This window comes from Oncorhynchus mykiss, chromosome 2 (assembly GCF_013265735.2).
Source record: "Oncorhynchus mykiss isolate Arlee chromosome 2, USDA_OmykA_1.1, whole genome shotgun sequence".
In the NCBI taxonomy this organism is placed as follows: domain Eukaryota; kingdom Metazoa; phylum Chordata; class Actinopteri; order Salmoniformes; family Salmonidae; genus Oncorhynchus; species Oncorhynchus mykiss.
Genome location: NC_048566.1, coordinates 79806445 through 80094802, shown reverse-complemented (window position 1 = coordinate 80094802; position 288358 = coordinate 79806445). Strand labels below are relative to the sequence as shown.

Below are 288358 nucleotides of genomic sequence, written 5' to 3'. Positions count from 1 at the left end.
GAACGGGCGGGCCAGTCCATAGCATCAATGCCTTCCTCTAGCAGGAACTGCTGACAAACTCCAGCCACATGAGGTCTAGCATTGTCTTGCTTTAGGAGGAACCCAGGGCCAACCGCACCAGCATATGGTCTCACAAGGGGTCTGAGGATCTCATCTCGGTCCCTAATGGCAGTCAGGCTACCTCTGGCGAGCTCATGGAGGGCTGTGCGGCCCCGCAAAGAAATGCCACCCCACACCATGACTAACCCACCACCAAACCGGTCATGCTGGAGGATGTTGCAGGCAGCAGAACGTTCTCCACGGCATCTCCAGACTGTCACGTCTGTCACATGTGCTCAGTGTGAAGGTGCTTTCATCTGTGAAGAACACAGGGTACCAGTGGCGAATTTGCCAATCTTGGTGTTCTCTGGCAAATGCCAAACGTCCTGCACGGTGTTGGCCTGCTGGAGGTCATTTTGCAGGGCTCTGGCAGTGCTCCTCCTGCTCCTCCTTGCACAAAGGCAGAGGTAGCGGTCCTGCTACTGGGTTGTTGCCCTCCTACGGCCTCCTCCACGTGTCCTAGTGTACTGGCCTGTCTCCTGGTAATGCCTCCATGCTCTGGACACTACGCTGACAGACACAGCAAACCTTCTTGCCACAGCTCGCATTGATGTGCCATCCTGGATGAGCTGCACTACCTGAGCCACTTGTGTGGGTTGTAGACTCCATCTCATGCTACCACTAGAGTGAAAGCACCGCCAGCATTCAAAAGTTACCAAAACATCAGCCATAGGAACTGAGAAGTGGTCTGTGGTTTTCCCCTGCAGAACCACTCCTTTATTGAGGGTGTCTTGCTAATTGCCTATCATTTCCACCTGTTGTCTATTCCATTTGCACAACAGCATGTGGAATTTATTGTCAATCAGTGTTGCTTCCTAAGTGGACAGTTTGATTTCACAGAAGTGTGATTGACTTGGAGTTACATTGTGTTGTTTAATAAGTGTTCCCTTTATTTTTTGAGCAGTGTATATTTCCTGCATGATTACTGCCCTAGAGTCGTGCAGGACCTCGACGGAGGGCAGGTGGCAGCCAATGACCCTCTCAGCAGACCGGACAATCCGTTGCAGTGATTGAGGAGAGGATAATTTAGAACTGAATCAGTACACAAAACATTAAAAGGAGGACTGAGGACAAAACCACACCATGTATTCACCAAATATTGCACTTTATGTGTTATACAGTAATTGTTTGATTGGAAACAACTTGTCTATCAATTGCAGAATCCGAAATTATTTCAATTTGGCATTGGATGTTTTATTGAATACAGTCAGTAATACATGAGTCAAATCACATAGGGCGTGTCACCAGATCAGATGTTATCAGCAAGTCAGAGCCATCTGTGGAAATATCACAAGTAGAACAAAAATATACAGTGCCAGTCAAAGGTTTGGACACACCTGCTCATTCAAGGGTTTTTCTTTATTTTTACTATGTTCTACATTGTAGAATCGTAGTGGAGACATCAAAACTATGAAATAATACACATGGAATCATGTAGTAACCAAAACATTCTTAAAACCAGTTGCTCCTATCTGAGACGCAGATGTCTCAACTAGGCACCTGGAAATGCAAATGCGCTACGCTAAATGCTAAATGTACTCGTTAAAACTCAAACGTTCATTAAAACACACATACAGGGTATTGAATTAAAGCTACACTCGTTGTGAATCTAGCCAACGAGTCAGATTTTTAAAATGCTTTTCGGCGAAAGCATGAGAAGCTATTATCTGATAGCATGCAACACCCCAAAATGCCTGAAGGCGATGTAAACAAAATAATTAGCGTAGCCGGCGCTACACAAATAGCAGAAATAAAATATAAAACGTTCATTACCTTTGACGAGCTTCTTTCTTGGCACTCCTATATGCCCCATAAACATCACTATTGGGTCTTTTTTTCGATTAAATCGGTCCATATATACCCAAAATAGCCATCTATGGAAACTGTGTAATTCAGAAAAAAACATTGTTTCAAAACGCTGCGTCATTTTTTTAAATTAAAAAAGTTGACGATAAACTTTCACAAAACACTTCGAAATACTTTTGTAATCCAACTTTTGGTATTAGTAAACGTTTATAATCTATCAAAATGATCACGGGGTGATGTGTATTCAATAGCTCCACGTCTTGAAATCATGGTCGGAAATCTCTCTTCCAAAACATCCTGTCGGAGACCGGAAGAAATGGAATCCCTTTCCTTTGTTTGACCAAGAAATAACTCTCAGGAAAATGACGACAATGGCGACATCGTGTGGAAGCTGTAGGAATTGTATCCTTGGTCCTATTTAATTTGGTGTCCTTTAAACAATACATGCAAGTGGCGCATGAATATTATTTTCAGCTTTCAGTGACCAGTTTTTCTTGCGCTTTTCGATGAAACACACGCTCTGTTATAGTCACAGCCGTGATTTAACCAGTTTTAGAAACTTCAGAGTGTTTTCTATCCACACATACTAATCATATGCATATACTATATTCCTGGCATGAGTAGCAGGACGCTGAAATGTTGCGCGATTTTTAACAGAATGTTCGAAAAAGGAGGGGGTAGACTGAAGATTAAACAAATCAAAAAATATTTTACATTTGAGATTCTTCAAAGTAGCCACCCTTTGCCTAGATGACAGCTTTGCACACTCTTGGCATTCTCTCAACCAGCTTCACCTGGAATGATTTCCCAACAGTCTTGCTGAGTACTTGTCTGCTTTTCCTTCACTCTGCAGTCCAACTCATCCCAAACTATCTCAATTGGGTTGAGGTCAGGTGATTGTGGAGGCCATGTCATCTGATGCAGCACTCCATCACTCTCCTTCTTAGTCAGATAGCCCTTACACAGCCTGGAGGTGTGTTGTGTCATTGTCCTGTTGAAAAACAAATGATATTCACACTAAGCGCTAACCAGATGGGATGGAGTATCGCTGCAAAATAATGTGGTAGCCATGCCTTGAATTCTAAATCATTGAACAGCCTGCTGTCATTTCATGCCCAACCCACCTCGTGGTAAGCTGTCCTCCTATAGGTTTTAACTTCATCCTTTACCTGCACTACTCATATTGTTTAGCAATGACAATCACATACATTCAGTACAGAACCATCCTCTGTCTAGAGCAATCTTTCTAACCAATTGAAAGCAGTTGGTCATCATTCTCTCTACATGACAAATGTCCAATGCACAATGCCTTCATGGAGTGTACCAGAAATTTGAGGAACTCTCAGTACCACTAATGATTAATTCAAGGAAAAATCCCCCCAAAACTCATCGCTATAATTTACAGTGTTATGTAACACTAATATGTGAGAACAATATTCTTTCGTCGTTATAATAAGGTTGGTAGTAACGTGAAAATCGTTGTTGAAATCTGTTTCAACTCAAGTCTACGAGAAAGCCACAATGCAATGATATCTCTATGGGCTGGTTGGCTAGCAAAAGCAGCTAAACACAAAAATACCAAAGTCAATATCCGCATGTGAATTAGCTAGTTAGTACAGTTTGTTTAGGTGATTTTATAACTATCTCACCATGTTCAACCTGCAGATCGATGTGCCTCAGAGTGGAATCTGACATTTGTACCGGCACAATGCGATCCACCCTGGACTGAAGAGGCAGACAAATAGGAGAAATATGTTAGACCCTCTGTTAAATTGCAAATTTCTCAAGGTAGGAATATTGCAAAAATATGATCAATGGCTTATTCAAGAGAAGACAACCTACCGCATTATGACATGGCCAGTATTGAAATCTGACATGTATGATAGACGTGTTCGCAATCTAAAAGTCCTATTAACTTCCAGTGTAGTGAGAGCGGCTTTATCTCAATGCTACGTCATAATTGCTGAATTTCTGCCTGCTTGAACGACAATATCTCAGATACACTTGAAAACATTAATTGACCAAGGGAATTGATAGGACATCGCTCAGCGATGCACAAAAACAGTATAACATAAAAAATGGGCAAATATTTACTGTAAGTTATGGGGGTGATTGGTTAATGTCAAGGTTACCTGTAGGAATTCCCTAGAGCTCTGTGCATAGAGACGAGCTAAGGTAACCTACAGGAGAATGGACTTCTGTATCTCCTGTCTCTGTCAACTGAACAGAGAACAACTTTACCACCTTAAACTAATGACAGTAGACCTGCATTGAAAGAGGGTTTGGAGAAAGAGAAATGGTTTGAGGTCATTCGCATTTATTGTGACTGCAGAAAAACTGAGAGTAAAAGTTAACAAATCTTTATTTCAATACGACTGTATCTCGAAGTATGCGCTTAGCAGTTTGCAATACTGGCTATTATTCGGAGTATGACATCTTCCCTGTCTGTTCTCACCCTGCCTTCCCGCCCTCTTCTGCCACTCAGTCATGCTGGTTTTCCAAGTCCTCCTCTGCTAATTCCCCTCCTCGACTTAGCTACAATGCTTTCAGTTATACCAGAGACAGTATTGAAAATTAAACCAACTTGGTTTAGGTTAAACCACATGGTTAAGTGTTAGCTAGCAAGTTAGTTAACTAACATTGGCTAGGTAGCCTCCTAGCTAGCTGAAGTTAACCCAGCTTGCCTCATTAATAGCCTGCTTTAATAACAGAAGACCAAATAACTACCTACTTCAATTTCAGGATTGAAATCATTGTTTATTAGCTAGCTAGTTAGTTTGTTAGCTAATTTCTCTACTGAATTACTATCGAATTTACCTCTTTCTTGTCAGCTATCATTCACCTTTCACCGTCCCATTTCATCATTGTGGTCAAAAATCAGCTTAGAAGTGACGAAAGCATGGATTAGCTTTTCAGTGTTTTTGCAATGTTACAGAGATGGAAAATATTAAGATATTAAATATTATTCAGTAAGACGATTCAACTGTCAATGTTTGTCTATGGAGATTGAATGGCGTGTGCTTGATTTTAAACACCTGTCAGCAACAGGTGTGGCTGAAATATCCTATCCACTAATTTGAAGGGGTGTCCACATGTATTCGGAAATTTCCCTTTGACTTTTTCCATATTTTTTTTACAATACAGCATTATTCTAAAATGTATTAAATTGTATTTTATTCTCTCATCTATCTAAACACAATACCCCATAATGACAATGCAAAAACAGGTTGTTCTACATTTTTGTAAAAACTTTTTTTTTTAAATAATCACATTTGTACAAGTATTCAGACCCTTTACTCAATACTTTGTTGAAGCACCTTTGGCAGCGATTACAGCCTTGAGCCTTCTTGGGTATGACGCAAGCTTGGCACACCTGTATTTGGGGAGTTTTTCCCATTCTTCTCTGCAGATCCTATCAAGCTCTGTCAGGTTGGATGGTGAGCATCGCTGCACAGATATTATCAGGTCTCTCCAGAGATGTCCGGGCTTTGGCTGGGCCACTCAAGAACACTCAGAGACTTGTCCTGAAGCCACTCCTAAGCACAAAGACTGTTGACACCTTCGGAAGCCATAGAAAAAGGAATCTGGTTGATATCCCTTTAAATGGAGGATAGGCATGCATAGGAACAGAAGGGTTTCAAAATAAGAGGCACTTCTTGATTGGAGTTTCCTCAGGCTTTCACCTGCAATATCAGTTCTGTTATACTCACAGACAATATTTTGACAGTTTTGGAAACTTTAGAGTGTTTTCTATCCTAATCGGTCAATTATATGCATATTCTAGCATCTGGTCCTGAGAAATAGGCCGTTTACTTTGGGAATGTTATTTTTCCAAACATAAAAATGGTGCCCCCTAGCTTCAAGAGGTTTTAAGACATTTTACCACAACTTTGGAAGTATGCCTGTTGTCATTGTCCATTTGGAAAATTCATTTGCTACCAAGCATTAACTTCCTGACAGATGTCTTGAGATCTTTCTTCAATATATCCACGAATACCTGCCTCATGATGCCATCTATTTTGTGACGTGCACCAGTCCCCCCTGTAGCAAAGCACCCCCACAACATGATGCTGCCACCCCCGTGCTTCACGATTGGGATGGTGTTCTTCAGCTTGCAAGCCTCCCCCTTTTTCCTCCAAACATAACGATGCTCATTCTGGCCAAATAGTTATATTTTTGTTTCATCAGACCAGAGGACATTTCTCCAAAAACTACGATCTTTGTCCCCATGTGCAGTTGCAAACCGTAGTCTGGCTTTTTTTATGGCGGTTTTGGAGCAGTGGCTTCTTCCTTGCTGAGCGACTTTTCAGGTTATGTCGATATAGGACTCGTTTTATTGTGGATATAGATACTTTGTACCTGTTTCCTCCAGCATCTTCACAAAGTCCTTTGCTGTTGTTCTTGCATTGATTTGCACTTTTTGCACCAAAGTACGTTCAATCAATCAAATTTATTTTATATAGCCCTTCGTACATCAGCTGATATCTCAAAGTGCTGTACAGAAACCCAGCCTAAAACCCCAAACAGCAAGCAATGCAGGTGAAGAAGCACGGTGGCTAGGAAAAACTCCCTAGAAAGGCCAAAACCTAGGAAGAAACCTAGAGAGGAACCAGGCTATGTGGGGTGGCCAGTCCTCTTCTGGCTGTGCCGGGTGGAGATTATAACAAAACATGGTCAAGATGTTCAAATGTTCATAAATGACCAGCATGGTCGAATAATAATAAGGCAGAATAGTTGAAACTGGAGCAGCAGCACAGTCAGGTGGACTGGGGACAGCAAGGAGTCATCATGTCAGGTATTCCTGGGGCATGGTCCTAGGGCTCAGGTCCTCCGAGAGAGAGAAAGAAAGAGAGAATTAGAGAGAGCATATGTGGGATGGCCAGTCCTCTTCTGGCTGTGCCGGGTGGAGATTATAACAGAACATGGCCAAGATGTTCAAATGTTCATAAATGATCAGCATGGTCGAATAATAATAAGGCAGAACAGTTGAAACTGGAGCAGCAGCACAGCCAGGTGGACTGGGGACAGCAAGGAGTCATCATGTCAGGTAGTCCTGGGGCATGGTCCTAGGGCTCAGGTCCTCCGAGAGAGAGAAAGAGAGAAGGAGAGAATTAGAGAACGCACACTTAGATTCACACAGGACACCGAATAGGACAGGAGAAGTACTCCAGATATAACAAACTGACCCTAGCCCCCCAACACATAAACTACTGCAGCATAAATACTGGAGGCTGAGACAGGAGGGGTCAGGAGACACTGTGGCCCACTCCGAGGACACCCCCGGACAGGGCCAAACAGGAAGGATATAACCCCACCCACTTTGCCAAAGCACAGCCCCCACACCACTAGAGGGATATCTTCAACCACCAACTTACCATCCTGAGACAAGGCTGAGTATAGCCCACAAAGACCTCCGCCACGGCACAACTTAAGGGGGGGGGGGGGGGGGGGGGGGGGGGGGCGCCAACCCAGACAGGATGACCACATCAGTGACTCAACCCACTCAGGTGACGCACCTCCTCCAGGGACGGCATGAGAGAGCCCCAGTAAAGCCAGTGACTCAGCCCCTGTAATAGGGTTAGAGGCAGAGAATCCCAGTGGAAAGAGGGGAACCGGCCAGGCAGAGACAGCAAGGGTGGTTCGTTGCTCCAGAGCCTTTCCGTTCACCCTCCCACTCCTGGGCCAGACTACACTCAATCATATGACCCACTGAAGAGATGAGTCTTCAGTAGAGACTTAAAGGTTGAGACCGAGTTTGCGTCTCTGACATGGGTAGGCAGACCGTTCCATAAAAATGGAGCTCTATAGGAGAAAGCCCTGCCTCCAGCTGTTTGCTTAAAAATTCTAGGGACAATTAGGAGGCCTGCGTCTTGTGACCGTAGCGTACGTGTAGGTATGTACGGCAGGACCAAATCAGAGAGATAGATAGGAGCAAGCCCATGTAATGCTTTGTAGGTTAGCAGTAAAACCTTGAAATCAGCCCTTGCTTTGACAGGAAGCCAGTGTAGAGAGGCTAGCACTGGAGTAATATGATCAAATTTGTTGGTTCTAGTCAGGATTCTAGCAGCCGTATTTAGCACTAACTGAAGTTTATTTAGTGCTTTATCCGGGTAGCCGGAAAGTAGAGCATTGCAGTAGTCTAACCTGGAAGTGACAAAAGCATGGATTAATTTTTCTGCATCATTTTTGGACAGAAAGTTCCTGATTTTTGCAATGTTACGTAGATGGAAAAAAGCTGTCCTTGAAATGGTCTTGATATGTTCTTCAAAAGAGAGATCAGGGTCCAGAGTAACGCCGAGGTCCTTCACAGTTTTATTTGAGACGACTGTACAACCATTAAGATTAATTGTCAGATTCAACAGAAGATCTCTTTGTTTCTTGGGACCTAGAACAAGCATCTCTGTTTTGTCCGAGTTTAAAAGTAGAAAGTTTGCAGCCATCCACTTCCTTATGTCTGAAACACATTCTTCTAGCAAGGGCAATTTTGGGGCTTCACCATGTTTAATTGAAATGTACAGCTGTGTGTCATCCGCATAGCAGTGAAAGTTAACATTATGTTTTCGAATAACATCCCCAAGAGGTAAAATATATAGTGAAAACAATAGTGGTCCTAAAACGGAACCTTGAGGAACACCGAAATTTACAGTTGATTTGTCAGAGGACAGACCATTCACAGAGACAAACTGATATCTTTCCGACAGATAAGATCTAAACCAGGCCAGAACTTGTCCGTGTAGACCAATTTGGGTTTCCAATCTCTCCAAAAGAATGTGGTGATCGATGGTATCAAAAGCAGCACTAAGGTCTAGGAGCACGAGGACAGATGCAGAGCCTCGGTCCGATGCCATTAAAATGTCATTTACCACCTTCACAAGTGCCGTCTCAGTGCTATGATGGGGTCTAAAACCAGACTGAAGCATTTCGTATACATTGTTTGTCTTCAGGAAGGCAGTGAGTTGTTGCGCAACAGCCTTTTCTAAAATTTTTGAGAGGAATGGAAGATTCGATATAGGCCGATAGTTTTTTATATTTTCTGGGTCAAGGTTTGGCTTTTTCAAGAGAGGCTTTATTACTGCCACTTTTAGTGAGTTTGGTACACATCCGGTGGATAGAGAGCCGTTTATTATGTTCAACATAGGAGGGCCAAGCACAGGAAGCAGCTCTTTCAGTAGTTTAGTTGGAATAGGGTCCAGTATGCAGCTTGAAGGTTTAGAGGCCATGATTATTTTCATCATTGTGTCAAGAGATATAGTACTAAAACACTTGAGTGTCTCTCTTGATCCTAGGTCCTGGCAGAGTTGTGCAGACTCAGGACAACTGAGCTTTGAAGGAATACGCAGATTTAAGGAAGAGTCCGTAATTTGCTTTCTAATAATCATAATCTTTTCCTCAAAGAAGTTCATGAATTTATCACTGCTAAAGTGAAAGTCATCCTCTCTTGGGGAATGCTGCTTTTTAGTTAGCTTTGCGACAGTATCAAAAAGGAATTTCGGATTGTTCTTATTTTCCTCAATTAAGTTAGAAAAATAGGATGATCGAGCAGCAGTAAGGGCTCTTCGGTACTGCACAGTACTGTCTTTCCAAGCTAGTCGGAAGACTTCCAGTTTGGTGTGGCGCCATTTCCGTTCCAATTTTCTGGAAGCTTGCTTCAGAGCTCGGGTATTTTCTGTGTACCAGGGAGCTAGTTTCTTATGAGAAATGTTTTTAGTTTTTAGGGGTGCAACTGCATCTAGGGTATTGCGCAAGGTTAAGTTGAGTTCCTCAGTTAGGTGGTTAACTGATTTTTGTCCTCTGGCGTCCTTGGGTAGGCAGAAGGAGTCTGGAAGGACATCAAGGAATCTTTGTGTTGTCTGTGAATTTATAGCACGACTTTTGATGATCCTTGGTTGGGGTCTGAGCAGATTATTTGTTGCAATTGCAAACGTAATAAAATGGTGGTCCGATAGTCCAGGATTATGAGGAAAAACATTAAGATCCACAACATTTATTCCATGGGACAAAACTAGGTCCAGCGTATGACTGTGACAGTGAGTGGGTCCAGAGACATGTTGGACAAAACCCACTGAGTCGATGATGGCTCCGAAAGCCTTTTGGAGTGGGTCTGTGGACTTTTCCATGTGAATATTAAAGTCACCAAAGATTAGAATATTATCCGCTATGACTACAAGGTCCGATAGGAATTCAGGGAACTCAGTGAGGAACGCTGTATATGGCCCAGGAGGCCTGTAAACAGTAGCTATAAAAAGTGATTGAGTAGGCTGCATAGATTTCATGACTAGAAGCTCAAAAGACGAAAACGTCATTTTTTTTTTTGTAAATTGAAATTTGCTATCGTAAATGTTAGCAACACCTCCGCCTTTGCGGGATGCACGGGGGATATGGTCACTAGTGTAGCCAGGAGGTGAGGCCTCATTTAACACAGTAAATTCATCAGGCTTAAGCCATGTTTCAGTCAGGCCAATCACATCAAGATTATGATCAGTGATTAGTTCATTGACTATAATTGCCTTTGAAGTAAGGGATCTAACATTAAGTAGCCCTATTTTGAGATGTGAGGTATCATGATCTCTTTCAATAATGACAGGAATGGAGGTGGTCTTTATCCTAGTGAGATTGCTAAGGCGAACACCGCCATGTTTAGTTTTGCCCAACCTAGGTCGAGGCACAGACACGGTCTCAATGGTGATAGCTGAGCTGACTACACTGACTGTGCTAGTGGCAGACTCCACTATGCTGGCAGGCTGGCTAACAGCCTGCTGCCTGGCCTGCACCCTATTTCATTGTGGAGCTAGAGGAGTTAGAGCCCTGTCTATGTTGGTAGATAAAATGAGAGCACCCCTCCAGCTAGGATGGAGTCCGTCACTCCTCAGCAGGTCAGGCTTGGTCCTGTTTGTGGGTGAGTCCCAGAAAGAGGGCCAATTATCTACAAATTCTATCTTTTGGGAGGGGCAGAAAACAGTTTTCAACCAGCGATTGAGTTGTGAGACTCTGCTGTAGAGCTCATCACTCCCCCTAACTGGGAGGGGGCCAGAGACAATTACTCGATGCCGACACATCTTTCTAGCTGATTTACACGCAGAAGCTATGTTGCGCTTGGTGATCTCTGACTGTTTCATCCTAACATCGTTGGTGCCGACGTGGATAACAATATCTCTATACTCTCTACACTCGCCAGTTTTAGCTTTAGCCAGCACCATCTTCAGATTAGCCTTAACGTCGGTAGCCCTGCCCCCCGGTAAACAGTGTATGATCGCTGGATGATTCTCAAGTCTAATACTGCGGGTAATGGAGTCGCCAATGACTAGAGTTTTCAATTTGTCAGAGCTAATGGTGGGAAGCTTCGGCGTCTCAGACCCCGTAACGGGAGGTGTAGAGACCAGAGAAGACTCGGCCTCTGACTCCGACCCGCTGCTTAATGGGGAAAACCGGTTGAAAGTTTCTGTCGGCTGAATGAGCGACACCGGTTGAGCGTTCCTACAGCATTTCCTTCCAGAAACCGTGAGAAAGTTGTCCGGCTGCGGGGACTGTGCCAGGGGATTTATACTACTATCTGTACTTACTGGTGGCACAGACGCTGTTTCATCCTTTCCTACACTGAAATTACCCTTGCCTAGCGATTGCGTCTGAAGCTGGGCTTGTAGCACAGCTATCCTCGCCGTAAGGCGAGTACAGCGACTGCAATTAGAAGGCATCATGTTAATGTTACTACTTAGCTTCGGCTGTTGGAGGTCCTGACGAATCGTGTCCAGATAAAGCGTCCGGAGTGAAAAAGTTGAGTAGGAAAAAACAAAAATATAAACGGTAATTAAAAAGTAAAAACCGTAAATTTGTCAGGTAGCAAAACAGGTTGGCAACAAAACGCACAGCAACTCAAAAACAAGCTGCTTTACCGGAAGACTGATGGTTTTAGGTCAACTCATTCCATGATGTCATGATACGTTCATCTCTAGGAGACAGAATGCGTCTCCTTCCTGAGCAGTGTGACGGCTGCGTGATCCCATGGTGTTTATACTTGCGTACTATTGTTTGTACAGATGAACTTTGTGCCTTCATGCTTTTGGAAATTGCTCTCAAGGATGAACCAGACTTGTGGAGGTCTTTAATTGTTTTTCTGAGGAATTGGCTGATTTCTTTTGATTTTCCCATGATATCACGCAAATAGGCACTAAGTTTGAACATAGGTCTTGAAATACATCCACAGGTACACCTCCAATTGACTCAAATGATGTCAATTAGCCTATCAGGAGCTTCTAAAGCCATGACATAATTTTCTCTAATTTTCCAAGCTGTTTAAAGGCACAGTCAACTTAGTGTATGTTAACTTCTGACCCACTGGAATTGTGATACAGTTAATTATATGTGAAATAATCTGTCTGTAAACAATTGTTGGAAAAAATTACTTCTGTCATGCACAAAGTACATGTCCTAACCGACTTGCCAAAACTATAGTTTGTTAATTAACAAGACATTTTTGGAGTGGTTGAAAAACAAGTTTTAATGACTCCAACCTAAGTGGGTGTAAGCTTTTGAATTCCACTGTGTCATTGGAATGAATAAGTAAAACATGCAAACATGCAATCGAAAAGTTGCCTATTTCCCTTGTTGCATTGTGTTTAGCTTCGTGCATGTATAAAGACTGAATAATTTAGACTGATTTGCAGGTTTGTAAAGTAAGTCATTACAACTACTCTTGTTACTGTAATTAAGTAACTTTTCTGGGTACTTGCACTTTTTTGTAATTTTTTAAGTCAGAAAGTTTACTTTTACTTGAGTATTATGTTTCAGTACTCTTTCCACCCTTGGTGAGTGAGTGAAAGAGGGAGTTTGTGAGTGAGTGAAGTAAGAGGTAGTGAAGGAAAGAGGGAGTGAGGGGAAGAGGGGTGAATGGGTGAGTGCGTGACTGTCAGCCAGTCCCATGGACAAGTAACAAGTAACAGAGGTGTGAATGGGTGATTGAATGGGTGAAAGAATTAGGTACGTTTCTTGCTGGAGGAAGAAATGTATTGAAGTCTGGCAACTATTGTTTATGCACTTTATTTTGTATTGCTTGTAAATCCTTCGTTTTTTTCTACTATTAATTTTGTCCCTTCTTTTTTCAATTTAATGTTTGGAAAAGAGAATGTGTGACATATTTTAGGTAACCTAAGTGAAATTATCAAGTGTCACGCCCTGACCATGGAGAGCCCCTGGGGTTCTCTATGGTGTAATAGGTCAGAGCGTGACTAGGGGGGTCCTAGTCTAGAATTTCTATGTTGGTGTGAGTATGGTTCCCAATTGGAGGCAGCTGATGAGCGTTGCCTCTAATTGGGGATCATAATTAGTGTAGTCCTTTTCCCACCTGCGTTTGTGGGATATTTTCTCATTTTGGTTTAGTGCTATGTACGCTACGAACTTCACGTTTGTTTATTCTTTGTTGTTTTTTGAAGGTTCACTTGTGGAATTCTACTCACGCTGCGCCTTGGTCTGCTCATTATGTATACAACGAACGTGACAGAATATCCCACCACTACAGGACCAAGCAGCATACCATGGAGGTAAAGGAGAGATGGACATGAGAGGAAATAATGGGTGGATGCGAGACCCTTCCTTGGCGACTTCCGCCAAGGAGTTTAGGAGGACAGTGACAACGCCGGGGTCCGCGACCACAAAAACCCCAAGCCTCCAGCGACGGGCCTCCAGCGACGGGCCTCAAGCCTCCAGCGGCGGTCCACGGCCCGGAGCCTCCAGCGACGGTCCACGGCCCGGAGCTGCCTGCGCCATTGCTATGGCTGGAGCCTTCTTCTGCGCCGGTGCCCAGTCCAGGCACGGCGTCCAGTCCCGCTCCATGGCCAGAGCCTTCCTCTGCGCGGTTACCCAGTCCAGGCATGGCGACCAGTCCCGCTCCATGGCCGGAGTCTTCCTCTGCGCTGGTGCCCAGTCCAGGCACAGCGTCCAGTCCCGCTCCATTGCCGGAGCCTTCCTCTCCACCGGTGCCCAGTCCAAACACGGCGTCCAGTCCAAACACGGCGTCCAGTCTCGCTCCATGGCCGGAGCCTTCCTCTGCTCCGGTGCCCAGTCCGGCTACGACATTCAGCCCGGCTTCAGGGTCAGATCCGCAGTCTGAGCGGGGGCTACGTCCCGCACCGGAGCCAACACCGACGCTAGTTGCCCACCCTAACCCTCCCCGTTCAGGTTTTGCGGTCGGAGTCCGCACCTTTGGGGGGGGGGGGGGGGGTACTGTCACGCGCTGAACCCAAAGGGCTCTCTATGGTGCAATAGGTCAGTGTGTGACTAGGGGGTGTTCTAGTCTAGAATTTCCATGTTGGTATGAGTATGGTTCCCAAATGGAGGCAGCTGATGATTGTTGCCTCTAATTGGGGATCATACTTAGTGTGGTCCTTTTCCCACCTGCGTTTGTGGGATATTGTTTTGTTTTGGTTTAGTGCTATGTACGCTACGAACTTCACATTAGTTTATTTTTTGTTGTTTTTTGAAGGTTCACTTGAGTAAATATGTGGAACTCTGCTCATGCTGCGCCTTGGTCCGCTCATTATGTATACGACGAACGTGACATCAAGGTACATTTTTTTTAACCCAATTATATTTACTCTGAGTACTTTTTAAATTAGCTACTTTTTACTTTTACTTGAGCCGTTTTCTTTACACCTGTAATTTTACTTCTTGAGTAAGATGTAATTAAATTAACAGTGCTTCTACTTGAGTTGTATATTTCAGTACTTTTTTCGTTCCTGCTGATATGTGGGTATTGAATCACTTTTGTTTGTCGTAGTAATGAAATGACTCCTCCGCTAATGCTGCATGCATGCACTAAGTACTTTATCATCTCTCCTACAGGTAATTTAGCCTTTGAGGGTCTCCAAATGTATTATTTGTTATATCTAAATAATGCAGGACATAGCGTGCTCTTTCATGTGTTTTGCTCTCCCTCCATTATACTATTCCAGATTCATAGATTAATGGGACTGCACACTACGAAGCAGAATCTAATTGCTGTGCCATCCATGTCAACATGGGTACAACTGTTTAACTAAGTGCAGTCATGTAAATGAGTGACCCCCATTGAAACCATTTGCATGTTCCTGGTTGGATCTCTTTAGATCAGGTTCTCTGAAAGTAGTTGATCTTTGAATCTATCCTTCTAAAGGCCCAATGCAACTCTTTTTTTATCTCAATATCAAATAATTTCTCGGTAACCATTAAGTAACAAAGGGAAAAATAATTGTAATTGTCAGAGACTTGGAACTTTCTTGTGTATTAGCTAATTTACCACCTGGTGATATCACAAGGAAGGCCAAAACTCCATCCCACCAAAACATGCAGTCTTTTCAAACACCTCTTACACTAAAAGGGCATTATCATTTTCAAAATGTCACAGTATTATTCCAACCTCAGTGTGGAGATATAGGATGGATCATACTGTAGCAATTGTCAAAGATTATGAAATCTTATGAGATACATTTTGATGCTTATCTATTTGCATTCTTATTCAATACCTTGCCTTTTCCATTATCAACCACTTGGTCAATTGGCCTCAACAGTAATCAACCTGTTTGACTGCACACCGCTTTTTATTTTGCAAATCTCCCCAAAATTCTGATGATTGTCATGCAATCCCCTAAAGGTGCTTACAAGTTGATTGTACAATAGTTGTTCTACTTGATTAGTGCAATAGATCTCAGCCTTACATCGTTTAATTTCTCTGAAAGTATTTAAATGTTGTTTTACCAAATGAATGAATGAATTAATTCATTCATTAATTAATTACCACCTAATTAATTATGTCCAATCCTCAAGAGTCTGTTTACTTTGTTCTCTCCTGAGAAGCAGGAGGAGGGTTTTCCACAATCTTAAGACTCCAACTGCAGCTTGGAATGAGAAGAGTATAGTAACTGAATAAAAGGTACCCAGGGACCTGATCAAAGCAGTCTAAGAGTTTGCTTGGTCTAATAAAGCTAATGAATAGGTGTTACAATCATAGGGTATGGTCCTTAGCTACCGTCCTCAACCCTGAGGTACTGTAAAGTGCATGGAAATTAATGCAAATGTGCTAACAGGAGTATTGCTGTAGCACACATCTATACTAACAACAATAATACTCAAATGGTAATTATACAGAATGACACTTGCACATTGTTCCCTTGAATCTAACTTATTTTTATGATGATACTTTCTAAATTGTAATATTCTTTGGTACTTTTAATATTCTTTGGTATTCTTTTGATTATTTGTTGTGGTTTTTCATGCCAAACAGTTTCCCGTGTATATCAAGAATGGTCCACCAGGAAAGGAAATCCAGCCATCTTGACACAACTGTGGGAAACATTGGAGTATACATGGGCCAGGATCCCTGTGGAATGCTTTCGACACCTTCTAGTCCATGCCTGGTGAAGTGAGCTGTTCTGAGGGCAAAGGGGGGTGCGCAACTCAATATTAGGAAGGTGTTCTTAATGTTTGATATACTCAGTGTATAAAGGTTTAGATTAATGTGTCCAGAATGTTCTCCCATGCAACAAGAATTAAAGACTCAATGAAAATGCAACCACAAACTGTATTAGGCTGTGTTCAGACAGGCAGCCCAATTCTGCATTTTTTTTCACCAATTGGTCTTTTAACCAATCAGATCAGCTCTGAAAAAAGATCTGATGTGAATAAATCTGATGTGATTGGCTAAAACACCAATTCATGGATAAAATTGGGCTGCCTGTCTAAACACAGCCTTAGCTACTGTAGTGAATGGGGCGGCAGGGTAGCCTAGTGGTTAGAGCGTTGGACAAGTAACCGGAAGGATGCAAGTTCAAATCCCAGAGCTCACAAAGTACAAATCTGTCATTCTGCCCCTGAACAGGCAGTTAACCCACTAGGCCGTCATTGAAAATAAGAATTTGTTCTTAACTGACTTGCCTGGTTAAATAAAAATATAAATGATCAGTAACACAACCAAACACAATATAGGAATAAAACAGGTATAGAGTGCACTCTTTAAACTCTGTCACTAACACTTTTCATCCTAGCAAGCTTGCAAACTAACTTTGGCATTAGTTGGAGCTCAATGAATTTTGATAGAAGACAAATGATTCAGAAAATGTAGGGATTGCCTGTGCAATCTATGGCGCATGCAATAAAAAAGAGTCACAAAATATGACCTCAGCTCGCTCGGAACAAAACCCTCTGCAGCTACAGATCTGACAAGCTGGGCTAGCCAAATTCTCCAGAGAAGCCGATTTCAGGTACATTCAGTATTTAACTAGACTTTCTCTGGAGTTGTAACAGGTAAGATAAAGAAGCAGTCTTTGCTAAATGCAATTCATAATCTCTTCACATGTTAAAGCTCAATAACATTAGTGTCTGTCTCTCTCTCCCTCACGTCTCTTGAGCAGCATCACGAGCCCGAGACCCAAAGAGTTTTCCTCCCAACAGCAAACGTGATTGGCACAAAAACTTAAAGTGTCTCCTTGGCCAAACCAAACCAGGTTACTTTAGTTTACTTGAACGTCAAATGTCCAAATAATGAAGTGGACGGCACATTAGAGAATTCTAACAACAGTGACTCTCAAAGGGTTGACATGTTTTTTCTTTGAAGTTTGCACATTGAAAAGAAAACACAAGTGTTTGATGCAATGCAAAATAATCTTGTCTCGACAGTAAAATGCAGTGTTACTAATACATGGTTTTAACAGGGTATTACATTGACAATATACCAAATCTTGGCCATGTCTCGCATATCCTCAGCGTGGGCATGATTCCTAACTGCATTTATCTAATTTCAACCTGCCACCTGTATTGACCGACATGTCTGGTCTCTCCACAGTAACTTGTATCCATCTCAACTAAATCAAATCAAATTTAATTAATCACAGACTTAGTAAATAGGTGTAGACTTAAAGTGCTTCCCAACAATTCAGAGAGAAATTAAATAGAGAAATAATAGAAAGGTAAAACACATAATAAAAGTAATAATAAGTACACAATGAGTAACGATAACTTAGCTATATACACGGGGTACCAGTACCGAGTCAATGTGCAGGGGTATGAGTTAATTAGGTAGATATTACATATAACTAGAAATAAACTGAGAGATAATAAACAGTACCAGCAGGACATGAGATGAGTAAAAATGTTAGTGTAAAAAGGGTCAATGCAGATAGTCCAGGTAGCTATTTGGTTAACTAACTATTTAGCAGTCTCGGCTTGAGGGTAGAAGCTGTTCAGGGTCCTGTTGGTTCCAGACTTGGTGCATCGGTACCGCTTGCCGTGCAGTAGCAGAGAATACGGTATGACTGGCTGGAGTCTTTGACAATTTTAGGGCCTTCCTCTGACACCACCTGGTATAAAGGTCCGTAAGCACTACACTCTGTAGCGCCTTGCGGTCGGTTGTCAAGCAGTTGCCATACCAAATGGTGATGCAGCCGCTTGGTGGATCTGAGGGCCCATGCCAAATCTTTTCAGCCTCCTGACGGGGAAGAGGCGATGTCATATCCTCTTCATGACTGTGTTGGTATGTTTGGACCATGATAGATACTTAGTAATGTCGACACCGTGGAATTGCACTACAGCCCCTTCGTTTCCTTTAGTTCACGATCAGCTCCTTTGTCTTGCTGACATTGAGGGAGAGGTTGTTGTCCTGGCACCACAACTAATCAACTGAAACCCAGTCGCTCATGATCCCTCCCCAGCTACCAGCCTCTTGGCAGCCAGACAGATAGCTCACATTTCCAAAACTGAGATATAATTTGTGTATACAAATGTCAAAATGTCAATGGATGTAATCCTTTCAAAAGGTGATTGGGGTTATTCATTTATGTTTTGGATGGTTTCTAATACCCGGGGAGTGCTTTTTACAACACATAACACGCACACACACATGCACATACACACACACACACTGTGGAGGAGGGTGCTGGTGGTGTCCACAGGATGGGGTGGGTGGGGGATGCTATTGAACAGATTGGGTTCTCAGATGGGATTGCCTGCCCTTTCTGAATTGCTGGCCTCAGAAGCGCTTGCTGCTTTCACTCAGAATAGACGTATAGGGCGTTGAGTCTCAATGGAGACTTTTGTGGAGGTGTGCTTGGTTTTCATCCATTTCAATCTAAGGTAGATGAAGGACACTGATTGAAGTGGATTTAACAAGTGACATAAATAAGGGATCATAGCTTTCACCAGGATTCACCTGGTCAATCTATGTCAAAGAAAAAGGAGCAGGTGTTCATGAAAATGTAAAAGAATATGCACTCACTACTGTAAGTCACTCCGGATAAGAGCGTCTGCTAAATTATTAAAATGTAAAATAATGTTTGCTTACTCTGCTTACAGTATATAGATATATCCCCTCTGTAAATTGTATATTCCCACTGCAATCAGCCTGTCCTCCAGAGTTTACTGTTATGATATTTGATATTCTGTATGATATCTGTGGACTGTGGAAATGTGGAAATTAAGTGTGATGATCAGCCTCCAGTATTTAGGCTGCAGTAGTTTATGTGTCGGGGGGCTAGGGTCAGTTTGTTATATCTGGAGTACTTCTCCTGTCCTATCCGGTGTCCTGTGTGAATTTAAGTATGCTCTCTCTAATTCTCTCTTTCTCTCTTTCTTTCTCTCTCGCTGAGGACCTGAGCCCTAGGACCATGCCTCAGGACTACCTGACATGATGACTCCTTGCTGTCCCCAGTCCACCTGGCCGTGCTGCTGCTCTAGTTTCAACTGTTCTGCCTGTGATTATTATTATTTGACCATGCTGGTCATTTATGAACATTTGAACATCTTGGCCATGTTCTGTTATAATCTCCACCCGGCACAGCCAGAAGAGGACTGGCCACCCCACATAGCCTGGTTCCTCTCTAGGTTTCTTCCTAGGTTTCGGCCTTTCTAGGGAGCCACCCTAGAAAGCCACCGTGCTTCGGCCTTTCTAGGGAGCCACCGTGCTTCTACACCTGCATTGCTAGCTGTTTGGGGTTTTAGGCTGGGTTTCTGTACAGCACTTTGAGATATCAGCTGATGTACAAAGGGCTACATAAATACATTTGATTTGATTTGTATTATGTTTGTATCTTGTCTATTGCTGGCAGCACCTATTCACTAATCAAATTCTAGGTATGTGTAAATGTACTTGGGGAAAAAAGGTGATTCTCATTCTGGGCCTTTGGCCCTTTGCTTAGAGTAGAAGAGAGTGCTCTTAGTTATAGGAATTGAAGTCACCATTAATGTCACCATTTATGCAACATAGCCTATTAACTTTCTTCATTTTACATTTGGGGGGAAATTTGCCTTACAAATGTAACCATTGTGAATTGAATTAAAGGACACAGACTACCACTTAGAGAACATCGTAACTGATGTATTGCTTTAAATGTCTTTACGTCAAAACTATAGATTGTGTTCAAAGTAAAAATGCAAAACACCCTCGCTTCTCGACAGCCACATCTAATCAAATGGAGCATTTTAGTCACGATGTCAGATGAAAACAGTAGGTTGTTAACACTATGTGACCAGTATGTTAGATTTACATGCAATTGGCTCATCAACTCGTCTTGACAAAAACAACACAACAGCATGAGCTCAGTGGACAGATTGAGGTTAATAGTGTGTGTGTGTGTTCGGGTTTTATTTGAGTAGTACTACACATTATGTAGCCTTATCATTATGAGCATGTGGCATATTAGATGCACAGAGGAAGGGAAAATAATTCCACCCACCTCGACAGGCTGGCATTAAAATTCATGTGTAGGAAGGATGTGAACAATCTTTTTTTCTGCTGAATTTGCCATCAAAACTAAAGTGAATCCAGTATCAGGTAGGTAAACTGCATTGGAGCATGTGTGTGAATGTGTGTGTGACTGTGGATGTGTGCAGGGGTGCTGATGTCTGAAGGAAAGAACAGGGTTCAAGAAGAAGACGGAGCCGAAGCAATCAACCCACTCCCACTCGACTTGCTCCCACAGTTTTGTGAAGTGGATGATCTTTTGCACATGTCTGCATCTGTCGCCTAATCAGATTCATAGTGGGAATAATTCAGTCACAGTCCTGCATGGAGAAATGAAGTGTGATGATTACTTCAAATAGATGCTAACCCGATAATTTCATGTTGTTTTCTCAAAGTGCTCAGGCAAATGAATAATCACATTTAATCAGTGCAGGCATTGTGGGCCCGCTGTGGGCTCAGGGAAGCCTGTCACAGGGACGAGTACAGAGGTTTAGGTGTTGGAGGTGTTGACATCACTGTGATCTTAGCCTCTGATACAAGGTAACAGAGAATACATGATTGCACATAACCACACAGGCTCACTCATACACCTGCACACATGCATACACACACTAAACGTCACGCATTCTCCATCCGAATGTGTCTGCATTTCATATCTCAGGACTCCCTTGTCTTTAATTGATTAAATATCCCATTTCAGACATGACTCAGGCATGTTATGTGGCATTGGAATCTTTTAACATTACAGCTAAGCATGTTTCCAGATGAAGATAAACCTGACATAAGAAAGGTGTTCTCATTGTCATGTGGAGCAGTGTCGGTATAATTGGATGTATTACATCCAATTATGTAATACATAGCCAACTGGCTAGCTGTTCTGTAAATGTTAGATGAACACTGATTTCTTACTTAGTAACTATAGTATGTCTTAATTATGAAATATTACACATGGGCAAGTGAAAAATCAGTGCCAGAAAGAAAATAAAAAATGAAGATCACTCTGACCTTTCATGAAGCTAGCTTACTTCCTGCTTTCTTAATCCAATTATTGATTGGTAATGCTTAGTGGTGCTCTATATATATACTGAACAAAAATATAAGCTCAACATGCATTCATTTAATAACTTTACAGAGTTACAATTCATATAAGGAAATCAGTCAAATGAAATAAATATTTTAGGCCATAATCTATGGATTTCACATGACTGCACAGGGGCACAGCCATGGGTGGGCCTGGGAAGGCATAGGCCCACACACTTGGGAGTCAGGCCTACCCACTGGGGAGCCAGGCCCAGCCAATCAGAATAACTTTTTCCCACAAAACGGCTTTATTAAAGACAGAAATACGCCTCAGTTACATCAGCTGTCCGAGTGGCTGGTCTCAGACGATTCCACAGGTGAAGAAGACGGATGTGGAGCTCCTGGGCTGTTGTAGTTACATTTGGTCTGCGGTTGTGCGGCAGGTTGGACATTCTGTGGCTTATGATAGAGAAATTAACATTACATTCTCTGGCAGCCGCTCTGGTGGATATATCTGTAGTCAGAATGCCAATCGCACGTTCCCTCAAAACTTGAGACATCTGTAGCATTGTGTTGTTTGACAAAACTGAACATTTAAGTGGCCTTTTATTGTCCCCAGCACAAGGTGCACCCCTGTAATGATCATTCTGTTTCAAATCAAATTGTATTTGTCACATGCTCCAAATACAACAGAGCTAGACCTTACCGTGAAATGCTTACTTACAAGCCCTTAACCAACAATGCAATTCAAGAAGGAGATATGAAAATATTGACCAAATATGCTAAAGTAAAAATAGCAACATTTTTAAAAAAGGTGACAGAATAAAAATAACAATAACGAGACTATATACGGCTATATACTGAGTCAATGAGTGGGGGTACAGGTTAGTCGTGTTATTTTGTACATGTAGGCTGAGGTAAAGTGACTATGTATAGATAATGAACAGCGAGTAGCAGCAGTGTAAAAACAAAATGACATACCCAAATCTAACTGCCTGTAGCTCAGCACCTGAAGCAAGGTTATGCATATTCTTGATACCATTTGAAAGGAAACACTTGGAGTTTGTGGAAATGTGTAATTCATGTAGGAGAATATAACACATTCGATCTGGTGAAAGATAATACAAATATCTTCTTTAAAATGCAAGAGAAAGGCCATAATATAATATATCAGTTTACACAATATGTGTGTAATGGTTCAGATTGAACCAGTGAAGCATTGCAATACAGGACAATATTTTGAATGCCCAAATGTGAGGAATTGGTCAATTGATACATTTTCAAGTACATAACTATAGAGAACATTCAACAATGATGTGGAAATACAAAATGCAAGATTGCACAATCCCAGGAATGTCATAAATGATGGATCATTAGCTTATGTACTAACTTTCACACATCTAGACGGCCGGGCGGGTTTAAACTGTAGAACCCAGTTCCAACATTTGATATAAAAAATGATTTTATCAAAACCTATGCAACATTTTATCTCTGGGACACTCAGAATGACAAATCAGAGCAAGATAACTAAATGTAAGTACATTATTTATCTTCAGAGGTAAAAAAAAAAAACAGTGAAGCATTTTTTCACTGTAACACCTACTGTAAATAGGACAGTGCAGTTAGATTAACAATGGTGGATGGTAGGAATCTTGGTCCCAGTCATGTACTGGGCCTTACGCACTACCCTCTGTAGAGCCTTACGGTCAGATGCCCGAGCAGTTGCCATACCAGGGGGTGATGCAACTGGTCAGGATGCTCTTGATGGTGCAGCTGTAGAACCTTTTGAGGATCTGGGGACCCACGTCTCCTGGGGGGAAAAAGGAGTTGTTGTGCCCCCTTCACGACTATGTTGGTGTGTTTGGAACAACATAGTCGTCAACTCCTTATGTGGACACCAAGGAACATGAAACTCTCGACCCACTCCAGTACAGGCCCGTTGATGATAATAGTCCACGATCGTAGTCCACGATCAGCTCCTTTGTCTTGCTCACATTGAGGTAGAGGTTGTTGTCCTGGCAGCACACTGCCAGGTGTCTGACCTCCTCTCTATAGGCCGTCTCATCGTTGTCAAGGGAGTCAGGCCTACCACTGTTGTGTCGTCAGCAAACTTAATGATTGTGTTGGAGTCGTGTTTGGCCACACAGTCGTGGGTGAACAGGGAGTACAGGAGAAGACTAAACACGCACCCCTGAGGGGCCCCAGTTTTGATAATCAGCATGACAGATGTGTTGTTGCCTACTCTGATCACCTGGGGGCGGCCCGTTAGGAAGTCCAGGATCCAGTTGCAGAGGGAGGTGTTTAGTCCAATGGTCTTTAGCCTAGTGATGAGCTTTGGGGGCACTGTGGTGTTGAACGCTGAGCTGTAGTCAATGAACAGCATTCTCACATAGGTGCTCCTTTTGTCCAGGTGGGAAAGGACAGTATGGAGTGTGATTGAGATTGCATCATCTGTAGATCTGTTGGGGTGGTATGCGAATTGAAGTGGGTCTAGGGTTTCCGGGATGATGGTGTTGATGTGAGCCACGACCAGCCTTTCAAAGCACTTCATGGCTACCGCCGTGTGCTACGGGTCAGTAATCATTTAGGCAGGCTACCTTTGCTTCCTTGGGCACATGGACTATGGTGGTCTGCTTGAAACATGTAGGTATTACAGACTCGATGAGGGAGAGGTTGAAAATGTCAGTGAAGACATTTGTCAGTTGGTCCATGCATGCTTTGAGTACAAGTCCTGGTAATCCGTCTGGTCTCACGTCTTTGTGAATATTGACCTGTTTAAAGGTGTTGTTCACATCGGCTACCGAGAGCGTGATCACGCAGTCATCCGGAACGGCTGGTGCTCTCATGTATGCTTCAGTGTTGCATGCCTTGTAGCGAGTATGTTTAATCAGCTTCTTGATATGCCACACCTGTCAGGTGGATGGATTATCTTGGCAAAGGAGAAAAGCTCACTAACAGGGATGCAAACAAATATATGCACAAAATTTGAGGGAAGCTTTTTGTGCGTATTGAACATCTCTGGGATCTTTTATTCCAGCTCATGAAACATGGGACCAATACTTTACATCTTGGGTTCATATTTTGGTCAGTAATAGATCAGAGAACACTAATGTAAAAACTCCAATACCATCTATGTGGTAGAGAGGCAGCTTAGCAACTCAAACCAGTGTCCATGACCCACTAGTTCTACACACATTTTGGATCATTGTAATTAATATGAAATTTGTGACAGTTCAAATGACGTGCCCATTTCCATTTACCTCCTTTGATTTTGTTCATATGTGCATGGTTTAATCAGTGACTGGATAACAGGCGGACGTCAACTCCTTATCAGTGCATGTTTATCGAGGGAATGCAGGGGTGGCCTTTCCTACCTATGAATGTTTACTGGATGATTGCCAAATGTTTCATTAATTTCAGAGAATTTGGATTAATTAAGTTCATGATAACTGCCCCATACGGACAATTCCCCATACTCTTCCACATCTCTCTGCTCTTTCCACATGGTTTATCAGAGGCACTTTGCACGCTCCCATCTATTGATAGGCATAGCTGACATTTTCTGTGCATGAGCTCTTTCCTCTCGAGTTAAGATGGGGATGGAGGACATCTGACCCACTCAGCTGTACAGTAACATCAGAGCTAGCCATCCATTACCTACTGCTGTTCTAAACTCTTGGTCAGAGTAGCCATGCATGGCAGAATGGAGTGTAACATGGCAGAAGCTATTCAGACACTGTGTGGTACTTTATCAACAGTGGCATGCAGTTAGGAAGGAAAAAAGAAAGCACCTTAAGGCTTTCAAAACACAGCCATGTTGTCACTAGCCAGTTAAAGTTGAGTTGGATCCTTGCACCTCCCTCACTTTGACTTTTGTTTTTATTGGATGTGTGCGGTCTCCCCTGCACTGTGCCGCAGTACAGATGTCTAACTACCTCTGAGCAAACATGGAGGATGTTAGAGCTTCACAGGGAGCGCTCCCTCTGAGGCTTATCTGTCCAGGTCCAGGTGGTGGGGACAAACCAGAACGAGACAGGGCCTGGCAGAGGGCTGAAGAAAGGAGAGAGAGGAGATCGGTTAAGAGGCAGCCATCATTTCAGAGGCTGACAACCACCGAAGGGGGGATGGAAAGTGTCAAGACAAGGAAGGCAGGAGAGAGACACACTGTGAGACCCACACATAGATCCAAATGAGGAGAAAAATGTATTACCCTTCAGAAACATTTGTATAAATCCCCTTGTTTTGTTTGGTTTGTTTTTTGCACTGACATTCTTGCACTGGCTCTATGCACACTCACTGGACTCTACCCACACGCTCACACATACTACACTGACACTCCAACACACACACTATGTACGCTCACACACACAAAACACACAAATGCATATTGACGCCACACACACACTCACACATCGACACACTTTCACACTCTTCACACACGGTCCTGCTACTCTGTTTATTATCTATCCGGATTGTCTATTCACTTTTACCTCTACCTACATGTACATATTACCTCAATTACCTCAACTACCTTGTACCTCTGCACATTGACTCAGGACTGATAGTCCTTGTTTATTGTTGATATTTTATTGTGTTACTATTTCCTTTATTTTTTGCTAATATTTTCTTACTTTTTATCTCTGTATTGTTGGGAAAGGGCTCAGAAGTAAGCATTTCATGGTCAATTCTACACCTGTTGTGTTCAGCTCATGTGACAAATAACATTTGATTATGAAAATATAACTTTTTTTTATTTCAAGTTAGAATTTCAAAGTTTCGAGCAACGTTATCAAAATGCAACATTGGGCTGCATTCAATGTTATGACATTTTTTGGTAAGAGATTTTTTTTCCACATCAAAATGGATAAAACATATTCCATTAGATCGACTGACCAGGTGAATCCAAATTAAAGCTATGATCCCTTATTGATGCCACTTATTAAATCCACTTCAATTAGTGTAGATGAAGGGAAGGAGACAGGTTAAAGAAAGATTTTTAAGGTTTTAGACAATTGAGACATGGATTGTGTACATGTGCCATTCGGAGGGTGAATAGGCAAGACAAAAGATGCAAGTGCCTTTGAACGGGATATGGTAGTACAGTAGGTGCCAGGCGCACCGGTTTGTGTCAAGAACTGCAACGCTGCTGCTTTTTCACACTCAACAGTTTCCCGTGTGTATCAAGAATGGTCCACCACTCAAAGGACATCCAGCCAACTTGACACAACTGTGGGAAGCATTGGAGTCAACATGGGCCAGCATCCGTGTGGAACGCTTTCAACACCTTAGTACGTCCACGCTCTGACGTATTCAGGATATTCTGAGGGCACTCGTCTGTGGTCTCAGACAGGTTTCTAATGTTTCAGAGGCTACTGATGCCACAATAATTGTCTGTGCCAAGTGTATACTATTAGTATTGTGCATACACAGACACAGTAGGTTATTTGTTCTGCCAGATATCGTCTAACTTTTCAGGCCAGCTGTTCTTGCTTCATGCAAGCAGATGCTGTATATCTTTCTATTCATTATATATTTACTCAGTCTGCCCAATAATTTTTGTGATGGCAGCAAACTACACTATAAAAAAATGATAAGTCAGTGATTTTCTTGGTTTTATTTATCTACTTCATAAATGGATAGAAATAAGTGAGTGCACGCCTTTTACTGAAATTGTATGCCTAATGAAATTGGGTAAAAATGAATTCAAGTCAATGTAATCTTCTTCACAAAGGGAATTCTGGGTTGATTGGCAGATTTCTCTATCAGATCAGAGGAAAGATGTGTGCCATATTAGACCGTGGAGGGGAAGTACTCTCTAGCAATGCCAGTAAAATAAAGAGCTGTGTACAGTATTTTCTCCCTCCAGAATGGTTTATTAAACATGTGGATTCAACAGATTGAGTCAGAGAAACTGGAAAACATGTGGCGAGACAGCATTTGTTCCCGTAGTTTGTCAGTACATTTGTCCCAGCCACACCACTTTCAAAGCAGCAGCACCGACAGAGCCAGTTACATCTCAGCACATTTTTGCGTTCCAGTTCATAATTTATCTACTCTGCCGCAGTCTACCATTGAAAACCATTGAAGACTACGCACAGAAAAGTTGTGCTATTTGTATTTGAGCAATATGATTGGCCATTCATTCAAGCACCACAATGCTACCGCGAGTCACAACTTCTTGAGCACTCGATCAGTGCAGAAGTTGATAGTTTCGTTCACACAGCTCACGCGAGCTGTCCTGAGCAAAAACAAACACCCATCAATCTACTCGCTGAGCTTATTATTTTTCTGGAAAGTGATTTACAAAAGTAATCCTTCAATAGTGAACATACTAGCAATATGCTGGCTGCTGTTGACAGTCTGCAAAAATAAACCTACAAAAAATACACTTCTGGCTAGCCTACTGTAGCCAGGTCAATATCTGTTTTGAAAGACAAATGTTTTAAAGAGGCAGCATCCTATATTGAGATTTAAAAATAAATGAACGCAATTAATACAATGCTATTCTAAAGAGTATGGTAATGACTTACATTACATTATTTCAAATCATATCAACGATCCCATGTGAACAAGAACTTGAAAAGTACACTTGCTGAAGAAAATGTGCTGTGCATGCTAGCTTGTGAAGGGTCGATTAATTGATAGGATAGCCTGAACATGTGAAAGATGGTTTGGTGTCTAGCTTGAATGGTTCAAGAGTTACTGTTGGTAGGTTATTTTATGCAAATGTATGCAATTTGATATGGTTATAGTCAATAAAAGTTTAAAGAAATTGAAGTTAGGATATCCTGAACATGAGGAAGTTTGTTGAGTATCTCTTGCTTGAATGGGACTGTGGTGATTTATGTTATGCTAATTTATGCAAGTTAATATAATTGTAGTTGATTCGAGTTTTAAAGAATTTGAATTGAAGATAGCTTGAACATGTGAAAGTTGGTTTGATGTCTCTAGCTTGAACGGTTCAAGAGTTATTTTATGCAAATGTATGCAAATGTGTGCAAATGTGAAGTGGGGAGAACAAGTATTTGATACACTGCCGATTTTGCAGATTGTCCTACTTACAAAGCAGGTAGAGGTCTGTAGATTTGTATCATATGTACACTTCAACTGTGAGAGACGGAATCTAAAACAAAAATCCAGAAAATCACATTGTATGATTTTAAGTAATTAATTTGCATTTTATTGCATGACATAAGTATTTGATACATCAGAAAAGCAGAACTTAATATTTGGTACAGAAACCTTTGTTTGCAATTACAGAGATCATACGTTTCCTGTAGTTCTTGACAAGGTTTGCACACACTGCAGCAGGGATTTTGGCCCACTCCTCCATACAGACCTTCTCCAGATCCTTCAGGTTTCGGGGCTGTCGCTGGGCAATACGGACTTTCAGCTCCCTCCAAAGATTTTCTATTGGGTTCAGGTCTGGAGACTGGCTAGGCCACTCCAGGACCTTGAGATGCTTCTTCAAAAGCATTGCTTTGAATGCAAACATAATTACTTTAGGATGAGAGTGAAATAGGCTAATGATAAACATATTTAAATATAATTGTAACAGCTGTTCATAGATTATTTCACTATAGTGCATTCAGTATTCAGACCCTTTCCCTTTTTACCAATTTTGTTACGTTACAGCCTTATTCTAAAATGGATGAAATGAATTTGTTTCTTCCCTCAATCTACACAATATCCCATAATGACAAAGCGAAAACAGTTTATTGGAAATTCTTGCAAATGTCTAAAAAAACTGAATCAGAAATACCTTATTTACAGAAATATTCAGACCCTTTGCTATCAGACTCGAAATGAAGCACAGGTGCATCCTGTTTCCATTGATCATCCTTGAGATGTTTCTACAACTTGATTGGGGTTCACCTGTGGTAAATTCAATTGATTGGACATGATTTTGAAAGGCACATACATGTCTATATAAGTCCCACAGTTGACAGTGTATGTCAGAGCAAAAACCAAGCCCCGAGGTCAAATGAATTGTCCATAGATCTAGGGAGGGTACCAAAAAATGTCTGCAACATTGAAGGTTCTCAAGAACTGTCACGTCGTTCGTAATAATGAGTGGACCAAAGCGCAGCGTGATCTGGGTTCCACATCTTTTTATTACTAAGTGAAACTCACAGTAAAACAAAACAATAAATCACAAACTAAATGTGAAGCTAACAATAGTGCTAACAGGCAACTATCCATAGACAAGATCCCACAAAACACAAAGGGGAAATGGCTGCCTAAATATGATCCCCAATCAGAAACAACGATAAACAGCTGCCTCTGATTGGGACCATACCAGGCCAACATTGAAATATAAATCACCTAGATGACCCACCCTAGTCACACCCTGACCTAACCAACATAGAGAATAAAAAGCTCTCCATGGTCAGGGCGTGACAAGAACACAGTGGCCTCCATCAGTCTTAAATGGAAGAAGTTTGGCACCACCAACACTCTTCCTAGAGCTGGCCGCCTGGCCAAACTTAGCGATCAGGGGAGAAGGGACTTGGTCCGGGTTGTGACCAAGAACCCGATGGTCACTCTGACAGAGCTCCAGAGTTATTCTGTGGTGATGTGACGTGACTTCCATTAATGCGAGATGACGGCTATTCATTGAATAGTTACATACCACGTTCAATTATTATGCGATTCAATTAATCATATAACAATTGAATAAGTAGTAATCTGCGACACGACGGGAAAAGTTTATTTAACGAGTTACTGTTTCCCAAATTAACTCAAGAAAATCTGAATATCTCGATTTACTATCCGTCATCATCAATCATTTGCTCTTATTTCAGTCTCATTCTGAACATCGTACTATCCTATAAATCTGCATGAACCCTAGTCTCCATGAGGAATTAGCTTACACATAATTATTGATTCACTAACTGATGATATAATCACACAGAAATACATAAACTTACACACAGGATAGATTAAACACTGATAATTAACATGATGCAATGAAAAGTCCCTAGTGGACTAACCCGATTAGAAGGTTGAAAGGGGGTGGGGAATGAAAGAGTGGGAGAAGGAGAGACAAAGGAATTCAACTATCCTACATAAAGTTGAATAATACGCTCATCGTAAATATGGATATTTAGCACCCTAACAACCACTCATTCATATTTAGAAATGCAATGTACATATTTACTCTTGTATGTCCTTGTCATCAGTCTGTTGAAAACGCCTGGTCCATTTTCTGGGGAGTCAGTCGACAGAAAGTCTTGGGTTGTGTAAGTCTGTGGTTGTCCACCAGAGATCACCATGTCCTTTGTAGTCGTAGCTTCTTGGTCTCGGAGCGTCTCTTAGAACGGATCTTCCAGAGGTGTATCACGCAGTGTTCAGCGGGCTTTGTCCTTCACTCTGTTTGTTTAGAATAGATACCCTAGAGATACCTACAGTGGTGAGAGGAAATTGTTATTTGTCTCTACTCTTCGGGCGAGTTTCCTAGGCTAACAGTGCATAAACAGCTGCAGACTGAATGTTCCTGTGTATTCTTCTTCTTTCAGAGATTATGAGTGGGTCTTAACATTTTCTGGTATTGTAATCTTTAATTAACCTCATGAGGGCACTATTTTTACCTCCGGATGAAAAGCGTGCCCAAAGTAAACTGCCTGTTACTCAGGCCCAGAAGATGCATATAATTGGTAGATTTGGATAGAAAACACTCTAAAGTTTCCAAAAATGTTAAAATGATGTATGTGAGTATAACAGAACTGATATGGCAGGCAAAAACCTGAGAACAGTCCATCCAGGAAGTGGGATTTTTTTATGTTTGTAGTTTTCTATTGAATGCCATTACGGTATCAATTGACTTAGGACTCAAATTGCACTTCCTATGGCTTCCACTCATGTCAACAATCTTTAGAACTAGTTTCAGGCTTGTATTCTGAAAAAATCAGGGAGTAAGACCACTTTGAGTGAGTGGACCCTGCAGTGTCCCAGAGCTGTTTACTGCGCACGACAGAGAGAGCGCCTTTCTTGTTTATTTTTATATTGACGAAGCTATTGTCCGGTTGAAATATTATTGATTATTATGCCAAAAAAATAACCTGAGGATTGATTATAAACATGGTTTGACATGTTTTGACGAACTTTACTGATACTTTTGTGATTTTCCGTCTGCCTGTTGTGACCGCCTTGGAGCCATTGGATTACTGAACAAAACGCACCAGAGGTTTTTGGATATAAAGAGGGACTTCATCAAACAAAACAAACATTTATTGGGTAACTGGGAGTCTTGTGAGTGCAACCATATGAAGATCATCAAAGGTAAGTGATTAATTGTATTGCTATTTCTGACTTTTGTTACTCCTCTGCTTGGCTGGTAACTGTTTGTAATGTTTTGTGTGCTGGGCGCTGTCCTCAGATAATCGCGTGGTATGCTTTCGCCATAAAGCCCTTATGAAATCTGACAGAACGGTTGGATTAACCTTTCTGGCACAGGCATTCCGCTAGCGACCCACTTTGACAACATCCGGTGAATTTGTAGAGCGCCAAATTCAAAATACAGAAATAGTCATAATAAACATTCATAAAAAATTCAAGTTATACATCGGCTAAAATATTAACTTAATCCAGCCGCTTTGTCAGATTTCAAAAGGCTTTATGGCGAAAGCATACCATGCAATTATCTGAGGACAGCGCACCGCTTACAAAAGCATACAAACATTTTCAAGTAAAGGAATTACAAAAGTCAGAAATAGCAATAAAATTAATCACTTGCCTTTGAAGATCTTCATATGGTTGCAGTGACAAGAGTCCCACCTACACAATAAATGTTTGTTTTGTTCGATAAAATCCCTCTTTATATCCCAAAAACTCTGTTTTTTTGGAGCGTCTTGTTCAGTAATCCACTGGCTCAAAGGAAGTCAAAACATGCAGACAAATACATCTTAATAGTACCGGTAAAGTTTGTCAAAACATGTCAAACGATGTTTATAATTAATTCTCATGTTGTCAATTGTCTAAACAATAAATAATATTTCAACCGGACAATAGTGTCTTCAATAGAAAGGAAAAACAATGAAGGGTGTGCACTCAGTCACGCGCGCAAACCAGCTCTGCATTCTTCCTCAGTCCACAGACAGAAAGGTCTCCTTCTTCTTCATTTTTCAGAAAACAAGCCTGAAACCATTTCTAAAGACTGTTGACATCTAGTGGGAGCCATAGGAACTGCAATCTGGGTCCTAAACCTTTAGATACTCTTTATAGGTATTCAAATAACAAAACAACATTTCCTGGAAGGATTTTCCTCAGGTTTTCACCTACCATATCAGTTATGTTATACTCACAGACATTATTTTAACAATTTTGGAAACTAGAGTGTTAGAGTGTTTTCTATCCAAATCTACCAATTATATGCATATCCTAGCTTCTGGGCCTGAGTAACATTGGGCACGCTTCTCATCCAGACGTCGAAATCCTGCACCCAAGCCATAAGACGTTTTAAGAAAAAAAAATAAGCAAATACGTTGTGTGTTCACCAAAAGGCATGTGGGAGACTCCCAAAAATATTGAAGAAGGTACTCTGGTCAGATGAGATTAAAATTGAGCTTTTTGGCCATCAAGGAAAATGCTTTGTCTGGCGCAAACCAACACTTCTCATCATCTTGAGAACACCATCCCCACAGTGAAGCATGATGGTGGCAGCATCATGCTGTGGGGATGTTTTTCATCGCCAGGGACTGGGAAACTGGTCAGAATTGAAGGAATGATGGATGGCGCTAAATACAGGGATATTCTTGAGGGAAACCTGTTACAGTCTTCCAGGGATTTGAGACTGGCATGGAGGTTCACCTTCCAGCAGGACAATGACCCTAAGCATACTGCTAAAGCAACACTTGAGTGGTTTAAGGGGAAACATTTAAATGTCTTGGAATGGTCTAGTCAAAGCCCAGAACTCAAAGAAACATACCCCACGAGACTTGCAGCTGTACTTGCTGCAAAAGGTGACTCTACAAGGTATTGAATTTGGGGGGTTGAATAGTTATGCACACTCAAGTGTTATTTTTATTTTGTCTAATTTCTTGTTTGTTTCACAATAAAAAATATTTTGCATTATCAAAGTGGAAAGCATGTTGTGTAAATCAAATGATACAAACCCACCAAAAATCTATTTTATTTCCAGGTTGTAAGGCAACAAAATATGAAAAATGCCAAGACAACTGCTGTGGCCCAATGTCAAGTACTTTCGCAAGCCACTGTATCCTCATGTCCTCCTATTCCTCATTGGGCCACAGCAGTTTCTTCTCTATCACTATGCAATGCTAATGTTCTAGATGTCTTTAATGTCCTTGAGATTGTAATGCCATGCTAATAATAGAAAACCCCTATGTATCATTATCTGTATTCATCCAGACACAGTTTCCTATGAATGAGGGATGGGAGTATAGTGGTATTGCTTAGTAAATCATGGTTGGAGATACATTACATATATAGTGTCTTATATGCTAGGGGAAAATGTACTGGGGAAAAAGGCATTTGACAGAAACAAAATCAATGACTCCATTGGTGGCTATTGAAGCACACTGAAAATAAACATTTAAGATTAAATTCAACAGTGGCACAAAATGACAATCAAAATCAAAACTTTTTCTCGCGCCACAGTAATAAAATGGTTTAGATGGCATGATTCTTTTCAGCCACAAAGCCAATCGCCTGCTACGTCAGCATTGCCCGCGGGCAGAGAGATCCATCCAAGTAGTGGCATTAATCTAACAGCAGGTTCCTGGTGCAGACCCACAGCTGTCTGGCTGTCTGCGATGACTAAACGTCCCAGTGTTTCTCTCAGTGGGGGGGCTGTGTAGTACCCCTTCAACACACATACTGTACACACATGCACACGAAAGCTCAGGTGTACTCACCTTGAGTCGGGACAAAGGGAAGGTTCTACAAAGTCACCTCATCTGGGGCATGTCCACCTTCTGCTGTCAATTACAATTACACAACTGTCTTGCTTTTCTCTCCCTCTCTACATTAAAAAAAACCTCTCTCACTTTCTCTCACTCTTTCTCTACTGAGTGTACTTAATATTAGGAACTTGTTCCTAATATTGAGTTGCACCCACTTTTGCCCTCAGAATAGCTTCAATTTGTCGGGGCATGGACTACAAGGTGTCAAAAAAGCGTTCCACAGGGATGCTGGCCCATGTTGATTCCAATGCTTCCCACAGTTGTGTCAAGTTGACTGGATGTCTTTTGAGTTGTGGACCAGTCTTGATACACACAGGAAACTTTTGAGTGTTAAAAATCTGGTGCAATCTCCCCTTCATCTACACTGATTGAAGTAGATTAATATGTGACATCAATAAGGGATTATAGATTTCACCTGGATTCACCTGGTCAGTGTGTCGTGGAAAGAGCAGGTGGTCCTATTGTTTTGTATACTCAGTGTATATTCCCCAGTGCAGCCTAGGATGATTACAAAGTGTCACTAAACAGGACAGGTTTCTGCTTAAAAGCATTATGTATGCATTGTCGTTTCTTTGGCTATGCCGGATTAAGTGATATGACATGCTATTCTATGAAATCATTTCTCTGTAATTAATATTACCTGATTAAGCTAATCAGGTAAATAATTAAGTAGAAAGTCAGGGCACCACGAAATAATGTTTATAGAGCTGTTATCTTCCGAATAAACTCTTAAAGACCTGGTAATCTTCTACATCAATAGCAGTCAATATTTAATCGTCACCTTGTTGAGTCTCATCTGAAAGTGGTACATTTTTGGTTATCTTCACGAACCCTGGCTAACAAGTTGAATCAGCAATACAAAATTGTGTTTAGTTATTTATTGACTAAAGACCTAACTAATCACACAGAATTACATATACCAAGAATGAATCATATACACATAATGAATAATACATTGATGGACCTATTATGTCGTTAAAGAAAACGTCCCTGGTGGACGGAACAGATACAATGGCTGGTTACACAAAGAGAGGGGGTTGGGTTTGAGTGAAAGAGCGGGAAGACTGGGTAATAAAGGGAGAAGCTATGCTATCGTAAATACAGAATCTTATGCAATAAATATTTACTCTGAGCTGTGTTTCGGTAGATTGGTCGTTGATGGATGGCCCGTTTGTCCTTTATGGATCTCTGGTCCTCTGAAGAATGTCTAGTGGTGAACTGGAGTGTGGTAGAATACTCTGTCTGTCCTCTCATAGCCCACGTTTAGCAACTGCTGCTAACTCAACGGCTAGGCGGTATCACTTCTGGAGTGAATAAGAGTTCAAAGTTCATACCAAGTTGCCATACTTTTAAGCTCATGCTATATTCTGGCTGGTATAGTCGAAATTCATCCTTCCGGGGTGTAGGTCGTCACCTTCACATTGAAATTCGATGCTAATTTCATTAGGTTCTCTAAGTTTGGTTTTGTTCTGTAGGTGGTCATTGTCCTTTGAACGTGGGGACCTCAAGTCCACACATCCTTGGAACAGCTTATTATCTGAGCCATTTTAAGTGTAGGACTGTCGCCCTAACGTCCTCGGAACAGAAAGTTACATTTTCGTCAAGGGCTTTATGTAGGAGGGGAGAGAAGGGCGTGTTTAATAGTTCATAACCAATGTCTGTTCACATGGGCAGGGCCACTGAGTTGAGCATAGTTCACTCATGAAAACCCAATTCTCTCATTTGGAAGCTAAAATTACATGTAATATTTTCACAAATAGTTTCATATTTAAACATTTAAATTGCACAACAATTCCATGTGAATCTGATAACTACTGTATAATGTGTAGACTTTCCAAGATACAGTTTGTCGTCCTATCATCAGTAATCATGTCTCAGACGCCAACTGAACTGACATCATATTCATGCATTCCCAACACATATTTCCAACTGGTTCGATTACTGAAATATGGTTCCTTTCCCCCCAACTTTTGATGTTCCCAGACTCTCCATGTTTAACAAAGGCTTTTCAAGAGTCTTTCTGTAGAGTCAAGAGAGAGGAAAGGGAGAAAGGTATTTATTGGGGGGGGGGGGGGGGGGGGGGGGGGGTCATAAACCTCACCCACAGGCCAACGTCATGACAGCACATAAAAGGAGCACTTCTCTCAAGTTCATAGGAACACATAAAAAGCATACAGAAACAATGCATGCACATGACTTGCCTCAGGGCAAGAAGGCATGTCAAAAGGTGTAGGTAGTCTAGCGATTAAGAGCCTTGGGTTCAAATCCCATAGCCAAATAGATGAAAAATCTGTCGATGTGCCATCAAACAAGGCACTTAAGCATAACAATAAGCAACCCCCCTCACCTGGTTGTCTAGGTCTAAATTTAAAGTAAAAAACAGAAACCTGCAGACACTAAGACCTCAGTGGAATGAGTTTAACACCCCTAATGTACTGTACAGTATACAATGTATGTTACATGTGTTCAGCATGCTGTAAGGCTCGGCAGAATGGTACTGGAGAATGCATAAGTTACCGTGAAGGGACAAACTTAGTCCGAAATTAGATCAATATTTTTGTCAGGATGAAGCAGTTATTGGGAAACAGAGATACAAGATATATATTTTGGGTTTGCAAAATGAGCACATCTATCAATGTCATCAACTTTCTGCCAGTATAATTTCACCACAACTTTATATGGATTACTTGCTCAAATTTCACTTGCTGACATAGACAATTCATCAAAATAGCCAAATTGTGTTCTTGTAGACAGTTAGATGGCACTGTCTAGAGAAAAAGCATGAATAACATTTCAGTAAGATGGGTATATATTTGTGTTCCAAATTAGCCCATTTTAAGTTAAAGTTGGAAAACTTTGTTACAAAAGGTGTAGCCTACATAAGTAGATATCTTGCTTGTATGGCAGTCTGTCTCCTCATAGAATAGCATTGCTAGGTAATTATATGCTAATAGGATTGCAGCGGTATCAGTCATTACACAGTTGGAACGAAGAATGCGTAATTACTGATGTTTTACACATTTTCTTTATTCCAATTTGTAACTAATGTTACATACATTATTATTATAATTATCATGCACCTACAGAGGAGCAAGCAACTTAATGTAAAGTGAAACTCAACAGGGTATTTAATTACAATGTAACAACCTTTGCAGACAATTGAGTTACCAGGAATAATTAGGAGACAAATAACCACTTTAGTTACATTGTAGTTACATTGTACTTACAATATAATAATCTTTAACAACCAATTATGTATTTTTTTTTACAAGGTATATACATGTATTTAAAATGTACTTATCCAGGAGCAAGCAATTTAATGTAAAGTGAAGTGATATGTCTAATTACTAATGTAGTTACAATATAGCAACCTTTGTAGATAGAATAGGCTAAACATGACAAAATTAGGAGAAGGAGGAAAGTTTTCAGTTGGACTTTTCTTTAATGGATTTGACAAAGATTCATATTGAATCCTTTCCAATTCAATTCCCCCATTTCAAAGTGTGTAGTTACAGGTATCAAGGTCACATTTTGGTTTGAATTATTTACCTGGTATTTCACAGGTGATTTTCAGGTGATTAAAATCAAAGTTCATTTGTCGTTTACACACATTAGCAGATGTTAATGTGCATCCACTTTCTGGAGGTTATTACACATGTAATTACTAAACATTAGTTAAATAGTGGAACAACAACATCTGTAAAAACATCAGCAATTACACGTGTGGAATAACCGCCAGCAAGTGGATGTGTAATTACACAGACCTTGTTCCAATTGTGTAATAACTGATACCACTAAAACCTATTATACTGCATTAACATAGTATTATCAATGTAACTACTATGTTGTTACTACAGTTATTACTGTGCAGTTACATAGTAATAGGGGCAACATAATTTAAATGGTTGACATTTTTTTACTCTCAAACTAGGGCTCTCTAGTTAGCATGTGCACTCAGAGGTCATAGAGATGTAAATATATCTCTAGCCACTTTAAACAATGCTACCTTATATAATGTTACTTACCCTACATTATTCATCTCATATGCATACGTATATGCTGTACTCTATATCATCGACTGTATCCTTATGTAATACATGTATCACTAGCCACTTTAAACTATGCCACTTTGTTTACATACTCATCTCATTTGTACATACTGTACTCGATACCATCTACTGTATCTTGCCTATGCTGCTCTGTACCATCACTCATTCATATATCCTTACGTACATATTCTTTATCCCCTTACACTGTGTACAAGACAGTAGTTTTGGAATTGTTAGTTAGATTACTTGTTATTACTGCATTGTCGGAACTAGAAGCACAAGCATTTCGCTACACTCGCATTAACATCTGCTAACCATGTGTATGTGACAAATAAAATTTGATTTGATTTGATGATTTGATTTGAGAGAGCTAGATACAATATACGCAGGAGCTATCTGCAGACTGGCATACATTAACTTCATTCTTAATGAACACATTTGTATTTCCTCTATGAGAGAGTTGGACTGCTCCACATACAGATGACATGTCAGAATGAGGATTTTTGATTGACAGACAAGATCGTGACTGGGATTCATTACGACTTAATTTTTGTAGAGCACTGTCAACAATACTGCTTTTAAAGGCAATGGTCCCACGTTCACTGTAAAAACTGCAGAATCTGAAATTACCTTTAAATGTCAAGCACTCTACAATGCGTGATCAAATTTATCCTAGGGGTAAATCTTTTTAGGATCTGAAAGGGTTTGGCATAACTCACAACTCTCCCAGAAGCTTTACTATGTTCTTTCCCTGAAGTAGACCCCTTTCTTGTCCTGAAGTAACTCATGTGCATGCATCTTATTTGATCTCATTCTCTATTCTATATCCAAGGTCTCCAGCTGTACACCCAAGGACTCCTCCTGTATATTCTGTTTATCCTCACCGTGGTCCACATACACAGCTAACAAATGGCCTATGGAGGAGTAATGCAATAATAAGCCTCTCCACACCATTGATGGAAAGATGAATTGGAGAACCATATATTATTAGCCTACCAATTACATGCATATATCATTTGTTTGTAGCTCAGCTCTTCCTCCCCCGAAAGTCACAACATAAATTTTGTTGCAGAGCACAAGGCATTAATCTCTCAGAACAAATGGGCCTTGTGACCTGTGTCATTTGTATATGTTCAACAGCGCTTAGTCATTCCTTTCTCTCAGACTCTCCTCCGCCTCTGTCTATCTAACAAGATCCCTGTAATAATTTTCATGCAACTTTTCCATATTCACCAGTGGTAAACATATGCAGTGAATCATAAATCTGATACAGAAAGACCCATTCCTCTACTCCATTGGATCCTAGATATAGAGTTTCCAGAATGCTACGCTAGCTTCCTCTTTTCACAGATCTATGCATTTAATGGGATTTTGCTGAGGGCAATTATTGTCGGTAGTTGTTGGGAAAGTATATGTTGGGAAAGCAGATGAAGTGGAATGGAATTTTTAGACAACGTGGCCCTGCAGGACTAAGCTGAAGAAAGGTTGGCTGTGGAGAGAGAGAGAGAGAGGGAGAGAGAGGGAGGGAGGGAGAGAGAGAGCATTTTCAGCCCCTTAATAAACAGAGTGGTTTTCAGGGCATGCCCTTTATCAGTAATGTACAGGGCAAGACCACATCCAACTCATTGATGGACAGCAGTAGCAACAACAGACACAAGCTGCCAAAACCATATTATTCATGTTTTGCAGTTTTGTAAAATCCAAGATATTTGATAGAAAAACTCATGACCTCAAAATCATGACCTGTAAACAAGTTGTTCTGGGATATACAGTGAGGTACAGAATTATTTACACCCTTGATAAAGATTATCAAAAACGACTGTATGAAATAAATAATTATTATATTGTTTGCAAAAAAAATTGGGCAATTATATTATTGTATACTAATTAAATAGCTCAGAGAAAGAGATTTTGTTTAACAAGTAATTTTTTTGTTCCTCAAAAAGATAGGGAACAAAATGATTGACATCTCTATTTTCAATACATTTTAGTACCTTTTTCTAACAAGTTTAATGAGTTGGTGAACACATTGGAAGGGATCTTAGACCATTCCTCCATACAGAATCATTCCAGATCCTTGATATCCTTCGTCTGCGTTTATGGACTGCCCACACAATGACATACAGAGCATTCGGAAAGGCACACCTCTCTACATACTGTTGACAGAGCATGTCAGAGAAAAAACAAGCCATAAATGAAAACATTTATTCAGCATTGAAGGTCCCCAAGAACGCAGTGGCCTTCATCATTCTTAAATAGAAGAAGTGTGGGACCACCAAGACTCTTCCTAGTGCTGGCCGCCCAGCCAAACTGAGCAATCGGGGGAGAAGGGCCTTGGTCATGAAGGTGACCAAGAGCCCAATGGTTACTCTGACAGAGCTCAATAGTTCCTCTGTAGAGATGGGAGAACCGTCCAGAAGGACAACCATCTCTGCAGCACTCCACCAATAAGGCCTTTATGGTAAAGTCGCCAGACGGAAGCCACTCCTCAGTAAAAGGCACATTACAGCCCGCTTGGAGTTTGCCAAAATGCACCCAAAGACTCACCCCAAAAAAATAATCTCTGGACTGATGAAACCAAGATTGAACTCTTTGGACTGAATGCCAAGCGTCACATCTGGAGGAAACCTGGCACCATCTCTACTGTGAAGCATGTTGGTGGCAGCATCATGCTGTGGGGATGTTTTTCAGCAGCAGAGACTGGGAGACTAGTCAGGATTTAGGGAAAGATGAACGGAGCAAAGTACAGAGAGATCCTTGATGAAAACCTGCTCCAGAGAACTCAGGACATTAGACTGGGGCGAAGGTTCATCTTCCAACAGCACAACGACCATAAGCACACAACCAAGACAATGCAGGAGTTGCTTTGCGACAATTTTCTGAATGTCCTTGAGTGGCCCAGCCAGAGTCATTGACTTGAACCCGATTGAGACCTGAAAATAGCTGTGCAGCAACGCTCCCTGTCCAACCTGACAGAGCTTGAGATGATATGCAGAGAAGAATGGGAGACACTCCCCAAATACAGGTGTGCCAAGCTTGCAGCGTCATACCCAAAAGCACTCGGGGCTGTAATTACTGCCAAAGGTGCTTCAACAAAGTACTTAGGAAGGGTCTGAATGTAATACATATTTCAGTAAAAATAAAAAATAAATACAAATAATGTTTTTGCCTTTGTGATATTGTGTGTAGATTGATGAGAGAGAAAAAAATATGTATTACATTTTAGAATAAGGCTGTAACGTAACAAAATGTGGAAAATGTCAACAGGTCTGAACACTTTCCCAATGCACTGTAGGTGACCCCTTCACCTTGACAGGCCTGCTCAATTCCATTGAGAAATACAATGAGGTGTGCAGTGTTGTAGGATCCAAGGAATGGCCTACGACCTACCACACCATCTTCAGAGAAAGCTGTGCACATGGAGATGCTTCCCCCACATTGTCCAGGCACTTGGATGGTTGCCCATTCGCCGATGAGGTTCCGACAACGGTTTTGACAAGGTTGAAGCCTGCTTCATCAATAAAGATTGTTATTTTTGCAGTATAATTCTAAGATGATATTGTAAAGTAGCATGTGCATCAAATAGTAATACAGTATATAGTGCTGTACCTGAACGTACTCGGCCCTCAGTTGTTTCACTCAGGGGTTGTTTCTCTCAAAAGGCACCAGGTAAATGTGTTTCATAGATACCTGGTGCCTCTTCAAAAGGTGGGCAATTGTTGGTAGGCTGATGGTTGCCACATTGGCAAAAGTGTCATTGTTCTCCTAAATGGTCTGCTTTATTTCAGACAGCCATATGTCATTCCTGGTTGGTCAAACACACGGCCACGGTCCCCACCATGGGGCCTTCTAGCAGTTCTGAGGATATAACTCCAGAGTGACGCAGCAGTCTAAGGCACTGCATCTCAGTGCTAGAAGCGTGACTGCAGATCCTGGTTTGATCCCAGGCTGTATCACAACCGACCGTGATCGGCTGTCCCTTAGGGCGGTGCCCAATTGGCTCAGTGTCGTCCGGGTTAGGGGAAGCCGGGGTAGTTGTCATTGTAAATAAGAATTTGTTTTTAACTGACTTGCCTAGTTAAATAACATTTTAAAAATAATGGACTATACAGTCAATAGATCATATTGTAAGAATAATGCAACATGTTTTGTGAATTTACATGTATTACAAGAAGTAATTTACTTTAATTTACCATTAAAAGTAATGGTAAAGCATTTTTCTTGGCGAAATGTTCTTATAATCAAATTGACTGTTGATCTTTTCAGATTGGGGTGAACTAATCTGGCAGCCTCTGCCATGGTAAGGCCTCTGTTTACCACATGGTCAACGACGATTGTATGGACTTCATTAGACACAACAGTTCCCTGCCGTCTGCCTCTCCCTCTCTGATCTCCACCTCTTTGACGGGGCCCATGCCAACCTTTTTGACCTCTTTGATAGGACCCCTGATAGGACAACAAAATAATTTCCACTCAATGAAAACAATCCAGTTCACAAAAATGTAACAACAGTTTAACACAGAACAAACACGCACAAAACCATATTTAACCAGAGGGTTAAATAAGGAACATAATTATGGGAATGGAAACCAGGTGTGTACAATGAAGACAAAACAAATAGAAAATGAAAAGTGGATTGGTGGCGGCTAGAAAACCGGTGACGCCGAACGCCGCCCGAACAAGGAGAGGGGCCAACTTTGGCGGAACCAACATTGAGTAGTCATTATGTATGGTTATCATGTGTCATACATGTAATTCATAAACACACGTTTATTTCTGTAGTTTTCAAAATCCATATTAAGTAAACAAGCCCGTTTAAAATCTATAGGTTTATCAAATGGTTAAGTGATTAACCATTAAGCGCAGTTGGATTAAGTTAGAGTCAAATGTATTCACGCAAATGAGCAGAGAAAAATATTGTGAGCATTGCATTGTGAAAGGCAATTACTTTATATAAAAGTTATTTCTAGATGAAACACTGATTAGGTTTGGTGAAAAAGTTACTGTGTGATTTTGTGTGCTGCACAGTCAATTGAAAATATGCTTAAAGTTTAGATGATGGTTTTGAGATTTGTACAGTTGTGAAATATTACCAAATACTTTACCAAGCGATTAAAAAACACTGTATATATATCCCAGAACAACCCATTTAGAGTTCCTGATTTTGTGTGTGTGTGTGTGTGTGTGTGTGTGTGTGTGTGTGTGTGTGTGTGTGTGTGTGTGTGTGTGTGTGTGTGTGTGTGTGTGTGTGTGTGTGTGTGTGTGTGTGTGGAGAGCCTGTAGGCAGGACTAGTTCATTGTGGTTAATTGGCTGATTGATTAATTGATAAACATAAATGACAAAGCGGATTAATAAGCCCTCTGAAGGACGGGGAGATTGATGTTGTGATGTAATTATGATACCAATCACCAGCATATGAAATGAAAAGTGAGTGACAAAGCATCCACACCAATGCAAACCAGAGATCCATTCTGAAGGGTAATCTGAAAGGGACTGGAAGACCAATATGGTTTCACTGACATCAGTCATTTATTTTCCTAAAAATATGAGAATGTAAGAGGCTCTAAGAGGTACACAACAACAAAGCTGCACATAGATAGATAAAACATCTCTAAGAGTGGTTCCAAAGAGACAGGGCACAGCTAAGAGGAACATGAGAGCGGCACACTAGGCCCTAGCATTGATCAGCCGTTAATTTACCCAGGCTGCCTGAAGCGAAGGCTAAGGAGAGAAATGAGGAGTTTAATGGTGTATTAAGGAGAAGCAGGTGGAACAGTGGGCCCTGGGCTGTGTTTTGAATAGACTGATGTTATGAATACTAACCATGGCACATCCTCGACCTTGATCAAAGGGAAAAGTGCTTGGCATCGTAATGCATTGTTCCTTCAAGGAACAGCAGGGGCCTCAGATTTTTGTATGTGCACCTTGCACATCGCTCTGAGTAGAAAGGAAAACATTTGAAAAATGTAGTGTAATGAATTGCGGTTGAAATAAATTATTTTGGCAATTGAAATAGCATTCATTGAAAGAGATAGAGACAGAGGTATCAACAACAATACCAATTATGTGCACCACACTGCTTAAACCATGGTGCATCGTTTTGTCCCCATTCTAAAATCAGGAGTAATGCTGGATCAGTCCTACGCATTGGCGGTCAAGCCTGCTAGAGCTAAAAAAATATTCAGCACTGCCCACTCTCTTGCCTAAACACCTGCTGGAACCAAAGCAGCCCGCCACCCCCAACCTGTCCTTCAAACACACACACCGTGGAGCAAAGAGAAAAAATGTATAGCTAATTGTATAGCTAAAGTTGTATAGCTAATCTCATGCTATTCCACACATTTTTCCATGAGGCTGAGAGAAAATGTATTCTCATCAATAACAAAGCAAACCCGACAGTAGACTGTCATGCTGTTTTTAGTGCTCAAACATAGTAAGAGTAAAACAGGTACAGTACATTTAGACATTGCTAACTACACATTTGCCTGCTGTGTTGTAAAGCAGCTGTAGCATTTCTTGCAGGATCAGACAGTAGCACACACTGTGTTTACTGATGCACAGGTCCTATACTCAGGCTTCTGAATCCCTCATTCAATAACACCTGCAAAATGTAATCCAGGCAGAAAATGACACGATCCTGTCACAGGCTGGTAGGCATTTTTGTCTAATAAACATGCATCTAAAGTCCTCTAAAGTTTGATGTTATTTTACACACCAGAGAACTTTGAGTCTATCAGATACATAGATTTTTCTTTTGTGTTATTGACTGTACGTTTGTTTATGTCTAACTCTGTGTTGTTGTTTTTGTCGCACTGCTTTGCTTTATCTTGGGCAGGTCGCAGTTGTAAATGAGAACTTGTTCTCAACTGGCCTACCTGGTTAAATAAAGGTGAAATAAATAAATATATAAAAAAACATACATAGATCCGGTTTGGGAAAAATGTGGCTACAATGGATACAAGAACACATTATTTCAGGTAAATGTCATTTTACTTGATTCTGCAAACGAAGCCAGACATCCCATTTCAAATAGTTTACAGGTGCCTATTACGAACTTCAAAATATGTTTGCACTGAGGAAGCAACTGGGATTTGATTTGATTTGATTTTGAGGAGGCAACTGGGTTATAATGACTGTGGCTTGTATCAACACCATGTTATTGCACAAACAAACACACAAAAGACAAATTCATCCAAGTTGCAGAACATTTATATTTCAATTGAATTTCATTGCTAATGCTTCTTCTCCTCCCCTCAAGCGTCTGAATCCTCAGTTATGTAAAGTGTGCTAACAATAGACTTGCCTAGATTATCTGTAATTACAATCAGATTTTATGATTAGTTTAATCCAAATCTCATAAACCTTGGTGTGAAAAAGTCAAGCGCAGTTGTAAATCCAGACCTCTCCTCCCGGGAGGGTACTGTAAGAACACATTCTTTTCACTAACTACTGATGGTGTGGGGTTTTACGGGGATGGTGACAATGTGTTTACTGTTGTGGTTGTTAAATCAGAGTTAGTTATCATTACTAGTTAGTAAGTAGTTAGTAAGAGTACAAGTCATTTGAGAAGCGAGGCATATTGTTAGCACCTTGTTTCCTTTTGACCCTGTTACAGTTTCCTGTTCTTCACCAGATTGTACAACAATTAAAGTAAGTAATAACCATCATCATTCACACTTTCCAGGTCTATATCTAAGTCTTTAATATGAAACTTGACAAGGACGAGTGCTAGTGGTAATTTGATAATCATTCCCACTGTAGACAATCAACCATTTACAAGAACATTAGTCATTGTTGTAACCTGCTGGCAATCTCCATAATTATATGCAGAGACCGTGATGCTGTATGCAATGAATAGAAGGAGAAAAAGCTATTATCACTTCATATACAGCTGGCATATTCACTTACTTATACCGCAACCTCAACGGATGACCTTCCTTGCACAGAAAACACTTCTGGGTGGTGTGTTGTTTTGTGGCTCTAACTACAGAGAAAAAAAGGTTGTAAATAAGAACCAGACCGTACAGAAAAACAACAATAGTTTATTTGTAACCTTATTTTTGTGTATGAACTACAAACTCTGGTTTCTATAATCAATCTTAATCTTTTTTAAAAGGTCATGAAAGTATACTTACATGATAATCAATTTCTTATTCTTTTACAGCATGTTTCTCTTTTTCACTTGTTGAACAGTTTGTTGGCACATGTAAAATTAAAATTTACAAATGTTTTTTTTGTTTTATTTTATTTCAAAATGTATCTTGATATAAATCTACCACTAGAACAGCATTCCCTTTCAGAGAAAAATAAAAATGACGCTGAAAGAAAAACATCTTGCCCCATCTACCCAACCAAAACATTGAGATACAGTACATACAGAATGAGATGGGTTGACTAAATTTCAATAGATTCACCATAAAAGACTCCAAATGATGAAGGAAAGAGAAGGGAAGATGGATAAACTCTTATTTCAAACTTTTGGATCCAGACCACACCATGATCCCCAAACACACAAAGACATGGTTTACCACTGTGTAAAACTTCATGTAAACATGTTTCACCATGAGTAATTATTGTATTGGCAGGGATGTCACACTGAGGAACATATTTGTTTCATGTTGACTAAAACTGGGTTGTAGAAGCTCATGTGAGATGGAGTTAACTTAATTATTAATGACGTCATTAAGTCCCACATGACATTAAAATAAGTTATTCATTCATCTTTGTGGATTACGTCTTTCTGTGAAATTGCTGCCAAAAGTATACCATAGAAGTGACTTTTATACTGATTGCATCATTTATCTATTCTCTGGTTCTGCATCCCCTACTGTCTGGGTTTAAGTGGAAAAGTAACTGGGATGACACAACTTCGCATTATCATCTGCAACAACCTCTATACCCTATTGTTAAATGCCAAACACTGGTCAAGTGCAAGGGGATGACATGCTATTACGTCACTGTAAAAATATTGTAACATAGTTGAGGTGTATTTCCATTAACACTATCCATAGAAATATTTCCATTTGACTATGAGTAATGAGTAAAGCATCTAGCCAATAGGAAATCTGTTAGCTCATGCCTTTCCGCTCAAGGTCATGAATTCTATGGTGAATGAATCAGCCCACTACTGTATTTGACATCATATCATTAATAGTGCTTTCTCCCAGAGAAGAACTAGATGACATCTGGATGGGAAACAATGATAAGAATTTACCCCCAACCTTCTGGAAAATGTAAAATACTACACAATCATTTATTTTCTCAGAAACAGAATTGAACCGAATGAAAAAGGAGTGTTGCATACTCTTTCTTAGATGTTTGACATTATGGAGGGTGTGGAGATCAAAAGTAAAAGGGAGAAAAAAATATCAGTTCACTTCATCTATAAAGAGACACCTGGGGCATGTGGCTAAGCCTTGGATGTGAAGGGTACTTGTTTGGCCTCTGTATTTATGGCACCATCTTTCACTGTGGGGCCTATTGAACGTTTTCCAGGGAACAGGGTGCCTGTGAAAAGCTGTCCACCCAAAGCCCCTGCAGGCACATCAATTAAAATGGAAATGGTGCCATGGCTGAGGTAGAGGGATGCAGGTGTGACCTGAACATCTGCTTGATGCCCGACGTCACACGCTTCATACCTAAATCCTCTCTCTGCAAAAGCCCTGGCACTCTGTCCTCTGGGCTTCATCCTGCACTTGGCAAGATCCCGGTGTGAATCTGAGGCTGCCGTGCCCAATGTGGGAACAGACTACAGACGACAGGCAATGTGCTGGAAGAAACAGCTGTGTTCGGGGTCCTAAACCCCCTCTCCCACTCACCAGTCAGCTCCTTGAAGTCAGGGGTCAGAGGTCACAGAGAGTTCATACAGGAGTCTCATCAGAATTATTGGGGGAGTTCTAGGTATCTTCTTTTGGACAAATTATTAGATCTTTCAACACCTGGAGAAGTGCTTAATTTCTCAGGAACGACATTAATATGATACAGCAATCTTCTGGAAATGCGCCCATATCTGTGATGGAATGGCACACCATTATAACAGATGGTGTCAGATGGAAACAAGGGGTGTGACATTCAGGGAGCTCTCATATGCCTGACTACATTTGCCAAAGTGATCTTAAAGCATCTTTGTGTGACTCACAAAGTTATGATGGATTAGAGCAAATAGAATAAAGAAGGAATCACAAATAGTATAAATGCACAATGTGTAAATGAGACAAAAACACTGTGTGAAACGTGTGATTTTCTGGCAAAATAAACACAGTGAAAAAACTATGAATCGCTTGTTGCTAACAGTTGGCCTTGGGTTAGTTTGGAACACACTTCCCTCGTTTAACGTCCCCAATCTATCGATGGCAGAGCCAAGTGTACATCTGTGTCTAATGCATTTGAGTGGAAGATTTAATGAAATATTGTGTTATTATCAGATTTCATCGCTGACAGTCCCAGCGTTCACCCTCAGATAACCACCAAGCTTTTAATCCATCTAAATTAACAGATGGTCACAAAAGATTTCATCAATTAATTTGTGGCAGGAGGAAATCTCTGCGGTTATCTAGATATTCTCAAAGTATGTGGGGTAAAAAGTGATTGCCAACTTGCCATCACATACACACTTATGGTTAGCATTAGATTCACATATAAGCATATTAGTAAACCACCCTCCCTCAAATGAAGAAAAACAAAACATCTGATGAAATAAGTACTGAAAAAATAATTGCAGAATACAGTTTTTTTCTTGATTAACCACAATATATTTTTTCTTAAATAAATAACTTCTGTTTTGTAAAGACACTTTTTGAAACATTAGACATACCCTAGTTCCTTCCCAATGTCATTGAATAAACATCAACCACTGATACCCTGGACACACAGTGAGTCAAGTCCTCCACTTCCCATTCATAGTCCTCATAACTAATGTCCCTATTAGTAATTTTATCAGTTCGTCTCATTATGAAAAAAGTTTTAGATCTGGGTCTCTTGTACATTGTCTTTCGAGCTGGCCCGGATTAACAAAGGTTCGTGCGCCGAGCTGTGTATGGAGTTGATGGTGGAGACGTGGTTGTACGCAGTCTTATAGGTGTTGTAATGGTTGAGGTGCTCATGCTCGAGCGGGGGAAGAGTCAGGTGGCCCTCCATGGCCGGCCCGCCCGTCACACAGTCCTCGTCCACGTTGATGATCTCGATGGTGCGCTGGGGTGCATGGTGATTCTGCTGGTGGTGCTGCTTTCTCATCTTGTAGAAGATGATGAGCATGACTGCGGCCATGAGGGTGATGGCCACAAAGCAGCCTATGATGATCTTGGTGGTCTTCATCACCTCGTCCAGGCCGGTCATTGAGCCACCGTTCAGGTCTGTGACGGGGATGGTAAAGGTCTTCTCTGTGACCCGTGTGGAGAGGGGTGTCCGGGCCGTGGTGGTGGTGGTAGAGGTGGATGAGACGGTCTCCCAGGAGCCGGCAGAGGGGGTAGGGCCCACATTATGCCCAACTGTGGTGCGCCCCTCGTCATGCACTGGCTCTATGGTCTCCACTGTCACTGTGGTAAAGTAGCTGAGGACGTTCTCTGTGGATGACACGTTGAGCGTGGCAGATGCTGTGGTATTGCCGGCTGAGTTGCTCACCATGCAGGTGTAGGTGCCCGTGTCCTGCATGGTGACGTTGGTGAAGTTGAGAGTGCCATCGTTTAGCACGGAAATGCGGATCTTGTATGCACCGTGGGTCATAATGGAGCCATTGGGTGTAATCCAACTGACTGAGGTCAGAGAACTGGCCCTGCACTTCAGCTCCGCTGCCATGCCCTCTGTCACGTTCAGGTCAGCCGGAGGCTCTACAATAACCGGTGCATAACAATGGAAATAGTTCTGATCCAGCTCACCAATGTAGCGCCCCTTGTGGCTTGCTGGGGAACTGCAGCGGGCGCAGCAGCTGGTGTTGGCCGGCACCATCTCTTTGAGCCACCAGCTGAGCCACAGGATGTCACAGTTGCAGTTCCAGGGGTTGTGATGGAGGTGGACTCTCTCCAGGTGGTGCAGGGGGGTGAAGAGATCATGAGGCAGCAGAGTGAGGTTGTTGTGGGCCAGGTTGAGCTCCACAAGCGACTGCAGGTCATCAAAGGAGTTCCTCTCAATGGTCTGGATCTGGGCGTGCATCATCCACAGCTTCTGCAGGTGGATCAGCCCTTTGAAGGAGCCGGGTCTGATGACCGTCAGCTGATTCCCTGACATCTCTAGCTCGTCCAGCTTGACCAGGGGTATGAGGTTGGGAATCTCCTTCAGATTGCACATGCCCAGGTTCAAGTAGCGCAGGTTGCTGAGCCCCTCGAAAGCTCCCTCTGAGATATACGAGAGGCGTTTCAGTTCCCCTAAGTCCAGCCTCCGTAGTGAGGGCACCCTGTTGAACGCATACGAGGGAATGCTCTCGATTGGGTTGTTCCTCAGCCACAGCTCCTTGAGTTTGGAGAGGTACTCAAAGGCCCCGTTGGGGATGGTGGTGAGGCGGTTGTCGAACAGCTCCAGGGTGTTGAGACTAGCCAGGCCGTTGAAAGCCCCAATCTCAATGTTGCGGATGTGGTTCTTGCTGAGCTGGAGGATCTCCAGGTGCCGCAGGTGCTTGAAGCTGTCCACCTTGATCACCTGGATGAGGTTCTCCTGAAGGTTCAGATATCGTGTGTTGGTGGAGATGCCGTCTGGGACATCACGTAGTCCCCGACGGGTGCAGATCACCTTGCTGAACTGGTTGCTGCAGGAGCAGACAGATGGGCAGGTCTGCGCGCGCACTAGGCCCGCCACCGCCAGGAGCTGGAGGGCCAGAAGCAGCACGAACAAAGGGTCGGACAGGACCCGGTTCCACCTAGGACCTCTCATCGTCTGCTGCTGCCAAGAAGAGGTCATTTTGTTCAACATTCATAATTCATTGGCTGGATCATCCACTCTTTGGGAAGAGGCGGGGTTGGGGAGAGCTGAAATGAGAGAAGAAGAGAGAAAGCGGAGGGGTAGGTTAAAAGGGAGGAATGTAAATGCAACTCCATCATGTATTGCAATATGATGTGATTATAATGTGTTTACAATATATAATTATAACATGTGTACATGAGCTCTGAGTCTTTTAATGCAGTTCTTGTGAAATGAAACATTGAAAGGATAAACCGTGCATAATTAGGGATGTGGCGGTCATTACATGTGGTCAGCCGGTGATTGTCAAGCAAATAACTGCCGGTCTCACGGTAATTGACCGTTAATTAACATAAACACATTTAGCTTCTTCTGGTTTCCACATTTCGCCTACAAGCCACTGATGCAAACCTTTGGAACATCTACATTTGAAAAACGAAACATGATATGTAGTCTATTTTAGAAGAACAGAATAGCATACTTTGAGTTGTCCTTATGTTACCGTAGGCCATGATCTGGCTATGCCAATGGCTATGGGCTACACTAATTAATTTAGCTGACAAGATATTCTTAGAGAACCATGGCATTATTTTTTATTATTTTATAGTATGAAGAATACAACTGAACATTGCTGAATAAAATAGAAAGGATATTTTCCCAAAATGATTATAGGGAGTGCACACAAGTGGCTATTCCGTGTTGAGCAGTTAACAAAGAAACAGGTACTCCTATATGCTTAAAACCCCCTTTTTTCCAATTTTGTCCTGAATGACATACCCAAATCTAACTGCCTGTAGCTCAGGCCCTGAAGCAAGGATATGCATATTCTTGGTAACATTTGAAATGAACCACTTTGAAGTTTGTGGAAATGTGAATTGAATGTAGAGAATATAACACAATAGATCTGGTAGAAGAAAATATAAAGAAAAAAAACAACCAGTGTATTTTTAACACAATCTGAAATGCAAGAGAAAGGTCACTGTTATAGCCGTCACTCTGGTTTTAATTCCAATAGTGTCCACAAGAGGACAGCAGTGTATGTGCAAAGTTTCAGATGGATAACTTGGAGTATGACTGCTCCTCAAGACTTTTAGTGTGAAGTCCACATGTACATTTGGGCAAATCATGAAAAACACATTCGTGTTCATATTCCATTTTTCTGCAAGAATATCATCAAATCTGTATACTTGGACTTTTATTTAGCTTGCAAAACAACCAGTTTTCATAAATTCAGAACACTGAATATCCTAATATTTTTTGTACAAAATGAAAAGGCATGATGTTGTACAAGGTTAGTACCTACATGTTATGACATATACATGGTTTACTCCCGTAAATACCAGCTCATTGGCTATCTAGATAGCTTTGTTTGACCCCGATTGTTGCTTATTTGACAAAGATACAGTCGTTCAAGTGATGGCTTCCCGCGTCTTTGGCGTGCCATGAAGTCGTCGCTCTCTGACCAAATATGGTGTCCTATAGGATATACTACACTCCTAATGAAATAGTGAAGTCATGTTACCTTCTAGGATCTTTGAGGAATAGATATGAACGTGATTTGACTCGTTCAAACAACGTTCAGGGTGAGATTTTCACAGATTCCTTTATTTGCAAATTTAACATGTGGAAATACAAAATCAATCGTGTGTGTTATATGGACCTTTTTAGGACATGAAAAAGGATTTTATCTAACAGAACGACACTTCATGTTATCTTTGGGACCCTTTGGATGATAAATCAGAGCAAGATTTCAGGTTGTAAGTACACATTTCACCTTCAGAGGTGAATTTATCAAACCTATCACGTTGAAAAAAGTGTTTTGTTGCTAAAACAATAGCATGGCATTTTTTTGCAGTAATAGCTACTTTAAAATGGACAGTGCAGTTATACTAACAACAATTTAAGCTTTCAGCCAATATAAGACACTTATATGTACCGAAGTTTGTTGTTTCTCTAAAATCTGCGATCTTGACCTAACACACTGTATGATTTACAACTGTCCAGTTGATAGAACGCCGATCCTTTTAATTTAGAGTCATTTATGTTACTTTAATTGTGATACAAATGTTGGGCTATATGATTAGATGTTTATACATTCTAAGGCTGCATGATGCAACTCTAATGAGGATTTGAAAAAAGTTCAATGAAAGGCATGAGCTCTTTGTTTGTTGCGAAGGCTGAACACACTTCATCAGTCTCTCATTTCCAATTTGACAAGCACTTGATAATGCCTCGAGTTTCCCAGCTGCATCCACTTTGTGTGGCCGTAATGCCCACTAAAATAATCTATGCCTTTTGGGGCCAGTGCCCATTGTGCCCTTGGGCTGAATATAATAATGATGGTTCCCTTCTCCCGGCTGCATGTCGAAGCACCTCTCACTCACATGGCTATTGGTCTCGCTATCTGTGTCCTTATCCAACTCTGAGGTGCATAAGGAAGATATTGGAAGAAGTGTCCACATTTACTTTTCATCAGTCAACAAGATGAGTAGGCCTAACGAACTGTCACAATTGTTTGAATGATTGGACAAGGCGCAGCGTGCGTAGAATTTCACTTGTTTAATAAATAAGAAACTCACCAAACAAAACAGAAGAAAAAAGAAATGTGATGTTCTGGGTTGCTCACAGGCAGCTACACAAAAACAAGATCCCACAAACAACAGGTGGGAAAGGGCTGCCTAAATATGATCCCCAATCAGAGACAATGATAGACAGCTGCCTCTGATTGGGAACCATACCAGGCCAACATAGAAAACAAAAAACTAGAATGCCCACCCTAATCACACCCTGACCTAACCAAATAGAGAAATTAAAAGGCTCTCTCAGGTCAGGGCGTGACACGAACAGCAAAAGCACTAGCCTATGTCAATCTACTATCCCCCCTAGTACAACAGTTGACCTATTCTATTCTGTGCGAGAAACAAATATTCCAAACATAGTCTGGGACAGTTGTGGGATGTGATAGATCCCAAATGAATACAATCACTATCATCAAAACACCTGTTTTAAGCAATGAGCCTGACGCAACAGATGAGAACATTTATCTTAGAGTGTTGATCAACTATTAGGCTGTTTCTTCACATTATAAGCGCAGCAATGTTCACACAGCAGTAGGCTGGCTATAAGAGCAAATGTTCCATTAAGCAGGAAAACCAATTCTCAAAATTGACCACAAATGCAATTAGGCATGTAATTATTTTATTATAAAGGTGCATTTTAATAGTGAAAAGTATCTTCCTCAAACTCACACGCTATGTATAGTATGCCAGCTAGGCTCTACACCCATTGCAAAGCAATAAACTGGGCATCATTCACAAGTGATAGGCTGATATATCATTCACATGTGATAGGCTAATATTGTTAACCATCACACTATTCTTGATGTAATCTTGTCTTTACATACACTAAATAATATATGTTTTAAATTTGTTGTGATTTAGAATGGACCATTATCAGCACCTGACTCGAAACAGGGGCAGCGGAAAAAAATACATGTCATCTATGCACTTAAATAGCATATGGAGGACACTTTTCCCGTGTTCCTTTTCATGCCAGCCAGGTAGGCTACACTCCTGTTGTAAAGAGAAGCAAGGTGCTTAATATTAGGAAAGTTGAGAAATAAATATAGTAGGCCTAAGTGTGTAGAAAGCAGATGGGATCTTCCTTTTTTAAACCTTTTGCCGAGGCCATCACTTTTCTCACGCAATTCCATAGCCTATAGAAATGTTGCGCAACATGAGCTCATGCTGTCATGATTTCCATTGATGTCAGAGTGATTAGAGGGCCAGTAGAGTGCTGAGTACCAGGCAGTTATCAAGTTTGGTAGGCTACTAATGGCCATCAGCACCATCAGAGCTTGGAGAAGCCTAATTACTGTGACTAAACGTGCACGTGGAATTTGACTAGTGTCATGACTTGTGACCGCTGGTGTGGCGGTAATACGGTCACCGTAACACCCCTATGCATAATCTGCCTAAAGAAAGGGTTACAGGATTAAGTACACACACACATACACAAAACAGAGACAGAGACACCAACATACACGCACACTCATGCACACAGACATGCACCACACAGAGCCCAAAATATAAGCAATCCTCTGTCATTCACAGGTGCATAAAGGATATGGCCACATCAACCATTTCAGATAGGATCTGACAAGACCATAAGGTGCCAAAACCCCAAACATAAAAACAGAGAGGGAAATTATCCCGTCCACCCCACAATACACTCACTCACTCACAATGTGAACCACAATATGAACCAGCGATGACCTTGGCAGTGTGTTTTATATCTATTTCTGTTTCTGAGAGTGTTCCCCTTGCAGTCTCAATATCAGTCACATAAAACAAAATCACAATAATTCCTCCAACATGTGTGCTGTATCTCTCCATTGGAGAGGAGGAGTGGAGGCAGGCACAGCCATGTCTGAAGCTGTGATGTGATTTATATTTCAGACTGTGGGGACATAAATAACAGGAAAGTTGCCACCCACCAGTCCTTCAATCAAGCAGACATTTTAGGAAAGTTCTGATTACACTTCGCAGTGATGCTCAGAGGCCTCTGTGACTGGACTGTGAAAAGGCAGAGCCACAAAGATAGCATGGAATGATTATCTATCATATGTCATGTTGTTAGGGGATGTGTATGCTGTACTATGCTTGCCTCCCATCTGTGCTGGTGTGTGTGTGTGTGTGTGTGTGTGTGTGTGTGTGTGTGTGTGTGTGTGTGTGTGTGTGTGTGTGTGTGTGTGTGTGTGTGTGTGTGTGTGTGTGTGTGTGTGTGTGTGCAGGCATGTGTGTGTGTGCAGGCATGTGTGTGTGTTTGCAGGCATGTGTGTGTGTTTGCAGGCATGTGTGCATGCATGCCTTAGTATGTAAGAATAAATTATGCATGTGCACTTTCATGTGTTTGTGCTCTTAAGTTTCTACATGTACTTTTGCAGCAGGTTCAGACATGATTATATATTTGTCATGCTTGTGCTCATATAGCTTTGTGTCTGTCTGACTGTCACTATGGATCAGTGGAATCACCATGATGCAGTACTGTATTTTAATGACATTTGACTTCAGTGTTGCAACTTACAGTATGTATGAGGGAGCCACACTAGTGCTATTGAAGAAGGTCTTAGCTACAGTACATTCTCCAATGTGTCAGTCCAGCCATAGAGCCAGCTCTAGCACAAAATACGTCCCATTTTCACTGGAGGATGGGCAGGCTATTACTGTAACTACCGATTAATTTCATGATTAGCAAGGCCATTCATTATTTAATTACCTTTACCCCAATTCTGATCAGCCCATAGCCTGAGGGTGGACATGGTGTTTCTGTTCAGGAGATCAGGGAAATGTGACAGGGAACACACACAAGGCTGAAAATCACATACCATTACAGCTTCTTTAATTTGTTGGGCATTAAGGCAGAAAGCAATTGACAATGGTTAGAAATTTAGAGCACAATGTTACTTTATTTTGGCATACCTGGTCTCTTTCTCATAACTCATTGGTTACCATGCCTGGATTGACATTATATTGGAGGTGACTATTTGAGGGGATATATTCAGTGCAGTACATTAAATTAAGCTGATCAAACTTTTGTCCATAAGATACAGTAAGACTCACTACCTACATCCAGCAGAAGTTAAATTAGCAGCTACTGTTAAAGCACCCCATAGACAGCTGTATCCCTTATCCCCTTATGCAATGTCATTCTCTACTTATTTCCTCATCCCCTAATTCTCCACCAATAGAGCCTTGAAATAAATTAAACAATGAAATCAAAGGTACGCAATCCAATTCATGACGAGAGAGAAAAGAAGATGAAGTTGATTTACGAAGCAATCCGTCTCCTCACTGACAATGAGAGCAGCGAAATTGGATTTAGAGCTGGGAGGGAATTAGATGGGAAAAAAAGATAAACAAAATGAGATTAAGAAATGAATAGGTTTTTAAACTTTTGTCCCCATAAGAGACGATGAACTGGCAGTAGGCTTCTTGGAAGCCTGAGAGCAGGGGAAACGGCTAAAGCATGACCCAGATTGGCAGAAAGCAGCAAAAATTAGATAAGCAAGATTTGTGAATTCATTTTCTATGTAGCTGACAATGGGGAGAACTGTTTGAGAAGGAGAGCTGTTTAAAACTTGCCATCTCTGTCATGAAATGAAAAGGCCTCCACAATGTCAACAATCAGGCAATTCCAGGTGATTAGAGTTACGCACAGGGTAAATGTTGTGTCTCACCTAAGATTTAGGATCAGATTCAGACTGAAAACCCAACCTTGATCATTAGAAGTATAACACCATCTGACCCTGGACAAGCAGTCTGAGACAATTACTACCGAATCCTAGAGCTGGACTGCAGAGGCCAATTACCCTGATCAGCACAGTAGCTCTCTGCCCTCAGAGCATGGCCCAGCATCATGGCGTAGCTTCATGCAATCAAGCTCCCTGATAGTCCTCTCGCCACACTGCTAGGTACAGTGGGTGTAATGACTACAGTCTATGTGCCATCAGGCAGCAGGAGAAGAGCATCACTAGTTCTGCTGCCCAGTCTGTTTATTTTTGGGATGTATATGCCCTTTGATACGACAAAGCCAATGTAGCCAGAGGTACAGTATATGTTTCAACTAAATTCCAAGCCATCAGATTTTATTTATTTTATTTCACCTTTATTTAACCAGGTAGGCAAGTTGAGAACAAGTTCTCATTTACAAAAGATAGCAGGGGAAGAGTAACCAATGCAGACCCAGTTCAGAGCAATGACTGGACAATACTTTGAGGTTAAGGATCGCAAACTGTACACAACATCAAACATGAATACAAATACCAGGGTAAAAAAGGTCAAACTTTACAGTATATAAGGCGTACCCATTGCAATATAAATTTGACTTAAATTCACCACATACTGTAGGTAGGAATATAAACTGGGTATACCAAACAATAACTTCCTAATATTGAGTTGGACGCCAAATCCTTCTTTAACCTGTCTCCTCCCCTTCATCTATGCTGATTGAAGTCTATTTAACAAGTGACATCAATAAGGGATCATACACTACCAGACCAAAAGTATGTGGACACCTACTCGTCGAACATCTCATTCCAAAATCACAGGCATTAATCTGGAGTTGGTCCCCCCTTTGCTGATATAACAGCATCCACTCTTCTGGGAAGGCTTTCGACTAGATATTGGAACATTGCTGCGGGGACATGCTTCCATTCTGTGCAGGCCAGTCAAGTTGTTCCACACCGATCTCGACAAACAATTTCTGTATGGACCTCGCTTTGTGCACGGGGGCATTGTCATGCTGAAACAAGAAAGGGCCTTCCCCAAACTGTTGCCACAAAATTTGAAGCACAGAATCATCTATAATGTCATTGTATGCTGTAACATTAAGATTTCCCTTCACTAAAACTAAGGGACCTAGCCCGAACCATGAAAAACTGCCCCAGACCATTATTCGCTCTGCATTCGGGCAGTTAGTGTTCTCCTGGCATCCACCAAATCCAGTTTACTCTGTCGGACTGCCAGATGGTGAAGTGTGATTCATCTCACCACTGTTCCAGTGTCAGCAAACTTTGCGCATGGTGATCTTAGGCTTGTGTGCGGCTGCTTGGCCATGGAAACCCGTTTCATGAAACTCCCGACAAACAGTTATTGTGCTGACGTTGCTTCCAGAGGCATTTTGGAACTCGATAGTCAGTGTTGTAACCAATAACAGACAATTTCTACATGCTTCAGCACTCGGCGGTCCTGTTCTGTGAGCTTGTGTGGCCTGCCACTTCGCGGGTGAGTCGTTGTTGCACTTCACAATAACAGCACTTACAGATGACCGGGGCAGCTCTTGCAGGGCAGAATTTTTAAGAACTGATCTGTTGGACAGGTGGCAACCCATGACGGTGCCACGTTTAAGCCATTATGCCACAACTTTGGAAGTATGCTTGGGATCATTGTCCATTTGGAAGACCCATTTGCGACCAAGCTTTAACATAACTCATGTCTTGAGATGTTGCTTCAATATATCCACATAATTTTCCTACCGTGTGATGCAATCTATTTTGTGAAGTGCACCAGTCCCTCCTGCAGCAAAGCACCCCCACAACATGATGCTGCCACCCCCGTGCTTCACGGTTGGAATGGTGTTCTTCGGCTTGTAAGACTGTCCCTTTTTCCTCCAAACATTATGATGGTCATTATGGCCAAACAGTTCTATTTTTGATTAATCAGACCAGAAGACATTTCCCCAAAAAGTAAAATGTTTGTCCCCATGTGCATTTTCAAACCACAGTCTGGCTTTTTTATTGCGGTTTTGGAGCAGTGGCTTCTTCCTTGCTGAGCAGCCTTTCAGGTTATGTCGATAAGGACTCGTTTTACTGTGGATTTAGATACTTTGGTACCTGTTTCCTCCAGCATCTTCACAAGATCCTTTGCTGTTGTTCTGGGATTGATTTGCACTTTTTGCACCAAAGTACTCTCATCTCTCGGAGACAGAACGCGTCTCCTTCCTGAGTGGTATGACGGCTGCGTTGGCCCATGGTGTTTATACTTTGCTTACCATTGTTTGTATAGATGAACATGGTACCTTCAGGCGTTTGGAAATTGCTCCCAAGGATGAACCAGACTTGTGGAGGTCTACATTTTTTCTCTGAGGTCTTGGCTGATTTCTTTTGATTTTCCCATGATGTCAAGCAAGGGGCCCTGAGTTTGAAGGTAGGCCTTGAAATACATCCACAGGTACACCACCAATTGACTCAAATGATGACGCTTACACGTTATAGTGTAGCTTTCAACAAATTCATACTACAGATATGACAATGTTTGTATTGGTAGTAGTATGAGTTGGGATTATGCTGGTTCATTCTTTAGCTAGCTAGCTAGCTCCATGTCTAAATAAAAGACTCCACTTCAGACGGATTATTACATAACCCATCAAATTAGCCAGGTGCGTCTGGGGGTGATTATGGCCATCTATTGTATTTCATGTGTATATGTCTAAACAATAGTGACCCATCCACTTAGCTAGATGTGGCTGGGGGGTGGTTATAGCATTTCCTTCACATGACCCATACGTTTAGAGAAGTGTGTCAGGTAAGCGTCATCTAATAATGATAAATATTTATCAATATTTTTTATCTGGAGACTTTCTGTTTTTGATATTGTTACTATGCAAGTAACCACTGTATCGTTTACACCTTCTGTATCCTGTGCATGTGACAAATAAACTTCAATTTCATTTGATATACTGTTTGTTTACCTCATGGCCTCACATGTGAGTCCTTAAAAGATGGGTGTGGCTAAGGCTTAAGAGGGTGTGAACGATGCTGAATGGGTTTAGACAAAGACAAGCTCTCCAGTAGGTGTACCCAAACATTCAAGGGCCATTTTCTCAAAAGTAGGGTTATAAGATTACTTTCAACTGTGAAATCAGAATTACTTTCCCATTGTTCCTCAGCTGTAGTGTATGATATACAAATTTTCAGTTCTGAGTCTTTACTTTTATCCCAATGTAAAATACACAATTTAAAATTTTGCTACATAAGACCGAATCGAGCCGGTCGGTCACATATCTAGTTCTTACCACATATTTAGAGATGGGTTATCTTCTTCATCCTGTTGTTGGATTACCTCATTCACATGTTTAATAATGTTTCAAATAAAGTAGCTTCCATGTGATTTGTCAATGGCTGAATCAGAAAATGAAAGGGTATGTAGTGAGTGAAGTGATGTTCTTTTTTAAGGTTAAAATATAAATATTATCTGCAATAATCTGAACCAATTTCAATGTTTCATTTGATATACTCTTTACCTATGGAAAGGCATAACTGGTAACTGCATAATGTAAATAGTATGCAAACTGTAGATGTAACCTAACTCTGTTTGACTGGAAGCATTAGTCACACAGTGTCTGAAAACACTGTCATTTCTATTACAACCCACAGGACACGGCACAACTACTCACAGAATCCTGGTATGATCCTGCCTCACACCCTCTCCCTCTCTCTCTCTCGCTCTTTTGGACATGATAGGAGGACCTGTCAACGCAGCACCTGGAGGCAACCAAGTGGAAATAGACTTTGGCAGCGGCAAAAACAAAAGGCCCATCTTTTGCATGATACACCAAATCAATATCCCTCCAGTGGAGGGGCTCATACTTCACAAACACAAAGGACACCTTGCTCAGTGAGCGCAGCCCACCCTGGCCTGTCAGATACCTTCCTCGATGAACCTGAGAAACAGGGAAACACACACACACATACAAACATATATACACACACACTAAAGTATGCCTGCACAAAGGCACATGCATGTGTACATAAACACAAGCACAGTAACTCACACACAACCCCCCCAGCCCCCGTAACAGCAGCACACAAAGATACAAAGGTGTCTGCTTCTACCCTGGGCAAGGAGCACTACATAGAAAGGACTTTAAAAAATAATTGCGGCCCACAAACGTTCCCTTTCCCCCTTCACTGCAGCCACATTCACGGCTGCCATAGAGCAGGGATAAAAGAGAGAGAAGAAACCAGCGAAAAATGCTGCTGAGGCTTTTTCCACTTGGTCATCGCTTCAGCGCGCAATCATGATGAGTTTTTTTTGTCATGACTGCTAGTCACATGGTGGGGTTTTGACAGAGCTTGGCATGTGATATGGATAGCATGGATGGTATGAGAGGGTAGGAGAAGGAGGATGTTGGGGACCCAGAAGATGTTCTGTGAGGGAGGAGGAGGCGGGCTGGGACGGCCTGTGGATGGTGGAAGGAAATTACATGATGGCACTGTGAGGTGCCTACAGAGAGACACACATTAATGAGATGCAAAACTGAATCAGGTCAGCTCTGGCAGAGCCTGACGTTTTACACAGTACTCCAATAAGAGGAGAGAACAGGGGACCAAAAATACCAACTCAATCACACTCGCAATGCAGTATTTAAGCAGGAGCTCCTTTTCCTATATTTTTTTCTCTCTTTTACCCATATTTCAAATCCTATTGTTAACACCATGTAAAATTATGTTAACATTGCTGTGGTGGATTTGATTGAATTCGAGCTGTTTTCTGCGTGGGATAGTCCCTGAGAAGGATTGTTGCTAGAAGTGTGGAACCTGCTGTATATCAAAGTTACCGGAATCTTTTGTCATTTTGGTCATGAACAGTATCTGCTTGTATCTTGGTAATCAACAGTATATGCTTGTATCTTGGTAATCAACAGTATCTACATGTACAGTGCCTTGCGAAAGTATTCGGCCCCCTTGAACTTTGCGACCTTTTGCCACATTTCAGGCTTCAAACATAAAGATATAAAACTGTATTTTTTTGTGAAGAATCAACAACAAGTGGGACACAATCATGAAGTGGAACGACATTTATTGGATATTTCAAACTTTTTTAACAAATCAAAAACTGACAAATTGGGCGTGCAAAATTATTCAGCCCCTTTACTTTAAGTGCAGCAAACTCTCTCCAGAAGTTCAGTGAGGATCTCTGAATGATCCAATGTTGACCTAAATGACTAATGATGATAAATACAATCCACCTGTGTGTAATCAAGTCTCTGTATAAATGCACCTGCACTGTGATAGTCTCAGAGGTCCGTCAAAAGCGCAGAGAGCATCATGAAGAACAAGGAACACACCAGGCAGGTCCGAGATACTGTTTAAAGCCGGATTTGGATACAAAAAGATTTCCCAAGCTTTAAACATCCCAAGGAGCACTGTGCAAGCGATGATATTGAAATGGAAGGAGTATCAGACCACTGCAAATCTACCAAGACCTGGCCGTCCCTCTAAACTTTCTGCTCATACAAGGAGAAGACTGATCAGAGATGCAGCCAAGAGGCCCATGATCACTCTGGATGAACTGCAGAGATCTACAGCTGAGGTGGGAGACTCTGTCCAGAGGACAACAATCAGTCGTATATTGCACAAATCTGGCCTTTATGGAAGAGTGGCAAGAAGAAAGCCATTTCTTAAAGATATCCATAAAAAGTGTTGTTTAAAGTTTGCCACAAGCCACCTGGGAGACACACCAAACATGTGGAAGAAGGTGCTCTGGTCAGATGAAACCAAAATTGAACTTTTTGGCAACAATGCAAAACGTTATGTTTGGCGTAAAAGCAACACAGCTGAACACACCATCCCCACTGTCAAACATGGTGGTGGCAGCATCATGGTTTGGGCCTGCTTTTCTTCAGCAGGGACAGGGAAGATGGTTAAAATTGATGGGAAGATGGATGGAGCCAAATACAGGACCATTCTGGAAGAAAACCTGATGGAGTCTGCAAAAGACCTGAGACTGGGATGGAGATTTGTCTTCCAACAAGACAATGATCCAAAACATAAAGCAAAATCTACAATGGAAGGGTTCAAAAATAAACATATCCAGGTGTTAGAATGGCCAAGTTAAAGTCCAGACCTGAATCCAATCGAGAATCTGTGGAAAGAACTGAAAACTGCTGTTCACAAATGCTCTCCATCCAACCTCACTGAGCTCGAGCTGTTTTGCAAGGAGGAATGGGAAAAAATGTCAGTCTCTCGATGTGCAAAACTGATAGAGACATACCCCAAGCGACTTACAGCTGTAATCGCAGCAAAAGGTGGCGCTACAAAGTATTAGCTTAAGGGGGCTGAATAATTTTGCACGCCCAATTTTTCAGTTTTTGATTTGTTAAAAATGTTTGAAATATCCAATAAATGTCGTTCCACTTCATGATTGTGTCCCACTTGTTGTTGATTCTTCACAAAAATATACAGTTTTATATCTTTATGTTTGAAGCCTGAAATGTGGCAAAAGGTCGCAAAGTTCAAGGGGGCCGAATACTTTCGCAAGGCACTGTATTTGTGAGAGGTATTAACATGTTGAATGCACTGAGCTGTCTGTTAAACTACTGGCACACAACTCAGACACCCATGCATACCCCACAAGACATGCCACCAGAATCTCGTCAAGTCCCCAAGTACAGAACAGACTATGGGATGCGCACAGTATTACATAGAGCCATGATTACATGGAACTCTATTCCACATCAAATAAATCATGCCAGCAGTAGAATTAGATTTTTTTTTATATATAAAAATACAACTTAAGGAACAGCAGGGACTGTGAAGCAACACAAACATAGATATTTACATACAAATCCACGATAACATATGCACTATACACACATGTACACATGGATTTTGTGTTATAGATATGTGGTAGCAGAGTAGAGGCCTGAGGGCACAAACTTAATATGTTGTGAAATCTGTTATGAATGTATTGTAATGTTTTTAAAATGTGTAACTGTATTAATTTTGCTGGACCCCAGAAAGAGTAGCTGCCAGCAGCTAATGGGGATCCATAATAAATACAGAGATTTATATATATATATATATATATCAAATCAAATCAAATCAAATTTTATTTGTCACATACACATGGTTAGCAGATGTTAATGCGAGTGTAGCGAAATGCTTGTGCTTCTAGTTCCGACAATGCAGTAATAACAAGTAATCTAACTAACAATTCCAAAACTACTGTCTTGTACACAGTGTAAGGGGATAAAGAATATGTACATAAGGATATATGAATGAGTGATGGTACAGAGCAGCATAGGCAAGATACAGTAGATGGTATCGGGTACAGTATGTACAATGAGATGAGTATGTAAACAAAGTGGCATAGTATAGTATAAAGTGGCTAGTGATACATGTATTACATAAGGATACCGTCGATGATATAGAGTACAGTATATACGTATGCGTATGAGATGAATAATGTAGGGTAAGTAACATTTATATAAGGTAGCATTGTTTAAAGTGGCTAGTGATATATTTACATCATTTCCCATCAATTCCCATTATTAAAGTGGCTGGAGTTGAGTCAGTGTCAGTGTGTTGGCAGCAGCCACTCAGTGTTAGTGGTGGCTGTTTAACAGTCTGATGGCCTTGAGATAGAAGCTGTTTTTCAGTCTCTCGGTCCCAGCTTTGATGCACCTGTACTGACCTCGCCTTCTGGATGATAGCAGGGTGAACAGGCAGTGACTCGGGTGGTTGATGTCCTTGATGATCTTTATGGCCTTCCTGTGACATCGGGTGGTGTAGGTGTCCTGGAGGGCAGGTAGTTTGCCCCCGGTGATGCGTTGTGCAGACCTCACTACCCTCTGGAGAGCCTTACGGTTGAGGGCGGTGCAGTTGCCATACCAGGCGGTGATACAGCCCGCCAGGATGCTCTCGATTGTGCATCTGTAGAAGTTTGTGAGTGCTTTTGGTGACAAGCCGAATTTCTTCAGCCTCCTGAGGTTGAAGAGGCGCTGCTGCGCCTTCTTCACGATGCTGTCTGTGTGAGTGGACCAATTCAGTTTGTCTGTGATGTGTATGCCGAGGAACTTAAAACTTGCTACCCTCTCCACTACTGTTCCATCGATGTGGATAGGGGGGTGTTCCCTCTGCTGTTTCCTGAAGTCCACAATCATCTCCTTAGTTTTGTTGACGTTGAGTGTGAGGTTGTTTTCCTGACACCACACTCCGAGGGCCCTCACCTCCTCCCTGTAGGCCGTCTCATCGTTGTTGGTAATCAAGCCTACCACTGTTGTGTCGTCCGCAAACTTGATGATTGAGTTGGAGGCGTGCGTGGCCACGCAGTCGTGGGTGAACAGGGAGTACAGGAGAGGGCTCAGAACGCAACCTTGTGGGGCCCCAGTGTTGAGGATCAGCGGGGAGGAGATGTTGTTGCCTACCCTCACCACCTGGGGGCGGCCCGTCAGGAAGTCCAGTACCCAGTTGCACAGGGCGGGGTCGAGACCCAGGGTCTCGAGCTTGATGACGAGCTTGGAGGGTACTATGGTGTTGAATGCCGAGCTGTAGTCGATGAACAGCATTCTCACATAGGTATTCCTCTTGTCCAGATGGGTTAGGGCAGTGTGCAGTGTGGTTGAGATTGCATCGTCTGTGGACCTATTTGGGCGGTAAGCAAATTGGAGTGGGTCTAGGGTGTCAGGTAGGGTGGAGGTGATATGGTCCTTGACTAGTCTCTCAAAGCACTTCATGATGACGGATGTGAGTGCTACGGGGCGGTAGTCATTTAGCTCAGTTACCTTAGCTTTCTTGGGAACAGGAACAATGGTGGCCCTCTTGAAGCATGTGGGAACAGCAGACTGGTATAGGGATTGATTGAATATGTCCGTAAACACACCGGCCAGCTGGTCTGCGCATGCTCTGAGGGCGCGGCTGGGGATGCCATCTGGGCCTGCAGCCTTGCGAGGGTTAACACGTTTAAATGTCTTACTCACCTCGGCTGCAGTGAAGGAGAGACCGCATGTTTTCGTTGCAGGCCGTGTCAGTGGCACTGTATTGTCCTCAAAGCGGGCAAAAAAGTTATTTAGTCTGCCTGGGAGCAAGACATCCTGGTCCGTGACTGGGCTGGGTTTCTTCCTGTAGTCCGTGATTGACTGTAGACCCTGCCACATGCCTCTTGTGTCTGAGCCGTTGAATTGAGATTCTACTTTGTCTCTGTACTGGCGCTTAGCTTGTTTGATAGCCTTGCGGAGGGAATAGCTGCACTGTTTGTATTCGGTCATGTTACCAGACACCTTGCCCTGATTAAAAGCAGTGGTTCGCGCTTTCAGTTTCACACGAATGCTGCCATCAATCCACGGTTTCTGGTTAGGGAATGTTTTAATCGTTGCTATGGGAACGACATCTTCAACGCACGTTCTAATGAACTCGCACACCGAATCAGCGTATTCGTCAATGTTGTTATCTGACGCAATACGAAACATCTCCCAGTCCACGTGATGGAAGCAGTCTTGGAGTGTGGAGTCAGCTTGGTCGGACCAGCGTTGGACAGACCTCAGCGTGGGTGCCTCTTGTTTTAGTTTCTGTCTGTAGGCAGGGATCAACAAAATGGAGTCGTGGTCAGCTTTTCCGAAAGGGGGGCGGGGCAGGGCCTTATATGCGTCGCGGAAGTTAGAGTAACAATGGTCCAAGGTCTTTCCTCCCCTGGTTGCGCAATCGATATGCTGATAAAATTTGGGGAGTCTTGTTTTCAGATTAGCCTTGTTAAAATCCCCAGCTACAATGAATGCAGCCTCCGGATAAATTGTTTCCAGTTTGCAGAGAGTTAAATAAAGTTCGTTCAGAGCCATCGATGTGTCTACTTGGGGGGGGATATATACGGCTGTGATTATAATCGAAGAGAATTCTCTTGGTAGATAATGCGGTCTACATTTGATTGTGAGGAATTCTAAATCAGGTGAACAGAAGGATTTGAGTTCCTGTATGTTTCTTTCATCGCACCATGTCACGTTAGTCATAAGGCATACGCCCCCGCCCCTCTTTTTACCAGAAAGATGTTTTTTCCTGTCTGCGCGATGCGTGGAGAAACCTGTTGGCTGCACCGCTTCGGATTGCGTCTCTCCAGTAAGCCACGTTTCCGTGAAGCAAAGAACGTTACAGTCTCTGATGTCCCTCTGGAATGCTACCCTTGCTCGGATTTCATCAACCTTGTTGTCAAGAGACTGGACATTGGCAAGAAGAATGCTAGGGAGTGGTGCGCGCTGTGCCCGTCTCCGGAGTCTGACCAGAAGACCGCCTCGTTTCCCTCTCTTTCGGAGTCGTTTTTTTGGGTCGCTGCATAGGATCCACTCCGTTGTCCTGTTTGTAAGGCAGAACACAGGATCCGCGTCGCGAAAAACATATTCTTGGTCGTACTGATGGTGAGTTGATGCTGATCTTATATTCAGTAGTTCTTCTCGACTGTATGTAATGAAACCTAAGATGACCTGGGGTACTAATGTAAGAAATAACACGTAAAAAAACAAAAAACTGCATAGTTTCCTAGGAACGCGAAGCGAGGCGGCCATCTCTGTCGGCGCCGGAAGTAATTATAAGTAAATATATATTGTAACTTTGGGAATTTATACTTTAAAAACATTAATATATAGTAATAATGTATTACATCTGTGTCCATATTGTCCATGAGTTTCTAGTAGATCGACCATGCTGTTCAAGCGCAAATAGCCTATCTAATGAAAATGCATCTAATCAACATTTGCATAATTTTTTTATTAACTCTGCAACTCTTTCAAATATTGACTTTTTTCACAACTGCCACCAGTTTGATGCCAAAACATTGAAATCAAGTACATATTAACATAATCTAGTCAAACAAATTAAAAGTGTGTAAAAAAATATATAAAGGATATTTCATTCTGAAACACTCATATTAAACACCAATGGTATTCGCTAAGTTGATGGTTTATATTTAGAACAATGTCCTACAGCATTGTCATTTTATATATTTTTTGTCATCTTATTCAATTATTTAATTTACAGTTGAAGTCGGAAGTTTACATACATTTAGGTTGGAGTCATTAAAACGTCTTTGGGATAGGGGGCAGTATTTTTACGTCTGGATGAAAAGCGTGCCCAAAGTAAACTGCCTGCTACTCAGGCCCAAAAGCTAGGATACACTCTGAAGTTTCTAGAACTGTTATAATGATGTCTGTGAGTATAACATAACTCATATGGCAGGCAAAAAACTGAGAACCATCCAACCAGGAGGTGTGAAATCTGAGGTTTGTAGTTTTTCAAGTGATTGCCTATCCAAAATCCAGTGTAAATGGGGTCAGATTGCACTTCCTAAGGCTTCCAGTAGATGTCAACAGTCTTTAGAAAGTTGTTTCAGGCTTCTATTGTGAAAAGGAAGCGAATAAGAGCTGTTTCAACAAGTGGTCAGCCTGAAAGCCATTAGTTGTGTCTCGCGCGTGGCCGTGAGTTCGACGGTCGTTCACTTTCCTTTCTAATGACAACGGAATTGTTGGTTGGAATATTGTTGAAGATTTATGATAAAAACATCCTAAAGATTGATTATATACATCGTTTGACATGTTTCCATGAACATTAATGGAACTTTTTTGACTTTTCGTCTGGACTTAGTACCCGCGCTTTGTGCATTTGGATTAGTGAACTAAACGTGCAAACAAAAAGGAGGTATTTGGATATAAAGATGGACTTTATCGAACAAAACCAACATTTATAGTGGAACTAGGATTCCTGGGAGTGCATTCCGATGAAGATCATCAAAGGCAAGTGAATATTTATAACGCTATTTCTGACTTTTGTACTCCACAACTTGGCGGGTAACTGTAATGGCTTGTTTTGAGCGCTGTACTCAGATTATGTGTGCTTTCGCCGTAAATTAAAGTTTATCTTTAATCCTATTTATAACACTTGTATCTTTTATCAAAGTTTATGATGAGTATTTATGTAAATTGATGTGGCTCTCTGCAAAATCACTGGATGCTTTGGAGGTAAAATATTACTGAACATAACGTGCCAATGTAAACTGAGATTTTTGGATATAAATACGAACTTTATCGAACAAAACATTCATATATTGTGTAACACGAAGTCCTATGAGTGCCATCTGATGAAGATCATCAAAGGTTAGTGATTCATTTTTATCTCTATTTCTGCTTTTTGTGACTCTCTCTTTGGCTGGAAAATGGCTGTATGTTTTTGTGACTAGTGGCTGTCCTAAGATAATTGCATGGTATGCTTTCGCCGTAAAGCCTTTTTAAATTCGGTCACTGTGGTTGGATTAAAAAGAAGTTTATCTTTAAAATGGTGTATAATACTTGTATGTTTGAGGAATTTAAATTATGAGATTTCTGTTGTTTGAATTTGGCACCCTGCAATTTCACTGGCTGTTTTCAAATCGATCCCGTTAACAGGATTTGATCCATACAAGTTTTAAAACTTATTTTTCAACCACTCCAAATTTCTTGTGAACAAACTATAGTTTTGTAATTTTTCCAACAATGGTTTACAGACAGATTATTTCACTTATAATTCGCTGTATCACAATTCCAGTGGTTCAGAAGTTTACATACACTAAGTTGACTGTGCCTTTAAACAGCTTGGAAAATTCCATAAAATTATGTCATGGCTTTAGAAGCTTCTGATAGGCTAATTTACATAATTTGAGTCAATTGGAGGTGTACCTCTGGATGTATTTCAAGGCCTTCCTTCAAACACAGTGCCTTTTTGCTTGACATTATGGGAAAATCAAAAGAAATCAGCCAAGACCTCAGAAAACAAATTGCAGACCTTCACAAGTCTGGTTCATCCTTGGGAGCAATTTCCAAACGCCTGAAGGTACCACGTTCATCTATACAAACAATAGTAAGCAAAGTATAAACACCATGGGCCCACGCAACTGACATTCCGCTCAGGAAGGAGATGCGTTCTGTCACCAAGAGACGAACGTGCTTTGGTGCGAAAAGTGCAAATCAATCCCTGCAGAACAGCAAAGGACCTTGTGAAGATTCTGGAGGAAACAGGTCCAAAAGTATCTATATCCACAGTAAAACAAGTCCTATATCGACATAAACTGAAAAGCTGTTCAGCAAGGAAGAAACCACTGCTCAAAAACCGCCATAAAAAAGCCAGAGAAATGTCCTCTGGTCTGATGAAACAAAAATAGAACTGATTGGCCATATTGACCATCATTATGTTTGGAGTAAAAAGAGGGAAGCTTGCAAGCCAAAGAACACTATACCAACTTTGAAGCACGGGGGTGGCAGCATCATGTTGTGGCGGTGCTTTTCTGCAGGAGGGACTTGTGCACTTCACAAAATAGATGGCATCATGAGGCAGGAAGATTATGTGGATATATTGAAGCATCATCTCAAGACATCAGTCAGGAAGTTAAAGCTTGGTCTCAAATGGGTCTTCCAAATGGACAATGACCCCAAGCATACTTCCAAAGTTGTGGCAAAATGGCCTAAGGACAACAAAGTCAAGGTATTGGAGTGGCCATCACAAAGCCCTGATCTCAATCACATAGAAAATTTGTGGGCATAACTGAAAAAGCGTATGCGAGCAAGGAGGCCTACAAACCTGACTCATTTACACCAGCTCTGTCAGGAGGAATGGGCTAAATTTCACCCAACTTATTGTGAGAAGCTTGTGGAAGGCTACCCGAAACGTTTGACCCAAGTTAAACTATTTAAAGGCAATGCTACCAAATATTGATTGAGTGTATGTAAACTTCTGACCCACTGGGAATGTGATAAAAGAAATAAAAGCTGAAATATATAAATCTTTCTACTAATATTCTGACATTTCACATTCTTAAAATAAAGTGGTGATCCTAACTGACCTAAAACAGGGAATTATTACTAGGATTAAATGTCAGGAATTGTGAAAAACTGAGTTTTCCTACTTCAACTGTATTCGACATGTGATTAGGCCACAGAGAGGGTCAGAGATTATTACAGACACCTGTGATAATTGGAAGTACACAAAAGGGCCATCTAGGTGTCTTGTGATAGAGTACATAGTGATAGATTACGATGCCAAATTTCTGTCAGTTTACTGGTAAACTTTGAATGTTTACAGTAATATACCATCCCTTGCAACCCTAGCTGCTGCACATACTACTCTCACTATGCATCTCACATAACCATGAGCACAAACTGAACATGAGAAAAACAAAAACTGTGACCAATGCAACAGATAGGATTACCATAGATGTTATCGCTGGCATGGTTGTATTTAATAAGCAAAGGGTTTACTGCTGTTAATCTTAAGCATGGGTATGGAGAGAGAGGTGGGAAGAGAGGGCACAATTTCCCTTTGGGGCAAAGTCTACAGATTAAAAAACAGCGAGTGTTGTTGCTTTTGAGTACACCCAGAGCACTTGTTTTCTGCATGACTACAGCAAGCATAGCACCGGTACTGAAATTGTGCTATTTGTTTAAGCACAGTGAATAATTTGGAGAAACACTACAGTGTTACAGCATGGGATGCCCAGGGACATGGGATTCCCATAGCAGCATGCTACAACTAAACAGACCCCACCCATTGATATCCCAGCTGCCTCCCCTCCCAGCCCCCAACACATACTCACACAACACACATACACTTCATCAGGGGACCGCAGAAAGTTAATACTTCGAGTCTCGTTAGTAATCATTCTTTGGTTGGCATCATTTTACTTCCTGTCCTTGGTTGCCATGCCAATGATCACAAAGGGAAATACCGCTGCTAGGCATACTAGATTGTTGTATAATACTCTTCACTGTCCTTCCTCCCACTGAATCCCAAGATACGTCTATGAGAGATATTTTTCCCTATCTAATACCTCTCTATCCTTGAATCATCTTTAGCATTACAATAGCTTCATATGTACAGTGGGGCAAAAACGTATTTAGTCAGCCAACAATTGTGCAAGTTATTCCACTTTAAAAGATGAGAGAGGCCTGTAATTGTCATCATAGGTACACTTCAACTATGACAGACAAAATGAGAAGAAAAAAAATCCAGAAAATCACATTGTAGGATTTTTTATGAATTTATTTGCAAATTATGGTGGAAAATAAGTATTTGGTCAATAACAAAAGTTTATCTCAATACTTTGTTATATACCCTTTGTTGGCAATGACAGAGGTCAAACGTTTTCTGTAAGTCTTCACAAGGTTTTCACACACTGTTGCTGGTATTTTGGCCCATTCCTCCATGCAGATCTCCTCTAGAGCAGTGATGTTTTGGGGCTGTTGCAGGGCAACACAGACTTTTAACTCCCCCCAAAGATTTTCCATGGGGTTGAGATCTGGAGACTGGCTAGGCCACTCCAGGACCTTGAAATGCTTCTTACAAAGTCACTCCTTCTTTGCCCGGGCGGTGTGTTTGGGATCATTGTCATGCTGAAAGACCCAGCCACGTTTCATCTTCAATGCCCTCAAAATCCCACGATACATGGCCCCATTCATTCTTTCCTTTACACAGATCAGTCGTCCTGGACCCTTTGCAGAAAAACAGCCCCAAAGCATGATGTTTCCACCCCCATGCTTCACAGTAGGTATGGTGTTCTTTGGATGCAACTCAGCATTCTTTGTCCTCCAAACATGACGAGTTGAGTTTTTAACAAAAATTTATATTTTGATTTCATCTGACCATATGACATTCTCCCAATCTTCTTCTGGATCATCCAAATGCTCTCTAGCAAACTTCAGACGGGCCTGGACATGTACTGGCTTAAGCAGGGGGACACGTCTGGCACTGCAGGATTTGAGTTCCTTGCGGCATAGTGTGTTACTGATGGTAGGCTTTGTTACTTTGGTCCCAGCTCTCTGCAGGTCATTCACTAGGTCCCCCCGTGTGGTTCTGGGATTATTTATTTTTTTGCTCACCGTTCTTGTGATCATTTTGACCCCATGGGGTGAGATCTTGCGTGGAGCCCCAGATTGAGGGAGATTATCAGTGGTCTTGTATGTCTTCCATTTCCTAATAATTGCTCCCAAATTTGATTTCTTCAAACCAAGCTGCATACCTATTGCAGATTTAGTCCTCCCAGCCTGGTGCAGGTCTACAATTTTGTTTCTGGTGTCCTTTGACAGCTCTTTGGTCTTGGCCATAGTGGAGTTTGGAGTGTGACTGTTTGAGGTTGTGGACACGTGTCTTTTATACTGATAACAAGTTCAAACAGGTGCCATTAATACAGGTAACGAGTGGAGGACAGAGGAGCCTCTTAAAGAAGAAGTTACAGGTCTGTTAGAGCCAGAAATCTTGCTTGTTTGTAGGTGACCAAATACTTATTTTCCACCATAATTTGCAAATAAATTAATTAAAAATCCTACAATGTGATTTTCTGGATTTCTTTTCTCATTTTGTCTCTCATAGTTGAAGTGTACCTATGATGAAAATTACAGGCCTCTCTCATCTTTTTAAGTGGGAGAACTTGGTGGCTGACTAAATACTTTTTTTCCCCACTGTAGGTAGGTAGCCCAGCGGGTGAAGAGCGTTGGCCCAGTAACCGAAAGGTTGCTGGTTTGAAACCCTGAGCTGGCAGGATGGAACATATCTGCAGTTTTGTATACAAAACATTAAGAACACCTGCTCTTTCCATGGCATAGACAGACCCAGTGAATCCAGGTGAAAGCTATGATCCCTTATTGATGTCACTTGTTAAATCCACTTCAATCAGTTTAGATGAAAATGAGGAGACAGGTTAAATAACACTTTTTAAGCCTTGAGAAAATTGAGACATGGATTGTGCATGTGTGCCATTCAGAGGGTGAATGGGCAAGACAAAAACAGTAAGTGCCTTTGAACAGGGAGGGCCGGGCGCACCAGTTTGAGTCAAGAACTGCAACGCCGCTAGGCTTTTCATGCTCAACAGTTTCCCTTGTGTATTAAGAATGGTCAACCTCACACTGTGGAAAGCATTGGAGTCAACTTGAGCCAGCATCCCTGTGGAATGCTTTCGACACCTTGTAGAGTCCATGCCCTACTGAATTGAGGCTGTTCAGTGTAGTTTGGGAAGAGTAAGCTAATGCAGGATAATTGGAAAACACCATGCATGAAAGACTAAACAAATTAATGAATAAATAAATGCAACAGGACTCGTCAAAACGTACATTTAGTGAGAAACAAATATGAAAACACATTTTTTTATAAATAAAACTCAGTCAGTGTTTTGTGGGATTTCAACATTTTGGATTAGAGTTCTCTTCCTTAAACTGGTAGAGATAGAGAGTAGGGAGGGGAAGGGAAATGGGACAGAGAAATAAATGACACATACAGAAAAATGTACTACATACATAATGTGAACTGTGCTCACATCTCATCTATTCATCCACACAGAACTGGATTAAAAGTTAATCAGGATTAAATGAATAGTCCAGTGGTCATGCACAGTATATCACAAAAGGTGCCAGTTACTGAATCATATCTGAGGGAATAAAGGGGAGAACATTATTTTAACTTTAAAACACATTCTGTACTGTAATAGTTTCTGCTGTGCAATTTTCATTTAAATTAATGAAATATACAGTGCATTCTGAAAGTATTCAGACCCCTTGACTTCTTACACATCTTGTTACGTTACAGCCTTCCTTATTAATCTACACACAATACCACATAATGAAAAAGCAAAAACAGTTTTTTAGAAATTTTTGCAAATGTATAAAAAAACACAAAAAACAGAAATAGCACATTCACATAAGTATTCAGACTGTTTACTCAGTACTTTGTTGAAGTACCTTTGACAGCAATTACAGCCTCGAGTCTTCTTGGGTATGACGCTACAAGCTTGGCACACCTACAGTGAGAGAAAAAAGTATTTGATCCCCTGCTGATTTTGTATGTTTGTCCACTGACAAAGAAATTATCAGTCTATAATTTTAATTGTAGGTTTATTTGAACAGTGAGAGACAGAATAACAACAACAAAAAATCCAGAAAAACGCATGTCAAAAATGTTATAAATTGATTTGCATTTTAATGAGTGAAATAAGTATTTGACCCCTCTGCAAAACATGACTTAGTACTTGATGGCAAAACCCTTGTTGGCAATCATAGCGGTCAGACGTTTCTTGTAGTTTGCCACCAGGTTTGCACACATCTCAGGAGGGATTTTGTCCCACTCCTCTTTGCAGATCTTCTCCAAAACATTAAGGTTTCGAGGCTGAAGTTTGGCAACTCGAACCTTCAGCTCCCTCCACAGATTTTCTATGGGATTAAGATCTGTAGACTGGCTAGCGCACTCCAGGACCTTAATGTGCTTCTTCTTGAGCCACTCCTTTGTTGCCTTGGCCGTGTGTTTTGGGTCATTGTCATGCTGAAATACCCATCCACGACCCATTTTCAATGCCCTGGCTGAGGGACGGAGGTTCTTACCCAAGATTTGACGGTACACGGCCCCGTCCATCGTCCCTTTGATGCGGTGAAGTTGTCCTGTCCCCTTAGCAGAAAAACACCCCCAAAGCATAATGTTTCCACCTCCATGTTTGACGGTGGGGATGGTGTTCTTGGGTTCATAGGCAGCATTCCTCCTCCTCCAAACAGTTGAGTTGAGTTGATGCCAAAGATGCCAAAGAGCTCCATTTTGGTCTCATCTGACCACAACACTTTCACCCAGTTGTCCTCTGAATCATTCAGATGTTCATTGGCAAACTTCAGACAGGCATGTATATGTGCTTTCTTGAGCAGGGGGACATTGCAGGCGCTGCAGGATTTCAGTCCTTCACGGCGTAGTGTGTTACCAATTGTTTTCTTGGTGACTATGGTCCCAGCTGCCTTGAGCTCATTGACAAGATCCTCCCGTGTAGTTCTGGGCTGATTCCTCACTGTTCTCATGATCATTGCAACTCCACGAGGTGAGATCTTGCATGGAGCCCCAGGCCAAGGGAGATTGACAGTTATTTTGTGTTTCTTCCATTTGCGAATAATCGCACCAACTGTTGTCACCTTCTCACCAAGCTGCTTGGCGATGGTCTTGTTGTTATTCTGTCTCTCACTGTTCAAATAAACCTACCATTAAAATTATAGACTGATCATTTCTTTGTCAGTGGGCAAACGTACAAAATCAGCAGGGGATCAAATACTTTTTTCCCTTACTGTATATTTGGGGAGTTTCTCCCATTATTCTCTGCAGATCCTCTCAAGCTCTGTCAGGTTGAAAGGGGAGCGTCTCTACACAGCTATTTTCAGGACTCTCCAAATATGTTTGATTGGGTTCAAGTCCGGGCTCTGACTGCAGGACATTCAGAGACTTGTCCCGAAGCCACTCCTGCATTGTCTTGGCTGTGTGCTTATGGTCATTGTCCTGTTGGAATGTGAACCTTTGCCCCAGTCTAAGGTCCTGAGCGCTGTGGAGCAGGTTTTCATCAAGGATCACTCTGCACTTCACACCGTTCATCTCTCGATCCTGACTGGTCTCCCAGTCCCTGACGCTGAAAAACATCCCCAAAGCATTATGCTGCTACCTCCATGCTTCACCATTGGGATGGTGCCAGGTTCCTCCAGTCGTGACGGCATTCAGGTCAAAGAGTTCAATCTTGTTTCTCATGGTCTGAGAATCTTTAGATGCCTTTTGGCAAACTCCAAGTGGGCTATCATGTGCCTTTTACTGAGGGGTGGCCTCCGTCTGGCCACTCTACCATAAAGGCTAGATTGGTGGAGTGCTGAAGAGATGGTTGTCCTTCTTGAAGGTTCTCCCATCTCCACAGAGGATCTCTGGAGTTCTTTCAGAGTGACAATCTGGTGCTTCATCACCTCTGTGACAAAGGACCTTCTCCCCTATTGCTCAGTTTGGCCAGGTGGCCAACTCTAGGAAGAGTCTTGGTGGTTCCAAACTACTTCAATTTAAGAATGATGGAAGCCACTGTGTTCTTGGGGACCTTCAATGCTGCCGAAATGTTTTCGTACCCTTCCACAGATCTGTGCCTGAACACAATCCTGTATTGGCGCTCTACGGACAATTCCTTCTTTCTCATGGCTTGGTTTTTGCTCTGACATGGACTGTCAACTGTGGGACCTTATATAGACAAGTGTGTACCTTTACAAATCATGTGAAATCAATTGAATTTACCACAGGTGGATTCCAGTCAAGTTGTAGAAACATCTCAAGGATGATCAATGGAAACAGGATTCACCTGAGCTCCATTTTGAGTTTTATTGCAAAGTGTCTGAATATTTATGTAAATGTGATATTTCTGGGGGGGGGGTTTATACATGTGCAAACATTTATAAAAACCTGTTTTCACTTTGTCATTACGGGGTATTGTGTGTAGATTGATGAGGAAATGCCATTTTAGAATAAGATTGTAACGTAAGAAAATGTGGAAAAAGTCAAGGGGTCTGAATACTTTTCAAATGCACTGTAGCTATACTCATTGAATCTTATACTGCATGTATAGCATGCTTGTATCAAAATAAGAAAAGAAAAGTACACCAAAGCAACATATCAAGGTTATGTGTTATATAAACGAGCCTTGTGATTTGTAAGGATTTGTAAGCCCTTGAGAGATACCTTGCGATGGTTCTAAATGAACTCTTACATGGCTCTTCTATAAACATCTGAGTGAGTATATGTTATATAGAAGCGACGTATAATCATGCATTTTGATTATGCTAATTTGAACAACCATTATTTAAGGTACTAGACATCTACTGTGAAGCACCTGATACATTCATATACAACCACACACGACTCAGATTCTCACCGCACACTTTTATTTGACGCTATTTCGATATGTATGATATGTCTCAATTTCTGCCACTGGGGTGGCTGGCAGTGGCTCATTTGTGAGTCAACACTGACCATCGGTCTACATCCAGCCAGTGTCAGGGACGGCGATGTGGCCATCGGAGCATGAAAATAACCATGTAACGTGTCTGCAGGGCAGCCCATTCACTATACAAATGAGCTGGGATCATATCCACGGGCTACGTCTACAGCACCGAGCCAGCCACAGAGCTGGAGCAATCGTCCGATCCCCCAGTCGGGGAATGACCCCGGAGCAACACATTTTCATGACAAATGAGGCGCAGTAATTCCGATTGGCCTCTTTAGACACGAGTTTCGGGCAGAGAGCTCATTTAGACTGTTGGTCCTGTAACCCACGTACGACCACAGCATCATGCACATGCACACAAACACGCACGCACGCAGGCACACACACACACACACACACACACACACACACACTCATGAATAGATACGGATATAGACACACACCGGCACACAAACGCACACACAGACAGAAAGCACAGAGCATTGTGTCAAGGTAAGTTTACATTCTGCAAACAAACAGGCTCATTCATTCAAACCCACATCACACACACATATATACTGACATACACATACCCTCTGTCAATACCTCCTTTCTTTCACATGCACAGATTTTCTTTGTCATTGCTATTTTGTATACCTCACTGAATTCCTGACCAATTTCTTCACTGACCAATGGAGAGGTCTGTTGTTGTAGTCTGTTGTCTTTTAATGTCACTGATTTATTTCCACAATTAAGCAGCATCTGACACCCAGGTGCTTTATCGATCATCTCAGGCTGAGTAGTGGGAGGGGAGGGCACAACTCAGGAGATGTGTATCGGTCTAGATCAATCTCCCTACATGTTTTCTTTCACAATCAATGTCCAAATAGCTCTATCACATAGGCAAGTTAAAATCCCCAAGTCTGTGTCCTGTGTGTGTGTGGCCTTTGTGAGTCTGTCTATGTTTGCGTTTGTGTGAGTCTGCATTTGGTCATGCTGTGTGTCCGTGTGTGTGTGTGTACCTCCCATTCTGTGATGCTTCATCCTGTTACGGATTCCGAGTGATTGTGGTTAGAAAATGGCCTCTAAACATTATGCTGTCATTTCATGGCTATGTGAGGCAGTCAGAAGCACCTCTCTCTCTCTGTCCACATTAGTCCTGTCAACCTGGGTGTCTGGCAGAGGACAGGGTGACCATGCACAACATAAAGTCTGACCCGGCCATCTAGAGGTCACAACCCTGGGCCACCAGGTTGCAGGCTAGAGCAGCAGCAGCAGCAGCCTCTGGTCTGTGTGATGGAAGACGTGCCACAGACACAACAGCTGCTGGACCAGGAAGAGAGAGAGACAGAGGCAGCTCCCAGGGAACAGCTGTCTGCTAAAGGCTACCAGCGAGGGCAACAACTAACCAACCCAGGTATTTGGTGAAGAACGGAGGAAGTGTTGCGTTGAATAACCTTTGTGACCCATTTGGTTTCTGTGAATGGGATAACTATAATCAAAGGTGTGTTATGAGTTTGGATTTTCGTTTCAAATACAATTGGATAAGCACGGTACAGTAACAACCCATTGCATTTCTGTTTCAGCATATAAACCAGAGGTGTATTTTTTTATGTAGTTTTCATCTTGAAGTGCTTGTGTGGAACACTGCATCGGGGAGCTTAATGACTCATGCTGACTGAGCTACAATACACATACCAAAGAATGGAGGAAGAGACAGAGTCAACTGAGCAATCCAGACACCAAGCCTATGGATGGAGGAGTGTCATTCCCACGATAGACTGCCTATATCTAGTTAATAACAGCTAATTGAGCTCCAGGAGCTCTCTCGCATGCCCCGTCATTTTCAGTACACACACGAGCTCCTGGTGATTCTGCTTTTAGCCCATCAGTAACACACGACGAGCACACAGACAAACAGATACTCACACGCGTGGTCGCATGACTTTGTCTGAAAGTGGGGGTGCAAAAATAGAATATGTTTTTTTATTAAACATTTAAACATTTCTTCACAGGGGGAATTCATATTTATGAACAGAACACCACTTTTTTAATAGGTTCCACCACAATAAATTATATTTAACTTGAATGTTTGAATGAAACACAGGCCAGAAAAAATATGTGCGCATTTATCTAGACATTTATCTATATGCAACAGGTGCAGAACAATTCCTAATATACAGTGCCTTCAAAAAGTATTAATACCCCTTGACATATTCCACATTTTGTTGTGGTACAGTCTGAAATCAAAATAGATTAGCCTGTTGAGTGTAGGGGGCAGTATTTTGATGTTTCGATGAAAAACATACCCAAATGAAACTGCCTATTTCTCAGGCCCAAAATCTAGAATATGCATATAATTGTCAGATTAGGATAGAAAACACTCCAAAACTCCAAAACTGTCAAAATACTGTCTGTGAGTATAACATCACTGATATTGCAGGTGAAAACCTGTGGAAAATCCAACCCGGAAGTGCTGTTTTTCCTGAAAGCTCTATGTTCCATTGCCTGCCTTCGCTCCATTTAAAGGGATATCAACCAGATTCCTTTTCCTATGGCTTCCCCATGGTATGAGCAACCTTTAGACATAGTTTCAGGCTTTTATTTTGAAAAATGAAAGAGAAAGATCACATTGAGTCATTGGGTGGCTGGGTGCCAGCAGCGTTTTGCATGCGCAACAGCTTGGAGCAGACATTTTCTCCTTCTCTCCTATTGAAGAAGCTACAGTCCCGGTTGAAATATTATCGATTATATATTGTAAAAACAACCTGAGGATTGATTATAAAAAAACAATTGACATGTTTCTACGAACTTTACGGATACTATTTGGAATTTCTGTCTGCTCGATCGTGACCGCTCAAGCCCGTGGATTTCTGATCATAACGCGCCAACCAAATGGAGGTATTTTGGATATAAAATAATCTTTATTGAACAAAAGGAACATTTATTGTGTAACTGGGAGTCTCGTGAGTGCAAACATCTGAAGATCATCAAAGGTAAGTGATTAATTTTATTGCTTTTCTGACTTTCGTGACCAATCTACTTGGCTGCCATCTGTTTGCAATGTTTTGTCTGCTGAGAGAGGTGTCCTTACATAAACGCTTGATGTGCTTTCGCCAAAAAGCTTTTTTGAAATCTGACACGCCAGGTGGATTAACAACAAGCTAAGCTGTGTTTTGCTATATTGCACTTGTGATTTCATGAACACTAAATAGCTTTAGTAATTTAATTTGAATTTGGCGCTCTGCAATTCAGCGGTAACGGGATGGGTGCATCAAGAAGTTAAATATATGTTTTTTTCTCACCATCTACACACAGTGCCCCATAATGACAAAGTGAAAACAATAACATATATCTTTTTAACATTTATTGAAAATCAAATACACAAATATCTAATTTACATAAATATTCAAACCCTTGAGTCAAAACATGTTAAAATCCCATTTGGCAGCGATTACAGCTGTGAGTGTTTCTGGGTAATTCTCTGAGAGCTTTGCCACCTGGATTGTACAATATTTTCACATTGTTATTTTTAACATTCTTCAAGCCCTGTCAAGTTGGTTGTTGATCACTGCTAGACAGACATTTTCAAGTCTTGCCATACATTTTCAAGGCGCTTTTAAGTCACAACTGTAACTAGTCCACTAAGGAACATTCAATGTCATCTTGTTAAGGAACTCCAGTGTAGATTTGGCCTTGTGTTTTAGGTAACTGCACAACTGAAAGGTGAATTTCTCTGCCAGTGTTTGATGGAAAGAAGACCAGGTTTTCCTCTAGGATTTTTCCTGCACTTACCTCTTTTTTTTATGTTAAAAAAAACTCCCTAGTCCTTGACAAGCATAAGCATAAAATGATGCAGCCACCACCATGCTTGAAACAGTGAAAATATGAAGGGTGGTACTCAATGAAGTGTTGTGTTGGATTTGCCCCAAACATAACACTTTGTATTATGGACATGAAGTTGATTTGCCACATTTCACACAAGGTTTTCAGTTATACTTTAGTGCTATATTACAAAGAGGATGCATGTTTTGGAATATATTTTTCTTGTACAGTTGTCTGTCTTTTCCCTCTGTCATTTAGGCTAATATTGTGGAGTAAATACAATGTTGTTGATCCATCCTCAGATTTCTCCTATAACAGCCATTAAACTCTGTAACTGTTTTAAAGTCAGCATTGGCGTCATGGTGAAATCCCTGACTGGTTTCCTTCCTTTCTAGCAACTGAGTTAGGAAATATGCCTTTATCTTTGTAGTGACTGGGTGCATTGATACACGATCCAAAGTGTAATTAATAACTTCATCACGCTCAAAGGGATATTCAATCTCCTTTATTTATAGGTGCCCTTCTTTACAAGGCAACGGAAAACCTCCATGGTCTTTGTAGTTGAATCTCTGTTTGAAATTCATTGCTCGACAAAGGGACTATAATTGTATATGTAGGGTATAAAGGTGAGGTAGTCATAAAAAAGACATGGTAAACAATATTATTGCACACAGAGTCCATGAAACTTCTTGATGCTACCCATCCTTTTAGCGGGATAATTGTCAGCAACCGCTGAATAGCATAGCGCAACATTCAAATAATATCACTAAAAATATTTAAATTCATGAAATCACAAGTGCAATATTGCAAAACACAGCTTAGCCTTTTGTTAATCCACTTGTAGTCTCAGATTTTGAAAATTTGTTTTTACAGTGAAAGCAATCCAAGCGTTTTTGTAAGTTTATCGATCGCCCGAAAAAACATTATGTACACTTAGCATTAAGTAGCTCGGTCACGAAAATCAGAAAAGCAATCAAATTAATCGCTTACCTTTGATGATCTTTGGATGTTTTCACTCATGAGACTCCCAGTTACACAACAAATGTTCATTTTGTTCCATAAAGATTATTTTTATGTCCAAAAAACCTCCGTTTGTTTGGCACGTTATGTTCAGAAATCCACAGGAAAGAGCGGTCACGACAAGGCAGACGGAAATTCCAAATAATATCCGTAATGTCCACAGAAACATGTCAAACGTTTTTTATAATCAATCCTCAGGTTGCTTTTAAAATATATAATCGATAATATTTCAACTGCAAATGTCTTAATCAGTAGGAGAGGGAAAAGCAATAGCTCTCCAAACTCTAGTGTGCGAGCAAAACTCATGTGACCACTTGACGCGATGTTATCATTCTGGCTAATTTTTCAAAATAAAAGCCTGAAACTATATCTGAAGACTGTTGACAGCTTGAGGAAGCTATAGGAAAAGGAATCTGGTTGATATCCCTTTAAATGGATCGTAGGGAGGCTATGGAACATGGAGTTTTCAAAATAGAAGCCACTTCCTGGTTTGATTTTTCTCAAGGTTTCACCTGCAATATCAGTTATGTTATACTCACAGACAATATTTTGATCGTTTTGGAAACTTTAGAGTGTTTTACTTTGGGAACGTTATTTTTCCAAACATAAAAATAGTGCCCCGTAGCTTCAAGAGGTTATTAACCTTTTATGGAGGTGGTCCCTGTACAGGGACCGCTCAGCGGAAATTTCAGAGCGCCACCTATAGTACTTTACTTAGTACTCGTTAAATCTCAAACTTTCATAAAAATACACATGCAAGGTACTGAATTAAAGCTACACTCGTTGTGAATCTAGCCACCAAGTCAGATTTGTAAAATGCTTTTCGGCGAAAGCATGAGAAGCTATTATCTGATAGCATGCACCCCCCAAAATACCAGCACGACACGTAAACAACAGATTTTGCGGTAGCCGGCGCTACCCAAAACGCAGAAATAAAATATAAAACATTCATTACCTTGGACGAGCTTCTTTGTTGGCACTCCTATATGTCCCATAAACATCACAATTGGGTCTTTTTCCCGATTAAATCCGTCATTGTATACCCAAAATGTCATTTGCTGAAGGCCAGTCTGATGCTGCAAAAAGTCCATTTACAAGACGCAACGTCACTTTTTAAAATTACAAAAGTCGCCTATAAACTTTTACAAATCACTTCAAACGACGTTTCTAAACCAACTTTAGGTATTAATAAACGTTAATGATGTATCAAATTGATCACGGGGCGATCTGTATTCGATAGCAGCAAGTCTGGAAAACATCGTCCATTTTTTCAGTTTCACAACATACTGTGGTGCGCCACAAGAAGGGAGGGGTCTATTCGTGTTGTAACCAAGGATAAATGATTCTGATATTGATAGCAATGGTGACATCGTGTGGAAGCTGTAGGCGTTTACAGGGGGTTCACATATATCGTCTTAAACAATTCATTGAATGGCGGACGAATATTTTGTTTTTGTTTTTGTTAAACAGTTTTACCAGGGATTTTTACTCCTAAACACGTTCTGTTATAGCCACAGACCCGATTTAACCAGTTCTAGAAACTTCAGAGTGTTTTCTATCCACACATACTTATCATATGCATATACTATATTCCTGGCATGAGTAGCAGGACTTTGAAATGTTGCGCGATTTTTTACAAAAAGCTGCGAAAATTCGCATCATCCATAACATTAAGCACATTTTTTACTCCTGAACTTATTTAGGCTTACCTTAACTTAACATTGACACTACTGTGGAATGCATCAGAGTCAATAAAGGCCAGCAACCCTGTGGAATGCTTTCGACACCTTGTAGAGTCCATGCCACAACAAATTGAGGCTGTTCAGAGTGCAAAAGGGGATGCACCTCTATTAGGAATGTGTTCCTAATGTTTTGTACACTCAGTGAATATTCAGTTAAAATATTTATTTATTGAAACTACAATATCACCTGGTGATATTATGTCATAGAAAAAAACCTTTAAAAATGCGGTAACCTTAGCAGTTGTGCTTGATTGTAAGAACCCTATGGCTGTGCAATGGCATAGCCTTGTTTTGCTAATTTAGCAGACAGTATACGTATTTACAGAGCCCTTATCACAGTCAAAAAAACACAAGGTAATATAACAGAATAAAATGGAACAGAATGTTTTCAATTTAGTTTATTCTGCCTGTTATTTGGAATTTTCTAAATGGACAATTCCATATCGAAAACTGCATGGTGATGAACTACTGTCACAACATCTGTTTGGTGAGTAGGCCTAGGCTTAATGATTCTGAAGAAAACATTATCTTTGTCTTCATCAAACCAATGTTTTTGCATATTTTGAGTGTGTAATGAGTCTATGTTTAGGGGGGTTATAGTGTAGCCCTAGGCTAACCAATTCTAAATGGCACTAGCAGATTGCGAAGTAGCCTAATCGGAAAATATATATTTTAAAACTGCTTCTTGTTGTTGGATTTCAATCAACCAGTTCATTTTGGCATGGAATGTAGCTTGGGTACCCCATCAGTTAGATACATTTTTATAAGCATGTGCAGTGCCTTCAGAAAGTGTTCACACCCCTTGACTTTTTCCACATTTTGCTGCATCATGTTATGGGTATGCTTGTAATAGTTAAGGACTGGGGAGTTGTTCAGGATACAAAATAAATGGAATGGCGCAAAGCACAGGCAAATCCTAGAGGAGAACCTGGTTCAGCTTCCCAGCAGACGCTGGGAGATGAATTTACCTTTCAGCAAGACAATAATCTAAAACACAAGGATAAATATACACTGGAGTTGCTTACAGTCAATGTTCCCGAGTGGCGCCGTGATTGGCTCAGTGTTCTGTCACTCATTTGGACCTGAAGATCACTGCCGTCATAATTCACTTAATTTTTTTCCAAGTCCCCAGTTGTCTTGAAAGCACCACGAATCCAGTGAATGCCAACCTTTGATGGCAAAGTTTGATGACAAAATTTGTCACAAGAAGAACTGCCGCGCCACCTTCCTGTTCAAGTGAGCACAGCACAACAAGGTGAGTTCAAAAATGGCTTGTATGCTTCTGCATAAATGATGTAATTTACCAGGGAGATATGAATACTGTAGCTAAGAAGGTAATACTAAGTGTATGTTGTGTAGTAAGCTGTTAGTAACCCATGTGCCTCACCCTAATAATTTGGTCCCTTTCCCCCACATAACTTAGCCTACTGTTCTGACTAGGTGGTACACATGTAGCCTTATAGCCTGTTTTAAAGAAACGTAATCATTGAATATTGTAAGAGCTTTCAGTGTCTGCTTTATATGACTCCTTTATTTTTCCTACGGTTCTGACTTGGTGTACAGGGAGAATGCTGTAAAAATGCCCCATGTTCTGAATTCTGTCACTGTACATTTCAAACGTGCTGAACTAATAGTTATATTGACTACGTCCGTCCTAGCTCGCTCATTAGTGTCTTATTCTAAATTACGGATTGTCTTTTATCCACTCGTCGTCCCCTTATGCCGTAGTTTGTACATCTCAATTGTCAGTAGAAACCACATTTGTTTAACCCCTGTGTAGTCTTAACGTGCTGTATACTCCCCTTGTCCTAAATGTAAAAAATAACCCGCTTTCAATAAACCCCTAAAATAAAGCAACTTAATTGAATTTAAAACCCCAAATTTATTTTGCATGAAAAGATAACCTGTCATTCATCACAAACTTTGTGAATATCTGGGTTTTCCCTCTTCACAATGCAGAAAGACTGCATTTAATCAGTGGACACCACTCTTTTTAATTACAACACACCTGTCATAATTTTGTTCTTTACTAAAGTAGAGGTTTATTATTATTATTATTATTGCTAAATGTACTGCATAGCTGTAAACATATATTTTTGCAAGAAATTGCACTTGTATAGCATAAGAAAGTAGCAGAAAGTAGTTTTGAATGCATTTATTTGAAGGGAAACAATAACAGTCTTGAACTTTTTTGGCAACATAGAGATATATTCTTATATACTGTGCAATGATGAATTCAACTACAAAATACTAGTCTTCTCCCATTTTTGTAACCATTGCCCCCACCCACAAGGTATATAAACAACAACAATAAAAAATAATAAAATAAGGTAATAGATACAAAAAAAAATGGGAAGAATATAAATCAATCAACTCTAATTAGCACATGTAAGACAGTATGCAAGTGTGTGTGCATGGACTTTGCAGATGTATTTCTCTCATGTGCAGCACATAGGATTTGTTTTCCATTCCTTCTTTGGGGGCAGAATTGGCATCTCCTCCTCTTGCCTGCCCCAGCTGCAGCCTCAGGTGGATCAGGACAGGATTCAGCCCCCTGAACAGCTTTCACAAGCGCTGCAGAGGCTGCTGTGTGGGGCAGGCGCTCCCTTCTTTGAATATGTGAGGTTACAAGTGCCCTTCCCTGCTGCTCCAGGAGGTAAAGGCACTTGTTCCACTTATCAGGCATCCAGGTAGGGTTTATCTTGTTCCATATCACAAAGGCATTGTATGAGGACACATCAATGATGTTATGGAAGATGACCAGGAGCCAGCGGGCAGTCATCCTCCTACAGCTGTAAGTTCCCATCATCTTGTCCAGATTGTCCTCTCTTGTGGTTGTAGTCCAGGATGATGGCTGGCTTCCTGTCCTCACGATCATTGATCTTAGCCGTTTTATGCAGTGTGCTCAGGAAGACCACATTATTGTTCCTCTTTGGGAGGTAAGAAACTAGAGTGGTGGCAGGGGTGAAGGCAAACTTTGATGAGAAGGCCTCTCTCCCCCTTGTTTCGAGGAGTGCAGGGGGAGCTCCGGCTTGTTCTTTCTAACTGTGCCAACCATGGTGATCTTCCTCTTCAGGAGCTGCTGGCTGAGTTCAATTAGTAGCACACATAATCTCATTTTCTCATTGTGTGTGTGTGTGTGTGTCTTTGTGTTTTTTGTGGTGTGTAAATCATTGTATAATGACTCTAAGACAATCTTTGTACCTTGGTGGTATACAGCTTTCATGGAAATATGAACAAAGGCAATGTTTCACTTTTCTGATGTTGGGGTCACTAGGAAAAGTCATCAAATTTCAAGTTGAAAAAATATAATTTAGGGAGTTCTCTCTGCTGTTAAACATAGTGGGGGGTTTTGACCCTTACAACACAAGGATTAATAAAGGCAGTAAATTAGGCTTAATGAACTGTTTCGCTGCCAGACAAGTCTCCACTGATAGCCAGATGTAGCGGTGGTAAGGATTCACTCCTTGGTTCTGAAAAGAAAGTTCTGCTGTTGGGATAGCTTTATTTAGGCCCTAACAGTTTGTGGGCACCATTTGTCACCGCTATAGTGCAATTAATGTATTCTTTAGTGTTATGTTGTGTCGTGGCTTTGCTGGCATGCGGTTTTCCCCACCAAGATTTACATGCTTAAATCACCACTGCATAGGGGACAACACAGAGAATTAAGATAATTGAATATTGCTATCAAAGCGCTAAGGAGAGTAAATATCAAGGGGCTAACTTAGTAAGCAAGAGTCGAATACTTGAACTTGATACTGTTTTTAGTTACATAATCATACTTACACCATGACTAAGGAATTAGCGCATCTTTGGTGCTACTGTATGCTTTGTTATTTCCTGGAACTGCATAAAGGAAGATTATTGGAACTGAGATATCAATTTTTATTGTGATAGGACACCACTGCCTGACAAAGGCCACCCCGAAACCCAGGTCTCTTTGGGGACCTCCCTTCAGGCCAATGAGGAGTCATGTCCCTGTCACTAAATCCCATGCTCCGCCCCTCCCCATCAGACTGGGCGGAGTCAGGCCCTGCGGCTAATCCAGGATTAGCCTGTAGCCCCTGGTTGTCTCTTTCTCTCCTTTTGCCTCTTGTTCTGCTCTCACCTGCCAATTTATTTACAGTCTCCGTGGTTTCTGGCCATCCTCACGTTTGCTCGCTTTCGGCTGCTGGCTTACCCTGAAAGGAGAAGAGAGGAAAAATTACTCATTATGAATACTTAAAAAAATAGAAAATAATGGCTGTGTTTACAATGACAAGCCAAGCTGCTTGGATGACACTTGGTTTTGTGGGCTCCTCACTTGGCAACTGCGGCTAGCGGAGTGCATTGGTACTGCGTAGAGGGTGCCAAGGTCTTTGTTGAAGCGGGGCGAGTGTAGTACCGCCAAAGCAAGGGCTTAGCGAAAGGAAATGTTCTACCGGATAGGCATGGAATCACAGAGACTCTTATTAGTACATCCCACTCCAGCTATAGACCTTTAAAAATACATTACTGACACAGAATTCTGGCTAGGCCTATATTGAGTATCGCTGGAGACTATGTTGGCAGACTGAAGCTGTTTTCATTAACCATGTGGAAACCATAAAAATCTTATCCACCCACATGACAAAAAAATAACTCACACCTCCCCAAACCCCTTTCTACTCCAAAAATATCTCTCTACATTCCTGGCTCTATCCCCTGCCCCCTCCCTCCTCCTCCTCTGCCTTTCGGCTCTGCTGAGGCAGGTTTCGGTGCTTTTGAGGAACCAAGCGTTACATAACTGGAGGAGCGAACGTCCAGCTGGGCCAAAAAGAAGACTTTCTACTCAGTGGGGGGTGGGCTGCTCCACACACCCCAGGGACAGCGGACAGTACACATCTAACCATAGACTGAGGAGAGGAAATAGAGGATCCACTCACTGAATAAATGATAGAGGAGTAAAAAAAACACACCGATAAAGACCTCAATCCTTCCATCCATTAATGCAAAGGGACGACTGTTAATAAGGGAGTGTTTGATCCTCAGGAACATAAAAGTAGAGGCCTTTCCGGACCGCTGTCCTTATTTTCAGACTGGGTTTACAGTGGACTCCTCTCCTTGTCTCCTCACCTTCATCTGCACTGTTCTGTACTGAAACAAAGAACAGGTGACAGTAATATGGTTGATCCCTATCCAGCACTTGCTTTCACCTGTACATTTCCTTCCCCTCAGAGCAGATGAAGGCAGGAGGCATGGATAGGAAGTCTCTGTAGACTATTGAGATCCCTTGTCAGGGTTTTCTCGCTTTCTCTCTATCTCATCCATGCTGCGGCCCAGTGGGCGCTGTTTCACAATACTGTTGCATTATTTGCAGGCGCACGCAGCTAATGGCATTAAAGCCTTGCGTAAGCCCAGAGCATCCAAATGTGTCTCTGTGTGTGTGACTTTGTCTGTGTTTTTTTTTATTTGTGTTTGTGTGTGCGTGCATGGGTGTGTGTGTGTGTTTGAGAAATAGTATCGAGAGAGAACGAGTGTTTGTGAGTGTTTGTGTACAACAATGAACTCATCACACATCACACAATACACTCCCTGAGGGCCCAAACCAGTGCATCTCTCGCTCTCTCCCTCTTTTTCTCTCTGGAGCTAGCTGATGCCGCAAAGCATATATTCAACTGAGAGTGACTAATTATACTAACAAAGAAGATGACGAAGATGATGGATATGAGCATTGCCACACTAATCATCATCATCGTCATCCTCATCAACAATGATATCTCCATTAAACAAACATGCACACGCACACGCACACACACACACACACACACACACACACACACACACACACACACACACACACACACACACACACACACACACACACACACACACACACACACACACACCTCCTACTTTGACAAAACACTGCATCATCACATTTCAAACTGTGGATCTAGAGTCATTGTCTCATAACGGGAAGAGATATTGGTTCTCTCTAATGAGGACAGAGGAAAATACATATTCAAACATTATGTCAGAGAGAGAAGAGTACCAGGGCTGGAGAAGCCTCCTCTGTGGCTGGGTCCTACCATGGAAGGATGGGGAGATGCAACCTACAGTTCATTGATATGCGTTCACTGTTTGAACTATATATAGATAATGCTAGGAGAACAGTATAGAGTACATGCTGTCTATTTCAGCTCAGCCACGGGATGGAGAGAGGTCAGGTTAGTGCAGCTGATGCTCCGAGGAGGAGAATGAATGGAAAGAACAGCAGCATATATTTTGAACAGTTGTCAAGACATCTCTCAACATTAATAAAAAATCATCATACATGTATTCAAGGCACCATTTCACTTTGATTTCTGTATTTTTCTGTGAAATGTGTTCTACCTTTCCATATGGGTGAATGGCACTCTAACCGATTGTATCAAAAGATGGGTCCTATGTATGGGATAAGCACAACAATTTACTGGTGTTTTTTTGGTCTACTGATAATAACCTCTGAATTTACCAACCCTTGATGTAATTTTCCACACAATGTGCAACCTCAATTTCAACCCAATAAACCTAGAGATTGCAATACCTCCTCCAAGTCTCCAGAGACGTATGCTTGTACGCTACCACCTCCCCACTACAGCAGTAGGGCTAACATATACCATGCTCGTATCTTTCCCTCTCTCTATCTCTCCTGAACTCATGGACACAAGGTGTATCGCTCCAGGAGTAGAAGTCCAACAAATCAAGTGATGTCAGCAATCTGCGCTCCTTCTACTCCTCTGGCCGCCCTATCACCATCTGACCCACAGGTCACCCTCCATCACCCTGTGGAAATGACCAAGAAGTGTTGTCAGGCCCAATTAATGGGCAACACAGCCGCTTCTATAATTAAGGCTTGGGGTGGGGGGGTCGAGGCTGGGGTGGTGAAGGGTGAAGGTGAGGCCACCCAGGCCAGGAACAGGAGGTCCCAGAGGGGCTGTGAATGCTGAAATCACCTGGGCCGGTCCTCCCGTTAATCATCACCTAATCGTAAATCCATCTGTGTCTGGACCAGCTCTCTCACCAGGCCAGCGCACACACACACTGACCACACCACCAAGTAACAAGAGAGAGGGAGGGAGGAAGGGGAGAGAGGGATGTAATTGAAAGAGAGACAGAAAAGCAAGAAAGAGATATATAGAGAAAGAGAGATAATAGTACACGTAGATGGAGATGTGTTTGGAGTGGAGAGAAGAATGAAGACATTGGGAGAAATAGATCAAATGAAGGGAGGGAATAGCCTGCTGTGTGTGCAATCCAGCTAATAAAGAATGTCTGGATGCCCCGCTGTTAGGACAATGTCTGAAGACCAGACAACATTTTGTGTCGAGACAACAAATGTCGATGAGACATTTGAAAGACTTGTAACTGAATAGCTGTTCATCACACATACTTCAAATATCTTTATGAAGGCACCAGGAGGTTGACTAGGAGTATAGGGTTGCGGGCCCGACATCAATCTTTGTGTTGCGGTCGTCATTTTTCGTGCTGTGGGTGGGAGCCGGAGGTCAGACAGACAACTTTGGGATGAAAATATTTTTTGGGTCCTGCAGATTATTTGGAAACGGTCTTCTTTCTTCTTGGCATTGGTTAGCATAGGTCTACCTTTTGTATTAATAGCACATATTTGTTGCATTATTCACAACTCAAAATCCGCTGCTTCGACTTCAATCAGTCTACCTCTCCTCTTCTAGTTGTAGTAGTCTGTATGTGTGGGCTCAATGCAATAGAGTAGGCTGCCTATGCATGGGCGGGAGAATCACGTGGGGGTTATCTTTCCAAGGAAATTAACTTAAGTATGATTAGAATAATAGTTTAGTACGGTGTCTGTAATTGAATATTAATCATGGAAAGAAGTGAAAATGGCTCAAACAACATGAGTCGAGGTGCAGTCCAAAAATGTTTCAATAAATGTTGATTACCCATGTATTTGTCTCTGCCTGCAAATCCTCATCCTAAAATGTAGGCTATATCCTATATGCAAAACATAAGAGAAAGTGCAAGTGACCCGCTGTCATCATGCTTGCTGCTTCAAGTTCAGTAGCCATGTGTGGTCTCATAGAGTAGGCTATAGCCTACGCATGGGCGGAGAATCCCGGGGCAGTTTATCTGTCCACGGAAATGTACTTACTGTAATAAACATGATTAGGCTATAGTTTACTACATTGACTAAAAATAAATATGTTTGTCTCCGTCTGAAAATTGAGAAAGTGCAAGTCTTTCCAACTCTACTCTCTTCAAACTAAGACTAGTAATACCGATAGCCTAATGTAATGGGCCATGTGAGAATCTCTGGTAATTTTTTTTTTTTTTTTCTTCTCTTAGGTTATTTTTGCTTATTTTGATATTAACTATAGGGCGCAGGTTTCCTGGGACTAAGCCTGGCAAGTGTGTTGCGTCACATATCCTTAAAATAGCATTGCTGGACTGTGGTTGGGTTTGGGACCAGTTTTTTTACAGTAGCGGGTGGGAGTCGGACAGAAAGCCAGCGGGTGTGGGCGGGTGCAGTATGAAAAGCTGTGGGTGTGGGCGGGTGCAGTATGAAAAGCTGCGGGTGTGGGCGGGAGCAGTATGAAAAGCTGCGGGTGTGGGCGGGGGCAGTATGAAAAGCTGCGGGTGTGGGCGGGGGCAGTATGAAAAGCTGCGGGTGTGAGCGGGTGCAGTATGAAAAGCTGCAATGTGGGCGGGGGCATATGAAAAGCTGTGGGTGTGGGCGGGTGCAGTATGAAAAGCTGCGGGTGTGGGCGGGGGCAGTATGAAAAGCTGCGGGTGTGAGCAGGTGCAGTATGAAAAGCTGCAATGTGGGCGGGGGCATATGAAAAGCTGCGGGTGTGGGCGGGTGCAGTATGAAAAGCTGCGGGTGTGGGCGGGTGCAGTATGAAAAGCTGCGGGTGTGGGCGGGGGCAGTATGAAAAGCTGCGGGTGTGAGCGGGTGCAGTATGAAAAGCTGCAATGTGGGCGGGGGCATATGAAAAGCTGCGGGTGTGGGCGGGTGCAGTATGAAAAGCTGCGGGTGTGGGCGGGTGCAGTATGAAAAGCTGCGGGTGTGGGCGGGTGCAGTATGAAAAGCAGCGGGTGTGGGTGGGTGCAGTATGAAAAGCTGCGGGTGTGGGCGGGGGCAGTATGAAAAGCTGCGGGTGCAGTATGAAAAGCTGCAATGTGGGCGGGGGCATGTGAAAAGCTGTGGGTGTGGGCGGGTGCAGTATGAATAGCTGCGGGTGTGGGCGGGTGCAGTATGAAAAGCTGCGGGTGTGGGCGGGTGCAGTATGAAAAGCAGCGGGTGTGGGTGGGTGCAGTATGAAAAGCTGCGGGTGTGGGCGGGAGTGGGATGAAGAAATCACTCCCGTGCAGACCTCTAACTAGGAGGTTGGGGAGAAGCAGAGAGCTTTTCCAAGCTGCCAATGATAGTTATAATAGAGTCATAACTAGGACCTGACAGTGATCCAGAACAATTGAATGTTGCTTTATTCCTGTCTTGACGTGTCTCATATACAGACAGGGATTTATAAGTAATGCTGGTTTCTTTTATTATAATAAATAGGTCTTGGGAGATGATGGTGATGATATAAGGCAAATTAGGGACTAAAGTGGGAATTAAGTGGGAATACATGTATCTGGAACAAATAATATGATTTGGTAATTCTGTGTTACAGGATCTGTGACTTCATTAAATTAAAATGCAGCTAAAGCTCTACTTTAATATGATTTGTAATTAACACATTTCCCAGCCATATACATAATTTCTCTTAAATTGTGCTTACAGGCTTTTCTGTTTCAACCTATTTTGTGAAACTGTCAAAGGCTTTTATGTGTATTGTATTGTGTGTGTGTGTGTGTGTGTGTGTGTGTGTGTGTGTGTGTGTGTGTGTGTGTGTGTGTGTGTGTGTGTGTGTGTGTGTGTGTGTGTGTGTGTGTGTGTGTGGTGTGTGTGTCTTTGTGGTTATTGTGGTGTGTAAATTATTTTAAAACAAAAATGACCCTTAGACAATCTTTGTAACCTGGTGGTGTACAGCTTTCGTGGAAATATGAACAAAAGCGATGTTTCACTGTGTGTGTGTGTGTGTGCATTATTTGAAACATGATGTGTTTACATGTTTCCTTGTAATCGCCTCTACTGACAACCAGCCTGTGATGCTGAAAAATACGACACCATTATGTTTCACACAGACAGGCTAATAGAGAGACAATGGAATGGTGTTTAGCCAGATGCCCTTCTCAGTCATTGACAATGAGGACAGAGAAGGCCTGCTTATTCTAATGTAGTTGACAGGCCCGCTGCATCTGGTCTTTCACAACATCTGCCAAGACCTCAGAAATGGCTACCAGTCTTATAAAACCAATGACAAGAGGGACGATTAACAGCAACAATGCGTGATGGACATGACCTACCATGTTATTGAATTATCAGTTCCTAACTGCTCCAATGTACAACCACAATCATAGATTCTATTCAATGGTTTTACCACCCAGCGCTAATTCACAATTGTATTAACAAATGTGGATACAGTGTCTTGCGAAAGTATTCGGCCCCCTTGAACTTTGCGACCTTTTGCCACATTTCAGGCTTCAAACATAAAGATATAAAACTGTATTTTTTTTGTGAAGAATCAACAACAAGTGGGACACAATCATGAAGTGGAACGACATTTATTGGCTATTTCAAACTTTTTTAACAAATCAAAAACTGAAAAATTGGGCGTGCAAAATTATTCAGCCCCTTTACTTTCAGTGCAGCAAACTCTCTCCAGAAGTTCAGTGAGGATCTCTGAATGATCCAATGTTGACCTAAATGACTAATGATGATAAATACAATCCACCTGTGTGTAATCAAGTCTCCGTATAAATGCACCTGCACTGTGATAGTCTCATAGGTCCGTTAAAAGGGCAGAGAGCATCATGAAGAACAAGGAACACACCAGGCAGGTCCGAGATACTGTTGTGAAGAAGTTTAAAGCCGGATTTGGATACAAAAATATTTCCCAAGCTTTAAACATCCCAAGGAGCACTAAGCAAGCGATAATATTGAAATGGAAGGAGTATCAGACCACTGCAAATCTACCAAGACCTGGCCGTCCCTCTAAACTTTCAGCTCATACAAGGAGAAGACTGATCAGAGATGCAGCCAAGAGGCCCATGATCACTCTGGATGAACTGCAGAGATCTACAGCTGAGGTGGGAGACTCTGTCCATAGGACAACAATCAGTCGTATTTTGCACTAATCTGGCCTTTATGGAAGAGTGGCAAGAAGAAAGCCATTTCTTAAAGATTTCCATGAAAAGTGTCGTTTAAAGTTTGCCACAAGCCACCTGGGAGACACACCAAACATGTGGAAGAAGGTGCTCTGGTCAGATGAAACCAAAATTGAACTTTTTGGCAACAATGCAAAACGTTATGTTTGGCGTAAAAGCAACACAGCTGAACACACCATCCCCACTGTCAAACATGGTGGTGGCAGCATCATGGTTTGGGCCTGCTTTTCTTCAGCAGGGACAGGGAAGATGGTTAAAATTGATGGGAAGATGGATGGAGCCAAATACAGGACCATTCTGGAAGAAAACCTGATGGAGTCTGCAAAAGACTTGAGACTGGGACGGAGATTTGTCTTCCAACAAGACAATGATCCAAAACATAAAGCAAAATCTACAATGGAATGGTTAAAAAATAAACATATCCAGGTGTTAGAATGGCCAAGTCAAAGTCCAGACCTGAATCCAATTGAGAATATGTGGAAAGAACTGAAAACTGCTGTTCACAAATGCTCTCCATCCAACCTCACTGAGCTCGAGCTGTTTTGCAAGGAGGAATGGGAAAACATTTCAGTCTCTCGATGTGCAAAACTGACAGAGACATACCCCAAGCGACTTACAGCTGTAATCGCAGAAAAAGGTGGCGCTACAAAGTATTAACTTAAGGGGGCTGAATAATTTTGCACGCCCATTTTTTCAGTTTTTGATTTGTTAAAAAAGTTTGAAATATCCAATAAATGTCGTTCCACTTCATGATTGTGTCCCACTTGTTGTTGATTCTTCACAAAAAAATACAGTTTTATGTTTGAATGCTTTATGAAGCCTGAAATGTGGCAAAAGGTCGCAAAGTTCAAAGGGGCCGAATACTTTCGCAAGGCACTGTACTTAAGACACTGTGTTATGCAGTTCCAGAAGTAGGGAGGGATCGTTATCTGCCTGCCTGCCTAATATATATATATATATATATATATATATATATATATATATATACAAATAGAATTAACACAATCGGGAGAGAGATATAGTATTAATCTGTCTGATTAAGTGGCTGACTGAATTAGCATGTGGAGTGTAAGGAGGGTTTTGAAGGGAGTGAAAGAGTGGGAGGGAGGGATTATATAAAAAAAGATGTCATTACAGACGGACAGCGTCCCACTGAGAATATGATATTTCCTGGTTTTACCTCGTCTAGTTACAGTGGGGCCGGGCCGTCTCTTCTCTTTGATTAATTATTTTTGACAAGGAAATGTTCCTCCGATTCATCTGACTGTGAAATTGATTCCTATTCACCCTTCTGTTTTAGGTTTTCAGTAGTACACATACCAGCTGTCAATTCTTCATGAAGAGGAAGATAATTGTTTTGGGCCCCTTGAAAACTTCAGATTCACAGAATAAATGATGAAACATTTTTACTGAGAGAGATACTGGAATTAAAGATGAGTGGGCCTTATGAAATCGCTTAACTGGGGAGAGGAGATATGAAGGCAGGTACAAAGATAATTTCCTCCTGAGAAGAGAGAAAAAAGGAGACAATGCCAAAAATTCAACAGGCAGAGGAAGAAGATTGGGAAAAGTAGTTTGTGAAAAAGCAAAAAGCTGAGAAGATGAAAGCCCTATATGGTGAGGCACGGGGGAGAGGAGTTAATTAACAATATATGGAATCACCCACCCCTCAGAATGTTTGAGTCTCCTATGAAAGCCTGCCAAACACTGGGATATAGGAAGGTTTCAGGCTTTAAGCATGACACTGAGGGAGTCATCTGAAGACACATTACATGCACATTTCATATTACTTGTTTTAACTTTCTCATGGAGCATGCCAGCTGAGTTGTATAATACCCATAACATGTTTCCTGTTGAAACTGGCCTCAAATTACACGTTTATTACAGCTGTTTTCTATGGACCTATGTGGGTGGAAAGGGATTAGGAAAAGGGGAGAAGAGAAATAGCATAAGACTAGTGGAGAGGAGTGAGCTAGGGAAAGTAGTAAAAAAATAGTAAAAATAGTAAAAAGAAAGTCAGAAGAGAGAACATGATGAGGGAGGCATGGAGTAAAGGAGAGCAGTGGGAAGGAAGAGGAGTGAGGGCAAAGAGCAAAAAAGTTGAGAATGGCATAATGTATGATGGTAGAGGAGAGGAGAGAGTAGTAGAGTAGAGTGATTGGCTCGTGGTGATTCAGTAGGCCTACTCATCTGTCCACCACTGAGGCTAGTCTGGGTCACAGGGCGTGATGTCAGTCTGTCTCTCTGGGCCAGGGGAAGTGACCACATCGCTCGCTCACACACACACACACACACACACACACACACACACACACACACACACACACACACACACACACACACACACACACACACACACACACACACACACACACACACACACACACACACACACACACACACACACACACACACACTTGCAGGACCGTGGAGCATACCGGGGCCATGAAGACTCAGGCTCCTGGTCTCTCATCAAAGGGCCATGCTAAAAGACTGGGGTGATTACAAATTAGAGCAACACCTCTGATGTTCCCCTCTCTTACTCCCAGGAGACTCCTCCAGGGATGGAAGTTGTGTTGGTTCCTCAGCTGCCTCACAGGTTGGCTGCTGCTTTTATTCTACATTTAACATGGTCACATAAAGCTGTTGTTAAAGTTAAATTAAATTGTTTAACTGTGTAATAAAATCAACAGTGAATATCTGAACCATTAAGTGTTTATGCATTGATAATGTGCAGGCTGAACTAACTGCATAAAATATTTAATGGTTTGGGAAGTGACAGAGTGTGAACTGAAGATTCTGTCACTCCTTCTAACTGCCTCAGATCACAACACATCACTCTGTCCCTCCTAACTCTTACAACTCCAACAAACAGCCATTTCCACCGACTTCCATGTATCTAGCCCACACACATATACAAGTTCCTCAATCCGGATTCTCTGTTTCAGGTGGGAGCAGCCAGTATTTGGGAGACTGAGGCCTAGATTCAATCAGATCAAGTGTTAACCAGCGATAGCAGCTACTCGCATAGCAGATGTTTTGGTGGTGTCGGATGCGGCTAAAGCGGATCTGATTGAATCAAGCTTTGTGTGTCTCAGTTTGAGAGAAGCCTCCCAGAGCATGTAAGCCTTGTGTTTCCGCACGCTTACACCCTTCTTACACCTCTCTGCTCCTCCTCAGCCCAATCTCCAAATCCTCACAGACACGTCTCACCACAAAGTGTAACATCCCACACAAGTCTTGTCGAGGAGAGAACCGAACACGCAACGGGAGGAAACTCATGCGATGAGGTTTTCCATCCTTCTCTCTCAGCCAGAGAGAGAAAGACAGAGAGAGGTGAGGGTAGGTGCAGCTGTCATTGCTGCTTCCTTAAGAAAGGATCTGCCCCTTTTTTCAATTTTCACCTAAAATGACATACCCATATCTAATTGCTTGTAGCTCAGGACCTGAAGCAAGGATATGCATATTCTTGATACCATTTGAAAGGAAACACTTTGCAGTGTGTGGAAATGTGAAGTTAATGTAGGAGAATATAGCACATTATGTATGGTAAAAGATAATACAAAGAAAAAAACATGTTTTACATTTTTTTTGTACCATCATCTTTGAAATGCAAGCAAAAGGCCATAATGTATTATTCCAGCCTAGACGCAATTTCGATTTTGGCCACTAGATGGAAGCAGTGTATGCGCACAGTTTTAGACTGATCCAATGAACCACTGCATATATGTTCAAAATGTTGTATCAGGACTGCCCAAACGTGCCAAATGTTTTTAGGAATACATTTTCAAGTTCATAATTGTGCATTCTCCTCAAACAATAGCTTGGTATTCTTTCACTGTAATAGCTACTGTAAATTGGACAGTACAGTTAGATTAACACGAATTTAAGCTTTCTGCCCAAATCAGATATGTCTATATCCTGGGAAATGTTAATTTACTTACAACCTCATGCTAATCACATTAGCCTACGTTAGCTTATCCGTCCTGTGGGTGGGTGGGTGGGGGGGGGGGGGGGGGAATCCTGTAGAGGTTATTAAGAGGATTTCAGATATCAGCGCTAAGCATATCGTTCATTACAGGTATTGAGGAGGGGAAGTGGATGGTGGAGTTAAGAAAGGAACTGCTGACGTGGTACCAGAGAAGCAGACTGTAATGTACCGTCTGTAGGCCAGATTAGAAGACGGCCTCGTATCAGAAGAGCTGTGAGCCAGATCGCTTCATACCACACACACACACACACACACACACACACACACACACACACACACACACACACACACACACACACACACACACAAACACACTCATCTGCTACTCAACAACTAGGATTGCTTGTGTGAAAAATACAGAAGGGGAGACACGCATGCCTGTGTGTATGTGTGTGTGTGTGCCTGTTTGTGCAAGTGTGTGTATGTGTGTATGTGTTTGTGCAAGTGTGTGCTAGAGTGTGTGCATATGTGTGTGTGCGCGTACTGCATAGCACCAAGAATAGAGCTCAAAGGATCACGTCTACCAGATCTCTCAATAGAAACTTTGAGTGCATTCTTTAGAGGTTTAATGATTACACACACTGTGCCAATATTCTCATTTGGTTATATGCTCATCTTACAAAAATATCAGTTTAACAAAGCATGATTGATAAGAGGTACTATCATTTTCACTTGAATATGGGCGAAAATAATTTTATTGCTTAAAATGTTGACACAAATGATGATGCTGACAATTATGTGGTTGATAACAGCTAATTGTTATGCATCAACAACAATGGCAACAACAAATAACAATAATGAAGTCAGATGATATCACTCAAATTGATTAGGTTTTAAGCTTGAACAATGGCAATGAAATAATAATAATGCCATAACAGAGGAGAATGGGAGGGGAAAATACAGCAAACAAAGAGGAGAGAAAGACAGACAGTCAGGAGGACAAAGAGACAGATATAAAGCAATCCTAGTGGGAGAGAGAGCACTACTAGAGTGAAAGAGTAATGCTAGAGAGAGAGACCACTGCTATGGAGAAAGAGCACTATTAGATAGAGAGATCACTGCTAGAGCGAGAGAGCACTACTAGAGAGAAAGAGTAATGCCAGAGAGAGAGACCACTGCTATGGAGAAAGAGCACTATTAGATAGAGAGATCACTGCTAGAGCGAGAGAGCACTACTAGAGAGAAAGAGTAATGCTAGAGAGAAAGAGTACTGCTAGAGAGAGAGAGCACTGCTAGAGAGCGAGATCACTGCTCGAGAGAAAGAGAGAGAGAGAGAGAGAGAGAGAGAGAGAGAGAGAGAGAAAGAGAGCACTGCTAGAGAGAAAGAGCACTGCTAGAGAGAAAGAGTAATGCTAGAGAGAGAGAGCACTGCTAGAGAGAAAGAGGAATAATAGAGAGAAAGAGTACTGCTAGAGAGAGAGAGCACTGCTAGAGAAAAAGAGTATTGTAAGAGAGAGAGAACTGCTAGAGAGAGAGCACTGCTAGAGAGAGAGTAATGCTAGACAGAGAGAGCACTGCTAGAGTGAGAGCACTGCTGGAGAGAGCAGTGCTAGAGAGAGCACTGCTAGAGATAGAGAGAGCACTGCTGGAGAGAGCACTGCTAGGGAGAGAAAGCACTGCTAGAGACAGAGCACTGCTAGATATAAAGCATTGCTAGAGAGAGAGTAATGCTAGACAGAGAGAGCACGGCTGAAGAGAGCACTGCTAGAGAGGGCACTGCTAGAGAGAGAGCACTGCTAGAGAGAGAGAGAACTGCTAGAGAGAGAGTATTGCTAGAGAGAGAGAGTAATGCTAGACAGAGAGAGCACTGCTGGAGATAGCACTGCTAGGGAAAGAAAGCACTGCTAGAGAGAGAGCACTGCTAAAGAGAGGACTGCTAGAGAGAGAGTGAGAGCAGTGCTGGAGAGAGCACTGCTAGGGAGAGAGGGCACTGCTAGAGAGAAAGAGTAATGCTAGAGAGAAAGAGTACTGCTAGAGACAGAGAGCACTGCTAGAGAGAGAGATCACTGCTAGAGAGAGAGAGCACTGCCAGAGAGAGGGCACTGCGAGAGAGAGAGCATTGACAGAGACAGAACTGCTAGAGAGAGCACTGCTGAAGAGAGCACTGCTAGAGAGAGCACTGCTAGAGAGAACGAGTAATGCTACAAAGAGAGAGTACTGCTAGAGAGAGATTTTGCACTGCTAGAGTGAAAGAGCATTGCTAGAGAGAAAGAGTACTGCTAGAGAGAGAGAACACTGCCAGAGAGAGAACACTGCTAGAGAGAGAGCATTGCTAGAGAGAGAGCACTGCTAGACAGCGAGAGCACTGCTAGAGAGAGAGAGCACTGCTAGAGACAGAACTGCTAGAGAGAGCACAGCTAGAGAGAGCACTGCTAGAGAGAAAGAGTAATGCTAGAGAAAGAGCATTGTTAGACAGAGGGAACACTGCTAGAGAGAAAGAGAATTGCTAAAGTGAAAGAGTATTGCTGGAGAAAGAGCATTGCTAGAGAGAAAGAGAGCTGCTAGAGAGAGAGAACACTGCTAGAGAGAAAGAGTAATGCAAGAGAGAAAGAGTAGCAGTGCTCTCTCTCTCTAGCAGTGCTCTTTCTCTCTCTAGCAGTAGAGAGAGAGCACTGCTAGAGACAGCACTGCTGGAGAAGGAGAGCACTGCTAGAGAAAGCACTGCTAGAGAGAGCAGAGCTAGAGAGAGAGCATTGCTAGAGAGAGAGTAATGCTAGACAGAGAAAGCACTGCTAGAGAGAGACAGCACTGCTAGAGAGAGCACTGCTAGAGATAGAGAGAGCACTGCTGGAGAGAGCACTGCTAGGGAGAGAGAGCACTGCTAGAGTGAGAACTGCTAGAGAGAGAACTGCCAGAGAGAGAGCGAGAGCAGAGCTGGAGAGAGCACTGCTAGAGAGAAAGATTACTGCTAGACAGAGAGAGCACTGCTAGAGAGAGAGAACTGCTAGAGAGAGAGAGCACTGCTAGAGAGAGAGCACCGCTAGAGATAGAGCATTGCCAGAGAGAGAGCACTGCTAGACAGAGAGAGCACTGATAGAGAGAGAGAGAGCACTGCTAGAGAGAGCACTGCTAGAGAAAAAGAGTAATGCTAGAGAGAGAGAGAGAGTACTGCTAGAGAGAGATGTTGCACTGCTAGAGAGAAAGAGCATTGCTAGAGAGAAAGAGTACTGCTAGAGAGAGAGCACTGCCAGAGAGAGCACTGATAGCGAGAGAGCAAGAGCACTGCTTGAGAGAACACTGCTAGAGAGAAAGAGAATTTCTAAAGAGAAAGAGTAATGCAGGAGAGACAGAGCAATGTTAGAGAAAGAGCATTGCTAGAGAGAAAGAGTACTGCTAGAGAGAGAGAGAGAACACTGCTAGAGAGAAAGAGTAATGCTAGGGAGAAAGAGTACTGCTAGAGAGAGAGCACTGCTAGAGAGAGAGCATTGATAGAGAGAGAGAGCACTGCTAGAGAGAGAGAGAGAGCACTGCTAGAGACAGCACTGCTAGAGAGAGCACAACTAGAGAAAGAGCAAGAGCAATGCTGGAGAGAGCACTGCTAGAGAGAGCACTGCTCGAGATAGAGAGAGCCCTGCTAGAGAGAGAGCACTGCTAGAGAGAAAGTATAGCTAGAGAGAAATAGTAATGCTAGAGAGAAAAAGTAATGCTAGGGAGAAAGAGTACTGCTGGAGAGAGAGCACTGCTAGAGAGAGAGCATTGATAGAGAGAGAGCACTGCTAGAGAGAGAGAGAGCACTGCTAGAGACAGCACTGCTAGAGAGAGCACAGCTAGAGAAAGAGCAAGAGCACTGCTAGAGAGAAAGTATTGCTAGAGAGAAAGAGTAATGCTAGAGAGAAAGAGTACTGCTAGAGAGAGAGAGCACTGCTAAAGAGAGAGAGCACTGCAGGAGAGAAAGAGTACTGCTACAGGGAGAGAGTACTGCTAGAGAGAAAGAGAACTGCTTGAGAGATAGAGTATTGCTAGAGAGAGAGAGCACTGCTAGAGAGAATGAGTAATGCTAGAGAAAAATAGTATTGCTAGAGAGAAAAAGTACTGCTAGAGAGAAAGAACGCTGCTAGAGAGAGAGAGAGCACTGCTAGAGATAAATAGTATTGCTAGAGAGAAAGAGTAATGCTAGAGAGAAAGAGTTCTGATAGAGAGAGAGAGCACTGCTTGACAGAGAGAGCACTGCTAGAGAGAGAACTGCTGGAGAGAGCACTGCTAGAGAGAGAGTGAGAGCACTGCTGGAGAGAGCACTGCTAGGGAAAGAGGGCACTGCTAGACAGAAAAATTAATTCTAGAGAGACAGAGTAATGCTAGAGAAAAGCATTGCTAGAGAGAAAGAGTACTGCTAGAGAGAGATAGAACACTGCTAGAGAGAAAGAGTAATGCTAGGGAGAAATAGTAATGCTAGAGAGAGAGCACTGCTAGAGAGAGAGCATTGATAGAGAGAGAGCACTGCTAGACAGCGAGAGCACTGCTAGAGAGAGAGAGAGAGCACTGCTAGAGACAGCACTTCTAGAGAGAGCACAGCTAGAGAGAGAGTGAGAGCACTGCTGGAGAGAGCACTGCTAGAGAGAGCACTGCTCGAGATAGAGAGAGCCCTGCTAGAGAGAGAGCACTGCTAGAGAGAAAGTATAGCTAGAGAGAAAGAGTAATGCTAGAGAGAGAGCACAGCTAGAGAGAGAGTGCGAGCACTGCTGGAGAGAGCACTGCTAGAGAGAGCACTGCTCGAGATAGAGAGAGCCCTGCTAGAGAGAGAGAGCACTGCTAGAGAGAAAGTATTGCTAGAGAGAAAGAGTAATGCCAGAGAGAAAGCATTGATAGAGAGAGAGCACTGCTAGACAGCAATAGCACTGCTAGAGAGAGAGAGAACACTGCTAGAGACAGCATTGCTAGAGAGAGCACTGCTAGAGAGAGAGCGTGAGCACTGCTGGAGAGAGCACTGCTAGAGAGAGCACTGCTCGAGATAGAGAGAGCCCTGCAAGAGAGAGAGAGCACTGCTAGAGAGAAAGTATTGCGAGAGAGAAAGATTAATGCTAGAGAGAAAGAGTCCTGCTGGAGAGAAAGAGTACTGCTACAGGGAGAGAGTACTGCTAGAGAGAAAAATATCTGCTTGAGAGAAAGAGTATTGCTAGAGCGAAAGAGTAATGTTAGAGAGAAAGAGCGGTGCTAGAGAGAAATAGTATTGCTAGAGAGAGAGAGTACTGCTAGAGAAAGAGCGCTGTTAGAGAGAACGAGTATTCCTAGAGAAAAAGAGCAATGCTATAGAGAACGAGCACTGCTAAAGAGAAAGAGTAATGCTAGAGAGAGAGCATTGCTAGAGAGAGAGCACTGCTAGACAGAGAGAGCACTGCTAGAGACAGAGAGAGCACTGCTGGAAATAGAGAACACTGCTTGAGAGAAAGATTAATGCTTGAGAGGAAGAGTAATGTTAGAAAGAAAGAGAGCACTGCTAGAGAGATAGTGCACTGTTGGAAAGAGAGCACACTGCTTGAGAGAAATATTAATACTTGACAGGAAGAGTACTGATAGAGAGAGAGAGCACTACTCGACATAGAGAGTACTGCTAGAGAGAGAACTGCTGGAGAGAGCACTGCTAGAGAGAGCACTGCTAGAGAGAGCACTGCCAGAGAGAGAGCATTGATAGAGACAGCACTGATAGAGAGAGCACAGCTAGAGAGAGAGTGAGAGCACTGCTGGAGAGAGCACTGCTTGAGAGAAAGATTAATGCTTGAGAGGAAGAGTAATGTTAGAGAGACAGAGAGCACTGCTAGAGAGATAGTGCACCCCTGGAAAGAGAGCACACTGCTTGAGAGAAATATTAATGCTTGAGAAGAGGAGTACTGATAGAGAGAAAGAACACTGCTCGACAGAGTGAGCACTGCTAGAGATAAATAGTGTTGCTAGAGAGAAAGAGTAATGCTAGAGAGAAATAGTACTGATATATATAGAGAGAGCACTGCTCGACAGAGAGAGCACTGCTAGAGAGAGAACTGCTGGAGAGAGCACTGCTAGAGAGAGCACTGCTAGAGACAGAGCGAGAGCACTGCTGGAGAGAACACTGCTAGGGAAAGATGGCACTGCTAGAGAGAAAGAGTAATTCTAGAGAGACAGAGTAATGTTAGAGAAAGATCATTGCTAGAGAGGAAGAGTACTGCTAGAGAGAGAGAGACAGAACACTGCTAGAGAGAGCACTGCTAGAGACAGAGCGAGAGCACTGCTGGAGAGAGCACTGCTAGAGAGAGCACTGCTAGAGAAAGAGCGAGAGCACTGCTGGAGAGAGCACTGCTAGGGAAAGAGGGCACTGCTTTAGAGAAAGAGTAATTCTAGAGAGACAGAGTAATGTTAGAGAAAGAGCATTGCTAGAGAGGAAGAGTACTGCTAGAGAGAGAGCACATCTAGAGAGAGAGCAGTGATAGAGAGAGAGCACTGCTAGCGAGAGAGAGAGCACTGCTAGAGACAGCACTGCTAGAGAGAGCACAGCTAGAGAAAGAGCAAGAGCACTGCTGGAGAGAGCACTGCTAGAGAGAGCACTGCTTGAGCTAGAGAGAGCCCTGCTAGAGAGAGAGCACTGCTAGAGACAGCACTGCTAGAGAGAGAGAGAGCACTGCTAGAGAGAGAGTCAGCACTGCTAGAGAGAGAGAGAGAGCACTGCTAGAGAGAGCACTGCTAGAGACAGCACTGCTAAAGAGAGCACAGCTAGAGAAAGAGGAAGAGCACTGCTGGAGAGAGCACTGCTAGAGAAAGCACTGCTCGAGATAGAGAGAGCCCTGCTAGAGAGAGAGCACTGCTAGAGAGAAAGTATAGCTAGAGAGAAAGAGTAATGCTAGAGAGAAAAAGTAATGCTAGGGAGAAAGAGTACTGCTAGAGAGAGAGCACTGCTATAGAGAGAGCACTGCTAGAGAGAGAGAGAGCACTGCCAGAGACAACACTGCTAAAGAGAGCACAGCTAGAGAAAGAGCAAGAGCACTGCTAGAGAGAAAGTATTGCTAGAGAGAGAGAGTACTGCTAGAGAGAGAGCGCTGTTAGAGAGAATGAGTATTCCTAGAGAAAAAGAGCAATGCTATAGAGAACGAGCACTGCTAAAGAGAAAGAGTAATGCTAGAGAGAGAGCATTTCTAGAGTGAGAGCACTGCTAGACAGAGAGAGCACTGCTAGAGACAGAGAGAGCACTGCTGGAAAGAGAGAACACTGCTTGAGAGAAAGATTAATGCTTGAGAGGAAGAGTACTGATAGAGAGAGCACTGCTCGACATAGAGAGTAGTGCTAGAGAGAGAACTGCTGGAGAGAGCACTGCTAGAGAGAGCACTGCTAGAGAGAGCACTGCCAGAGAGAGAGCATTGATAGAGAGAGAGCACTGCTAGAGAGAGAGAGCACTGCTAGAGACAGCACTGCTAGAGAGAGCACAGCTAGAGAGAGAGAGTTTTTTTTAAAAGTTTTTATAAAACCTTTATTTTTTTAGTCAAGTGTTAACATAAATAAAGACACACTGCCTTTTCAGAAACAAACAACAAATGTAATTCCTAAACAAAAATAAATACATAACATATACATTCAACTTATTTCATCAGCAAAAAATTATTTCCCCTTCTCTACAAAACAAAGCGCTCCTTCGTAGGCCCACTTCTCTTCAAATAATAGGAGATCTTTTACAGCTGAAAATAACTCAAAATCTACTTTTATTCTTGCTTTCACTAATCCTTTAAAAACACATCTTTACATGCTGCCCATATCCCGTTTCTATCTTATGTTTCCTACTCAGAAAAATTGACATCTTAGCTTGTCCCAAAATAACATTTAACATTTGACATTTTCTTTTCTGTTGTTTACTATATTGAAACCCCAAAATAAAAACAGTGTTATTGAAAAACTCCCCTACAGCTTTAAACAAAGATTCCAGCATTTCCAATAGAGGTTTTATCCTCTCACACTCCATGAAACAGTGAAAAATGGTTTCTCTTATATTACAAAAAGGACATCCATCTCTAACATCTGAGTTAATAGCAGATACAAAAGCATTAACTGCAATGATGCCATGTAAAACCCTCCATTGCATATCACCTGTACCCTTTTGTAACGGTGGCTTGTACAGTGCTCTCCATGCTGGCTTTACCTTGTCATCAATGCCCAATTTTACCCTCCATGGAGTGTCTTTTCTATTTTTCAATTTATCTTTATTCAACACCTTGACACACCCCCTATACAAGTCCTTCCCATTCACCTCATCCAAACCCACCTCCTCCAACCCTCTCAAATCCAGCAATAACGCCTTTCTTTCTGACTCTGGGATATTTTGTGTAATCCCTAGTCTTGGAAATGAGACGTCTTCATCTTGTACCCTCTTCTTGTGGCTACTAAGCATACCCCATTCTTCCGCTGACAGAGCCTTCCTGCAGCTCCCCAGCATTTGTCCGACAATCCTTTCCGACCTCATCCCCAAATGTTCTGCCACCCGTCTTCCATCCATTAAGGCGGGCCCAGCCATGGCCATGAACTGTTTTAAGGTTATGATTTTCCCCTTCACCAGAATCTTGGAGAAATGTGGAACAGCTGCAGTTGTACAACCCAGTCTTGCCCCATACACCAGAGGTTCCTCCAACAGCCAATGCACTGACTCCGCTGAAGTTCGTCTGGACACCTTCATTATGCTCCACACTCTGAGAAGGCCTCTGTAAAACGGAGGTACTCCCTCCCTAGAAATCTGGCTACTATCAACCAGAAATAAAGCCTTCTTTAAACCTAATCCTCCAACCCGCTGTAATACAAGACCTGCCACCCCTCTCCACACCACATTTTCCGGTCCATAAAGCAACCTTTGAATAAACTGAAACCGGAAAGCAGCAGCCCTACTAGCAAGATGTACAAGACCTTGTCCCCCCTCCTCTTTTGACAAATACAAAACACTTTGAGGAACCCAGTGATATTTATCCCAAAAGAAATCCACAATAATTGCCTGTATCTTAGCCAGAAGGCCAGATGGTGGTTCTAAAACTGACAACCGATGCCACAGTGCAGAGGCAATCACATTGTTAACTATAATAGTGCGCCCCCTATATGACATACGAGATAGTAACCAACGCCATCTCCTCATCCTCCCTTCCACCATTTCAACCACCCCACTCCAATTTTTTTCCATAGTCCCCTCATCTCCTAGGTACACTCCAAGATACTTAAAACCTCCCTCACACCATTCTAGCCCCCCTGGCAAAGCCATGATCCCTGCAGACCATTCTCCAATCTGTAAAGCACAACTCTTTTCCCAATTTACCTTTGCAGAGGATATTCCCCTAAAACGATCAACCATTAGACTCAAGCTATCCACCTCCGCTTGATTTTTCACTAACACAACTACATCATCAGCATAGGCTGAGAGACGAATAGGAGGAATATCCTCTGAAAAGTACACCCCTGCAATGCGACTTCTAATGCTATTTAGTAGTGGCTCTATAGCAATGGCATATAACATTCCTGACAAAGAACATCCCTGCCTAATACCTCTACACACTTTAAAAGGAGCACTCAAACCACCGTATTAACTTTCAATACACTTTCAATGTCACCATATATCACCTTTATCATGGCAATAAAACCAGAACTGAACCCAAACGCCTCAAACGTGTGCCATAAATATTGATGTTCAACTCGGTCAAATGCCTTTTCCTGATCAATTGAAATTAGACCAGCATCCAACCCAATAGCCCTAGAGACGTCCAAAAAATCACGAATCAGAGAAATGTTATCCCCTATCTGCCTGCCAGGAACACAGTAGGACTGATCCGTATGTATGATTTGCCCCATCACCTCCCTCAGCCTGTTGGACAAAGCATTTGACAATATCTTATAATCAGTGCACAATAAAGCCACCGGCCTCCAGTTCTTCACCTCCATCTGGTCACCCTTTTTGGGCAGTAGGGTGAGGACAGCCCTTCTGCAGCTTATTGGTAGTAACCCTCCGGTTAAACTATCATTAACTACTTCTAACCAATCCTCTCCCAACATAGCCCAAAAAGACTTAAAAAAGTCAACGGGAAGCCCATCAATGCCTGGTGCCCTTCCATTGTCCATGCCTTTTAATGCAGTGTATAAATCCTGCAAAGACAATGGTTGCTCAAGCTCAACCTGAGCTTCTGCAGCCACCTTTGGGAGCCCATCAAAGAACTGCTGTGTCACTGTTTTATCCTCTTTGTACTCACACTTGTAGAGCTCAGCATAGAACTCTACTGCCCTCTTTCTAATTTCACTAGGACTAGTGAGCTCTTGTCCAACAGCTGATTTGAGACAATGAATAATTTTTCTTTGTCCATTCTTTTTCTCTAAACCAAAGAAAATTTGAATGAGGCATCCATTTCAGATATTCCCTGAAACTTACTTCTCACCAATGCCCCCTGTGCTCTGATACCCAGCAGGTCTGCCAATGCAGCTTTTCTCCTCTTGAGGGCCTGAGTATGGCCTCGATCTCCTGTGGTCTCAACCAACGTCATGAGTTCCACTATTTCAAACTCTAGGGCTTTCATTGATCTGATGATATCCTTGGTGACATTCCTCGTGTATTGATTACAAAATTGTTGAATCTGGATTTTCCCTATATCCCACCACTGTTGAAGGGATACAAAACTGGCCTTTTGAGACCTCCACCTCTCCCAGAAAAAACTGAAACAGTTCCTGAAATGAGCATCACTCAATAAAGTTATATTAAAATGCCAGTATGCGCTTTTGGGTTTTACATCGTTAATGAACACCACCTCTGTTATTAAACAATGATCAGAAAATCCCACTGGGGTTATCACACTTGATTTACAGACCTGAGATTGATGCTCAAAAACATAAAACCTATCTAACCTGGCCATAGAGATGATGTTCTCCCTCACATGCGCCCAGGTGTACTGCCTTGTTCCTCCATGTTGACTCTGCCAAATATCACACAGTTCATGTGTTACAATGAGGCGTTTTAAAAAAGTCCTTGAGGCTATATGAGGTTCTTGGTGATTTCTATCTAAATCGCTAACTGTGCAGTTAAAATCCCCAGCAATAAATAAATAATCTTCTTTGTTACATTTCTCAATGGTATTTGATAATGTCTCTAAAAAACATACCCTCTCAACTGTCACCACTGGGGCATATACATTTATCAGACACATAGTGATGTTTTCATACCTTGCTCTAACTTTTAATAACCTCCCCTCAACTACCTCTTCAACCTCATATGACAAAGGCAAAAACCCTTTTGAGAACAAGATAACCACACCCCCACTTTTTGAGTTTTTATGACTACACACCACTGCCCCCCCCCCCACTCCTGTTGCCACTGTTGTAATAACATATTAAAACATGTAATGACGCATTCACGGACTGTTGTTAAACACACTGATAACCCATGAATATACACTGCTCCAAACCCTTTGGGATGGGCTACAAAGACAATGAACTCTGTCAAGAACCAATGAGATACAGACAACAGGCTGGAGAGGACTGTCTATCACCTACGAACAACCAACCAGGAGCCAGGACTACTAGAATCTACCTACGTCATTCCAATGTATAAATGTACTGCCCAAATATGTGTTACGCCCTCTTTTTCCGAAACCTCCCTAAGAGTGGACGATAAGAGCCGTGCTGCACGTTTGCCAGATGCACTATGCTAGATTAAAAGGCCTCAAATATACCGTATCCGCCTTGTCCAGAGTCTCATCTTGGTCTTGTCTCTCCTATAACTAATTCATTAACAAATTGGTAGCTAGAGGATGGTAGAAATCCATGAATTCGGTCCATAGATTTGATGAGAGAAAAGACAAGTTGACGACAGATTCTAGAAGGACGGGCGACCTGTCTACAGGAGCCATCGGGGATTCAACTCGCCTCAGGAAACTGACCAAAGAGCTCGACATTATAAAGGTACGCAGAACCGGTTTAATCGAATTCTGCATATTATAGTATAATCAATATCCAAATTATGGTCAGAAGTACTGAGTGCGTGAGTATGAATTGCCGTTAAATTTATGAAAATTGTTCCGATAACCAAAGGCATTTGCATAATGATATCTGTGTAAATATATTGTTCAAATCTGATTCAAATAGTCCTGCAACAGTAATAAAATTACTGGGTGTCGTGGTGAGGAATTGGAGGACAGAATGTGATATGATGTGATATATTGTTTAAGATTTAATCCAAATAGGCTGGCAGTAGTTGATATGTAAATCGACTAGGTGTTACGGTGAAGGATTTGATAACAGAATTTGATGGAATGTGATGCACTGTTTTAATCGGGTCCAAATAGGCTGGCAATTTTCGATTTGGCAATCGTTTAGGTGTTACGGTGAGGGATTCGATAACTCAGTGAAATGAAATATGAATGAGATGATGAAATGTTTTGTTAATTGATCGAGACGTATATTTAAGACTGTAACTAGTGGAGTAGCATCCCACTAGGAGCAACAGTTAACAAGCTAAATAATTGGACTAGGAGTGAAGGAATTAAACCTGATCTCTCCAGATTGATGTCACTGATTCACCGTTCCATGAGACCGAGGGATACTGACCACCGGCTCTAAATTTGACCGCCGAGTCAAAAGTTTGGGCGGGGCTGTGCGGCCGCCGTGCCGTGTAACGAATTGATTTCTGTTCTCTTTGTGCTGTTGGGGTTGCCTAGAATTAATTTGACAAATATTATAGAAGGCATCTGAATGCATTGACATTGACCCAAAAGTAGGCGTTTGGGACACTAACATTTCGGCAGGCAGTAGAAATGTGTGAACCTGTAAAATTACTCCAGTAAAATACCCTAGACGCATAATTATCTCGCGAATATCCCTTTGCGATATTATAGTACAGCAATTCTACAAAACTCTGTGTGCACGAGGGTGAGACACGAGAGATAAGTCTGTGTGGGCACCAGGGATACATCGCTGGTTTCGACCAAGTGACGGGCTAAGTGCACATAGTTGCGGAGGGCCATAGTGCAATGTGCAACATTTAGTTGTTTTTAATTGTTTTACATAATTTTTTATCGGACCCAGACATAGTGAATCGTCAATATGGCCTCAATTACCGTTCCCAAACTCAAATTCAATGAATATTTAGATCAGAGAATACAGGAAAGGGCAGGAGGAAAACAGGAATATAAAACAATAAAGAAGATATGGGGGGAAATTAGGCTAAGAGAGTGAGGCAGAAAATAATAGCAGCCATTTCTTTTTCAAGAAAAAAGGAACGAAGGAGAGAGAGAGAGTGGAGGCGGAGCTGAGAATAGGGACATGGGCAATAGAGGTGAAAAAAAAGGACATGCCCACAAAAGAAACCTGATATGATGGGGGTGCTTGCTGGGGCCTCAGATGACATCAGAGAAGGCACAAACAACAACCACAACACACCACCACCCACCGTGACCACCCCATCGGCCCCGCTCTCTCTATACCTGCCACTGCCACAGGAAGAGAAGACTGAAGTGCCACCTCCCTATTCACAAAATCCATTCGCATACCTCCCACACAACCCATTTAAAAACCCACACCACACCAGCAGCCATACAGGCCCCGGTCTTCATGGTGAAGGGAGGACAGCTAAAAGGGAACATGACTGTGGGGATTCAAGAAGGCCACCTCGTATGTGAAGAAGGGCCCGATTGCTCAAGCCCCACAGCACTACAAGGCCCAGGTGGGTCCCTGCTGAACTACCCACAAGGAAGGGAAGGTGGATCTCAACCGGGCCTCCTAAAGAGAGAAGGCCACGATCTTATTCAGTTCTCCTCTACTCCAAACACAGACAATTAGCTGAAATCATAGGCTTGACACAAGCACTGAAAGGAGCAGGAAGGGGCCTACCAACTTCCCCTACGCCCAGCAGTTGATCCACGCTTCGTTGAGTACCAGCCTGGGAAGACCGCCTTGATGGGACAGATGCCCAGCCTACATGGAGGAGCCTCTACATGGATACACTAACTGCAATGAAAATACTACTACCCAAAGCCACGAACACAGGATGAGGAGGAGGAGGAGGAAGAGGACCCCCTCCTCTACAATACAACCACCCAGGGCCCAGCCACATGCAGCAGCAACAGCAAGATTACAACCAACCACAGTTTCAAGGTATGGCAGGGAACACCATGCCCTGGCCATAAAAGATTCCCACACTGTCTGAAACCCCAGAAGTGTACTGGCCAAAATGCCTACCCACAGGGCCTGCCACCCCTCACATCCAGTTTAAGTTCAACCAACTGAAAGCTCAAATCTACACTGCACCCATATAAGACTCCCCAAGCTGAGATCCATTGCACACTCAATGCAACAGAAACCGATGACTGCCTCTACACTGCAGACTGGGACGAAGACAGGATGCACCTGACCCCTCCTATCAGGTGTTGTACCATTGGGTGTGGCCCAGAGGGGGTGGCAGCACCGGTCATCCTACGATCAAGGAACCTCCATGCACCCCTGGCCTGGATGGCTGAAGCATCAACAGCCATAGCACTCCTGAAAACAGATCTATCAGCGGCAGCAGCTCTGACTGCACCTGACTACAAGAACAAGTTCCATTTGGATGTTTCTGAAAGGGAAGGATTCACCTCATCCGTCCTATTCCAGAAACAAGAGGGGGAGAGACGGGTCTTGACGCACTACTCTTCCAAACTTGACCACATTGAGGTAGGACGAACAACATGCTCCAGATACGTTGCTGCAGTAGCAAAAGCTATTGAAAAAACAGCTCACCTCGTGATGTCACCCTTCAAACAGCCATCATCCCTCAACCAGCATCGGCCAAATTAGCTGAAATCATCGGATTGACGCAGGCCCTCATCAGAGGAAAAGGAAAGACTGTGAATATCTATAGAGACTCAGCCCATGCCCATGAAGCAGTCCACACTGATGGACCCAGAACTTTTATGAGAAGCACATGGCCCACACACACACGAAGGCAAACTAAAGACCCTCCAAAAGACCCTCACATAAAAAATATGACTGACTTATTTATTTTATGATTTATTTTGTGACGAATGCAATGTTTGTGACAGACACAACCCAAAGAAACCATATCGAACACCAATGGGCTCATACCCATTACCTAATGCATGATTTCAGGTTATTAGCATAGAATACACAGACATGGGGGCGGATAAGGTGGTTAATGGGAAACAATACCTATTAGTGATGGTGGATAGGTTTTCCAGATGGGTAGAGGCAATTCCAGCGGCGGGGGAGGATGCGAAGTCAGTTATAGGCCACAATCCCAAGATCTCATGGAACGCGCAAGTCAAACGTATGTGCCGGGTCGAAGTTGAAATGGGTCGAAGCCCTGCCCCTGGCGTTGATGGCCATGAGAGCCTCACCAGGATCAGGCACCCATCTCTCTCCTCATGAGATAATGACTGGTAGAGTCATGCCTGGCCCACCAAGGGAGGGAGGTCATATGCCCGCCCTTGATGTGCAATAAATTGTAATGTCTAATTATGTGAAAAAACTGACGGTTCTCTCTGCAGCACTCTCTACCCAGGTTCACAAGGTACCGGAGGGGGAGCTGCCGGGGGACACGCCACCACTGAAGGTAAAACTTGGAGACTGGGTAAGGGGAAAGGTCCACAAGAGAAAGTGGCTGGAACCCAGGTGGACTGGTCTGTACGAAGTGAAGGAGGTTACTTCACACTCAGTCCAGGTCAAAGGTAAATTGGGCGCACCTTGGCACCACCTCACACATTGTACACCAGCTCCAACCCCTTCCCGCACACTGACGGAAGTCAGAACCGACCTAAGTGGTCTACATTCGGCCCCAAATCTTGCACCTCCTTAGTCAGGGAAAATGGGAGGTTCAACCCCATATTCACTGACTAAGTCACACCGTACTCCTTGGGAACGGTTGGGGATCTCCGGACCACTGTTTGTTATTTTTCTTCTCATGGGAGGAGTCACTGTATGTACACTCACATGGCTTATAAACCAACAGATGCACCCACTACAGATGCACCCACTACAGACTCACACACTGAATTCTACTCTGCCAGGTGAAACTAACTCTCTCTCTTTTCCCTCTTATCTACCACAAGACCATACCGTTTCTAGGCGTGAGGTGGGAGTCACTAAGTGCACCCCCCAGGAGTTGAAGAGCACCACCTTGTTTGCCTTTCAATGCCACCACCACCGTTTACCTGCCTTGGGGCCTTTTGGGTCATGCGCAAAATAGTTTGGGGCTACCTGCCTGGACCTATTCCAGTTTTAACTGGTATATAACCAAAGGGGGATATGGTGAGTGGTCTTGGAAAAACTTGGTGGCAGAAACGGGGCATGACTGGTCCAGCTATTCCAAGGGACGGGTTGTTCTTGCCTGGCGCAAACGGCTTACATTTTCACGCACTGGTTTTCAACTAAAGCTGATTGTACGACCTGGAACCACTATGGGGTGTCAGGTTTTTACGTTGGCCCCATATGTAGATACCGACAGGGCTGAAGTCCATTTCACACTATATATCTGTGTTACGCCAGAACCACAGCCTACTTCTGTGACGGTGCGTGACGATATGGCAAAGCCACATACCCTGCCCCAGCACAGGGATGGGTGGGGTTCTGCTGTTTTAGTGGTCACCACCCCTACCCCGGATGAGAACATTCGGGTTGCTACAGGTATCTCAGGTTTGTCTAACAATTGGCTATTATTGACCGAACAAGCAGCCAATACAACCCCCACTAGTTGTGTAGTTTGCATGGGTGCCCGACCATTGCTCCGCATTGTCCCGGCTACTGTCGAGATCGGATGTTTAATGCCCCTTATGGACCAAGACAATCCGACTGGTAATTGTTTCTTGTGGGATGCAGTTTACCCTGTTGTCTCCGCTACGGACAGGGCACCAGTATTTTCCTCTGATGTTGCCAGGGCCGAATTCTCCTGTATTAACATGACAGGGGGTATACTACAGTTAGGTTTGCTCCCTGTTGGTTGGTGTACAAATACTATCGTAGTAGTTGGAGTTTTTAAGCCAGTGATCAGGGCTGACATCTGGTGGTGGTGTGGGGGACCTCGGCTTTTTGACAGACCTCCCAATAAGGCTACGGGTACTTGTGCGCTTGTAACACTTCTACTGCCTATCTCTGTTTACCCTATAGGTGTGGGTGATTTGGTGACCCGGATACAGGCTGTGGACCCACAGTTTCTGCCTACCAGAACCAAGCGGGAAGCAGCCCTGACTGTTGGGGATCCCACATATATTGATGCTATAGGTGTTCCTAGGGGGGTCCCTGATGAGTACAAGCTGGTGGACCAGGTCGCCGCAGGTTTTGAATCATCTCTCTGCTGGTGGTGCACTGTGAATAAAAATGTTGACCGCATTAACTATATACATTTCAATGTCCAAAAATTAGGGAACTGGACTCAACAAGGTTTTGAGGCCGTACATGGTCAACTGGCGGCTACCTCCCTTATGGCTTTTCAAAATCGCATTGCCGTTGACATGTTGCTGGCTGAGAAGGGTGGTATATGTTTTATGTTTGGGGAGCAATGTTGCACATTTATCCCCAATAATACAGCCTCTGATGGCAGTCTCACTGTTGCGTTAGAAGGACTACGTACCCTGAATGGTAAAATGAAATCCCACTCTGGGGTTGATACCAGCACGTGGGACTCCTGGATGGATGCATTTGGTAAATATAAGGTCCTGGTCTCTTCTATTCTGGTCTCTATCTCTGTGTTTGTTGCAATACTAACCCTCTGTGGCTGTTGTTGCATCCCATGTGCCCGCTCCCTGCTTTCTCGAGTCATCACTTCTGCTATTGCACCAAATAATGACCCTGCACTGATGTTCCCCCTCATACAACAGGAGGATCCTCTGGTGGAGTTTGAAACATGCACATATGAGTAATTTTCACGTCTCTTTGGAGACGTGAAGAGGGGGACTACAAATTTCCTAAAATGTCCTATTCTATTTTTCTTACATTTAGTTTTGTCACGTCTAGTAGACGTGAAGAGGGGGTGTTGTAATAACATATTAAAACATGTAATGACGCATTCACGGACTGTTGTTAAACACACTGATAACCCATGAATATACACTGCTCCAAACCCTTTGGGATGGGCTACAAAGACAATGAACTCTGTCAAGAACCAATGAGATACAGACAACAGGCTGGAGAGGACTGTCTATCACCTACGAACAACCAACCAGGAGCCAGGACTACTAGAATCTACCTACGTCATTCCAATGTATAAATGTACTGCCCAAATATGTGTTACGCCCTCTTTTTCCGAAACCTCCCTAAGAGTGGACGATAAGAGCCGTGCTGCACGTTTGCCAGATATCACTATGCTAGATTAAAAGGCCTCAAATATACCGTATCCGCCTTGTCCAGAGTCTCATCTTGGTCTTGTCTCTCCTATAACTAATTCATTAACACCACATAACTTCATTTTCCAAATTACTATGCGTTTCTTGTAGAACATTTATGTCACTTCCCTTTCCCCTAATTAACTCATACACCATGGCTCTTTTTTTACCATCTCTTGCCCCATTTACGTTTAAAGAAGAAATCTTAAAACTGCTCATGGATGGAAAAAAAATACAGAGGAAGATACAGCCACCACATCTCTTTACAGAGTTAAAACTGCAACTGAACTCTTTCATTTTCTTTAGAATTTACATCACTCATCACTCTCGTGACCACTTTCTTGAGTCTAGCAATTTCAGGGCTTTTCAAACCTCCCCCTGTAATTTTTGACATCAGAAACTTTGCTGATTCAATAAACAATTCACGTTCAGGGAAAAATCAGTTACATTGTAATCCTGCATCCATTTCTTCCCTTTTGTCAACTTCAGAAATTGACGTATCCTCTCGATCCCATACCTCCCTTCCACCCCATTTATCTCACTATATTGTTGTGACGCGTCAGATGACTCACTCTCGCTATCCTCCCCAGAAGAAAACTCCACCATCTCTACAACTTGTTCATCTTCAACTGATTTATCAATCTCTACCTTTCTCTTAGAATTAGACCCTTCACCACCCCTTAAATTCTTCCTTTTACTCCTCGGTATTTTGAAAAAATCCGCTTCCTTTTCCGTTATTTCAATCTCCTCTTGACCTCCAATTTCATTTTCCAGCACCACCTCAGCGACGGCAGTCGCAATCTCACCTACTGTTTCCCCTCCCTCTTTGTTCTGATCTACCACAATTGCCCCCGTATCCACAATGCCTTCCTCTCCTACTTTTCCAACCACATCTGCCCACCTTCTCTCTTCCCCTGCACCCTTAGCATGTTCATCCCTTCGCGGTGGTGCGTTAGTTGCACCCGCACTAGAGCTACTACCAGGCTCAGCGCGCTCATTCTCGGGACAACTACGCACCAAATGCCCCTCTCTTCCACAGCCAAAGCATTTCATTGATTCAGTAGATGCATACTAGACATAATCAAATCCATCAATCTTAAAACGACATGTTTCAACAACGGAGATTTGCATCCAAAAAGAAACTTCTTTATTGTAGATACGATTTGACCATGGCGAGATAACTCTCGCTCCAACACTTCATCTCTAACAAATGGTGGCACGTTAGAAAGTATAACTTTCTTCGCCGGATTCATAAGCGGAAATACCGGCGTCTGTGTCTCCCGCAACACAACACCCCTCTCAACTATCTTATTCACCTTTTCAATTGAATCTAAGAATATCACTACAGCGCTATTCATCCTTGAGGCTGATTTGATGCTATCATACCCAATGATAGCACCCACAGCCAAGCTACATTCTTCCACTGAACACCCGGCCGCAGCAGGAATCTTTACTCCATGCCTCCGACTAAGTTTTTCAAACTCTACACTTCCGCGAGTGGCCATTGCAACCAGCCCCACCCGCTGGTTGTGCCCTCGCGAAAAACCAACCTCAAAGATCCCACCACCCCTATCCGTGCTTAGTGATAGTTAAACAATATAACCTTAAAACAATTAAACGAATCAATATATATATATATGTACATACCAAAACCCAATAGAGTGAAAAGAAATTCCATTCACTCTCACAATCACTCCTGCTTGACGACTCACTCCCAGCATGCACTCCGACGAGAGAGAGAGAGAGAGTGAGAGAGAGAGAGAGAGGGAGCACTGCTGGAAAGAGAGAACACTGCTTGAGAGAAATATTAATGCTTGAGAGGAAGAGTACTGATAGAGAGAAAGAACACTGCTCGACAGAGAGAGCACTGCTAGAGATAAATAGTGTTGCTAGAGAGAAAGATTATTTCTAGAGAGAAAGAGTAATGCTAGAGAGAAAGAGTACTGATATATAGAGAGAGAGCACTGCTAGACAGAGAGAGCACTGCAAGAGAGAGAACTGCTGGAGAGAACACTGCTAGAGAGAGCACTGCTAGAGACAGAGTGAGAGCACTGCTGGAGAGAGCACTGCTAGGGAAAGAGGGCACTGCTAGAGAGAAAGAGTAATTCTAGAGAGACAGAGTAATGTTAGAGAAAGAGCATTGCTAGGGAGAAAGAGTACTGCTAGAGAGAGAGCACTGCTAGAGAGAGAGCAGTGATAGAGAGAGAGCACTGCTAGAGAGAGAGAGAGAGCACTGCTAGAGACAGCACTGCTAGAGAGAGCACAGCTAGAGAAAGAGCAATAGCACTGCTGGAGAGAGCACTGCTAGAGAGAGCACTGCTCGAGATAGAGAGATCCCTGCTAGAGAGAGAGCACTGCTAGAGAAAGCACTGCTAGAGAGAGAGAGCACTGCTAGAGAGAGAGACAGCACTGCTAGAGAGAGAGAGAGCACTGCTAGAGAGAGAGAGCACTGCTAGAGAGAGAGAGAGAGCACTGCTAGAGACAGCATTGCTAGAGAGAGCACAGCAAGAGAAAGAGGAAGAGCACTGCTGGAGAGAGCACTGCTAGAGAGAAAGTATAGCTAGAGAGAAAGAGTAATGCTAGAGAGAAAAAGTAATGCTAGGCAGAAAGAGTACTGCTAGAGAGAGAGCACTGCTATAGAGAGAGCACTGCTAGAGACAGCACTGCTAAAGAGAGCACAGCTAGAGAAAGAGCAAGAGCACTGCTAGAGAGAAAGTAATGCTAGAGAGAAAGAGTAATGCTAGAGAGAATGAGTACTGCTACAGGGAGAGAGTACTGCTAGAGAGAAAGAGAACTGCTTGAGAGATAGAGTATTGCTAGAGAGAGAGAGCACTGCTAGAGAGAAAGAGTATTGCTAGAGCAAAAGAGTACTGCTAGAGAGAAAGAGCAGTGCTAGAGAGAAAGGTACTGCTAGAGAGAAAAAACACTGCTAGAGAGAGAGAGCACTGCTAGAGATAAATAGTATTGCTAGAGAGAAAGAGTAATGCTAGAGAGAAAGAGTACTGATATATAGAGAGAGAGCACTGCTTGACAGAGAGAGCACTGCTAGAGAGAGAACTGCTGGAGAGAGCACTGCTAGAGAGAGCACTGCTAAAGAGAGAGCGAGAGCACTGCTGGAGAGAGCACTGCTAGGGAAAGAGGGCACTGCTGGAGAGAAATAGTAATTCTAGAGAGACAGAGTAATGCTAGAGAAAAAACATTGCTAAAGAGAAAGAGTACTGCTAGAGAGAGAGCACTGCTAGAGAGAGAGCATTGATAGAGAGAGAGAACTGCTAGAGAGAGAGAGCACTGCTAGAGACAGCACTGCTAGAGAGAGCACAGCTAGAGATGGAGCAAGAGCACTGCTGGACAGAGCACTGCTAGAGAGAGAGAGCACTGGTAGAGAGAAAGTATTGCTAGAGAGAAAGAGTACTGCTGAAGAAAAAGAGTTCTGCTACAGGGAGAGAGTACTGAGAGAGTACTGCGGTGCTAGAGAGAAATAGTATTGCTAGAGAGAGAGAGAGAGAGTACTGCTAGAGAGAGAGAGCACTGTTAGAGAGAAAGAGTATTCCTAGAGAGAAAGAGCAATGCTATAGAGAACGAGCACTGCTAAAGAGAAAGAGTAATAGTGGAGAGAAAGAGTAATGCAAGAGAGAGAGCATTGCTAGAGAGAGAGCACTGCTAGACAGAGAGAGCACTGGTAGAGACAGAGAGAGCACTGCTGGAAAGAGAGAACACTGCTTGAGAGAAAGATTAATGCTTGAGAGGAAGAGTACTGATAGAGAGAGAGCACTGCTCGACATAGAGAGTACTGCTAGAGAGAGAACTGCTGGAGAGCGCACTGCTAGAGAGAGCACTGCTAGAGAGAGAGCGAGAACACTGCTAGGGAAAGAGGGCACTGCTAGAGAGAAAGAGCACTGCTAGAGAGAAAGAGTAATGGTAGAGAGAAAGAGTAATGCTAGAGAGAGAGCACTGCCAGAGAGAGAGAGAGCACTGCTTGAGAGAGCACTGCTGGAGAGAGCAGTGCTAGGGAAAGAAGGCACTGCTAGAGAGAAAGATGAATGGTAGAGAGAAAGAGTAATGCAAGAGAGAAAGAGTAATGCTAGAGAGAGAGCATTGCTAGAGAGACAGCACAGCTAGACAGAGAGAGCACTGCTGGAGAGAGAGAGCACTGCTGGAGAGAGCACTACTAGAGATAGAGAGAGCACTGCTAGGGAGAGATAGCACTGCTTGAGAGAGCACGGCTAGAGATAGAGAGAGCCCTGCTAGAGAGAGAGCACTGCTAGAGAGAGCACTGCTAGAGACAGCACTGCTAAAGAGAGCACAGCTAAAGAAAGAGCAAGAGCACTGCTAGAGAGAAAGTAATGCTAGAGAGAAAGAGTAATGCTAGAGAGAATGAGTACTGCTACAGGGAGAGAGTACTGCTAGAGAGAAAGAGAACTGCTTGAGAGATAGAGTATTGCTAGAGAGAGAGAGCACTGCTAGAGAGAAAGAATATTGCTAGAGCAAAAGAGTACTGCTAGAGAGAAAGAGCAGTGCTAGAGAGAAAGGTACTGCTAGAGAGAAAAAACACTGCTAGAGAGAGAGAGAGCACTGCTAGAGATAAATAGTATTGCTAGAGAGAAAGAGTAATGCTAGAGAGAAAGAGTACTGATATATAGAGAGAGAGCACTGCTTGACAGAGAGAGCACTGCTAAAGAGAGAACTGCTGGAGAGAGCACTGCTAGAGAGAGAACTGCTAAAGAGAGAGCGAGAGCACTGCTGGAGAGAGCACTGCTAGGGAAAGAGGGCACTGCTAGAGAGAAATAGTAATTCTAGAGAGACAGAGTAATGCTAGAGAAAAAACATTGCTAGAGAGAAAGAGTACTGCTAGAGAGAGAGCACTGCTAGAGAGAGAGCATTGATAGAGAGAGAGAACTGCTAGAGAGAGAGAGCACTGCTAGAGACAGCACTGCTAGAGAGAGCACAGCTAGAGATGGAGCAAGAGCACTGCTAGAGAGAAAGTATTGCTAGAGAGAAAGAGTACTGCTGAAGAAAAATAGTTCTGCTACAGGGAGAGAGTACTGAGAGAGTACTGCGGTGCTAGAGAGGAATAGTATTGCTAGAGAGAGAGAGAGAGAGTACTGCTAGAGAGAGAGAGCACTGTTAGAGAGAAAGAGTATTCCTAGAGAGAAAGAGCAATGCTATAGAGAACGAGCACTGCTAAAGAGAAAGAGTAATAGTGGAGAGAAAGAGTAATGCAAGAGAGAGAGCATTGCTAGAGAGAGAGCACTGCTAGACAGAGAGAGCACTGGTAGAGACAGAGAGAGCACTGCTGGAAAGAGAGAACACTGCTTGAGAGAAAGATTAATGCTTGAGAGGAAGAGTACTGATAGAGAGAGAGCACTGCTCGACATAGAGAGTACTGCTAGAGAGAGAACTGCTGGAGAGCGCACTGCTAGAGAGAGCACTGCTAGAGAGAGAGCGAGTACACTGCTAGGGAAAGAGGGCACTGCTAGAGAGAAAGAGCACTGCTAGAGAGAAAGAGTAATGGTAGAGAGAAAGAGTAATGCTAGAGAGAGAGCACTGCCAGAGAGAGAGCATTGATAGAGAGAGAGCACTGCTAGACAGTGAGAGCACTGCTAGAGAGAGAGAGAGCACTGCTAGAGACAGCACTGCTGGAGAGAGCAGTGCTAGGGAAAGAAGGCACTGCTAGAGAGAAAGATGAATGGTAGAGAGAAAGAGTAATGCAAGAGAGAAAGAGTAATGCTAGAGAGAGAGAGCATTGCTAGAGAGACAGCACAGCTAGACAGAGAGAGCACTGCTGGAGAGAGAGAGCACTGCTGGAGAGAGCACTACTAGAGATAGAGAGAGCACTGCTAGGGAGAGATAACACTGCTTGAGAGAGCACGGCTAGAGATAGAGAGAGCCCTGCTAGAGAGAGAGAGCACTGCTAGAGAGAGCACTGCTAGAGAGAGCACTGCTAGAGAGAGAGAGAGCACTGCTAGAGAGAAAGTATTGCTAGAGAGAGAGCATTGCTAGAGATAGAGAGAGCACTGCTAGGGAGGTAGAGCACTTCTGGAGAGAGCACTGCTAGAGAGAGCCCTGCTAGAGAGAGAGAGCACTGCTAGAGAGAGAGAGCACTGCTAGAGAGAAAGTATTGCTAGAGAGCATTACTAGAGATAGAGAGAGCACTGCTAGAGAGAGAAAGCACTGCTAGATATAGAGAGAGCACTGCTAGGGAGGAAGAGCACTGCTGGAGAGAGCACTATTAGAGAGAGCCCTGCTAGAGAGAGAGAGCACTGCTAGAGAGAAAGTTTTGCTAGAGAGAAAGAGTAATGCTAGAGAGAAAGAGTACTGCTAGAAAGAGAGAGCACTGCTAACGAGAAAGAGTTATCTGCTAGATATAAATATTGCTAGAGAGAAAGAGTAATGATAGAGAGAGAGCACTACTAGAGAGAAAGCTTATTACTAGAGAGTCTGAGTATTGCTAGATAGAATGAGTATGCTAGAGAGAAAGTGTAATGCTAGAGAGAGAGCACTGCTAGAGAGAGAGAGCACTGCTAGAGAAAAAGAGTATTGCAAGAGAGAGAGCACTGATAGAGAGAGAGCACTGCTAGAGAGAAAGAGTATTGCTACAGAGAAAGAGTACTGCTAGAGAGAGAGAGCACTGCTAGAGAGAGAGCACTGCTGGAGAGAAAGAGTACTGCTAGAGGGAGAGAGTACTGTAGGAGAGAAAGAGCACTGCTAGAGAGATAGTCTATTGCTAGGGAGAGAGCTCTGGTAGAGAGAGAAAGAGCACTGCTAGAGTGAAAGAGTATTTCTAGAAAGAAAGAGTAATGCTAGAGAAAAAGAGTACTGCTAGACAGAGAGCCCTGCTAGAGAGAAAGAATATTGCTAGAGTGAAAGAGTATTGCTAGAGAGAAAGAGTAATGCTAGAGAGAAAGAGTACTGATAGAGAGAGAGAGCACTGCTAGAGAGAAAGAGTATTGATAGAGAGAGAGAGCACTACTAGAGAGAGAGAGCACTGCTAGAGAGAAAGAGTATTGCTAGAGAGAAAGAGTATTGCTAGAGAGAAAGAGTAATGCTAGAGAGAAAGAGTACTGATAGAGAGAGAGAGCACTGCTAGAGAGAAAGAGTATTGATAGAGAGAGAGAGCACTACTAGAGAGAAAGTGTAATGCTAGACAGAAAGAGTAATGCTCGAGAGAAAGTGTTATGCTAGAGAGAGAGAGCACTGCTAGAGAGAGAGAGCACTGCTAGAGAGAAAGGTTATTGCTAGAGAGTCTGATTATTGCTAGATAGAATGAGTATGCTAGAGAGAAAGTGTAATACTAGAGAGAGAGAGCACTTCTAGAGAGAGAGAGCACTGCTAGAGAAAAAGAGTATTGCAAGAGAGAGAGCACTGCTAGAGAGAAAGTGTTATGCTAGAGAGAAAGAGTACTGCTAGAGAGAGAGAGAGCACTGCTAGAGAGAGAGAGAGCACTGCTAGAGAGAGAGTTCACTGCTAGAGAGAAAGAGTATTGCTAGAGAGAGAGAGCACTGCTAGAGATAAATAGTTATTCAAGAGAGAAAGAGTACTGCTAGAGAGAGAGAGAGAGCACTGCTAGAGAGAGAGAGCACTGCTAGAGAGAGAGTTCACTGCTAGAGAGAAAGAGTATTGCTAGAGAGAGAGAGAGCACTGCTAGAGAGAAAGTGTTATGCTAGAGAGAAAGAGTACTGCTAGAGAGAGAGAGGGCACTGCTAGAGAGAGAGAGCACTGCTAGATAGAGAGTTCACTGCTAGAGAGAGAGAGTATTGCTAGAGAGAAATAGTTATTCGAGACAGAAAGAGTACTGCTAGAGAGAGAGAGAGCACTGCTAGAGAGAGAGACCACTGCTAGAGAGAAAGAGTATTGCTAGAGAGAGAGAGCACTGCTAGAGAGAAAGAATAATGCTAGAGAGAAAGAGTACTTCTAGAGAGAGAACACTGCTAGAGAGAAAGAGTAATGCTAGAGAGGAAGAGTACTGCTAGAGAGAGAGAGCACTGCTAGAGAGAAATAGTTTTTCTAGAGAGAGAGTAGTGCTAGAGAGAGAGAGCACTGCTAGAGATACATAGTATTGCTAGAGAGAGAGAGCATTGCTAGAGAGAAAGAGTATGCTAGAGAGAAAGTGTATTGCTAATGAAAGAGAGCACTGCTAGAGAGAAAGAGTAATGCAAGAGAGAAATAGTATTGCTAAAGAAAGAGAGCACTGCTAGAGAGAAAGTTTATTGCTAGAGTGTCTGATTATTGCTAGATAGAATGAGTATGCTAGAGAGAAAGTGTAATACTAGAGAGAGAGAGCACTTCTAGAGAGAGAGAGCACTGCTAGAGAAAAAGAGTATTGCAAGAGAGAGAGCACTGCTAGAGAGAGAGAGCACTGCTAGAGAGAAAGAGTATTGCTAGAGCGAGAGTATTGCTCGAGAGAAAGAGTAATGTTAGAGAGAGAGCGCACTGCTAGAGAGAAAGAGTATTGATAGAGAGAGAGATCACTGCTAGAGAGAAAGTGTTATGCTAGAGAGAGAGAGCACTGCTATAGAGAAAGTGTTATGCTAGAGAGAAAGAGTACTGCTAGCGAGAGAGAGCACTGCTAGAGAGAGAGAGAGCACTGCTAGAGAGAGAGTTCACTGCTAGAGAGAAAGAGTATTGCTAGAGAGAGAGAGCACTGCTAGAGATAAATAGTTATTCAAGAGAGAAAGAGTACTGCTAGAGATAGAGAGAGAGCACTGCTAGAGAGAGCACTGCTAGAGAGAGAGTTCACTGCTAGAGAGAAAGAGTATTGCTAGAGAGAGAGAGAGCACTGCTAGAGAGAAAGTGTTATGCTAGAGAGAAAGAGTACTGCTAGAGAGAGAGAGCACTGCTAGAGAGAGAGAGAGAGCACTGCTAGAGAGAGAGTTCACTGCTAGAGAGAAAGAGTATTGCTAGAGAGAGAGAGCACTGCTAGAGATAAATAGTTATTCAAGAGAGAAAGAGTACTGCTAGAGATAGAGAGAGAGCACTGCTAGAGAGAGCACTGCTAGAGAGAGAGTTCACTGCTAGAGAGAAAGAGTATTGCTAGAGAGAGAGAGAGCACTGCTAGAGAGAAAGTGTTATGCTAGAGAGAAAGAGTACTGCTAGAGAGAGAGAGGGCACTGCTAGAGAGAGAGAGCACTGCTAGATAGAGAGTTCACTGCTAGAGAGAGAGTATTGCTAGAGAGAAATAGTTATTCGAGACAGAAAGAATACTGCTAGAGAGAGAGAGAGCACTGCTAGAGAGAGAGACCACTGCTAGAGAGAAAGAGTACTGCTAGAGAGAGAGAGAGCACTGCTAGAGAGAGAGACCACTGCTAGAGAGAAAGAATAATGCTAGAGAGAAAGAGTACTTCTAGAGAGAGAGAACACTGCTAGAGAGAAAGAGTAATGCTAGAGAGGAAGAGTACTGCTAGAGAGAGAGAGCACTGCTAGAGAGAAATAATTTTTCTAGAGAGAGAGTAGTGCTAGAGAGAGAGAGCACTGCTAGAGATACATAGTATTGCTAGAGAGAGAGAGCATTGGTAGAGAGAAAGAGTATGCTAGAGAGAAAGTGTATTGCTAGAGAGAGAGTATTGCTTGAGAGAAAGAGTAATGCTAGAGAGAGAGCACACTGCTATAGAGAAACAGTATTGCTAGAGAGAGAGAGCACTGCTAGAGAGAAAGAATAATGCTAGACAGAAAGAGAACTGCTAGAGAGAGAGAGCACTGCTAGAGAGAGAGAGCACTGCTAGAGAGAGAGAGAGCACTGCTAGAGAGAGAGAGAGAGCACTGCTAGAGAAAAAGTGTTATGCTAGAGAGAAAGAGTACTGCTAGATAGAGAGCACTGCTAGAGAGAGAGGATTGCTAGAGAGAAAGAGTAATGCTAGAGAGAGAGCGCACTGCTAGAGTGAAAGAGTATTGCTAGAGAGAGAGAGAGAGCACTGCTAGAGAGAAAGTGTTATGCTAGAGAGAAAGAGTACTGCTAGAGAGAGAGAGAGCACTGCTAGAGAGAGAGAGCACTGCTAGAGAGAGAGTTCACTGCTAGAGAGAAAGAGTATTGCTAGAGAGAGAGAGCACTGCTAGAGAGATATAGTTATTCGAGAGAGAAAGAGTACTGCTAGAGAGAGAGAGAGCACTGCTAGAGAGAGAGAGCACTGCTAGAGAGAGAGTTCACTGCTAGAGAGAAAGAGTATTGCTAGAGAGAGAGAGAGCACTGCTAGAGAGAAAGTGTTATGCTAGAGAGAAAGAGTACTGCTAGAGACAGAGAGAGAGAGCACTGCTAGAGAGAGAGAGCACTGCTAGAGAGAGAGTTCACTGCTAGAGAGAAAGAGTATTGCTAGAGAGAGAGAGCACTGCTAGAGATAAATAGTTATTCAAGAGAGAAAGAGTACTGCTAGAGATAGAGAGAGAGCACTGCTAGAGAGAGCACTGCTAGAGAGAGAGTTCACTGCTAGAGAGAAAGAGTATTGCTAGAGAGAGAGAGAGCACTGCTAGAGAGAAAGTGTTATGCTAGAGAGAAAGAGTACTGCTAGAGAGAGAGAGCACTGCTAGAGAGAAAGTTTATTGCTAGAGTGTCTGATTATTGCTAGATAGAATGAGTATGCTAGAGAGAAAGTGTAATACTAGAGAGAGAGAGCACTTCTAGAGAGAGAGAGCACTGCTAGAGAAAAAGAGTATTGCAAGAGAGAGAGCACTGCTAGAGAGAGAGAGCACTGCTAGAGAGAAAGAGTATTGCTAGAGCGAGAGTATTGCTCGAGAGAAAGAGTAATGTTAGAGAGAGAGCGCACTGCTAGAGAGAAAGAGTATTGATAGAGAGAGAGATCACTGCTAGAGAGAAAGTGTTATGCTAGAGAGAGAGAGCACTGCTATAGAGAAAGTGTTATGCTAGAGAGAAAGAGTACTGCTAGCGAGAGAGAGCACTGCTAGAGAGAGAGAGAGCACTGCTAGAGAGAGAGTTCACTGCTAGAGAGAAAGAGTATTGCTAGAGAGAGAGAGCACTGCTAGAGATAAATAGTTATTCAAGAGAGAAAGAGTACTGCTAGAGATAGAGAGAGAGCACTGCTAGAGAGAGCACTGCTAGAGAGAGAGTTCACTGCTAGAGAGAAAGAGTATTGCTAGAGAGAGAGAGAGCACTGCTAGAGAGAAAGTGTTATGCTAGAGAGAAAGAGTACTGCTAGAGAGAGAGAGCACTGCTAGAGAGAGAGAGAGAGCACTGCTAGAGAGAGAGTTCACTGCTAGAGAGAAAGAGTATTGCTAGAGAGAGAGAGCACTGCTAGAGATAAATAGTTATTCAAGAGAGAAAGAGTACTGCTAGAGATAGAGAGAGAGCACTGCTAGAGAGAGCACTGCTAGAGAGAGAGTTCACTGCTAGAGAGAAAGAGTATTGCTAGAGAGAGAGAGAGCACTGCTAGAGAGAAAGTGTTATGCTAGAGAGAAAGAGTACTGCTAGAGAGAGAGAGGGCACTGCTAGAGAGAGAGAGCACTGCTAGATAGAGAGTTCACTGCTAGAGAGAGAGTATTGCTAGAGAGAAATAGTTATTCGAGACAGAAAGAATACTGCTAGAGAGAGAGAGAGCACTGCTAGAGAGAGAGACCACTGCTAGAGAGAAAGAGTACTGCTAGAGAGAGAGAGAGCACTGCTAGAGAGAGAGACCACTGCTAGAGAGAAAGAATAATGCTAGAGAGAAAGAGTACTTCTAGAGAGAGAGAACACTGCTAGAGAGAAAGAGTAATGCTAGAGAGGAAGAGTACTGCTAGAGAGAGAGAGCACTGCTAGAGAGAAATAATTTTTCTAGAGAGAGAGTAGTGCTAGAGAGAGAGAGCACTGCTAGAGATACATAGTATTGCTAGAGAGAGAGAGCATTGGTAGAGAGAAAGAGTATGCTAGAGAGAAAGTGTATTGCTAGAGAGAGAGTATTGCTTGAGAGAAAGAGTAATGCTAGAGAGAGAGCACACTGCTATAGAGAAACAGTATTGCTAGAGAGAGAGAGCACTGCTAGAGAGAAAGAATAATGCTAGACAGAAAGAGAACTGCTAGAGAGAGAGAGCACTGCTAGAGAGAGAGAGCACTGCTAGAGAGAGAGAGAGCACTGCTAGAGAGAGAGAGAGAGCACTGCTAGAGAAAAAGTGTTATGCTAGAGAGAAAGAGTACTGCTAGATAGAGAGCACTGCTAGAGAGAGAGGATTGCTAGAGAGAAAGAGTAATGCTAGAGAGAGAGCGCACTGCTAGAGTGAAAGAGTATTGCTAGAGAGAGAGAGAGAGCACTGCTAGAGAGAAAGTGTTATGCTAGAGAGAAAGAGTACTGCTAGAGAGAGAGAGAGCACTGCTAGAGAGAGAGAGCACTGCTAGAGAGAGAGTTCACTGCTAGAGAGAAAGAGTATTGCTAGAGAGAGAGAGCACTGCTAGAGAGATATAGTTATTCGAGAGAGAAAGAGTACTGCTAGAGAGAGAGAGAGCACTGCTAGAGAGAGAGAGCACTGCTAGAGAGAGAGTTCACTGCTAGAGAGAAAGAGTATTGCTAGAGAGAGAGAGAGCACTGCTAGAGAGAAAGTGTTATGCTAGAGAGAAAGAGTACTGCTAGAGAGAGAGAGCACTGCTAGAGAAAAAGAGTATTGCAAGAGAGAGAGCACTGCTAGAGAGAGAGAGCACTGCTAGAGAGAAAGAGTATTGCTAGAGCGAGAGTATTGCTCGAGAGAAAGAGTAATGTTAGAGAGAGAGCGCACTGCTAGAGAGAAAGAGTATTGATAGAGAGAGAGATCACTGCTAGAGAGAAAGTGTTATGCTAGAGAGAGAGAGCACTGCTATAGAGAAAGTGTTATGCTAGAGAGAAAGAGTACTGCTAGAGAGAGAGAGCACTGCTAGAGAGAGAGAGAGCACTGCTAGAGAGAGAGAGAGCACTGCTAGAGAGAGAGTTCACTGCTAGAGAGAAAGAGTATTGCTAGAGAGAGAGAGCACTGCTAGAGATAAATAGTGATTCAAGAGAGAAAGAGTACTGCTAGAGATAGAGAGAGAGCACTGCTAGAGAGAGCACTGCTAGAGAGAGAGTTCACTGCTAGAGAGAAAGAGTATTGCTAGAGAGAGAGAGAGCACTGCTAGAGAGAAAGTGTTATGCTAGAGAGAAAGAGTACTGCTAGAGAGAGAGAGGGCACTGCTAGAGAGAGAGAGCACTGCTAGATAGAGAGTTCACTGCTAGAGAGAGAGAGTATTGCTAGAGAGAAATAGTTATTCGAGACAGAAAGAATACTGCTAGAGAGAGAGAGAGCACTGCTAGAGAGAGAGACCACTGCTAGAGAGAAAGAGTACTGCTAGAGAGAGAGAGAGCACTGCTAGAGAGAGAGACCACTGCTAGAGAGAAAGAATAATGCTAGAGAGAAAGAGTACTTCTAGAGAGAGAGAACACTGCTAGAGAGAAAGAGTAATGCTAGAGAGGAAGAGTACTGCTAGAGAGAGAGAGCACTGCTAGAGAGAAATTATTTTTCTAGAGAGAGAGTAGTGCTAGAGAGAGAGAGCACTGCTAGAGATACATAGTATTGCTAGAGAGAGAGAGCATTGGTAGAGAGAAAGAGTATGCTAGAGAGAAAGTGTATTGCTAGAGAGAGAGTATTGCTTGAGAGAAAGAGTAATGCTAGAGAGAGCGCACACTGCTATAGAGAAACAGTATTGCTAGAGAGAGAGAGCACTGCTAGAGAGAAAGATAAATGCTAGACAGAAAGAGAACTGCTAGAGAGAGAGAGCACTGCTAGAGAGAGAGAGAGAGCACTGCTAGAGAAAAAGTGTTATGCTAGAGAGAAAGAGTACTGCTAGATAGAGAGCACTGCTAGAGAGAGAGGATTGCTAGAGAGAAAGAGTAATGCTAGAGAGAGAGCGCACTGCTAGAGAGAAAGAGTATTGCTAGAGAGAGAGAGAGAGCACTGCTAGAGAGAAAGTGTTATGCTAGAGAGAAAGAGTACTGCTAGAGAGAGAGAGAGCACTGCTAGAGAGAGAGAGCACTGCTAGAGAGAGAGTTCACTGCTAGAGAGAAAGAGTATTGCTAGAGAGAGACAGCACTGCTAGAGAGATATAGTTATTCGAGAGAGAAAGTGTACTGCTAGAGAGAGAGAGAGCACTGCTAGAGAGAGAGAGCACTGCTAGAGAGAGTTCACTGCTAGAGAGAAAGAGTATTGCTAGAGAGAGAGAGAGCACTGCTAGAGAGAAAGTGTTATGCTAGAGAGAAAGAGTACTGCTAGAGAGAGAAAGAGCACTGCTAGAGAGAGAGAGCACTGCTAGAGAGAAAGAGTACTGCTAGAGAGAGAGAGAGCACTGCTAGAGAGAGAGAGAGCACTGCTAGAGAGAGAGTTCACTGCTAGAGAGAAAGAGTATTGCTAGAGAGAGAGAGCACTGCTAGAGAGAAATAGTTATTCAAGAGAGAAAGAGTACTGCTAGAGAGAGAGAGAGAGAGCACTGCTAGAGAGAGAGAGCACTGCTAGAGAGAGAGTTCACTGCTAGAGAGAAATAGTATTGCTAGAGAGAGAGAGAACACTGCTAGAGAGAAAGTTTTATGCTAGAGAGAAAGAGTACTGCTAGAGAGAGAGAGAGCACTGCTAGAGAGAGAGAGCACTGCTAGAGAGAGAGTTCACTGCTAGAGAGAGAGAGTATTGCTAGAGAGAAATAGTTATTCGAGACAGAAAGAGTACTGCTAGAGAGAGAGAGAGCACTGCTAGAGAGAGAGACCACTGCTAGAGAGAAAGAGTACTGCTAGAGAGAGAGAGAGCACTGCTAGAGAGAGAGACCACTGCTAGAGAGAAAGAATAATGCTAGAGAGAAAGAGTACTTCTAGAGAGAGAGAACACTGCTAGAGAGAAAGAGTAATGCTAGAGAGAAAGAGTACTGCTAGAGAGAGAGAGGGCACTGCTAGAGAGAGAGAGCACTGCTAGATAGAGAGTTCACTGCTAGAGAGAGAGAGTATTGCTAGAGAGAAATAGTTATTCGAGACAGAAAGAATACTGCTAGAGAGAGAGAGAGCACTGCTAGAGAGAGAGACCACTGCTAGAGAGAAAGAGTACTGCTAGAGAGAGAGAGAGCACTGCTAGAGAGAGAGACCACTGCTAGAGAGAAAGAATAATGCTAGAGAGAAAGAGTACTTCTAGAGAGAGAGAACACTGCTAGAGAGAAAGAGTAATGCTAGAGAGGAAGAGTACTGCTAGAGAGAGAGAGCACTGCTAGAGAGAAATTATTTTTCTAGAGAGAGAGTAGTGCTAGAGAGAGAGAGCACTGCTAGAGATACATAGTATTGCTAGAGAGAGAGAGCATTGGTAGAGAGAAAGAGTATGCTAGAGAGAAAGTGTATTGCTAGAGAGAGAGTATTGCTTGAGAGAAAGAGTAATGCTAGAGAGAGCGCACACTGCTATAGAGAAACAGTATTGCTAGAGAGAGAGAGCACTGCTAGAGAGAAAGATAAATGCTAGACAGAAAGAGAACTGCTAGAGAGAGAGAGCACTGCTAGAGAGAGAGAGAGAGCACTGCTAGAGAAAAAGTGTTATGCTAGAGAGAAAGAGTACTGCTAGATAGAGAGCACTGCTAGAGAGAGAGGATTGCTAGAGAGAAAGAGTAATGCTAGAGAGAGAGCGCACTGCTAGAGAGAAAGAGTATTGCTAGAGAGAGAGAGAGAGCACTGCTAGAGAGAAAGTGTTATGCTAGAGAGAAAGAGTACTGCTAGAGAGAGAGAGAGCACTGCTAGAGAGAGAGAGCACTGCTAGAGAGAGAGTTCACTGCTAGAGAGAAAGAGTATTGCTAGAGAGAGACAGCACTGCTAGAGAGATATAGTTATTCGAGAGAGAAAGTGTACTGCTAGAGAGAGAGAGAGCACTGCTAGAGAGAGAGAGCACTGCTAGAGAGAGTTCACTGCTAGAGAGAAAGAGTATTGCTAGAGAGAGAGAGAGCACTGCTAGAGAGAAAGTGTTATGCTAGAGAGAAAGAGTACTGCTAGAGAGAGAAAGAGCACTGCTAGAGAGAGAGAGCACTGCTAGAGAGAAAGAGTACTGCTAGAGAGAGAGAGAGCACTGCTAGAGAGAGAGAGAGCACTGCTAGAGAGAGAGTTCACTGCTAGAGAGAAAGAGTATTGCTAGAGAGAGAGAGCACTGCTAGAGAGAAATAGTTATTCAAGAGAGAAAGAGTACTGCTAGAGAGAGAGAGAGAGAGCACTGCTAGAGAGAGAGAGCACTGCTAGAGAGAGAGTTCACTGCTAGAGAGAAATAGTATTGCTAGAGAGAGAGAGAACACTGCTAGAGAGAAAGTTTTATGCTAGAGAGAAAGAGTACTGCTAGAGAGAGAGAGAGCACTGCTAGAGAGAGAGAGCACTGCTAGAGAGAGAGTTCACTGCTAGAGAGAGAGAGTATTGCTAGAGAGAAATAGTTATTCGAGACAGAAAGAGTACTGCTAGAGAGAGAGAGAGCACTGCTAGAGAGAGAGACCACTGCTAGAGAGAAAGAGTACTGCTAGAGAGAGAGAGAGCACTGCTAGAGAGAGAGACCACTGCTAGAGAGAAAGAATAATGCTAGAGAGAAAGAGTACTTCTAGAGAGAGAGAACACTGCTAGAGAGAAAGAGTAATGCTAGAGAGAAAGAGTACTGCTAGAGAGAGAGAGCACTGCTAGAGAGAAAGAGTTTTTCTAGAGAGAGAGTAGTGCTAGAGAGAGAGAGCACTGCTAGAGATACATAGTATTGCTAGAGAGAGAGAGCATTGCTAGAGAGAAAGAGTATGCTAGAGAGAAAGTGTATTGCTAGAGAGAGAGTATTGCTTGAGAGAAAGAGTAATGCTAGAGAGAGAGCGCACTGCTATAGAGAAACAGTATTGCTAGAGAGAGAGAGCACTGCTAGAGAAAAAGAGTAATGCTAGACAGAAAGAGTACTGCTAGAGAGAGAGAGCACTGCTAGAGAGAGAGAGCACTGCTAGAGAGAGAGAGAGAGCACTGCTAGAGAGAGAGAGAGAGCACTACTAGAGAGAAAGTGTTATGCTAGAGAGAAAGAGTACTGCTAGATAGAGAGCACTGCTAGAGAGAGAGAGCACTGCTAGAGAGAAAGAGTATTGCTAGAGAGAGAGGATTGCTAGAGAGAAAGAGTAATGCTAGAGAGAGAGTGCACTGCTAGAGAGAAAGAGTATTGCTAGAGAGAGAGAGAGAGCACTGCTAGAGAGAAAGTGTTATGCTAGAGAGAAAGAATACTGCTAGAGAGAGAGAGAGCACTGCTAGAGAGAGAGAGCACTGCTAGAGAGAGAGAGCACTGCTAGAGAGAGAGTTCACTGCTAGAGAGAAAGAGTATTGCTAGAGAGAGAGAGCACTGCTAGAGAGAAAGTGTTATGCTAGAGAGAAAGAGTACTGCTAGAGAGAAAGAGTACTGCTAGAGAGAGAGAGGAGTGCTAGAGAGAGAGAGCACTGCTAGAGATACAAAGTACTGCTAGAGAGAGCGAGAGAGCACTGCTAGAGAGAAAGAGTATGCTAGAGAGAAAGTGAAATGCTAGAGAGAAAAAGCACAGCTATAGAGAGAGAGAGCACTGCCAGAGAGAAAGAATATTGCTAGAGAGAGAGTTTGCTAGAGAGAAAGAGTAATGCTAGACAGAGAGAGCACTGATAGAGAGAGAGAGAGCACTGCTACAGAGAAAGAGTAATGCTAGAGAGAGAGAGCACTGCTAGAGACAGAGAGAGCACTGCTAGAGAGAAAGAGTAATGTTTGAGAGAAAGAGTACTGCTAGAGAGAAAGAGTTTTGCTAGAGAGAGAGAGTACTGCTAGATAGAGAGAGCACTGCTAGAAAGACATAGTATTGCTAGAGAGAGAGCACTGCTAGAGAGAAAGAGTATGCTATATAGAAAGTTTATTGCTAGAGAGACTGAGTATTGCTGGAGAGAAAGAGGAATGCTAGAGAGAAAGAGTTTTGCTAGAGAGAGAGAGAGTACTGCTAGATAGAGAGAGCACTGCTAGAGAGACATAGTATTGCTAGAGAGAGAGCACTGCTAGAGAGAAAGAGTATGCTAGAGAGAAAGTGTAATGCTATAGAGAGAAAGCACTGCTAGAGAGAAAGCGTTATGCTGGAGAGAAAGAGTATTGCTACAGAGAGAGAGCACTGCTAGAGAGAGAGAGAGTAATGCTAGAGAGAGAGAGAGAGAGCACTGCTAGAGAGAGAGAGAGCACTGCTAGAGAGAAAGAGTATTGCTAGAGAGAAAGAGTATTGCTAGAGAGAAAGAGTAATGCTAGAGAGAAATAGTACTGATAGAGAGAGAGAGTATTGCTAGAGAGAGAGAGCACTACTAGAGAGAAAGAGTAATGTTAGACAGAAAGAGTAATGCTAGAGAGAAAGTGTTATATTAGAGAGAGAGAGCACTGCTAGAGAGAGAGAGAGCACTGCTAGAGAGAAAGAGTATTGCAAGAGAGAGAGCACTGCTAGAGAGAGAGCGCACTGCTAGAGAGAAAGAGTATTGCTAGAGAGAGAGATCACTGCTAGAGAGAAAGTGTTATGCTAGAGAGAAAGAGTACTGCTAGAGAGAGAGAGAGCACTGCTAGAGAGAGAGAGCACTGCTAGAGAGAGAGTTCACTGCTAGAGAGAAAGAGTATTGATAGAGAGAGAGAGCACTGCTAGAGAGAAAGTGTTATGCTAGAGAGAAAGAGTACTGCTAGAGAGAGAGAGAGCACTGCTAGAGAGAGAGAGCACTGCTAGAGAGAAAGAGTAATGCTAGAGAGAAAGAGTACTGCTAGAGAGAGGAGTGCTAGAGAGAGAGAGCACTGCTAGAGATACAAAGTATTGCTAGAGAGAGAGAGAGAGCACTGCTAGAGAGAAAGAGTATGCTAGAGAGAAAGTGTAATGCTAGAGAGAGAAAGCACAGCTATAGAGAGAGAGAGCACTTCTAGAGAGAAAGAGTATTGCTAGAGAGAGAGTTTGCTAGAGAGAAAGAGTAATGCTAGAAAGAGAGAGCACTGATAGAGAGAGAGAGCACTGCTAGAGAGAAAGAGTAATGCTAGAGAGAAAGAGTAATTCTAGAAAGAGAGAGCACTGCTAGAGAGAGAGAGCACTGCTAGAGAGAGCACTGCTAGAGAGAAAGAGTATTGATAGAGAAGGAGAGAGCACTGCTAGAGAGAAAGAGTTATTCTAGAGAGAAAGAGTACTGCTGGAGAGCGAGAGAGCACTGCTAGAGAGAGAGACCACTGCTAGAGAGAAAGAGTAATGCTAGAGAGAAAGAGTACTTCTAGAGAGAGAGAACACTGCTAGAGAGAAAGAGTAATGCTAGAGAGAAAGAGTACTGCTAGAGAGAGAGAGCACTGCTAGAGAGAAAGAGTTTTGCTAGAGAGAGAGTATTGCTTGAGAGAAAGAGTAATGCTAGAGAGAGAGAGTGCACTGCTATAGAGAAAGAGTAATGCTAGACAGAAAGAGTACTGCTAGAGAGAGAGAACACTGCTAGAGAGAGAGAGCACTGCTAGAGAGAGAGAGCACTGCTAGAGAGAGAGATATAGAGCACTGCTAGAGAGAGAGAGAGAGCACTGCTAGAAAGAAAGTTTTATGCTAGAGAGAAAGAGTACTGCTAGAGAGAGAGAGAGCACTGCTAGAGAGAAAGAGTCATGCTAGAGAGAAAGAGATCACTGCTAGATTGAAAGGGTATTGTTAGAGAGATAGAGCACTGCTAGAGAGAGAGAGCACTGCTATAGAGAAAGAGTACTGCTAGATAGACAGCACTTCTAGAGAGAGAGAGCACTGCTAGAGAGAAAGAGTATTGCTAGAGAGAGGATTGCTAGAGAGAAAGAGTAATGCTAGAGAGAGAGCGCACTGCTAGAGAGAAAGAGTAGTGCTAGAGAGAGAGAGCACTGCAAGAGAGAAAGTGTTATGCTAGATAGACAGCACTTCTAGAGAGAGAGAGCACTGCTAGAGAGAAAGAGTATTGCTAGAGAGAGGATTGCTAGAGAGAAAGAGTAATGCTAGAGAGAGAGCACACTGCTAGAGATAAAGAGTACTGCTAGAGAGAGAGAGAGCACTGCTAGAGAGAGAGAGTTCACTGTTAGAGAGAGAGAGTATTGCTAGAGAGAAATAGTTATTCGAGAGAGAAAGAGTACTGCTAGAGAGAGAGAGAGAGCACTGCTAGAGAGAGAGACCACTGCTAGAGAGAAATAGTAATGCTAGAGAGAAAGAGTAGTTCTAGAGAGAGAGAACACTGCTAGAGAGAAAGAGTAATGCTAGAGAGAAAGAGTACTGCTAGAGAGAGAGAACACTCCTAGAGAGAAAGAGTTTTTCTAGAGAGAGAGTAGTGCTAGAGAGAGAGAGCACTGCTAGAGATACATAGTATTGCAAGAGAGAGAGAGCATTGCTAGAGAGAAAGAGTATGCTAGAGAGAAAGTGTATTGCTAGAGAGAGAGTATTGCTTGAGAGAAAGATTAATGCTAGAGAGAGAGCGCACTGCTATAGAGAAACAGTATTGCTAGAGAGAGAGAGCACTGCTAGAGAAAAAGAGTAATGCTAGACAGAACGAGTATTGCTAGGGAGAGAGAGCACTGCTAGAGAGAGAGAGCACTGCAAGAGAGAGAGAGCACTGCTAGATAGAGAGAGAGAGCACTGCTAGAGAGAGAGAGCACTGCTAGAGAGAAAGAGTATTGCTAGAGAGAGAGGATTGCTAGAGAGAAAGAGTAATGCTAGAGAGAGAGCGCACTGCTAGAGAGAAAGAGTATTGCTAGAGAGAGAGAGCAAAGCTAGAGAGAGAGAGCACTGCTAGAGAGAGAGTTCACTGCTAGAGAGAAAGAGTATTGCTAGAGAGAGAGAGCACTGCTAGAGAGAAATAGTTATTCGAGAGAGAAAGAGTACTGCTAGAGAGAGAGAGAGCACTGCTAGAGAGAGAGAGCACTGCTAGAGAGAAAGTGTTATGCTAGAGAGAAAGAGTACTGCTAGAGAGAGAGAGAGCACTGCTAGAGAGAGAGAGAGCACTGCTAGAGAGAGAGTTCACTGCTAGAGAGAAATAGTATTGCTAGAGAGAGAGAGCACTGCTAGGGAGAAATAGTTATTCGAGAGAGAAAGAGTACTGCTAGAGAGAGAGAGAGCACTTCTAGAGAGAGAGAGCACTGCTAGAGAGAGAGAGTTCACTGCTAGAGAGAAAGAGTATTGCTAGAGAGAGAGAGAGCACTGCTAGAGAGAAAGTGTTATGCTAGAGAGAAAGAGTACTGCTAGAGAGAGAGAGAGCACTGCTAGAGAGAGAGAGCACTGCTAGAGAGAAAGAGTAATGCTAGAGAGAAAGAGTACTGCTAGAGAGAGAGAGGAGTGCTAGAGAGAGAGAGCACTGCTAGAGATACAAAGTATTGCTAGAGAGAGAGAGAGCACTGCTAGAGAGAAAGAGTATGCTAGAGAGAAAGTGTAATGCTAGAGAGAGAAAGCACAGCTAGAGAGAGAGAGCACTGCTAGAGAGAAAGAGTATTGCTAGAGAGAGAGTTTGCTAGAGAGAAAGAGTAATGCTAGACAGAGAGAGCACTGATAGAGAGAGAGAGCACTGCTAGAGAGAAAGAGTAATGCTAGAGAGACAGAGCACTGCTAGAGACAGAGAGAGCACTGCTATAGAGAAAGAGTAATGTTTGAGAGAAAGAGTACTGCTAAAGAGAAAGAGTTTTGCTAGAGAGAGAGAGTACTGATAGATAGAGAGAGCACTGCTAGAGAGACTGAGTATTGCTGGAGAGAAAGAGGAATGCTAGAGAGAAAGAGTAGTTCTAGAGAGAGAGACCACTGCTAGAGAGAAAGAGTAATGCTAGAGAGAAAGAGTACTGCTAGAGAGAGAGACCACTGCTAGAGGGAGAGAGAGCACTGCTGGAAAGAGAGAACACTGCTTGAGAGAAAGAGTAATGCTTGAGAGGAAGAGTAATGTTAGAGAGAGAGAGAGCACTGCAAGGAGACATATTTTCCTTTTCTTTGATAATCTCTTGCATGAGGGAAAATGAAGAAAGATAGAGATATAGACAGATATTTATATAGAGAGAAGGAGAGCGATAAAAGAAGAGAGGGAGGGAGAGAGGCAGCTGATGATGAGGAGTACAGGCCACGCACCATCAGCCATGCGTCTCTGTCTTGCCCAGACCATCCGTCTTCCGGTGCTTTCCGGAATGATCTAGCCCCAGTCTAGCCCATAGCCTCAGTGCCAGCAGCAGCTGTTGTCGCCTGCTAGCCCTCCCCATCCATGGGGTGTAGTGTACGCACCAACGCATCAGAGATTCGTCAGGGTACCACAGTCAGATACTGTAGCAAAACTGCCTGCCGTGCAGACTCCCTGACACCGAAACATAGCAGAGAGAGTTACAGTGAGGAGAGTAGGATTGGATGTTGTGTTTAGTACAGGATTCTGAATAGGTAGGTTGCAACTTTGACAAAGGGGTTAGAGATGTGAGGAGGTAAGAGACAGAGGGAAGAACGAGTTATAAAGGGAGAGAAAGAGAGTCAGGGAGAATGTGTCTGCACGAGAGAGAGAGAGAGAGCTATAGGGAGGGACAGAGAAAAGAAAGCAGGATAGAGCTGAAGAGAACCTGGAGGAGCTACAGTACAGCCTGTATTCCATTGAAATGTTTGGTTATCAAGACCGAATAGTTCTGCTAGTTTTGTTTGCTCATCTATACAGTCATGGACTGATATATTGGCATTGGCCATATCTACACTCTTAGAAAAAAAGTGCTATCTAGAACCAATAAGGGTTCTTCGGCTGTCCCCATAGAAGAACCATTTGAAGAACCATTTTTTATTAAAGGTAGAAAGAACCCTTTTGGTTCCAGGTAGAACCATTTTGGGTTCAATGCAGAACCCTTTCCACAGAGGGTTCTACATGGAACTCAAAACAGTTATACCTGAAACCAAAATGGGTTCTACCTGGAACCAAAAAGGGTTCTGCTACGGGGACAGACAAAGAACCTGCATTGTTTCTAGATAGCACCTTTTTTTATAGAGTGTATTTGGGTAACAGCTGAAGGATATAGGCCATATTTCAGTGAATGGAGCCATGCTTGCAATGTGCTCTCTGTAATTGATGGCTATCAGTCGAGGTGTGTGTGTGTGTGTGTGTGTGTGTGTGTGTGTGTGTGTGTGTGTGTGTGTGTGTGTGTGTGTGTGTGTGTGTGTGTGTGTGTGTCAACAGCAGGCTTACCAGACAGAGTCTACATGTGTGTCTGAGAGTAGGAATGTGAAATGATAGAGATAGAGACAGATGGAGAGTGAGCAACTCTCTCTCTCGCGCTTCTCTCTGTGGAGAAGCAGGGCATCTGAAGAGGTTATATATTTTTCATCTGGAGATGAAACTGAAGAGCTGTGTGGAGATCCCCAGTGGAATTACTGACTAGGGATGTACACTCTTGGGGCTTGCTGTTTCTCTCTCCCTATCTTCCTTTTTCTTTCTGCATTTCTCTCTGCTTTACCTCTATCTCTTGCTCTCTCTCTTCTCTTACCCTCTCTTACCCACCATTCTCTCTCTATCTCCCACCTCTCTGATCTTCCCTAGTGAGCTCACACTGCTCATTCTAGTCTCCCTCCTCCTCCCGGCTGCCTCTCCAGCCATCTCACCTCTAATTCAAACTCCTTTCAGCCCAGACTGAACCATGACAGCCATGCTGAGATCCAGGCTCCTCATAAGTCCTGTCTGACTCTATGTGGGAGAGCACACACCACACACGCAAGCGCGTGCGTGCACACGCAGGCACGCACACACACATGCACACACACTTTTATTCAAGCCCTGATTATTAACAGCACCCCCATCCCACTCCACAGTCATTCAAAACCCAGCCCTCATCCCTCCGTCCTCCCATGTGTTTTCCTTTCATTCTTCCTTCTTGGGATCGGACAAGGTTTACGATGAGGACGGCAGCTCTGCTGACACCTTAACTCTGCCAGGGCTGCTGTGTAAGTTATAGTTGGGAGGTGAAATGAGGCTACATAAAGCAGAGTAAAGCTGGGTCTCCTAGGCCTGCACTGGGCCTGCTTGTGTCTCCCGGGGGTGATGTACGGAGCTGTACGAAAAGTGCTATGCTATCCCGTCAACTCCATCCTTATGACTGCAAGGCACTACAGAGGGTAGTGTATATGGCCCAGTACATCACTGGGGCTGAGCTCCCTGCCATCCAGGACCTCTATACCAGAAGGTGTCAGAGGAAAGCCTTACGTTTTCAAAGACTCCAGCCACCCAAAACTGTTATCTTTGCTACCACACGGCAAGCAAAACCAATGCACCAAGTCTGGAACCAGCAGGATCCTGAACATCTTCTAAGTCAAGACTGCTAAATAGTTAGTTAAATAGATAATCCAATAGCTACCCAGACTATCTGCATTGACCCTTTTTGCAATAATGTTTTTTGATCACATGTGCTGCTGCTACTGTATATTATCTATCCCAACAGGATAGAACATGTATTACTAGCTATATGTACATATCTACCTCAATTACCCCATACCCCTGCACATCGACTCGGTACTGGTAACCAGTACAAGCCAAGTTATCATTACTCATTGTCTCTTTGTTATTACTTTCATTATAACGTGTTAATCCTTTTCTATTATTTCTCTATTTTCTTTCTCTGTTAATTGTTGGGAAGGGCCCATAAGTAAGCATTTCAATCTTAGGCTACATCTGTTGTTTATGAAGCATGTGACAAATAACATAGATTTTATTGGATTTTGGAGGTTTGGAGAAGCCACATAATTAAGGTGACACTGTGGTTCTGGTGAAGTGGACCCAGGCAGCAAGCCTTCCTGCAAACTCTCACTTGATGAGAGTGTGGGGCCCTGTGAATTTACACTTCCTGACTGTTTCCTGTATAAGCATCACTTCCTTTATCAATCTGACCCCCCGACAAAGCGTACACAAACACCCCTCCTCCTCCTCCCTGTTCACATGTGTGCTGTGAGGGAACCAGAAGAGAAACGGAGAAGAACGTCACAGATAGTTGGGTGGGTTGTCTATGTTCCTTTTTCTATGTGGTGTTTTTGTGTTTGGCCTGGTATGGTTCTCAATCAGAGGCAGGTGTCGTTAGTTGTCTCTGATTGAGAATCATACTTAGGTATCCTTTTCCCACCTGTGTTTCGTGGGGGATTATTTTCCGTTTCAGTGTTTGCACCAATCGGGACTGTTTCTGTTTTCATTTTGTTTCTCTTGTTCTTTTTGTATTCTGTATTCATTCGCATTAAATTACATTATGGATACATACCACGCTGCATTTTGGTCCTCCGATCCTTCCTACTACTCCTCGTCAGAGGAGGAAAAAGAAAGCTGTTACAATAACCCTGTTCAGCGGTGCCGTGGATTGTCGTAGCGGGTGAAAGTGCAAGAAAGAAAGAAAGAAAGAAAGAAAGAAAGAAAGAAAGAAAGAAAGAAAGAAAGAAAGAAAGAAAGAAAGAAAGAAAGAAAGAAAGGGAGACAAGGGAAAAGAGACATGGAGATTGAGAAAAAGGGAGGATGGAAAGAGAGAGAGAGAGGGAGATTATTCAAATAGAAACAAGCCCAGCCTCAGCTAATCTCCGTCACAACAGAGCCTAGAAAATGGATCTCCACTTTCTTTGCCTCTCAAAGCCCTGGACTAACAATGGACAGACAGGGAGGAAATCAAATTTGCACCCAACACACAACAACACGCACGTATTTATCCACAAGCACACAAGACACACACACATCCCAGACTAGCCATTCATTCCGTCATCCCCTTTCCTCCCTCCATTCCTCCTGCGTCCACTCTCCCTCCCCCACCTAGTTAACTTCATTGGTGAGGGAGGAAGAATGCTGAGGGTGCAGACTCAGGAGAACCAGCATCAATTAGAGTCTAAAGTGCACTTTGTTTTGGTCCTCTTCTGCCAAATTAAATTACGTAATCAATTAATATAAGCGCAATGGAGAAGAGATGAAGTCTAAAATTAAAACAGTCCTCAACTCCCTTTACCCCAGTGTACTAACGTGTTATTGTAATGACTGTGTGATGGAACCACACAGTATGCTATATAATATCCTCACATGCAAAGACACAAAGACCTTTTTTATGTTTTTACAATATTAAAAATATCTATCACTGCATTCATCAGAACTCAGCTAGAGTAGTAGCAGTGGGTTAGCCTTGTCAAGAGCAAGAGCCCCCACTGTGTATTGTTTGTTCTCTTTTCTCTCTTTTGACTTGGTTAGCATTTGCATATATTAGAGCAGATCCAACTGCTTTGATAATTCAGCTGAAAACACAATTAAACAAAGGAAACAAGATAACCTCAGTCAGTATGTGAGGGGTGGTGCTATGTGTGTGTGTGTGTGTGTGTGTGTGTGTGTGTCACATGCTTCGTAAAGAACAGTGAAATGTTTACTTACGGGCCTGTCATGCCAAATAGTGTTCCCCGGCCAAATAGTGTCCCCCTTTACGTCACAATGGGATTCGGTGAGTTCTAGCTTCTGTTGCTAGGGCTGTTGCTAGAACTTGAAACATTCTGACCGGATTACGTAATGAACCAAAGCGTCCGTTGCTATGCTGGTTGCTTGGCTCTATTTTACCTGGTAGTGGTCGTGAAGAAAGGAGGATGTGGGCAGTTCTAGTTTAATTTCACCGCATAAATGTTTGATCAGTCCGTGCAAAATTATTACCTCAGAATTGCTCTCCAAAGATGGTGTTTTTTATGGTGACAACCTGCTGACTACCTACTGCTTCAGAGGACCGAAAATCCTGGAAAGAGAACATTTTCTTTACCATGTATGTGTCCTTATATAAGTACATATTGTTAAATAGGACTAAATAATTTAAGCTGTTTTTAGATTTACATTGTTAGCTACTGCACTTATATAAGGTTAATTTATATAACATTAGCTAGCTAGCAAGCAAGCAAGCTACTGTAACTGTTATTTTAGCTTTCTGTTTGTATGTAGCTTGCACTTCAATGGCATCCCTCGAGGAGATTCTCTTTTATCTTTCCAACCAGGCAAAGTACTATGAAGACACCACTGATCTCAACAAGAGAAGCAACATTCAGAGAAATTCGATCTAATGTTTGCTAGGTGCTGACTATACATATAGTTCAGTGGAGGTTGCTGAGGGGAGGATGGCTCATAATAATGTCTGGAATGGTATTAAACACGTGATTTCCATGTGGTTGATACCATTCAATTGACTCTATTCCAGACATTATTATGAGCCATCCTCCCCTCAGTAGCCTCCAATGATATAGTTGTATGTCTGTCATATTGAGTTGTCTAGCTATAAGTTAAACCTGATCAATCAAATGGATAGGTGTAAGGAATTTTGGAAATGACAAATTCCCTTAACTAGGTGTCTTCGCTAGACAGACACAGAGAGGTGGGAGGAAGAAAGTGAGAAAGAAAGGATGAAAGCGAGAGGGAGAGAGAGGTGGGAAGAAAGTGGAAGACAGACAGAGAGCAAGATGGAGAGAGAGAAACAGAGAAAGACAGCAGGTGCAAATCTACTTAGACTTGGGTATTTCAACAACTCTTCTCTTCCAACTTGTCATATCTACTTACGGGGGAAGGATGGCCAGCCACACAGGAGGGTGATTTTTATCAAGGAGGAGAAGGCGGCTGTGCTGACCGAGATGTATGCTGGCCATTTCGGAGTGAAGCTCATGTTTGCCAAAATCAACCTACGCTTTCTTCTGATGGGGAAATGTCAAGGAGAGGGAGAGCCGGGCAAATGAAATAACTTTTTGTTCATCAATCAAGTTCTATTATATACAATTATTGCATATACTGTAGTCTATCAAATGTGTGATTGACTTAGTGTTGTTGTTTGGCTATTGATGTGGTGGAAGTTGTCAATCCAGATCAGAACGCCTTCGACAACTCCCTTCAGGCACGGCTGAGAAGGATGTGGAGGTTTTCAACCAGGTAAAAAGGATTGTTTGCTGTTAATTTATTTTCTGTCCCTCCAAGAGATATGCAAGAAATGTATTTGTAATATTACAGTGAGACTGAACATGGACAAGGCGCAGGAGAAACAGAAGGAGAGCTACCAGAGCCGAATCAAGAGGGGGACCAAGAGCTTTGACATATGGCTCAATTACTTGGTTTGGAAGAAGGACGAAAGGAAGGCGAGACCTGGGAAACCTTGCTGCTCCTTCGCTCCTAGCTGGGATCACCATCTATTAAAGTGAATATAAAAAATCTCAGATAATAATTATTTGCATTTGCTCACAAAATAACCTGAAGCTAGTATTAACTTCCCTTACACAGATCATTTTCTCTTTGTCTTCCTAGGGTTACCTCGGTGAAAGTCAACAATCATCCACAGTTGGATCATTTGGATGGTCAACCACTGGAAGCACTGACGCCCTACACTTCGGTGAAGCCCAATAGACAAAGTATGTTAAGGTTTGGTTGACTTTTTTCACCATTATTTAACCAGGTAGGCCAGTTGAGAACAAGTTCTCATTTACAACTGCGACCTGGCCAAGATGAAGCAAAGCAGTGTGACACAAACAACAACACAGAGTTACACATGGAATAAACAAACGTACAGTCAATAACACAACAGAAAAAAATCTATATACAGTATGTGCAAATGAGGTAAGATTAGGGAGGTAAGGCAATAAATAGGCCGTAGTGGCGAAGTAATTACAATTTAGCAATTAAACACTGGAGTGATAGATGTACAGAAATGAATCTGCAAGTAGAGATACTAGGGTAAAAAAGGAGCAAAAAATAAATACATTTGGGGATGAGGTAGCTGGATGGGCTATTTACAGATGGGCTATGTACAGGTGCAATGATCTGTGAGCTGCTCTGACAGCTGATGCTTAAAGTTAATGAGGGAGATATGAGTCTACAGCTTCAGTTATTTTTGCAATTCGTTCCAGTCATTGGCAGCAGAGAACTGAAATGAAAGGTGGCCAAAGGAGGAATAGGCTTTGGGGGTGACCAGTGAAATTTACCTGCTGGAGCGTGTGCTTTGGGTGGGTGCTGCTATGGGGACCAGTGAGCTGAGATAAGGTGGGGCTTTACCTAGCAAAGACTTATAGATTACCTGGAGCCAGTGGGTTTTGCAACAAATATGAAGTGAGGGCCAGCCAACGAGAGCATACAGGTTGCAGTGGTGGGTAGTATATGGGGCTTTGGTGAAAAAAACAGATGGCACTGTGATAGACTGCATCTAATTTGATGAGTAGAGTATTGGAGGCTATTTTATAAATGACATCACCGAAGTCAAGGGTCGGTAGGATAGTCAGTTTTACGAGGGTATCTTTGGCAGCATGAGTGAAGGATGCTTTGTTGCGAAATAGGAAGACAATTCTAGATTTAATTTTGGATTGGAGATGCTTAATGTGAGTCTGGAAGGAGAGTTTACAGTCTAACCAGACACCTAGGTATTTGTAATTGTCCACATATTCTAAGTCAGAACCGTTCAGAGTAGTGATGCTGGACGGGCAGGCAGGTGCTGGCAGAGATTGGTTGAAGAGCATGCATTTAGCTTTACTTGTATTTAAGAGCAGTTGGAGGCCACGGAAGGAGAGTAGTATGGCATTGAAGCTCATCTGGAGGTTAGTTAACACCGTGTCCAAAGAATGGCTAGATGTATACAGAATGTTGTCATCTGCGTAGAGGTGGATCAGACAGTCACCAGCAGCAAGAGCGACATCACTGATGTATACAGAGAAAGGTGTTGGCCCAAGAATTGAACCCTGTGGCACCCCCATAGAGGTTGCCAGAGGTCCGGACAAAAGGCCCTCCAATATGACACACTGAACTCTATCTGAGAAGTATTTTGTGAACCAGGCGAGGCAGTCATTTGAGAAACCAAGGCGGTTGAGTCATAAGAATGTGGTGATTGACAGAGTCGAAAGCCTTGGCCAGGTCGATGAATACGGCTGCACAGTATTGTCTTTTATCAATGGCGGTTATGATATCTTTTAGGACCTTGAGCATGGCTGAGGTGTGCCCATGACCAGCTCGGAAACCAGATTGCTTAGCGGAGAAGGTGCGGTGGGATTCGAAACGATTGGTGATCTGTTTGTTAACTTGGCTTTCGAAGACCTTAGAAAGGCAGGGTAAGATAGATATTGGTCGGTAACAGATTGTGTCTAGAGTATCTCCCCCTTTGAAGAGAGGGATGACCGTGGCAGCTTTCCAATCTTTGGGGATCTCAGACAATACGAAAGAGAGGTTGAGCAGGCTAGTAATAGGGGTTGCAACAATTGAGGCTGATCATTTTAAAAAGAGAGGTTCCAGATTGTCTAGCCCAGCTGATTTGAACTGTTTCAGAACATCAGCTCTCTGGATTTGAGTGAAGGAGAAATGGGGAGGTTTGGGCAAGTTGCCGTGGGGGTTGCAGGACTGTTGACCAGGGTAGGGGTAGCCAGGTGGAAATTATATTATTTCAGTGTAGACAAGGGAAGGGCAGGTTAAAATAAAAACATGACAGCCAGACAAGCCAGTGTTTGAATCAAATGGATTTGCATATGAATGGAGTGGTAATTAGCTGACTTCGTGATCTGTAAGGTAAGTAACTTCAATGTGTCAAGCAGATTACGTGTTTTCTTTGTCATTTCTGAAACATAGCAATGTTTAAGATATGGATTTCATGTTGTAATGTTAACAAGGTACCCAAAAGTAGTTTGAATTCATGTTTTAATTTTATTAGCTAAAAGAAAACTTGTTTAACCAGTGAAATTGCCACGGAAATCAGCCATGTTTGAATAGCGATGATGAAAATAATGTAATTTAGGCTGTAATGATCTCCAAAATGTTAATCATTAGATCGTCACACCGTTGATATGGCAACGGACGGTAATTGTTTATCGAATCCCACTGTGATGTAGAGGGGGACATTATTTGGCCGGGAGACATTATTTGGCATGACTGGCCCTTCTCAACAACGCAGTGAGAACAAAAATATATATAATAGAAAAAATAATAACACAAGGAATAAATACACAATGAGTGTGTGTGTGTGAATCCATGCAAAGCATCCTTGCCAGCATGTGTTTGTATATGTAGACTGCTCTGCTGATCTGCTGAAGTAGTCATTTATGATGTGGATGTCTGGAAGATGTATCAGGACCAGAGGTGCTGAGGGCCTGTTCATTAACTCTCAGGTGTCAGATACACATGTCATGGATGAGGTAGCACTGCAGAAGAACAGGCCTTAGGTACACACACAAGCAAACACGTATATGTGTACGCACGCGCACACCCACGCGCACACCCACACATACATACACACACATTGAGCAGCTTCTCTACTTGGGGTCATCAAGGTACATATCCAGATCAGGTATATTCAGTAACACGTTTATCTAGACCTATTATACAATTATAGCAAACAATGTGTGGATTGTTGTCTTTCATCAGCGTTGCCACTTGGCGGTTTACATAAGCAGGATTTAAAAATAGAATAAGCACAGTTACTCTCCCTGACTGTTCTCCTCTGTTCCCGTCTGGTTAGGAGAGAATAATGAGCAGGTTTGTGATACTATTTTCATAATGAGAGAAAGAAGGGGAGAGAGAGAGATAGAGCGAGATGGGGGAAGAGAGAGAGGGGTGAGAGAGAGAAAGACAAAGAGAGAGAGAAAAAGAGAAAGAGAGAGAGAGACGCACATTCCCTTGCCACATCTGCCATTCACCTCACTGTAGTGGGAAGAGTCTTGGCCTCTTCTGTGTTCTTGGATGCTGTGTTGTCTCTGGAGTTTGAAGCTTGTGCATTTAATTTGGCATCAAAAGCATGGATCAAAAGAACAGAGCTCATGGCTTTGTTTCAGATTTGCTCATGAGAAGGAGCTTGTTGCAGTTCAAACAGGAGCAAATAGTCCATTACAGATGACGTCCGTACACTCAGTGCAAACAAGCACCGTTCTCTCGTTAGTTACTATTTGATCAGGCTCAGCGTGTGTGTGTGTGTGTGTGTGTGTGTGTGTGTGTGTGTGTGTGTGTGTGTGTGTGTGTGTGTGTGTGTGTGTGTGTGTGTGTGTGTGTGTGTGTGTGTGTGTGTGTGTGTTTGTGGTTCTCTGCCTGGCCTAAGAGACCCCAAAACTGAGAAAAAACAAGCCCAGAGGAACAGCCAGAGAAGGGGGAAATGGCTGAACCCCTGAGAACAGCCAGTCTGCCATCAGAACCCTGGGCAGCTGGGTCTTCCCATGGGCACTGTTTAGGGACGCAACCAAAATAGTCATAACACTCAATACATTTAGATGTAGGGGGGTAGTCACACAAAACAGATGATGTAACTTCAGTGTTACAAATACCCTCTCAAGTAATGAGGTTAGGGTTGGTAAGTGATAAATCAATCTTCTAAATAGGTGAATATAATATTCACATGGTTAAGCTGTGACAAATCCCAAATCCATTTGATCACTGGTACACAAATGATAGGGTTTCAGTTGGGGACAAACAAAGCTCACCTTTGAAGACACGTTCAGCTGGGTAGGTTTCAACTTTAGCTAAAGATCCAGAGAGAAAGAGAGAGAGAAAGAGAAACAGATTAGAGGAGACAGAGAGGAAAAAGAGAGATGAGAGAAAGAGAGAGTAGAAGAGGCCGAGGAGAAACGGGAGAGGACAGAGAGAGATATAGATAAAAAAGAAATTAGGAGAAAGAAATGAGTGAGGAGAGAGAGAGAGCAGCGAGAGCCTCAAGCACTGTGTCTTAGCAGTCAGATCACATCCAGCTTGAAAGGACATTCATTAAGAAAATCCCCAGGCAGACTAATGTGAACCAGGAAGATGCTATTATTGGTAACCACTGATTTCAACTCTTGTGGACCGAACACCACAAACACCCCAATGCTCTAGAAAATGTTGTCTGACATACACTTCACAGATCAAGAGTCAAGTTCCAGAGAGTGGTAAACAAAATGGTGGGGATGTGAAATTAATGCATTCATTTGTTGTGATCGAGGCAGCCTATCACATAGTCTTTCATAATGAAAATTAAACAAATCCAATTACCTTGAGCATATTCATTCAATCATCTTTGAAAATCTCTTCTAAACCTCAAGGATGGTGCGATTCGATTTCATTGAGTCCAGACATAAAACTAATTTCTCAAACCTCTTGAACCCTTCTAAAAGAACAGGTTCAAGAGAGCTAGCCATCCTGATTGGGAAACTACTAAAGAAGATAAGAAGACAGTGGAGTCTTTTCAGCGTTCTATTCTCGACCGTGTGTTCTATACTCACGACGACACACATGCTTCACCACAGCCTGTGTGCGTGTGTGTTTGTGTGTGTGTGTTTGTGTGTGCGTGTGTGTGTGTGCTAGCTTACGTGTGTGTGTGACTGTTTGCCGATATTTGTTTGTTGATATATGCCTCTCTCTCTTTGGGGATATGGTCCTCTGAGGCAGCTGAAGCCCATACTAGTGGAGAGCATTGCCAGTGGAGGCATTGCCAAAGCCAGTGCCATCCATAACACTGGACATATTCTCCATATTCAAACACATGAATTACAGCACACACCTCCCACAAGGTCCAGCACCAGCAAAGCACAACAGAGGAGTGGGGAGATGAGAGGAGAAGAGCAGGGATACAGTATTTGGAACAAAAAAAATGTGAACGCTTACTGTTAATCACACAATGAAAGACGGAAAGGAAGACATTATGCTGAGAGAGAGAGAGAGAGGGACAAACAGAATCAGGAAGTTTATTAAAACGAATGTAAAATGATAAGATTGAGAGATGTGTGGGAGAAAAATGCTTTCCATCCTCTCTGAATGTGGCAGTAGTTGGAGTCTATAAGAAGGGGGTTGTTGGAATCTGATTGAGCACAGATGTGTGTCAAGTCATGGCAATATTGTTGGGCTGCCGTCCTCTAGGAATGATTAGCCCAGAAGAGCTTAATATAGACAGGGAGAAAATGAGAGAAGAGAGAAAGAGAGAGAGAGAGAGAGAGAGAGAGAGAGAGAGAGAGAGAGAGAGTTGAGAGAGAGAGGAGAGAGAAAAGAGGGGCAGAGGAGGGTGTTCAGCACCACAGAGACACTTTACCTCTCCACGTCAGACCATGAACGCAGGCATTTAGCAATCTGTCTTCTAATTAATCATGCACTCTAATCAGTCAGAGCTACTGGATCTGTGTGTGTGTGGGTGGGTGGGTGGGTGTATGAGTCTGTGTAAATCTGGCGTGTATTCATGTGTCTGTCAAGTGTGTTTGTGTGTTCACGTGTGTATGTGTGTGTATGTGTGTGTGCATGTGTAGACCTGGGGCCAAAGCTTGATGCAGACTGTAAGAGGGGTCCAGTTAGTGTTTACTTCTGGACAAACTTGTTTCAAAGAATATGAGGTTGTGGTTTAAAAAACTATATTTTCTCTGCCTTCTAAACGTTCGACCTGGTTATTTGACCTGGTTATTCGACCTGGTTATTCGACCTGGTTATTCGACCTGGTTATTCGACCTGGTTATTCGACCTGGTTATTCGACCTGGTTATTCGACCTGGTTATTCGACCTGGTTATTTGACCTGGTTATTAGACCTGGTTATTCGACCTGGTTATTCGACCTGGTTATTCGACCTGGTTATTCGACCTAGTTATTCGACCTGGTTATTTGACCTGGTTATTCGACCTGGTTATTTGACCTGGTTATTCGACCTGGTTATTAGACCTGGTTATTCGACCTGGTTATTCGACCTGGTTATTCGACCTGGTTATTCGACCTGGTTATTCGATCTGGTTATTTGACCTGGTTATTTGACCTGGTTATTCGACCTGGTTATTCGACCTGGTTATTTGCCCTGGTTTGCTCCTGCTTCCAGGAATACATTATGGGAACACGTGTTGATGAGAGACAAAAGTGCTCATCTGTTCCTATTCCAAGACCTGAGGCCTTACTTTTAGACCATGTGAGTGAGACCAGGGTCATTTTGTCCACTGTGATCTTGTTAAATACAGGAGTCGGAGGAGATCTAGCAAAGCTAACAATTGCCTGTATTTTCCCTTGATTCCTGTCCAGGTGTGAAATCCTCAAGGTGAATAGGCTGCAGAATTCATCACTTTTATAATGATCTCTACAGTAGTGATATTACCGTGACGGGAGACGGATTGACTCCACCGCCACCAGGCCCAGCAATCATGTCTGCAGCCATCAAGCCTAATTGTGACACGGTGGCAGTGTTCTGTTTAGCAGGGGTAGCTTAGCTTAGCGGCCAAACTATCAGCACCAACTACACAATCTCCAGCTAGGTGACTAACAAAAGCACTGATGCGGTCACTTTCCAGATGAGCTGCTGTTCTCTCCCCCAACCTCAGGGCTGTTTGTGCAGGTCGGCGGCAGCCTTCTTTAAATCTCTCCCATTACCTGTGGGACGGCAGTGCAGAAATCAGCCAAGACATTGTTGCTCCCTGGAATGGCTGTCTGATTGAAGGCATGCAGGGGAGCGGATTCGGTGTGGCGCAAGTGGGGACGTGTGGGGGCCAGGGATAAACAGTTCTCTAAACCAATTACTGAGCATAGAGCATGCAGAGCACATTGAGATTAGTCAGACAGAAGAAAACGGAGACAGGAGGGGGAAAAAAAAATATAGGAGAGAAAGAGACTCACTGTGTGACAGAAAGGGGGAGATTATAACAGAGAAAGTGAGAGGGAGTTGTCTTGGTGTGTGTGTGTGTGTGTATGTGTGTGTGTGTGTGTGTGTGTGTGTGTGTGGGTGTGTGTGTGTGTGTGTGTGTGTGTGTGTGTGTGTGTGTGTGTGTGTGTGTGTGTGTGTGTGTGTGTGTGTGTGTGTGTGTGTGTGAAAGAGAGCGTCTGGCAGAGAAATACATAGTGTGTGTGTGTTCATGTGTATCAGACACACAAGCACACAATGTGTCAGACAGATATGGAAACTAAAGAAGCCTCATGTTGGGCCCAACAGTACAGGTCTCCATACCATATTACCCCACATTCTCTCTGAGAAAGACTCAAACCCTATTCTGCATCCTCAGAATCTTTGTGTTCCTCTCTGTCTCCATACAACTACTTATCCTCTACTTGTCTGCCCCGTTAGAACTGATCCGTATACCTGCCAGCCCCCACAGATCTCTGCTCCATCCTCAGTACAGATGTAGGATCTTCATTTAAGCCAGTTTTCTCAGTGTGTCTGCCTGCCCCCATAGAACTCTGCACCACCCTCAGTGTATACCGGCCTGCTCCCACATAACTCTACTGGAGCCTCACATGGACTCACCCTAAGGTGGCAGGCTAACTTACCCTGTACACCCCTGCAACTAAGAGCCAGAGTTTTCTGCTCTATCAGTTCTGTGAAAGCAGAGACTGTCGTCTAGCTGCAACAGCACATTCTGCCCACTCGATTTGAAAAAGCCAGTGCATCATTAGCTAATGTACGTGGGTAAGAAGGTAAAGAATTTGGAAACAATCCTAATCTGATGAAGTTGAATGGCAGCCAAAGGGAAGATATGCTTCTACGGGGATGCAATGGCTTGAGACAGGAGACTTGTCTTAGCCCTTCCTGGCAAGCCAGCGTAGGTTAGTAGGCAGCTGGATTTACTTTAGCTTGGTGTCTGAATTCACTACCCAGTCTCACAGGAGACTCACTGCCCAGAACCTGTCCAGATGCTGAACCACCAATAAAATAAAGTTGAAGTAAATGACAAAGTTTCCGTTTTTATTTTTCATGTTCAAACTTCGTAAATATACTAAGAAATTCATGGAATCCACAGAGCCAGGGACAAACTGGCACTATTTCTCCCTTGTACCTGAGGATCTACAGTATGTTCCCTCACATGGACCTGAACCTCTGCTGTCACAACAGCTGATGAGAGAGAACATGGCTTTGGGGAGTAAACTCCCTCCTATAAGCTTTAGCCACCCGCCCAGTCATCCATTTAAGGCCATTTGCAATTTTGACAGTTATGGAAGGGCTTTCCGCGCTTTCGGCATAATTTATATGACTTGTACAGCTCATTTACAGATTGATAGCTGCCATTCCTAACAAAGTGTAATGAATGCCTCAGCAACACATCTAAGTCAGTGTGCTGGATCAGACACTATGGCTAACACTCCACAGAGACACTCATTCTTCATTAAAGCCTAATTTGTCATTGGGTAGGCAGCGACTCTCCAATATTCTTTCTCCCACTTTTTTATGCGTAATTTCGTTCCGTACAGGAAAGACAATTGTCCGTTGAGGTTCATCTCCTGAATCTGAGGAGTAATATCAAACAGACAAGGAGCTTATCCCAATTAGCCAACAGTGCCTGGGAGAGATGAGAACAGGAGAGTGGATTGGTGTGCACAGGGTGACTGTGGAGGGGACAGGTCTTAGTCTGTAGCAGCCAAAATATCAGTATGAATCATGGGAAGTAGTCTTATTAGAGATAATAATGCTAGAACCAAATCAGCGCAGTCTCTCTGATAGTGTGCTATGATACTAGTTTGACCTTGAACATATCCTCAGGGCCATCATTCAACATAACCTATCCTCTATGACCTCATTGGAATGGGCCTCAGATCCTCAGAAAGGACAGGCTTCTCTGAGTACATGTTATTGAGTCTAAGTTGTTAAGACGTTTTAACCAAAAACTCTCTTTCCAATTCAAAAGCTGAGAAATAGAAATAGCACGGCAGATTTGTGCATTTGAGCATAGTGTAGAGAAGTCATTGTGATGACCAGGCTGTGATGGGGCCTTTCTGGAATAAAAGGAAACACCTTGAGATGAAGCTAATGGATGCAGAAGGACTCTGTGTCTCTTCCATGCTCCCATCAGTGTTATGCTAATACATAACACCCCGGTAGGGAAGGGAGGCGAGATGGGGGGGATTGGCATAGCACAACACGCCAGTAACTGAGGGGTCCTACCTGTTCCATCAAGGCTTAGGATCCTTTTAACCTGGCCGCAACACCCTGCAAACACACATTTCCCGCAGGGAGGGCATACCCTGTCTGATGCTGCAGCCTAAAAACAACTCAGGTTATATTGCATTTGAAATGGATGGTTGAAAATGCACCACCTGGTCTTCACATTTTTCTGTCTCTTTATTTACATCCCTTTGTTCAGACATTGTGAGACAAAGAGATACATGTTTTTCTACAATGCAGTGCATGTCCACAGGGATTTCAACTATACAAATCTTTTCATTTCAACAGAGGTGGGATAAAAACATGATGCAGAGACTACAAGCGCTGTAACTGCTTCTCAGGAAGACTTCAACATAAATCAAAGTAGAACAGTGAAGGGTGCCTAACCTCCCTAGTCTAACACACACACACACACACACACACACACACACACACACACACACACACACACACACACACACACACACACACACACACACACGCACGCGCACACACACACACACACACAGAGAGAGAGAAACAAAGAAACACCCACCCACACAGCGACACAGAGAAACACACACACACACTTTCACACACACACACACACACACCCACACACGCGTGCACACGCACACGCACACACACACGCGCACACACACACACACACACACACACAGACACAAATAAAGTTACTAACACACACACACACAGAGACACACACAGAGACACAAAGAAACATCCACCCACACAGCGACACAGAGAAACACACTAACACACACAAACACACACACAGAGACACAAAGAAATACACACCCCCACAACGACACAGAGAAACACACACAAACACACACACACACACACACACACACACACACACACACACACACACACACACACACACACACACACACACACACACACACACACACACACACACACACAGAGAGACACAGAGAGAGAGAGAGACAGAGAAACACCCACCCACACGGAGACACAGAGAAACACAAAAATAAACACTCACCCACCCACACAGAGACACAGAGAAACATACTAACACACATGCATACACACACACACACACAGAGTCACCTCTGCAATCCCATAACAAAGGCAAACCTTCCAGTTCATGAATATGCCGATGAGATGCATCTGGCTCATTAACATGACACAGGCGTGACATGGAAGGCCGATTAGTACTATAACACCATACATGGATCAGGTGGTGCCATCCAGGACCTGTATACTAGGCGTTGTCAGAGGAAAGCCCAAAAAATTGTCAGACTCCAGTCACCCAAGTCATAGACTGTTTTCTCTGCTACCACACTTTAAGTGGTACCGGAGCATCAAGTCTAGGTCCAAAATGCTCCTTAACAGCCTCTACCCCCAAGCTATAAGACTGCTGAACAATTAATCAAATGGCCACCGGACTATTTACATTAACCCCCCTCCATTTGTTTTGTACACTGCTGCTACTCGCAGTTTATCATCTATGCAAATTCACTTCACCTCTACCCACATGTACAAATTACCTAACCTGTACCTCCGCACACTGACTCGGTACCGGTACCCCCTGTGTATAGCCTCGTTATTGTTATTTTATTATGTTACTTTTTATAATGTCTACTTTAGTTTATTTGGTTTATTTGGTGAATAAACTTTTTCCCTTTAAGATATATTCCTGAAGGCCTATACCTGGCAGGAATATCAAACATGCATTCATGCAGACTCTGTAATCAATATGAACCACATGAAGTACAGTATAGTGAGTGGTATAATGTGGTAGCTAATGGGATGTGTACAAAAGAGTGAAGTTTACATATCAAACCGGCTATCTTCACTTCATCTAACATTGTATTTTTTTATAGATATATATCCATACATGTACATGTGTGCATGGATGAGTTGATATTCTGTATTGTTGCATTACCAGAGGATGATAATAAGTACTGTATGTGGACAGACCTTGGCAATTGTGTGACAGTGTTGTTCTGTTTTGTGGCAGACGGGCCTGTCACAGCCAAACATTGTGCCCCACAGGGCGAAGAGTCTGGCGTAGGCTGCAGGAGGTGTGCCATGGGGTAACACACACACACACACACACACACACACACACACACACACACACACACACACACACACACACACACACACACACACACACACACACACAGCGAGATTGAGAGAGAAAGGGAGTCACAGTACCCTCCTAAAACCTGCTGCCACTCCAAGTGACCAATCAGACTATTCTTTATTTTTTTTTATGACCATTCGTCTTAAATCATGTTGGCATTGTAGATCTGTGCATGGTTATGGGTGACTGTGGATGGGAGGAAGGGTGAGTGGATAGGGTAATATGTACAGGATAAGGGATAGGATAGTGTAAAAATGTACATGATAAGGGATAGGATAGGGTCATATTTACAGGATAGGGGATAGGATAGTGTAACATGTACATGATAGGGGATAGGATAATATTTACGGATAGGGGATAGGATAGTGTAATATGTACAGTACATAATAGGGGATATGATAAGGTAAAATGTACATGATACGGGATGGGATAGGGTAATATGTACAGGATAGAGGATAGGATAGGGTAATATGTACAGGATAGGGGGTAGGATAGCGTAAAACGTGCAATACATGATAGGGGACAGGATAGGGTCAAATGTACATGATAGGGGATAGGACAGGGTAATATGTACATGATAGGGGATAGGACAGGGTAATATATACATTACAGGGGATATGATAGGGTAATATGCACATGATAGGGGATAGGACAATATGTACATGATAGGGGATAGTATATGGTAATATGTACATAATAGGGGATAGGATAGGGTAATATGTAGATGACAGGGGAAAGGATAGGGTAATATGTAGATGATAGGGGATATGGTAGGGTAATATATAGATGACAGGGGATAGGATAGGCACACATAACACCACTCTGTCTGTGTACATGAAAGATCCAATCTCTAATTACAAATACATTGGATTATGTCAACTGTGAAGGTGTAATTTTGGTCAGGCACCAGGAAGATAAGACACTATTTAGGTAGCACCATATTGGATAGCTTCTATATAAAAACAATAGCTGAATTATACTGTATCTCAAGGAGTTGTTTCCACCATGTAGTTCCTTCCCTCTATCATCCATGTTGTCTGGAAGTGAGTTGGCAGTCTCTGTCACAGGGCCCTGACCTTACCAGGCAGACACACTAGTACCTCATTAGACTCCCCGGAGACATGCAGGATTACATCAAGTTCAAGTCTCGTCCTGTCAGATCAAACTCCCCTCATAGGGCAAATCCAGTCGACACACAGGTAGCTGAATGACTGACGCATCAAGGACAGAGACAAGGAGAAAGAGGGAGAGAGAACGAGTGAAGGATAGAGAGTGTGAGAGAGAGAGAGAGAGAGAGAGAGAGAGAGAGAGAGAGAGAGGGAGAGAGAGAGAGAGGGAAAGGGAGAGAGAGAGAGAGAGAGAGGGAGAGAGAGAGAGAGAGAGGGAGAGAGGGAGAGAGAAAGTGATACATACTGGCTGAGATAGATGTGAAGAAAACACAGACATTGTGTACTGTGCTGTACTCTAGTATTAACTAATTGACTGGCCGGCCAGGCTCTTCCTGCTGAGCAGAGTGGAGCGGTGCTAGCTGTGTGCTAGCTGTGTGCTAGCTGCACTAGTGTTTGAGTCCTGCCAGGCTGATTGGGTCTGGGAGTTAAAGAGAGGTTCAGGGAGACAGATGGAGAAGCCCGTCCCAGCTGTCCAGATCCCAGACGCTCATCCTACACCCCTGGGTCTACAGAAGGCTGCAGTCTGGGGGGAGATCAACACACAGGGAGGGAGGGAGGGAGGGAGGGAAATGGCAGCCATTACATGACTCTCCTTAGTGTTTTTATCCCTTGATCATTTGTTGAATTAGACATGTTAGTACAACAATCTGGGATTGAAGGACACTGCCTCATTGAGATATACGAAAACTAATAAATATTGATCATGAGACACCTCAGTGCAGGTAATAATCTAACGAAAAGCAGGACAAAACACTGATCTATAAACTCAAAGAAACCATACGAGGGACTGATCCCAGCTTTGTTTGCATTATAGCACACATCTCAACAGGACCTGAGTATACAAATGCTCAAAATGGAGTCAGAGTACATGATCATATCACAGAAAACATGATCATTTTCATTATCAAATCTGATGCTATTATATACTATGGGGTGATTATATTAAGCTCTGTAATCGCGTTAGTGAGTTTTCTGTAGCCTCTGATTAATCTAGATGTGAGGTAATATACGTGGGTGTTTGAGTCATCAGCGATGCAGGCTTCTCTCTCTCTCTCCCTCTGTCTTTCTCTCTCTCTACTCTCTAGTAATAGATGTAATAGCAATCCATGATTATGTTACAGCTTCACACCACAAAGCAGAGGTTATTGTTTGCAAGGAATGACACACTCATAAACGTAGCCTAAAATGTAACATACCATGCCTTTGATGCTAACTTATGACCCGTGGAATGGAGAATTTAGAATTTAACCTTAGATTATATAATGAGGCTCCTTGACGTTGCCCAAATTTAAGAGGCAACAGTAAAAGAGATTCCAGACACAGTAAATCTGAAACATTTCAAACACCTGGCTGACAGTTACATTTTCAGTGCATGTGCTCGGCTCATCCACCGTTGCCCTATTTTCTCAGCCAACAGTGATGAATAATGATGTCTCCAGACAACCCATGAAAGGAGAAACTCTCTGAGGTTAATGCATACACACAGGTGATATATTATGCCTGTCCTCATACTGAGTGTTGGCTTCAGCCATCACCATTCTCCCTCTAGACTGGGCTACAGTATGCCTTTGAAAGGGACTGCAGAGGAAAGGACTGCAGCAACCAGAAAATAAAACACAATCTCTCCCCAGTAACAGGTCACCCCTCCATACCAGCATCAGGGCACCACTTCACTCAAAGTCCTTCCATCTCAATTTATAATCTTTCAAAACACCACATGTTGACAGGGGACACAGACAAGTCTGTGTTTGTGTCTGTATGTGCGCACGTGTGTGTGCATATGTGTGCTATGACGCAGTCTTTTACAGAGCACATAGGCGCAGTCACCATGACTGATTTAGTCATTATTTTAGCTTGAAAGGTTCTGCACAGGCTCTTTGTGAGGGGAAATTGCATTAATGAACTCAAATAAGAACAATCAACTCCAGCAGTCTCCCTTTTTCTGCATTTCCAAATAACCTATTACATGCAGATTACTCCTGCTCCCATCATTAACATTTCTTCTCTCTCTCTGTTTATCCCTCCATATTATGTCTCTTTCTTTTGGTACTTTTTCACAGTGAAGGGAAGGGATCTATAGTCTCACCTTCATTAGGAGGAGGCCTGAGAGTGGGCGGGAGGAGGTGAAAGACAACACGTCACCCTCTCTCAGTCCCTTTAACCTTTTCATTTAGCAACAGAAATTAATGTGGCGACCTGGGCCACTATCACTTTCAGCAGATGCTGTCACACTGCCCTGGAGGCAAGAGGATTGGCTTCTCTGGAGACACGTGTGTCGGTGGTGTGTTGCCGTGTGTGTATGCATGCGTGTGTATGTTTTCCTTCACCCAGGCTGTCACGTCAGCACAACCTTACTCCAGGGGCCGCCACTTTCTCGATTCTGCACCTTGTATGCATGGTGTAAGGGGGAAGGAGAAAAGAGGGGGGGGGGGGGGGGGGCTAAGTCATTAAGTTGAACCTCGGCAAGACTGACAAGGTGGGTGAGGTAAGGCCTGTGGTGACTGACTAACGTGGCAACTTGAATTCCAGGTCACTACTTTTAGTTGAGTTTTGTGGCGGAAGAATGAGGGGTGAGGGGCGAGAGGGAAAGGGACATCGTTGAGTCACAGCACAACAAGAATATTTCACCTTGCCATTACCTGCTACGGGTTAGACTACTGGACCACCAATATGGAGTAGACTACTTGACCACCAATATGGAGTAGACTACTTGACCATCACTATGGAGTATACTACTTGACCACCACTATGGAGTAGGCTACTTAACCACCAATATGGAGTAGACTACTTGACCACCACTATGGAAAAGACTACTTGACCACTACTATGGAGTAGTTTACTTGACCACCACTATGGAGGAGGCTACTTGACCACCACTATGGAAAAGACTACTTGACCACCACTGCCAACCCCCAAAAGGTATGCACACGCTACAGCTGCGGTCACTTGTCCAAACCTCACATGCCCCTACTCCTCCTCTGGTACAGTACAATTGGATGTAAAGGAGAGGACAGTAATAGGAGCAGTGCATGCCGGCATCCAGTGTGACAGAAGAGATGTCTCTCAGATTATTCCCTGAGATTGATGGGAGAGAGGAGCAGCCATTGATTAATCCATCGACTGAAGGAATGTAGTGCTGCTCTCCTCCGGATCTGCTGTCCTTTCCCTGGATGGCACATTCAGAGAGACAAGCTAGAGACGATGACTAATGAGCGAGCCCACTACAGCCGCTGTGTGTGTGTGTGTGTGTGTGTGTGTGTGTGTGTGTGTGTGTGTGTGTGTGTCTGTGTGTGCTAATGTGGGCTGTGTGTGTGCCCAGAGCACCTATGTGTGTTTTGCACACACTTGTGCGTGATGCGTGAGTTTGTGCCTGCCTGGCTGCTTGCATTTCTGTGCTTGTGTGTATGTGTGCAGGATGTCTGTACGTGTCTGTCGACTTAGTTGATTTAGAACGCCGGTGCGTTGGTCCACAGCTCACTGACGTCTTCAGTCTCCACATGATTGAAATAGTAACTCTGATCCTTAACAAGAATCTAGATCAATGTCAGGAGTGCCTGAACCCAGAATCAGAAAGCTCTTTGAAGACTGGATTGATTACCTTAACTACCAAAAACTTGAATGAAAACACATTGCTGTTCCTATTTACTCTACTAGTATGGTATTGCATAGGGTCACTAATGGTGTTAAGAGCTACAATAAAGATCAATGCCTGTGTAGATCATTGTAGTGCTACAGAATTAGCTTGAGCCGACAAAACAATAACAACCACAAATAAAACAAAATACACCAAAAGGTCCACTCTTAGCTAAGCCATTCTACAGCCAAATAATGACTCAACATCTCATCCACAAATAAACCACTTTGAAGAGAAATTAGTTGAAAAGAATGTGCATGAATAGCTCACGATCCCAACATCTTGTGTAGGACTTCTGTATGTTAGTTTGAGTGTTGGCTTCCTGCGGCTGGGGTCAAAATACATATTTCTAAGGTCAATTGTTGTGGGGTGACTCAACTACGGCTTTGGTGGTCATGAAATTTTGTCAGCCGATTATTGTCATGAAAATAACTGCCGGTCTCACGATAATTGAACGTTAATTAACATAAACACTTTCGCATCTCCAGGCTTCCACGCATAGCCTGTAATTTGAAACAGGTCCTCCTATATGCTTAAAATAGAGTTATTTATGCAACTTTAGTTGTGATGCAAACCTTAGGCTGTTTTAATTTCTAATACATTCTAAGGCTGCATGATGTGACTCTAATGATAATTAGAAAAAATGTGCATGCGCTCTGCTTTGTTTAAAAGACAATAATAATGTTCTGCAAACACTTCATCAGTCTCTCATTCACAATTTGACAAGCTTGACAATATTCTCACCCATCTGACTATTCTCAGTGTAATCTATTCTTTACATATAGCCTACTAATATATGCATGGAATTATTTTTAATTTAGAATGGCCCACAAAAAAACATGTCATCCGTAAACTGCACTCGAATGGAGGAGGCGTTTTTAATATGCCAGGTAGTCTACAAAGGTTGTAAAGCGGATTAATATCCGTAATTTTAAGAATTGAGGAATAAATATAGCAGCATGAGAAAGCTGGGATCATCTTTTAAATAGTGCCTAGTCAAAACTCACACGTGATTGCACAATGACTGGGCTTATAAGAAAACGTTTCACTAGGCTCTGTGGGCTATGGGCTCTCCAACCCTGTTCCAGGGGTCATAGGCCTAAAGGGTACACTCATTTGGCCACTTTAGTTGGAATGCAAATCTTATCAAAACAAATAGGCCTATACTGAGCTAGGCTACATAAAGCATGCGACGATGATTTTAAAAAGTCGCAAAAAATGCATGTGCTGTTTCTTGTCTTCCTTCACAAGTGATATTGTCACACATCAGACTATTCTCAATGTAATCTTGTCTTTACATATACTATGCAATATACAGTGCCTTGCGAAAGTATTTGTCCCCTTTGAACTTTGCGACCTTTTGCCACATTTCAGGCTTCAAACATAAAGATATAAAACTGTATTTTTTTGTGAAGAATCAACAAGTGGGACACAATCATGAAGTGGAACGACATTTATTGGATATTTCAAACTTTTTTAACAAATCAAAAACTGAAAAATTGGGCGTGCAAAATTATTCAGCCCCTTTACTTTCAGTGCAGCAAACTCTCTCCAGAAGTTCAGTGAGGATCCCTGAATGATCCAATGTTGACCTAAATGACTAATGATGATAAATACAATCCACCTGTGTGTAATCAAGTCTCCGTATGAATGCACCTGCACTGTGATAGTCTCAGAGGTCCGTTAAAAGCGCAGAGAGCATCATGAAGAACAAGGAACACACCAGGCAGGTCCGAGATACTGTTGTGAAGAAGTTTAAAGCCGGATTTGGATACAAAACGATTTCCCAAGCTTTAAACATCCCAAGGAGCACTGTGCAAGCGATAATATTGAAATGGAAGGAGTATCAGACCACTGCAAATCTACCAAGACCTGGCCGTCCCTCTAAACTTTCAGCTCATACAAGGAGAAGACTGATCCGAGATGCAGCCAAGAGGCCCATGATCACTCTGGATGAACTGCAGAGATCTACAGCTGAGGTGGGAGACTCTGTCCATAGGACAACAATCAGTCATATATTGCACAAATCTGGCCTTTATGGAAGAGTGGCAAGAAGAAAGCCATTTCTTAAAGATATCCATAAAAAGTGTCGTTTACAGTTTGCCACAAGCCACCTGGGAGACACACCAAACATGTGGAAGAAAGTGCTCTGGTCAGATGAAACCAAAATGTAACTTTTTTGGCAACAATGCAAAACGTTATGTTTGGCGTAAAAGCAACACAGCTGAACACACCATCCCCACTGTCAAACATGGTGGTGGCAGCATCATGGTTTGGGCCTGCTTTTCTTCAGCAGGGACAGGGAAGATGGTTAAAATTGATGGGAAGATGGATGGAGCTAAATACAGGACCATTCTGGAAGAAAACCTGATGGAGTCTGCAAAAGACCTGAGACTGGGACGGAGATTTGTCTTCCAACAAGACAATGATCCAAAACATAAAGCAAAATCTACAATGGAATGGTTCAAAAATAAACATATCCAGGTGTTAGAATGGCCAAGTCAAAGTCCAGACCTGAATCCAATCGAGAATCTGTGGAAAGAACTTAAAACTGCTGTTCACAAATGCTCTCCATCCAACCTCACTGAGCTCGAGCTGTTTTGCAAGGAGGAATGGGAAAAAATGTCAGTCTCTCGATGTGCAAAACTGATAGAGACATACCCCAAGCGACTTACAGCTGTAATCGCAGCAAAAGGTGGCGCTACAAAGTATTAACTTAAGGGGGCTGAATAATTTTGCACGCCCAATTTTTCAGTTTTTGATTTGTTAAAAAAGTTTGAAATATCCAATAAATGTCGTTCCACTTCATGATTGTGTCCCACTTGTTGTTGATTCTTCACAAAAAAATACAGTTTTATATCTTCATGTTTGAAGCCTGAAATGTGGCAAAAGGTCGCAAAGTTCAAAGGGGCCGAATACTTTCGCAAGGCACTGTACGTGTGCAATGAGTTTTGATTGAGAACGGGCCATTATCAGGGTTGGGTAGGTTACTTTCTAAATGTAATCAAATCAAATCAAAGTTTATTTGTCACGTGCGCCGAATACAACCTTACAGTGAAATGCTTACTGACAGGCCAATGGTGCGGAAAAAAAGGTGTGTGTGTGTGTGTGTGTGTGTGTGTGTGTGTGTGTGTGTGTGTGTGTGTGTGTGTGTGTGTGTGTGCAGGTAAGTAAAGAAATAAAGCAACAGTAAAAATACATTTCAAAAAAGAGTAGCAAGGCTATATACAGACACCTGTTAGTCAGGCTTATTGAGGTAGTATGTACATGTAGGTATCGTTAAATTGACTATGCATATATGATGAACAGAGAGTAGCAGAAGCGTAAAAAGAGGGGTTGGCGGGGTGGTGGGACACAATGTAGATAGCCCAGTTAGCCAAGGTGCGGGCGGGAGCACTGGTTGGTCGGGCCAATTTACGTAGTATGTACATGAATGTATAGTTAAAGTGACTGTGCATATAAGATAAACAGAGAGTAGCAGCAGCGTTGGTGGGAGGGAGCACACAATGCAAATAGTCCGGAAAAACATTTGGTTACCTGTTCTGGGGGTCTTATGGCTTGGGGGTAAAAACTGTTGAGAAGCCTTTTGGTCCTAGACTTGGCACTCCGGTACCGCTTGCCATGCGGTAGTAGAGAGAACAGTCTATGACTGGGGTGGCTGGGGTCTTTGACTATTTTTAGGGCCTTCCTCTTCCTCTGGTGTGGAGGTCCTGGATGGCAGGCAGCTTTTCCCCAGTGATGTACTGGGCCGTACGCACTACCCTCTTAAGTGCCTTGCGGTCGGAGGCCGAGCAATTGCCGTATCAGGCAGTGATGCAACCGGTCAGGATGCCTTCTTTGTTGCAGCTGTAGAACTTTTTGAGGATCTCAGGACCTATGCCAAATCTTTTTAGTTTCCTGAGGGGGGAATAGGCTTTGTCGTGCCCTCTTCACGACTGTCTTGGTGTGCTTGGACCAATCTAATTGGTTGTTTATGTGGACAACAAGGAATTTGAAGCTCTCAACCTGCTCCACTACAGCCCCGTCAATGAGAATGGGGACGTGCTCGGTGCTCCTTTTCCTGTAGTCCAAAATGATCTCCTTAGTCTTGGTTATGTTGAGGGATAGGTTGTTATTCTGGCACCACCCGGCCAGGTCTCTGACCTCCTCCCTATAGGCTGTCTCGTCGTTGTCGGTGATCAGGCCTACCACTGCTGTGTCGTCAGCAAACTTAATGATGGTGTTGGAGTCATGCTTGGCCATGCAGTCGTGGGTGAACAGAGAGCACAGGAGGGGACTGAGCCCGCACTCCTGGGGAGCTCCAGTGTTGAGGATCAGCATGGCAGATCGTTGCTACCTACCCTCACTACCTGGGGGCGGCCTGTCAGGAAGTCCAGGATCCAGTTGCAGAGGGAGGTGTTTAGTCCCAAGATACTTAGCTTGGTGATGAGCGTTGAGGGCACTATGGTGTTGAACACTGAGCTGTAGTCAATGAACAGCATTCTCACATAGGTGTTCCTTTTGTCCAGGTGGGAAAGGGCAGTGTGGAGTGCTATAGAGATTGCGTCATCTGTGGTTATGTTTGGGCGGTATGCACATTGAAGTGGGTCTAGGGTTTCTGGGATAATGGTGTTGATGTGAGCCATTACCAGCCTTTCAAAGCACTTCATGGCTACAGACGTGAGTGCTACGGTTCTGTAGTCATTTAGGCAGGTTGCCTTTGTGTTCTTGGGCACAGGGACTATGGTGGTATGATTGAAGCATGTTGGTATTACAGACTAAAACAGGAACATGTTGAAAATGTCAGTGAAGACATCTGCCAGCTGCACAGCACATGCCCGGAGCACACGTCCTGGTAATCCGTCTGGCCCCGCAGCCAAGATATTTTGTCACGAAAAGATGCTCGACTATTCATATAATTGACAGCTTTGGAAAGAAGACACTCTGACGTTTCCGAAACTGCAAAGATGTTGTCTGTGAGTGCCACAGAACTGATGTTACAGGCGAAACCCAGATAAAAATCCAACCAGGAAGTGCCGCATTTTTTGAAACCGCCTCATGCCAATGACTCCTTATATGGCTGTGAATGAGCTAGGAATGAGCTTACGTTTTCCATGTATTCCACAAGGTGTCTACAGCAGTGTGACGTCTTTTTAGGAATTTCCATTGAAGAATGGCTGTAAGGGACCATATATAGCATGTGGTCACATGGTGTCTCCCGCAGAAAACCTTGCGTAAAATACTAAGGTAGCCATTTTTCCATTCGCTTCTAATGAGAAACCTATTGCCTCGACGGATATATTATCGAATAAATATGTTAAAAACACCTTGAGGATGGATCCTAAACAACGTTTGCCGTGTTTCTGTCGATATTATGGAGTTAATTTTGAAAAAAGTTTGGCGTTGTAATGGTAGCATTTTCCGGTCGATTTCTCAGCCAAGCATGATGAACAAACGGGAGCTATTTCGCCTACAAAAATAATATTTTTGGGAAAAAAGAACATTTGCTAACTAACTGGGAGTCTCCTGAGTGAAAGCATCTGAAGTTCTTCAAAGGTAAATTATTTAATTTGGTTGCTTTTCTTATTTTCGTGAAAATGTTGCCTGCTGCCAGCAGAGCCTAGCATAGCATTATGCCATGATAAACTTACACAAATACTTGTCTAGCGTTGGCTGTAACGCATATTTTGAAAATCTGAGATGACAGTGTTGTTATCAAAAGGCTAAGCTTGTGTTTGAATATATTTATTTCATTTCATTTGCGATTTTCATGAATAGGAAAAGTTTCTAGGGGTATTTATGTCCATTGCGTTATGCTAATGCATTTGAGGCTATGATTACGCTCCCGGATACAGGTTTGCTCATCGCAAGAGGTTAAAGGTCTTACTCACATCGGCTACGGAGAGCGTTATCGCACAGTCGTCCGGAACAGATGATTCTCTCATGCATGTCTCAGTGTTGCTTGCCTTGAAGCGAGCATAGAAGTGATTTAGCTTGTCTGGTAGGCTCATGTCACTGGGCAGCTTGCGGCTGTGCTTCCCTTTGTAGTCTGTAATAGTTTGCAAGCCCTGCCACATCCGACGAGCATCGGAGCCGGTGCAGTATGATTCAATCTTAGCAGTCTATTGACGCTTTGCCTGTTTGATGGTTCGTCGCAGGGCATAGCTGGATTTCTTGTAAGCTTCCGGGTTAGAGTCCCGCACCTTGAAAGCGGCAGCTCTACCCTTTAGCTCAGTGCGAATGTTGCCTGTAATCCATAGCTTCTGGTTGGGGTATGTACGTACAGTCACTGTGGGGACGACGTCCTCAATGCACTTGTTGATAAAGCCAGTGACTGATGTGGTGTATTCCTCAATGTCATCGGAAGAATCCCGGAACATGTTCCAGTCTGTGATAGCAAAGCAGTCCTGTAGTTTAGCATCTGCTTCATCTGACCATCTTTTCATAGACCAAGTCACTGGTGCTTCCTGCTTTAATTTTTGCTTGTAAACTGGAATCAGAAGGATAGAGTTGTGGTCGGATTTACCAAATGGAGGGTGTTACAGTTGCCTGTTCAAAATTGTCATCAGTAATGTAACTTTTGGATTACCCAAATTCAGTAACATAATCTGATTACATTCAGTTACCTTTAGATTACTTTCCCTTAAGTGGCATTAAAAGAAGATAAAAATATGTTTCCAATTGAACAATATCTATTGCAGGATAAATCAATGTTAAAGTTTACATAGCTGGCTATATATGGAGGTAAAATTGTATTTCATGGGTTGGTTATGTAGGCTTCTTTTAACCCATCTCTTTCTATTACATTTAATAATATGATTAAATTATATCTATACATTAATATATATAACATAAGTCCAAAAAAGGATGTAGCAACTACAGATTGCCCCTTTAAGTCTATCAAACGTTTACGAGTTTGAGCATGTGTCCATTAGGTCTATAGAGTTTTGTTTTTTTCAGCATGAATTAGATTGAGCAATTAAAGCACCACTTTTATTTCATAGGCTGGGATCCGCACTGTGCAGCTGTTGCATTTTTCACTAGCTGTCCACTGGTTTCAAAAACAATGATTGATTGGCAGCTTAAACTTCTTGAATTCAAACATTATTGACTTCAAATACATATTTAGATTGTGAACAGCCATCCACAACAACCCCAATCAGTAAGCCACAAATAGCTAAATGAGAGAGCAGCAGTGTGATTCACATCAATGCGCAATGTAGATATCAATAATAAGTGATATCCATATCGCTGTAGACTACACCACTGCTGTCATCCTTACCTCCAAGAGTTTATTCAAGTTGGATAATCTGTAGTCTACAAAAGCTTTTCCGGCGATATATCAAACACATTTGTTTGACTTATTTCAGGAAACTAGCCAAATGTCGCGGGTCACTACATCACAGGAGAGTCATTTGAATGTAAACTTTTTTTTTTAATCAAAATGCATCTTTTGGGCAGAAATACCTTCTGGAACAATTTTCATATGCCTTAATAACAAACGTGTATCCCATCTGTAAATACGAATACAATTGTTAAATTACGAGCCAAGTTGGTTATGCCACATAAAAGGACAGCAACCTTCCCACTAGCTTGTCATCATAGTGGTCTCTGATTTATGGTCAGACTCGCTCAGGTGGAACAAACTTAAATTTGAGCTTTTTTTCAATGCTGATTTAAATGTCATTAAGAAAACAGAGAATTGTCAAAGATTTTTTTCACAAACATCCTTTCTGAATTTAAAACTAATCTTCGAAGTAATCATCTAGTTTTTCAAAAGTATCTGTAATCTGATTACAATATTTGTGATAGTAACAACATATTACAGTTATGCTTTTTTTGTAATCCCTTACATGTAACGGATTACAGCTGATGGGATATTCCTATTTTTAATAGATGCCATTAAAACTCTGTTTTCTCACGTAACTGTATAGCATAGCCTATAGAAATGTTGCGCAACTTGGGTTTATGGGAACACTTATTAATTCCATGCATCAACCAGCTATGAAGAGCGGGCTCTTGCTGCGCAAGAGGTGATCCTTTTCCGCTCAAACTCTGAATGCCAGGGCTCTCATGAAGTGTTTGATTTTATTTTCGAATTCATTTGCATTGATGACAGAGTGATTAGAGGGACAATAGAGCGCTGAGTACCAGGCCATTAGCAACTGGCCGTAAGCAAGTTTGGTAGGCTACTAATGGTTTCAACGGTCACATGGAATCTGACTGCAGTCATGACTCGTGACTGCTGGTGTGACAATCACCATAACAGCCCTAGACTCAACCATTGCCTACATCAGCACCTAGACATGGGAAGTCATCAAGGGACTGAACTCATGTAACAAACCACCAATCATCTGAGATGATGCATCCAGTTAGAGTTTATAGTGTATACTCACAGCACCGCAGCACTGCCTTGACCTGAAAACATATCTGCCTTCTCTCGCTCTCTCTTGGTACCCCAGCCCCCCTCCTCATCTCAACCTCCCCCATGGTGTTTCTATCTGCCGGTCTGGCAGCCAACACTTACCCCAAAAGGGTTCTACCTGGAACCAAAAAGGGTTCTTCAAAGGGTCCTCATACGGGATAGCCAAAGAACCCTTTTAAATTCCTTTTTTCAAAGAGTGTAGATAACACAGGACTGCCTGACTTTTTAATTTCCCTTTCACAACCAATCCAATACCCAGAGAACATTTCTACCCAGAGAAGATGAAAGATGTACGGGCGGTTCCATTATTGATAGAAGTCCCCAGCAGTCAGAGAAATGAATGCTAATGGTGTCCTAAGCTGGGGCTTTACCCAGATTAATCCGATTTAACAAATGAACATTTATTAAATGGCACAAAGCGATGTCCCTGATCTGAACGGAGTCACAGTCTGAAGAAATAAGCAACATTTCAAAGGAGGATGTGGGAAAAGGAACATGGGCATATGCTCTGTGGCTTCACGAGGGGCTGACACCTTGTCGCAATGCTACCCTTTTCTGGCTGACAAGTTCATTAATTTTTTGACAGGGCCGCTTGGCACAATTTTCAACGGATTACTGAGACCGCAATGAGGGGAGGAATTGGACATGAAACAGACGTCTGAGGAGGTGACAATGTTATCCACTGAAATCTGGCTTGATGTTAGCAGCAGCAGGACTTTTGCCTCGGTCCTCAGTACCCACACTGCACCTGCTCTGAGACTACTGCACCACTGGGGATGCCTGAGACACACTGGGGATTCTGTTGTTGTCACCAGCACATAATAAAATAAACAAACACGTAGGTGCACATGACTCTAGGAGATTATGGGAAGTTGTCATTGTATCATTGACGTTTTATAGAGCATGGACCTACAACAATGATGAAGGCACTACTGTACGTGCTGAAATGTTGACCATCTTACTGCAATATTAACAAACAAGAATCCCCCCCCCCCCCCCAGCCCCAGACTGATGACTTTCTATCACCTCTATAGAAAGGAAAGCTCAGGAGGGAAGTGGACCTTTGAGAAGTGCTCAACATGCAGAAGGGATAGGCTTCTCGTAGGCATGAATCACTCTGCATCAGGCCACAACAAACACATGTCATCTTTGGGATTCATAGAGTGGATTTATCATGCTAAAATCTTTGACAGGGGAAGAACATAAAATGAGCAGTCTAATTTGTCTCCCCAAGGCAACATGCTTTCTCAAATAGGGTGAAAGATGTTCACTCCCTCACTAACCTGAGGGAATAGGGGGCCACTTTAATCAGGTGACAGAAGGCTGCGATCAATTCTACAACAGTAGAATGACAACCGTAACCTCAGTTGCAACTGAAGCTATAACATTACTAATCCTATTACTTCTACTGTGATGTATTATTAATGATTGACTACTACTGTTACTACTAAATGTAATATACTTCCAACACTGAAAGGTAGAATAGATACTGCATTTGTCAATCTAAAACAAAGTCATAATATTCTCTGCGCGTTCACCAAGCCTTACTACCTGTATCGCCTAAAATGACCTACATATATCCATGATTCAATGTAGCTGTATTATAGGAGAAGATGGTAAAAACATGATGGAAAAATACTATTTGATAGTAGCTTGTATCCAGTATATACATTGCCTAATTCCACATTTTGTTGAGTTACAGCCTGAATTCAAAATAGATACAATAGTTTATTTCTCACCAATCTACACACAATACCCCATAATCACAAAGTCAAAATATGTTTTCTAGAAAGTCTGACTTTATTGAAAATGAAATACTGAAAGAAATTATTTACGTAAGTATTCACACACCTGAATCAATTAATGCATGTTAGAATCAACTTTAGTGATTAGAGTTGTGAGCCTTTCTGGGCACGTCTCTAAGAGCTTTGCACACCTGGATTGTACAATATTTGCACATTCTTATTTTTTTCATCAGGCTCTGTCAAGTCTTGTGTTTTAGGTTATTGTCCTGCTGAAAAGTGAATTTGCATCCCAGTGTGTTGGAAAGAACTAGGATTTTTTCTTAGCTCTATTCCATTTATTTTTATCCTAAAAATCTCGCTAGTCCTTGCCGCTGACAAGCACACACATAACATGATGCAGCCACCACCATGCTTTAAAATATGAAGAGTGGTACTCACTGATGTATTGTATTGGATTTGCTCCAAACATAACACTTTGTATTCAGGATATAAAGTAAACTTCTTTGACAGATTTGTTGCAGTTTTACTTTAGTGCTTTATTGCAAACAGGATGAATGTTTTGGAATATTTTTTATTCTGTCCCGACTTCCTTCTTTTCACTCTGTCATTTATATTAGTATTGTGGAGCAACTACAATGTTATTTATCCATCCTCAATTTTCTCCTATCACAGTCAATAAACTCTGTAACTGTTTTAAAGTCACCATTGGCCTCATAGTGAAGTCCCAGTGTGGTTTCCTTCCTCCCCGGCAACTGAGTCAGGAAGGACGCTTATAACTTTGTAGTGACTGGGTGTATTGATACACCATCAACGTGTCATTAAAAACACGAATATTCAACACATGTTTGAACGGATATTCAATGACTGATTTTTTTTTTAACCTATCTACCAATAGGTGCCCTTCTTTGCTAGACATTGGAAAACCTCCCTGGTCTTTATGGTTGAATCTGTGTTTGAAATGCACTACTCGACTGAGAGAACTTACAGATAATTGTATGTGTGGGGTACAGAGTTGAGGTAGTCATTATTGCACTATTATTGCACACAGAGTGAGTCCATATTGTGTGACTTGTTGAGCAAATGTTTACTCTTGAAATTATGTAGGCTTGCCACAACAAAAGGTTGAATACTTCTTGACCCAAGACATTTAAGTTTTTTATGTTTTATTCATTTGTAAACATTTCTAAAAACATAATTCCACTTTGAGATTATAGGGTGTTGTGTTTAGGCCAGTGACACAACATCTCGATTTAATCCATTTTAAATTCAGGCTGTAAATCAACAAAATGTGGAGAAGTCAAGGGGTGTGAACATTTTCTGAATGCACTGTAGAGTACCTATTTCATTGTTTTCAGACAAATGGGTGGTTGAAATAAGAAAACACAATTGGTTAAATTCACATGTAAGAGAGTTGTATAGTGTATAACAATTGCTTTAAGCATGCAGATATGATAAAACCTCATTTTGAAGGAGTCAAATTTAATCCAACGTTCATTACTGGCTAGATGCAAGGCCCTGTGTGTGCATGTTCTCTGTGGTCTTCTGTCTTGCTGTCCCTCTGCGAGATCAAAGAGACCACTGTGTGAGAAGGAGGGTTCAGGGTGTGTGTGTGTGTGTGTGTGTGTGTGTGTGTGTGTGTGTGTGTGTGTGTGTGTGTGTATGTGTGTTTCCATGTGCTCCTAGTGCCAATAATGAATTAATGAATGGGTGAGATGGATGAATGGAGAACCAATCCGTTTCAACCTATACACCATATCCCATACCACGGCACACTGTACATCAGTGCATGGTGATCAATTATCATAACTGGAATATAACCAAAACACCGTTGCTTCATGTATGTGTGCTATTCACCACACATTATGCTACGTTCGTTTCTAGCCATCAGAGTTTCTAGCCTACGTTCGTTTCTAGACATCATGACAAGCGAAGCTTCAGCACCACGTTTATGAGAGACAGCTCCCTCAATACCAGTAGTGAGCTAACAGCAATGCCTCCGCATTAAAACAGACACTACCCTCCATGGATAGGTGGAAATGAAAGTGCATTAGCTACAGCCCTATAGTGTTCTTGCAAACATCATTCTCAAAGACATGGCAGTGCTCATATGTTAGGCTTTCCACCGGGCGCATGCGAGGAGCCTTAATAATATAACAGTGTGAAGTCAATTGCACAGCAATGTGCTCTACAAATAGCTATTGGTGGGCCTACTGTGCATATTATAATCAGCATAAAATATTAGATATTCTGAATGTTATTTGGCCTTTGGTAGGTGCTGAAATCCAACGGTCCGAATAGAGCAAATGGGATGCAACAGACTGCATCACCACTACTCAACAAAACAGAGTCAACCATCCTCTCCACACATTTTGATCAGTTTGGGCTATTTGTGGTATCAGCATCAGCCTCATGATAAAATAAAATGTGTATAGGTTAGTCGAATAAAGGCTGAATCGACAAGCATTTCCTAGAGCGTTCCAACACATACGCACGCACGCGAACACACACACACACCATATGGTCCATTCATCACATCACACAAAATATGCATTTTTTTTGTCAGATTAAGTCGGATGAAGCTTTTTGTTTAGTCTATGTCGTAATATAACACGACAAAGTGAGATAGAGCAGCAAAGGAACGCGGATTTTAAATAGCCTACCTCTACCAGATTACCAATATGCTTTAGCTAAAACCGTAATTCAATGTGGGCAAGGTTTTAGTGGCATTTAGAAATAATTTCAACTAAACAAAATTAGCACATAAAACTTACTTGTCACCAAAGATGCTGATGTTAGCAGGATAGCTGATTCAAACAACGACAGTTGGCTCTTCAGCTCCTTCCCCTCGAAAACTGCATCGAAAATACATCCGCAATTCTCAAGCAATTTGGCAGACTCCGTGGTGATACTTTCACACACCTTATCCGGTCCCCAGATTGCAAACGATGTAGAATTTAATCCATCAATGAATATCAATCAATCGGTTGAGATTTAGGACTTGCACATTGATAATAGAGTCAAATTATCCAGCACCATAATCATATTTTTCAAGAAGCAAATAATACGGAGGCACTGTTGAAACTAATGGTTCGATGCAAAGCGATATCCCGCTGTGAGGTTAACAAGGCACAATTATATCTATGTCGCTGTCCGGTACCATTTCGTGAATCAGGAGATATCCGAGCTCTTCCCAGATCCAGCCCTTATATTTTTATTTTCAATAAAAACAAACCAACCTCTTCAGAGCCAGACCACTAAAGACACCGTCTCACGCAGCCGTGGACCCCCAGATTGATAACATCCTCAAACCTCATCATAATCTACGGCTGAACATCATCGACATACATATTGAGCAAAAATAAAGAGGTTGATAGTTGTCTTCCCGCTGTCACGCTTTTAGCTGGAACTTTTCTCACGCTTCCCCTTGCTACTCGGCAACCCACTGGAATCTGATTAGATTTCAACGCACAACCCAGTGCGGATTTCAAGATTCTTACTAATCTTTTCCTCTGTATTGACTGTCGTTGGATGGGGTCCCGGAGTTGATGTAGCCTATGAATTATTCGGTGGATTGGACGAAGAATGATACAGTCGTCAGGCTTATCTTTGTCTTCTGATATATTATTCCATCGATGTTCATAGGCGTCAGTCAGTATGTTTGGTGTAAGAACCTGCGGCGAGTCAGGTGGAAAATCCAGCAGGTTGTATAGCCTATAAATGCATTAAAGCCTTGTTTACAGGGTTAACAACGAAATCCCCTTCCTTGGTCTCGGACTCTCAACAATTGTATGAGTATGTTTCATAGGATGAACTAATATAACGCTATATATTAGGCCTATTATAGTTCCAAAGGTTTCGTGTCCCGACTTCTCATTGCGTCTCGAGAGCCGTTTGTTCACCAAGCTGCTCCTGTCAGTTTTCCCCCACAGCAATCATAGCCTCCTCTCTCTGTTCTCTTGCTCTATACGTATGTCAGACAGGACTCTCCAGTACCGACAATCCACTGATATCTCACAAGAGGGAACGAATATCCACCTAGTGATGATCCTCCGTGCGCGCTCTTCGCCAACTCAAATTGCGCGTTGGGATGATGGCCAATAGCTCTGACCACAATTTATCAGGCTAATAATTAGTTTACATCCAACAATCTACAGCTTATACATGCAATGCATTTGTGCACTCTCACATAGATCATATGATACAATGCATGTGCAAGTTCGAAGGTCTAGACAATAGATAGTGGACAGTGTGGGGAAGTAGTTTCTCCTCTGTTGCAGCGTGCCGATAGCCTCACACCCAGAACGCACTGGCTTCCTCCCTCACTCAAAACAAGACCATTTGTATATCGCCAGTCAGTGCAGAAGAAATACTCCCTCTAGACTGGTTGAACACCTCTCCTTTGACGCACATTCATGTGTTGCGTCTGCCTTGTTGTGGGTCCCTCTATATTTTCCCCACGTACCCCTTCTCACTGTTGATGGGTGAAATACAATTATCCAATTTCCTGCCATCATCTACCCGCTGATTGGTCAATTGCATTATCACTTGATGTCATGAGGAGCGATGCGTCTGGGGGTAATATGATGCGCGTGTGTTTGCCCCCTTGCGTGCACGACTTAAGAATGTGTGTGTGAGTTAGAGAGAGAGAGAGAGAGATAGAGGTGGGGAGGCCTGTTTCTCAGTGGCTCCCTGCACCAGATGGGACACGACTGCCACCTACCGACCCCCCCCCCCCCCCCCCCCCCTCCTCCTCCCCCTCTATGACGCCATCAGAGCCACAGGCTACTGGAGCAGCCGGTCAGAACACGGTGCTTTTCTCATCAACTTACGTTTCACAACGGGTCCATTTTCTCATGGCCTATGCTGTGACACGACTCAAGATCACACCCATTGTAGCCAACATAATTCAGCGTGAGTTTCAACAAAACTTACACACTCCCATCGAGCAATATCTGAAACACCTGACCAGATACAATTAAATAGCCAGTCCATAGTTATTTTTGGCTTCAGTGCGCCTACAGTTCAATTCACATTGGGATGCGCAATTGCGACGTCACCAGAGCAGCGCAGATGACATTAACGGTTCTCAAAATGGGACTGTTTGGAAACATTCAGTGAACAGGCGACTCGGGCACACAACTATGAGAAGTACCAGCGCTTTTGTCTGGTTGAATGTAACTCGAAATTACGCACATCAACATCAGGCAGCGAAAGAGGCCAATGCGTGGTACTATCGCTAATTGCTGTGTCAGGGGTGATTTCTCAATACCAGAACAGAATTAGAGTCAATACAGTGCAGAGTACACAGTATGTACATATAACTGTCTAACATGTTATCACAATTATGATAAAACATATGTATTTAAATCTAAACTACTGGTGACACTGAAAGTAGTGTAGTTCAGCTGGGATTTCTTTACATGTTTGGATAAAATATGCATTTGCTATGGTCTCAGACAAGGGTACTTATCACTTGACTGTAGCCCACCAAACTACCTCTGCTGCACATACTACTTATGATGGTATTCTCAGTGGCTACAAGAAGCAGCAGTGAGTGACATGACATATACAGAATATACATATACTGTTAAAACTGGACAATATGGATAGAACTATTTGCTGATGGGGAGGGGGAGACATTCCACTTACAGTGGTTGCAGGCCCTTTTTTTTTACTTTGGTACTGTAGATGTGAGAAAACATTATTATGCCAGACCAAGGATCTGTCCAGCTGTCAAAGTCTCATCACATCTCAACAGTGAAGGTGTTGCATCATCTATCAGTCTTCAGAAATGTCAGCATGCCTGTCTGTCAGTTGTTGGCCACTCGTCACTAAAAGTGCACTGCCATTATCCTGCATTCCTCGCCTATGATTGAGCAATTTTAATTGTTTGACATTAAAGGGTCTCTCTCTCTGCCTCTGTCACTCTCTCTGTCTCTGTCACTCTCTCTGTTTGTCAGTCACTCTTTCTCTCTCTGTCAGTCACGCTACCTCTCCCTGTCAGTCACGGTCTCTCTCTGTCAGTCTCTCTCTCTCGCTCTCTCGCTCTCTCTCACTCTCTCACTCTCTCAACCCGCCACACACACACACACACACACACACACACACACACACACACACACACACACACACACACACACACACACACACACTGATCATTCATTTTCTCAGACTGACCATGCAAATGTAACCTATTACAATTGCAAACAGCCACTTTCCACCTAGGCAGAGTAGTAACCTTTTCTAATAATCTCTCCCTTACCTCTGCACAGTAGATTCATGCTGCTCACATGTATTGTTTAGTTCACTGTCATTGCACACTCTGCAATAATAGCAGCCATGTTATGACAGCCATGCCTAATGGTTTGGATTGAAGGCTTTCATTTGACCACTTTCTTGTGAATCAGGTGACCACTCCTTATTTACTTAAAACCCTATTTGCTCTGTGGGGGCCATCACAAGCGGTCATATTAACTCCCATTTTATCTGGATTAATGTGCCTTTTGGGGAAACTGAATGAATGTTGATTGATACATCCCACTGTTACCTTCAAAAGAATCACCTGTTCTCTTGTTAGTATTTTCTGAGTATACAGCTTTATTTAGTCTGAAATTGGTGTCTTTATTTAAATATATTTTTTTAGTTTTGAGAAGGAACTTCATTTAACTGTAATTATTCTACAATATATTGATTCATTTCACGTCTTAACACCTAATACATGGTCAAGAGAACACTTTAATCTCTTCATATGTTTTAGTATTGTCCTTGCATACAGTTAAAAGGGTCTTGTCTTGTTACTTTGTGCTAGACATCATTGCTGACATTACAGCTGTTGATGATGTCATGTCTGTTTTGACATGTGAACTAATCTAAGATCAACCTGCACGGTGATATGAGGCAAGCCACAGCAAACAGGAAAAGGCAGAGTAGCTTGATAAGCACATAATGCACATGGCTCTGACAGAATATGAGCATCTCTTGACTTAAGCCACTTCCAAATCTTGGTTCAAAACATCACCCCTGAATGGCTCTGAAAATTCAAATTGCTGGTGGAGTCGACGTAGGTTGTTTTCATTATTAATGCTGTTGCTTTTGGAGGGTTTGGAGTAGCGTCACTTCGCTAGTCCTCCTGGGACTCAGAGGAAAATAGAATAATGTAGGAAATGAAGAGGCAGGTGTTGAGAGGCGAGAGCCTTAGTTTGTGTCTCTGAGAGTGCCACTCGTCACTGGCCTCAATTCCGCTCCAGCAGGCCTGGTGGCAGCTAGGGTTACAGTGGTGATAGGCGTACCTCTCTTTCAATCTCCTCTCTGTTCTCTTTCTCACTGCTTTCTTTCTCTTTGTTTTCACTGCCTTGTCTAACAGTACATCTAACAGTAAATGTTCAGCCACAGTTGTTGATAAAAATAGCAATTGACAGCTCCTCGTCTGCTACAGTAATGCTTTTAGTTCCTGACCTCCAACCTAATATTTGCCTGCAACACAACAAGGACTCTGGTGATACATATTGTATGCACTGTAAGTGCCCAGAGTGGGGAAAAACACATGTTGCCATACAATACAGTGGAAAACTCAATGAGTAAAATCCCCACAAACACCTCAGCGACTTGAATGTGATTCATAGAGGTTCAGAAAATTTCATTTCAAGGACTTCATAATTAGGCGCATCAATTTGTTTGCCATCCTGTTTAATATCCACTTTGATTCACACTAATCTCTCACTCTACTCGTTATCCAATGATTATTTTGGCCCATAGGGCCACGATCGAAGAGCAGCAGCCCAGTCCTGATTCTCAACTCACTGCTAGCAGCCCCCGTCACTGCCTTTATTCCTCTATTCCACCCATTCAACTGGCAACATTTGTATAATTCAGCGCCGGGCACACCCTAAAAGCATCCTCCGCCTTGATGGAATTTCAGTATATGACAGGTAACAGAGGGCTTGATAACTGACGGGGTTATTGGATTTAGGCTGCAGCACAGAACAGTAAGGAGAAAGGACAAGGGCAGTGTTCTGCACGTGGAAGGATACCAGGAAGTATGATGATCATGGTAACCATAATCACTATCATCCCATTGATCATTACCATTCCTCAGCAGCAGCGGTAGCAGCAGGCCCACAGGCAGAAGCTCTACCATTAGCAACACACAAGAGAATATACATCAAAAACACAGCAACCTCATCTTAGTACAATCACAGGTTCACTATGTTGCCCACACAACGTATGACTGACAACTCCCGATTATATGTAATCACTTGGTACTGTTGTGAGTGCATGCATAGACTGTGTAGAAGTCTCAATAAATTAGAAGGATTTTCATTCAAATTCAAGCTAAGGTACTGTACTGAACTGAAACAGAGTTTGCACTTATTCAATGTGCACCTTTCAGGAGTCGAGAGTCAACTCCATTTTGAGAGAACCCTACACCTATTGACAGATAAAATGTGACGTGTGCATTCAGGCATACTTCCAATGATAAAAAGTGCATATTTGTTCCCAGGGCGCTCCCTCACTGCACCAGAGACATTATAAGTTGTATTTTAATTAGCAATATGGCTCGGTTCAGTTGTAATCACAGCAAAACATGTCACCTTATATCTTGTCTTGGCACAAACTGTTTAGGATGCTATGACTAAAAGAGATGCACTAAAGTGGAGTAGGTGGTGGAGGAATACCCTGTAGTCTACTCTGTCAGCTGGTACATGAACAGGGTATGCCTTAAAATGCCTAAAAATAGTTATTTGGACATTGAGGTTTCTTTTGTCTTGTAGATATATATTTTTACAATTGAACTTTCCTTGTTTTAGGTCTTCATCATGAACAAATTGTACATATACAGTTGAAGTCGGAAGTTTAAATACACTTAGGTTGGAGTCATTGAAACTCGTTTTTCAACCACTCCACAAATTTCTTGTTAACAAACTATAGTTTTGGCAAGTCCGTTAGGACATCTACTTTGTGAATGACACAATACATTTTTCCAACAATTGTTTACAGACAGATTATTTCACTTACAATTAATTCTATCACAATTCCAGTGGGTCAGAAGTTTATATACACAAAGTTGACTGTGCCTTTAAACAGCTTGGAAAATTCCAAGAAATGATGTCATGGCTTTAGAAGCTTCTGATAGGATAATAATCATAATTTGAGTCAATTGGAGGTGTACCTGTGGATGTATTTCAAGGCCTACATACGAACTCAGTGCCTCTTTGCTTGAAATATATATAGGAAATCAAAATAAATCAGCCAAGACCTCAGAAAAAAAATTGTAGACCTCCACAAGTCTGGTTCATCATTGGGAGCAATTTCCAAATGCCTGAATGTACCACGTTCATCTGTACAAACAATAGTATGCAAGTATAAACACCATGGGACCACGCAGCCGTCATACCGCTCAGGAAGGAGATGCATTCTGTCTCCTAGAGACGAACGTACTTTGGTGCGAAAAGTGCAACTCAATCCCAGAACAACAGCAAAGGATGTTGTGAAGATGCTGGAGGAAACAGGTAGAAAGGTATCTATATCCACAGTAAAACGAGTCCTATATCAACACAACCTGAAAGGCCGCTCAGCAAGGAAGAAGCCACTGCTCCAAAACCGCCATAAAAAAGCCAGACTACGGTTTGCAACTGCACATGGGGACAAAGATTTTTGGAGAAATGTCCTCTGGTCTGATGAAACAAAAATAGAACTGTTTGGCCATAATGACCATCGTTATGTTTGGGGGGAAAAGGGGGAGGCTTGCAAGCCGAATTACACCATCCCAACCGTGAAGCACGGTGGTGGCAGCATTATGTTCTGGCGGTGCTTTGCTGCAGGAGGGACTGGTGCACTTCACAAAATAGATGGCATCAATTGGAAGGAAAATTATGTGGATATATTGAAGCAACACTTCAAGACATCAATCAGAAAGTTAAGCTTGGTCGCAAATGTTTCTTCCAAATGGACAATGACCCCAAGCACACTTCCAAAGTTGTGGCAGAATGGCTTAAGGACAACAAAGTCAAGGTATTGGAGTGGCCATCACAAAGCCCTGACCTCAACCCTGATGAAAGGAATTAAAGCTGAAATAAATCATTCTCTCTATTACTATTTTTCTAACATTTCACATTCTTAAAATAAAGTGGTGATTCTAACTGACCTAAGACAGGGGATTTTTACTTTGATTAAAAGTCAGGAATTGTGAAAAACTGAGTTTAAATGTATTTGGCTAAGGTGTATGTAAACTTCCGACTTCAACTGTATGTGAATTTCTAAACGAAATAAGGTTACATAAAGCATAACATAACCAACAAGCACCCACATTTTCTCTTAACAGTAAACAATAACAAACACACACACACAAATCAATAATTATACATTCACTTTCAGTTATTTTCTCTCTTCCAGTGTTTCATTACCCCTAATGATCTTTCTTTACATTACATGGTTTTATTAAATTGACTGTCACAAAGTGTATGGCTGTAGTATATACAGTAAAATACAACATACCTCTAAAGGAGTATAGAGGCCTTACAGCTAGCTATACAACAACAAAAAGAATACCATGCAACACGAAAGCGGTCCAATTGTACCAACGGAAGACCCATAGTGTTTTTATATGGTCACTTCTCATTTTATCTGCGAGATTAGAGGGAAAACGTAGCTAAATATTGTGTAGAAGTCCCCTTCCTTGTTCCTAAATATATCACTCAGCTTCTCCAATAGCTGCACTTTAAAGATCTCACAGCTCCACTTATGTATTGTTGGTGGCTGGTAATTTATCCAGTTCAGGAGGATGCATTTTCAGGCCACAAATAGTCTTTTTTTAAAGAGATTGAGCTGTGCTAAGGTAAGTGACACCCAATACAAATAGCCAATGGTCCATTCTTATAGGAGATCTGAACATGCCATCCAGCTTTGTTTTGACATTTTCCCAGAAAAATTTAGTCCAAAACAAGTGGCCATGGGTTCCTTCTTACACTTACAGCAGGTATCAGAGAATTTGGCATTCATTTTATTACACATAATGGAAGTCCTATGGACCCTTTGCATACACTTATATTGCATCTCTTGCACCTTGTTAGGTGAACAGTCAGCTTAAGGTAGTTTTAACATCGGATTGTATAGCAGTATAAAATTAGGATTTTAAAGGTATTTCATCTTTCAACAAGAGATGGTCAACTGGGGGTTCGCATTTGGTTCAGTGGGGGGGAACATCATCTGGAATTAATTAAAATGCCTTACTTGCAGATACCCAAATAACTATCTGTACGGTACAGCAAATGTTTGTTGGATTTCCTGAAATGATAGCAATTTGTCTGATATTGATTGGGTATTTTGAATTAAATTGAAGAGAAAACTCCAAAGCACTGGGAAGCTTTATTCTGTGTGAGAAAAATAGAAAATACTATGTGACTCATCTATCAACCATTCAGGCATTTGTTTATCAGATTTCTCATTTTCAATGGGTCCACTTGAACAAGAAGTGACCCTCCCAGTCTTTTGATTTCCTCAAATGACAAGATATGGAACAAATAAAACAAAGCCAACTGACCAACCCAGCTACAGTTTATCTCATTAATTATTTTGAAACAAACCTTGCCTCATTTAATTGTGAATTAGTAATTTGGGATGAGGAGGAGGGGAAGAGTTGTTTTGCAATTATAGTGGTGCACATTATAGTTTGTCCTCATGGAATACTGGCTCTAATACTGCCTTTTGCATAGTTCTCATGGTTATTGCTCTTTCCTCTTATTTGCCACAACTTCCTAAGCCAGAAAACAACTCAATGGCAGGCATGCTATTCTCAAAATATATATTGTATCTTCTTGTAATGTGCTCAGATGTTGTGATTCAAAGAGCCAGTGGTTTGTTCTGCAGGTGAACCAGGAGAATGAGGATATACATGACAAACTAAAAGCAATTCTCTGCCATTTCTCCTCAGGCTGTAATGGGCACTCTCATTCATTCACCCATTCTATTGTGTGAAGTGTATTGTCACATGTCTGTGACAAGAAAATTATGCACAAATCCTCAATGCATTTGTGTAGACAGGAACAGCTTTTCAATAACAATTAAACAAAAATATGTAGAAAGCGTATGTGCAGTAATTCAGATATATTTACTTCAGCTCTGTTTATTAAATAGGAATTTGGTTTTATATGTCTACTGACTGGTGAGGTCAAATTAGTGTCAGTTCCCCTTGTTTTGAGTATTACCAGAGGGACATACTATAAAGGAAAAGGGTGAAATCACTCAGACATTGTTTTGAGGAAACAGATACGTTGAAGCTCTATACCAACACATATGCTGAATCTCTATATCTTGACTTAACATCAGGGTATGGTTCTTTAAGCATGGAGGAAACCTTGTAATCCCCTATCATAGCAGATTTAGACTAACCCCAGTTCTGGGACTCTCGCTCGGCTTCATTTCTCATGGTAAGACAACAATGTAAAAAAATAAAGCATTACTCCAAACAATGGCATACCTATTCAGTCGCAAGGCATTGAGGAGAGCAGATATGTGGCCTACATGTGACGATGGGCGAACCCTTCTCTAATTCTCTGTGTGGCCGTGTCTGTTCAGTGTTCAGACGCGTTGGCAGTGGAGTGGGCAGCCCTTCATCCTCACCAACTCTGCTAAGAAACACAAAGAGAGAAACTGTTAAATATACACAGTTCTGAGAAGAACACAGACTTGCGACCGAACAGACCTTACAGAAGAGACAATTGTTTGGAAGAGTGCATGTTTAATTCTGCAGCTGGTAGTCAAATTGGTTTTGTCTCATGATGATGTGTGTCGTCATTGAAGCTGTAAGCTCAGAGAGACAGGGTGCTATCTAATGAGGTGTAGAGTTGAGGTGTGTTTAAGTGTTTGTGTGATGGTTCCACTTCCACTGTATAATACAGTTAGTATAATATTTACACCTTGAGACAATAGCAAATTCCGGGTTCACTGCATTATGATAGTCTGTAGGATTATCCTTTACAATAGATGAATAGTTTCCATAAATGTATTAATTGTTGTCATCATAAGAACCCCAATGATATTCAAGAGTTGGCTTGAAGTGGCAACATGTATTTCTCCAGATGCAGTCTGGTCTATCAGAACCTTGTGTTTATACAAACAAAACTGGGTCATGCGTGGGTCAAATGGAAAGAGTAGAGTTCAGAGCATGACAGAGACCGAGGTCCCATTTGAAAAGGTCTGGCAACCCACTGAGAGACATCACACAAGTGACAATTACTTTCATCCAGCCCCGAGAAAGGTCGTTTGACAGTCTAGTTAACTACTAACGATAAAGAGTCAATGACTGGCAAATGAAAAGATTCATAACTAGATATTCCCGAGGCTCATAGGTTATGAGACAAGGTAACATTTCTTATAGGGATTAGCCTAGAGTTGAAGAATGGAGTGGGTAGAACATGTGAAGTGACTATAACCATTAAATGCAGTGAATGGCCAGGTTTAACTTCCTAACCTGACAATAGCAATTGTATGTTAACAGGGAAATTATGTGTTTCTGCCATTCCAATCAAATTTGACAAATTTTAAGGATGTCATTTTCTAGTTTTTACTTGCTAATCAGCTATCAGGGCATGCACCAATTTAAAAATGTGGAATTAGACAGCTATACTCTGTGAAGTTAGCACCTCTTGATTGCTGTAAATTGGATTGTTTTAGGATGACCCTTGTGCCAATACGCTATTACAGTGTGCTTGAAATCATAAACGTAATGTTTCCTTCCTCTCTGTAATAGAATAGAATTAATTGATCGTCCTAAAGACATCTTCAGCAGAGAGCCTGACGAATTAACTGTTACTACTGTATGTCAGCCACAGCACTACAGTGTGTGTGTATTGAATGACAGGACTTTATTGCAGATGTCACGACAATGTCAAGCCCCGATCTGTTTCACCTGTCTTGTGATTGTCTCCAGCCCCTCCAGGTGTCGCTTATTTTCCCCAGTGTATATATCCCTGTGTTTCCTGTCTCTCTCTGCCAGTTCGTCTTGTATGTTTTTCAAGTCAACCAGTGTGTTTTCCCGTACTGCTGCTTCTATTCTCTTTTGCATTTCCTCCCGGTCTTGACTCTTGCCTGTCCTGATCATGAGCCTGCCCGCCGACCTGTACCTCGGCCTCCCTCTGGAATACCGACCTCTGCCTGCCTTGACCTGTCTTCTGCTTGCGCCTGTTGGAACATTAAACATTGTTACTTCGACAGTCTGCCTCTGAGTCTTACTTTGATTCCTGATAGTCAATGCTTTCGACCACCTCCATGGGAGTTCTGTGAACCCTGGCTGAGAGGTTGTGAGTAAATGACAGGGCATGTAACGGTTATCATTGTCCCTCTCAGATTGTCTAGCCTGCCAGCTGAAATCATCTCTGTTCAGTCCACCTGCCCTTGACCCGGTCCTTCCTCCTCCCTGAAGAGAGACACTATTCTCAGCACTGCCTGGCCACTCAAAGTCAACAGGACACTCACTACACAGGGTACTTTCAATGATATTACATGATATCACATTTCATAACTCGGAGACATTGGCACTTACTATTAAAAGCTCTGTCATTGCCAATATGTGGTCAATATTGGAATGTGGATATACTGTATCAAGGAGACGGTGGCCAATAATGTTAACACATCCTCCCAAACCCCCTGTAGTATGCTCAATAGTAAAAAAAATATATATATATAGCCGTGGAGAAGAATATGTGGAAGATATTATTGAAGTCTAGGCTGAGGGCTCTAGCTCTCCCTGAAATGTCATGGACATTTTGTCCAGTGCAGAGCGTGAAATGCAGAGATAGCTTTTAGGCATTTCTCCGTTAGCATCAGTTTAAGAGCTGCTTCACTAGCTACATTGCCAGAGAAAAGAAATGCTGGCAAAAAGACACTTGATCTCTGGCCGCTTTCAGAGTGAGTAATTTGTTTTGTATTAAAACCATGTATTTCTGCTTGGGAGAGGAATAGAGTAGGTCAGGTAAACACAACATTGTTCCAGAAAAATATTTAGCAAAAGTGTGGAGTGGGAACAGATGCCAAGTGGAATGAACAGTGGAAACTTTGGGCTATTTTAGCAGTTCTGTAACCAGAGTCAGTCTGGATTGTAACCACTTTTCTACAGGAGCTATTACTGTCCTGTCAAGTTCCCCCACCACTCACACATACAGCCTACTTTCTGCTTAGTAAATACTCACTCAATATTCAAAGCCCATTCAGAGTTTCGGACAACAAAAACATACGTGCCTGTATCTTACCCATCCCCACAGAAAGTCCTTGTTATATCCTTGTTAAAAATCCCATCATTCCTCTACTTAGCTGCTCCCTGTCCATTTTCATTAGCAGTGTGATAGTAGGCATGTTCATAATGATTTCGTTTTTCTTTTAGCAGACCGTTGACGAGTGCATGAATGGTGTTTTGAACCCATATAGAAGGAACAATGCAGACTTACTTGAAAACAAAGACTTGGCGAGAGTCCAAACCAGCATTGTATCTCAGTTGATTTGTTTTGGATCGTTTGTTTGTAGGCTACAGTAGGTTATTTCTCTGTGCTTGTATAAGCTTTTTCTCTGAAGCAAAGTTGGGAGAAAGTTGGGAAACCATGCCCAATTGACATTTTTGCATAATATTTCGCAAATCTCATTTAGAAAGGATCATTAGCTAAAGAGTTCATGCATACTTCCCCCTCCTTTTAAAGGGATACTTCAGGATTTTGGTAATGAAACCCTTTATCTACTTCACCAGAGTCAGATGAACTCATAAAAATGGTATCCATGTCTCTGCATCCAGTATGAATAATGTTAGAAGTAGTTTTGCGAGCCAATGCTAAGTCTATGGTAACAACTAGCATGCTAAGTACTACCATAGATTTCCAGTTATTGTACTAACGCTAGTAAGCAATTGCGCTAACGCTAGTTAGCAAGTTACTTCAAACTGCACACAGAGACATAAAAATTATATCCCAAGTTAATCTGACTCTGGGGGAATCAGATAAAGGGCTTCATTGCCAAATTCCTAAAGTATCCCTTTAACAGTCTATTGCTACTTTGTAATGTCATTAGGTAACTCAGAATGGTATTTTCTTATCATTTACTAATAACAAACCTGCAACCTCTTAATATTTCACTTTTTTTAATAACTTGTTGGGAATGTGGTCAAAGTAGCTGATTTGTGTTCCCAGTGAAGGGAATATTGGAAGTCATGTGACTTTCTAATAATGGGGAGCTTTAATAGTTAAAAAGTATGAAAGATATAAATTCAGTCTGTATGTTTTAAAGTTTGAATGATGTTTCTATCTTAAACAGGAGGAGAAGGATGCAAAAAAAGTACTATGCCCTTCGTCGGAAGTATGACATAGGTTTAGAATAGGACTTTAGCTATCACAAGTCCCGTTCATTACTTAAAGGCAGAAAAAACATAGACAGCAACGTTAGAGACTGGAATTTGTTGCCAAATCGAGAGGTCAATGAGAGAAGTGAAACATTTTCTAGAACTCTAATGTCACGACCTAGATTTGAGCCAATGTTACATAGTTGAACATGTTATTAGTCCTACCTTGTGAAAGTGACAAACTGACACATTTTCATTTGCGTCAATAACAACTTTACATCGTAATCAATATGACGGCAGTTGATCACAAGACGACTGCTCGAACTGATCACGTTTCTGTATATGACCTTAGCTAGCCAACGTTGCCATGACATCACCTACAAGTGTGATTAGGGAATTCTATTGTTCATACTGTACTGTCTTTGCTACAGTCATTGTGCACAGATGATGACTATCGCATCTGTGGTCATTGGCAAACAAACAAACATTTTACACTGGGAAAATTAAACCTCATTACATAGAAAGTGATATGAGAGAATATGTTAACATGAAAAACTGGTCAGATGAAGCAGATGCTAAGCCACAGGACTGTTTTGCTAGCACAGACTTGAATATGTTCCGGGATTCCTCCGATGACATTGAGGAGTACATCACATCAGTCATTGGCTTCATCAATAAGTGCATCGATGATGTCTACCCCACAGTGACTGTACGTACATATACCAATAAGAAGCCATGGATTACAGGCAACATCCGCACTGAGCTAAAGGCTAGAGCTGCCGCTTTCAAGGAGTGGGACTCTAAGCAAGAAGCTTGTAAGAAATCATGCTATGCCCTCCGACGAACCATCAAAAAGGCAAAGCATCAATACAGTGCTTTGAAAGGCTGGTCATGGCTCACATCTACAGCATTATCCCAGAAACCATAGACCCACTCCAATTTGCATACCGCCCCAACAGATCCACAGATGATGCCAGCTCTATTGCACTCCACACTGCCCTTTCCCACCTGGACAAATGGAACACCTATGTGAGAATGCTATTCATTGACTACAGCTCGGCATTCAACACCATAGTGCCCTAAATGCTAAACACTAAGCTAAGGACCCAGGGACTAAACGCCTCCCTCTGCAACTGGATCCTGGACTTCCTGACGGGTCGCCCCCAGGTGATAAGGGTAGGTTGCAACACCTCCGCCACGGTGATTCTCAACACAGTGGCCCCTCAGGGGTGCATGCTCAGTCCCCTCCTGTGCTCCCTGTTCACTCATGACTGCATGGCCAGGTAATACACTAACACCATCATTAAGTTTGCAGATGACACAACAGTGGTAGGCCTGATCACCAACAATGATGAGACCGCCTATAGGGAGGAGGTCAGAGACATGGCCGTGTGGTGCCAGGACAACAACCTCTCTCTCAACATGATCAACATGAAGGTAAATTGGTGGTTGAAGATATCCCTCTAGTGGTGTGGGGGCTGTGCTTTGGCAAAGTGGGTGGGGTTATATCCTTCCTGTTTGGCCCTGTCCAGGGGTGTCCTCGGATGGGGCCACAGTGTCTCCTGACCCCTCCTGTCTCAGCCTCCAGTATTTATGCTGCAGTAGTTTATGTGTCGGGAGGCTAGGGTCAGTTTGTTATATCTGGAGTACTTCTCCTGTCCTATTCGGTGTCCTGTGTGAATTTAAGTGTGCTCTCTCTAATTCTCTCTTTCTCTCTTTCTTTCTCTCTCTCTAGGAGGACCTGAGCCCTAGGACCATGCCTCAGGACTACCTGACATGATGACTCCTTGCTGTCCCCAGTCCACCTGGCTGTGTTGCTGCTCCAGTTTCAACTGCTCTGCCTTATTATTATTGGACCATGCTGGTCATTTATGAACATTTGAACATCTTGGCCATGTTCTGTTATAATCTCCACCCGGCACAGCCAGAAGAGGACTGGCCACCTCACATAGCCTGGTTCCTCTCTAGGTTTCTTCCTAGGGTTTGGCCTTTCTAGGGAGTTTTTCCTAGCCACCGTGCTTCTACACCTGCATTGCTTGCTGTTTGGTGTTTTAGGCTGGGTTTCTGTACAGCACTTTGAGATATCAGCTGATGTACGAAGGGCTATATAAATACATTTGATTTGATTTGATCAAGACAAAGGAGATGATTGTGGACTACAGGAAAATGAGGACCGAGCACGCCCCCATTCTCATCGATGGGGTTGCAGTGGAGCAGGTTGAGAGTTTTAATTTCCATGGTGTCCACATCACCAACAAGCTGACATGTTCCAAGCACACCAAGACAGTCGTGAAGGGTGTACGACAAAACCTACTCCCCCTAAGGAGACTGAAGAGATTTGGCCTGGGTCCTCAGATCCTCAAAAGTTTATCCAGCTGCACCATCGAGAGCATCCTGACTGGTTGCATCACTGCCTAGTATGGCAACTGCATGGCTTCTGACCGCAAGGCACTATAGAGGGTAGTGCTTACGGCCCAGTATATCACTGGGGCCAAGCTTCCTGCCATCCAGAACCTCTATACCAGGCGGTGTCAGAGGAAGGCCCTAAAAATAGTCAACGACTCCAGCCCCCCTAGTCACAGACTGTTCTCTCTGCTACCACACGGCAAGCGGTACCGGAGCACCAAGTCCAGGTCCAAGAGGCTTCTAAACAACTTCTATCCCCATGCCACTCCTGAATTTCTAATCAAACGGCTACCCAGAGTATTTGCATTCCCCCCCTTTCTCTTACACAGCTGCTACTCCCTGTTGTTATCTATTCATAGTCACTTCAAGGATTACCCCCTTTTTTCAATTTTCACCTAAAATGACATACCCAACTCTAACTGCCTCTAGCTCAGGCCCTGAAGCAAGAAGGATATGCATGTTCTTGGTACCATTTGAAAGGAAACACTTTGAAGTTTATGGAAATGTGAAAGGAATGTAGTAGAATATAATACAATAGATGTGCTAAAAGATAATACAAAGAAAAAAAACATTATTTTAATTTGTTTTTGTACAATCATGTTTCAAACGCAAGAGAAAGGCCATAATGTATTATTCCAGCCCAGGTGCAATTTCAATTTTGGCCACTGTATGGCATCAGTGTATGTGCAAAGTTTTACACTGATCCAATGAACCATTACATTTCTGTTCAGAAGTTTGTATCAAGACCTCCCAAATATGCCTCATTTGTTTATTAGTAACTTTTCATGTTCAAAACTGCGCACTCTCCTCAAACAATAGCATGGTATTCTTTCTCTGTAATAGCTACTAGCTACTGCAAATTTGACAGTGCAGTTAGATTAACAAGAATTTAAGCTTTCTGACAATATCAGATATGTCTATGACCTGGGAAATGGTCTTTTTACTTACAACATCAGGCTAATCACATTAGCCTACGTTAGCTCAACCGTCCCGTGGCAGGAACACCGATCCCAAAGAAGTTTTAATAACTCTACCTAAATGTACATATTACTTCAACTAACTGGTGCCCCTGCACATTGACTCTGCACCAGTACCTCCCTGTATATAATTGGCTATTGTATTTTACTGCTGCACTTTAATTACTTGTTAATTTTATTTATTTTCTTATCCGTATTTTATTTAACTGCATTGTTGGTTAGGGGCTCGTAAGTAAGCATTTCACTGTTGTGTTTCACTTCAATTTCTATTAATTTCACACAATTTTCTCTTGGTTAAAGAGAAGGAAAACATTTATGTCGTTCTCAGGCCCAGTGTCCCCTGTGATTCCGGTTTATCAGGGCTGGAATAAGAAATTACAGGTTGTGTGGCTTTAGTTATTTATATTGCTAGTGTATCCATCGATTTAACAGTCAAATTGTCAGGGTAAGAGGTTACAAAACACTTCTATGGATTGTATGTCTATGCCCACAACGCAACAAGCTGTATACTTGGTGCGGATGCTGCCGAAACTGTGTCCTTCCCGAGTGTAGGCATACCGGTAACTGCCCCAAAAAAGGAAAATCCTGAGTAAATGAGGAATACAAAGTATATGTTATGGTCCACTTGTAGAATCTATGCCAAGGCACATTGAAGCCGTTCTGGGAGCTTGTGGTTGGTGTTTCCTTTATTTTTGTTAACCTGTATGTTATTTTGATAAAAATGTATCCACAGCTATTTTTAAACAATTGATCCTCTTTGGCTAAATTATGATCTCTGGTGTATTTTGGAGCACAGACTCAGGTGGTTGGATAAAATATTATAATAATACAAATAATTATATATTTTTGGCCCCCTATGGAATTGGGCCTAGCCCCTGACTCACACAATTGACCAGACACATTTATTGTGCAGTTTATTTATTTTATTTTATTAATCAGTTACCCAATCAAGGCAGGACCCTTCCAGTTACCCACGAGGGCATACCTCTCCTCCCCCATCTGATGATTAGCAGCGTGGCAGCAGGCAGTAGCAGGCTGTCTACACTCATTCAAGGCAGGCTCCTAAGTTCTCCTGTGGTTGGCGGATGCACTCCAAAAAAAAATATATATATAGATACTACATATATAATATACACTGTATATATAATATATACAGTATATATTTCCTATATTCCTTTATTTTTGTTTTCGCTTACTCTTGGGCCCCCCACAGCCTGGGCCCAGGTGCTTCAGCCCCAGTAAGAACCTGTATTAATCCAGCCCTGAGGAAGACTGTTATATTGCTGGCATGACTGTTACCCATTTAACATTTGATAACTTAAGTTACTACATGAATCAAATAGTCTGACACTTTAAATATAAAGGTTCCGAGAGGGTCAACACACAAAGTCACTATCACCCCTTAGAGCCTGCCCTTAGAGCCTGCTCACTGAGCGAAGTATTCAGATGCCTTGACATTTTCCACATTTTCTTACATTACAGCTTAATTCTAAAATTGATGACATGTTTTTTCCATCAATCTACAGACAATACCCCATAATGACGAAGCAAAAACTGTTTTTTAGAAATGTTTGCAAATGTATTAAAAATTCAAAACTTAAATATCACATTTACGTAAGTTTTCAGACCCTTTACTCAGAACTTTGTTCAATCACCTTCGGCAGCATTAAACAGCCTCAAGCCTTCTTGGGTAACAAGCATGGCACACCAGTTTTTGGGGAGTTTCTCTGATTCTACTATGCAGATCCTCTCAAGCTCTGTCAGGTTGGATGCAGAGCGTCGCTGCACAGCCATTTTCAGGTCTCTCCAGAGATGTTCGATTGGGTCCGAGCTCTGGCGGTGCCACTCAAGGACATTCAGAGACTTGTACCGAAGCCCCTCCTGCGTTGTCTTGGACATGTGCTTAGAGGTCTTTTTCCTGTTAGAAGGTGAACCTTTGCCCCAGTCTGAGGTAATGAGTGCTCTGGAGCAGGTTTTCATCAATAATCTCTCTGTACTTTGCTCCGTTCATCTTTCCCTCGATCCTGACTAGTCTCCCTATCCCTGCCACCACCATGCTTCACTTTAGAGATGGTGCCAGGTTTCCTCCAGACATTACATTTGGCATTCAGGCCAAAGAGTTCAATCTTGGTTTCATCAGACCAGAGAATCATGTTTCTCATAGTCTGAGAGTCCTTTAGGTGTCTTTTGGCAAACTCCAAGAGAGGTTTCATGTGCCTTTTACTGAGTAGTGGCTTCTGTCTGGCCACTTTACCATAAAGGCCTGATTGATGGAGTGCTGCAGAGATGGTTGTCTTTCTGGGAGGTTCTCCCATCTCCACAGAGGAACTATGGAGCTCTGTTAGAGTGACCATCGGGTTCTTGGTCACCTCCTTGACCAAGGCCCTTCTCCCCCAATTGCTCAGTTTGGCCGGTCAGCTAGCTGTAGGAAGAGTCTTGGTGGTCCAAACTTCTTCCATTTAAGAATGATGGAGGCCACTGTGTTCAGGGGGACCTTGAATGCTGCAGAATGTTTGGTACAATTCCCCAGATCTGTGACTCGACACAATCCTGTCTCAGAGATCTACGGACAATTCCATTCAACCTCATGGCTTGGTTTTTGCTCTGACATCACTCTCAACTGTGGGACCTTATGGGTGGGACAGGTGTGTCTTTCAAAATCATGTCCAATCAATTGAATTTACCACAGGTTGACTTCAATCAAGTTGTAGAAACATCTCAAGGATGATAAAGGGAAACCTGAGCTCTATTTCGAGTCTTATAGCAAAAGGTCTGAATACTTATGTTAATAAGGTATTTCAGGTTTTTATTTTTCATACATTTGCAAAAATTTCTACAAACCTGTTTTTACTTTGTCGTTATGGGGTATTGTGTGTAGATTGATTACATATATATTTTTAATTAATTTTAGAATAAGGCTGTAATGTAATAACATGTGGAAAAAGTCAAGGGGTCTGAATGCTTTCCGAATGCACTGCATGTTTACCACACAAACTTTGTTAATGCTGCATAAAGATAATGTTTAACCTCAAAAGTGATAAAATACGACCTCTGACTTTATGAGTACTTCTCTCATTTTCAGGTTTTAATAATTGTATGGTTTCAATAAAGTTGGAGGCGGTTAATAAGAGGCATTTAATGAGTATATGATTACTAGTCCAGAAAATGAATACGCAACACTGCTATAAAAACAATAACTGTAGAAAATTATTATAATTTTTTTTTTTAAATATGTAACTTTCACATATTAACCTTTTGTGACGAGGGGGCAGTATTTTCATTTTTGGGAGAAAAAAAAACGTTCCCGTAGTAAACGGGATATTTTGTCAGGACAAGGTGCTAGAATATGCATATAATTGACAGCTTAGGATAGAAGTTTCCAAAACTGTAAAGATATTGTCTGTGAGTATAACAGAACTGATGTTGCAGGCGAAAGGCTGAGAAAAATCCAATCCGTAAGTGCCTCATGTTTTGAAAGCTCTGCGTTCCAATGCGTCCCTATTGAGCAGTGAATGGGCTATCAACCAGATTACTTTTTCTACGTATTCCCGAAGGTGTCTACAGCATTGTGACGTAGTTTTACGCATTTATGTTGAAGAATACCCGTAGGCTACATTGCGCAAGTGGTCACCTGATGATCCCAGAGAGATTCTCGCGTAAAATACAGAGGTAGCCATTACTCCAATCGGTCCCTCTGAAAAACGAATTGTCCCGATGGATATATTATCGAATAGATTTTTGAAAAACACCTTGAGGATTGATTACAAACAACGTTTGCCATGTTTGTGTCGATATTTTGGAGCTAATTTGGAATATTTTTTGCCGTTTTCGTGACTGCAATTTCCGGGCGATTTCTCAGCCAAACGTGAAGAACAAACGGAGCTATTTCACTTACAAAAAATAATATTTTTGGAAAAAAGGAACATTGGCTATCTAACTGGGAGTCTCGTGAGTGAAAACATCCGAAGCTCATCAAAGGTAAATTATTTAATTTGATTGCTTTTCTGATTTCCGTGACCAAGTTACCTGCTGCTAGCTGGACAAAATGCTATGCTAGGCTATCGATAAACTTACACAAATGCTTGTCTAGCTTTGGCTGTAAAGCATATTTTGAAAATCTGAGATGACAGGGTGATTAACAAAAGGCTAAGCTGTGTCTCAATATATTTTTATTGTGATTTTCATGAATAGGAATATTTTCTAGTAACATTTATGTCTGTTGCGTTATGCTAATTAGTGTCAGATGATGACAATGGTCCCGTTCACGGGATGGGGTGTCACTAGAGGTTAACAAGTCCAATACAGCAAATGAAAGATAAACTTCTTGTTAATCTACCCATCATGTCCGATTTCAAAAATGCTTTACAGCGAAAGCACAACTTATGATTATGTTAGATCACCGCCGAGTCAAAAAAACACACAACCATTTTTCCAGCCAAAGATAGGAGTCACAAAAAGCAGAAATATAGCTAAATGAATCACTAATCTTTGATGATCTTGCTCAGATGACACTCATGTATGTCTCGATAATGTGCATATTTATACCCAATAATCTCAGTTTACATTGAAGCGTTATGCGCAGTAATGTTTTGATTCCAAAACATCCGGTGATTTTGCAGAAATACTCATAATAAACATTGATAAAAGATACAACTGTTGTTCAATGACTTAAAGATAGACTTCTCCTTAAATAGTACCCGCAAAACACCAGTCTCAACTTCAACAGGGAAGAGGTGACTAAAGATGCTGGCCTTCTTGGCAGAGTTGCAAAGAAAAAGCCATATCTCAGACTGGCCAATAAAAATAAAAGATTAAGATGGACAAAATAACACAGATACTGGACAGAGGAACTCTGCCTAGAAGGCCAGCATCCCGGAGTTGCCTCTTCACTGTTGACGTTGAGACTGGTGTTTTTCAGGCACTATTTAATGAAGCTGCCAGTTGAGGACTTAGAGGCGTTTGTTTCTCAAACTAGACACTCTAATGTACTTGTCCTCTAGCTCAGTTGTGCACTGGGGCCTCCCACTCCTCTTTCTATTCTGGTTCGAGCCAGTTTGCGCTCTTCTGTGAAGGGAGTAGTACACAGCGTTGTATGAGATCTTCAGTTTCTTGGCAATTTCTTGCATGGAATAGCCTTCATTTCTCAGAAGAAGAATAGACTGATGAGTTTCAGATCCTTGTTTCATATCTTTTTTTCTGGACATTTTGAGCCTGTAATCGAACCCACAAATGCTGATGCTCCAGATACTCAACTAATATAAAGAAGGCCAGTTTTATTGCTTCTTTAATCAGGACATCAGTTTTCAGCTGTGCTAACATAATTGCAAAAAGGTTTCCTAATGATCAATTAGCCTTTTAAAAGTATTAACTTGGATTAGCTAACATAACGTGCCATTGGAACACAGGAGTGATGGTTGCTGATAATGGGCCTCTGTACGCCTAAGTAGATATAACATACAGAATCTGTCGGTTCCAGCTACAATAGTTATTTACAACATTAAATGTCAATTTCTGATCAATTTGATGTTATTTTAAAAACAAGGACCTTTCTAAGTGACCCCAAACTTTCTAATGGTAGTCTATATAATATATATATATATATATATATATATATATATATATATATATATATATATATATATATATATATACAGTTGAGGTAGTATGTAGATGTAGGTAGAGTTAATTAAAGTGACTATGCATAGATGACAAAAGAGAGTGGCAGTGGTGTGGAGAGGGGCGGGGGCAATTTGAATAGTCTGGGTTTCACATTTGACTAAATGTTCAGGAGTCTTTTTGGCTTCGGGTAGAAGCTGTTAGAAGCCTCTTAGACATAGAGTTGGCGCGCCGGTACCCCTTGCCGTGAGGTAGCATAGAGAACAATCTATGACTAAGGTGGTGGAGTCTTTGACACTTTTTTGGGCCTTCCTCTGACACCGCCTGGTTTCGAGGTCCTGGATGGCAGGAAACTTGGCCCCAGTGATGTACTGGGCCGTTTGCACTACCCTCTGTAGTGTCTTGCGGTTGGAAGCCAAGCAGTTGCCATACTAGGCAGTGATGCAACCAGCATGCTCTCGATGGGGCAGCTGTAGAACCTTTTGGGGATCTGAGGACCCATGCCAAGTCTTTTCAGTGTCCTGAGGGGGAATAGGTTTTGTCATGCCCGCTTCACGAATGTCATGGTGTGCTTGAAACATGTTAGTTTGCTGGTGATGTGGACACCAAGGAACTTGAAGCTCTCAACCTGCTCCACTGCAGCTCCGTCGGTGATAATGTCTTGATGAAGTTGAGGGAGGGGTTGTTGTCCTATCACCACACGGCCAGGTCTCTGACCTCCTCCCTATAGACTGTCTCGTTGTTGTCGGTATTCAGGCCTACCACTGTTGTGTCATTGTGTCAAATTTAATGTTCTCCAGTTCTCTGCCGCCCATGACTGGAACGAATTGCAAAAATCTCTGAAGCTGGAGACTCATATCTCCCTCACTAGCTTTAAGCACCAGCTGTCAGAGCAGCTTACAGATCACTGCACCTGTACATAGCCCATCTATCTACCTACCTCATCCCCATACTGGTATTTATTTATTTATTTTGCTCCTTTGCACCCCGGTATCTCTACCTGCACATTCATCTTCTGCCAATCTACCATTCCAGTGTTTAATTGCTATATTGTAATTACTTCGCCACCATGGCCTATTTATTTCCTTAACTTACCTCATTTGCACTCACTGTATATAGACTTTTTGTTTTCTTTTGTTCTACTGTATTATTGACTGTATGTTTTGTTTATTCCATGTGTAACTCTGTGTTGTTGTATGTGTCGATTTGCTACGCTTTATCTTGGCCAGGTCGCAGTTGCAAATGAGAACTTGTTCTCAACTAGCCTACCTGGTTAAATAAAGGTGAAATAAATAAATAAAATAAAAATGATGGTGTTAGAGTGTTGCCTGGCCGTGCAGTCATGAGTGAACAGGGTGAACTAACTGGTGCCTGTCCGTGCAGTCATGAGTGAACAGGGTGAACTAACTGGTGCCTGGCTGTGCAGTCATGAGTGAACAGGGTGAACTAACTGGTGCCTGGCCGTGCAGTCATGAGTGAACAGGGTGAACTAACTGGTGCCTGGCCGTGCAGTCATGAGTGAACAGGGTGAACTAACTGGTGCCTGGCCGTGCAGTCATGAGTGAACAGGGTGAACTAACTGGTGCCTGGTCGTGCAGTCATGAGTGAACAGGGTGAACTAACTGGTGCCTGGCCGTGCAGTCATGAGTGAACAGGGTGAACTAACTGGTGCCTGGCCGTGCAGTCATGAGTGAACAGGGTGAACTAACTGGTGCCTGGCCGTGCAGTCATGAGTGAACAGGGTGAACTAACTGGTGCCTGGCCGTGCAGTCATGAGTGAACAGGGTGAACTAACCGGTGCCCCTGCACATTGACTCTCTACCGGCACCCCCCTGTATATATTGTTATGTTTTACTGCTGCTCCTTAATTACTTGTTACATTTATCTCTTATTCTTATCTGTATTTTTTGCACTGTTGGTTAGGTGCTCGTAAGTAGGCATATTACTGTAAGGTCTACACCTTTTGTATTCGGATCATGTGACTAATAACATTTTAATTGATATATGTATATATATATATATATATGGTACAAGTAAAAAAATTGACACACCTACCCATTCAATGGTTTTTCTTTATTTTTAATATTTTCTATACTATAGAATAATAGTGAAGACATCAACACTATGAAATAACACATATGGAAACATGTAGTCAGCAAATAAGTGTCAAACAAAAATCAAAATATCTGTTTTATTTTAGATTCTTCAAGGAAGCCACCCTTTGCGTTAATGACAGCTTTGCACACTCTTGGCATTCTTTCAACCAGCTTCATGAGGTAGTCACCTGGAATGCATTTCAATGAACAGGTGTCCCTTGTTAAACTATAATTTATGGACAGTCCTTCATTTCTTTAAGACATGAAGGTCAGTCCATGCAGAACAATTCAAGATCTTTGAAAGTTTCTTCAAGTGCAGTTGCAAAAACCATCAAGCACTATGAGAAAACTGGCTCTCATGAGGACTGTCACTTGAATGGAAGACTCAGAGTTACCTCTGCTGCAGAGGATAACTTCATTAGAGGTAACTACACCTCAGATTGAGTTCAGAGTTCAAGTCACTGACACGTCTCAACATCAGCTGTTCAGAGGAAACTGTGTGAATTAGGCATTCATGGTCTAATTGCTGCAAAGAAACCACTACTAAAGGACCAATAAGAAGAAGAGACTTGCTTGGGCCAAGAAACACGAGCAATGGACATTAGACTGGTGGAAATCTGTCCTTTGGTCTGATGATTTTTGGATCCAACCGCCATGTTGGATCCAAAAGACACCTAAAGGACTCACAGAGTAGGTGAATGGATGAAGCAATGAGGAGGAGGTGTGATGGTGTGGGGTGCTTTGCTGGTGACAGTGTCAGTGATTTATTTTGAATTCAAGGCAGCAATACTCCATTCCATCTGGTTTGCGCTTAGTGGGATTATCATTTGTTTTCAACAGGACAATGACCCAAAACACACCTCCAGGCTGTGTAAAGGCTATTTGACCAAGAAGGAGAGTGATGATGCTGCATCAGATGATCTGGCCTCCACAATCACCCGACCTCAACCCAATTAAGATGGTTTGGGATGAGTCGGACCGCAGAGTGAAGGAAAAGCAGTGTGGGATCTCCTTCAAGACTGTAGAAAATGAATGAGTAGGTGTTCTACAACTTTTAACCGGTAGTGTACATCTGCAACTTGTATCTTTGCTGAGTATCTATGGTGTTGTGTGAGAAGCTCATTTACCTTGTTTATTTCCTACACACAGTCAAAATAAGGTATGACTCATGACTGAGGGTTCTTTCAGAATAGAAAGAGCCCTTGCCAAATTCCATCAGATAGCACAACACGCACAGAGAATGACTTTGGGTGCTGCATTACACTGCAAAACAGTCCCTAAGTATAGGGCCAAGTGGAGTGATAAAAAAAGGGAATCATCATCATTATTGTAATAATCAGTATAAAGGCACTCGGTGTGTCCCCTAATCCTCTCGTGTAAGTCTGACTCAAGGAAAAGCTGCCAACAAGTGCTCAGCATGTGTGGAACTCCTTCAAGACTGTTGGAAAAGCATTCCAGGTGAAGCTGTTTCTGAGAATGCCAAGAGTGTGCAAAGGATGGCTACTTTGAAGAATCTAATATCAAAAATATATTTTGATTTGTTTAACATGTTTTTGGTTACTACATGATTCCGTATGTGTTGTGTCATAGTTTTAATGTCTTCACTATTATTCTACAATGTAGCAAATACAAAAATAAAGACAGACCCTTGAAACATCACAATCACCCAGAATAACAGTTACATTCCTCCCCAAATAAGTTCCCATTCAATTCTTTAAATTGCCCAAATGGCACCAGAAAATCAATGGTCATACACTATGCTCCAATCACCTTCCATTTAAGTATTTTTTCCCTTTCTGAACTAATCCATTCCGGTGTTACTTCTGGCTGGAGAGGAACATGCAGAGGAGAGGAGCATCCTTTCCCCCGAAGGATTCACTAGTCCTTCTCTCTTGCAGAGTCTTGATTTTTCGATATGGTCCTTATGGCAAGCCAGAGTATCAATCCCATCGTAATATCCCTCTCTACCATATGGCAGGTTGACACAAATACAATAGCATGCCTGTGTCCTGTGTCATATGACACTTACCACTTCTTTCTCCCTCCCTCTGCCTCTCCATTTCACCTTCTCTATCTTCCCTCCTTCCTAAACAGACAAGTGTGCAAATCACACATTTTTTTTCTTTCCAAACACCAACACGTCTTGTCCCTCACTATTTATTTTAGGGAGGCTGTTAGCCTAGTGGTTAGAGCATTGGGCTAGTAACCGAAAGTTTGCTTGTTTGAATACCTGAGCCGACAAGGTGAAAAATCTGTCAATGTGCTGTTGAGCAAGGCACTAAACCCTAATATTCTCCTGGGGTGCTGCACTACTTTGGCTGACCCTGTAAAACACCACATTTCACTGCACCCGTCTGGTGTATGTGACAATTTAACTTTTTCATTATCTACAGTGCCTTGCGAAAGTATTCGGCCCCCTTGAACTTTGCGACCTTTTGCCACATTTCAGGCTTCAAACATAAAGATATAAAACTGTATTTTTTTGTGAAGAATCAACAACAAGTGGGACACAATCATGAAGTGGAACGACATTTATTGGATATTTCTAACTTTTTTAACAAATCAAAAACTGAAAAATTGGGTGTGCAAAATTATTCAGTCCCTTTACTTTCAGTGCAGTAAACTCTCTCCAGAAGTTCAGTGAGGATCTCTGAATGATCCAATATTGACCTAAATGACTAATGATGATAAATACAATCCACCCGTGTGTAATCAAGTCTCCGTATAAATGCACCTGCACTGTGATAGTCTCAGAGGTCCGTTAAAAGCGCAGAGAGCATCATGAAGAACAAGGAACACACCAGGCAGGTCCGAGATACTGTTGTGAAGAAGTTTAAAGCCGGATTTGGATACAAAAAGATTTCCCAAGCTTTAAACATCCCAAGGAGCACTGTGCAAGCGATAATATTGAAATGGAAGGAGTATAAGACCACTGCAAATCTACCAAGACCTGGCCGTCCCTCTAAACTTTCAGCTCATACAAGGAGAAGACTGATCAGAGATGCAGCCAAGAGGCCCATGATCACTCTGAATGAACTGCAGAGATCTACAGCTGAGGTGGGAGACTCTGTCCATAGGACAACAATCAGTCGTATATTGCACAAATCTGGCCTTTATGGAAGAGTGGCAAGAAGAAAGACATTTCTTAAAGATATCCATAAAAAGTGTTGTTTAAAGTTTGCCACAAGCCACCTGGGAGACACACCAAACATGTGGAAGAAGGTGCTCTGGTCAGATGAAACCAAAATGTAACTTTTTGGCAACAATGCAAAACGTTATGTTTGGCGTAAAAGCAACACAGCTGAACACACCATCCCCACTGTCAAACATGGTGGTGGCAGCATCATGGTTTGGGCCTGCTTTTCTTCAGCAGGGAGAGGGAAGATGGTTAAAATTGATGGGAAGATGGATGGAGCCAAATACAGGACCATTCTGGAAGAAAACCTGATGGAGTCTGCAAAAGACCTGAGACTGGGACGGAGATTTGTCTTCCAACAAGACAATGATCCAAAACATAAAGCAAAATCTACAATGGAATGGTTCAAAAATAAACATATCCAGGTGTTAGAATGGCCAAGTCAAAGTCCAGACCTGAATCCAATCGAGAATCTGTGGAAAGAACTGAAAACTGCTGTTCACAAATGCTCTCCATCCAACATCACTGAGCTCGAGCTGTTTTGCAAGGAGGAATGGGAAAAAATTTCAGTCTCTCGATGTGCAAAACTGATAGAGACATACCCCAAGCGACTTACAGCTGTAATCGCAGCAAAAGGTGGCGCTACAAAGTATTGACTTAAGGGGGCTGAATAATTTTGCACGCCCAATTTTTCAGTTTTTGATTTGTTAAAAAAGTTTGAAATGTCCAATAAATGTCGTTCCACTTCATGATTGTGTCCCACTTGTTGTTGATTCTTCACAAAAAAATACAGTTTTATATCTTTATGTTTGAAGCCTGAAATGTGGCAAAAGGTCGCAAAGTTCAAGGGGGCCGAATACTTTCGCAAGGCACTGTATATATTTTTACTTGGTAGTGCAGTGCATTGAGGTCACTATTAGCACTTGGGGTGGGTTAACCTGATTAGTTATCTGTGATTGGCGCACGCACACACACACACACACGCACACGCACACGCACGCACACACACACACACACACACACACACACACACACACACACACACACACACAGTTATTTCCCATAATTAGTGATGCCAGCACAGACGGGTGTCTTCCCAATCTTGTCCCATGTTGTTAGAAGAGAAAGGTCACATATTGTAGGCTAGGAGGAAAACAACAAGTGAGTAAAAGAGTAAAGATCATGTTTTAATGACTGATACACTGTACAGATGAATTGGTGAGAGTTATTCTGTACTGTCAGTGTCTGTACATTTCTCCTTACCTGTGATACTAAATAAGTCAGCTTTTTTCTCCATCAATTACTTTTTCGGAAAACCATTTCTCTTTCTTGTGGCATATAGGCTGTCCCATGTGCTTCCTCCAGTATGTGCACTTGGACATTGAAACAGCCCTCAGTGAGATCAAGCATCACCAAAACACAGAGATCATCTGAAAGGACCACCCTTTCAGCTGAAACCAGCCTTTTGACTTTGTTTCACAACAAGTCAATCATTATGTCTCTTTCTTTGTCTCCAGCTGCAGATTGATGGAAACTGAGGGATAAAAAAAAGCATGAAATGAATGATGAAAAAGGCAACAGTGCTTTCAGAGCCTCTGGCTACAAGCCCCAACACCCCCTGCCTGAGAGCTGGGACAATCCTGCGGAGCTGAGATACAGTCAAGAATAAAAATCTACACCAACATCTCATCCTGTTACCATCAACTGCCATGACAGGTATGTATTTAAAATGATCTCACAAACTCACATTGATTCTTGACATCAAAGCAGCCTACATGTGAAAAACAAAGGAGGACTGAGTTTATTACTATCGCTTCCAACTACTGATTTTGCTCCATGACTAATACCAACATGTTTATGGGTCAATGTATTTTCATGGCCATAGAGAAGCCTGCGTCTCTGAAACACTATACCAACGATAAGTTCCAATATAGCCAATGCACTGGCAGGTTAAAGCACAAACAGTCACAATGGGGTCATCATAGACATCATCTCTATGGACGTTGTAATTACATAAAAGTCCCTCAGATGTTCCTAATCATTTAGCACAGGAAGTGGAAGGGAAGGTTATAAAACATAGGTAGCGTACTGCATACCTCATACAACCTCAGCATCAGACAACGGGGGCAGAGAATGGGTTTGCCATGATGTTTGGCTTTGCCCTCATCCCTGAGGCATGGTGTCATGTGACAGAAAGCACACTGCTCCCTCTGACGCCAAAAACACACTGACTACCCTGCCAATTCTCAGACTACAACAACACACTGACTACCCTGCCACTGCTCTGACTTCAACAACACACTGACTACCCTGCCACTGTTCTGACTCCAACAACACTTTGACTACCCTGCCACTGCTCTGACGCCAACAACACTGACTACCCTGCCACTGCTCTGACTCCAACAACATACTGATTACGCTGCCACTGCTTTGACTCCAACAATACTCTGACTACCCTGCCACTGCTCTGACTCCAACAATACTCTGACTACCCTGCCACTGATCTGGCTCCAACAACACACTGACTACGCTGCCACTGCTCTGACTCCAACAATACTCTGACTACCCTGCCACTGCTCTGACTCCAACAATACTCTGACTACCCTGCCACTGCTCTGGCTCCAACAATACTCTGACTACCCTGCCACTGCTCTGACTCCAACAACACACTGACTACGCTGCCACTGCTCTGACTCCAACAACACACTGACTATGCTGCCACTGCTCTGACTCCAACAACACTCTGGCTACCCTGCCACTGCTCTGACTCCAACAATACTCTGACTACCCTGCGACTGCTCTGACTCCAACAATACTCCGACTACCCTGCCACTGCTCTGGCTCCAACAACAGACTGACTACGCTGCCACTGCTCTGACTCCAACGACACTCTCACTACCCTGACAACCCTCAGCCACTCAGATAACTGTGTTATCTGCTGCTTTCCATTAAATAATTTATTCATGTGGTTGACAGGTGTCACCATCACAGTAACACCCCGCAATCTGCAGGCAGTTTCTGCAGGGCCACCTGAAGTTCAATGCTGTTACATGCCTCAAATTAAATTCAATGGTAATTTAGTGGGGGAAATTTATGAATCACTTTTGATAATGTAATTTAATACAGTAGTTACATGAGTATTCCTAATATTATATATCATTGCATGGTGGCCAATGTACCTGAACAAAAGAAAATATAGCACAAATTAATCCTATTTGGTATATGTGGGCAGGAAGGGAAGAGTTAAGGTCAATAAAACAAGGGAAGTGGAACAGTAGGCCCACTCTAGAATATAATCCCCTACTCCCAGGACAAACGAGTCAGGCATGTCCATTAGAGTTCACAACCCTGCCAGCTTTGCTGTTTAAATCCTGTTCTATGCCCTTCCCGAGCTGTCATATTTCACCATGCTAATTAGCTCAGCAAACACAGGGCCTCCCAACCACACAGGTTAGCCATTGTGCTTGTTTATAGAGTGGGCCTAACCTATCCAACATTTTCACTAGGCCTTTATGGGCTCAACAAAGGCACACTCACTTTGAGAGGGGTTGTATGAGTCAGATTTACACGAGAGGATTAGGGGACACACTGAGTGCCTTTATACTGATTATTACAATAATGATGATGATTCCCTATTTTATCACTCAGCTGCCACCACTTGGCCCTATACGTAGGGACTGTTTTGCAGTGTAATGCAGCACCCAAAGTCATTCTCTGTGTGTGATGTGCTATCTGATGGAATTTGGCAAGGGCTCTTTCAATTCTGAAAGAACCCTGAGAGTCATGAGTCATACTTTATTTGGACTGTGTGTAGGAAATAAACAAAGTAAATGAGCTTCTCACACAACACCATAGATACTCAGCAAAGATAAAAGGTGCAGATGTACACTACCGGTAAAAAGGAGAGTGATGGTGCTGCGTCAGATGACTTGGCCTCCACAATCTCCCGACCTGAAACAAGTTGAGATGGTTTGGGATGAGTCGGACCGCAGAGTGAAGGAAAAGCAGCCAACAAGTGCTCAGCATATGTGGGATCTCCTTCAAGACTGTGGGAAAAGCATTCCAGGTGAAGCTGGTTGAGAGTATGCCAAGTGTGTGCAAAGCTGTCATCATTGCAAAGGGTGGCTATTTGAAGAATCTCAAATATAAAATATATTCAGATTTTTTATCACTTTTTTGGTTACTACATGATTCCATATGTGTTATTTCATAGTTTGATGTCTTCACTATTATTCTACAATGTAGAAGATAATAAAAATAATAAAAACCCTTAATTGAGCAGATATTCTAAAACTTTTGACCGGTAGTGTATATATATTTTTTTAAACAAATACAAATACATCAACATAAACATTAAATTTAATTAGTGTAAAGAATGGGATTTCCTCTGGTGGGAAGTTAATTGCTGGTGGTGATTATACTGGTGGAGGAACAAATATCACCAGAGTTGCGTGAAAGAGCTGCAGTGGCGTGCATTGACAATATTCTAGGCTGACAGTGTTGAGTCAGAGCAGGGGCAGACAAGCATGCACACAAACATACAAACACACTAAAATGTCACCACAAAAACGCAATCCAGTTGGTGCAGACTGTAGGCCCATAGCACTTCCATCCATACAATTGGTATTATTTGACCTTACAGGGGATGAATACCAATAGTTTTATGAGTTGTACCCTTCCTCTTTACCTCTAGCCTTGTGGCCTTTCCCCAGCCTCACTAGCATTTAATGTGACAAACACATCTGAATTAGTTCCTCATTCAGAAAAAATACGCTTTGATTCACTGAATTATTTGCATGATTCTTGAAACAGTTTTTTGTACTGAATCATATCTCTCTGTCTCTTTCTCTCTAAAGGCATTCCTAGTCAAAATATTTCTGTAAAAAAAAAATGATGAAGCCTTATGCCCCTATGTTTTTATTTGTTTCACTCTGCTGGTGGTAGGTGCACTTCATTCAGCAGCCCTAGCGTCGGGAAGGCAAAGTGTTCTCATTTTGAACCATTTCATGTGTCTGAAGGTAGAACTCCGCCTACCCGGCAGGCCCAGAGAGCAAATCAAGTGCACATATAGGCCTACCACTGGCCAATCAGATAGCTCAGATCACCGTGTCTGCACAGTTTCCTTGAGCCATGAATTGGTGCATGAGGCAGAAATACTGCAGTGCGACTTGAGTTTCGCCATCACCTGGAAGACTGTGTCCCCTTTTCTCAGCAGAGGGAGTGAGAGCGGAGGGACGATGTTGATGAGTCGGGTGAGAGGCAGCCGCACTGCTGCTCCCTCAATCCCTTCAGACTGACCATTAGATGCAGGCCATCAGTCTAGTAAAAAGATATATACAGTATACAGTACCGGTCAAAAGTTTTGACACAGCTACTCATTCAAGGTTTTTTTATTTTTTACTATTTTCTACATTGTAGAATAAAAGTGAAGACATCAAAACTATGAAATAACATATATGGAATCATGTAGTAACCAAAAATGTGTTAAACAAATCAAAATATGTTTGTTTTTCGATTCTTCATAGTAGCCACCCTTTGCCTTGATGACAGCTTTGCAAACTATTGGCATTCTCTCAACCAGCTTCATGAGGTAGTCAACTGGAATGCATTTCAAGTAACAGGTGTGCCTTAAATGTTAATTAGTGTAATTTCTTTCCTTTTTAATATGTTTGAGCCCATCAGTTGTGTTGTGACAAGGTAGTGGTGGTATACAGAAGATAGCCCTATTTGGGAAAATACCAAGTCCATATTATGGAAATAACAGCTCAAATAAGCAAAGAGAAACGACAGTCCATCATTACTTTAAAACATGAAGGTCAGTCAATGGAGAAAATTTCAATAACTTTGAACAAGTGCAGTTGCAAAAACTATCAAGCACCATGATGAAACTGTCTCTCATGAGGACCGCCACTGGAAAGGAAGACCTAGAGTTACCTCTGCTGCAGAGGATAAGTTCATTAGAGTAAACCAGTCTCCGAAATTGCTGCCCAAATAAATGCTTCACAAATTTCAAATAACAGACACATCTCAAAATCAACTGTTCAGAGGAGACTGCGTGAATCAAGCCTTCATGGTCGAATTGCTGCAAAGATTCCATTGCAAATCTACCATTCCAGTGTTTTACTTGCTATATTGTATTTACTTTGCCACCATGGCCTTTTTTGCCTTTACCTCCCTTATCTCACCTAATTTGCTCACATTGTATATAGACTTGTTTATGCTGTATTATTGACTGTATGTTTGTTTTACTCCATATGTAACTCTGTGTCGTTGTATGTGTCGAACTGCTTTGCTTTATCTTGCCAGGTCGCAATTGTAAATGAGAACTTGTTCTCAACTTGCCTACCTGGTTAAATAAAGGTGAAAAAAAAAAAAAAAAAAAAAAAAAAAAAAAAAAACAATACTAAAGGACACCAATAATAGGAAGACACTTGCTTGGGCCAAGAAACACGAGCAATGGACATTAGACCGGTTGAAATCTGTCCTTTGGTCTGATGAGTCTAAATTTGGCATTTTTGGTTCCAACCGCTATGTCCTTGTGAGACTCAGAGTAGGTGAACGGATGATCTCCACATAGTGGTTCCCACCGTTAAGCATGGAGGAGGAGGTGTGATGGTGTGGTAGTGTTTTGTTGGTGACACAATATGTTTACAGAAGAAAGAGGGTTCTTTGTGGCGTACTCTAACCATCTGACTTCCAAAGAGGAGTGCTTCATGTTTAAGACAATCCACTACGATTGCCAGACGGAGTAGAAACAGAAAAAACTGAGTTCATAGGATCAGCTGGGAATAGAGCGTCTTGGATGGTGTACTCTATTATTTCAGGCTATAAGTGCAGACATCCATAAATAACACTGAGATACTGAGACCGGGGTACGGCAGTTCACTTATTGAAATGTGTGTGCCTGCGTGTGTGTGTGTGTGTGTGTGTGTGTGTGTGTGTGTGTGTGTGTGTGTGTGTGTGTGTGTGTGTGTGTGTGTGTGTGTGTGTGTGTGTGTGTGTGTGTGTGTGTGTGTGTGTGTGGGTGTGTGTGTGTGTGTGTGTGTGTGCGTGCGTTTATGTTTGTGTTGGTGTGTAGGAGACAATAATCCATGCATTGTTTAATCTGTGGAGGAGCGAGGTGTGCCGCTTGACCTCCCTATATTAATGTATTTTACTTGGGTACGGAGTCCAGTATCATTAGTAATAAACTTGCCAGCTTCCAACATTAACACACACACAAACTCTTAAAAGCAATTCTTGTGACAGTACATATTACATAATGGTTTGGGTTTGTGGCTAAATATTAATATCTAAGACAATAGAGATGATGTGGAGGGAACTTGATTCCAGCAGATAATCACTCTGTGGCCCGCAGCATGAAGAGACTTTCTCCAGTCAGCTCACATCTCACATCTTACCCAGCAGGGGCAGAACCCACCCAGCTTGGCGTGTGTGTGTGTGTGTGTGTGTGTGTGTGTGTGTGTGTGTGTGTGTGTGGCACAACCGACACAAATCAATACCATCAAATGGCAGCCTGTGGATATCAGATAATTAGAGGGAAACACAAAGAGAGAAGGCGAGAGAGAACCTGTACACCCTGGCAGAGGCATTAGCCCTGTGTTTTCAACCCACTACTCAACCTGTTTCACCAACACTCATTCTCTCCCGATCGACCAGCAAAGCTCCCACATTCTGCTCAAAGGGCAGACAAGTGGCTTGGCTGGAAATTAGATTAGGGCCTGAGTAGTCCTAGACAAATCACCTTTGAGACATCGGTGCACACTTCTGAACAGTAAGCTAACAGATAGCATATCTATCTACTAAATGTACACTGAGTGTACAAAACATTAGGAACATGTGCTCTTTTTATGACATAGACTGACTGGGTGAATACAGGTGAAAGCTATGATCCCATATTGATGTCACTTGTTAAATCCACTTTAATCAGTGTAGATGAATGAGAGGAGACAGGTTAAAGAATGATTTTGAGACAATTGAGACATGGATTGTGTATTTGTGCAATTCAAAGGGTTAATGGGCAAGACAAAATATTTAAGTGCCTTTGAACAGGGTATGTAGTAGGTGCCAGTTGCACCGGTTTGTGTCAAGAACAGCAACGCTGCAGAGTTTGTAACCAGTACTACCAGTTACAGTAAAGCATACTACTGCATGGCCCCACTTCCAGCTCTGTCTTGCCTAGATGGTAGCTTTCTAATTCACCCCATTGACCAGAGAGCATACAATACATACACAGATAATAATATAGAAATGAAAGGAAAACTAAAGTATTGAGTGCCATACCGGTAATACATATCATTTCAATGACAGTAAGAACAGTGACGCTATATGAGCCATTGAGTGCACTTCCTCTGAAGCCCCTCTGCTTCACAAACTCTGGAATACAGCGCTGAGTGTCAGATGAGCCAGGTCGCCTTGACAACCTCTGACAGATAGTATCTCTGTGTCCATTTGGGGAGGCAGTGGCGGCCAAAAAGCTGCTTGACTGTACACACCGCTGACAGTTACAAACATGCAGTTAATTACTGTCTAGGAGTTGATTTCAATCTTAGGGGTACAAAAAACGCAACAGACAATTTTGTGAGAAGACTGATTTTCGGGATGTCTCATGGTCTGACAAACACCTGTCTAGCTTTGTCACCTTTCACCGCAGATGCGGAAGTGTTGGATAGGTGGATGTAGTGGATTGAGATGCATCCAATGTAAAACAGATATCTCTAGCTTAAACTGATAGATTTTAATGGACATTTCTTTATTATGCTAATTTGATTTCCACGGGTGTGTGGACATCAACCATAGGGTTTTTTAAAGTGCCAATTAATATACATTGCAGCTCCTGTATGTTCCTACAGCCCTCTAATAGGCCGTCCATTATGAGAGCCAGCCCACTTAAGAGCTCTTTGTCTGAGCGTAAACACCCATCTCAATCTCTCTCTCCCCTTTTCTTTCTTTCTTTCTTTCTTTGTCAATCACTCTCTCTCTCTTTCTCTCCATTCCTCTCTCACTCTGCAGGTATGTCAAAGCAGAACAAAGAGGCATGGTAAAAGGTTTAGGGCCCTTCTGCTGACACAGCACAGACCATTTTGATATCATATGCACATACAGTGTAGTTGATTTCACAAAACAAACAATTGGTATTATGTTACAGGCATCTGATGTCCCTGAAAAAGTATGTCTCTACAGAACAGGACTTTCTGGTGTAAATCTGCCTTGTGTATGATGATCAGATTCATCTGACAGGTTCAAAGGAGGAAATAAATCTATCTTTGCCCATGCACAGGCCAGAAGAAAGCCAGACTCGCATTTATAACACTTTCCTCTCCCATTACAATAATGCCCTTTCGAGTAAATGAGCTTCATGTTTCAAATGTGACAAGCAGGTTTCCAGCTGATGCATGGATTATTCTCTCTTTCATTATGCCCTTCATTTTTATTCTCTGTGGCCACTGTCCCTGATTCCTGCTTGATGACTAAGTACCCTCAAACATAAACACCAAACACAGGAAACAAAAATGTCTTCTCTGGGGGTCTGGGAGTTGATTGGTTCGCAGTGTGTCTTTACTTTGCTCATTTAGTGTGTGATTCTGGCCATGGGGTGAGTGGAATTGCCCATTGTTCCCTATACAGTTCTGTTTGTTGATCGTGACTTCTACAGTATGCATCCCAAATATTTTGAATGTGTAATGAATAAGAGAGCACGTGTTTGATTGACCACAGGAGAAAATATATGATCATGGAAAATATATGATCATAATAATGTATTTTGGGTCTTGTGCCTTGCATGCAGTCTACCCTACCCTATTTAGATTAGTCCCCCAAATAAAACACAGAGAGATGAGCTCTATTTTGTGCATTGAACTGAATGATATTACCCTGTTATTCCAAATGTCAAATGAAGGATTCACCCCTTTCTCGCGCCAATTCTCACTCCATCCCTTTCTCCCTGTCTTTTCTCCATCACTTTATCTCCCTCCCTTTCCCCATCTCTTTCTCTCTCTTCACTGCTCCCCCTCTGAGCTGTGAGCGTTGGCCTGAGAGATCTCATTAACGGGGACATAATATAGGAAGTGTTTAGAGAGGTCCACAGCCAGCCCTCACACAGCAGTTAGTACTGTAATGCTCGCTGCAGTCTCTCTCTCCAAGCTGCCCAGAGAGAGAGAGAGAGAGAGCGAGAGAGAGAGAGCGAGAGAGAGAGAGCGAGAGAGAGAGCGAGAGAGAGAGAGCGAGAGAGAGAGCGAGAGAGAGAGAGAGAGAGATAATCATATCATACTGGTAATGAGGATGGCTCTCTTTGAACACACATACACACAGCCATAATGACACACAGACAGGCACTTTCACTTTGAGCAGCTGTGTGAAGGGCTGTGCACAGCCCTTCACACAGAGGTCAGCGCTACGTCCTCAACACACACATATTAACATATGTCTTTCAACAGCTCTAGCCATTTCATAAGAGCATGTTAGAAAAATACAGTACATAGACTATCATAGACTGAGTGTGCATGCGTGAGGGCCTACTGTATTTCTGAGAAGACAATGGGAAAAATACAATTATATCTGTTTTGATTCATCCTGGCCCAAGAGGAAATTCATTGCACTCCAAACCTCTTTTCAAAGACTCAAAGCACACCCTTTTAGCCTAGATACAGTAAATGTATAGATGGATTGATGGGTTGAAGGACAGAAGAGAAACAAATTGAGCACCAACATAAAGAAAACCACTGCTTGGTCATTTTATTTGAGTATGTGTAAGCACTACTTTGATGCACTAACACTTGTCTCTACCTGGAGCCTTGTGGAAGGAATTTGACCTTGCCTGAGAGATGTTTTTTGCCAGGGGATGAGATCAATATTGTGGAAGGGAGTGTGATGGTGCTGGACAGGACGTGCTGTGAGGGCCGAGGATCCCCTGCCTGCCCTAGGATGCAGCTTGACAGTGGGAGACTGCGGCTTGTGAAGTAACAACACGCATGATTTATGGGATGCATACTGTTGAATTTTTTTTTTTACGAAGGCAGCGGGAGAGATATTCATACCAGGTGAATAATTTACTGAGAGCCTGTGGATGGCTGCAGCGGTGTGTACACACACACTCAAGCAAACGCACACACACACAGGCACACACACACACGCAGGCACACACACACAAAGGCACACACACACACACAACCGCATGGACACAAAAATACACAAAGACACACACAGACAATGTTTATCTGGGCCCCGCATGTAGCCCCTGTCATGTTCAGTAGGACTCTGCACTATACATTTTGGTACAGAGCTGAACTATACAAACGATACAAGTGAAGTTCTCAAGTTCTCCTAAATGTAGCACAGATTCACAAGCTCTGACGCAATAAGGTCAGCTCTTACTACTCAATGTATCTTGTTTAGGTAGAAAGATCAAAAGGTTTTCAAGACTTTTGTACAGGAGCTGGATGGAAAGAAGAGCGCTATATTAAGCAAACATTGAGCTGAAATTAATTTGTATAGGTCATGATTCTTGACAAGGCAAAACCAGAGGATGGCTCATAATTTTGACAGTATCATTTTTAATTGGACAAAAGTGGCAAGTTTTACATTTATGACATATCATGGCACAGCCATTAGACTCGAAAAGATGATATATAATTTTTTATGTAAATAGAATGTTAAAGAAGGGTCCAGACACTCATTGTGCAGTGAGGAGGCTATGAAAAACATTAACAAATGCTCCTTGAATGTACTGAGATGTATCGCTCGGGTCTCAACAAAATCAAATGTTGTGGGTGAAGTTTCAAAATGATAAACGCCCAAAGACTTGCATCACTGTACAGAGATTGTTCATTTCTAAAAGGACGCATTTGAGTGTTTTTGGAGCATTAGTTCATGTTTTTTTCAGAGCCCCCGTACTGCACAAAGAGGAGGACGAAGTTAGATGACATAAGGAATTGTTTTAAGATGGTCATAACATGGATCATTTAGATATTTCATTAAACATTTTAGGACCCCTTTAGCTATCCGCCCAAAATATTTAAAAAATGATTTGATAAAATGTTGAATTTGACTTTTACTAGTGCAGCCCATAGACAACAGGTAGCAAGATTGCTAGATTAAATCCCCAAGCTGACAAGTTAAAAATCAGTCGTTCTGCCCCTGAACAAGGCAGTTAACCCATTGTTCCTAGGCTGTCATTGTAAGTAAGAATTTGTTCTTAACTCTCTTGCCTAGTTAAATAAAGGATAAAAAAAGAAACACATTGAATAACACATTCATAAATGGCAAAAAATACAGCCCCAAAAAAATCATAAGGAATAAGATTTTGAAGTGTCTGTCCTATATCTATGAGATATAAGTACCCCTTTTTTTTTGGTTAGGCACAAAACTACCTCCATACTTCCATTACATTCAGATGAGTCCTGTGACACTTGTGGGGGTCTTAGAGCAAAATGGAGAATACCATCGTGTTGGTTAGAATCACATTAGTTTGCAGGCCAAACGGTTTGGACGCTACAGACACATGTCTTTAGCTTAAACTGATGGATTTTGATGTGGACTTTTTTATTATGTTATTTAGATTGATGCACCGGTGTGTCAATTGACTCTATGGGTTGCTCTTCTATGAGGATGACTCCACTGCACTCAGAACAGCCCAGAGGAAAACCCCCGGTTAGGTGTCCACCTAAAGACTGAATAACCACAGCCCTGTTACCACTGAGAGCCAAAATAACAAGTGGGCTTAAACACACACATATTGCATGTGGGCATCTGAACTGCAGAGGAGGTCTGGCACGGCCTAGCTCGGAGTACTAAAATCACTTTCAGCTTTAATCACTCTGCATAGATGACTCCAGGCATATGTGTCATTTTTAGTCTCTCTACCCGCTGTATCATCAATATTCTATGGCTTCTAACAATCATCAAGACATCTAGAGAGCAATATCTAAATTATGTTTTAAGATTAAGGTAGTGTCTGTGAGAAATGGAATGTCATGCCTATTGGCATGATTGACTCCTATCTTCTCCATCGTGATAGCTGTTGTGTGGTTCGCTTCCTTTGCAAAATAGATGCTGTTGTATCATCACACTGGTGGGTGTTGCATGTTGGTAGTGGATGAGGTAAGTTCTTCAACAACCTTCTTGTTCTGTGTCACCATGGTAATCAATGTAAAACATCCTCTCTGTGTTCTCAGATTGGCCTACCAGAGCTGAGCTCTCACATGTCACTTGTCGTTAGGCAGTGGAAGGACGCTCATGGTTTGTGACAGAGACATATTTAATTGGAATAACACTGGTGAACACAGAGCACCCCCACTCTGTTTGTCTGGAGAGACACAGACCCACCTCGTTACTCAGATTAAAAATGTCTCGCAATTAGAGAGGGTGAAATTGAAACAAGCTTCACCTGGATTTTGTATTACTGTGAGCCAATTGTCACTGTGATGCTGGTTTCTTAGAGACGCTATGAAAGTGCATTTGTTCTATTGTATCACAAAGTTGCTGTGGACATATCCCTTTGATGCCTCATCAATTGATAGGATGGGTTGTATAGTAAGAGAAAGAGAGAGAGTTTTTTTTGTTTAATTTAAAGGATATGGAAACAAGGCATCTCTATGACCAGGCTGAACAGAGGGCATATTATCCTGCATCCTTTGAGAGCCACGGTCCCACTGAGAAATGTCTTTAATCTTCAAAACCTTTGATCAAATAAGCTCCCTCCATTTGTAGCTAAAGAGATTTAAGAGATGCCGGGTCATGTGTTCTCTGCCATTGCAATGACCCAGTCAGAGTAGCCTGCTCAAGTACATAGTGTACTGTAAAGCATATCCAGAATATATCAAGAGTAGTATAGTATATCAGAGTCTGAACAACAACCCACTGGGCTCACACTGTTTGAGTCAACGTTGTTTTCACGTCAATTAAATTAAATTATGTTGAATCAATGTGGAATAGATGTTGAATTGACATGTTTTCAGACATAAAATGAATCCTTTTCTTGTTTATGAGAAGATTACTGGGAGGGATATCTTGTGACTGATTAACCAGGCTCATTGGAACGATTTCACATGTTCTTAATTTATTTGATTCACACAGCGAGCATGGAGTAACAGATGGTATCTGGGAGTAACACACTCTCATTAGGTGGTCCGTAATCATCTGCGCAATCCACAATGGCACGAAAGCCAAAACACACAGCACAGGTACTCACACGCACCAACGGACATTGTAACAATAATCGACAGCCCAATGGAAACCAAAGGGCACATATATACAACTACAATCAGTGGGAATAGGGGCCAGGTGTGCGTAATGAAAGTTCTGGACAGATCCGTGACACACTGCTTTAGCTGGAGAGAACAAATCAATAGACAGGAATAGGGGTTCGTGGCCACGACATAAGCCCGAGAGGCAGCCTCAAAACATTTTTTTGGGGTGGCACACGGGTTGGTCGGTGGAGCCGACGTGTGAACCAGAGCCAGTCCACATTGGGGTGGTTGGCGGAGCCGAGGGTTGAACCAGAACCAGTCTGGGAGAGGAAGGTGAACTTGGAGGGGAGTGAAGGGAGTGAATCAGAGACAGTTAAGGAGTTGATGGGGAAATTGGAGGAGAGAGTTATGAGAGAGCTGTTGTGTTGCTGCATGAGGCACGACATTCGCCCTAAGGAGCGTGTCCTCAGTTTAATGCCACCTGAGTCAGCTCTCCATACACATCCTGAGGAGCATGCTACCCGTCTGGTGAAGAGTGTGCCGGCCCCACGCACCAGGTCTCCAGTACGCCTCCCCAGCCCTGCACGTCCTGTGCCAGCTCTCCGCACTCACTTTGAGGACCATGTTATCATTCCGGTACAATGTGTGCCGGTTCTACGCACCGTGTCTCCAGTGCTCCTCCACAGCCAGGAAAGTCCTGTGCCAGCTCCCCGCACTTGCCGTGCGAAGGATGTCATCTGTCCAGGACACATTGTGCCAGCTCTACGCTCCAGACCTCCAGTTCACCTCCACAGCCCGGTACGTCCTATGCTAGCTCCACGCACCAGGTCTCCTGCAACGGTCTGCAGTCCAGAGCCTCCAGCGACGGTCAGCAGTCCGGAGCCTCCAGCGACGGCCGGCAGTCCAGAGCCTCTTGCGACGGTTTGCAGTCCGGAGCCTCTGGCGACTGGTCCCAGTCCGGATCCTCCGGCAACGGTACCCAGGCCGGAGCCTTTGGCAACAGTTCCCAGGCAGGAGCCTCCTATGAGGGTTCCCAGTCCGGAGCATCCTGAGACGATCCACGGTCCGGAGCCTCCGGCGGCGATCCACGGCCCGGTTCCTCCGGTGACGATCCACGGTCCGGAGTCTCTGGCGACGATCTACAGTCCAGAGTCCCCGGCGACGATCCACGGTTCGATTTCTCCGGCGATAATCCACGGTCCGGAGCTTCTGGCGACAATCCCCGCACCAGGAGCCAGGAGTGGAGTGGGGTCTGCGTCCCGCACCGGAGCCTCCACCAAGGTTAGATGCCCACCCGGACCCTCCCTATAGGTTCAGGTTTGCGGCTGGAGTCCGCACCTTTTTTTTTTGAGGGGGGGGGGGGGGGGGGGGGGGTACTTTCACACCCTAACCTTAGAGATACTTTAATTCTCTATGTGGTTAGGTCAGGAGGCTTCCCGCACCGGAGCCGCCACCGAGGGTAGATGCCCACCCGGACCCTCCCCTATAGGTTCAGGTTTGCGGCTGGAGTTCCCACCTTTGGGGGGGTACTGTCGCACCCTAACCTTAGAGATCCTTTAACAAAAGGCTAAGCTTTAGAGCTAGCATATTTATTTCATTTCATTTGCGATTTTCATGAATAGTTAACGTTGCGTTATGGTAATGAGCTTGAGGCTGTATTTACGATCCCGGATCCGGGATGGCTAGACGCTAGAGGTTAACAACACTGTCATCTCAGATTTTCAAAATATGCTTCTCAACCATAGGAAAACAATAATTTGTGTAACAGTAGCTAGCTAGCGTAGCATTTAGCGTTAGCATTAGCATTCAGCAGGCAACATTTTCACAAAAACCAGAAAAGCATTCAAATAAAATAATTTACCTTTGAAGAACTTCAGATGCTTTCAATGAGGAGACTGTTAGATAGCAAATGTTCAGTTTTTCCTGAAAGATTATTTGTTTAGGAGAAATCGCTCCATTTGGTGCGTCACGTTCGGCTACCAAAAAACCCTGAAAATCCAGTCATCAAAACGCCTAACTTTTTTCCAAATTAACTCCATAATATCGACTGAAACATGGCAAACGTTGTTTAGAACCAATCCTCAAAGTGTTTTTCACATATCTCTTCGATGATATATCGTTCTTGGAAGTGTGCTTTCTGTCCTGAATCCCAGGAGAAAATGCCCGCAACTGAAGATTACGCACCAAGTTAGACAAAGGACACCGGACGGATCCCTGGAAAATGTAGTCTCTTATGGCCAATCTTCCAATGATATGCCTACAAATACGTCACAATGCTGCAGACATCTTGAAGAAACGACAGACAGCGCAGGCTCGTTCCTGGTGCATTCACAGCCATATAAGGAGACATTGGAAAACAGAGCTTCAGAAATTCTGCTCATTTCCTGTTTGAAGTTTCATCATGGTTTCGCCTGTAGCATGAGTTCTGTGGCACTCACAGATAATATCTTTGCAGTTTTGGAAACGTTAGACTGTTTTCTTTCCAAAGCTGTCAATTATATGCATAGTCGAGCATCTTTTCGTGACAAAATATTGCGCTTAAAACGGGCACGTTTTTTTTATCCAATAATGAAATAGCGCCCCCATAGATTCAACAGGTTAATTCTATATGTGGTTAGGTCAGGGTGTGACTTGGGTGGGCAATCTATGTTTTCTATTTCTTTGTTGGCCTGGTATAATTCCCAATCAGAGGCAGCTAGCTGTCTATCATTGTCTCTGATTGGGGATCATATTTAGGCAGCCTTTTCCCACCTGTTGTTTGAGGGATTGTTTTTGTATAGCTGCCTGTGAGCAGCCCAGAACAACACGCCCTCCTCTCCATTCCTATATAAGCCCTTGACGACAATGTAACCTCCTGTTCCGAAGATTTGAGGACGACGGTCCTATGTCAGAATGGTTCAGATAATAACTACAGAACGAAGCCAACATCAGCGTGAGCTTTGGTTGCGAATGGTATGAACTTTGAACTCTTATTCACTACAGAAGTGATACCTTCTAGCCATTGAGTTAGCAACAGCAGATGCAAACGAGGGTTAGGAAGGAACAGACAGAGTATCCCATCTATCACACAACGACGTTACTACAACGTATCCAATTGACATTCTTCAAAGGACTCGGTTGGGCAACACGGCCTTCCATCTACCACCAACCTACCGAAGCGCAGCTCAGAGTAAATATTTATTGCATTTTCCTTTTCCAAATGGGCGGTAATTTAGAATGCATAAGATACTGTATTTTTGATAGCACAGCTTCTTCCCTTTGTTCCTCAGTCTTTTCGCTCTTTCACTCAAACCCAGCCCCTTTTCTTTTGTGTAACAAGCTGTCATATCTGTTCCGCCCGCTAGGGACGTTTTCCTTTATGACTTAATTTGTAATCAAGTTATCATGAATTATGTGTATGTGTAATGCTGTCTGGTTAGTTATTTAGTAAATAAATAATTACACCCAATTTTGTATTGCTGATTCAAATTGTTAGCCAGGGTTCGTGCAGATAACCAAGAATTTACAACTTTCAGATGAGATTGAATTACGATGACGATTAATATTGACTGCTATTGATGTAAAATATTACTAGGTCTTTAAGAGTATATTCGGAAGATAACAGCTCTATAAATATTATTTTGTGGTGCCCTGACTCTCTAGTTAAATACATTTACATGATTAGCTTAATCAGGTAATATTAATTACGGATAAATTATTTTATAGAATAGCATGTTAGATCACTTAATCCGGCATAGCCAAAAACACGACAATGTTAACATCATCTTTTCACGTGTGTGGAGAAAAACCTATTGTCAATCCCACAATCTGATTCTACAATTCCACATGTGAGAGTGAGATTTTCACAGTTGGAGTATTCTTGCAGGTGAAGCTGAAATTGTACTTTTAAATGTGAAATTGCAAGCTCAAAAAAAAAAGCTCTGCAAATGTGATTTTCACATGTGAATCTTTTTCACATGTGAAAATGCAATTCCACATGTGAAAGTATTATTACATGTGAACATAAGACTATGCAATTTGTAAAAAAGTATATCAGACTCCATAAAGATAAAGGATAAATAGGAATGTGCAACAAATACTCTTAATTAAAGAGCTACAGGAATAAACTATCAAGGAAGGTCTGAGAATTGAATTCTTAATACAAGGCATACAGCTTAAGTTACAAAGCATTAACAAAAATAACAAGGGAAATTGGCTCGTTGACACAACAGTGGTAGGCCTGATCACCATCAGCGATGAGACAGCCTATAGGGAGGAGGTCAGAGGCCTGGCCGTGTGGTGCCAGGACAACAACCTCTCCCTCAATGTGAACAAGACATTCTCACCGACGGGGCTGCAGTGGAGCAGGTTGAGAGCTTCAAGTTCCTTGGTGTCCACATCACCAGCAAACTAACATGGTCCAAGCACATCAAGACAGTCGTGAAGAGTGCACGACAAAACCTATTCCCCCTCTGGATTCTGAAAAGATTTTGCATTGGTCCTCAGATCCTCAAAAGGTTCTACAGTTGCACCATCGGTTGCATCACTGCCTGGTATGGCAACTGCTCGGCCTCCAACCGCAAGGCACTACAGAGGGTAGTGGGAATGGCCCAGTATATCACTGGGGCCAAGCATCCTGCCATCCAGGACCTCTATACCAGGTGGTATCAGAGGAAGGCCCTAAAAATTGACAAAGACTCAAGAAACCCTAGTCATAGACTGTTCTCTCTGCAACAGCACGGCAAGCAGTATCAGAGCACCAAGTCTAGGTGCAAGAGGTTTCTTAACAGCTTCTACCCACAAGCCATAAGACTCCTGAACATCTAATCAAATGGCTACCCAGACTATTTGCATTTCCCCCTCCCATGCATAGTCACTTCAATAAATATTCCTACATGTACAGTTGAAGTCAGAAGTTTACATACACCTTAACCAAAGCCAAATACATTTAGTTTTTCACAATTCCTGACATTTAATCATAGTAAACATTCCCTGTCTTTGGTCAGTTAGGATCACCACTTTATTTTAAGAATTTGAAATGTCAGATTAATAGTAAAGAGAATGATTTTTTTTCTTTCATCACATTCCCAGTTGGTCAAAAGTTTACATACACTCATTTAGTATTTGTCCTTGAGCCATTTTCCACAACTTTGGAAGTATGCTTGGGGTCATTGTCCATTTGGAAGACCCATTTGTGAATAAGCTTTAACTTCCTGACTGATGTATTGAGATGTTTCTTCAATATATCCACATCATTTTCCTTTCTCATGACGCCATCTATTTTGTGAAGTGCACCAGTCCCTCCTGCAGCAAAGCACCCCAACAACATGATGCTGCCACTCCCGTGCTTCACGGTCGGGATGGTGTTCTTCGGCTTGCAATCCTCCCCCTTTTTCCTCCATTCATAACTATGGTCATTATGGCCAAACAGTTCTATTTTTGTTTAATCAGACCAAAGGACATTTTTCCAAAAAGGACGATCTTTGTCCCCATGTGCAGTTGCAAACCATAGTCTGGCTTTTTTATGGCGGTTTTGGAGCAGTGGCTTCTTCCTTGCTGAGCGGCCTTTCAGGTTATGTCGATATAGGGCTCGTTTTACTTTGGGTATAGATACTTTTGTACCTATTTCCTCCAGCATCTTCACATGGTCCTTTGCTGTTGTTCTGGGATTGATTTGAACTTTTCGCACCAAAGTACTTTCATCTCTAGGAGACAGAACGCATCTCCTTTCTGAACTGTATGACGGCTGTGTGGTCCCATGGTGTTTATACTTGCGTACTATTGTTTGTATAAATGAACGTGGTACCTTCAGGCGTTTGGAAACTGCTTCCAAGGATGAACCAGACTTGTGGAGGTGTAACATTTATTTTCTGAGGTGTTAGTTGATTTCTTTTGATTTTCCCAGGATGTCAAGCAAAGAGGCACTGAGTTTGAAGGCAGGTCTTGAAATACATCCACAGGTACACCTCCAATGACTCCTATGATGTCAATAAGCCTATCAGAAGCTTCTAAAGCCATGACATAATTTTCTGGAATTTTCCAAGCTGTTTAAAGGCACAGTCACCTTTGTGTTTGCAAACTTCTGACCCACTGGAATTGTGATACAGTTAATTATAAGTGAAATAATCTGTCTGTAAACAATTGTTGGAAAAATGACTTGTGTCATGCACAAAGTAGATGTCCTAACCGACTTTCCAAAACTATAGTTTGTTAACAGGAAATTTGTGGAGTGGTTGAAAAATGAGTTTTAATGATTCCAACCTAAGTGTATGTAAACTTCTTACTTCAACTGTACATACATGAGAAAACTTACTGACCTAATCAGATGATAATGAATCAACCCAATCAACTATAGTATCTCCACCTATGCTATGGTGAGTTGATGTGCTTCCCATTGACTGGATCGGCTAAACAAAGTACTATTTCCATAAGACAAAGTATCATTAACCAAAATTAACAATATCAAAAATATTTTATTTCCGTTCTATTACATGCTGCAGAGCCGCAGGCGAGCAACCACTTTCTGGACCGAATGCCAGTCAACTGAGTAGTGGGACCACTGTGTTCCACAATTTACAGACACCCAATGGATTGATCACTTCTGCATGTCGGCAAAGACTTTCCAGTTCCTCTGCAACAGGCCTGTTATGAAGAGACAGGATACGGTGTTCCACCTTTGTGTCCATCTCTGGAAGGGAATTTCCATTGCCCTGTGGAAGCTGGCCACAAATTCACCATACCGCAGTGTAGAACACCTTTTTGGAGTTGGGAATACAACTTTGTGGCACTGGTGAAGCCTTTTTCAGATACTGGCAGACTGAATAAACAACAACAGAGATTCAGTGAGAAAATCTGCAGGGCCAGGGTAGTGGTCGAAAATGCATTTGGCAGACTGAAGTGAAGGTGGCGGTGTCTTATGAAATGCAATGACTGCAATGTGGATTTTGACTCTTCCATGTTATGTACTGCACAAAGGTGTGAGCAACATAATGAAGTGTTCAGAAGGGAGTGAAATTCTGCCCCAGGTAATGCAACATTACAGCAGCCTGCATTGCCAGTTCCGGGGAGGATGGGGGGTAATGCAAACAGAGTGCTTGATAGACAGGTGCTGTCAGGTGTTTAGGTAGACAAAAAACAGATTTGACATATTTTCTGTCTTTGTGATTTTCTCCTTCCTCTCACAGACACCCAGCTCCACCAACACCCTTTAGACAACAAAGTACCTGGACCAAAAACATAAGTATTATATTGACAGACTAAGCCTGGTCCCTTAGCTTAGTGGTTCTCTCCTTTTTTGGTTACTGTACCCGCTATCAAATTAATTTAATCTTGGGGATTCATAAAGTCCTACTATACTCCCTTTACCACTAGACCTATGTTCTTATATGTATTTGTTTATCCCTGGTGAATACCCAACTACACAATTGTATCTTCTTTTTTCAACCAATGTTTGTTGTCAAATAAAAGTGTGTCAAAATCATAGTATGCCTAATCTTTATTTAAAAAATGTTCAAAATACACAATTAAGCATGTTAAATAAGTGTATTGCTCCAAATGTACATTATTTTCATTGTTTAATGTTATGCTAAATTACATTTACATAGAACTCTAGTTTAGTCCAGTTTAGCCTAGTGACATGTCTGCTGCTGGTGTCTATAGTGCTTTTATGGCCTGGATAAACTGTCCAAAGACTGCTATGAAGCTGATGTTAAACGAGGCGGTCTGGGCAATCTCAGCCGCCCTAGCTGCCCTGTCTGCTGCACTAGCTGCTGCCTCATCTTCACACAGCTGATTGAAGTGCTGATCCTGCTGCTGACGCTGGACTTCAAGTGTCTCCAGGTATGAGGCCTCGGTCACCCTCATGAAGTTCAGGTATTTGCTGGTTGTGCTCGTAGTGTGTTTTTTCTCCCCTGGGAAAATTAACTATATATACAAAAGTATGTGGACACCCATTCAAATGAGTGGATTAGGCTATTTCAGTCACACCCGCTGACTGAGAGCTGTATAAAATTGAGCACACAGCCATGCAATCTCCATAGGCAGTAGAATGGCCTTACTGAAGAGCTCAGTGACTTTCAAAGTGGGACCGTGATAGGATGCCACCTTTCCAACAAGTCAGTTCGTCAAATTTCTGCCCTGCTAGAGCTGCCCCTGGCAACTAAAAGTGCTGTTATTGTGAAGTGGAAATGTCTAGGAGCAACATCGGCTCAGCTGTGAAGTGGTAGGCCACAAAAGCTCACAGAACGGGATCGCTGAAGCACATAGCGTGTAAAAATCATCTGTCCTCAGCTGCAACACTCAGTACCAGATTGCTTCTAGAAGCAACGTTAGGTTTCCATGGCCGAGCTAGTCTAAGATCACCATATGCAATGCCAAGCATTGGCTGGAGTGGTGTACGCCATTGGACTCAGTGGAGTGGAAATGCGTTCTCTGGAGTGATGAATCACGCTTCACAATCTGTCTGTCCGACGGACAAATCTGGGTTTGGCGGATGCCAGGAGATCACTACCTGCCCCAATGCATAGTGCCGACTGTAAAGTTTGAAGGAGGAAGAATAATGATCGGGAGCCGTTTTTCATGGTTCAGTCTAGGCCCGTTAGTTCCACTGAAGGGAATTGTTAATGCTACATCGTACAATGACATGTAGACGATTCTGTGCCTCCAACTTTGTAGCAACAGTTTGAGGAAGGCCCTTTTCTGGTTCAGCATGACAATGGCTCCATGCACAAGGCAAGGTCCATACAGAAATGTTTTGTCGAGATCGGTGTGGAAGAACTTGACTGGCCTGCACAGAGCCCTGACCTCAACCCCATTGAACACCTTTGGGATAAATTGGAACACCGACTGCCAGCCAGGCCAAATAGCCCAACATCAGTGCCGGACTTCACTAATGCTCTTGTGGCTGAATGGAAGCAAGTCCCCGCAGCAATGTTCCAACATCTAGTGAAATCCTTGCCAGAAGAGTGGAGGCTGTTATGACAGCAAATGGGGGACCAACTCCATATTAATGCTCATGATACTGGAATGAGATATTCGACGAGCAAGTGTCCACATACTTTTGGTCATGTAGTGTATATTGGCTGAAGTAATATAATGTACAGTACAGGAATTGTAAGGTACAGACTCCATATCAAACCTGAGGGCAGCCAGTGTGAGTGCAGTTTTGTTCTCCAACCATGTATTGTCTCATCAAATGTAACAAATCTTGTCCAGCAAAGGCCAGTGTGGGGCCAACCAGATACACCAATGATGCAAATAATAAAGATCTTAGGTCAGAATATGATTAATTGAATCAGTGTGACAGCTTTATATACAAATTCCTAGATATACACAGTGTCCTTGAATAATGTTCTGGAACATAACCCTGCCATGACAATTGATTGTCAGTGAAGATGACAATCAATTGATATTGAACTGTTTACCAACAGAGAATGGATCCTTGGCACCTCAAGGTGCAGGGCTGCATCTCAGTGCTAGATTCGTCATTACAGACCTTGGTTCGATTCCAAGCTGTATCACAACCGGCCGTGATTGGGAGTCCAATAGGGCGGTGCTCAATTGTCCAGCGTCGTCCGGGTTTAGCCGGTGTAGGCCGTCATTGTAAATAAGAATTTGTTCTTAAATTACTTGCCTAGTTAAATAAATAAAATAAAAAATTGGGGGAGTTCCTCCCATTCTTCTCTGCAGATCCTCTCAAGCTATGTCAGGTTGGATGGGGAGCTTCGCTGCAGAGCTATTTTCAGGTATTTCCAGAGATGTTTGATCGGATTTAAGTCCGGGCTCTGGCTGGGCCACTCAAGGACATTTAGAGACTGCGTTGTCTTGCGTTGTCCTGCGTTGTCTTGGCTGTGTCTTGACTGTGCGCTTGGAGTCATTGTCCTGTTGGAAGGTGAACCTTCTCTCCAGAGGTCCTGAGCTCCCTGGAGCATGTTTTCACCATGTTTTCATCTCGGTATTATGCTCCGTTCTTCTTTCCCTCAATTCCCTCGATCCCAGTCCCTGCCGCTGAAAAACATCCCCACAGCATGATGCTGCCACCACCATACTTAAGCGTAGGGATGGTGCCAGGTTTCCTCAAGACGTGGAGCTTGGCATTCAGGCCAAAGAGTTCAATCTTGGTTTCATCAGACCAGGGAATCTTGTTTGTCATGGTCTGAGAGTCCTTTAGGTGCATTTTGGAAAACTCCAAGCGGGCTGTCATGTGCCTTTTACAGAGGAGTGGCTTCCGTCTGGCCACTACTATAAAGGCCTGATTGGTAGAATGCTGCAGAGATGGTTGTCCGTCTGGAAGGTTCTCCCATCTCCACAGAGGAACGCTGGAGCTGTATCAGAGTGACCATCGGATTCTTGATCACCTCCCTGACCAAGGTCCTTCTCCCCCGATTGCTCAGTTTGGCCGGATGGCCAGCTCTAGGAAGAGTCTTGGTGGTTCCAATCTTGTTCCATTTAAGAATGATGGTTGCCAATGTGTTCTTGGGGACCTTCAACGCTGCAGATATTTTTTGGTACCCTTCCCCGGATCTGTGCCTTGACACAATCCTGTCTCGGAGCTGTAAGGACAATTCCATCAAACTCATGGCTTGGTTTTTGCTCTGACATGAGCTGTCAACTGTGGGACCTTATATAGACAGGTGTGTGCTTTTCCAAATCATGTCCAATCAACACCATTAGAAAGGAAACACTTTGAAGTTTGTGGAAATGTGAAAGGAAGGTAGAAGAATACAACACAGATCAGATTAGATCAGGTAAAAGGTAATACAAAGAAAAAAACAACATTTTTTTTTGGTACCATCATCTTTGAAATGCAAGAGAAAGCCATAATGTATTATACCACAGGACTCCAATAAAGTTGTAAAAACAGCTCAAGGATTATCAATGGAAACAGGATGCACCTGGGCTCAATTTCGAGTCTCATAGCAAAGGGTCTGAATACTTATGTAAATAAGGTTATTTTTAATACATTTGTAAACATTTCTAAAAACCTGTTTTCACTTAGTCATTATGGGGTATTGTGTGTAGATTGATGAGGGAAAATTTAATTTAATCTGGACATCGACCTTAGGGGTTTAACAAACATTACATATAAGAGGTCAACTCAAATGTTTTATTTAATTTTTTTATTTCACCTTTATTTAACCAGGTAGGCTAGTTGAGAACAACTGCGACCTGGCCAAGATAAAGCATAGCAGTGTGAACAGATCAAATGATCAAGCAATTAGTTGAAACATTAATAAAACCAACTAATTATATAAAAAGAAAGCATATTTAGTTTGTCTCTCCTTTCATCTTAGAATAGCTTGTCAACAGCACTATGTACTCAAATTCCAGGTGTTTTGTTTCTCTCTGTAACATCATGCCAGGTAACTGGACAGACACGTGCCAAGTAGGCAGATGTGCTGTTAGAAACAGTCATTGGTCTATGTTTTATACCTATAAGATCCCTTAGAGGCACAGTTGAACCTGCTGCCTCATCACTGAGACAGGTCACAAAAATGATCAATGTGAGAACATAGTGTGCATGGGAATAACTTTTCTCATTTGAGGGTTTCCTTTCCGAGTTCCAAGTGTACATCAGTAGCAGAGTAAAAGTAATGTAAATGTACTTAAGTCCAGGCCCCCATTTCCCTGGTTAGACGGTTTGTACACTTCTTGTGATCACCATTCTCAGTCATTGAATCTGTTCTGCTCCACTTTCCCTTTCGCCTCATATCTCGTCCCATCATTCCTCTCTTCTTCTTCTTTCCCTTACTGGTACCCTCACCCCTTCTCTCGTCTCCCTCTCTCATTGGTGGTTCCAACAGATGGGAGTCATTACCCTGGTCTCCCCTGCCAATTGTGTTTGATTGACTGCTTGGCTGGTCCTCACCCCCTTAGCTCTGGCCCTCAGAAGAGAGAGAGCGAAAGACCCCAGGGGGAGCGGCCCTCATCTCTCCCAGGCCACCCAGCCGCGGACCTAGCCCCAGCCCTCTCTGCTGCCTGCCACTGCCCCACTTAGGGACTCAACAGTGACTGAGGATAAAGGGGAATAGCGTGGATGGGGAAGAAGGCCTGACAGTTTAATTGGAAGCAAAATAATGGAATTAAAAGAGCCAGGCATGGCAACCCTGAGTGATAGACTTTTTCTATCCAATTGGATATTGTGAGTAAATGACAGATGAACAAAGGGATATCTGCTAGCCTACCCAGAAAATTATTTTTGGTATTGATTCTGACAATATCCAGTCTACAGAGACCCGCTCTTCTTCTGACTGACTTTATAGAGCCCCATAAACTTAAGTATGTGTCCTACTTACAGGAAAGCTATACACAGAGATAGAGAGAAAGAGAGAACGCGTGATAGCGAGCTCAACAACTCTCTGTCATCTGCTTCAGAGAACCAGCTCCTCACTCTCCACTCTCTGCTCCCTGCCTGTCCCTGTTAACACCCCAGCCTTGCTGCTCCTGCTCTGGGGAGGCTGAGTGATGTGGCTCCAGGCCTCAGGGCCTGCCAAAGGGAACATGGCCTTGCACAGCACACTGTCTGACTCATCCTCTGCCTCACAGGGCAGCCTCAGCTCTAGGCCCTTGCCACAATTCCCAGGTCCCCCCAGGTGGGGGCTTGGAAGCAGGGAGCAGTAGAGCCAGCGGAAAGGGGCACAGGCAGCTAGCGAACACCTGGCTCTTGCTGCAGGTGACAAGGCTGCCCCAGGACTGTCTCTACCCCCAGCCACTGAGCCATGGAGGCTAGTGGAGAAGCTGCTTTGATATCATTTTGCAACAGCAGCCCGATCAAAACGGATGCTTAAAAACAGGTGCAGAATTAACCAAAAGGGCCTGGTTTGGTTTGACTTATGAAAAAGCACAGCATAGAAACAAATGTCGACATCAATTGCATTAAATCTTTGATTCATGTGTGTGCACAAAATCCCTTCATTTACTTGATACACCACTGGACAAGATTGGAGGCCTCATGTTCCCATTGTAGACATCCCTGCAATGAACACTGATGGTGTATCCGGCTTAATGTTAACTGAAACAATCATACGTAGCTTTAATTCTGCCCATGATCCGTGGCAGTTACATTACCATTTATGAGCCACTGGTGTGGAACAATGAAAAAAATGGAGCCGGGTAGAACAGATAATGAAATTCTTTCCAGACATATGATGTTTCATAAGGAGATATTGTATTTCATTAGCAGCCATATGCGCTTTGGAATGGGTACTGTCTGTGCAAACGATCTGTAAGATCAACGACACCTTCCGTAAGATCAACGACACCTCCCCCACCCCCGATCCCTTTGCTGAAAAAAAACAAGCTTGTTTTGTACCTTATATTTGTTTGGTTGGGTTATGTGTAAACACTGTAAGAAAACAGTCTCGTTTTCTTCATAAGATCTAATGCAACTGCACATTTTGTAAATACTTTTTCAAATGTTTAGAAATTAAAATGAAAATCTTGGTGCATAATGCATACAAATGGATGGTTTCACTTCTCTGTTCTGATACTTCATAGGCAACCGAAAGCAGAAAGGCTGTTTTAAATGCCTCAGAGTTTTAAGATTATTTGACATAGTCATGTGTATCCTAAAGTGGTGCTATTAAGACTGTCTTTGCAAATGGCTCATATTGGAGAACAACAACGAAAGAAAGCTTTTACGGTACATCGTTCTCATGCACCAAACACATTTTCTGGCTAGCGTTAAAGCTTTCTTTCATTTTCACCATACTATCTTTGCAGGATTTACTCACTAAGATATGGAGATCAGACAGCTACGAGAAACTGCAATCATACGAAATATAATTGCTATGAAATTATCGGATTCAAATGGGAAGCCGAGGCTACATACTGCATGTATTAGAGGCTACATACTGTATGTATTATACAAATGCATTGTGTAGTTAGAAGTGTATGTTTTAAATCCACCTCCTGCTGAGTCCATTTAAATTGTCAGTTTTAAATTATATTTAGGATATGTTTTTTTAAATCCCTCACATGTGTGCATATGTGTGTGTGTGTGTGTGTGTTTGCAAAAGAGAGCGAGCGAGAGAGAGAGAGAGAGAAAAGAGAGAGAGAGAAAAGAGAGAGAGAGAAAATAACAGAGATAAAGAAAAAAAGTAACGTAGGAGAGCACAGGCACTTACACAACACCGCCCTCTCCTCTGCCTGAGCGCTACAGCAACACCTGCACATATGCTATCACCAGGTTGTGCCATCAGCTTCAGGGACAGCAAATCACTACTGGTAATGCAGCAATTAATGATGTCTGGGGAAAAACCCTGCACTGAAACACGTTGATTTGCAGTCTGCTCTACCCTCCACATTCCCCCTGCTCCCTGTGATGCTCTGGGCTTCCCAGGGTCCATGTGAGAGAGTTTCAACCATCCCTCTCCTCTCCAGGGGGCAGGGCACAATGTAGGGGCAATCATCTCAGCATCCAGTAGGTCTGGAACCTGAGAGACCAGCAGGAGATCTACAGAGAGGCTTATTATCTAAGGGAGAGTACATTTTTCCTGGCTAGAATCCTTTTGGAGAGAGCCTGTCTTTATATCCAAGGAACAAACGCAGGTGTTTAGGATATGTATTCCGTGTAGCTCAGTTGGTAGGACATTGCGGTTGAAAGGCCAAGATTCTGGGTTTGATTCCCAAGAGGCACCAGTATGAAAATGTATGGACCAAATACTGTAAGAGTGTCTTCTAAATTAATAAAAAATGTATGATTAAGGATCAGACAAATTATGTCATTTTGCTCTCATTATTGCATTTTCAATGACCTCAGGTACTGAACATCTTTTGTACTTTATGTGTTAATCTCCCTTAAACATTCAGAGAAAGTTGATTTTAATGGGAAAGTTGTATCCTCGTGTGATTTGCTGAAATGGCTCTGTCTCTCCCAGTGATGAATCAATTAGTGTGTCCTGTGACAGCCTATGTCTGACAACGTCAGAGGTGAATGAATTATAAAGTTGCATTTATAATCTATGCTCCAGATGAGCAGAATGGAGCACTGCTTAAGCCAGCCCACAATGGTTTGAAAACGTGCTTTAATTGCTTCAAACTGAGATCCTCAAAATTCTTTGTCCAGATCATTTGAATAGGTTGCCAATGCTCTGTGGCTGTCTTTTCTGTTTGTGAATATTGTATATCCAAAACATAAACGCAACATGTAAAGTGTTGGTTCCATGTTTTTAATGAGCTGAAATAAAAGATGTCCAGCTACTTCGCACAGCCATTGAAGAGGACTGGGACAACATTCAACAGGCCACAATAAACAGCCTGATCAAATCTGTGTGAAGGAGATGTGTCGAGCTGCATGAGGCAAATGATGGTCACACCAGATACTGAAAAGTATCTGTGACCAACAGATGAATATCTGTATTCTCAGTCTTTACTGATATGAACTGTAACTCAGTCCAATCTTTGAAATTGTTGCATGTTGTGTTTATATTTTTGTTCTTTCCATATATACATTACCAATCAAAAGTTTGGACAAGAAAATGGTCCAATTCACATTCCTGGTCATCCGTACGGCCTCTGATCTGGAGGACTCACTAAACACAAATGTTTTGTTTGTAAATGATGTCTGAGTGTAGGAGTGTGCACCTGGCTATCCATTAATATAAAATAAAAACAGAAAATTGTGCTGTCTGGTTTGCTTTAACATAAAGACTGAAATGATTTTTTATGCTTTAGTATATTTTAGCAATTATATTAACTTTTGATAATTAAGTATATTTAGAACCAAAGACTTTTAGACTTTAACTCAAGTAGTATTTTACTGGGTGACTTTCACGTTTACTTGAGTCATTTTCCATGAAGGTATCTTTACTTTTACTTAAGTATGACAATTGGGTACTTTTTCCACCACTAGGTGTGCAACATGAAAATGTTGTCTCATTTACATCGTGTAATTTAGTGACTGTCCCTAACTAGACCCGGAGATAGGCTATCCAAAGTCAAACCAGTTTTGCCACTGTCGCACACCAGCTGGCTGAATCTAATTGGCAAAATAATTTGTAAATAAGTCTTCCCACCTGCAAATACACATAAGAGACACCCACATCAAACTACACCCTGAAACTAACTCATGTTTAAATTCAGTCATGGCTGCCAGAATTTCTTAAAGAACCAAATTTAAAAATGGCCAAATCAAGAAATGCAGTCGCCCTTTAACTTCTACTTGTCTGACTGCAGGCTGAGGCAGATGGAGGTTTGTGGATCTGGGCTGATCTGCACCTAGCTGTCTGCCTGTTCCCTCTGCCTGGCTCACATGTGAAATAGCTGTTTTAACATGTTAAGGTTTTCGAATGAATCGAATGAAAGAACAAAGAAGCTAGCGCTCCGTGTCTCCTCATCCATTTTAACATGTTAAAATTAGCCCTATCAGAGTTAATTATTAACTCAAGTTAACTTTTTGTAACTTTAGTGCACCATTTTTTTAATCCCATTGTCTGAAAGCGTTCAAAATACACTGAAAACATCCAAAATACAGAATTTATACAGCTAGAAACAGCAACGCAATGTCAAACAAACAGTGTGTTTATCAATTTACCTATATTTGATAACTGTTACTTGAACAAAATCAAAACAATCATATTCTTGTAATGCTTTTTGTATAAGAAATCTCAAGCTCAAGTTTAGCAAATTATGAATTTGCAATTAATCATGATTGCAATAAACTCGATGACATTTTTTTTATTGTTTGACATTAAAATGTGAAAATGCAAATATGAAAGTGTAGCGTACATGAGTTGGTTGGTTGCTCAAGGTTACAGAATGAGGTAGTCCCGCCTGCGAATTATACATTTGCGTTGGCACTCTTGGTCGAATGGTCAAGTCTCTGGCTACTCCCATGGTAGACCTGGGTTCTAATCCTAACAGTTACAAAAGCACATGTGAAACTTATGATATCATGTGAAATTTTGGGAAGTCACACGTGTCTGAGTCATGTGAAAAATGTTCATGTGAAGTGTCCGAAAACGAGGAGTCACCTGAAACATATTTGAACATTCTTCATGTGTTTTTTTTTTTATAAGGGTATCCAGATAACCAGGCAGGAGCCCATATATAGAGGATCACCACCACACTGCCAACCATCTAACTCTGCTCACTAGCTAATCACATAAGCGCCCAATATCCTCTCCCACAATGCTCTCTGCTATTAGGGACATGGGATGCAGTACCTGCTCGGCACTCTGTAAAAAAGTAAAACACCTTCAACAGCCTAATCCAAATAGTAAAGCCTGGCACCCCTGATTCTAGGCAAGTAATAACTTGTTTGGGGGAATGGAATACAGCTTTTACTGACCACAACCTGCTTAGATATTACATACTATACAGTGCCTTGCGAAAGTATTCGGCCCCCTTGAACTTTGCGACCTTTTGCCACATTTCAGGCTTCAAACATAAAGATATAAAACTGTATTTTTTTGTAAAGAATCAACAACAAGTGGGACACAATCATGAAGTGGAACGACATTTATTGGATATTTCAAACTTTTTTAACAAATCAAAAACTGAAAAATTGGGCGTGCAAAATTATTCAGCCCCTTTACTTTCAGTGCAGCAAACTCTCTCCAGAAGTTCAGTGAGGATCCCTGAATGATCCAATGTTGACCTAAATGACTAAAGATGATAAATACAATCCACCTGTGTGTAATCAAGTCTCCGTATAAATGCACCTGCACTGTGATAGTCTCAGAGGTCCGTTAAAAGCGCAGAGAGCATCATGAAGAACAAGGAACACACCAGGCAGGTCCGAGATACTGTTGTGAAGAAGTTTAAAGCCGGATTTGGATACAAAAAAAATTTCCCAAGCTTTAAACATCCCAAGGAACACTGTGCAAGCGATAATATTGAAATGGAAAGAGTATCAGACCACTGAAAATCTACCAAGACCTGGCCGTCCCTCTAAACTTTCAGCTCATACAAGGAGAAGACTGATCAGAGATGCAGCCAAGAGGCCCATGATCACTCTGGATGAACTGTAGAGATCTACAGCTGAGGTGGGAGACTCTGTCCATAGGACAACAATCAGTCGTATATTGCACAAATCTGGCCTTTATGGAAGAGTGGCAAGAAGAAAGCTATTTCTTAAAGATATCCATAAAAAGTGTTGTTTAAAGTTTGCCACAAGCCACCTGGGAGACACACCAAACATGTGGAAGAAGGTGCTCTGGTCAGATGAAACCAAAATTGAACTTTTTGGCAACAATGCAAGACGTTATGTTTGGCGTAAAAGCAACACAGCTCATCACCCTGAACACACCATCCCCACTGTCAAACATGGTGGTGGCAGCATCTGCTTTTCTTCAGCAGGGACAGGGAAGATGGTTAAAATTGATGGGAAGATGGATGGAGCCAAATACAGGACCATTCTGGAAGAAAACCTGATGGAGTCTGCAAAAGACCTGAGACTGGGACGGAGATTTGTCTTCCAACAAGACAATGATCCAAAACATAAAGCAAAATCTACAATGGAATGGTTAAAAAATAAACATATCCAGGTGTTAGAATGGCCAAGTCAAAGTCCAGACCTGAATCCAATCGAGAATCTGTGGAAAGATCTGAAAACTGCTGTTCACAAATGCTCTCCATCCAACCTCACTGAGCTCGAGCTGTTTTGCAAGGAGGAATGGGAAAAAATGTCAGTCTCTCGATGTGCAAAACTGATAGAGACATACCCCAAGCGACTTACAGCTGTAATCGCAGCAAAAGGTGGCGCTACAAAGTATTAACTTAAGGGGGCTGAATCATTTTGCACGCCCAATTTTTCAGTTTTTGATTTGTTAAAAAAGTTTGAAATACCCAATAAATGTCGTTCCACTTCATGATTGTGTCCCACTTGTTGTTGATTCTTCACAAAAAAATACAGTTTTATATCTTTATGTCTGAAGTGTGGCAAAAGATCGCAAAGTTCAAGGGGGCCGAATACTTTCGCAAGGCACTGTATTTATTCAACTGTCAAGTCAAAGCTGGCTCGCCCTGATATTTTGTATTTATTATGGATCCCCATTAGCTGCTTTAGCAGCAGCTACTCATCCTGAGGTCCAGAAAAATTAAGGCAGTTTAAATATTTAAAAATAATTACAATACTTTTACAGATTTCACAACACACTGTGTGCCCTCAGGCCCCTACTCCACCACTACTATCTGCAGTACTAAATCCACGTATAGAGTGAGTATGTTATCGTGTGTGTGTGTGTGTGTGTGTGTATGCATGTGTCTGTGCCAATGTTTGTGTTGCTTCACGGTCCCCGATGTTCCATAAGGTTTTTTTTTAATCTGTTTTTTTAAATAAAATTTTACTGCTGGCATGAGTTACTTGATGTGGATTAGAGTTCTATGTAGTCATGGCTCTATGTAGTACTGTGTGCCTCCCATAGTCTGTTCTGGACTTGGGGACTGTGAAGAGACCTCTTGTGGCATGTCTTGTAGGGTATGCATGAGTGTCCGAGTTGTGTGCCAGTAGTTAAGACAGACAGCTCGGTGCATTCAACATGTCAATACCTCTCATAAATAAAAGTATTGATGAAGTCAATCTCTCCTTCACTTTCAACCAGGAGAGATTGACAGGCATATTATTAATATTAGCTCTCTGTGTACATCCAAAGTCCTTTTTTGTGGCACCTGACCACACGACTGAACAGTAGTCAAGGTGCGACAAAACTAGAGCCTGTAGGACATGCCTTGTTGATAGTGTTGATAAGAAGGCAGAGCATCGCTTTATTATTCAGACTTCTCCCCATCTTAGCTACTACTGCATTTTGACAGCAGCACTATTTGGAGCATGACAAGTCAAATTTAAATAGACTCGGAGAAGGAATGCAAAAAAGTATCACTATTCCAACATTTGCACAGATGTTATTGAATGGTGTCGGAGGCCTATATAAATGTGTTAGGGCTGATCAACAGAATGCTAGTATTCGTGTTCATATTCCTGCGATGGCCAACTTCTGCATCTGTGGACAAGCGAAGAAAGGGATGGTGGTGCCATCGTTCGGCGGCTTCCACCCGATTACGTATCCCTGCACCTTAGAGGCTGCAGCCCGATATACATAGAATCAACAGCCACTTTAATAATGGAACACTAGTCACTTTAATAATGTTCACATATTTTTGCTTTACTCATCTCATAGGTATATACTGTATTCTATTCCACTGTATTTTAGTTTATGCCACCACAACATATTTATTATATATTCCTTAATTCCATTCTTTTACTTTTAGGTTGTGTGTAGTGTTTGTATTGTTGTGAATTGTTAGATATTACTGCACTGTTGGAGCTAAAAACACAAGCATTTTGTTACACCCGCAAAACCATCTGCTAAACATGTGTATGTGACAAATATAATTTGATTTGATTTGGTGCTACTATAGGTCTGTCTGGGGTTCCATTACTCTGTGATATTACACATCCAGCAGCAGTAAAGACATGCATGTGTGGCTTTTCGCAGCGTGAGCCGGTACACACCAGTGGGGAGCTTTGAATCCCAGCAGGGCCAAAGGCTTGAGCTGACCTGTGTGGCAACCCCTCTGATTTAGTCAGAACAGCAGGGTTGATTGTTAAACCTGTTTGAATTGAAAAAGGCGCCTTGTGGGTCAAAACCGTGACATGATTGACAGACATCTGAACGAATAGGGATAGGCAAAATGATTTGATTTCTAAATTAGATTAGATGCCTTCTTCTCTATGTAGTAACATGAATGCATGGAGAGAAAGGGGGTAGACTAAGACATGTAAAGTGTGTGTTCCATCACTCCCCCGGGTGCACATTTATTTTTTTGCCCTAGCACTACACGGCTGATTCAAATAACCAATTCATCATGAATCTTTGGGGGGGGGGGGGGGGGGGGCCTGCGTGTGGCCCCCTCTCCAGTCCCCATTGCGCGTACCATTAACATAATTAGGCAGCACATGTAATGGCCACTCCAAAGACTCTTGATTTTATTGCTATTATTTAACTCTTAAATTATGTTCAATGTCCTAGTCTGGCAGGGTGGGCAGGGTGGGCAGAGTCCCACTCGGGTGACATTGAGATGGACCTCAATCACACTGATCACCTGGAGATGTCGATTTAGAGACAGACTTGATGATATTTAGAGACAGTATTCATTGATGATATACCTACTGCTGTTCCCACTTTATCCACTTCATATAATAATTCCGTCTCATAATAATGTACCACAGCAGGTGCAGCAAATGACAATCACAAAACCATGTCATACATGATCAAAACATGTAGATTTTTTGGAACCGGTCCATTATAATGTATTGTAAAATATGAGCGCTTGAAAGGATGGAATGTAGTATGTAGTATGTGTTATTTTGTGACACAGCCCAGCACAATACACTGGGCAGCATGTCCAGATGTTTCAGCACACAGGAGGGCTTATTCACATCTCTAACACCGGACTGATTTCTTTGGGGCCTGAACTAGCTGAGAGGGCCTCATCCTCTCATATCACATCAGCTCCATCAGCCGATAAATATTCATCAGGCCTCGAGTGCTGCCATGGAGCACGTTGGTAACCAGAGGAGCAGGGGCTCAGACAGGAGAGAGAGAGAGAGAGAGAGAGAGAGAGAGAGAGAGAGAGAGAGACTTGAAAGGATGTTGAAACAAGGCATCTCTATGACCAGGTTGAACAGAGGGCATATTATCCTGCCTCTGGTAGCTACGGTCCCACTGAGAAATGTTTTTGACACCAAAGCCAGTGGAATGGATGGAATCAAATCATTAACAACACCCCATTTGGAATCCCATCATTAGAATTCCAGACATTGCTTGTTTCTTTTCCTTGTTGATGTCCCGTTGATGGATGCGCAAGACCGCTATGGGGAAGAATAAACATATTTGTTGTTGTGTGTCTGTGATTGGCAGGTTAGATATGTTTGTCTTACTAGACCTCCTCTCTGTGAGGTCTGTGGGTGAGAGAGAGATAGATGGCTCGGAGAGAATGATGTCTCATACAAAGCAACCAATGAGTGTGTTGTGCCCCCGGCCTCTAAAGACGCCGGGTGGCTGTAGCCCATGTTGACCCTTATTGAAGTTGGACTCAGGTGGAGTGGGGAAGGAGTCAACTATCAAACAAGCAAGCTCATGTCAAGCTTATATGATGTGGAGCACACTGTGATATACCCTATTTATTTTCAATTCTTGCTAAATCTACCCAAAGTGTTTTTGGGGGAATTCTCAGAAAAGCACCAGAGAGTCACACCAAGGTACAACATCGTTATTTATAAAAAACAAACAACAACAAAATTAAGTGAAAAGAAGGCATTGGTCTGAGGCCGAAAAAGAAAGGAAATTCACATGAGCACCTTCTCAAAAAGTCTAATTCACACTTTCAGAAGAAATGCTCCCACAAATATGTGATTTGTACAGCATACAAGGTAATGCGTTGCGTTCTTCTCACCCAACACTAAGACATTACTCCATTCTCCTACCTTTTCAAATATATTTTTTATATATGAAAGCAAGCTTTGCTTTTACGCTTACAACACCATCAGGCTTGACGTCTATTGAGCCTGATATAGAGGTCTATAGAGCCTGTCTGCATTGCTGATTTCTGTAACCATTAGCGTACCTGTGTAATATTGACATAAGCTCAGAACCACTTGTTTTTCAAACATGGTCCTGTTTTATCACTTGCTTTGCTGAAGAATGAACAGTTCACAACCTCTGACAAATTACCTCTGTCAAATGAGCTTGAAGTTATGTGTGTATTTGTATCTATTTTTGCAATAATGATGATGATGCCATAATAATCAACATTCATAATAGGCCTATATCTAAAAATACATACAGCGTAATGATAATATATATATATTATCATTACGCCCCACGTGCTGTTCTATCTTGCTGGTGCAGCTTGTATCCCGCTAGCTGAATATCCATGTCGCTATTCAGCCACGATTCCGTGAAACATAGGATATTACAGGTTTTGATGTCCCATTGGTACGATATTCGTGATCGTACCCCGTCTAGTTTATTGTCCAATGATTGCACGTTGGCGAGTGGTATTGACGGTAATGGCAGCTTTCCCACTCGCCTTCTCCGGGTCCTCACGAGGCATCCGGCTCTTTGTCCTCTGTACCTGCGTCGCTTCCTCTTGCAAATAACGTGGATGTCGGCCCTGCCGGGTGTTTGGAGGATGTCTTGTGTATCTTGTTGAGTTGCTGTGAATGCCTTGCTTCTTTTTGAAATGTATATTTGATATATTTTTGATTAATTTGTATGCAGTCTTTGTCAGTGTTTAAATATCCAATCTGATATCTGTAAATCCTGTTGTATGTGTCAATCCCAGTATTTATTTACATGTTTAATAAACATAAATCACAAAAAATGAACACTTTGTGTAATATGACTGTACAGTAAGTCCACTATAAGCCCACATTACTACACAACAACATTGGAGTTCCTTCCTTCTCCTCAAGATGCTGACATTGCCATGGTCTACCTGTTCAATCCGATTGCCAATAAAAGCCCTCATTCTGCCTTGTGACATGCTGGCTAAATTAATCCAAAGTATATTTCCTCTGAGGAAGCCTCAGGCCAGAGAGAATGTCTAAACTGCATTCATTGCAATACAGTCAGGGCACTTTACATTTTTGCCCACACCTGCCTTACAGACAGTGTAACACTTACAGTACCTTTCTGAAAACATAAGAGTCAGTGCCATGACCAAATGACGGATTACTTTCTCTGACTGGCTGATAATGGATTTTTTATTGAGTCCATTAGATACACTACATGGCCACATACAAAAGTATGTGGACACACCTTCAAATTAGTGGTTTTGGCTATTTCATCCATAACCCTGGCTGACAGGTGTATAAAATCGAGAACACAGCCATACACAAACATTGGCAGTAGAACGGCCCGTACTGAAGAGCTCAGTGACTGACTTGCACCGTCATAGGATCCCACCCTTCCAGAAAGTCAGCTCATCAAATTCCTGCCCTGCTATAGCTGCCCCGGTCAATTGTAAGTGCTGTTATTGTGAAGTGGAAACGTCTAGGAGCAACAACGGCTCAGCCGCGAATTGGCAGGCCACAAAAGCCTCACAGAACATGCTGTGCTGAAGCGCGTGGCGTGTACAAATCATCTGTCCTCGGTTGCAACAGCCACTACCGAGTTCCAAACTGCCTCTGGAAGCAATGTCAGCAAAAAAAACAGTTTGTTGGGCATTTTATGAAATGGGTTTCCATGGCCGAACAGGCGCACACAAGCCTAGGATTACCATGCGCAATGCCAAGCCTCGGCTGGAGTGGTGTAAAGCTCACTGCCATTGGACTCTGGAGCAGTGGAAACGCGCTCTCTGGAGAGATGAATCACTTTTCACCACTTGGTAATCCAACGGACTAATCTGGGTTCGGCAGATGCCAGGAAAACGCTACCTGCCCCAATGCATAGTGCCAACTATAAAGTTTGGTGGAGAAGGAACAATGGTCGGGAGCTGTTTTTCATGGTTCAGGCTAGGACCCTTAGTTTCAGTGAAGGGAAATCTTAATGCTAAAGCACACAATGACATTCTAGACGATTCTGTGCTTCCAAATTTGTGGTAACAGTTTGGGGAAGGCCCTTTCCTGTTTCAGCATGACATTGCTACCATGCACAAAGCAAGGTACATGCAGAAATTGTTTGTCAAGATTGGTGTGGAAGAACTTGACTGACCTAAACAGAGCCCTGACCTCAACCCCATTGAACACCTTTGGGTTGAATTGGAACGCCGACTGAGAGACAGGCCTAATGGCCCAACATCAGTGCCCAACCTCACGAATGTACTTGTGGCTGAATGGAAGCGAGTCCCCACAGCAATGTTCGAAAATCTAGTGGAAAGCCTTCACAGAAGAGTGGAGGCTGTTAAGAAGAGGGGACCAACTCCATATTAATGCCCATGATATTAGAATGAGATGTTTGACGAGCAGGTGTCCACATAGTTTTGGTCATGTAATGTATTCCATTGATTGTTTTATTAACTTTATATTTTGGTATCTCTGTCACAACCAATATGCTTGAGGTGGGATTCAACTCCAGAAAGATTTGACATCGTGACCAAACTTTTTTTTGCTTCCTTTTTTTCTGTAGATAGACTGTCATACTATAATGAACACCACGTGCGAGACAACAATCCACTGGGGGCATTCGAGAAGCTGGCAATTTGAACAAAGACATCGGCAACTCTATAGTAAGTTGGTGGTTGAAGATATCCCTCTAGTGGTGTGGGGGCTGTGCTTTGGCAAAGTGGGTGGGGTTATATCCTTCCTGTTTGGCCCTGTCCGGGGGTGTCCTCGGATGGGGCCACAGTGTCTCCTGACCCCTCCTGTCTCAGCCTCCAGTATTTATGCTGCAGTAGTTTATGTGTCGGGGGTCTAGGGTCAGTTTGTTATATCTGGAGTACTTCTCCTGTCCTATTCAGTGTCCTGTGTGAATCTTAGTGTGCGTTCTCTAATTCTCTCCTTCTCTCTTTCTCTCTTTCGGAGGACCTGAGCCCTAGGACCATGCCCCAGGACTACCTGACATGATGACTCCTTGCTGTCCCCAGTCCACCTGACTCTGCTGCTGCTCCAGTTTCAACTGTTCTGCCTTATTATTATTCGACCATGCTGGTCATTTATGAACATTTGAACATCTTGACCATGTTCTGTTATAATCTCCACCCGGCACAGCCAGAAGAGGACTGGCCACCCCACATAGCCTGGTTTTCCTAGCCACCGTGCTTCTACACCTGAATTGCTTGCTGTTTGGGGTTTTAGGCTGGGTTTCTGTACAGCACTTTGAGATATCAGCTGATGTACGAAGGGCTATATAAATAAATTTGATTTGATTTGATATAGTACAGTAAGAGACCATTCACTGTCTTCAGTGACTGTCTTTCCATCTTTCAAGAGAGCCACGATTCCTATGTAATTACCCACTAATCATCTGCAGCATCAGTGAAACATGTTAACTTCAATTCACTCCAAACTGGATGACGATGAGAATGAGAATGGTGCCGGAGGGGATGGCAGCGGTTTTAAGGGCTCCTGACCAATTGTGCTAGATTATGTGTTATACTGCAGTGTTTTTACATAATGTTTCAGTCATCGTTTCAAATGACCGAAAAGAGCTTCTGGACATTAGAACAGTGATTACTCACCTCAAACTGGACAAGTATTTATTCTTTAATGAGTCGGACACAAAGGATATACTGCTGTTCCTGGACCAGGCCCAAATCCCTGTCATTCGTAGGAAGAGGAGACGAAAACCCAGATGCCTGGCGAGACTGCATCAGCGAGTGGATGATCTGCCTTTACCCTCCGTTCTACTGGAAAGCGTGCAATAACTGGAGAATAAAACTGGATGATCTCCGTTCAAGACTATCCTATCAATGAGACATCAAAAACTGTAATATCCTATGTTTCACATAGTTGTGGCTGAACAAGGACAATATACAGTTAGCTGGGTTTGCCATGCATCAGCAAGACAAAACAGCAGCCTCTGGTAAGATAAGTGGGGGTAGTGAATCTCTCTTTGTCAACAACAGCTGCTACGTGATCTCGAATATGAAGGAAGTCTCGAAGTTTTGCTCGCCTGAGTTAGAGTACCTTATGATAAGCTGTAGACCACACTATTTACCAAGAGAGTGTTTTCATCTATATTCTTCTTAGCTACCTATTTACCACCGCAAACCGATGGTGGCACTAAGATCGCACACAACAAGCTGTATAAGGCCAATAAGCAAACAAGAAAATGCTCATACAGAGGCGGTGCTCCTAGTTTCCTAGTGTCGTTGACCGCCAATTTTGCAGGTTTTCCAAAGAAATCCAGAAAATCACATTGTATGATTTTTAAGTAAATAATTAGCATTTTATTGCATGACATAAGTATTTGATCACCTACCAACCAGTAAGAATTCTGGATCTCCCCAACCTGTTAGTTTTTCTTTAAGAATCCCTCCTGTTCTCCACTCATTACATGTATTAACTGCACCTGTTTGAACTAGTTACCTGTATAAAAGACACCTGTCCACACACTCAATCAAACAGACTCCAACCTCTCCACAATGGCCAAGACCCGAGAGCTGTGTAAGGACATCAGGGATAAAATTGTAGACCAGCACAAGGCTGGGATGGGCTACAGGACAATAGGCAAGCAGCTTGGTGAGAAGGCAACAACTGTTGACGCAATTATTAGAAAATGGAAGAAGTTCAAGATGACGGTCAATCACCCTCGGTCTGGGGCTTCATGCAAGATCTCACCTCGTGGGGCATCAATGATCATGAGGAGGGTGAGGGATCCGCCCAGAACTACATGGCAGGACCTGGTCAATAACCTGAAGAGAGCTGGCACCACAGTCTCAAAGAAAACCATTACTAACACACTACGCCGTCATGGATTAAAATCCTGCAGCGCATGCAAGGTCCCCCTGCTCAAGCCAGCGCATGTCCAGACCCGTCTGAAGTTTGCCAATGACAATCTGGATAATCCAGAGGAGGAATGGGAGAAGGTCATGTGGTCTGATGAGACAAAAATATAGCTTTTTGGTCTGAACTCCACTCGCCGTGTTTGGAGGAAGAAGAAGGATGAGTACAACCCCAAGAACACCATCCCAACCGTGAAGCATGGAGGTGGAAACATCATTCTTTGGGGATGCTTTTCTGCAAAGGGGACAGGACGACTGCACCGTATTGAGGGGAGGATGGATGGGGCCATGTATCGCGAGATCTTGGCCAACAACCTCCTTCCCTCAGTAAGAGCATTGAAGATGGGTCGTGGCTGTGTCTTCCAGCATGACAACGACCCGAAACACACAGCCAGGGCAACTAAGGCAACTTCTGCTTTTCTGATGTATCAATTACTTATGTCATGCAATAAAATGAAAATTAATTACTTAAAAATCATACAATGGGATATTCTGGATTTTTGTTTTAGATTCCGTCTCTCACAGTTGAAGTGTACCTATGATAAAAATTACAGACCTCTTCATGCTTTGTAAGTAGGAAAACATGCAAAATCGTTAGTGTGTCAAATACTTGTTCTCCCCACTGTAGGTATTCCTCTTGTCCAGATGGGATAGGGCATTGTGCAGTGCAATGGCAATTGTATCATCCCTGAATCTGTTGAGGCAGTTTCTGTAAATTGTCGTGGGTTTACGGTGTCTTTGCCTCTCAAAGCACTTAATGATGACAGAAGTGAGTGCTACGGGGCGATAGTAATTTAGTTCAGTTGCCTTCACTTTCTTGGGTACAGGAACATTGGTGGACATCTTGAAGCAAGTGGAAACAACAGACTGGGATAGAGTACGCGGCTTGGGATGCCGTCTGGGCAAGCAGCCTTGTGAGGTTTAACACGCTTAAATTAATGCACACACGCTGTCTCTCTCACACACACACACACACACACACACACACACACACACACACACACACACACACACACACACACACACACACACACACACACACACACACACACACACACACACACACACACACACACACACACACACACACACACACACACACCCTACAGATACTTGCTTGTGCAAGCAGCATCTGTATGTTTGAGGACAAAAGTATGCATTCAAGGCATCTATGGGGCTTGGAAGAAGCAATATCATTGACGCTCCTTGTCATCTTTGCTTTGTCAGTAGGCCTTTTCTCTACACTCCTTTCAAATGGTGTAAGATTTTGAAAGCGATTGAAGAGTAAGATAAAATACAACTGATGTTGGCAGGCAGTACTTTGCTGCTTGTGCTGGTGTCCATATTGTCTAACACAAACTTTGATATTATTTTCAATACCTGGACCTGAAAGTATTTTGCTTGCTTTTAAAAAAATATTCACCGGAGCTATTCACTGTCAAATCTCTCAGAGCTTGTGAAGGTAATCACATGTGCTCTGATACAGCAGGTACCTCCGCTTTCTCCCTACGACACATCTGATCTTTGTGCACTGCATTTCAAGCACAGCCTGTAAGCTAGAGTTGCTTTGTTGTGTGGAACAAAGATTTGTCTAGATCATAGATCTTACATAAGTATTCATACACATCACCTGATATAAGACCAATGCTATTTACATTTTTTAAATATATTAAATAATACAATGCAGCAAGCTTTTTGACACTCTTGTCATGGAAATGCTTAGTCACTGCAGTCGCTTTAAGAAGTCTGTATACACTGGCTGGTGAGCAAAGCCCATTTTGTATCATGTAGATATTGGGAGGATTTAAAACAATTTAAACCCATTCAATATTACAGAGAGAAATTGAGCAGGGTAACAAATGTATGACTTTTTAATCCATGTCCTCGCAGAAAAATTTTATATTTTAGACTGAAAATCACAGCTAGTGCCATTGACATTAATGGATATTGAGTTTTCTATGAAGAGTTCATTATACTAAGGGGTTAGACCCCTTTATCTAATACGAGAGACAAGCATTGCTTTATATTGAGGGTAAAACTAATCATCTAATCTGAAATCAGAAAGCAAAGGCTAGTCTATTGATTCAGAAACAAAATTAACCTTGGGAACAGCATAGCCAAACAACCCTCAGCCCTTCCTAAATCTGTAGAAACCCAAAGCATATCATTATCAGTAGGAGTTTAACTTCTCCTTCCAGATGGAGAGGCCACTAGGTCCAACTATGATCGCTAGTGCATTGGAAGAGGCAAAGAGGCAAAGCAGCTAAAATAACTTGAAGACTTAGTTCAGCAGCAGGGACGGCCATTTTGAAATGCTGATTTATCCACACAGAGAGCACTACAAAGCCAGAACCCAGCCTGAGTAACAAAACAAGGCCCCTAGTCTTACACGATAATAATGATAAACTGTTTCCTTTGTTCTACATCAGCACTAACACACACTCCATTATTCATTTGTTTAATCACAACAAGGATCACTGTTTCATCCGTGCTTACGATAACCTAGCATGGAGGCTGTGGTAATTGTTATTTTTTAATGGGGAAAAGGAGATGGGTGTTCTACTTCCCTGTGCAGCAGTGTCTCCTAAACACCTGGCCCCCATCGAGCGCTGCAGAGCCTTTGATCTAGGCCCGGGAGACCCCATCTCTCAGCTGCATTATAGATTAGCATCACCATGAAGGGGAGCCAGGTGTAACGCAGAATTTATTGTCAAATGAAGGAGGGAGAGAGGGAGAGAGAGAGAGAGGAAGAGAGATTGAACAAATGCTCCCTGGAATTTCCATCCTCAACATTTCATCATTTTGTGATATCCAGTCAAAGAGAAGGTGATTCCCTCTTCCTCCTTATGTGTCATTATTTCCATTACTGGAAATGTACAATTCACCATGGGTTTCCCATAGCAACCCAACTCATCCAGAGGCATACTGTAGACATTTCAAAGTGTAGACGATATTAATCGTCTCATTAAACATGGGTCAGTTCGTTGAAAGAAAAAGCCTCCCACATGAATCTGTTAATCACTTGTGGCCCAGACGTAGAATGGCGTCAATACGGACTGCGGCCCCGTAAAAAATTAAATAATATCAGGGGTTATCGGGGTTTCAATTTAATGTTGTTGAGAGTTGTAATAGCAGGATCACAAGGTTACATTTTTTTATGTTCTCGTGCCTGGGCAGTTTTCCTGTTATGTCATTGGCTGACAGACCTTAGAGAGCTCTTTATAATGTCTCAGAAATGTCCAGTTGAACAATTACTACCTCATACTAGCTAGATAGGTGAGTTAGGCTAACCAGCTATTTGAATCTTATAGTTATCTAGGACACATTACGTGCCCAGGGGCCTCGACCACCTAAGGTCCCCAATTGATTTTGTTGAGTCACTCAGGTATCATATGAACACACATTAGACATGGCAAAATTTGTAGAATTGCATGAAATGTGCTTTAGAACTGCTAAATGTCCTCTCCGCCCCATGGCAAAATGTGAAGAATTGCAGGAAATTAGCTTGAACCTTTTACTGCAGTCGGATGAATCAGGGTCACACAGAGTGTTTCTGGTCATCTTAAACAAATCTACTTCGAAATAACACCTCACACACATGGTTATGGGCTTAAAAAAAGAAGACATCTGTATCATGTCCGATATGGAGTTTAAATGTATTACATTTGGAGTTTGCCTCCCAATATTACACTTTAAATACTTCACAGAAGACTGAAATATAACAAAACCATTTCCCATATAATCACCGGATTTCTGATTATTTAAAAAAATATATATATCAAATATGAAACAGTCTGATACAGTGGTATATTATCGAGCCCGTGTGATGTAGGATGTGAAATCAGAAACCACTTGAAGCTGGGATGACCATGCTACCATTTCATTCTCTCTTCCGACTGTCCAACTCCTGCCTGAACCCGACATCACAGCCACTGACAAAGCACATGCCTGCAATCCTTACATCGTAGCGCAGACGGAGTGGTTTCATCACTGCAGCACATTCAGAGACCGATTTATATCCAGTAATCTAAAACAACTCATAGACTTTAAATTTTAAAAAGTGATGGGGACAGATGTTTTGATCAAGAGAGAACTTTAGAAAATATCCAAATGTTCTTTAACATTAAAACATACATACATACAGTACATACATACAGTCATTTTATAATTTGATTATAAAATATTTATATATATATATATATTTAGGAAGCATACAAGTAATTTCCAGTCTTATTCATACAGTTGTGTTGAATAGGAAATGCATCATATAAAATATTTAATGTTTTCATATTTGTATCATATTTGTACTGTGTAGTTGAACTTGTGTCCTCTAAAGTGACTAGGCCTCTGCAATGTATAACCTTTTCTACCAGAAAGGTGAGATTTTAACCTTTATTGGAGTGTGCAGAATTACTAGTTATTGTTTATTTGCCTTTCATGATAAATAATGAATTTGGGGATTACATAGATTACAATATTTTTATTACATTTAGTTCAATTTAACTGGTAAGAAAGGCAACATTTTCTCTCCGCCAACAAGTTGTGCTGCCATGTTGTGTTGCTACCATGCTGTGTTGTCATGTGTTGCTGCCATGCTATGTTGTTGACTTAGGCCTCTCTCTATGTAGTGTTGTGGTGTCTCTCTCTTCGTGATGTGTGTTTTGTCCTAGATTGTTATTAGATTTTTAATCCCACCCCCCATCACCTCGAGGAGGCCTTTTGGTAGGACGTCATTGTAAATAAGAATTTGTTCCTAACTGACTTGCCTAGTTTTAAAGGTTAAATAAAAATAAAATTAAAATAAGAGGGAAGTGAACAGTTTGAACCATTTGGGTTGCAAACCAACACATTGCAATATCCATCTGGACCTTTGCCACCTAGGAAATTTGTGTGACCGGACCTTCTCAAATAATAGTTGTGTATCCATGCTATAGAAGAAAGCCTAATATACATTGCATGGCCCTGGTGCCTTCTCCTGTGATAGCGTGTCAACTTGTGGAGGACATAAGAATGTAATTATAGGGTGGGGGTTGATGTGGAAAGTGTGTGTACCCTACTGCTGGTTCAACAGGGTGGCCATGCTTTTCTCACATAAATGAGGGCTCTCCCATGAGGGTTGTGGCCCTGAAGTGTGAAGCCAGTAAATGGCCAGGCCAAACCGCTCTGCCTTGGCTCTGAGTGAACCAGACCTCCATTATCACCACTTCCTGTCTCTGTCCTCAGCAGAGCACTCTATGGTACAGGAGGATTTAAGGTTGGCCTTCAGTTAGTGCAGCATCAAACCATTTCAGAGTCCTGTGTGTCCACCTCTTTTGTGGCCCTAACCTCCAGGGGACAAGATAAGAGTTGCATCAGAGTGCATCAGGTTTAGCTCTTGAGTGGGATGGCCCATTAAAAAGGCTAGGCATTACGTGCCAAAGTATCAAGAAGAAAGTAATGCACTGCCTACATCCTAAAACCATGTTTATGTGCATGGGATGATAAAGTGTTGCTCCATTGACCATATGACCTACATTGCAGAATCAGTGCTGTACAACAGCACAGCACATGGTTTCCTTCAAACAGAGGACCTAAATTCACAGTGCATGAATAAAATACAAGTCCTCTTACTGTACAGTAGGATTTACTTAGATTTGAGATGGGGGAGAGAGAGATCTCCCCATATGAGACATCACACAAGCCCCTGAGCAAGCCCTGTGGTGTACAGCAGGGGTTCCAATCAAACATGCTCTATCCCGTGACATCACAAACACCCAGTTCGTCTCGCTGGATCTCACCCCCCCCTCTCATGTCCCCTCTCTTCTGTCTCCTCTCCTCAACATGCCCCTGTCACGGAAAGAAACACTCAGAGTGTTTACATATCTGTGCCCTCTTCACTGTGACCTCAACACCTTTAGTAAAAACCGAGGCTATCTTGTAGGTCAACAATGTCCACAGCATCAGTTCTCCACAGGGATGGTATGATATACTGTTGAGACAAGGAAATGAATCAAGGAGATAGATAAGAGAAAAACCAGATGTCTTTTCAACATTTCCATTTGTCTCAGTTATTTCACATGCTGAAACTCAATCTTTACAAATGGGACAACAGTGGTCGGGACATAGCTCCAGTATAGTCAACAAATCGATTTTTATATATCAAAGACATCATGAAATTTACACTTGACACTTTGTTTGATTGAAAAAAAACTTTATCATGCTTGTACATATAAGTTGATATAAAGCTTTCAACAAACAAGCATCAGATCTCTCTCCCTGTGGTAGAATAGAATACAGAGGAAATACATTTGTCTCAGATGGTCTGTGACTCCAGTCAGCTTTTTTATTCAACGTTAATTAACCTCGACAAATGCTGCCCCCCTTTGAAGAGTACTACTAAGCTACATGGAATTTTAAGGAGGTCATGCCAAAGATGAACCCTTGAAGTATCAAAAAAATATGTAAAAAATAATAATTTGGCCTGCTCTTAGCCAATTGAATAACAGATTCACTACATGGAACAACAGATAGTCCTCCCCAAAAAACGAAAGGAAGTCTGCTCTAAAGTGTCTATCCTATATCTGAGAGGTATAAGAAAGATCAGAAAAACATATATATATTTTTACATGTATTTAACCACTTATTTTTGTCACTAAACAGTCTTCATCTACATATAGTTCCATTATTTTTTTAGACTGGTACCTGGGGACCTTTAGACGAGTCTTGTGAGGCATGGTCTGACAAACATCGCTTTAGCTTTGTCACCTTTCACCGCAGATGCGGAAGTGTCACAGGTGGATGCAGTAAAATGGATGGATGCAGTGAAATCCTTTGTTCACTCTGTGGTCTCTTTCTCTGCATGAAAAGGGGAAGAGAGTTTCGACCTGAGATAACAGAACCTGGATGTAGGAGAGAGGGAGAGGGGTAAACCACAATCTACACCCAGAAAGGGCCACGTCATGACAGATGTTAATTTCCCATTGCAGAGTATTAAAAGCAACGGTAGACAAAATAACAGAGTTATGTTAAGGGACAGGTGCTATGTTGGCAATGGCTCAAACTCTTCAGCTGTCCCGTGGCTCACAAACAGAAACTTCATCAACATAAAAAAATAATCACAAGTGTGGGAGGAATGCTTCTTACGTCTGCCCTAAATTCAGAAATGGATAAAGAAGGGTGGGGTTGGACATTTAGGGACTGTAATGGAAAAATACATATTTCTTATTCATTGAAATATTTATGAAGTTCTAACCAAACTCGTTTCAGTAGTATTCCAAAGCAAAGTTGAGCGAACAAATGAGCAACAAAGAACCTTCAATGACAGAGTGTGCTGTACTTTAGCTACATATCTCAACAACATAACTTGGGTTCTTGTTCTGTGTGTCTTTGTATCAGTACAAAAGGTTTTCTACTATCAAGGACCAATTGATCTATCTTCTAATCATTACCTTAGGTTGTCCTTTGTGGGACCATCATACCAATTTCCGATCAGATCCAATTAACATTGCATGCCCCCCTCCATAAAAATGCATTACAGAGGGATTACACAGCGATCTGTGCTGCTCTGATTAATGACCACAGTAATTAATGCTGAAGGGGTATGTCCGAGAGCCTCAGTGGACACCTGCATACAGCAGTGATCCAGCTGCAGCCAAGATAACACACACACATTCAAGCAACAAATAACTATTCACTCACCCAAGCAAGCACATACACATTTGAAAATGTTTGCGCATCGCAACACATTTAAATGCTGTAGACTTCCTGCTGATTTAAACTGTGGACAAATAACACTGTCAGTTGGTCTAGTTGGAGGGCCATTACAGTTGACAAGATGTACTAAAATAAGAGAGATGAGAAAAGAGATCAGTAAAATATACAACTAAGAAGTGGCTAAGCTTTGAGGCCTACAGTACATCTCCTTAAACGTATACCAAAGTCACAGTGCGATAGAACAACCTGTAATACAAAGTACTGCACTGAAGTTTTTGAATAATTCATTCAATCATTTGAAGGTTATGCACTGCAGAGGAATTTTTTATACTCTAGCGCCAATTCCCCAACCAAGCATATAAAACACTCTGCTCTCACAACATACTATTACAGATGTAGACAAATAGACACAAATGACTTATTCAAAATGTGTGACAGACACACAAAATTATATTTTTTTTGTGTCCAACACAAGATTTTCTAAGTACATTTTTTTCTTCTTCATAACGCATCAGTGTCCAGTACACTATTTTCTTCATAATGAATTGCAATTTGTTATGGCTAGTTTAGGGGTTAATAAGGTTAGGGTTTAAGGGGGGATAATTCACTTTAGAAATTAAGTGTGATGTGATACTTCATGATAAGGTTCTGGTCAATGGCAATAGGGGATAATAAACTCTTAAAACAATTACCAGAACTCTGGATCACCAAATAAGCCAATAGATGGTATGGACATACTTGTCTAGAACATATCCATCAGTTTATATCGTCACAATGAAGTATATATTTTGTTCAAATGTCCTCAAAGTGAGTGCAGAGTGCATCGGCAGATTAATATCCTTTCTTCATTCAACTACCACTGCACAAAGCGGTTTTCTCCTCTCTTCTCCCTGCTTGAAGGCTCACAGGGCACTTGTGCGTTGCCATAGCAACCTGACTCACACAGCTTTGAGTCGTCTCTGACTCCAACTCCGGTGGTTGCAGTTGGAGGAGTTGACTCTTGCTCGACTCCCAAAACACGCTGAAACACGTACACACCACCTCATTATTGCTGAACCTACCAGCAAGACTAATATTGTTTTCTAGAGAGGATTGGCATGAGCATGAAACTTCACATCTGCTCATCAACTTTGCCTATAAAAGGCTTATTTGTTTGTATATAGAAGGTATTGTGTAGGAACTAAAGTATTTCAGTGATATTTCTGATGTGCGCCGCCTTGACAGATCGCATGGGATGATGTGGCTTACTCTATGCTGAAAAGCCTTGGTTATGTAATTACTATCCAAGCATGTGCATTATTCCAGAGGACGATTCACACAGGGTTAGGTTTTCCAAATTGGCCTCTGTTATTCTTAATTTTTTCCATTTAATTGACTCTTATGTGTGATCTTAAGTATGCTCCGTCTAATTATCCCCTCTCTCTCTCTCTCTCTCTCTCTCTCTTTCTCTCTCTCTCTCTCTCTCTCTAGCTCTCTCTCTCTCTCTCTCTCTCTATGTCTCTCTCTCACTCTCTCTGTCTCCCCATCTCCCCTCCCTGAGGACCTGAGCCCTAGGTTCATGCCTCAGAACTACCTGGCCTGACGACTTTTGTCTGTCCTCGTCCCAGTCCACCTGGTCGTGCTGCAGGGTTGGTCCTGGTAGGTCGCTGGATGGGAGACCAGATGCTGCTGGAAGTGGAATTGGCTCATTTATCTCCCCTGTATTTATTCCCCAGGTTGTTGCTGTAAGAGATAAAGTGTTTTCAGTCAATTTACCTGGTAAAATAAAGGTTAAAATAAAAATAAACTCTAATCTCCACCAGGCACAGCCATAAGAGTACTGGCCATCCCTCGGAGCCTGGTTCCAACCAGCTTTCTTCCTAGGTGCCTGTCTTTTTGCATTGCATATTCTTTGTGATTTTGGGCTGGATATGTGGCTTACTCTATGCTGAAAAGCCTTGGTTATCTTCTCTAGGGTAGGGGGCAGCATTGGAAAGCGTGCCCAAATGAAACTGCCTGCTACTCAGCAATAAAAGCTAGAATATGCATATAATTAATATATTTGGATAGAAAACACTCTAAAGTTTCTAATATTATTTGAATGATGTCTGTGACTATAACAGAACTTATATGGCAGACAGAAACCTGAGAAGAAATCCAACCAGGAAGTGGGAAATCTGAGGTTTGTAGTTTTTCAACTCTTGGCCTATCAAATACACAGTGTTTATGGGGTCATATTGCACTTCCCAAGGCTTCCACTAGATGTCAACAGTCATTAGAACTTTGTTTGATGCTTCTACTGTGAAGTGGGGGTGAATGAGAGGGGAATGAGTCAGAGGTCTGCCAGAGAGTCATGAGCTGGTCACGCTTGTTCCCGTGAGAGTTAGCTTGCGTTCCATTGCAAATCTGAAGACAAAGGAATTATTAAACATTATTGAAGGTTTATGTTAAAAACATCCTAAAGATTGATTCTATACATTGTTTGACATGTTTCTACGGACTGTAACAGAACTTTTTGACTTTTGCTCCTAGTGATCGCGCGTCATGAATTTGGAATACTGGGCAAAACGTGCGAACAAAAATGAGGTATTTGGACATAAATGATGGACATTATCGAACAAAACAAACATTTATTGTGGAACTGGGATTCTTGGGAGTGCATTCTGATGAAGATCATCAAAGGTAAGTGAATATTTAGAATGATATTTATGACTTCTGTTGACTCCAACATGGCGGATATCTGTTTGGCTTGATTTATTGTCTGAGCGCTGTACTCAGATTCTTGCATGGTTTGCTTTTTCCATAAAGTATTTTTGAAATCTGACACAGCGGTTGCATTAAGGAGAAGTGGATCCTAAATTCCATGCATAACAGTTGTATCTTTTAGCCATGTTTATTATGAGTATTTCTGTAAATTGATGTGGCTCTCTGCACAATCACCGGATGATTTGGAACTACTGAACATAACACGCCAAAGTAAACTCAGATTTTTGGGTATAAATATGAACTTTACCAAACAAAACAAACATGTATTGTGTAACATGAAGTCATATGAGTGTCATCTGATGAAGATCAATGATTAGTGATTAATTTGATCTCTACTTCTGCTTTTTGTGACTCCTCTCTTTGGCTGGAAAAATGGCTGTGTTTTTCTGTGACTTGACTCTGACCTAACAATCGTTTGGTGTGCTTTCGTCGTAAAGCCTTTTTAAAATCGGACACCTTGGCTGGATTTACAACAAGTGTATCTTTAAAATGGTGTAAAATACTTGTATGAGGAATTTTAATTATGGGATTTCTGTTGTTTTGAATTTTGCGCCCTGCAGTTCCACTGGCTGTTGACGAGGTGGGTGCTAGCGTCCCACGTACCCTAGAGAGGTTATGTAATTGTTGCTACTTTGTGACAACTGCTGATGTTAGAAAGGGTTTTATAAAATACATTTGATTGAAAATGTTAAAGCTGTCCATCATTTGATTCAAACATGCAACATTTGGATTACAAGATATTCATGCTATACACATACCCATCCTCCCTGAATAACGTTCCTCTTAACGTTTCTTTCTTAACTAACCTAGTGCCTTTATCTATGATTTAAATGGATTGTATATAAAAAATTGTGAGGTGGATGTAAAAAAATAATATTTTTTTATATCTGTCATACATTTCGCATAAGTAATTAGTGTCTATTTCACAATTTATGATATGCTCTCACAAGTGATTTCACAGATGACTGTGAAGCCTGAAAATTGGAAGGAAACATCTTCGGAATTATCAGCCACAGGTCGAATACTAATCTTAAAAAGCTAATCTTAAAAGGATAACGCAAACTTGAAGTCTTTTTATTGTTATGGTGTATGGTGCCATTCTTCTATAGTCCAATATAAAATGCTGTTCATCATTGACCAATGACATTGTTATCTCTTATTTGACATAAAAGAGCTGGCTTATGGACCCTGTATCTGGCTGATAAGAGGGCAAACAGCTGTTTGAACCACAGGCCTGCTGTGTGGAGAGCGCTTTAACCTGCTCTGATGGAGCCTCTGATCACACTTGTGGAAAATATCAGGTGTTTGTTTTTGTCTGGTCCTCTGCCATTTTTAAATGGAATAAAAGAGTTTGCAATGTTACAGAATAGTCATATATACAGTGCATTCAGAAAGTATTCAGACCCCTTGACTTTTTTCACGTTTTGTTACAGCCCTATTCTAAAATGGATTAAATTTAAAAAATCATCATCAAACTACACAATACCCCATGATGACAAATGTATTGAAAATAAAAAACAGAAATATCTTATTTACATAAGTATTCAGACTCTTTGCTATGAGACTCGAAATTGAGCTCAGGTGCATCCTGTTTCCAATGATCTTCCTTGAGATGTTTCTACAACTAGATTGTAGTCCACCTGCCGTAAATTCAATTGGTAAATTAAATTTAAATTTAATTGATTCAATTGATTGGACATGATTTACATGCCACTCGTCTTTTGAGTTCGCTGCAGCTAGCGACAGGAACGAGCTGCGACAAACACTCTGGACAAACTGGACAGTTTATCTCAACATCTTCGTTCAAAGACTCAATCATGGACACTGACAGTTGTGTCTGCTTTGCATGATGTATTGTTGTCTCTACATTCTTGCCCTTTGTGCTGTTGTCTGTGCCCAATAATGTTTGTACCCTGTTTTGTGCTGCTACCATGTTGTGCTGCTGCCTGGTTGTGTTGCAACCATATTGTTGTCATGTTATGTTGCTACCATTCTGTGTTGTCATGTGTTGCTGCCATGCCATGTTGTTGTCTTAGGTCTCTCTTTAGGTAGTGCTGTGTTGTCTCTCTTGTCTTGATGTGTGTTTTGTCCTAATTTATTTGCATTTTTAATCCCAGCCCCCGTCCCCGTGGGAGGCCTTTTGCCTTTTGGTAGGCCATCACTGTAAATACGAATTTGTTCTTAACTGACTTGCCTAGTTAAATAATGTTAAATAAAAAATAGATACAAATTTGCAAAGGCACATACCTATCGATATAAGGACCATCACTTGACAGTTTATGTCAGAGCAAAAACCAAGCCATGGGGTTCAAGGAATTGTCCGTAGAGCTCCGAGACAGGACTGTGTTGAGGCACAGATCTTGGGAAGGGTACCGTAAAATATCTGCAGCATTGAAGGTCCACAAGAACACAATGGCATCCATCATTCTTAAATTGAAAAACTTTGGAACCACCAAGACTCTTCCTAGAGCTGGTGCCTGGCCAAACTGAGCAATCAGGAGAGAAGGGCCTTGGTCAGGTAGGTGACCAAGAACCCGATTGTCACTCTGATAGATCTCCAAAGTTATTTTGTGGAGATGGAAGAACCTTCCAGAAGGACAACCATCTCTGCAGCACTCCACCAATCAGGCGTTTATAGTAATGGCCAGACTGAAGCCACTCTTCAGTAAAAAGCACATGACAGCCCGCTTGGAGTTTGCCAAAAAGGCACTTAAAGGACTCTCAGACCATGAGGAACAAGATTCTCTGGTCTGATTAAAGCAAGGTTTAACTCTTTGGCCTGGATGCCAAGCGTTTTGTCTGGAGGACACCTGGCACCATCCTTACGTTGAAGAATGGTGGTGGCAGCATCATGCTGTGGGGATGTTTTTCAGTGGCAGAGACTGGAAGACTAGTCAGGATCGAGGGAAAGATGAACGGAGCGCAGTACAGAGAGATCCTAGATGAAAGCCTGGTTCAGAGCACTCAGGACCTCACACTGGGGTGAAGGTTAAACTTCCAACAGGACAACGACCCTAAGGACACAGCCAAGACAGGAGTGGCTTCGGGACAAGTCTCTGAATGTCTTTGAGTGTCTTAGCCAGATCCTGGACTTGAACCCGATCGAACATCTCAGGAGAGAACTGAAAATAGCTGAGAGGATTTGCAGAAAATAATGGGAGAAACTCCCCAAATACAAGTGTGCCATGCTTTTAGCTTCATACCCAAGAAGATTTGAAGCTGTAATCACTGCCAAAGGTGCTTCAACAAAGTACTGAATAAAGTACTGAGTACGTACTGTTGCTAGCTATTTCCTCAAGGGATGTAAACATATGGTTGTTATTTTACATGAAATGCACAAGGTCCTCTACTCTGACAATTATTCCACATATAAAAGGGTAAACCTAGTTAGTTTCTAGTAATTTCACCTCCTTCAGTCTTCTTCTTCTTCTTTGGACTTTGTATGGCGGTTGGCATCCAACTTTAATTAAGGTGCCACCACCAACTGGACTGGAGTGTGGACCTCAGTTCATCTTTTAATCGCCCACGTGGGTATATGCTCCTAAAAACCAATGAGGACATGGGAAAGGCGGGACTTGCAGCGCATCAAGCGTCACAAATAGAACCAAGTTCTATTTTAGCACACAGAAGTTTAGAACACAGAAGTTCGTTGACGTGCATGAGCAGTTTGGATGCAATGATTGAATAATATGTACTGTATGTGTACATTTATTTTGTAACGATCATGCATGTAACAAAGAATGCCAAGAGTGTGCAAAGCTGTACCAAGGCAAAGGGTGGATACTTTGAAAAAATATATTTTGATTTGTTTAACACTTTTTTGATTACGCATGATTCCATATGTGTTATTTCGTAGTTTTGATGTCTTCACTATTATTCTACAGTGTAGAAAATACACTGCTCAAAAAATAAAGGGAACACTTAAACAACACAATGTAACTCCAAGTCAATCACACTTTTGTGAAATCAAACTGTCCACTTAGGAAGCAACACTGATTGACAATACATTTCACATGCTGTTGTGCAAATGGAATAGACAACAGGTGGAAATTATAGGCAATTAGTAAGACACCCCCAATAAAGGAGTGGTTCTGCAGGTGGTGACCACAGACCACTTCTCAGTTCCTTTGCTTCCTGGCTGATGTTTTGGTCAATTTTGAATGCTGGCGGTGCTTTCACTCTAGTGGTAGCATGAGACGGAGTCTACAACCCACACAAGTGTCTCAGGTAGTGCAGCTCATCCAGGATGGAACATCAATGCGAGCTGTGGCAAGAAGGTTTGCTGTGTCTGTCAGCGTAGTGTCCAGAGCATGGAGGCGCTACCAGGAGACAGGGCAGTACATCAGGAGACGGCCGTAGGAGGGCAACAACCCAGCAGCAGGACTGCTACCTCCACCTTTGTGCAAGAAGGATCAGGAGGAGCAGGAGGAGCACTGCCAGAGCCCTGCAAAATTACCTCCAGCAGGCCACAAATGTGCATGTGTCTGCTCAAATGGTCAGAAACAACGTCCATGAGGGTGGTATGAGGGCCCAACATCCACAGGTGGGGGTTGTGCTTACAGCCCAACACCGTGCAGGACGTTTGGCATTTGCCAGAGAACACCAAGATTGGCAAATTCGCTACTGGCGCCCTGTGCTCTTCACAGATGAAAGCAGGTTCACACTGAGCACATGTCACAGACGTGACAGAGTCTGGAGACGCCGTGGAGAACGTTCTGCTGCCTGCAACATCCTCCAGCATGACCGGTTTGGCGGTGGGTCAGTCATGATGAGGGGTGGCATTTCTTTGGGGGTCCGCACATTCCTCCATGTGCTCGCCAGAGATAGCCTGACTGCCATTAGGTACCAAGATGAGATCCTCAGACCCCTTGTGAGACCATATGCTGGTGTGGTTGGCCCTGGGTTCCTCCTAATGCAAGACAATGCTAGACCTCATGTGGCTGGAGCGTGTCAGCAGTTCCTGCAAGAGGAAGGCATTGATGCTATGGACTGGCCCGCCCGTTCCCCAGACCTGAATCCATTTGAGCACATCTGGGATATCATGTCTCGCTCCATCCACCAACGCCACGTTGCACCACAGACTGTCCAGGAGTTGGCGGACGCTTTAGTCCAGGTCTGGGAGGAGATCCCTCAGGAGACCATCCTCCACCTCATCAGGAGCATGCCCAGGCGTTGTAGGGAGGTCATACAGGCACGTGGAAGCCACACACACTACTGAGCCTCATTTTGACTTGTTTTAAGGACATTACATCAAAGTTGGATCAGCCCGTAGCGTGGTTTTCCACTTTAATTTTGAGTGTGACTCCAAATCCAAATTTGATTTCCATTGATAGTTTTTGTGTGATTTTGTTGTCAGCACATTCAACTATGTAAAGAAAAAAGTATTTAATAAGAATATTTCATTTCATTTCATTCAGATCTAGGATGTGTTATTTTAGTGTTCCCTTTATTTTTTGGAGCAGTTTAGTAAAAAAATATTTAAAAAACCTTGAATGAGTACCTTCTCCAGGGCAGGCTAACTCAGGACTAACTGAATTCATCCTGAATGAAGTGTCTGAGCCATTGAGGGCCAATGCAATCAGATTTCCTCCCTCTTGCAAAGATTGGATCATCACCCACTTAATTTGAAGACAACTGATTAAATATTTTATTAATTAAATATATTATTACACGTAAAAAAATAGTAATGTTAAAATACCTGTAACATTACACATTTAGTAATGACAAATGTATTTTAAACTATACAGATAGTAAAACTTTTAAATAACTTAATACAATTAGTGTATCAATAGGAGTGGTAAAAAGGTTATTGTGCATTGATAACCACACAAAATAAATACAATAAAGAAGGCACTTCTAAAAGTCTATTTTGTGCGATAGAGCTGCTGAATTTACAAAATAACTTTTCTTTCATTTAGATTACAGGCACAAATGAAACTGTGACTGACATGAATCGAGCTTTCAATATTGTCTCAATGAAGAGTTTGGCATTTGAGTAGCCACGTGCGATGTTCACAAACAGTTATAAGCCTTCTAGAGTTAGTGGCAGGAGGCCGAACAATATCCACCGTTGTAGTACGGATGAAACCTGAGCTGGAAGGGGAAGTTACTTTGAGATATATATTCTCTTCTCCAAGCGCCTAGGTGTAAAAAATAAGAAGACATAAATCAATCTCCATTGATCCCTTGGCCCAAATGTATTAATTTAAAGAGTGAGAGAAATATAAAACATATATTACATAAGTCATCCGAATCTCAGAAAATTGTCATATATTTACATTTTCATTTTTTCTTTGTTTGATCTTTTTAGAACCAATGGTTATGGTTTTCAGTTAAAGGTTATTGAAGCGCTATTTTCCCTCTAACCTTAAATATAAAATGAACTATCTAGGCCCACCTTCTCTCATCTCTCCCATGTTGGATGGGGCCTCTTTCAGCCTCTCTCCCTTTGTCATTATCAATGATTTGATCAATGCATCATACATATTTGAACCTTCTAAGACTGTATAATACGTATTGATCCTCTCATGCAGTTAGAAAATCTACCTTCAGCTCCCGTAGGCGATTATTCTATCCCACCAGCACTCTGCGTAGTCCATTACCAGCACAGTACAGCCTTTTGTCAGTGAGGCTCATTGATGCAGATTATGATAAAGATATAATAAAGATAAAGACGTTAGTGGGACGAAAGCCCTATGCTTGGAAAATGCTCTACATACAGGGTGTAATTATAGCATATGGAAGAAATCTGACATAGGAATGAAAATAAAATGGGCTAATCTGCAGATCCATTATGAATCGTAAGTAAGTGCAATTCTAAGAACTGGTCCAAAAGCTCTGTTATTTCATCTTGTTGGAGGAGGTAGCGTTCATAATGGTATTCATTCATCACATTTGATCATGTATTTCAGGTCTTAGAGGGATCTCTGATGCCTTATTCAGGGGCTATAATGGTAGTCCTGCTGAGATGAGGGTATCCCTCCACCATTTAGACTGATAGTCGTGAATAATATTATACCCTGGTGGATCACATTAACTAAATAACACTCACTAAAATCAGTTAGCCTCCACCATTTTAAGGGACAACATGGCTTTTAAATCACTAGCTACAGTAGGAGTTCTGCACTAGTTGCAGTAGGAGTTTTGGTAAGCAAATTGTAAGGCATTGCATGTAGGCTACTGTTTAAGAAACATATCAACACATATCTATGTTTCTGAATCGTCAACCTTGAGTGTGTGCACCTGACTGTCAGAAGATGACACACCAGATCCATCAGTTGCTTGTAATCTTATTCCAAAAAGCCCTGTAATGAGTTAAGTTACCAACAAAAATATTGTAATCAGATTGCAGGTACCTTTGAAAAACTAGAAACTTAAATTACTTTTAAATTCTAAAATTATGTTGGCCCAAAAAATACATGACACCTTTCAGTTTTCTCAATTACATTCAATTCACCACTGAAAAAAGGCATGAGTTTAGTAAGTTTGTTCCACCTGATAAAGTCTCACCACAAGCTATTGTGACACACCAAATGTGTTTGATGGATCCTTTTCATCTTCTCCTAATACCTCTTAAAGGGAAAGTAATCCAAAAGTAACCAAAATAAATCAAATTACATCACTGAGTTTGGGTAATGCAAAAGTTACATTACTGATTACAATTTAGGACAGGTAACTAGTAACTGTAATGGATTAATATTTAAAAAATAACCTACCCAACCTACCCAACTTTAAAAAATGAAGTCAAAAACTGTTTGCTGTCTTCTATGCCTTATGAATGCATCCTACGATGTAACCGCAATAATTCCCAGACTTTATTGTGTGTTATCCGCAATAATTTTACTCATGTGCATGTACGGCTTTTTCAAGTTTTATGTGTGCTTGTTTTTTTAAATGGTCGAGTTAATAAAGTAAAGTAAACTAAACCATGTCCATCAGCCTCATCCACATTAACACTAAACTGCTGGAAGCAGATTTGTATGTACAGTGGGGCAAAAAATAATTTAGTCAGCCACCAATTGTGCAAGTTCTCCCACTTAAAAAGATGAGGGAGGCCTGTAATTTTCATCATAGGTACACTTCAACTATGACAGACAAAATGAGAAAAAAAATCCAGAAAATCACATTTTAGGATTTTTTATGAATTTATTTGCAAACTATGGTGGAAAATAAATATTTGGTCACCTACAAACAAGCAAGATTTCTGGCTCTCACAGAACTGTAACTTCTTCTTTAAGAGGCTCCTCTGTCCTCCACTCATTTCCTGTATTAATGTCACCTGTTTGAACTTGTTATCAGTATAAAAGACACCTGTCCACAACCTCAAACAGTCACACTCCAAACTCCACTATGGTCAAGACCAAAAAGCTGTAAAAGGACTCCAGAAACAAAATTGTAGACCTGCACCAGGCTGGGAAGACTGAATCTGCAATAGGTAAGCAGCTTGGTTGGAAGAAATTAACTGTGGGAGCAATTATTAGGAAATGGAAGACATACAAGACCACTGATAATCTCCCTCGATCTGGGGCTCCATGCAAGATCTCACCCCGTGGGGTCAAAATGATCACAAGAACGGTGAGCAAAAATCCCAGAACCACACGGGGGGACCTAGTGAATGACCTGCAGAGAGCTGGGACCAAAGTAACAAAGCCTAACATCAGTAACACAATACGCCGCCAGGGAATCAAATCCTGCAGTGCCAGACATGTCCCCCTGCTTAAGCCAGTACATGTCCAGGCCCGTCTGAAATTTGTTAGAGAGCATTTGGATGATCCAGAAGAAGATTGGGAGAATGTCATATGGTCAGATGAAACCAAAATATAACTTTTTGGTAAAATCTCAACTCGTCGTGTTTGGAGGACAAAGAATGCTGAGTTGCATCCAAAGAATACCATACCTACTGTGAAGCATGGGGTGGAAACATCATGCGTTGGGGCTGTTTCTCTGCAAAGGGACCAGGGCGACTGATCCGTGTAAAGAAAATAATGAATGGGGCCATGTATCATCAAGGGCATTGAAGATGAAACGTGGCTGGGTCTTTCAGCATGACAATGGTCCCAAACACACCGCCCGGGCAACGAAGGAGTGGCTTCGTAAGAAGCATTTCAAGGTCCTGGAGTTGCGTAGCCAGTCTCCAGATCTCAACCCCATAGAAAATCTTTGGAAGGAGTTGAAAGTCTGTGTTGCCCAGCAACAGCCCCAAAACATCACTGCTCTAGAGATCTGCATGGAGGAATGGGCCAAAATACTAGCAACAGTGTGTGAAAACCTTGTGAAGACTTACAGAAAACGTTTGACCTCTGTCATTGCCAACAAAGGGTATATAACAAAGTATTGAGATAAACTTTTGTTATTGACCAAATACTTATTTTACACCATAATTTGCAAATAAATTCATAAAAAATCCTACAATGTGATTTTCTGGATTTTTTTATCTCATTTTGTCTACATATGATGAAAATTACAGGCCTCTCTCATCTTTTTAGGTGGGAGAACTTGCACAATTGGTGGCTGACTAAATACTTTTTTGCCCCACTGTATTCCTCCCTCTGATTGAATTAACATTGACCTGGGGGCTCGCTGTGGTGTCTTTAAAGCAGGGGTGGGGGTCGTCCGGCCTCCGGGCCGTATAGGGCCTATTAGACCGTTTGATCAGGCCCAAGCCAATTTCTAAATATTTTTTTATTTTCATTAAAAAAGCTCTAGATGTCATTTTTCAACAAAACATTTAAATAGAAATCCTGTCTTTGGATGCCATGCATGGCGCCACCAAAGGTGAGGTCTTTTTTGAGAGATTTTTCTCAGCTATGAGCAAATTGGAGCTACGGTTTGAAAAATGAAGTGGTCTTACTGCAGATGGAGTGCCAGCCATGGTTGGCTCGAAAAAGGGGTTAACCACATTAGTGAAATAGCAAATGAGTTGTCTTAGTCTTGATCCAAGTGCTTTAATTGTATGCAACTGCATCATACATCAAGAAAGTCTGTGTGCAGAGTCCCTGAAGCCGAACAACGTAATGGCAACTGTAATGTCAACCATCAATTTTATCAAAAGCAAAGGGCTGAATAACCGATAGTTTAAGGAGCTATTGAGTGATCTTGAATCGGAGTATGATGATCTAGTTTACCACTGTGAGGTCCGATGGTTTAGCCATGGAAACATGCTTGCGCAGTTTTACAGACTGAAGGTTGAAGTAAAACAATTAATGGAGATGAAGGGGAAACCTGTCGTGGAACTGAGTGATGACAAGTGGATGTGTGATTTGGCCTTCACGGTGGACATAACCAAGTATCTGTCTGACTTGAACGCCATGCCCCAAGGGCCGAACCAGTTTCTCAGTGATCCACTGTCAAATGTGAAATCGGTCAAAGCAAAATTAAAGCTGTGGCAAGTCCAACTAGAAAGGGGTAACCCAGTGCATTTTCCTACTTTCCTACTTTATGTTGGAATATACCGGTGAGTGTGGAAAGCTCGCATTTTGTGAGCTGTTTAAAACTTCTTAAGGCTAGGGGGCACTATTTTCACGTCTTGATGAAAGTTGTGCCCAAAGTAAACTTCCTGCTACTCAGGCCCAGAAGCTAGGATATGTATATAATTGGTAGATTTGGATAGAAAACACTCTAACGTTTCTGAAACTGTTACAATTTTGTCTGTGAGTATAACAGAACTTATTTGACAGGCAAAACCCAGAGGACAAACGATCCAGGAAAAATACAAATTGAGGTCACTCTCTTGTCAATTGGTTTCTATGGGAATCTCGAATTCTAAGGCAGTTTCTAGCAGTTCCTATCGCTTCCACTAGATGTAAACAGTCTTTCGAAATTGTTTGATTTTTTTCCTTTGAGAAATGAAGAAGTAGGGCTGTTCAGAAAGAGGGTCGAGTGAAGTGTACTGTTTGTTAGAGGCGCGTGACCTGAAAACACGCTCCACATTGTTTTCCTCCGGTATTGAACACAGTTTATTCCGTCTTAAATTGTATCAATTATTTATGTTTAAAAATACCTAAAGTTGGATTAGGAAAGTTGTTTGAAATGTTTGGATCAAGTTTACAGGTAACTCATTAGATAATGTGAGTTGGAACCGGTGTATTTTCTGAATCATACGCGGCAAATAAATGGACATTTTGGAAATATGACGACAGAATTTATCAAACAAATGGACAATTTGTGATGTTTAACTTCTTGATGCACCCATCCCGTTAACGGGATCATTTTTGGCAACATCTGCTGAATTGCAGAGCGCCAAATTCAAATGAAATTACTAAAAATATTATATTTTCATTAAATCACAAGTGCAATATAGCAAACACAGCTTAGCTTGGCGTGTCAGACTTCAAAAAAGCTTTTCGGCGAAAGCAGACCAAGCATTAATTTAAGGACATCTCTCTCAGCAGACAAAACATTACAAACAGCTAGCAGCAACGTAGGTTGGTCACGAAAGTCAGAAAAGCAATAAAATTAATCGCTTACATTTGATGATCTTCGGATCCAGGTGGTGAGGGTAGGCAACAACATCTCCACCCCGCTGATCCTCAACACTGGGGCCCCACAAGGGTGCGTTCTGAGCCCTCTCCTGTACTCCCTGTTCACCCACGACTGCGTGGCCACGCACGCCTCCAACTCAATCATCAAGTTTGCGGACGACACAACAGTGGTAGGCTTGATTACCAACAACGACGAGACGGCCTACAGGGAGGAGGTGAGGGCCCTCGGAGTGTGGTGTCAGGAAAATAACCTCACACTCAACGTCAACAAAACTAAGGAGATGATTGTGGACTCCAGGAAACAGCAGAGGGAACACCCCCCTATCCACATCGATGGAACAGTAGTGGAGAGGGTAGCAAGTTCCTCGGCATACACATCACAGACAAACTGAATTGGTCCACCCACACAGACAGCATCGTGAAGAAGGCGCAGCAGCGCCTCTTCAACCTCAGGAAGCTGAAGAAATTTGGTTTGTCACCAAAAGCACTCACAAACTTCTAAAGATGCACAGTCGAGAGCATCCTGTCGGGCTGTATCACCGCCTGGTACGGCAACTGCTCCGCCCACAACCGTAAGGCTCTCCAGAGGGTAGTGAGGTCTGCACAACGCATCACCGGGGGCAAACTACCTGCCCTCCAGGACACCTACACCACCCGATGTTACAGGAAGGCCATAAAGATCATCAAGGACATCAAATGGTTAGTTAGATTACTCGTTGGTTATTACTGCATTGTCGGAACTAGAAGCACAAGCATTTCGCTACACTCGCATTAACATCTGCTAACCATGTGTATGTGACAAATAAAATTTGATTTTTATGATTTGATTTGATTTGGATGTTTGCACTCACGAGACTCCCAGTTACACAAGAAATGTTCCTTTTGTTCCATAAAGATTATTTTTATATCCAAAATACCTCCATTTGGTTGGTGCGTTATGTTCAGAAATCCACAGGCTCGAGCGCTCAAGATGTGGCAGACGAAAATTCCAAATTCCAAATAGTATCCATAAAGTCGTAGAAACATGTCAAACGTTTTTTATAGTCAATCCTCGGGTTGTTTTTACAATATATAATTGATAATATTTCAACCGGACTGTAGCATCTTCAATAGGAGAGAGGGAGAAAATGTCTGCTCCACTCTGTTGGCGCATGCAAGACGCTGCTGGCACCCAGCCATCCAATGACGCGATGTGATCTTTCTCGCTCATTTTTCGAAATAAAAGCCTGAAACTAAGTCTAAAGACTGTTCACACCATGCGGAAGCCATAGGATAATCTGGTTGATTATCCTTTAAATGGAGGCAAGGCACGCAATGGAACAGAGAACTTTCAGGAAAAACAGCACTCCCTTGTTGGATTTTCCTCAGGTTTTTGCCTGCAATATTAGTTCTGTTATATTCACAGACAATATTTTGACAGTTTTGGAAACTTTAGAGTGTTTTCTATCCTAATCTGACAATTATATGCATATTCTAGATTCTGGGTCTGAGAAATAGGCAGTTTCATTTGGGTACGTTTTTCATCCAAACATCAAAATACTGCCCCCTACACTCAAGAGGTTAATTAATGGACATATTGGAGTGCCAACAGAAGAAGATCTTCAAAGGTAAGGCATCAATTGTATGTTATTTCTGACTTTTGTGTTGTACCTGGCAGGTTGAATTATGATTTTCATGTGTATGTTTGATGGGGTGCTGTCCTCAGATAATAGCATGGTTTGCTTTCGCCATAAAGCCATTTTGAAATCTGACACTGAGCTGGATTAACAAGAAGTTTATCTTTAAACTCATGTATAACACTTGTATGATTTATGAATTATTATTATGAGTATTTCTGTTTTTTATTTTGGCGCACTGCTATTTCACTGGGTTTTGTCAAATCAATCCCGTTAACGGGATTGGCGCGCAAAGGGATCACTAAATTAAGGATGTGAAAAGTAAACAACTGGAGTTGAACATATTTAAAACCCTGTTTAACGTCGAACCAGCGGATGTGCCCGATGGCCTACAACACGAAGTCATTGAGCTGCAAAGAAATGACAAGCTCAAAGCCAGGTACAACAACCTCCCTCTCCTTGAGTTCTACAAAATGTATGTTTACGCTGATCATGTTCCTGTTCTGAGGAGATATGCACTTAAATTTGCATTTGTTGTCGGGACGACCTACCGCTGTGAGCAGTTATTTTCAAAACTGACTCTTTCAAAGACTCGATTCCGCTCAAGACTGACAGTCACAAACCTGGAAAACCAGCTGCGAGTAGTGTCATCTTCACTGCCAGCTGACATCAAACGACCTGTCAAAGATAAGCAGTTTCAGCCATCGCATTAGAGGTGAGTTTGAACAAATAATCATAATAATAAAAACATTATTTACAATACTGAAATTTATTTAGATAGGACTAGCGCTTTTCTAAATAGTCAAGGACACAAGAAACATCATAAAAGTAATATTTAAACTATAAAACCAATGTCAGTGATTAAAGTCACATTAAAACATGAATAAAGCTAAAAATTGCTATTTTTAATAATTAAAATATAAATATCCAAATGGCCCTCGATGGCAAAAAGATTCCCCACCCCTGCTTTAAAGCCAGATGTAATCTAGCCAGTGATGGTTTCATAGTTGACGTGGCTGGAAACAGCAGGTAAAGGGGACATTTGATGAAATGCAGTAGAGACTATTGGCGGCCCAGGCCTCTGAAACCAGTCAATCGATTTTTTTTCATCCGATTACCAGCCCCTGCTTGCCATCCTGCCATCACTATTAACTGTCTAGCCTTTTGAACCAGCCTGGAATACAAATTAAATGTAGAGCTAAGTGTTCTGGTGCACCTTGAATATATCAGCCTGTACAGTAATGCATAGAATTAACACATACACGTCAACGACTGAGCTCACACACAGTAAATAGGCCTTCATACACTCAGACACATGCACCCACATGGAAGCAAATACATACAGACTCCCTAATTGCAAACGTGTTTCCCAAATGATCAGATAGTGAAATGCAGAAAGCAAGGCCTTTCAGTTTGACATATGTTTTATTATTATTGCATTATGCAACCATTTCTAAATGTCACATAAATGCTTCAATGAATTTCAATTTACCATCAAGCCAATAAGCCCCCAATTTATATTTTGAGCTGATAAAGTAAAATGGAGGAATGAGAGAATTATGGAGAAGAGGGTGGAGGGAGGGGGGGACAGAAGTCTCTGCTGGCGAGCTGTATCTTCCATGGTGAATACAGAACGGTGCTGGCAGGGAGAGAAAAGTCATTTGTCAGTCTTTAGTCCGTCAAGTGACCCAGTGTAATTAATAGAGAAGCAGCAGCATTGTGATTAGCCTAGCAGAACAAGTACAAGATACCCAGCCTGTCCTGATCAAACAGAGAGCGGCCAACCAGGAGCCTCTTATATTAGGGCTCATAACAAACTGAAGGGGTAATGTGATGAAAATGCTGGGCCACAGAGAACCTAAATTCATCTCAACTGAAAGGAAACTGAATTTGATGCACATATTTCGTGCCCATTTTAACAAGTGGTACCTAATGTCTCTATGACATATAATTAGAGTGCATTCTTGCACTTTTTAATGTATTAAAACGGAAATACTCGCACTGCACGTTTGTTAGCTTCGGAAAGGGCAACCTCCTGTGTAACCAAAATAAGATATGGGCAATGTCTAATGTGGCTTGCTATGGTGGGAATGGAAATGTTTGGGATGTGAAAGCACAGGCATGTCACACACTATGTAAATGACTAAGCGTTTAAAATAGGAGGCTGGATCTGCCGAGTCAGGATGTTTTGAGATCAAGACCATTAGACAATATTTGAGTTTCCAAATGCACACCTTGATTGTTGTAGTTGTTGTATTCTGATGTTTACTTGTGTTTCTTGACAGCATATTTCCAAACTGAGTATTTCTCTGATCAAATTAATTTTGGCTCAATAAAACATGCCACTATTCATTACAGCCAGGAGGCGTTGCCAGCAAGTGGTCTATTTGCATGACAATCAAGATGGCAGAGGAGGCTTTCATCGACACACGCGCATATGTACCACTAATTTAGTTCACCTCACCAAGCAGCTAGCTAGCATTAGTCAGGGTGAGATATGGGGGAAAAGAGAGAGGAGAGAAAGGGGGCTAGGGGGAAATAATTTATGGCTGATGGAGAAATAATTGAGGAAGCACTCATCCAGACACAAGGTTTTGAAGAAGTCAGATTGTGCAGAAAGCTTTCCAACACTTTTCTCTCTTACTGTAGCTGACAAAAAAAAGTGTGTGCCAAAATGTCTCATTAAGTGTCAAGGGATTTTGAGGTGGTGGCAGCCTTTACAACCCTCTGTCTCCGCAGAGCCAGTAGACACTGCCATAGAAGCTCAGCCAGCTGGACAATGTACCTGGCTATCCATCTCTCTGCCATCTCATCTCCAACATATAATGAATGCACTGAGATTCATTTCAACAACATCAGTTATTGAGGTAACAATTATTCCAATTAAAATAGACAAAACGTTTTTGTGTGTGATCATTTGTGAAATAATGCTTTTGTCGAGCAGAATTGTACATGTATTGCAGACAATGGAGACAGAAAGCAATTAATGGATAGCCAGATTCAAGCATGCTGCAATAGCTGTAAAGTGGTTGGGATTTATCTTTAAGATTAATCCATTCTTTGTCTTTCATTTTATTGCAAGGCGAGCCAGTCGTAGCAGGTGGACATTTTCTGAATTTGAAAGACCGTGTGTCAGGGCCATGGTAGGCTATGGTTGAATGATCATTGATTATTAAACTTGAGTGGTCAAATAGTTAAATTGAGCATCAACATTTTGTCACACACTAAATCTATCAATTGATGAATGGGCACTTTGATCGAGGTTTCTCTTTTAATTATCTAAATCTATGATGTGTCATTCTTATGGTTCTGAGTTCCATTTCAACCAGTTGAATTGCAGTCCACTGCAATCCCACAACTGGGATTCCTTCGAAGCAATGCCAGGAGCCCTAACAGGGAAGAGATGGAGAGAGCGAGGCTACCGGCATGCTCATGGAACGAAGATGACATTTTGAACCCAAATCAAATCACATGGTTAGCAGATGTTAATGCGAGTGTAGCGAAATGCTTGTGCTTCTAGTTCCGACAATGCAGTAATAACCAACGAGTAATCTAACCTAACAATTCCAAAACTACTACCTTATACACACATGTGTAAAGGGATAAAGAATATGTACATAAAGATATATGAATGAGTGATGGCACAGAACGGCATAGGCAAGATGCAGTAGATGGTATCGACTACAGTATATACATATGAGATGAGTAATGTAGGGTATGTAAACAAAGTGGCATAGTTTAAAGTGGCTAGTGATACATGTATTACATAAAGATGCAGTAGATGATATAGAGTACAGTATATACATATACATATGAGATGAGTAATGTAGCGTATGTAAACATTATATTAACCTAGCATTGTTTAAAGTGGCTAGTGATATATTTTTACATCAATTTCCATCAATTTCCACACAGTTCTTAGTCTCTTTTCATTTGGTCCCTGCCACACCTGGTTTCCCCTTCCAAAACAATGTGTCCTTGTCAGGTGAAGTCTCATCCTCTTTTAACATGAGGTGGTTAAAACGCAATAGTAGGGGTGAGTAGGGGGTGTGCATGACATACTGTAACAACATGACAACATTTCTGTATATGAAACTGCAGCTTTGTGCAACAGGGCTAAACTTTAGTTTGCCTTATTGTCATACTTTTTTCTCCACAATTGGTTGTACCAATAGTGGTGACACAAAGAAGGAGCAAAACCCCTGAGAACTTTCCAGTGAGACTAATGGAGAAATTTCAGGAAGATGGCAACCCATGATTGAACATCACTTTTCTGATCAGATAAGTGGTAGATTTGTAACATAACAAACCAAGTTCTGTATAGGCCCTAACTCAGATAATCTACAGACAGAACACGGTTGGGAGGGTTGATGGGGTGTAAACTAAGCCAGAGCCATTCCTGTATCTGCTGGAAACACAAACCACTCAACTACGTTACGAGACTGTATCTGTTAGAGTTACAGTACGTACTCCAGCCCAGTGAGATCTTGGTTAAGTGAGAATGTAGGGTAGACGTCTACAGCCAAGTTGGCAGTCACTGACTCATAACTATTTTCAACATGTTCACACGTGGATATAAACTTATTTTGCTAAGAAGAGAATATGTGAGAATATGTGTTTCGTAAAAGCTCTGCTGGATGTTGACAGGTCACTGCACTCTAGCTTTGGGAGGTGCCCTTTGCCCCCTTCTGTTGATGCCAATCATCCAAAATGATCTCACTGCACACTGCAGATTCTCTCCTTCCCTCTGTGTGTAAGTGAGAGTGGAAGAGAGGAATGTAATATAGCAAGAAGCATATACAGACTGTGCATAAATGGATGTGTGAGTCCCAGGCATGTAGATCCTGGCAATGTGATGCGTTTTCTCAGCTGTGCAGGGAGGTGGGAGATCGGATTGTGTGTAACATGCCTGTGTGTGTTTGCCTTTGCTTGTGTCTATATCTGTGTGTGTGTTCTGATTGAAGCCCACTATCGTTCTGCCTCTCAGTTGTGTCTGACACTGTGCCACAGGTTCGTGGCATATGTTTTCCTAGGAAACAGCTCTCCAGCCAGGTGGGTTGTCTGCACTTTCTATCATCTCCAGCAGTCCCAGAGTCCTTGGTATCTCAGTCTGAAGGACAGGGCAATTTATTAGCAATTTCACTTGCAGCCAAGTTGTTTTCTTTACAGCTGCCACTACTCCAACTCGCAGAACTCACTGTTTTTCTCTATCTACATTGAGGGTTTTGTGTATCTAGTCTTTGGTGGACTCAGTATTTCTCCTACTGATATTATTTTCCATTATAGTATTTCATTCACTTCTCCAGTTAAAGTGATTTTAGCAATGAGGCACTTTATGTACTTCCCCAGAGGCAGATGAACTCGTGGATACCATTTTTATGTCTCTGCGTGCAGTTTGAAGGAAGTGGCTAACTAGTGCTAGTGCAATGACCGGAAGACTATGGGTATCTGGATTGGCTCGCGAAACTACCTCTTAACTTCCTTCATACTGGACACAGAGACATTTCATTTCAATAAAAGTACATTGTACCAACGTGAAGTAGGGGTTGACTTGACGTCTGTGCACAGTGGGAGATGTTATTACAAAACTCCAAGATTTTAACTGGTATGATTCTTCCAAATGGGCCCAAAGCGGATTAACGAAAGTAAAGTACAAAACACAAAAACACAGATCTGTCGTATCTTTAAGCTCCGTTCACCTTTGTTCCTCTTTTAATTTGAAATGAAAAATGACAGGTGCCAACTAGTCAAATCTGTCTCATAGTGTAATATCTGTTCTCAGGGTATAGGGTCAGCCAAGTGTTAGAGAGTGTGTTATTTTGATGAGAATTAATGGTCTGTTTTGTCACTGTCACTGTTAAAGCAAAACACATTCATGATCTATGTCAGCAGATGAAAGCGGATGAAAGAGAGAGGGGGAGAGAGAGAGAAAGAGAGACAGAGACAGAAGTGGCAAAGAGAGATGCCATCAAATGTAGACGGTATGAGAAAGAATGGAGGGAAAGCATGGCCACATAGAGAGAGGGAGGGTAGAATGAGAGAGAGATTAATAATATTGGAGTGTCTGTGACAGTGTTCACTCAGGGGATGGGCTAAGGGCGGCGTGGAGGGGCATGAGGGCTCTATCTCCATCAGAGGAAGCATGTGGTCTTGCCAAAACGAATCTCATCTCATATACCCGCTTAAATCTCGCCGGCTCCATCTCTCTGTTGGCGGGAAAAGCCACTCATATAGACAAGCAAGATAAATCAGTGGTGTTGGGCCGAATTGGGGCCATGTGGGCTGGGACTGAGCTAGAGCCACATTGCCACACAGCCCATGGCTTTAATGATGCGCAGTGAGCCAGTGGAGGCGTTTAAATCTGCTGCTGGCACCTCATCCTCTCGCATCTCCTCACTCCCCTCCCTCAGCCTCAGAGAAATCCCCATCAAAGTCACCTTTGTGCCAGCTGTGTAAGGTTCATGTGTGAGGGGCCTTTTGAGCAGGCTAGCTGTGTATTGGCTAGCTGAGACTACACTGTCTGATACACACACCATGAGATGAGATGCACAACTCCTTTTTGGTCACATTTCTTAATCATTAAGTGTCTGGCTACATTTTGATTTAGCTATATAAAATGAAAAAATTATGAAATTGACAAATCTGATGTATTCTTTTCTCCTCAACATTAACCTTTTGCTCTTACTCTATACTATTATGTAAGTGTCTTTGCAGATACCCCAGTGAACATTTTAGTTGTTTATTTTTAAAAATATTTTATTGTTAGTGACCCTGGAGAAATTTAGCTTGAAACAGAATTAAATGTGTTGCCATAGTTTCATGAAAGAGTTAGATGTATGATTCTCCTGGACGGTGTTATGCTTGTCATATCCAGGGACCTTTTCTGTTGAGTCCAACTAGAGATTATAGGATTTAGTAAAAGGCAAGTGTCTTTACTTTTATTTATCTGTTTTTCCATACAATCTGGCTATATTATATTTATTGCTATCTCACATACACTCCTATGCTCTTCACAAAGTTAGAACCGAACTATGAGATTATCATTTTCAGCCGTAGTAATTCATCAAAAACCAAGAAGTCAAAATGACCATGTTTTGTAATTGTTTATTGAAGCTTGTACCAAAGGATTAAGGCCATTCAATTGGGTCACACATCCAAGTGTCAATAATTCAATCATGCGAGGGAGCTGTAAAATATGTGTTAATAGATTAGAGTCTAATTAAGACCGTTGGTGCCATTGATTTGTCAACACATCGCTATCGAGGCTATACGCTCATACTATGACAAATGGCTAGCTGTGCTATGTATCGCCTTAGGATCTGCAAATCAGTTCCACTCTTCAGTGAATTATCTTAGTATTCAGGAGGTACCCTCTCCAAACAGATGTCAGATGCAACCCACCCCAGGTCACAAGTGTGGAAACTAATCAAAATACTGTTTGACGGAAAGATTGCTTTCAGACTGTTAACTTTGAATGCATTTAGAATATGTAAAATTCCATCAATATACCATTTACTTTTTCATCAGTAATAAACCTTGACTCCAGATTAAAGATTTGACAGGCCCTGGCTGGACTGGTCTATTTCTGAGTCAGCACTACACCACTTGCCTCAAACATTTGGCTCCTCTCTGTCAATGGATCCTGACAATGATGAATAATATAAACCTTTTGGTATGCCACTGGATACAGATCCTCCCTATCATCCCATATCAACGCAGGAAATCAACAAACACCATGGGATAAAAACTGCACTGCAACTTCTGTGTTTTAGTGTTATAACAACATGTTCTATACAGAGAACAGAAAAGACTAAACATGGCATCAGGGGCATCATGCCCCCCAAAATTCTGAGGAGGCACAAAGTATGTGAGTATGGTCCGAAGGGGAGTCAGGCCCCCATCAGGAAGTTGGAGGATTTAGAATTTTTCCAACACCTAAAACAGCTTTTTCCTTCAATCTAGAGCCATACTCATTATGCTTAATTCTATGCCAAATGTGTGTATTTTTCTGCATATCTTAACATACCTCTTGAGCTTTCTGTATCCTCCCGAATTATTTTTTTAAAGAACTAAATGCTTCTCTGCATCTCTGCTAAAATCTGGGTAAATGATTGAAAGGACTGTGAGTCTTACTCAGTACATTTAGTTATTGTTGGCTTTTCTAAAGTCTACCAACATTTCCAGCAGACATGCCAGATAATATAGTCAGACAAGCTAGCTACTCTAACTTGATTGTTAGGCTGAAATGACTTCTTTGTAGCGAGTTATGGGATTGGGAGACTGGGAACCTATCTGGGCTAGCTGAAGCCAACTTCATAAAATTGCCCTAGGCATGACACCTCTGCACGGCATGACATTTAAGGAAGAAGTATTCAGAATGGCCAGGCACAATATGCATTATTAATGCTTCTTCAATGGACTCTGTTCTATGTGCTATTTTATGAACTCCTCTCTCTTTTTTAAGCTTCAATAATTGTTTAAAATCCCATTTCCTGCCTCTCCATTTATTCAATTATAGTCTGTTTCTGCTCCTTATGTCAACTGGAACCACTCTGCCCTGATGTTATGGCACCAGCTGATCTCTACTCACACTTGTCAGTCCAATTTATTCATTCAAACACTCAGGTGCCCTTCACTTCGGTTAGATAAAGGAAATAAAAGTAAGGCAATTCAACGGAAGGTCAATGCCTGGTCAACCAATAGTTTATTTCTTTGAATCAGACTCTGCACCACTTCAGACTCTACAGCTCATCACAGGTTCCAACCTTAAGCACTGGAAGTGATTGAATTTAGCACGGTCCATTGTACAAATGTGTCCTTCACAGACAATAACCCATCCTGGAGTTTAGATATGCCAGCCTGATGTGTTAGTGCTGATACTATAGTGCATACTTACACAGCCTGGGTTCAATGTTGGTCCATCTCATTCCATAGCTACTTGGAGCAACAGTAACTCAGTAGAAAAGGGCCGTAGTCATATAAAGTAGATGAAAGCAATATATTCACTGTTCAATTACAGCTAACTAGAGCTTTTCTCATGGGTCATAGAACTGTAGGCCTATACCTGATTCAACTAGACCAGACCCACTTGAGTAAATCTGCTATAATTCAATAAGATGTACCTTCAATGCTATGTCATATCATACTCAGCGGCTGAGTCCATTATTTCCTTGTGTGTCAGAGAGAACTAGATCATAATTTGCATATGCAAGCACAGATGACAGATCAATCTAACTAAGAAGAAGTAAAAATTAGGGCGATCTAATGGAAAACTCTTGTTTATTAAAGTCCATGGAGAGTACATGGGCTGAAATGTCAATGTAATACACATGACCTTGTGCATTCATTCTGCATCGGGGGAGGATCCGGAGAGCGATCACTGCACTCAGATGCCTGAGTTTGAGTGTTGTCTCTCTCCATCTCCCCAAGAGCCCTGGGTTTGTGGTATTTTCTACAGTAGGATCGTAGGGAAGCAGAGGCGGTGTTGTTTTGATTTCTTCACGGCCAAGGGATGATAAAGAGGCTAACAACCCTGTGTGGAGATGGAGGTCTCCAAAGTGCCAAACCATACACTGCTATACTGCTGCTGGATGCAATATGCTGCACTGACAACCTTTCTCTCCTTCTCCACTCCCCATATCTCCATCTCTCCGAATACCATTATGAGATATGCTTCTGTGTTCCATTCTGTTTTAATGTGAGATAGCAGTGTAGTGTGGTAATATTTACGATATACATGTATGCATATTATACACACCTCACATGCGACCCGCAATAAGGCCATCGTTGTAAAGTAGGCCGTCATTGTAAATAATAATTTGTTCTTAACTGACTTTCCTAGTTAATTAAACAATTAATGGACAAGTCTATTACAAAGTGTATCTGACTCCATTTAACATCATAGTAAAAAGCATGTGCAATCAAGATTATGTGTTTAGCTGACTAAGATCAAAGAATGGTCATGAACTTTGTAAAATGAATGGATTCACATACAAGGCATAACGCTTTAGTTATGAGGAAATACTGATAATAACAAACCCTAATTACATGTAGTTTCCACAGAGATCATACATACATCTAAATAGCTTCAAAGTTCTACTCAAAGGACAAGTTTCAGATAGAAGAACACATTTGCATCCATGTTTGGTATCTAACACAGATATCTCTAGACAATCCTCTGGATACTGTAACAGAGAGAGAGAAAGAGACCTTTTGGCCCCTTGATGGGCGAAGGACTGATCGGTCCTTGGGCTTTGTCCTTTGTTGGGCCATTTGCAGTGCAACCAGATGTATGAGAGAGAGCACATAAATTAGGGCCCAGCCTACAGCAGCAGACAGTGTATTTGATCATGTGGACCGGGGAATTAATTATTTCACTATTGTTTACTACATAGATCCCTACTTCCCTCTTTAACCCATTGAGATAATGGTTGTGTGTCTTGCATCAAAAAGCTGGAGCTGGAGCACGACCAGAGAAAATTATTTTTGTGGAGGTGCTGACTAATGGCGAATGAACTTTAAGCTTTAAAAAAAAAAGAAATAGAGTCGCACACTCTATATATAAATATATAAAAACTCCCAGTAATTTATTGGTTTAAACTTAACTTCAGTTTCTACATACTTCAGCAGCACTATCATACAATGTTAACACAATCCCTAGTGTGGGTGGTATCTTAGTTTTGATAAGATTGTTGATAATTTGTCAGAATACATTTTGTTTGTACTCTATAACCATCACATTACACATCATTTACATTTACATGTTAGTAATTTAGCAGATTATCTTATCCAGAGTGACTTACAATAGTGAGTGCATACATTATTCATACTGGTTCCCTGTGGGAATCGAACAGCCATGCTCTACAAACTGAACCACACAGGACCCCCTACCTCCTTTTGAGAGGGTGCCTATTGAAATGAACTTAACACTCCATGGGGTTCACCCCCGCTACAGGGGCAGCAGCTACACGCAGCTCGAGTGGATAAGCCTGCCCGTAATTGAATTGGCTTCAACACTGCAGAAGAACAGGCTGCCATGAGGTGTTTATTTATTTTGGGGGAGGGCTTTGACAATTTACCATCCGCTGCATTTTTCAATACATTTAAAATAATATATACCACCAGTGAGACAGACATTGCTCTCGGCCAGTGTACTGACTCTTCTATCGCTCCACTCCAACAGAGCCTGAGGAAGAAAATGGGTCTTCTTTTACCTGGCTGAAAATCATGAAACCACATAGGTGTACTTATTTGTTTTAGAAATCAACGTTTGTTTTGCCAACTGTAATTCTCCAAATTTGAAAAGTATCTATTGAACTGTTCCTTTTTTTACACAAGCCTGCTCTGAACTGATTATTTTTTTATGGTTTTCCCATAGGAATAGTAAACTCCCCTTTAATTAGTTCCCTTAAGGGTCTAAGAGAATCAATTATTTCAACTCACTTCTGAGGAGAGACTATTACTAAAAGCACCATATCTACTACTTTAACCTATAGGAAATCCATGCAGACGGACGAATAGCCTAACTAATTGGTCACAGTAGTGAGCTTGCCTCATTCTGTGGGAATAGCCATAATCAGCAATGAGTGGTGTCAATATGTGGCCAAAGGATGGTCAGGGATGTTCACGATATTGACTAGCTCCTTCCTGTATTCACTCAAATTATATTTTAAAACCTGCTGAATCTTTCACTCTGTCATATGGGACCAGTACAGTAGTCACCATGTGTGGTAAAGACCTTGTAATACATTCCAGAGAGTAGGACAGCTGAAGTAGGACTGAAAGGAAAGCAGCATCATGATGCGTCACTGACAGTTCCATTAGTACAGCCCTACAAATAGTAACATCCATTAGAAGGGATCAATGTAGGTGTTTCAAGAGACAGGTGAATGAGTTCATAGCCTTTTATTTCTAGCTTTTAAGGCCTTGATCAAAGCCAATGTTGTAGCATTGACTCATGCTGCTTTTCGACTTTTGTAGACTAGTGTATACACCCTTATGTTATACTAGGGAAATTGTCTTTCTATAGCTAGGCTGACTGTGAGGGCTTGTGAAGAGCAAAATCAACAACTTCTGTATAATCAAAACAGTTGCTTTGTAAGACTGTGTTAAAGTTAACAGTTAGCCATTGTTATTTACATGCAAGCTGAAAAGTATCAATGACCTGGCTTTGGCCCAAAATGAGACAGTTCCGCCGCAGCCATGGCCCAGTGAGACACGGGTGCCAGCTCGCGTAGATGGAAACAGAAAAGTCTGAGCCTTTTGGGTAAAACACTGGGGTAAATACTGTATGGAAATGCACCATCGCAGTTGGGTTAAGAACTCTCTCCTAGTCTGATGGTGTTTACATAACAAGCTGTGAAAGCTAATTATTCTAATTATTCACATAGAACTGTGTCATATGTTTACTCATCGCTTGATGATCTGGGGGCAATCTAACTGCAAATGGAAGTATGTTTTTTGTCAGTATGCAAAGAAAATCTTTGGAGGGAGTTGAAAGTCCGTGTTGCCCAGCAACAGCCCCAAAACATCACTGCTCTAGAAGAGATCTGCATGGAGGAATGGGCCAAAATACCAGCAACAGTGTGTGAAAACCTTGTGAAGACTTACAGAAAACATTTAACGTCTGTCATTGCCAACAAAGGGTATATAACAAAGTATTGAGATAAACTTTTGTTATTGACCAAATACTTATTTTCCACCAAAATTTGCAAATAAATTCATTAAAAATCCTACAATGTGATTTTCTGGATTTTTTTCTCATTTTGTCTGTCATAGTTGAAGTGTACCTATGATGAAAATTACAGGCCTCTCTCATCTTTTTAAGTGGGAGAACTTGCACAATTGGTGGCTGACTAAATACTTTTTTTGCCCCACTGTAAATCCATTTCGAAGATGCCATCTATTTTGTGAAGTGCACCAGTTCTTCCTGCAGCAAAGCACCCACACAACATGATGCTGCCACCCTCGTGCTTCACGGTTGGGATGGTGTTCTTCGGCTTGCAAGCCTCCCCCTTTTTCCTACAAACATAACGGTGGTCAATATGGCCAAACAGTTCCATTTTTGTTTCATCAGACCAGAGGACATTTCTCCAAAAAGTATGATATTTTTCCCCATGTGCAGTTGCAAACCGTAGTCTGGCTTTTTTTATGGCAGTTTTGGAGCAGTGGCTTCTTCCTTGCTGATCTGGGATTGAGTTGTACTTTTCGCACCAAAGTACGTTCATGTCTAGGAGACAGAATGCGTCTCCTTCCTGAGCGGTATGACGGCTGCGTGGTCCCATGGTGTTTATACTTGCATACTATTGTTTGTACAGATGAACGTTGTACCTTCAGGCATTTGGAAACTGCTCCCAAGGATAAACCAGACGTGTGGAGGTCTACAATTATTTTTCTGAGTTCTTGGCCGATTTCTTTAGATTTTCCCAGCAAAGAGCCACTGAGTTTGAAGGTAGGCCTTGAAATACATTCACAGGTACACCTCCAATTGACTCAAATGATGTCAATTCGCCTATCAGAAGCTTCTAAAGCCATGACATAATTTTCTGGAATTTTCCAAGCTGTATGAAGGCAAAGTCAACTTAGCGTATGTAAACTTCTGACCTACTGGAATTGTGATACAGTGAATTATAAGTGAAATCTGTCTGTAAACAATTGTTGAAAATATTCCTTGGGTCATGCACAAAGTAGATGCCTTTATCGACTTGCCAAAACTATAGTTTGCTAACAAGAAATATGTGGAGTGGTTGAAAAATGAGTTTGAATGACTCCAACCTAAGTGTATGTAAACTTCCGACTTCAACTGTATGTTGTGACAACATGATACGTCTGATGAGGTTGCTCTGAATTACAATTGTCTGAAGATGAAAATAAAAAAGGAGATAACTAAATAATGTTTTTGGAATGCACTGAGAACTGTGGGAACAAGAGATTTATACAGATCAATTTCAGAAACAAGTTGTATGTTCTGGATTAGATTTGTTTTGTTTCTCACCATTTGAAATACTGTATGTTAAATAAATTGGCCTTCTGGAATAAGAAATCATGCATTCACTTTACCTGCATTGAGAAGGTTTGAGGTCAGAAACAAAACTACGAAATCCCCACTGTGTTAAAAGGTCCAGCTTTTCCTCAATTAAAGACTAAAATACTGTAGCACCCAGCAGATTTGGAAACAACAGAGAGACCTATGGAAAAACTGACAACATAAATAAGTCTGGTTCTACCCTAAACTGATTCATCTTCCATTCACATCCAGTGTCTGGCTCTTTAGTGCAATTCAGAGCTCTGTAAAGGGCCACTTAGTGGTCCCCTGGGCAGCTCGTTCACACATTCAGTTCTCCCTACCCTGACGCAGCCTAGAACAGTACTTGGTGTAAACAACACTGTTGGTTAGCTTAGCTCTTGACGCCAAACACGTGAGACATGACAGCACTATGCACAGATGAAATCGATGAACAGCTGAGCAGATGAAAAGAGTCTCAATGGGTAAAAAAAGAATACCCTGAGAGCTGGGAGAAAAACAGCAATATAGTTAATTGACATGAAAACAGTGGCGGCTGTTGAGGAGACGGCGAATGGGTGTGATGATGTGGCCAGATGCCAGTCCCAGCCAGTCCCATCACATGCTGTAAGCATGTATCCAATTGTTAGAGGAATTGATTTTAAGACAGGATGAATCCAGACAGTAACTGGGGTCCTATTGTTAATAAAGAGATCTCATTCTTTCCTCCTCTCTTTCCCCATGATTTATCCATACTGCCATGCCCAGTCCAACAGCTCCATAGTGATGAATCTCTGTGAGTAATCTGGGATGGCTGTCCAGCATTTATTTTACAGCATACTTCTTGCTACACCACGCTGCTTATGTCTGCAGAAGCTAAATCAAATGAGTTTTCAGTTTTCAGCCTTCCATTGACTGCCAAGGCCTCCACTCAATGAGCCATTTGGGTCAGAATGTAACGTAAGCTGCATTACTTTATCAGTCTCTTCGTCAAGGCTTTCTACCCTTCAATGAATTTCTGGTGGAAGAGAAAAGAGTTTATCAAAGAGATACTTGTGTATTATAAGGATGAATGATGAATGGTTCTTGAACAGAGTTAGTTGTTCATTTTACTGCAGCTGACATAAAAGGACCCTGCAGACTCGCCACCAGCACCACACAATTGGTCTGAGACCATCAATGGTCCAGCAGAGCGGTTATTGAAGAGGTTTGTAACTTGCAGCAAAACTTCATCCACTTATGTTGTTCTGTTCCCTGCTCACTGATTGATTTTGGAAGGCCGCCAAACTGAGTATCCAAAAAACCCTGATAACCCCTGCTGTGAACCAGAATTAATCAGCCAGGTTATTAATCGCTAATACTTCATAATTCCCTTTGACTGGATACAGGGCACCTGTAGTTCTCTCCCTCTGCATTACTGAAGGAGAAGGGATTGCTGTCACACTCAGAATGCCCATAAATGGAAGTAAATCTAGGTAGAGGGCAGAACATTTCAGCACAGCCATTTTAATACTCCTTGTGAGGAAATGGACAGAGTTTTGCCAACAACGGAAACCAGACAGGACATTTCAGTACAAACCAGGACATTTCAGTACAAAACAAGGACAAATGATGTCATAGTCAGTCTCATAACTTTTTTGAGAGTTCCTAAAATATTGATTTGAGGAAATGGCTTTCCCTGTCTTTTGTTCGTTGTTTTACAGGCCCTGACAAGAAGGCATATGAGCAAACAAATACACAAACAAACAGGTGAGAGGCCCCATATTGGCGTGCAGGAGAGACGCCTCATCTAATCCGGCTGTTTTTAGCTACATGGGCTTATCGCTAGGCACAGAGTGGGGCTGGCAAACAAAGGACAGCCGTATGTCGATGCAAATGAAAGTCATAGCGAGGGGCTTTCAGCGCTGTGGTGTGTCTGAATGAGGTATTGTGTGCGGTCTGCTGCCAGTGATTCTCCTGAGCTTTGAGTACAGGACCAATATGAGTGCAGGCAGGCCATGGTAGAAACCAGTGGAGGCTGCTGAGGGGAGAATGGCTCATAATAATGGCCGGAACGGAACTAATGGAATGACATCAAACATCTGGAAACCATATGTTTGATACCCTTTCACTGATTCCACTCCAGTCATTACCCCGAGCCAGTTCTCCCCTATTAAGGTGCCACCGACCTCCTGTGGTAGAAATACAACCAGACACTGTGAAGGGCTATGATACACTTTAAAGTCCTTTCATGAAATAAAAACAATGTCAATGTGTGTTGATTTTTGTTACTATGTAGGCCTACAGTAAATCTTGCTTGTGTTAGTGGATTCAAATGTCTGTGTGCCTAGCATTGGGCCAGTAACTAAAAGGCAGCTGGCTCAAATTCCACTTGCCTTGAGCAAGGCAGTTAAATCACATTTCTCCTTTAAGTCGCTCTGGATAAGAGCATCTGCTAAATCACTTAAATATGAAATGCCTCCCACGACCACCGTTTGCAGCAGAGTACTTTATTTTTATTGTGAGCAAAAGGACTCAATTCAATATGCTGTGAATCCGCACATGTATGGTAATAAAATGCTTGGACACATACACATGACTCTACACATGAGTCATTAGTCCTAATATAAAGTTGAACAAAGGGTCATTGACTAATGTGTAATCTATGTAAAGTATTTAGATCCCTTGTTATTTTCCACATTTTGTTACGTTACAGGCTTATTCTAAAAATGATTAAATTGTATTTTTCTCTCATCAATCTACACACAAATCCCTATAGTGACAAAGCTATAAAATAAAATAATATAAAAATAAGAAACTGACATGTCACAATAACATAAGTATTCAGACCCTTTTCTCAGTACTTTGTTGAAGCACCTTTGGCAGTGATTACAGCCTTGAGTCTTCCTGGGTATTATGTTACAGTCTTGGGACATCTGTATTTGGGGAGTTTCTCACATTCTTCGCTGCAGATCCTCTCAAGCTCTGTCAGGTTGGATGGGGAGCGTTGCTGCACAGCTACGTTCAGGTCTCTCCAAAGATGATGGATTGGGTTCAAGTCCGAGCTCTGGCTGGGCCACTCACAGACATTCAGAGACTTGTCCTGAAGCCAATTCTGTGTTGTTTTGGCTGTGTGCTTAGGGTCGTTGTCCTGTTGGAAGGTGAACCTTCGCCCCCAGTTTGAGGTCCTGAGCGCTCTGGAGCAGGTTTTCATCAAGGATCTCTCTGTACTTTGCACAGTTCTTCTTTCCCTCGATCCTGAATAGTATCCAAGTCCCTACCGCTGAAAAACATTCCCACAGCATGATGCTGCCACCACCATGCTTCACCATAAGGATGGAGCCAGGTTTCCTCCAGATGTGAAGCTTGGCATTCAGGCCAAAGAGTTCAATCTTGGTTTCATCAGATCAGAGAATCTTGTTTCTCATGGTCTGAGAGTCTTTAGGTGGCTTTTGGCAAACTCTAAGAGGGCTGTCATGTGCTTTTTACTGAGGAGTGGCTTCCGTCAGGCCACTCTACCATAAAGCCTGATTGGTGGAGTGTTGCAGAGATGGTTGTCCTTCTGGAAGGTTCTCTCATCTCCACAAATAAGCTCTGGAGCTCTGACAGAGTGACCATTGGGCTCTTGGTCAACTCCCTGACCAAGGCCCTACTCCCCTGATTGTTCAGTTTGGCCAGGCAGCCAGCTCTAGGAAGAGCCTTGGTGGATTCAAACTTATTCTATTTTAAGAATGATGGAGGCCACTGTGTTTTTGTACTCCAAACAAGTTGTAGAAACATCTCAAGAATGATCAACATAAACAGGATGCACATGAGCTCAATTTTGTGTCTCATAGCAAAGGGTCTGAATACTTATGTAAATACATATATTTGTCATTTGTTTTAATTCATTCAACATTATGGGATATTGTATCTAGATTGAGGAGGGACACTTTTTTATAATAAGGCTGTAACGTAACAAAATGTTGAAAAAGTCAAGGGATCTGAATACTTTTCAGAATGCGCTGTATATGTTTCTAGCAGTGTGTATTTATAATCCTTACAAGAACATTACATACCTATCTGAACGACTTGTGCACAGCAAAGCAACAAGAAAGCCTGCTGAGTGGCTCAAAAATACATTGTCCTGACCTGTGTGTCATTAACTCTTATGGATAAAAAAAATGCTGGCCCTCATAAGACACACGGTAGAGGCCATGATGCACTTGTCTGCACTGTAACTGAGTGATCAAATTCACCACATGCAGGGTAGCAGCTAGACCAGTTGGACTGAAATGGAGTACTCCCAAATTGCCACAGAGAATAAGAAATTGCTTTACAGCACAAAATGCCTTGCTGTGTGTCAATCTTGGTCTTAGTGTTTGCTTACTCAAGCATTTGGGTTAAAGTTCCTTCAACAGTTTCCTCTAGTAATTGTATTTAAGAATCTGCATTTGAATTGACTCGAGTGTGGTGAAAAATACAACAACAAAATAATAAGTTAACAAAAAAACGATCCTGAAGAGTTGCCTCCACTGAAAGTTTTAAATAATTGATTCAGAGAAACTGGTGTACCTGGCCAAGCTTTCCCACAGTTGCTGCATTGGCTTCAGACTGGGTTAATCAATCTCTGCACTGCTGAGGATGAGAATAGAATGGCCTCCAGACAGGTGGCAATGGTCTGGGCATGGGCGATGCAGCGATGCTACGGTAACGCCTGCACAAAAGCCTCATTAAATATTTTAGCCCTTATGCAACATTGATGGAGATTCAGGTGGACAGGCTTGAGAAGTGGAGTGGGTGTGGTAAGGTTAAAGCACCAACAGTGATGTAGCTCAAGTTGGGCGAACTCCAAATGATTTACACTTTGAAAGAGTCCAGTGTTTACATACTGTAGCAGGGAATGAGAGGTGTCCTTGCCAACTTATGCTTGGCCACAGAACACAGAATACCCTGTTGTAGTTGCAGAGGCCAAACGTTGGCAGAAAGGGAGAAAAGGAGCAGTAGGAGTGAGGCAGAGCTGACACATCCTTTGCCGTCTACCAGTGGTAAGCGATTGATCATCCATGAGTGCTGATATGTTACAACCGTGTCACTAACTATTAACATAATTATACAAGAGATACGCTGACAGGCCAGAATATAGAAGGGGAACAGCACGCAACAGCACTCATTAATTATGACCCCTTCAGCATTTCTGCATACATTGGAACTGCACATGCTGGTGGGGAGAGAGAGGGACAGATACATAGACGGGTTGCTTGACAACGTCAAAAAATGATGAATGTGCATTGATGGGGAATAAAGCCGTGTGTATTTAGGATTCTGAAGGATTAGATAGCTAGGAACAATGACAAGAAGCTACCACGTGGGGAAGTGTAA

General features: G+C 42.3%; 1 protein-coding gene across 2 annotated transcripts; it reads right to left on the bottom strand.

Annotated features, from left to right (window-relative positions):
• Positions 1-46620: 46620 nt before the first annotated feature.
• Positions 46621-177881, bottom strand: LOC110497165 (leucine-rich repeat-containing protein 4C). Of its 2 annotated transcripts, XM_021573133.2 has the most exons (4): positions 176154-177881; positions 150933-150971; positions 89214-89286; positions 46621-51554 (listed from the first exon to the last, which is right to left on the bottom strand). In XM_021573133.2, exon 4 carries the CDS (start codon positions 51496-51498, stop codon positions 49561-49563), a length of 1938 nt encoding a protein of 645 aa, XP_021428808.1. In that variant the 5' UTR covers positions 51499-51554; positions 89214-89286; positions 150933-150971; positions 176154-177881; the 3' UTR covers positions 46621-49560. The 2 variants fall into 2 exon arrangements, with proteins under 2 accessions (XP_021428808.1, XP_021428799.1); XM_021573124.2 differs by lacking the exon at positions 150933-150971.
• Between the last annotated feature and the right edge of the window lie 110477 nt (positions 177882-288358).

Bases quoted from the DNA above. Each gene is read 5' to 3' on its own strand.
- LOC110497165 (XM_021573133.2), bottom strand. From the start codon at position 51,498: ATGTTGAACAAAATGACCTCTTCTTGGCAGCAGCAGACGATGAGAGGT.